Source organism: Oxyura jamaicensis, chromosome 4 (assembly GCF_011077185.1).
Source record: "Oxyura jamaicensis isolate SHBP4307 breed ruddy duck chromosome 4, BPBGC_Ojam_1.0, whole genome shotgun sequence".
NCBI classification, from domain to species: domain Eukaryota; kingdom Metazoa; phylum Chordata; class Aves; order Anseriformes; family Anatidae; genus Oxyura; species Oxyura jamaicensis.
Window position 1 is genome coordinate 58,376,623 of NC_048896.1, and position 208,450 is coordinate 58,585,072.

At 36.1% G+C, this 208,450-nt stretch overlaps 3 long non-coding RNA genes across 4 annotated transcripts; all 3 read right to left on the bottom strand.

Moving 5' to 3' along the window:
* Positions 1-31,104: 31,104 nt before the first annotated feature.
* Positions 31,105-37,398, bottom strand: LOC118166992. The gene is made up of 3 exons (XR_004750859.1): positions 37,186-37,398; positions 35,069-35,179; positions 31,105-31,148 (listed from the first exon to the last, which is right to left on the bottom strand). It is a non-coding gene; the product is annotated as an uncharacterized LOC118166992 (long non-coding RNA).
* Positions 37,399-39,346: 1,948 nt separating this feature from the next.
* On the bottom strand, positions 39,347-183,750 carry LOC118166991. 2 transcript variants are annotated; one of them, XR_004750858.1, is made up of 9 exons: positions 183,637-183,750; positions 178,813-178,918; positions 163,251-163,351; positions 94,517-94,686; positions 84,733-84,882; positions 59,697-59,946; positions 55,171-55,374; positions 48,414-48,479; positions 39,347-39,441 (listed from the first exon to the last, which is right to left on the bottom strand). It is a non-coding gene; the product is annotated as an uncharacterized LOC118166991 (long non-coding RNA). The 2 variants fall into 2 exon arrangements; XR_004750857.1 differs by lacking the exons at positions 39,347-39,441; positions 48,414-48,479; positions 163,251-163,351; positions 178,813-178,918; positions 183,637-183,750 and adding an exon at positions 129,712-129,832 and having other exon boundaries at positions 54,611-55,374.
* A 12,689-nt stretch (positions 183,751-196,439) lies between these two features.
* LOC118167085 lies at positions 196,440-207,761 on the bottom strand. The gene is made up of 3 exons (XR_004750922.1): positions 207,593-207,761; positions 204,393-204,576; positions 196,440-197,950 (listed from the first exon to the last, which is right to left on the bottom strand). It is a non-coding gene; the product is annotated as an uncharacterized LOC118167085 (long non-coding RNA).
* Between the last annotated feature and the right edge of the window lie 689 nt (positions 207,762-208,450).

Here is a 208,450-nt window from a genome sequence, read left to right on the forward strand (position 1 = left end):
AAAATAAAATAAAATAAAATAAAATAAAATAAAATAAAATAAAATAAAATAAAAAACATCAAAACACAACAATAACAAAAAATACAAAATATATAATAATATACATTCTTTGAAACTGTATAGCTAAATAAATCATCAGGACTCAACAAAAGAATTATTCAAATTCCAAACCTAGTCATGAAGAGCAGACAGATTTTGAGGATGTTCTTATTAGAGAACATAATAAAGTGTAACAAAATCAGATTACTTGGATCACCAGTAATTTCTTCAGGGTTTCTACACCCTTCACAGCCTGAAGAGGCCTGGTCCATGACTGGGTCCTCTGAGCAATACTGCAATACAAACATAGGAAGAAGGTTATTAGCATATTAAAACCAGCCTGAACAATTCACATCCATAGTTGGCACAGAAGGAAAAATAAAGGTATGTTTAAAGTAAAAATAAATTTGTAAACATGAGGGATGCATATATCTGTTCTCTTTCTCCCACAGATTCACAGACATACTATGAGCATAGTTACATGTCTTGAGGGAGGGGAAGTCATTGCCTTCACTTTCCATTTCTCAATTAAAGACCACTGGCAAAGGAACTACATTTCAAAGGCTGTGAAAGCCCACATAATTTCAACTTCTAACTCCTTAAAAATAACATAGGTTGGCTATCTGAAATAAATAAATAAATAAAATAAAAAAAACAACTGGTAAACATCTGTTAACTGTCACTTTTTCCAGCTTTTATATATAAATTTGATTCTTACAGGCAGTGATAATTTTTTTCCATTTTATCAGGCCTATTCCACTTGTGTTAAATATAATATAGCTATGCAAACTTCTTAATTCTCCTATGACAAGAATCTCTGTGCATGAGTTTTTCAGTTTCATAGTCTGAAACTTGACCTGAGATGTTTATACTATATAAAAGTGAAACGGAGCAAAATAATTTTTATAATACCTAGTGTTTGCAAGGGTCATGGTTTTGAAAAACTGAGTTATTTTTTATTTCTTCTGATTAGAAGAAACAGTTTTTAAGATTATTTCCCAGATTTATGGGACTTATCGGTTACTATGGAGCATTACTGAATACAAAACTAACTGTACAAAGTCTGTGCAAGAATTAAAACATGTCCAGAAATACCACTGACGCTTCAGACGTGTAGCTGTACTTACTTATGCCTGACAGTTTCTTCTTCTTTCTTCCCTCTTACAAAGCTTTTCTCTTAGTTTTCTTCTGGATTTCATTATTTTCTTGAGATTACCACTGAGTTTCTTCATTCTTTTCATCTTTGTCAGATCTTTTCCTGAGTCAAAATTACACTGTCTGTGGTAATCTAGTCTATCAGTCTTGCAATAGTTTGAGTTCCTCTCATTTACTTTTAAAAATTTTATTATTTTTAACTCTATCTCCTCCTATTTCTTGTCATAACAGGTACAATAAATCGAAAGGGGGGACGGGGGGTGGGGGGTGTTCATAATTCTCCAGTTGAAGATGAAGGGAAACAGAGGGAGAACACTGCAGATGAGATGTCAATTGCTAAAATTACCTTGTCTCCACGATCAGACAGGCCTTGGATTTATTGAACTACAGGGCACTCTACAAGGTCTATTTAGTTTCTCACATTTGTTTCACAGCACTGTGTTGAAGGAACTGAATGATTTGAGCATGGTTATTAATAGTGTTTATTGCATATATAGTCCCAGGCACTTAGGGAAAAATATAGGTATGTTTAGAAGAAAATAAATACATAAATAAGATGGCAAGCTGGACTCCCTCTTTCTTTCTCCCTCTTTCTCTCCCACCATTTGTGTATGCATTAACATAGCTATGAAAAGCCACCTGAACAATTCATAACAACAGCAGGCACTTAGGAAAAAGTATTGGTATATTTAAAACTAAAATATATACATAAATAAGATAGTAAGGCAAGCTATATGTGTACGTCAGCAGAGATATGAAAGCTCCTTGAAGAAATCTATCAGAAGTGCACCATATGGCAACTGTGTGAACGCACAAAATAATTCCTTCCCTGAACATTACTGTGTGAGACTGTGGTTTGGCAATGTAGAGGACTGGACAACTGGCGACATGAAAGCTTTGACTAGAGCAGTGGCTACTATGTTTATCAAACTTTAAGAAAAACTGAAATTCAGAATTCCAAACTCACACTAAGTAGTATAGGACTCATATTTTCATATTTTTGTCAGCTTATTTTTTACATGAACCTGTTTTCTGAAACCAGGGTCATTAATATAGTAGTCTCTGGTCTGGCTCTTAATGCTTCTTATTAAAAACATGTTCATTTTATACCACTTGAGAAGCACATTTTAGCTAAATTTCAGAAAGGCTTTCAGCACAGACTAAGAATGCCCAAACAGAGTCAATATGCAACAGCTCCTAATTCTTGACTCACACACTTCCTAATTTCCCAATCGCATGCTCATGTAGATAAATCCTTCCTAGTGACTGAAACAGAAATTCTAAGTCAAAAATGTCTCTTATATGTTGTAATAAAGTAGTTTCATACTTCAAAGTGTCAAACCGTGTCACTACAAGACAAAGAGAAAACACTTTGATGTCAAAGTATGCCTACACAGTGCACTGAAAGTGTGATTATAGTACAGGCAGCCATTTGAGTTTGAATTTAGCTAGCATAGGTAGTGGTAAGAGCCTGCATGTGTCAGTATAAATTAGTATATACCCAATAGGAACTGTACCTTGGACAGCTAAATGATAAAAGAAGCCAGTCTTTGTCAAGGGATTACTAACAAAACTAACTCATTTTATAGACTACAATTCAAAGGGTCCATGTGTTATGTTAGCACAGGGCAACACATTATCATTTCATTTTATGCAAATCTTTATCAATAAGATATTGTTTTTTAATATTAATATGTTCCAGTTAGAAGACTTGTTTTATGAAATTATGTTATGCTGGCTAAATCATAAATTCAGACTAAAAAAATACATTTTCATAGTGTATTAAGATTTCCTCATTTCTCATTTTTATTCACCGTACATCTGGTGCTAGTGTACAGACAGCAAAGATTTGCAACAAATTGATTCACTATTTTCCTGTTTGTTTCTTCTTTGACCTTACAATGAATAGCCCAGTCTTTCCCCAGTTTTTATATCCTCTTCCAAATTTCATATCTGTTTATAATTACTTAGGGCATTTTGTTTCTAAGTCTACGCAGGCCTGATGCTAGCAAAGTTATTTTGTATTATACAAGCATGTTTTTTTTTCAAAAAACAAACTCAAAAACAAACAAACAAAACAAAACAAAAAAACAATGTTTGATTTAGACAAGAAAAAATATTCCAATCAACGAGTGGCAAACATTCAGTGATAGACGTTAAAAATAAAGTATGCATTAGAATACTTCAAACGTTATTGCATATCAGTTTTAGAATGTAAATACTGCACCAGTAGGCTGCCACTTCTGTGACACAATCAAATACACAAATAAAAAATAATAATAACAACCAAAAATAACCATTTTTCTTAAACAAACAAACAAACAAAAAAACATCTTCAGAAAATTTAAGTATAAATTTAGATGAAACTGTTTCCTGATTGTGAAGAATATGAGATTTATACCTGCTATGAATCAGAATACAAACATTTTGAAATGCCATCTTTTCTTGTAAGATAGAAAATAATTTTTTTTAGCAGGGCTATTAATCCTTACTCTGAGAGTGGCTTGCATGACATGAAAAGAAGTTGGATCTAGGTACCACAGAAGCTGGAAGCTCCACTTGTTTGATGATGAAGAATCAAGTAGACATTCTCTTTTGTTAAAGTTCTAATTCACAGACTCTGCTAAATATAACAGAATACTAATTATGTTAAGTGGATTTCACAGTTGACAAAGACCTTCTTTGCAGGGAAGATGAGTTTGACAATGGCAATTGAAACTTAGCTAATGAAGAATACTAGATCCACCTTTAAGGAATGTTAAGTAAGTGCTTTGCTTTTTATGAAAGGTACCTCTTTTATATGTAAAGTAACTGTAGAAACGTCAACATTTCATTCTTAGACACCTTGCTAAATTCTGCAGAGGGTTATCAAATTACTGTTAGGTTTTTCTTTTCCTTAAATATATTTATTCTTACAGCATTTCCTTGCAGAGAAGCTCTGTGGACCAACCCTGAAAAAAGCACACTCAACGTTTACTTAACACAGCTTAATCAAACTAGTCTTCATATTGGCAATCACTATGGCACAAATTTCTTCTTCAAGGGCATAAATGAGGGCTACACAGGTGTGTCTAATTATTATAGAATTGCTTGGAGTATACAAACGTGCAGGTGAGAGTTGGGACTGTAAAAATGTTCTTTTGTGATTGTGTTACCTTAGGTAGTTCAAAATACACAAATAATTGCTGTCTTTTGTAGTATTCGAAAGCTAATACTAGCACATTATTAGTACAAAGTGGGATGCTTTAAAAGCTACTGAAAAATAGCAAAACAGTGAAGACTTGATTGGTTGGTTGCTTGGATGGTTGGTTAGCTGTGTGTTCTGTTTATTTCTTACATCATTGTTCTGTGATCATAAGCGAACTTCATATTCACTGTAAAATCTAATAGCACTAAAGTTATGTTGCTCCAGAACGCGGGAATAGGATCTAACAGGAGTGCAAGAGGTTTCTCGGAGAATATATTCACATACATTGAAGTTCTAGTTTGAAACCTTACAGGCACACAATCGACTAGATTTAAAATTAACTCTTTTCATACTAAAAGTTGCTTCCTCATTTTAGAAGATCTTACAATAACTGCAGCATTCTTACATTCTTACAAAGTATAATTCTGCAATTACTGTACTACTGAGAAGTATTTTATAACTTACCTGAATTTTTCAGGGAGTTAAATTTTTGGTTGATTTGGTTTTCAGTACCAGTAAGACATGTTTCTATATGCACTTGAATTAAATTTGTTCAGGTAATACAGAGCTTCAAAGATTTTTCAAAGCCAGAAAACTGTTTATTTTCTAATTATTCAAGGCTTTATGAAAGAAGCCAATCAGAGAAAGATTTATTCAAAAATGATCTAGTTTAAAGTTTTTGCTATCTCTTTTCTGAATCATGTCCTACATGATAGTTTCAATTATTTATTATAAGGCAATGGTAAAAAAGCGTTAATTAGCAAAGATGAAAAAGACTGACTCCATGGGAGCTCCTGTAAAGAAGCTCTTATTTCTAATGCCTGAGGTGACCGCTAATTTACAGCTTTTGATAGCTTGCATGCATGGTTCACAGAATGAATTGGTCTTGGGGAAAAAATACTGTACACCTTATTCACTGTGGTTAATGAAGAAGGTCTAGGATTTACCTTTGTTTTGCCTTTTTTTTTTTTTTTTTAGTCCAGTCTATTTAGTTTTAATAAAATGGTTTAACTTGACAGCATTAGAAACTAACATATGAAACAAAAGAAAGTATGACTCTGGAACTGCAAGATTTTTCTTAGTTCAGCTGAAATGTCCATACCCGACCCAAGGGACCAGCTCTAAAAATAACCACGTTCATTTTTTCTTTCTGTGCCGGTCTTAACTAGATAGCTTATTCTGTCTTACAAAAACCTTCAAGATTATAATTAAAAAAATAAAATAAAATATTGTAATCACAAGACCTTTAAACTATTTTGTTTGTTTCAGTGAAAATAAGAGGAAAAAGTGCATGCAATAATGGACAGTTATGTTAAAAATAGGAATCATACAGAAAAAAAAAAAAAATTCTCTTACACACAATGCATCAAAATTACCTTTATATTTTATGTTTTTGTATTGTTTCATCATAGCTAGACCTATACAGCAGTGTAAAATAAATTCCTTAATTAATGATTTAAATTAATTGGAAAATTCAACAAGGGCTTATAATGCCCTTGTTAATTAGCCCTTATAATTCAACAAGGGCTTATAATGCTGGAGGCCTAGTCCAACTTTTTGTCTGTAACGTCCATTGGACATACTAACTTGTTTCTTGAAAGTTTTATCACAGGATTTATTTTTATGATTGCCCTAACTGGATTTAAAAGAGATGTGTGATTTATATGTGAAATTTATACTCTCTGTTTTCCTTTTCCTTTCTTCCCAACTCACCTACTCATTTTCCAAAAATGTTTTCAGATCTTTGATTTTGTTCATTCAATTTTGGCATTTAACACAACTGGGTCAAGAGAACAATGTAAAATGTTTAGAGTGGGTTTCAAGCACCTAGGACATGTTTTACACCCCTCACACCATGCCCTTGAAGGAAAGCAGGGGTCTTAAATGTTGTTTATCTTTTTTCTTTGCTTCATGTCACTGGTTTGGTGTTCAGCTAGTAGAAATGACAGGAATATTTATTTCAATTATATCTGAAAATGATTTTTTTCAGCCAAGTATCTTCCATCTATACTAATTCAGAATCCTGACTGTCCATCTTTTCTCTTTCCCCGTTCTGCTGATTTCACTAATACATGCATATTTCATGTTGTTTCACAACATCACAACTGTGCAGGACCAATTCCTCAAACCTATAAGCAGATGAATTCATATGAAAAACTAACTGCTTTATTAATTCCTTATGTCTGGATCTTTCAAGTCTTTCAGATCTTCCTCAATTAACACCTTTCCACTTTCCTATTTTCCTTGTTTATTTGTTCATTTTGCTGTTGTTTTCCTTATTAATGAGATATTAATTGATAGTCTCTGTGATGTTTCTTATGCTTCAAGCATTTTTCATCTCTGGACAAGCATTGTCAAACATAAAACAATGAACAAAGTTGTGAGAGTTAAACTAAAAATAACTAAAAAAAAATAATAAAGTCCAAAATCAACAGCAACAAATAGAAGATTAACATCACTCTTCTGTTACGAGTACTTCATTATCACCATGTTCCTAGTCAGAACAAAGGTGTGAAGGGATAGAAAGAAAGGTTTAACAAGTTTAGAACATCATAAGAAAATAAATGAGATACTTATGGTCCATCCTATGTTGCTATAGGTGTCAGGACATTTTAAATCCAAGACAGTTAAAATCCAGATTGTTCAAATACCTCAAAACTAACTGAAATAATTCCACAGTATGGATAGAAAGGTAAATTTACTGGTGTTAGTGTCTTAGACACACCTCTTCCTCCTCACCTGGAAGCAATGTTTTTAAAAACATGCGCTATTACTTGATTTTACCTTTTTTTCTTTTCTTTTCTTTTTTTTAATGATAGAAAGGAATGATCTTATTTTAGTTATCAATCCATTCCTCAGAAATATATAGATCTTTACCATTCTGGAAAATATTTTGAATTATTTAAGGTAGACAGACTTTTTACAAAGGCTGATTCTCTCCATTATTTTACAGAGGCTTCCAGGATAAATTTATTAGTTTTTATTACCCTATATACATTAGAGGGCCTAGGAGACCTGAGACCCATCAAGAGTTAATGTCTAGTTCTTATATAACTGAGTTTGGATGTTGTGAATTTCATACAATTTGGATGTTGTGAATTTCATACAATTTCATCCATGCACCAATAACTGTGAAAATTTTTACCTCCTTAGGTTTGTGTCCTCTGCTTAAAACACAAAAGCATATGCTACAATCATATGAGAAGTCTTCATTTTTACCAAACAGTAAGAACTTTTCAAAGAATTTGCTCTGATACTTCTTTCAGCCAGGGCCAGTGCCAACTTTAAATAGTAAAAATTAACTTGAAAATACAGTCACAGAGGAAGTCATCTGCTGCTGTTGAAGAGGGAGCAGTTTCTTATATTGATTGTTTTTCTCTTTTGAATTTCTGGTAATGTATAAAATATGGACATTTACTTTTAGAGAACGAGTCAGAGTGGATTCACTCTGGAAGTAGGCATAACCAATCAAGAAATGGGAGTCCATATCATGCAACTTCTCTAGAGAATCATAGAAGGAGGTGAAACACAGCAAAAATTGACTTATTAAAGATAAAATTTAATAAAAAGTACAGAATAAGAATTACAAGAAATATTAAAATCAAGAAATGCCTTCTGAGGCAAGTAGTGACATGAACATGGGATTAATTTTAATAAGGTGAATAACCCTTCACTAATATGAGTGCAAGGGTCAGGGTCTAGCCTCAGCATTTGAATATCTTCCTTGGTTCGGATTATTCTTTTCATAGATAAGAAACAGTCATCTTTTTCTGGTTTAGCTGCATGATTATGACTCAATAATTTTGAAAATTGTTTGGTGAATGAAAAGAAATAGAAAAGGGGTGTTACAAGTTTGGATTTCATAAAATGGGGAAAAGAGACTTTTCAGTTTTAATATCAGTTTCGCTTGGTACATTGGTGTACCAGATGACACCAAAAGAAAAAAAAAAAAAAATGGATCTTGTACAAAAGTGAATGATAAGTAAAACTAAAATGCAAGGCATATTATGTAGATTTTATTTTATTTTATTTTATTTTATTTGGGGGAGTGGGGGGGGCGGGCTGGCAGTTAAAGATTTACATAAAATTAAAATAACCTTTAAAATTAGGACAGCTGGGTCAGTCTAATGTGATGTGAATTACTGAGCTAGCAACAATCTTATCCCTGAATGTCCTCCAGGTACTGCCATTGAAAACCTAAGCCTGTGCAGGAAAACTGGCCAGAAGACCTACCTTGAGAAAACCACTGCATACTACTCTATTGATGAAACATCTGAAGACAAGTTCTGAAGTAGATATTTAAAGCTAGAAATGCCTGGAGTCAAAAATAAACAAAACAGTAATTATTTCATATTACTCTTCCATCTCCATTTATGACCAGTGCTTGTTTATGCAGACAGAGATTCAGTTTTGGTGCATGTTCTTAATATACTATAAAGACCAAGACTGCACAGTCATCAGTTAGACAGCAGTAATGAATTAGCAAATAATATTTAGTTGTTTTTTTTCTAAAAAGTAAGTCAAGATCCAACTGCATAAAAGGTACTTTTATGCTGTACTACTGGTAAAAACAAACCTAAACTGGATTAAGTGGCCAGCTGTGGATACTGACCACATAATTGAAGACCTGAGTGTTAAACAAATATTTTAATTATCTCAAAGAAAAGGGAGTCCTGCGGGGGGAGGAGTTGCATGAGTACATGGTATTCTGGCAATTTTCTAAGGATCTAAGCAACACTTAAGACTATAAATTAGAGCAATCCTAAGGGATATAAAATCAGTCATGCTTTTTCAATTTCAGACTGATATCTGGATGCCAGAATCCAGGCTACTAGTTTTAAATAACCAGTCTTTACTGTCAGGACTGGAAATTTAACTTTATATGGTTACCTGATATAATTTGTCTAAATTTACCACTAGACAAATTATAAATACTAGCCTAGGAGCATCTCTTACTACTAGAGAATGCTTCCAACAACATATACATATATATGGTTCCAACCTACATACATATATAGGCGTATACTTCTGAAGTAATTTGAGTCAAGCACTTTAAACATACAGAATTGTAGAATGATACGGGACTATGCTACAAGGCCACTCTAGGATAAACGGTTCTCAATATTTTGAGCAATGATTTGGAAGTAAGCACAAAATCACTGCTGCTAAAATTTATGGCCGATGCAATGATTGGTTGAGTGGTAAATAATTATAATCAGGCCTCACATTCATCTGGAAAGATCTGGATTACAATAGCTACATTTATTTGACTTCTGTTGTTTTTGGCTGTGCTCTGAGGCAGCCAGACGCAAGCTAGCTCTGATTCAAAAGGCATGCAGATGTAGTCAGCCTCACAGCATGTTTGAAATCCCAGCAGTGTTTATTAGCTTATCGAGCACACTGTCCTGCTACTTGTGACTGCACAGCTTCCATTTTGCTGCTGTCTAGGTTTGGATTAGGGGTAGAAAGCATTTGTGCCATCCGTAAAAATACCTTTACCCTTGTTACTCTGAGCTCGTTCCAGTAGAATGAGTTTTAAATGAAGACAGCAAAATGTTTTTCTTCTAATGAAAATGAATTTGAGTTCTACCTGTAGCACAGGGGACTGATCTAAGGTTTCTAAGGACAGGAGTCTATTGTAGAGTTTATATGGGATAAACAAACTTTAGTACAGAAAACATGAAATTAAAATAAAGGTATCATATTCCTCTAAACTTGTAAATAATGGACGGGAGCAGTTACGTGGTGTTAATCCTTATAGGTGGCACTGAAGATGCTGATGCTCAAGTGCTTTATCCTGATCTCATATCCACATTAAAAAATTAGAAAAAATAAATAAATAAAAATAAAAAAAAGAAAATGAGATGGGAAGAGTTGTCACAAATACTAGGTCATATTTTTGTAGTGAGAAAAAAAGATCTCAATCTCTTTGCCATTATAGGAAAAACAATAGGGACAGCCTGATTATGGAGTTATACGTGAAGGACAAGAAAATACTGAATCCTGAAAGGTTAGTTTTTATCTCTTGTAGAAAGGTAAATAAAAAACCCAAGCACCATGCAAGCAGAAGTATTTTGTATATAAAAAAAAAAAAAATCTTACAGGTGACATGATTTTACTGTAATGGAGATGAGAATAGTGACAGTGAAGGAAAGTTTGAGAGATTTAAGATTGGGTCATTGGAGACTATAAGGATATACTCATGTATATGTACCTTTGTATGCAGTAAGGACGATTAACTATGAGATAAATGAAAATAAAGCTTCTCTTCGTCTTTGGGCAGAATACCTGTGAGTAGGTAAAATGTAACACCTTTGGTACAGAAAAGTTCAATCTAAATTATCTAATGCTTCCTTCTAGCTTTATTCTTAGACTGGAAGAACATATCAATGTGTTTACAAGTAGCAGATTTTTTTTTTTTTTTTTAACAATACATTTTTTCCTACTATATTATGTATATGTCCATGTGCTTTAGTATAGTAAGTTAAAAGTACTAAGCAATATCATATCTTTTGAATGTAATATTGAAACGTAAGCTTGCATATACACTTTAGCTACGGAACATCATGTATTTCCATTTCTTATATAGATTTTCAGAATTTATTTATACATGAGTATATAGAGAATATACGAGCACTTCAGAGTCAACAAATTTTATGCTTAATGACAATTTCTGACAACTGTGGTCTTCACCTTACATTTTAGATTTAAGTGTCCAACGCATTTCTTTCAAACCTATGTCCTGAGAATATTATCTAAAGAAATTCCACATCCAGTTATCAGATAGGCAGGATTTCACTTCTTATTTCTTCATTTCATCATGAATGTATCTAGCTTATCATCAGTCTGTTATTATTGTGGTTTGCTAATTATTATTTATTAATTAACTTTTTACTGGACTACCAGTAGACTTTCCAATATTCCTGGATAAAAGAGGGTCTAGATAGAGTATTTTTCAGTTGCCTTAAAAAACAAATCTGAAAATAACAGACTTTCCCAAAGGTCTATGTCAAAAGAGAATTATGTTGATAAATATATGTACATGACTAAATACAAAGTTGGATTTTTAGTAAATAATAATATAAAAAAGTTGGCTTTCAGTAGTGTAAGACATGTTAAAAGGTCCGATATACAGAAAAAAAAAATGGCACTGACCTAGTGAAGATTTGCTCTTTTGAAGTTGTTTCAGTTGCTTCACCCTTAAACTCAAGTATCTAAAATAAAGCAAGTAGCTATATTTTAAAATATTTTCTATTATATATAAGTTCTTATTAATGGAGTGTATACTGATACTGACTCACATATGATAAATATTAATAAACCTCTAAGAAAATAATGTCTAAGAAAGTATTTAATACATACATAGTTTATGAGTAACTCGATGTTTTCCTGGGACACTATTATACATGTTCTGTGTTCTTTTTTATTTTACCTTGCTATTGCAATAATTTTGCAAAATTTGCAATAATTTTGCAAAATTTTCTGCAGTGGTATTTGAATTGAGTTTTTGCCTAAAAGCTGTAAATTCAGACACTATATACTCATTTTACTGCATTCTGTGATCAGAAAATACATATATATATATATATTTCCCATTACATTTTAACTGTATAGAACCATTACCAAAGTTCTATCACCTTGGATATTTCATGCTACACTTCTATGGTACAGTTTCTTTATGTCCTGAATGCTTCTTATGATACCTGCCTTCAAAAAAAATATTCTGTGAAGACTTTAATTGAATGGTGGAATATTTATTTAAACTATTTAAATCAGGAGGAAGGTTAAAAAGCTGGAGGCTAAAGCTGCCATTGAAATGGAACTTGAGAAGCTGGAATAACTTCATGAAGTTCAATAAAGGAAAATGTAGAGCCTTGCCCATGGGATGTAACTTTCTTACCCACTTGCACAGTCAGGTTGCTTATGGGGTAGAAAGCCACTGAAGAGTCTAGAAGAGACTGGAATATGCATGCTTGGTGATACTGAAATTTCAATTAAACACCTCTTCAGCTCTGAAGTGGTGGTGTCTGACTTCAGGGTTGATTCTTCTTTGGGTAGGGTGGTGGATCAGCTACCTCCAGAAGTCAATTTGGAAACTAACAAACAAATAAATAAATAAATAATTTCTATGGTTCTATCTCAGCACAGTTTCTTTCAGTGTGGCACGTGAAACAGCAATGCTCAAAACTTGAAAGCACACAAAGGACACATTCATTTTCTGTGTTATACCCCCTCAAAAATAAAAGGTAATTTACAGTGTAAAAGGAAGTTATTGTCTGCTCATTTTACTAGTTTCTGATCTCTTAAAAATACAACTGCAAAGAATGTCTTTCTTCTATGATAAGCTCTAAAATGCCAAGAGACTACACAGCACGTTGCTTTCTCAACTATAAATTTTATCGCTACTACTTCCTGAGTCACTACTTAAAATGGACAGCTTGTGAAATACTTCAACCTGTCTGGCTTCTGACAGCTCTTCCTACAAAAACCTGAGTTATCCAAGAACAGTCTATAGCTGTCATGGCTAACTATCACTCCACAAACTTCACTTCTAAAGAAAAATCCTTTGGGAATCATAGAATAACAATAGCATTAGCCAAAAAGTCCACCTCTCTGTGGAAGAGCATACGAAGAATTTATTTCTGTCGGAACTTTGATTTTGCAATAAATGTTGTTTTCAGTTTTATATGAATGACCAGATTACTGCAAACATTAGGGTATGTCCATACTTTTTTTTTTTTTTTTTTTTTTTTCAGGAGAACACAGATAAAGGTCAGACACTATTAAAAATAATTAAAAACAAACGAACAACAACAACAACAAAAAAAAAAAAAAAAAAAACAGTGGAATCTTAATGCTAGGTAACTCATTTGTTGGCTATTAATAATGACATAAATTGAATGAGTGGGTGCTTTAATCTACGGATAAGTAGTTAAATAATGTTTATAAAAGTGATGGATAATGTGAATAGTGTTATATTCTACTGTTGCACTAAATACACTCTTTGGTTTGGACACCTTCACTGTGGAAAATCCAGGGTACAAAAGGAAATATTGAATTTGTGTCAAGAAAATTGCTTACATGGTAATACACCTATTAGTTTAATCAGAAAACGCACAATGACAGTGTTTTATAACACTTAGATGACTTAGTATTTCTCTTTTGACATATTAAGCTTTCTATCACCATGGCAATATGTCAGAGTTGTACTTTTTGTTTGTTTGTTTTTAAGAAATATCATTTTAAACAACTTAGATTTGGTTTTCAACAAGCAGTTATACTGGGATGGTTGGATATGATTTTAAGACTACAAAGATTTTAATTTATGCTTCAATATTTCAAAATTACTGGAACCTTAGGAATTAAATGAGCTTTTCTTCATGGATTTCCTTCAGTTTTCTCCATCTGGTTTTTAAGTGCTCCAACTTCCATTAGGCTAAAGATTTTAAAGTACAGATTGCTTTTCTGGAGTTTCTAATGAGAAGTTTCTCCAGCATCACGTTAACAAATTATATATATAGTTATATATATAATATGCTTTCAAAATACCTGTCTGGCATTCCTTGAGAGAGTTTTCTTGCTAGTACATTAATTAGAAAAGTGTTCCTTATGACTATATATTTAAATTACAAGTGTTAATTAGATATTATTGCTAAATTAAGGACTGATTTCTCACTTCAGAACATATTGTGCCAGACTTCCAACCTGATGTAGCCAAGTTCATTCCGATGAAAAGTGCAGTGAGAAGGTGTCCTTGGACTCTGGCAATGCTTGATGCCAGCTAATCCAATGGTTAAAGGCCAGAGAAACCCAAAGTTTGCTCTTTCTCATTTCAGTTGCCAACAACAAATAGTGATTGTACAGACAGATCTATTAGCTTTATGGAGAAAGGTTTTTCTTTTTTTAAGAGATATTATGGAAGTTCTATGCCATCGTGCTTTCTCCAAAAGCACTTTTGCTGCAGAGCTGTTGTGCTGAAAATGCCTTTGGTCCAAGGAGAACTAAGCAATGTTGCTGTAGAACACTATTAGATGCACTTCTGCACTAAAAGTTTGTTCCCTATATTTAAGAGTTGTCTCCAAGTCTACTGACATAAATATCCTCCTGCAAATATTTGGATGCATACTTTTTGTTTATGGGGAATTAAAAGTGAATAAATCTATACGCAAGATAATCTATATCTCTAAGGTTCTGAATTAACAGAATTGCACCACAAATGTTATCAAAAACAATACAAAAAAAAAGTCTGGAAAGTTCAGCAATTTATGGGAAAAATTGGCTGAGATAAAATAAGAACCATTCTACTGACCAAAGACAAATGGTTTCATTTTGTAAATCATGCTAAAGAGTATATACTGAGATCGTATTATTCTATTGAGCTACCAAATTCCTAGGCCAAGATTTTACTATTCGTGACATAAATGATTATGGAAAGGATTCATGACTTCAATCCACTCCTACAGTGCAGCAGACCACTGACCTAAACTCTTGATTGATAGCTATCCATTTAATGTTTCTGGTTTTGTCAAATTTGTGTTTTGAGTATGGTGAAGAAATAAAGTTATAAAACCAATGGAAATTAGGCTGGTATTGTAACATTTTTTGCCAAGATGAAACCAAACACTGCAAAATATCTCATAAAAAGAATCAGAGGTTTGAGTCTATGCTTTGGGCTTTTACTTATTAAGTACTAAATGTGTTAATTAAAAAGAAAAAAAAATGAATCTGTGCATACCTACCCAAGGTGACTGATGTGCAGATCACAGATTATCATGGAATGCCTTTTTTTTTTTTTTTTTTTTTTTTTTCTCCTTTTTCTTCTCCCTAGCACCTTCAGGGAAAAGCCTTATACTTGCTGGTAGCAACATAAAATGAGTTCTACCCAAAAGTGACCTTTCACTAGCTGAACTTCCTGTGAAGTTTATACGTAAGCATTTAAAGAAGGTGATAAATAAGAACAGTATCCGATACAATGAGGTCTCTACACAAAATCATCTTCATACCAACAAAACAATAATCATTATACAGAACATACTTGCAGTGCTCTGATTCCCATGATGGGAATATAATTTCATAAACTGAACAGAGGCTTTGTTGTAAGTTGCAGCTTCTTCAAAAAGTGAAAAGGATGAGCATCATTAAAGTATGTGGAGAATGAGAAGAGCTGTATGATCTATGGCTCCCCTCTTAAGTTGCAAATGGTTAATGGAAAATAATAAAACAATAGATGTATTTGATGTTAGAATTTAGAATACATCACATCATAGACTCACAGTCATTATCTGATCTACATAATTATACCGAACATTTCAATTAAAAGAAAAAAAAAAAAAGAATAAATAAAATGATCTGAACCTCATTTCAAAAGAATTCGCTACAGTTGGAAAATGTTTTTGCACAGCTACCTTAAAGTTTGACAAGGAAATGTCATCTAAAAATTGCATAATCTGACCTTAAGATAGAAATTTAATATATGCTTCCATTATTATATTTTATTTTTAGATAATATTGCAGAGAAAAAAAAATATTTTTAACAGCTGTGTTTTTAGATGGTAAGTGATGCCACAGAAAAAAAAAATAGTTTTTGTTTGTTTGTTTGTTTGTTTTTTAATGAATCAATTCCCAAGTCCCCAGTTTACTACCAAGCTATGGAGTTGTACCAGTACACCAGCAAGGGGAGCAGAAAGCAATGGTTAAAGGACATTTAAGCCAGTATTACCTTCAAAGAAATGTGTGTGGAACTCTTCTTCAGGGGGAGTATTCAAGTCCTTGGGAAGAGTTCATGCTCCTGATCTAAATTAGGCAGCTGCTAAAACCCTCCTCTGTGTAGGCTGCACTGTGACCCCAATGCCTATAAAAGTACTTTGGCTGTGACCACTTTCACCCCTAATCTGATCCCTAAAAACCAAGCCTTAGAAGATGTGTAAAGTACTTATTCACTTCTGAACGTGTTTTAAAGCTATCCCTTGGAGCAGATGGAGTTTATTTTGTAATCTCTTTACAGCAGCTGAGCAACAGAAAATAAACTGCAGTGCAGTCCTGAGTCAGTGTCTCCCTTTAAATTATTTCAAATATTATAAAAATTACTTTGTATGAAACAGAGGCACCCTTTCCTTACAAAAGTGAAAGGTTAAGTTGTTGTCAATGACATTTGATTAAATGTTTGCTAATCAAATTTCTTTTTCATTAATGGATGGATTTGTTATTCCCTGCTTCTCAGTGATAGCTTCAAAAACTCAACACTAGAAAATCTCTGATTACCCTTTAACCGATTTATAAATATTTTAGTGATTTAATCAAAGTAAAAGAACAATGGAATATGATTTAGGTAAGCATTATAAAAAGAGCTAGAGAAGAGCTAGTCTATCTTTGTACAATCTATTTTTGAGTAATTTTGAATAAGAATGAATTCCTTAATTTCAGTCTGGGAATAATTTATGAACAGAATAAGGGCAAACATTCTTGAATATGTTATTTTGTTTCCTTGGTTCTAATAAATGATAAAAATCTTTGGAAAACATACCCTCACTTGATCCTGAATTTCTCTTTGAGAAGAATTTCACAGACTCTGGGAAAAAAAAAAAAAAAAAAAAAAAAAAAAACGCTGGGGCAACTAAAAGCAAAGAACGAGGGAGAGATAGGCATATACTGAGAAATTTTTTAAATACAATTTAACGTGTATTTTGTAAAGATTAGCACAAGGCATGATTGCATATTTTAGTTACCACTTACTTATTTTAACATAATATACATTTTAATAGATTTTATTTGCACTTCAGTTTGTTTTAATGGTAATTGCCTACTTATCCTGTTCTCATCAGCTAAGCAGGAGTAGTTATTACATCTCTAATTGACCAACAATAACTACTGTATCTTGTTTTGTTAATTAAATGATTTTTAGAAAAATATTTAATTTGCTGTGATAAGTTTTTCTTTCCTGGCTATCACACCAACATAACTTTGTTATTATTCTGCCTATATAAAGCACTGAATGCAAAGCTCCTAAGAAGATTATGTATAATACCTTATATCTCACACAAAAAGGCTCAGCTGAAGCTTATGTTATTGTTAAACATCTTGTAAAAGGAATCTGTAACAAAGTTTCAGTTATGATATGGAAAGGATTCCAGCACGGGATAAACTGGAAGAAATAAGGTGATTTTCACATAGATAATACGCTGGGGACCTTATTTTGGGCTAGCTTCCAGCTTACAGTCTTTAATGAGATCCCACAGAAAATATCATATCAATGTCACAAACTCTTTATTCATAATGCAAAGGTGATAATGACTGTGAATCAGCAGTGCCCTCAGGTCCCTTGGAATATTTAGGGATTTCAGTCATATGGGAAACTGGACTGAAGAAGGGTGGACCAGGAGACCCCCGTGGCCATTCTTCTCTGTACACAAACTCTGTGACAGTGCTGACGCTGCTTCAGTGCAGAGTAGAAGTGTCACTTTTTTTTTTTTTTAAAGACCACAGTTATGTCAGCTAATTAGTTTCAACCACATCTTCTTGTGATTTAGTTTTGTGAGCTACGCATGTAACTCATAAGTAAGTTAAAGCCTTCTTACAGAAGCAAGAAACTCGAATTCACGTTGTGCTGATTCAGTTAGTTGAAGATTGGCTAGTTTCTTTAAGTGCTTGCTGTATGGTTAAAGGTCCACAATTGCTCTAGTTATTTCAGAGTTTCTAAAAAAGTGCACTCTCATATCATTCCACGGTGCAGTGCAACTTATGCAAGCTCATGAGCCCATACAATCTATGCAAACTCATCCTGTTGATGAAAAAGAAGGGTTCAATACACATATGGGACTCCACACGGCTATACTTGAGAGCCACAGAACAATAAAACTATTCATTTTCCCCCTAATCAATTATTATTATTAATGATATAAAAGAGTAGGAGTGAAATGTTTACTTTAGTCTTATCATTTTTGAGCAAAAGAAAATCTTTAATGCATCCAAAGGTTGTTTCTCAGTGAAGATGATCTTTCTATGAAAAAGAAAGAGACAAGGACATTTCTGTCTTACAGAATTTTCTACAAATAAGTGAATTACAATAGAAAATACAGCCTAAGAAACATGCTCAGCACAAGGTTGAAAAGATTTAAATCCTGTGATATGTAGCATAATAAATACATTTTTTTTCCAGAAAAAAATGAGCTGTTCTGCATGACCTTTGTCAAATCAGAATGTTTTTCACTCAAAATAAAATACTGGTATTGTCTCTGAGAGGCCACACCTTACATAAGCAGTGACCTTCAGTTCTCTTTCATCAGCCTGGGAAGCATAGGCATTCCTTTGAATACACGAATACCTTTTCTGCCATTCTGAAATGACTCTCCTTGTCTCAAGCAAGATTTGAAGGTAATGTTTTGTAGTTCTTAGTAATTGCACATCTGCTGAAATTATTTGGCCGTTATGCGTTGAAGGTCACATTTACTTCATTTTGTAAGTTATTTTAAAAAAAAAAAGAAGATACATTTTGGAATCAAAAATAAAGCAGTACTTTTTCACCTCCTGTATGATGCTTGCATAGTTCAAGTTCTGGCACTACACAGAGGTTGGTTTTGTCTATTTATATACCAGTTTCTGTGAAAGGGCAGCTGTTTATTTCAAGTTACATGTGATCCTGGGAATCTATCCAAACTGTAATATTTGTAGCTGATCATGTGCTTACAGGACTGTTGTATTGTATTTTACTTATGTCCTTGGTTTAGAACATTTGCTATCACATTTGGACAATTTGGCATATTTTTATTTATAAAGGCAGAAGACCATCCAGTCTGTTTCTGAAGGAAGACATAGAAAGGAAAATAAATCCAGGATATTTCTAGTAACTAGTATGGAATGGAATTAAATTGGAATATTTAATAAAGCTTGTATTGTTAAATATCACGTTGAGCTGGCAACAGCTGTTTTGAATATGTAGAAGCTTTAAAAAAAAGGTATAAGAAATTATACGTGTTTGGTAGAGTGTTTAAAAGTGCTTTTTGGCATAACACTTCGCACACCAATTACTTCATACTAAGTAGGATTTAAACTGCAAATGATTAAATAGGAAGCTGGAGAAGCAAGTGTGAGCTTTAATGGGTAGCATATAATGATAAATAAAAGTGAAGTTTCTTAGTGCAGTGGTATAACATTTATCTGAATGAAGCAGACTAAATTAGCCCTATCTGGACATTTTACACTGATGCAAGGAAACACAAAACAATTGAGGATCCACAGCTCAAAACAGGGTTACTAGAACATCTAATGTAGTTGGTTTGGAAGTTTTTCATTAAAAGTGCAGAATATTTCTATCATTCCTAAGCTGATTTTAAGACATTACGGAGTGAATCCACTAGTGAATTTGGCACCAAACGGAATTCGAGCATGCTGAATCTAAGTACCAGGCTTTATTAAAATTACTTTTTTTTCTTTAATGAAATATGCACATAGGTTTAATTGGGTTTATTAACACATAGTGAATAAAGCATCCTTACCTTTTATATACTCTTACATCTTAGATTTTGTGAATGTAAGCAGCTAAAATGTGCACAACTGTCCCTCATCCTACCATTCAGCCAGTTTATATCTTATTCACTGTAGGTTTTCATGCTAATAAATGTATGTTTAAGCAGGCACTTTAGATAAATACGAGCAATAGTAATAGATCTGATATGAATAAACACCAATTTCTCCGTTTGTTCAGTTAAGGAGTAGCTGACTAACACAAAGGTGGAAAAGTAGTTGGTGTATACATAGGTAACTTTAAAACAGGATTCATAAAAATTGGATTCAAAATACCCAGAAGAGCTTATTTTGAAGCTACACAACATGTATAGGCAGAATTGGGAATCTAAGAGAAAGATTGCTGTAATGGGTGTAAAGCAGCTATTTCTAATTTCATATTGAAATTCAAACCATTTTGGGCCTAAGTATTTTGGCAATTTTCTACATAGGAATTCATTTAATGCTGTTATTATTTTCCCCTCAAATTGATTAAATAAGACTATGGATGGCATTTTACTTTTAAATACTCCTTTCATATGTAGAAAGGATCAAACACTGAACTCCCCCAGATCTGATCCTCAGATGGAGCAGAACAGAATTTCTGGCCCCATTACTGCTCTACTAACCATGAACATCTATTCACATTCACAGTACTACAAGTAATGATCAGTCTTGCAACTGACAGATACAATGGTTTAGTAAAACCATCACATTACCTAAGGGTCACAAGTAAGTACAAAGAACTCTTTAGAAATTATCCCATTCAACCAAAACATGTTGTCAAAGAAAAATTAATAATGTACTGCTAACCGTATGAGATATAAGCTTAATATATTCAACAAAATCTTCATTATGGCAAAATAAAATACTGACATGGACCTAAAATAAAGATGGATGGAGATTTTCAAGAGCAATCACTGCCACAACCATCTAAACATATCCACAGAATTTTCATTTGATGGCAAATGCAGCTGCTCTGAACACATCCTTCTAGGCTAGTTTTCATCCATACCTATTTTAAAGATTCTCCTATGTAAAATCAAAATCAAAGCAATACTGTGCATTTCTGCACCCTCACCATTTCAACCAGTCCTGAAGATAAATCTACATTCTTCATAGTTAAGTGTTTCTTAAGTCCCAGTTTCTTCAGCTAGAGGTAAAAAGTATTCCGAGTCTAAGTCTAAGAGAAGTAACAAGCCCATATATTTCAGGGTCTTGCACATATTTCATGTTGCTTTAAAACACATTTTCCACAAATGAATTTAAAACACATTTCCCACAAGTGAAAGAACTGAAGTAACCAGTGGTATGAGTCATCTGTTTATTTATTTATTTTAAAAAAGAAGGGAGTGCAGTAGGGTAGAGGGGGGTGGAAGATAGAAGATACATAAAAAAATGAGATAAGGTAAAAAGCATGTTTGTAATTTAGTCAATTGATTCTTCTTCAATTTGTCCTAAATTAAACGGTAATATATACATATATATTGGATTTGCATGATTTCCTGAGTTACTCAGTCCTGTGCTCACTTGTTTGTCATTTCAGTAGAATATGGGGGACATCAACTAACTTCAGTGGATAGATAGAATAGAATAGAATAGAATAGAATAGAATATCCTGAGTTGGAAGGGACCCTTAAGGATCATCAAGTCCAACTCTCGACACCGCACAGGTCTACCCAAAAGTTCAGACCATGTGCCTAAGTTCACAGTCCAATCTCTTCTTAAATTCAGACAGGCTCGGTGCAGTGACACTTCCCTGGGGAGCCTGTTCCAGTGTGCAACCACCCTCTCTGTGAAGAACCCCCTCCTGACGTCCAGCCTAAATTTCCCCTGCCTCAGCTTAACCCCGTTCCCGTGGGTCCTGTCACTAGTGTTAATGGAGAAAAGGTCTCCTGCCTCTTGACAACCCCTTACGAGGAAGTTGTAGACTGCGATGAGGTCTCCCCTCAGCCTCCTCTTCTCCAGGCTGAACAGGCCCAGTGACCTCAGCCGTTCCTCGTACGTCTTCCCCTCCAGGCCTTTCACCATCTTCGTAGCCCTCCTCTGGACACTCTCCAACAGTTTCATGTCCTTTTTATACTGTGGTGCCCAGAACTGCACACAGTACTCGAGGTGAGGCCGCACCAGCGCAGAGTAGAGCGGGACAATCACCTCCCTTGACCTACTAGCGATGCCGTTCTTGATGCACCCCAGGATACGATTGGCCCTCCTGGCTGCCAGGGCACACTGCTGGCTCATATTCAACTTGCTGTCTACCACGACCCCCAGATCCCTCTCTTCTAGGCTGCTCTCCAGCGTCTCATCGCCCAGTCTGTACGTGCAGCCAGGGTTTCCCCGTCCCAGGTGCAGGACCCGGCACTTGCTCTTATTGAACTTCATGCGGTTGGTGATCGCCCAGCTCTCCAACCTGTCCAGATCCCTCTGCAAGGCCTTTACGCCCTCATTTGAGTCCACAACTCCTCCAAGTTTGGTGTCATCAGCAAACTTGCTCAAAATACCCTCTATTCCTACATCCAGATCATTTATAAAAATATTGAAAAGTACCGGCCCTAAAATGGAGCCTTGAGGGACCCCACTGGTGACCGCCCGCCAGCCTGACGCAGCTCCATTTACCATAACCCTTTGGGCCCTGCCCGTTAGCCAATTGCTCACCCATCGTATGATGTTTTTATTTAGCTGTATGGTGGACATTTTGTCCAGTAGGATCCTATGGGAAACCGTGTCAAAAGCCTTGCTGAAGTCCAAAAAAAATCACATCAGCTGGTTTCCCTTGGTCCACCATACGGGTGATCTTATCATAAAAGGAAATCAGGTTAGTTAGGCAGGACCTACCCTTCACAAACCCATGCTGGCTGGGACCAATGACTGCTTTGTCCCCCAGGTGCGCCTCAATAAGTCCGAGAACCAACTTCTCCATGATTTTACCAGGCACTGACGTGAGACTGACAGGCCTGTAATTGCTAGGGTCTTCTTTCTGACCCTTCTTGAAAATTGGCACAACATTTGCCAGCTTCCAGTCTACTGGGACCTCTCCAAATTCCCAGGATCGTTGAAAAATAATTGAGAGAGGTTCCGCGATGACATCCGCCAGCTCTTTCAGCACCCGGGGATGAATCCCATCCGGACCCATGGACTTGTAGGGATCCAGGTGGAGTAGCAAATCCCGCACACGTTCAGGGTCAGTTGGGAGTTTGTCATCCCCACCGTCCCGGTCCTCCAGCTCGGGGCACCCTGGGTCCCGAAGCCCATCATCGGCATTGAAGACAGAGGCAAAGAAGGCGTTAAGCGTCTCTGCTTTGCCTACGTCATCGTCCGTGAGGAGACCTTCCCTATCAAGGAGCGGCCCTATGTTTTCTTTAGTTCTCCTTTTTCCATTTACATATCTAAAAAAACCCTTTTTATTTTCTCTCACAGACACAGCCAGCTTCAACTCTAGCTGTGCTTTGGCCACTCGAACTTTCTCCCTACAAACACGAACAGCATCCCTGTATTCTTTCCATGACGCCTGGCCCTCCTTCCAGTAGCGAAACACTCTCTGTTTCCGCCTAATCTCCATTAGAATGTTCCTGGTCAGCCACGCCGGCCTCCTGCCCCGCCTGCCTGACTTGCGATATTTTGGAATTGCCTTATCTTGTGCTTCTAGGAGGCATCGCTTAAAGAGTGACCAGCACTGGTGGACATCGAGGCCTTCAAGAGCAGTTTCCCAGGGGACCTTACTGACTAGTTCCCTGAGCAGCCTGAAGTCCGCTTTCCCCATATCTAGGGATGAGGTTTTGGTGGCACTTTTCCTTCTGTCACCATAAATGTTGAACTCAACCACTTCATGGTCGCTATGACCGAGGCGGCCACCAATCACCACATCTCCCACCAGACCCTCTCTGTTTTCTAGCAACAGGTCTAGGAGGGCACCTTTCCTAGTTGGCTCCGTTAGCACCTGTACCAAGAAGTTATCATCTAGGTGCTTCATGAACCTCCTGGACTTGCTCGTGTCAGCCGTGTGGCACTCCCAGTTAACGTCCGGCAAGTTGAAGTCCCCCATAAGGACAAGGGGAGTTAATCTCGAGGCCTCTCTTAGTTCTGTAAAGAATAATTTATCGGCGCTATCGTCCTGGCCAGGCGGTCTGTAATAGACTCCCACAACTACATCCCCTTTATTCGTTCGTCCCTTGATCCTTACCCAGAGGCTCTCAACTTTGCCATCGCCAACCTGAAGTTCCACACAGTCCAGCCCCTGCTTCACATACATCGCCACCCCACCACCTCGCCTACCCTGCCTGTCCCTCCTGAAGAGCCTGTAACCATCTATCGCAACACCCCAGTCACAGGACTCATCCCACCAGGTTTCGCTTATGCCGATGATGTCGTAGTTGCGGGACTGGGCCAGGACTTCTAGCTCATCTATTTTATTCCTCATGCTGCGTGCGTTTGTGTAAAAGCACTTCAGGTGCGTCTCCTTACACTCAGCACCTTGTGGATCTGACCAAAGGACCCCACTGGCACACAGCCCCTCTGATTCTAGCGTACCATCCCTTAGGTCTTCACCGGCGTGCCTGGTTTTAGCCCCTTCCCCCTTCGACTCTAGTTTAAAGCCCTATCTATCAGCCCTGCCAACTCCTGACCTAAGATCCTTACCCCTCTCCGAGAGAGGCGCATCCCATCCGGTGCCATCAGGCCCGGTGTAGCATAGACCTTCCCATGATCAAAGAAACCAAAATTCTGCCGGTCACACCAGTCTCGAAGCCACGAGTTTATGTGAACAGTATGTCTTTCAGCTTCGATCCCCCCTATTGGAAGGACAGAGGCAAACACCACCTGCGCCCCTGATCCTCTAAGTAGTCGCCCCAAATCCCTAAAGTCTCTTTTGATCGCCTTCGGACTTCTCGTTGCTACTTCATCGCTACCAGCCTGAAAGACCAGTAGCGGGTAGTAGTCAGTGGGCCGTACCAGGCGCTTGACTTTCTTGGCAAAGTCTCTCACCCGAGCCCCAGGGAGGCAACAGACTTCTCTGCGGGTTGGGTCCGGTCGGCATATCGGTCCCTCTGTCCCTTTCAGGAGGGAGCCCCCCATAACAATAGCCCTTCTTTCTTTTTTGAAGGATGATGTGGCAATGCGACGTGTAGGTCGCATTGTCTTAGGCGCCCCCTCCAACTGGGACGGGTGTTTGTCTACTTTGTCATTTAGATTGTCTTGCTCTAGTCCTTCATATCGATTATTTAAGGGTAGATGAGAAGGTGAGGTGGGCAGAGAGAGGGCTCGCCTACCACCCCGAATAGGCACCTGCCTCCATTCCCCCCCTTGATCTAGGTCTCCTCCCGCTGCCTGGCTGGAGGAGCGAACCTCCGATACAAGATACAAGAGTATCTAAGGATGATGCTTATTCAAATTAAAAGTTATTTTCTTTCATGAAAAGGAAGATTTTTTCAACAGTATACTATGCAAGTACATACATTTTATAAGTGTAGTGATATTGCCATAAAGTAATAATCAAGCTAGTTTAATATGGTCTAGAAACCAGTGTGATTTTGACTGGTCAATAATAAATAACCCTGTATAAGCATAGCAGTGCAGGTACCTTATTGTTTACATACTTTATTCCCACCTCCTTTTCCCCATTTTTCATAACTGAATTTTCCCAAATACACTCATAAAACCTGTCCGAACCTCTCCTTACCCTTCCCTTGTCACCTTTCTTTGTATCTTCTATTATGCTATCTCTATACTATTACATTTTACTGTACAGCTGAGAAGGTGGAGCAGACCTTCACACAGGGTTCAAACTGAGGTCATGTGGCAGATGTGTATATAGTGGCTAACAATGTCCTCCACTTCATTCTCTCTCTCTCTCTCTTTTTTTTTTTTTTTTTTTTTTTTTTTACATAAAATTTGTGTTTTGACTACCGAGGAAATTTAAGCTGAATATCATATAACATTTTCTTGTACTACTCAGGAACAAGATTCTCAGTGTGAGTTAATTCAGTACCTACCATTATGTATGTTAAGTTACAATTACTTTTCTTCCTATGTTTATCACACTGTGCATATCAACATGGAATTTGATCTCCTACTTTACCATCAGTCCCTGAGAGAACCTTCTGCATCTTTTTTTTTGTTGTTACCCTTGTCTTCATTATGCTGAATAACTTAGCAAACTGTGTCACTTCACTGTTCACTCTTTCTCGGATCATTGATGAATGCATCCCAGTGAGACCCCAGGGTGATCCTTTTCCAGCAAGAAAACTGACCATTAACTCCTACCCTCTATATTACAAGCTGTTTCAGTGTGTGGTAAACGTGCAGAGTATGAGGCTTCTTTATATATTTCCAAGTTTAAAAGTTATTTCATCTAACTTATAATTATTTCTAATACATGAATGATATTTTAATGATATAAATATAATCCTAAGAAGAGACCCAGCAATTATTCTTCTGAAAACTAACATTCTTTTTTTCTTATTAGAAGTAATTTGAGTTTGCCCTCTGTCACACCTTGACATTTTTGCTCAGCTTTTTTTTTTTTTTTTACATATGTGAATCACTATCTTTTTCAATACCAAACTGTCATAGACTTGTATATTTTGAAAAGAAGCCAAGTTTCAGTATCATTATGCTTACACATTCACCCTGAGGCATAATTGTTCTAATACACAATTTTCATCCTGCAATTTAGAAAGAGTTAGCATGTCTTTTCTCCTTCCAGTAACTGTCATAGGATTTTCAGTATGCATTGGATAACACACGCCCTTTCCTGTTCCCATGGAAATCAATAATAACACTCCATACCCATTAAACAATCAGAGAAAAAAAAAGGGGGGGGATCTAAGTAATTAGAATCTGGCTTTTGTTTGGTCAGCAGTTCATTTGAAATCCAGAGAACTGTTAGCCAGGAAAACACAGGGTGGTTTGCAATGAGCTAAAATGTTCAGATAATAGAAATAAAGGTCAAATGCTCTGCAGGACCCATGATACTCTTGTCCAATAACCACTGTGACTACATGGGTGTAAAGAAGGAAAACTGACTCACCTGTGCCAAGACATGTCCTGTGCACCTCAGGATCTGTGATACTCAAAGCACATCCAGGGGGTAGCAGAAGACAGGGTAAGCAAACCCCATGTTTATTGTTGTGCTGCATGAAAACTTCATGTAGTCCAGGAATGGGGGACCTGAGCAAATTTAAGCCACCGTGTTGTTTTTTTCAGTTTCCTATGTGACCCAAACATTGCTCAGCTGCTAATTCAGTGTGTGGTGCTGCAATATGTACCAAAGGACCAATCTAGGATAAATAATAATAATAATAATAATAATAATAATAATAAAAAGAACATGGATACTGCATTTCTATTAGTTTTAAGGTTTCTGCTTAAGGTTTGTGCACCCATCTCTATGAGCTACTTCTGTGAGGTGAGATTTAAAGCAGTTTTAACCTGGTTTACTGTTAAAATGTAGGTAAGGATCTGACAGTTTAAACTGGCTGTCATCATATCTTGGTTGGCAAAATAAAATATATTTAGTTGAAATAAAAATAGGGGAAAAGATTCTTTATTTTTCCTAAAAAATCCCCAGATTTGAAAGACTTACAAGAACTGAACATCACATATGGCATTAATCACAGAGAGCTGTAACTACAAGTTTTAATTTAATAAAAGGAAGAAGAATTTTCCAGATTTATCACATTTTCTGTAACTGAACAATACAGAAAATTCAGAATTAACCCAATAGCAATACTGTATGCTAGTGGGTGGATAGTAACATAAAAATATAATGAGTCTCAGTAAAATGAAAAGATGATCTTCTCAAAAGTTAATCTTCTCAAAGAAACATCATTCAAATACCAATGCCATACAGGGTATTCAGGAACTTAAGAGACAACCATTGCACTGAGTTACATTAGGATCACTGAAAGTTTTCTGAATCACCTGTGTCACCTTTTTGACTCCAAAAAAAAAATGTTGTTAACAGGAGCTAGAAGGCAGTCTCAAACATTGGAGAAGCACACAGCCTTCTTGTTCAGAGTGAAAGATACGCTTCCATTGGTAAGCTGTAACTGCACCACAGGTAACTGCATCTATTTAGAAACTGGTCAGTTCTTGTAGTCTTCAAAATGTCTTTCAATTGCATTTAAATGAACTCATTATCTAAAATATATGAATATACATTTAATAGAATCTTCTTTAATATAAGTTTCCTTTATTGGAATCTTTTCTAGACCCCAGAAAAATGTAATCTAAGATGCATTTCATAAAAGTGAAGTAAAACATTATGCATCTGCTTTGATGAAGTTTAAAATTTGTCTATTGTATACCTAGCTTATTTGATCTTTGACTTAACAAGTACCTAAAAAGAACAGAAGCAAGCAGACAGGCACTAACTTAACACTCTCTGTTACCCCAAACAGAAATTTTAATTACCACTGTCTCAATATCGCAGACCTAGTTTGTTCTCAACTCTGACCACATATTCACACTTAATATTACTTATGCTTACAGTTTTCTTAACAAAAAGTAGCACAACATACAAGGTTTCTTTCCAAGTCTCTCAAGCAGAATAAACTAACTTGTGCTTTAGATTTCTAGTGACAGATACTGAAGATCAACTTAATTCTTGTTAAAGCGTACTGTGATTTAAAGAATTTCAGATTTTTGGTTTTTCTTACCAAATAAATCGTGCTTGGGATCCATGGAACTCTAAAATCTAGAGACTAGCAATTACACAGAAGATGTTCTGGGGAACTCTGCCATGAATATTAAAAAAGTCTGGAGGTATAAAATTATCGTTCAAATTTCCCTGAAGAAGCATCAGATAGATGAAGATCGCTACAAATTATGTAAAACTTCCAAAACTAAATAAAAATTCTATTTGATAGAAAAGATGGCAAAACAGAAATAAATAACTATGAATAACCGTTTTCCTTTTAAACCCTCTTGATGCTCTATGTATTAGCAAAAGGTCAGTATTTCTAAGAGCATTTCTACTTGACTACCTCACTTCTGCTTTCACCAGTTTTGCCATGTATTTTTCCATTCCTCTTAGTTTTCTTTATGGCAATCAATTGATCCTACAAGCCATTATTTGTATTTCATTAAATAATATATATATATATATATGTATGTTTTAAAAATTAGATTTTATATTGAACAGGCCTAAAATAGAAGTACATAACACCAAAATAAGCATGATTATGCAAAATCTTGACCATTCTTTAGAGTGCATTACACCTACCGGATTGAGATAAGTAAAAAAGAAAAAAATTAATGCAACTTTTACATTGTTTAGTTATCATAACGCTTTTACAGTTATAAAAGACGATCTATTGACAATCAGTTATAAAAGACAATCTAGACAAGCTATTTTGCTGAAGTTAGCAATGTAGAAAAGCATGAAAAAATCTGCTGTGATCTGACCATTGTAAACCTGTTTCCTATGTTATTAACACTATTTTAAACCAGAAACAGCAGTGAACAAAAAGTATAAACAAATAAAACAATGCAAAATTGTACACGTTGTTTAAGTCAATGAAATTTTGTCAATAATTTCAGTAAGACTGAGTCCAAGAAAGTGTTGCAATAGTAAGTTTGAAGGCAATACTAATATTTTCATATTTGAACTCAACTCTTGTTGAGTTCCAGAAGTAAAGCTCAGATTTTTCTGAATGTTATGGAAAGCAGTGTTCAGACCAAGCCTATTAAACCTACTATTACATGAGTTGATTCCTGTTGTCAAGAACTTTATATTCAGAAGATGAGACAGATATCATCTACTTGACATTTCATCAGCATCTCAGAATAAGTGCAAAGAAAGAAACTCAGTTCCAGAGTGTTTCATGGAAAAGCTTTGTATTTTCTTTATCCTATTTTTTATTATTTTTGTTTTAAACTAAGGTAAAGCTTGTAGGCATCTAACTTTGAAAATACATGCAAAGTTTTATTACAACAAACATAAAAGAAGTGTCTTTCAGTTTTGTTTTCTTTCTAGGTAGAGGTAGGTAAATGTCAAGAAATCTCTTTAATTTTATATTCTAAAAAAGAATGATTTATGGGGAAGAGAAATCAAATTACTTACCCATAATAGGAGGTTTTTGAAGGTAGTTCCCAGTTTTCCTAAAGGTAATGCTGAAAGATCTATAATGATTCACTGGTTTGTACTACAAAGTTAGGAGGCAGGAACTGCATTAATTATTCTACTCTATTAAGGAAAAAAAAAAAATAAACATAGGAAACATAGAAATGAAAATAAAAATATTTAACTTTTCTTCACCTGTCAGAAATCACCAGAACTTTCAAATGAGAGAAACAGATCAGCTGAGACTTTGGGAAGAAAAACTGCTTTAATCATGGAAGAGTAAAAAAGGTATGATGCTGTTGCTGTGGATTCTTGGTCTTTAGTAAATGAAGGAACTGATGCCTGACAGAATCAGCCAAGTGTTTGTATGGCTTGGCATGTAAAAACCACTATATATCTGACCATTTGCATACCTGAGTTTCAAAGGCTATCAAAGCTGTCTTTGGGTTTAGAGCACTAAACAGCCCAGCAGCACAGACTAACATTTCATGCTTTCGGTGGAAACAGCTTCAACTCATACATTTGGCAGGCATCTCTTCACCTGAGTGGAACAAAATTTATTTACTAATTACAGTCTCTTAGATTTAAATGAGCATCTACATATATAGCAGAAAGATATTGTGGGCACACAGTAAGTAATAAAGGATGTAACTGTGCTCACATGAACCTAGAGGTAAAGATCAAAATCTACAATATACGAGTCTGAATGCTTATTCAGGAGTGCACAGGTGAGAAAGTTTAAAAGCAGAGGGAAGACAGAAAACACAGGTATACATCAACACAAAATTCTTATTATTTTTACTTTATTGAGCACAGAATTAGGAGTTGAATATAAAATAAAGGATATTTAAATATTAACTAAGGCAGTTTCAATCAAATTTTTAAAACCACAACATTTAATAGAAAGTTTTTGTTTCTGAAAAACTTAAAATCAGAACAAAAAGTATGTTAAAAATAATAATAATAATATAAAAAACCTTTTCAGTCAAAACCTTTCAGTTATGCTAGGAAATAAAAATCTAAAATCTTTAACGTATCTACCAAAGGATGAAGAAAATTATGGCAAACAAAATAAGTTTTATTGTATTTTCAAGGATACAATATAAAACACTTTAAAAATATTATTTTCTCCATAATTAGTCTTAGACCTCAGAAATTTTCTTAGCAGAATTGGTTCTGGCAGTCTTCTCTTTTAGGCTTCCTCTTGGCCTGTGGCCCAGCACAAATAAGAGGATCGTTCACCATTTCCTTTCATTGTTGAAAGAGCATTCGTGACACTGAATTTTCATCTGGATGATACTGATGTAACTATTAGGTATATCTAACAATTCTGTCCAGATTGTTTGTTCTGGATCTTTTCAACTTTCCTCTTTCTGCACTCAGGACAGACAATGCTCATTACATAACCCTTGGAAAATTTGTTGGAGGTAGTCAGTGAGACAGAGATTTGCACAAGGAAAAATAATAATAGCATGATTGAGTACTTGAGTACCACTCCAGGTGACTAGATTGTATCCTTACACTGTGAGAATGATCATAAGATAGGTATCCACAGCTGCAGTAGGCAATCCAATGCAACATTTTTTTCAGGATACTCAATACTCTGAGCGCTTAGCATTTTGCTTCATTCTCTACAAATGTTGTAAGCAGGTACAGAGTACTTCTATGCAGTATGTAGAAGGTAGTCTTCTACATGATAGTTGTAACTATTAACCTGAAAAAAAAAAAAAAAAGAAAAAAAGACTTTATTTCCCTAATATCTCAGAAACACCATAAATTTTATCATGGTGTTAATTAAGGCTTTGAAAATTATTCCTTATTAATTAAATCAAAAACAAAATCTATGCAAATTAAAATCATAACAGCAGATTATGTTATTAGGAATCTGAAAGCTGTTTAGTTCTATTCTATTCTGAATGAATTTAGTTCTATCTATTCTGAATGTTTCAATGATTTTTGTACTGTCAGAAAGTGCTTTTTAAAGTTATTCACACAATTGATATTTGAAGGCAATCCCTAAAAGCTCCTTATTTAGTCAATAAAAAGAACCAAGATATGCCAGAGGACAATCCAGAAGTAGTGCTTAATTTACAGTCCCTGAGGTGTCCTTCTGGGAGATTTTATGTCCTCTTACAAGCTATACCAGTTGCAGAGGGCAACCTGCACAGATGCTACTGAACTATGGGTAGAAAAACACAGCCTGCTTCAATGTGAACACTAAAAGTGAGGGTTTTAGCAGGGGCCTGAGTGCCATGAACAGAGTGAACACAATAATATGACTGTGATATATATGTGGCATCATGCATTTTAGGTTCATCCAGTGTTCCTAAGCAATGTCCTTAGTTCTTGAACATGTACTGAAACTGAAATAGGGAACAAAATCTGTATGAGTCAGAAACTCTACGGAAAGTAAAGTTACAGCTTTAACAGATCACTTCTCAGGATAAAATGACTCTGTATAAACCTCATATGCACACACTTTCTTAACTTACATCTTTCTATCTTTAATGCATCCAACATAAGGCATCTGAACATCTACTTGAATGCTCAGTAATTTCAATTGATTATTATAGATGGTTACAAGGAAGGTATAATGATTGCACATCTCAAGAGAACATGATCTATATTTGTTTAGATGTGTAGAATTAGCTTATCCAAAAGTAACTGTAAAAAACAGTCTAATAAAACCATAAGATCAGTTCCTAGAAGTGATAGTTAAATCAATAACATGTGCAACCTATTATTCTGGTTGACATAAGCCTTGAGTAGTCTGTCAACGGAAGGTTATGCTATGAAACATAATTAAAGAAAGATAAAATTGATTACATATCTAAGTCTTGAAACTGGAAAGGTATTTCTGATGATTATTGAAATATTGAAGTGTTTAATTTGTCTTCTGTTTGGAGCAAATCAGTAGAAAAATCTCTTTTGCAATTGTAATGCATTACTCCTAAATCTGCCCTTATTATACTTTTCCACTCTAAGAAGTGGTTATGAATAGATAACTGATATTCTTTGAAAATGCCAGTTTGAAATGTATAGTAAATGAAACCAGATGAATACTTCCTAATATGTCTCTGTACTTATTTTAATCTATCTCTACATGAGTTCTTGATGCAAATTAAAATTGTAGAAGAATGGTAATTGCTATTCCTATTTTATTTAAGGTACTTTTCTTCTAAAGTTTATAGGAAAACAAGAATAAGGAATGTATCTTGCTTTTGTGTAAGTCTCTAGGGTGATTTGGATTATAATGGGTCCTGAATAAGAAAGAATCACTTCAGTGTTACATCTGACAGATCTTTTATATATACCTATGTAAGATGTCATTGTGCGAAGCCTATTTATTTTTCTTTTTGTAGGAAGGAAAGTAATTCTGTTGGTCTTCATGCAGACATTAGGATTCGATGAACTGAGATCTAGTTTTAGATGTACCACTGACGATACCATACAACTTTAAATAGGTCAGTTAACAATTCAGTTTGCCTTTTTGTGAAAGGAGAACAATAAGGTAGATAAAATAATAATAATAAAACAGTGTAATAATATTTATATGCCAGTGGCATTGCAAGGCTTATATAATATGCTTCAGTTACCCTGATGTTATGTGGCAACTGTTACAGAACTACAACTAATCTGTCTATAACAGAAAAAAATACTGTATTTCATCCTCTTTTTTATTATACATTTTTCATAATGGTGTAACTTCAAAGATTTCAGTGCAAAGACATAGTACTTATGCACCCTGACAGGAGAATACATGTGATTGTGTATCATTCCCACCTGGTGCTTCTTCTCTGTATAATTCTGTTTGCTGGGAGAAGTGTTAAAATGATAAGAATGTAATCATTATTCAGCATCATAATCAAGAATCAACTTTGCAAAGGAAACTTGTCTAATTTAATTCTTTTGAAATATATTTTAAACTTTTTTTTTTTTTTTTTCCTAAATGAAAAGGATTGTATTTCAGTGATCTGCATTAGCTGCATTATGTCAACTGTATATAGTGGTTAATAGTATACATTACTCAAGAGTGGGAGAGGGAAGTAGAGCTAACAAACGTTTCATAGTTTCTTATTTTCCTTCACCCGCTTACTCCATACTGATAGCTATACCTAGTGGCTAAGAATTTAAAGCATCATGCACAAATTCTGGCAGGCAGGCAGCCTGTGAATTTCAGAGCTGTCAAGGCTGCATGTTTCAATCAGTTTTGACATCTCTTGGCATTTCTCTTCAGATTCTGCTTTCTATAAATAATTCCCCTACTTGAGTGTTATTTCTGGTTCATTTCTTAACACATAGCAAGAATGCTTCTCACCTCTTACTATGTGTTTTCTTTGTCTTCAATTTGGAAAGCCATAAAAAAAAAAAAAAAAAAAAAGAATTGAAACTTACCTGATACGAAAAAAAAAAAAAAAAATCTAGTAGGTTTTGATGATGATATGCATGTTGCATTTTAAATTATATTTGTAATTTGCCCACTGAGACCTTGGAGGAATTACCAGAATTTCCTTTTCTTTTGAGATAGAGTTCCCTTTCAGCATTTTGTGTGAGTTGGCAAATTAACAGTCTCAGTCACAGAAAAAGAGCTTAGGGAAGGAGTCACATCCCCTTCCATACCTCATCGGTTCAGAGCAGAGTAAGATATGCTGTGATTTCCTAGCATGCTCATTTACTTCTAATGGCACTTCTGTCAGGGGTACCGAGAGAATAGTCCATGTTTTTCTTATACAACTCCACATAACAGACCACATATTTCCCTAAAAGAGGGGAGGTAGCTTAGTAAAGGCCACTTTGTGCCCTCACTCCTGCTATTTCATTCAGCCAGAGCTCTTCAAGGCTCTGGGGACCTCTGGAGAAAAAGTCGTATGACCAGGGACCTAATGGCTCTTTAAATCTCCCCCGCTGATATTTGTACCTTCTTGTTTTCTTCTGCTTTATAAACTACACAGAAAGAATATGAATAATTGATTCTCTGATAAGCATTCTTTAACATAACTACTCAGAGGATTGTCAGCCTACCACAAGACTTTTCAGCTTCCTTTCAGGGAATTGTCCTAATGAGGAAAGCATATCAGCTTCTCAATTAAGATGGAAATATTCTATGGCTTTCTGAGATGTTAACTTACCAGCATGATTCTGCAGTGTGTGGGAACAATATCTATCCCTTTCAATACCCAAAAACTATGGGATAAGACAGTTGTCCCCGGTAGAACCAGTAAGTGATTGTCTTGATGGATCTGGAATCGAATAAGGAAAATATCTATTTAGAACTCTAGGAGGAACAAACTTCTTAAAAATAATTAAAGGTATTTAACACATTTCTCTATGCTTATTTTTTTTTTATAGGAAACTTGTATTTTCATTTCTTCTTATTATTTTCAATTGCAGGCCTGATTGATAAAGCCATCTCCACTAATTTCCACTCATTTTACTTAACTAAAGAAAAGTTATAAATGGAATGAGTAGATTATGCAATAAAATGGGTTTCAAGTTGAACCAAATTGAAATGTTGAAAATGAAAAACAACCATCAACAGATCCTAATGAGGATCCATTTCTGACAAGCGGTCTTCTGAGTTTTCCTTAGTAACTCAGATTAAAATAAAATGATCAGCAACTCTGCCATGCTTACATAAGTTTTTGAGGATAATAAAAAAGTAAAATAACCATTAAAGAATGATCTGATCACCTTTTTTTTTTTTTTTTTTTTTTTTTTTTTTTTTAATTACAGAAACGTTCAGTGAAATATGTATGTGAACAAAACAGTCAAGCTATGACAAAAGACCCATTCTGAGAAAATAGCGTTTAGGATTCATCAGCTACAGGCACTGCTGTATAATCTCATCACTGCTAAAGGACTAATGCAATCTTTGGTTATACAGAAAGGGAATTTAAAGCTGAAGAATATACACACAGTGCTAACAAGATGTGTTAGATACACAGTATCTGCGTCTTGTTTTCAACCATACAAAAGTTCAAAGCGAGTGTCGAAAAACAAACAATACAACAACAACAAACAAACCCAAAAGGAATTAAACAAGACCTCATTATAATTCTCATGCAAGAGTTAAAGAACCTCAGCTTTTTAATCTCCTGGAAGAAAAAGTGATCATCCTGTCACAGGAAAGTAGCCACAGAAAAATACTCGAGAGTAGAAAAGGGACAATATATGGTAAAAGCTTCTCAACTTCACTCAGTAAAGCACAGAAAGCTCTGAATGTTAGGAAATGGCATCATGTAATTCTTGCAAGAAATCTAGCATTTCCATTTTAGCTAAGACACGTCCCTAAAAGTTCATTTGACAGACCTCAATTGTAATATCCTTAATAATGCTGCTTCACTAATTCATTACATCCTGTTACAAAGAAGTCTTTTGATTTGAAACTGGATTCAAATTTCTCTTAGGATTTCTTGCAATTTAGCATGCTAACTGAAAAATCATCATAAACCTTCTTGAGTGAGTACTAGAAGAGTACAGTGGCCTTTCTTTAATTCCGTGCTGAAAGCAGGTGTTCTTAACTTTAAATCACGCCTGCAGTTCTTTCTTGAACCCATTCTAGAAATACAATGAAACTTGACCCAACGATTGATAATGCTCTCATGAATGTTACATAGCAAATATATGCTTTTACTCCATAATCCCTCGAGTTTTCATCCAGGAATCATATCTTATAATTTTAAATAAGGAGCCTGGTTTAAACCTGTCATGCTACAAGTCTCCTGAATAAGTGTGGGTTATGTCCTCATTTCAAGAGTGTGGAGCCGTAGAGATATTTATTTATATGCATATAACTACATATTGGAAATATGGAAAATTTGATGTCCTAGAGAATTCTGTAAAAACTAAGTGTCTCACCAGCTTACCTCTGCACCAGCTTACCTCTACAGTTCTCTGTAAAATGTTGAACTTTGTTGTAATGCTGTGTCTCACTGTAAGTGTGCCAGCTCAGTGCAGCCAACTGCTGTCTTCATCTAGAACAATACCAACTTGGCCTATGACTTCAGTTAATAGATGTAGATATTAGCTAGCAATAAGCCAAGTAAGAACAAAACCAAACAAAACCAAACAAAAATACCCCTCCCTCCCCTCCAAGAAACAAAACAAAACAAAACCTGCAAAAATTGTTAGAAATTCTCCCATCAGAAAATGTGAAATGTACATCTACTTTTTAAGATCTATCATTGTATTTTACAGGTATCTGCTATTTAAAATGATTGGGGTTAGGAGTAAGAAATGCACTCACCTGCAGCTTTAGAATATGCGTCCTTCTTGATCCCCACCAAGGGGGACTCCATGCCATTCTACTCAAGCTATAGAGTGATTCAGAGGTGGAAAAAATAGAAAACATATACTATTTAACATGAATCTAGAAATTTTATTTGCCGTGTTTATTTTGGTTGTCTATCTTATGCCTATTTAAAGAGCCCCAGAGGGGAGAGCTGGAACTATAAGGATCTGCAGGAATATTTCCTGAGATGCTAAATTATCATCAGTAGAATTAGTGGACCTTTTCCTTATTGTAATAAATAAATTAAAAAATAAAAAATAAAATAACAACAGAAACCTTTTTTACTCCTATCCCACAATGGCTGGAATTCTTTTAGCCACTTTGGTTTCAAAACCTTTTCCTCCTCATCAATTTGCCTCTGTAGATTTTCACTGCTAGCAATTAGCAAGCAAAAGAAATCCTGCTGAGGAAAGCAAGTTAAAAGGGGACTTAAGAATGACTGTGTCTGGGAAACAAGCAGCCAATCTGGAGCAGCAGTCTTCCAAATTTCAAATATACACATCACAGAGATGAAGAGGCAGAGCAACCTCTCTTAATTTCTTTTACCTGGGTCTCCAATCTGCTCACAACAGTGTGTAGTCCAAAACTTAGTCCACTTCAGTGGGTTCAGAAAGGAAATTGCTAAGATTCCAGCATTCATTGTATCCCCCCAAAAAGAACAATTTAGATAATGGCTCACTATTGTCTGGATAATAACCAAATAATGCTTTTCACATCCAAACCATTTCAGTCTGGCATCTCCCAGGAAGCCCAAATGTCTCCAGATGAAAACTAGAACATTTACACAGGAGGGAAGTTCTTCCTGCTGTCCAGCTTTGATATGTAACATGAAGAAACTGAAGACAATTTCAGTGATTTCAGTAAATCAGGGTAGTCAGTCTTACGTGCCATATTTATGAGGAGGAAAATAATCTTTCAACTATGGATCAGCTTGAGATCATTCCTTAAGGTCATAAAAACTGCATAAACACAAGGCATAAGAGCAAAACTGTTCCCCAAGAGCAACTGTATTATAGCTGTTCTTGCAAAAAGTGTATTTTTGAACTTTCAAGATCATCTTAGTGTCCCCATTCATGAAGTCTGCATGGTATTTTAATGGTGTGAATAAATGACAATGACTTTAGGTAAATTATCTTTAAAACATTGTCAGAATGCTGTTAAATAAAAGATGGCTTTTCAAACAGAATGTAAAATGTCACATAACATATTATCACTAAATAACTCTGTTCTTTGAGGGAAAGTAAAGCCAAGGATGCAAAATTCTTTCTAGAAATATTCACTTTTCACAAACAAAATCTGAAAATAATGAAAACATTTCAAAAATCAATTAATTTCAGTTTCCAGCATCAAAAAAAAATGAACATACTTTTTGAAGTTGTCTGGTTCTTTTTGGTTTGACTTTGGTAAGAGAATGTAACAAGAGCTATGAAGAAGAATTAAGCGTACAGAAAAACAAGATAAGGGTTTGTTTTAGTTTTGTTTGTTTGTTTTTGTTTTTTAGTACACTAAACAAAAGGAAAATTAACCAAGTGACATAGAAATTCACTTTGCAGGAAGGCTTCTATCACTATAATTGTGTTTTTGGCACTCACACTCCTGCCTGCTTTACCGTTTTGAACAGTTTCTTGCCTCCCCAAACACAGAAATCTTCTATCCCAATCAAAAGAGATAATCAGAGAGAGACCATTTGGTCCGACTACATTGGTTAAAGCTAGGCAAGTAAACTCAGCAGCGCAGAACTGCTTTGCTCCTGCAGTTGTCCTCTACCTTGGGAAGAGAGCAATGGCATACCTGCAGGACAACCTGATTTTATTTTTGTTATCCCAAAATGCTCAGGAGAAAATTGCTGGTTGTAGGCAGGCAGTTCTTCTGCCTGCTTCTTCAAAGCTCACCATTACTAGGAACTACAAACCTTTGAAAGTCATTTTCAGATTGACAAATACAGTTATAATTCAATGGGATACTGTAGAGGAAAGTATGAATGTAGCATAGGGGATACAGACTATATTCTAAATGTTCAAATTTAGAGTTTCTACCTCTTAAATAGCCAGAAGAGGATGTCCATGTATAGTGTAATCTGTACACCATCCACCCACCATTAAATACTCATATCACTAGAATTTGCAGGCTTTGCCACTTCAATAAGTACAAAATTCCGACCTGAGGTGATGTAATCTTAGGCCAGTTAGTCTTCATATTAATCCTTTGCTCCTGTTAAGAACAATGAAACTGAAAATGAGAACACACGTAAAAGTTTTTGTTGTTGTTGTTTGTTTGTTTTAATGGCTTTATATAGCATTTTATCTGCATTTGCATTATTCCTTTGGGAAAGCAGCAGTGTAACTTGGCCATTTATCAATGACATGTATTGAGATACCTGCTCTCAGACCACTGTATTTTAAGGTTCCAAATAACAAATATGGTATATTTGATTTTATGATTTAAGCATGCTAAATGTTTCAATCATAAAATAAACCACACTAAGCTGAAAGCTTGCAATAAGGTGACAATGCTACCTACATTCATTCGCTTTCAAAGGAATATTTAACACTGACTTTATAGTATCTAATCACTTTGAAAAGTTTGAGTGGTCAGAAGTACGTTAATCAAATATTAACTATTTCAATTAAAATCAAACCTGCTGAGCTCACACAACATTCTTCACAATCATTTTTATCACTTGTCTTTCTTTACCTGTATTCAGAAGGAATCTAATTTTGCACAATAGCAGTTCCAAAGGAGCATTTTCTGCACATGGGGTAAATGATGTACGTTTTTGAATTTGTCTGCCTATTCATTCATCTGAAATTGCCAGCAAACTCCACTGGAAGGGAAACAGAATGCTGAACGGGAAGATACTCCTGTTAAATGTCACATAGTTCATCCTAGTTTGTATTGTTTCTCCTGTAAGCAATGGAAATAATAAGAAATTGGCTTTTATTTGCTTTTGCTTTATGCACATAAAATACAGATAAACTGAAGCAGTCAGGGGATATGATATTAAAAGTCAAATTACACTACAAAATCACAACCAACACTTCTTTACAACAGCTAAAAATTAAAAGCAAATAACAAAAGTACTCCTTTGGGGTCTTTGATTCAGTAAGGTGCTGGAATACACTTACAGATTTATGCAAAATAATAGATCTACTGATTTAGAAGATAAAGTACGAAGATAAAGTAAAATTAGGTTCATGCTTAATAACATTATACTGAATTCTAGCTTTAAATATATATATATTTCCTCAAAAAGATACACGTTGAACTTTAACTGTATAGATTTTATCATGCCTGTACAGTTAAATTGTCTGATACATACAGGTCCTTGTTTTGTGCCTACCTTACTGAAGATAATCCAGATCACTCTACAGATTACAGTAGGACAAAGTAGTAAAATATTCCTTGTTTCTGTCTTATAAGCACTTTTCAGGGATTTTTCATTCTATCATCCTTTCCTCCCTTCCAGTGGAAAAGTTCCTTTGCGTTAAAAGCAAGCCATTCTTAGAAATCTGAAATATAATTCTGTAGAGCCCCACAGAAAGCATACTTCTTTTAATTAAAGCTGAACCCCTTTCCTGATTTTCTGTTAACTGACAGAAATATAGAATTATGTATTTAGTAGGACGATGAGAGAAAAAAAAATCCTTTTTTCTTCTTCTGGGAAGTGTTTTATTGTTTGCTTCCTTTCTCTTGCCTGCTTGCTGTGTAATTTAAGAGTGATGCCTCCCTGTAGGAAACAAAACTTGATCAGAGAACAGCCTGCACTGCCACCTAAACAAATTATGTTTTAGTCACTGCTGATGTTGGCTCTGTCATAATAGAAATGCATAATTAATGCCTTTGCTTTTATTGCTTTGGAAGGAGAAGTCCCTGAAACTGGTTCAAGAGGGGGAATTTTAAGACTGCACCTTTTTCCTTTCTAACCATTATCACAATGCATCACTACAGCTGTCACTTACTAAAAACGAATGATTGGATCACTCATCTCTACAGTTATTTATTAAATCCACAGCCAAGGCATTAAATAATACAAAATTGCTGTGCAGTAAGAATTTGGCAAGGAATAAGAGAGAAGTAAAAACTCAACAACAGGTGAAATCCCATATTTCTCTTTTTAGAGAAGCTTGAAAAGATTAAGCTATTTCCATTAGTTTCCTGCAGAGTTGCAAGCAGTGATAATAGACATGTGCTAATTTCACTATTGCATTGCACTATGAAACAGCATTTTAGATCATCTTTCACCTGTGACATGACTCCAAATATCACCAATTAACAGCTTGCTTTTTATTTTCATTTTTTGTTGTTGAATTTATAGCAATGGCTAAACATCTGGTATTATGACTGCAAATGGTCTCCATCTTCTCACCTCTGGGATGTGGTATAGCTCCGAACTATTTATACTTTGATCTAAAATTCTAAATGACCAAATTATCCTGCTGTAATAGGTCCTAAGTGACATTAAAGGGATGGTCTCAGCTTTTTCTTTCCAAAATGGACAGCTCTCTTACCTCTCATAGCTACCGCACTGCATGAAAAGCTCAGCACAATGAAATAACAGGAACACCATTTTCAGAACTGAAATCACCTTTCATTTCTACAAAGACACTCATAGGCCATGAAATGGCAAATGCAGTGCAATAACTGTGCTCTATGCACATTCCCATGTTTTAGAAACTTAGCATTTTTAGCTAAGTTTATTATCAGTGTGTCCAGCAACCACAGTAAGGAGGGGAAGGTATCTATCCCTAAAGAGTAGTGATCTAGATTGGATGAAAATAGGCAAAACAGGCCTGGCCTCTAAAAATCTAACTGCTTCTTGTACACCATTCCCTTGCAAGATATTTCTAGATATCACTCCTATATAGAGTTTCTTATTTCCACAGATGTTTTCTGCAAATCTCAAATTCCATTGTTCAATATCACTATTCAAGTGCTAACTATCTTATTTCACAAAGGATAAAACTGGAGTGCAGGGCTTAAGTCACTTCAAAGGCTTCTTAGGCAAGGTTTCCTTTTTTTTTTTTTTTTTTTTTTTTTTTTTTTGTTAGAACTGGAAACAGATTGGAAGAGGTTGTAAAGCCCATGTCTTGATCTAATATGGATTAGGTAAGCTACTCTGAAGTCATCAACAGCTAAGATGAATTCAGACAAGTCTAAAATCTGTTCCCAAATCTTTTGATTTCTGGTCTTGTAACTGAATAACTCATTCAATTATTTCAAACCCAAAAAGGTAAACATGGTAAATGTGCTGCTAAATATGATACCATTCATTGATAAGCTTGAAATTATTTCATTAAAGTTACAAAAAAGTTTTATATGAGTTCAAACTAACAGTAGCTCACCATAAAGAAGACTCATCATCAAATTTAAAGTACTAGCTCCTTTTTAAATGTGAAAATTTCATTTCCATACATTAGTTGAAGGAAAGTTAGTAACTTTAAAATAATCAAACTCAGCCAGAACTTTTCTCATCTTTTGAATCTAAATTCAGATTTAGATAGATTTACTTTTTTTTTTCCCCCCATGGAAACTTCACCACCCCATGTTTTTTTTTTTTTTTTTTTTTTTTTTTTTTTTAATGGACTAATATGTCCTGAAAAAGCAGAAAAGCAGCTGGGACAGAAGAAGAATGGGGTAGAAATAAAGACATCTTCTTACCAACCTTATTCAAAGATGCCTATAAAATCAAAGGATTATAAGCCAAAAACAAATTAACTTTCAGATGTTGATTTAGGCTGGATTTGAGTCATTGTGTGGGATACCATCTTCTCTTCAGGCACTCAGATAATGAGACTGGGAACAGCTTCAGCTGCTTGCTCTGGCACAGCTGCTGACATCCTTTGGAGGGGGGACTTCCTTTGCAGACCACCACAAACCCCAGTTTGTCCTGGTCCCTCCAGTCTTCTCCATTTCAGTCAGTGTACTGCCACATAAATCTGTTTGTATGTTAGCTGTCAAAACTGGTTTTTAGGTTATACACATAGCTGCAAAAGGATCAAACCTTTTGGAGGGTGACATAGGCCATGTAGGGCAGGTGTTAGCCTACAAATGCCCCAATCTGGTGCTCCACAGGCAGGACAGCTGTGATCTGGATGTGGCCTGAAGAGCTGTCTCAGCAGCTCACATGCTGAGGTGGCTGATGTGGGTTGCGCTTTCCCAGCAAGGCCTGCCTAGGGCCTCTTTTCTCTTCTGCAAGAGTAGCAGATTGGTGAAAACTAAGCTATTTATAGTCTGATGTGTTTGGAGACAAGAAGACCACAAGGCATATTGAAGTACAGAGAAGGCCACTTGGCCCAGGCAGCATTCCTTATTAAAATGCTTTTGTTGTTTCTACTCATACATCACCTCAGTTGGCTCCTGCCTCTGAAACTATGAGTGCCAATAAACAGATATTGGAACACGCAAAACAGAGTAAAGAGAATGCCCTGCCCCAAGCTGAGAGTTTTGGGTTGTTAATAATGATTTCCTTGCAGTAGAAACTTCATGGTCATTAGCTATTCAACACAGCAGAGCCGCCTGCATTTCAAAGCCTTCAGCATTTCTAATATTCAGGACCTAAACTTTCCAGAACACGGGAACTTTCCACTGAGCATTGAGAAAAACAGTAGAGGAAGACAACTGAAAGAAGCTTAGAGATGAAATGACATGAGAGTCACTCATCACCATCAGAAAAACTAGCATACATCCTCCCAGGCACCTATAGAAAGTGACTGGCAGCTGTGTTAAAGGTCACAAAAATCTCTCTCAGTACATTGAGAGCAATACCAAATAAGCAGAAAAACACAAAACAAAACAAAACCCAACAGTTATGTGCATAAACACACACACAAGTGGAAAAGAAAAAGGCCAAAGTCTCCCTGAATGCTCTAGTAATTGGGAAGTATACAACACCCCTGGGTAACCACATTTCTGAAAATCTATTACTGGAAATCCTGTCTGCTAAACTTAACAATCTGACGTGGAATTCCTCACACATATCACTGCAGGCAGACAAATGTATGAATCCCTTTGAGGTCTTCATAACGCTGTCAACAGATATCCCTGTGTTAACCTCCCTCTCGCACAGCTATTTTTGTCTTCTTAGTTTGTAGACTCTAAGGCTATAATTTATTTTAATTATTTGTTTTCATGTCAAATGAGTACAGACTCTGAACAAGAAAGACTATTAGGCTTCAGCATATCAAATAGCATTGTAAAGATGTTATTCATTTTGTAGGTATGCTATGAGAATTTTAGCGTTTTAATTTAAGATATCAATAAAAAGATAGCACAGCAACTTACATAATAAAATATGTTATATAGTATTGTGATAGAGAATTTAAAATAAGAGCCACTATATACAGCATTATCAAAGGAGAAAGAAAACTGAGAGAGAAAGTAAATATTATATCACATTTATCATTTATATAACTTGTGAGGTGAGGACCCTTATCTTTTTCGTGGATGTTCCACTTGAGTAGTATAAGGATAAATCTATTACATTGTATCTTTGTCTTCAGTTATGCGTTGTTCCATATTTCACTCACCACAGGCAAAGGTAGAAACAGAATTATGTTACAACAAACTGTCATTTTTCCACATTAGGTTTCATCTTCCTTATTATATGTACTGCAGCACTTGCAATAAATTGCTTAATATACATTTAGCTGAGTTTGTATCTATACTTTATCCATAAAGATAATTCAGAAAGTTTTGTTTCGGTGTAACTGGGAAGTAATATCACTGGAGAGAAGGAAATTAAGCTGAAATGAAAACATTGTGAATGAAGAATTGGGACTAAAACGTCAAGATGATTGCACAGAACCATTGTGAAGTTCCTTTATTATTGTATAATTAGAAGGAAAGCACAGACTAAAAAGATGGAAGGAAAAAAAGCTGCTACAGCTGTCTCAGAAGACCAATACCAATGAGAATATCTTCTGCTGTGCCCTCTGCCTCCTGCTGCTACAGGCAACTGCTGTGCCTTCTTTCCTTCTGTATTATCAGCTGTGTTTTCCACACTGCACACAGGAGAGTTTGGGAAACGCAGTGTGACTAACAGTCACAGAGGCAGTGAGGTAGGCAAGGGAGTTAGAGGAATTTATAACCCTCTTGCTCTCTTAAGCTTACGCATGGGAGTCCCTAATATAGGCTAATAGGTTGTTTTAGTATAATACGTAAGCTGTTATTTTCCTCCCTATTTATATACGCTACAGGATTTTGTGTGTCATGCAATGGAAATTATATCTTCAGTGCCTGTTACTGCTTGAAAGGCCAATGTATTTTTTTTTTCCTTTGTAACACTGCCATTAATGTATCATCTTCCACTGCACCCCAATGATACTTTCACAATTAAGTGAAAAAAAAATTGTAGAATATTTTTGTAAAATATTCATAATCCTACTTTTACAAACACATTCTATGATTTGGTCAAGTTAACCTTGAATGCTAAACCCTTTTTCCCTTTTCTGAGCACTGACCAAAAATTGAGATGGCTATCCCTTGGGAAATACCTCTTACAGCAGAATTTATTTTCATCCTTAGTTTGTGTCTAGTATCACTATAGATCCTGAGTCTTGTTTTCATTCACAGAAGCCAAAGAGCATCTTTTCACACTGACATAAATAAATAAATAAAAATCCTTCTCCAGTGTTTTTTGCCTGTCTTGTCCTGCATTCTCTCAATGAGCAGTGCAACTGCTCATAGCAGTGTAATGAATATGTCATTACTGCAGCAAGCCACTCCAATTGATTAGGGGAGACCTCTTATACCATAGCCAAAAACAGATGAAGAATTGGATCCTCCATTACCCAATTCAGCTGAAACCAGACAAAACAAGTGAGAATGAGAGTGTTTTTGCATTTTTATTTTTAATAATTCTTTAATCCATCTGAAATGGGGGAGCGAGAGCAAACAAAACAGAATCCCTACATAACTTCTCTCCTTTCTGCTTTATTCATATTTTCATTTCCCCCTAAACTCTGTATTCCTCTAATTTTAAAAGCTATTGGTTGAATATATTAAAACTGCTATGCCTTGAAGTACTAGGAACTCATAGGGTTTTTTTTTTTCTGTTCTTCTGCTCATTTTACTAATGAAATCTTTTGCGAAGGTACCCTATTGCACTGAAGTTGCAGGCACATATGAACAGACAAACTTGAATTAGGGTTTCCTTGTATTCTTTACAACCCCTCTTCATTTCTATTTCACATCCTTCTTGTAATCTAACTTTTCTATGCCGTTTCTCCCTGCTTTCTCTTCAGCAGATTTCTTTATCGCATCTTGTCTTAGTTTCTGTATTTTCCTTGTGGAGATGTGCGTATATACCTGAAGCTCCCTCAGAACTTTGAAGTATTTTCTAGGTTTTAAAAGCAGTCTTATCTTAATTCATAAAAAAAAAGATTAACTTCAGTTCAAAGCTGCTTCATTGAAAAAAAAAAAAAAAAAAAAAAAGCCCCACTTCTGAATCCATTAACCAGAAAGAATGCACAGAAATCTATGCAGGTGTTTTTTTGTTTGTTTTGGTTTGGTTTTTATCAGCAATTTATAAACAAAAGCAGCAATGAAATACAAATACAAAGAGGGAAGCTGAACAGCAAGTTTAAGGCTAATGTGATCAATTTCAATCTTCAGCACTTGAGAACCTGAAAAATCTGTGCAGACTGAGACTGCATCTTACACACAATTACACGTAATCTTAAGAGCTGAAACTGAGAGGATTACTTTACTGCTAGCTTCAGTGAATAGTAGCAGCCTGATTGTATTTTCAGGACACTGGTGGGCAGCAGCAGATGGTGGTCATTTCCCTGGCAGGCCATATCTAGGATAACCACCAGAGAGAGTTCCAAGGTTTATGATATTATAAATCTTTCTTTCATTTCTCATTCACTGCATGTGGAAAATACGGCCCTTTCAACTCCCTTTTTATTGATTTTACACTAATATAACACCTTTTTTTTCAATGATTTTGAAATGATTCAGTAGTGGAGTAAAACATAAAAATAGACCTTAGAAAGTCAATATATATATATATATATATATATATTAAAAAAAGAATATTAACACTTCTTATTTTATGCATTTGAAAATGAAGTATAGTTTTATGTTGATCAATGAAATAAAATGCAATAATTACTAGCAGAATCTGCTGCACTGTTTCCTGGCTGAATTTAATACAGTAGCTTTTTTAAAAATTGCTGGTGGTTAAGATGATTCTGAAATAAATTTGCCTGTGAGCTAACTATACCTGCAAGATCAGGAATACTTGAAATGGGCCAGCCAGAATCTAGAACACCTGTCCTAGATTTGTACTAGGTGAAACCTTTTGGTTTAGCCTGATCTGGATTGATTGCAGTACAACAAATGAGGAAGATAAAACTCAAGGCTTTGGGAGTTTACAGGATAGATGATAAGGCAAGTTAGAGCACATGGGGTAAAATCAGGCAAAGATATCCTGCTTCAGCAGAACACTCTTGTTCACAATGTTTTACATCAAGGGGAAATAAATTAACTGCTGATGAGTCTTTATAGCAATGAAGACACTCACTGCAATAATAAACTTACTTCGCTGTGGTCAAATTGGCTAAGTCTGAACTTTTGACACATTTCAGAGATCCAGTCTCTAAGCACTGAGATTTACCCAGTCAGTCCAGAAAGACCTTGAAAAACTTAAGCATTTGACCAACTGAAGTTCAACAGGAAAAAGCAGAAAGTTCTGCACCTAGGGCAGAATAACCTTGTGTGTCAGAACAGGCTGGAAGCCAACCCGAAGAGTATCAACTATGCTGGAAAAGGTTGGGTAGTATCTGTGGATGCCTAGCTGAAAATGAGCTAACAGTGCACTCTCAGAGCAATGCAAACTCAATCCTCGGAGGTTCTTCAGACTTCAGCAGACAGCTCTCTCTGACCTGATCTAGGGCTGGTGATAGTCCTACTTTGAGAGGAACATTTTGGTAGGCAACTTTCTTTTCAACCAATATTTTGGTCCTTTTTTTTTTTTTTTTTTTTAATATATATATATATTGTTGTTGTTGTTCATTAATCTGATGATGAAGCAGTCTCTTAACAAATGGCTCTTAGTCCCTTATAATAGAAACATATTAGGTGACACACTTTATTATAGATTTTTTCCTGGAAACAAACACTTGCACAAGTACTACTTAAAGTACATCAAAAAACACATAATTGCATTGGTAAATATTTACCCATCATGAGTTAATTTCTCCTCTTGGTTTTCAAATCAGGTATTAGCAGGTCAGGGCCAATTAGAACTGAAACAAAGAACAAAGGGAAAGAAAGGTGGTTAGAATTTCCACCATCTATACCTCTAAGGTGTTTGTTACTTAAAATAGAAAAGCATAAGAATGCTTATTTTCTCTCTCATAGAGGTTGGAAAACTCCAATTTCATATACAGCTGATTGCATAAAAGTCATACATGATGGGATGAAAATTAGTTATGTCAGTTTTACAAAGTAGGGGATGTATAGAGATATCATAGATGAGGGACAAGGGGAATAATTTAAAATAAAATAAAATGATAATTTAAGAAGCTGCTTAGAGTTTTAATCAACTTAGTAAACAAATAGAAAGGGTTAGTCTACTTCACCTAGACCAAACTGCTTCCAAAGTATGTGATACATTACAGTGGGGATGGTGCATGCTGTGAACTGTATCATTAGCAATTTTGTTTCAGATATGGAAAAACATCACACAAGTACACAGGTTATTACTGGGAGTTTGTTATTTTGTAGAAACTATTAGAGAAAATAAAATATATTCCTCTAACTCCTACTGAAGGCTCTCTGAGACATTCTTATGTCATAGTGACCTTCCATGGTGATTTCCTTCAGAACTTGCCAGAATTGCTCCTAGGCAAGCTCAGAAAGAAGAAGAAAATGGGAATTGACAGAAGATACTCTTCCAAGAAGTAAATATATTGTTTCAGTAAAGCTCCCATCCTTTACTGTCCCTGAGTAATAAGAGACTTGTCCTGAAGCATTCATTTGGCTTCTGTATTGCTGTAAGAAAATGAAAATAAGGTCTGTAAGATACTAATATTTCTTGAAATAGGAAGGGGAATCATTTTTACCCTTTGATTAATCCCTCATGCACTGATCTAGTCCATTAGAGACATAAAGGTGCCTTTAACAGGCCTCTGAGCAAAGTGCTTTATGCAACATATTCCCTATCCTTGAAACAGACATAGAGAGTATCTTAAACAGTGTCTGCGACTAACGCAAAGTATTCAGAAACAGAGAAATGCCTCCAGGGAGCTCTTTCTGCCAAGAGAAATTAGAGCAGCTCATTGTTATTCTGACGTATGGTGGAAGCCAAGCCATGCCCAGGGCTGTGGGGTCAGAGAGGTGCAGCCTGTAACCTCTGCTCTCCCCTCTGCACAGATGGGTGGTATAGAGGAGCAAAAGCATGAGCATTTCCAGTTCTGTCCACATGTACCAGTGAAGATGTCCCTTAAGCTTCAGCAGTCATTCCAGGTCCAGCTGAAATGGTGAAGGTTCTATTAATGAGGTAACAATCTTTAGAAAATGGTTGTACTAACTTTTTGTGAAAGGGAATCTGTGGAATGTATGGTTCCATTACATCACACGTGGTTCTGGTGCGAAAGTCACCGAGAATTTAGCTGTTTCTCATAAAAAAATAATAAAATTAAAAAAATAAAACAGAGAGCTGCAATGCAAAACAGAGAATATTACATGCATAGCTCTACTTAGACTGCACCAAGCAATAGAAAAAGGGGGAAAGGAGACTGACATTTTAAACATTCTTTCTTTTCTGAGTCCAACTGATACAGGTGGAAGCATGCACTTACTAGTGGCATTACTAGACTACTAGTGGGTGCTAAGATACAATGTGTTAACTAACTTTTTACAAGAGGCTTTCAAACATGACTGGTACAACCACCTTAGTGCGCTGTGCCTCATAACATTACAATGCATACACATTATGATCTTATGACCATCATGGCTTTATTACTGTTTTCTCATAAGTGTTGGAAACTATAACTTTAGTATGAAACATCAACCCATTTACTCAAAAACAACAAAAAATGTGCAATGAATCAATAGGGTGTGGCTGTAGAAAAAAAAAAATAAGGAGAGCCGGAACAGAAAAGATGACTGGCCATGGAAATACAGAGTCAAGAACTTTAACTGATAATCAGGAATCTTGGGAAAGGGGGGAAAGACAGAACAAAATAAAGGGAAAAGGAAAAGAACATTTTACCATAGTACTTTTAGTAGAGTACTATCAAAGTAGTAGACCTTGCTAACATCATCAGTTCCTCATGATTACCAGCACAAGCACTAATAAAAGCTCTTGTTATGAGTTGCAGACCAGGCATGTTTTGTTTCAGAATAGACTATCTGTTGGCATTATTCCAGTCTGTCACTTGTATCTTAACAATAAGCATCACATTAAACTGGAATATTTTCCTAAAAATATTATTTTCCCTCAATTACCCACCAAAAAATTGCACCAATATCATATTTCTCATGGGGGTATTTGCCTCAGAGAAGTATTTTACACCAAAATGCTCAAAATAGAATTATAAACAGTAAATTTTTAAACTAGTAGTTACCTGCTCATCTCTGACATCCACAATTTTTTTTTGGAATTTAGGATATATTTATTTCTGCTGTACAGTATGGTTACACAGGAGCTCTTTCAGAAATAATTCTACTATTGAAACTGGAAGCCAGTGTCAGGTACTGTGTAAGTGTTACTGTTTATGCAACTGAAATTCCTGTTGAATAAATGGCCCTCTGCAGTGCTGTTATATTTGTCTATTTCTGTATGCCAACTATGATATTTTCTAAAGTATATACCATCGTGGTATCTAATCACTGACAGTCAGACACTCCACTTAGGTATGGTTCCAGCAGTGCATAGGAGCCATAAAGAAAACTTAATGAGCTTCCTGGGGATTGCCTATAATAGAGAAGCATGCATGTGGCATATAGCTGCTTGGTGCTAATTCTGAAAGAAAAAAAAAAAAAAATGGAGGTGTAAAATCTAATACAGAGAATTCTTGCACCAATGAGAGGAAACTGTCTACTGCTGAATTTATGGCAAGCATTTTTAAAGTGCTAACCTGGAGATTAATGAAAAGATCTGAGACTTCAGAAAATTTCTGCATTTAAATTACATCTTTCACAAGGACTATGGCTTACTAAATCCTTCCCAAAAATTTATGACGCGCATCCTATTATTCTCCATCTCTCTCTACGGTACCTTCAGTTCTTTCCTATGCATTCCAGTATCCTTCTTTGTCACTTTTGCAATATTAAGTCCTTCCTCCACAACCTCCAAACTCCTCCTGCTGCCCTCCCATCTCCCTCCAAATCCTACTAAGGAAGGAGAAACAACTAATTTTGTTTTCTGTAAGTCACCTAGCATATCAACAAAACAGGTAAACCCAAGCTCCAACATGATCACCCTTTTTTCCCCTTAATTCTTATCACTGAAACAATATGCTTCCTCAAGAGAGTCACTGATCTGAAAACTGCAGGTAGTTCAAAGCTTTGAGACCTCTAGTCTTCTGTCAAAATCAAACTCCTTAATAAGTCAGAAAATTACTAGGAGTGAACAGAAAATCGTTTGCAGAACAAAAGAAAAACAACCAAGATAAATAAGCCTAATTAACAGTAGGGAGACAGGAATTCTGCTTATTAGAATAACTTTAAAGCATAGAATAATTTTGAAGCATACAAAATATACTGTATCATTCCTTTATTTGTTTCTCAGGTTCTTATCATTTAACCTTTTTTTTGCAAGTATCTTCCTTCCAAAATGTCCAGCAGTTTTCAGAGACAGTCCTGTGTTATGCCACTGTCTGTAAGCACAACAGCTTCTGTAAAGGGGTAAAGAGACAGCATATCAAGGGAGAACCACTGGTGAGGCTGAAAGCCTTGCTAGCTCAGCTGAGATGGTCATAGCCAGATCACATCAGTACAGCAACTATCAGTAGTAAGCCACACCATGCCAGGTACTGCAATGGCAGAATAGATGGCTATAAACATACAACACCTTGATGGCCAGTGAGTGGCCAGAGGCAGAGCTAGTAAGAGAAGCCAAGTACCCTGCCCCAAAGCAGTTGCTACATGCAGATAAACTGAACATCTTTCTCTTGTTCCTACTGTTTGTTGCACATGCAGGCTGATGCAGATTATTGGTTTTTCATCTTTTAGCGCTACTAGAACTGGATACCACCTCTTTTCAGACATGCCTCCTATTTCTTCCCTCCTGTTTTCATTGCCTTCCCTTCAACAGACTGCACCAAACTTGCAATGCCAGCCTTACCAAGGGTGACATTTAGATTTCTGTATTTTTAACACAGAGACATTTTACTTATTTTACTTAAGGCTGTTTCCATTCTCTATCTGGTGTAGATATCTCTTTCAAAGAAGCATCATAGCCAGTTTAGGACACCTGCACATTGGACTGTAATATTAACCATGCTGCTTAATCAACAGAGAGCAGTGCTGTTACAGCAGCAATCCTGTACACTGACTTGTCTTGCACAGAAGGACAATACATTAACATAGAATCACAGAATTATTTGTGTTGGAAGGGGCCTTAACCTAGTTGTGTTGGAAGGGATCACCTAGTTCCAACCTCCTGCCCTGGGCAGGGTCACATCCTACTAGATCAGGTTGCCCAGGACCTCATCCAACCTGGCCTTGAACACCTCCAGGGATGGAGCATCCATAGCTCTTCTGGGCAACCCGTGTCAGTGCCCCAACACCCTCTGAGTGAAGAATTTCCTCCTAACATTAATCTAAATCTCCTCTCCTTTAGTTTAAAACCATTCCTCCTGTCCTATCATTATCTGCCTAAGCAAAAAGTTGTTCTCCATCTGTTTTATAAGCCCCCTTTAAGTACTGAAAATCTGCAATGAGGTCTCCCTCATTGCAGATTCTCTTCTTCATTGCAGCCTTCTCTTCTTCAGGCTGGATACATGCACTGAATACATCTGAAATGTGGGCATGCTAGGTCTGGGTGCATGCTAGGCTACCTCCAGCCTGTACACTGTGGGTCAAGATGTGGCTGCACACTATCTTCACATTCCTTGATTTCCACACAAAGGAAATCCAGGTGTGTATACAAGGAAATGGCAGTATGTTCAATAACTCTTCTCAACTAAACTCCTATTAGAAGCTTTAAAATAGTTAGTTGGAATGATTCCTACAGAATCATTTAAAGCTTCCCTATTTATTTATTTAATAAATTTAGCATTCATTTTCATTTTATAAACAAGAATTTGTTTTCTCTCTTTACCAGGTTCTCTTATTTTAGTATCTTTCCTCTCTACCACTGAATGCAATAAACAGAACAAAAATAAATGAACAAGATTGACTTCATAGTAATTTCTTTAAAGCATAAGCATTTTAAGATCAGACAGGGAAAGGTATGTATATTTTATGAAGTTTGCAAATGTCATATTAGATATTCTCTGATCAAAATACATTGTGCTTTGTGCTGAGAATATTTGGAGTGGAAAACTTGCTGTTATTTCAGATGTACACTTGATCTTTCCTACTTAATCTGAGGTCTAAAGTTATCTGGTTCTCCAATCCCCCAGGCTTTCTTATTTCAGTGATGAATGGCATTAGCTACCTTAAATCAGTTTACTAAAACCCAAGAATTATAACCCCAAACTGCAGTTCTCCACCTGAGTTCTATTTTGATCAACTGGTGGAAAAAGCTTTGAGATTTGGGACCACTTGGTCACAAAAATAAATTATCAGATTCTTGGTCAGAAAAAATAAATAATCCTAAAAAAGTAACTTGACATAGAGGCAGTAATTTGAAGAAAAGCAAGTACAAATCTTTTCCGCAAATTCAAACTGACACAAATAAATACTTAATATTTTTACAAGCTCAGAAATATTTGTAAATCTGCTGTAGGTTAGAATAATCAATAACAATTAGGATAAGTTTCTGCAGTTCCAGTAAAATATAAGCATATCATTTTCAGCTCCATGGTAAAAAATATTTATTTATTTATTCATTCCAATAAAGTAGCTATAAAATTAGAAACCTGTAGTACCACCACAAAGTGATGGTAAGATTTATTTACTGTGGTTCACATTAGCTGCAGCTACTACTTGAAAAGTCTTAAGGAAGTTTAGAAAGCTGCTTGCTTAGGTTTTGTGTAGGGAAATTGCAAATCATCATTTGACAATGTTAAGATACAATCTGGGGTTTGGGGAATGGGCTGTCCCCCTGTTGTAGTAGATAATTTATTTGGCTTCTGTTCTTGATTATTTTTTTCATCATCAAATCAAATTTAATTGCTGAATATTTGTACTCAAAAACCATATTTAACCGAAGTCTCTTCTACATTTTAAAACCATCCATTCTCTCTCATAACAAATATCTGGCTATTGACACCATTCTTGTCTTTATGATAAGAAAAAGAAAATGTGAAAGAGCAGGACTGTACATGGTGTTTTCCAAATCTGAATCTAAAAGCAACTAACAAAGGTCAAGAAACTGGAAAGGCTGCAGAAATGCTGATTTTTAAAGGCAGACAGCAGTAGAATTTAGAGTAGACAGATTAAGCAAAAAGTTGACAGATAACCAAATACTTTCATTCATCTTTTTACATGAGCGTTCTCATTGGAGACAATGGCATAAGTAATATGAAAAAACTATGTATGTGAAAACGTTGCAATCTTATTAAAGATTGACATAGTAAGCGTTACCATTTTCACACAGATACATGCAAGAGGAATGCAAGCAAAAATATAAAGCTAATCATTGCTAATAGAAATTCTGGAGTCGCATCTCCCCAGTTCATTTCTTGACTTTCATTTGCCCCTCAAAGCATTCCAGGTATGCATAATAATGTACCTGATTATGGTAGACTTCAGTGATACACTTCAGCTCCTTTCACTGCCAAATGTTAAAGATTTACAAGACTAAAGTATAGGCATAATTACCTTATTTCTTCCTTCCGTAGATTATTTCCGGATTCTCAGCACCTCTATACTTATGACTCACTCCACAAGTCAATCACCTGAAGGAACAAACTAAGACATGTGAGGAAGAAATTGTTCACAGGCAAAGGAGCATGCACATGGTATCTGATTCCCCTTACGGGTATTAAGCCTGGGAAAAACAGAGAACCTCATGATGCTTCTTTTCTGAATAATAATAATAATAGTAATAATAATAAGTGGTATAAGTGGTATTACCAGTTTGGCCAAGAGCAAACCTTTACACTGTGTCTACTGGGACTGCATTCCATTACATAACCTTTCAGTGAGATACTGTAAGGGTTCTGTTCTTAATACTGTTTTGGGATCATATGATAACCCAATCTTAAAGATACACATGCAGAGGCAATTATAGTTTTGGCTAGTGCTGATATCTAATACATGCAAGATTATTCAAATCAGATGCATCTATCAAAGTTGCTCTGGTCTGATTTATTTTCATGTAATAGGCTGCTCAGACAAGAACTTTCTAACATGAATCAATATTTAAAATTGTATTAAATTACCCATATTCATAACTTCTTTCAGCTTTCAGGAAGTTCTTTCAAAACACTAACTAGGTACACAGTTTATTGGGATTGTCCTCCCTTTGCATGCACTAGAAGTAGTAAGGTCAGATTAATTAGCTGGACATTGTATCCTTGTGACACTGAGGTAGCCTGTGGTCCTTTAGGTCCATGCACAGCGGAGAGGAAACTGACAGTGGGGTTCATTTCCCTGTCTCATTTGCTACTATATTCTCACTTGCTGCTCCTGCATTAATGACCTTGTTCAATTCAACAAGATTTGTATGCATATGTTTCCTATTTGTTAAGTATTACACTATCACAAGGTAGCAAAATATATATATTTTTTTTTCTTCAGGAATCCATTGAATGGATATCCTTCTGGGGATAAAAGCAGGTCAGCTATTTCAGTAGACAGCATCTCCAGATGTAATTCCTCTATGAATTATATACACAGATATAAACTCAAAGACATTTCTAACTACCCTGGCATTTACAAAAGACAAGGCAGGAAACTGAAGAAGCTATTTTTTTATAGCAACAATACTACAGTGCGAGTTGTAGCTGTATTGTACAGACTTTACTCCTGAAAAAAGATTTCCTTTGGTTTCAGTTGGTTATTTGGTTATTCTGTTTTGTAAATCTTGTCATATAGACTGTATTTAAAGATTTTTTTTCCAGAGAATGGCAGAAAGAGTAATTGGCATAATTATGAACAGATAAATTGTTATATATAAATTAATGAAAGTATCCTGTAATACAGGAAATAGTGAAAATAGGATCTCAAATAAATTAAACATATGCATTAGTAATCCTTTAATGGATTAAATACATTTATTTCCTTAGCCAGAATGCAAATAGAGTGCAGAATACCTTTACAGACAGGAGAAAACAAAACAAAACAAAAAGTATAAAAATTGCTAATAATTTAAATAGTCATTTTACCAAACAGGAGTAGAGACAAGGAACTATAACTATAACTGCATATATTTTTCAGTATCAAACTTCTATGCCTACTGATGACAATATTTTGTCAACTTAGCTGTTTATCTTGGCTAAAGAGATAACACTCTAGTCCTCTAAATATAATCAGAAAGTTTTCATCAGACACTGATGTATAAGGAGTAATTCCAGAGGATATTATGTCCTGTGGGTACACTTTCTCCTTACAGTTTCTCGAACAGTTCATTTTCAGACTGAGATCATTTGCTACTACTTTATACCAGCAATATTGCAATTCCTAGTTAAAATGTCTGTTGAAGCAAAAGAAGGGTAGAATTGCAGACTTTTCTACTTCTCCAGCTACCTCCTACCCACATATTCAGCTATCAAGAGCAATGAAAAAAACAAAACAAAACAAAACAAAACAAAAAAAAAAAAAGCACAATTCACAATTTTTGACCCCTTCCAAAGCTAGCAATTCTATTACTTATGTGTGAAAAGGTCTGCCACAAAATGAAGACCAAATCTGGAGAGGAGACACTGGAACTCAAGTGAGCTGCAAATTCTCAATTTGCTATTATCCACAGTTAGACTGAATGGTGAACAGAAGCTTAAACAAAATGTGTCTTTCTTGATTTAAAGTAATATTCTTAAACATAAATGTTATTATTATATGTCATCTGTCAGTGTTATCTCCAACTCTAAGAGAAGGGTGGACAAGATTAGAAAAGAGTTGAAGGTGGGAGGTGTATTGTAGGAGGAAGGGAATTAAGCAAGTAACCTTGTATCTAATATTTTCTTTGAAGGTAAACACACAAGAGCACCACACTGTCTATTAACTGGAGGTCAGAGATACAGTAGGCCAGATTTAGGACTATATTCGTGAGATGGTATCTAGAACATCCCTATGACATTCTTTTTTTTACTTTGACTGTGATTAGTAAAGCTTCTTTTATTTGTTTCTGTCAGTTTGTGTTAAGTCATTGCAGAAGAAAAAGCAAACAATCTGCTTTATTTGCTTCATAAATATAATTATAAACTTGCCAGAACCAGGTTAGCCACAAATTAACATGACAGCTACATTCACTTTCACATGGATTATTTATGAACAAACTTCCACAGTATATAGCTACTGATAGGACCAGGTGTTGCTGCAGAAGCCAATAGAGTTGCTATAGTGACAGGCCACAAGAGTGGTCTAAAATAATATGATAAATGATGAACATCTTGTAATTTGCAAGCTAGCAAAGTTTAGCATTTAAGAAATATTGGTCACATCTGCAAATACATCTTCTCATATGGGAAAAGATGGGTACAGTGTTTCAGAGTCCACATTAAGCTAATATGCTCCTTCTGCTCTCTTATTCCCATAAACACTGCATAGCTCTCGATATCCATGTGGTAACTGAATTACTCTCTTCCTCCTCGAAGATACAGATAGTATCTCTTCCCTTCCTCTAAACATTAGACTTAACAAATATCCGTAAAAGGATTCTTCTCCTTATCTCCGGAGTTGGCAATACACACTATTTGTGGTAGATTTTAAATATTTAAAATTCATTCACCTTTTTAGATCTCTGAGCAGCCATGGAAACTGGCAGCAGATTTTCCAAATAAATAATAGAACATAAACCTATTTTATCCATCAGTTAGCACTTCCAGACTAAACTAAACAAAACAAAAAAATCCCAACCCCACCATAACTATAGAAAAGAAGAGGGCTTGATTTTTTTTATTAAAGCTATTAGTAAAATAACATATAGATTTGTTATTACAATTCCATCATTTTCTGCATGGAGGTTTCATCCATTGATATTTACATACAATATAAAGTACAGGAATCATAAGGCTAAGAAATGAGAAGAAAAATGAAAAAAATCCCCGCACTTCTGCAATAGCATAATATTGAAAGAACTGGGTATCATTTAGATGGTGGCAATGACAAATTGGTACCAGCTTTTGGATCAACACACACAAAGCTATAGCCCCAACATGGAAAGCATGATGTCCTGGCAAACCAGTCAAACAAAGTAATGCTAGGAGAGCCACATTTTCTACACAATGTTAGCTGGAATAGGGTCACTCGAAGCGTCCATTACAGTTCTGAAATGTGTAATGTATTTAAGGTTCAATTTAATCTTTTAAATTGCCTTCTGTATTCCTGCATTCAGTCAGTTGCATTGTTTCCCCACTCTTTTTTCTATCTTGCGGTAGAAATACTAAACATAAGTAGAAATTTTCTTCCTTCTACATATGTGCACTCTTTCCAAGGCTAGAAACTTCTCTGACATTCATTATACTGAACTAGGAAAGGAAAAGGAACAAGCAACTAACACTGCAAATTTTAGAAATTACCTTTCTTCATAAAAATGTAGTCTGTAACTTCAGCACATGGTGTGGCCTCACTATGAGAAAGGAAGCCTGATGGCCAAAATGATTGCATTTTAATGACTGGAAAAGCAGCAGACATGAGTTTGCTGCAGGCTGCTAAAACTAAACCTTTCAAAATGGTGAGTTGCATCTTCTGTAGTATGCACAGTTATACAAGTATCAAATGCAGCTCCTAACTCATGCATTATATGTGCTATCTCACCGAGAGAAGAAAAGCATAAGCGTATTCAACCTCAACTCCACAAGAACAGTTTCATTCCACCAAAGTCATCTTTGTAGCACTGAAAGCTGTTGAATTAAAATAATTGCCTCACAAGCAGAGGGAGGAGGGAAAACTTCCACTGGCTGAACAGGGAGCTAGAAAAAGATTGGGGTTGCGCTCCCCATAATTGCATTGCGCTCCCCGTAATTGCATATTGCATGTTATACAATTACTCTTTTAACCATTGCTTTTCTGCAGCCTAATTGTGTGCCAGGCAGCATAAAATGGAGTGATGAACCTAACTCTTTTTGTGATAGCTGTCTTTACCAGGTGGCCTTATTCTGTCTCTACCATCATAACAAAGAGATACTACCTGCCATCACCTGCTTGTTCCTCACCTCCTCAGTGCTCAGAGCAAGAATGCTTACCTCAGTCTCTGGTGTTTGCTGGTCTCTTCAAGCAAAATTCTTTGCAAAGCCCTATAGCTTCAAACACGGCATGGTGATCCACATCTGTAAAGAGTAATCCAATAAATTCAATTTATTTCTTGCTGCATGGCTGCTCTTGTATCTTTTATCTCCTTGCTGGTTTGTCCTTGTGATGGTATCCATCACCTTGCTATACAATTCACTGTCATCTGTGGAAAACTGCCATCTCCCATGCTAGTATCACATCCTCCTATTAATAAAAAATAAAATAATTTTAAAAATCACCAGAAATCTCAATAGTGCATCTTTGCTGACGTATCTCTTGTGAAAGAGAAGCATACTAATTAGCGTGGACTACTGTCTGATATCATCTTGTAGTATGTCAGTCTTACCCAGATTTTATTTTTTTACTTACAAATTAGTCATCAACACTCAACAGAGAAGAAATACAGGGGTATCCTGACAGTGACCATTGACTATACTTTGGGATGTGCTATATCTACTATACTAATATATACTATACTAATATATACATATACACACACTAATATATTCTATAATGTATTAAACAGTGCAAGGACACAATATTTTGAAGGCTCATTAAAAAATTCAAAATTAAAAATGGTGTGCCTTCTATCTCTTTCAGCCACTGGAATGTTCATGTTCTCTTCTTTCTTCTTTTAATTCTCTTAACTTTATATGAAGCCTCACATAAAGCACTTAATAATCACATGAAGACAAAAATGCAAATTCTCCTTTCGTTTCTATGAATAGGAAAAAAAAAAAAAAAAAGGCAAAAGTCTGTTAACTGAAACAACCGATAGTACTACACTTTATGAAAGCTCAAAAAGTCTTATAAACCCCAGAAACTTTAGTTTGGTAGTGTACTTTGTAAAGGCAAATAATGTCAAAGGTTTGAATTCAAATGAGCCAACCAAAAAAATCATTAAGACCTAAGAAATCTTCTAGACTTCAGTGGAAGCTGTCTTGAAAGATCCAGCACGTAGACGCTTTATGCGGCTTGAGTATTCAGGGAATATTTAGAACATTAAAAATATTTATAATCATAAAAGAGAGGAAATGGATTGTAAATGGTATATCAAAATGGTATTTACAGAGGCAAAAAAACTACACTTACAGGCAAAAAGACATTTTTTTCTACTTTCTTTGCATTCTATCCATTTTCAATTTTGCAAAAGCTAATATTCTCCCATCAAGTGTATTTTAAGTAGCCTTACTCTGATTTTTTTTTTTTTAAAAGTCCTTTCTTCAGTAAAATGATATTTTTTTAATTCCTCATATCATCTTCAATCAAAACACTTTATCATAAAGATCTTCTGGCTGGTAAAAATGCAGGGGAAGTGCAACAGCAAAAGGTTGATTAATAACAAAGAAACAAAAGAATTACAGCCTAATTTGAATATTATTCTTACTGAAATCATAAAGTAGTTTCATGAAAATATTTTGTAAACACTTTCACAATTATACTTCAACATTTCTACTCTTTTTTCATCTCGAAACTAAAATCAATTTATCTGATTGTACTATCTGCCCCTTCTTGTGGTAGCTGAGCAGGATACAGTGAGTAACATTTTGTGTCTATATACTTGCTGTGAAGTATATGAATGCTATACTAGGTCATCTCTGATACAGTGGCATCTGTAGATATGAAACATCTGGCATCATCTAGATATGAAAAGGTGTTTCCACTAAAATTTCTGCTCTGCCAATAGCAGAAAGGCATAGTTGCCTGAATGTTTAATCACATGCTTCATGTTTTGAACTGGAAAGTGCACCATTCATAGTCTAAGAAATTCTCAGAGCAATGAAATGTTGAACCTAATTTTTACATGCTTAAGATGTGTTGTTTTTCTGAAGTTATTTTGGTTGTGTGTTATTTAAATATCAAGTTCTTCACATCTTTCCCTTGTTTTACACAAATAGCTCAACACAAGAAAGGCCTTAGTCATAATTCCTTTTCAATTTAAAAAGAGAACACCATTTAAAAAAACTAGCCTTCAAGTAGATTTTAGACTCACACTTTTCTTTGTAAAGATAAGAAGATATTCCACTACTTCAGAAATACTCAGAGATTTTATTTCAATATTTATCAACAATAACAGTGGAATGGAATGTTTTGTTCTTCCTGGCAGTGAATAATTTAGCTTTTTATTGATCTCAGGCTTATTTTCAATATTTGATTTTAAAATACCACTCCAAAAATTACTTCTGCAACTTCATAAGACAAGAAGAAATAGTCTTAGACTAATTTTGAAAGAATACAAATGTAAAATAGAGTGTTAGGATAATTTTTGCTTTTTCTTCACCAGACTCCTTCAATAAACTAACTCAATTTCTTCAAACCTGTGATAAAATTTTAATATGGTGGTTTGAAAAGAAAAAAGGAAAACAGACTACATATAATTTCTATTCTTTTCAGATTCAGATTAATTGTAAAATCATAGTTCTTTTACAGTATCACCACATCATAATTCAGCTTTTTTATCATTCCTTTGTGTGCCCTATATGGCAAAATTATAACACTGTATATTGAATAGAACAGTTTGAAGATTTGCTAAGGTACTTGCTATTATGTCAAATCATTTCTCTCACTCAGAAATATCCTACAAGCAGCTTATTTTACAATGCCCATACAAATCGCATACATTAGAATTTAAAAAGGAATGAAGAAAAAAGCCCACAAACAAATGATTATTTCTAGACTTCCTTAAGTCTGAGAGTAATTCTATCATTTAGCACTTCAATTGTAAATATCGTGTTGCAGTATACAATAAATTGTCATTGTAATGGTGTTCTGCTTCCAGAACACGAAAGTAGATGTACTTGAAAAATCTTTATTTTCAGGTGGAGTAGCATTACCCATCTCACATACTATGTTCTTTACACAGTAGGAGCTAAAAAAAAAAAATAGCAAAACTTGGTACATGTTTCACAAGGACCATGTGGAATGCACCTATGAGTTTAAAAAAAAAAGGGGGGGGGGGGGGAGGGGGAAAAGAGGCTCTTTCTCTGACTACAGAAAACCAGACATGGCAAATTATTAAGGAGGTTTATCCTACTTCTATGCAGATTATTTGTACATTAACTGGTCAAACGAAGAAACCCATTTCAGACTCCTTTATGACTGTCACTGCTAAACATGTGCAGTTCCCAGAAAGGGGGAAGTTTGCAGACACGGACTAAATTTGAAGGAGAGTTAGTGTGGGATTCATATGATTGGACTGATTCCTTACAGGGCTATCTTTTAAGTGCTTTTCTTCTCGGATCTTATATAAAGTTTAAAAACATATATTGAGACAATTCCAAGACCTCTACATCTTCGGAAACGCAGCAACTGATTCATGATGATGTTTCTTCAGAAACAAACAATCACTGCACCTTTTTTTTTTTTAAAAAAAAAAAAAAAAGCACAGCAACACTTCAGTGAAGAAATATGATAATTATTCAAATTAATTTTATAGAGCAAGTTAAAAAAAAAAGTTACTTAAAAAAAAAAAAGTTATCAATCAGAACATAAAGGGGAAATACACCAATCAGAACATATAGGGAAAATACACCCCTATAAAATCAAAAACATTTTGACAAACAGCAGGAAAATACCAAATCATTTCCACACTCTAACTGAAATTCTTTCAGTGTTGTCAAAGATCAGCTTACGACACAAAGGTTCAAAAGTGACTCTCACAAAATATCTGGCTTGTAAATACTGAAGCAAACTTGGACTACTTAGAAGAAAAGCCAAAACAGAAGTTTTGAAAGTGAATAGAAGCCTGCTGTCAAGTACAACTAAAATCTAGTAAAATGAGATAAAATCAGATCATTACAATGTACTTGTGCAGGTAAATCTTATTAATTACTATCATACCAATCCTTTGGATCCTAAAGTATTACAAGTATTTGACCCTCTAGCTTAAAAGAGAAAACCCTCTAGCTTCAGTTACGGAAATAATAAAATTGTTTATATGTTTTTCTACATATAGTATTTGTTATGTTGTTGGAAGTCTGATGATGTCTATTTATATGGTTCATAACTGGTTACTACTGAGGTTCAATAAGCATAGAAATTATACAAGAGCGGTCAGAATAAATCTCTAGATGCCTTTTTATGAACAGTATTTTAGTACAATAGACATGAAGGACTTCAATCTATAAGTAGGCCGCCTCTGTATCACAAGTAGGAGCTTGAGACAAGTAGAAGCAAGAGCAGTACGCAGGGAATCACGTTGCTCCACACACTAGTCAAACTTTAGCAGAGTAAGTAAGTACATGCAAAGCAAATATCACGCTGATTCTTTTTTAAAATACAACTCTGAGTGAGGAAGAGACATCCAGAAATACAACCGGATCCAGAAGTTGGAACGTGGCAGAGGCAGCTATAAGTGATGCATCTGTGCTTAAGTGCATCTAAATTTGTTAACAATTGAAGGAAAGAAAAGAAAAATCTAAACAATGAAAAAGTTGTTTTATACTTATTAAATACAACTTCCCAGCCATGACTGCAAAAAGTTCTTAACTTCTTCCACAGCGTTATTTACCCAGACTTAATAAACAAAACACACAGGCACACGTTTTCAGACTGCAATCAACCATGAGAAAAAGACCTGAATTTCAAAAACTAAACAAGTCTTTCCAAATTTGCATGGATAGTTTTGAGATTTATTATACCAGTGTAGATGCAATATGCTATTCCAGTTTATAAATGCCTGTGACCTTTTAGGATCTTGTTTTTTGAGATTCTTACCTGTGCTTGCTTACTTACTAAATTGTGAGCAGTTTTGTTGCATTAGGTATAAATTGAGCTCAGCTTCCTGACTTCTGTGGAACCTGACAGTTGGTATCAATCAAAAGCCATGGACTGGAATGAAAATTTGCATAGTACACAAAGGTGAACAATAAGCTCTTAGAATGTAGTGTTTAGTTTTCCCTAAACCCAGGACACAGCTTCCAAAAGTAGCTGTTCAAACTATACAACCTAAAATTATCATTTTAGCCAATGACCCTTGTATATGACTTCAGAAATTTAACATTGTTTGATGAGGTCCTACTTAGACAAATCAAGTTGCCAAAATTCAGAAAGGGGATAATCATTAACTGAAGATCTCATGCTGTCTTGAGACAAAATCATTGATTACTTAAGGTGGCAAACACCTGTCTGAGTAACTGCATACAGTGTAGTAATAAATATAACCCTATTCTATAGAATAGGTTCATGTGTGGAGTCTTCTTAGGTATTACTTAAGTATTATATCTCATAGGATATACTTTGGTTAGTAAATCTACATGTTTATCTGAAGCCTGACAAACTGTTGCTGTATTTTAATTGACAGCAATCACAGCTAAAGGTGATCTGAATAATTAGTTGAGAATTGGAGCAGTAATTAATGGAAACAAAGAACCGTGGAATGATCATAGATAAATAAAATAGTCATTTTCTGGTAGAGAGTGCCAAAGATTCTTAAGGAGAGTTTAAATTAATTGAAATTGCTTTATGAAAAATGCAGTATGGATATATCATTACACTCCATTAATGCTTATCATTTATAATCATAATAAAGTTTACTACTTGAAGTTATGTAAAATAATATTGTATTTGATACATCATCATGAAGATTTAGGGCCAAACTATTTCAGATAACTATTCTTACCAGCAGGAGCATTAAGCTTCTTTGATAGTAAAGTAACTGCCTTCAAGGACTTATAGTTCTGCCTTGTCCCTATTGGAGGAAAACAATATATACTCCTGCCTTTACTACAAACACTTATGTGAGTATAATCCATGAATAATGCACAAAGCATGCTATCATTAGTGTGTAAACCCCATTCTTATGGTCTTTTCCTTTTGAAAATAGCATCTGAAGAGGATGTATCTTCACTTCTCTACTTCTAAAGCTTCACCAACACAGAAGCCCCTGCAGTTCTCTATGCAAAGGTAACATGTTGTTCATATGGATTACACAGGTCTTGGTGCCCACATTCTCTGCTTTTGCAAAGTGATTGCTTATAGTGCCAGATTAGAGAATGAAAAAATATACTGGACATTAAATTTCTTTAATGAAGATACAAAGGAGAACTGAATGAGAAATGAATACACTGAATCATCTGCATTCTCCAAGAAATATTGCTAAGACTATTAGGGGCCTTGGCAACAGTTAGTGAAGAAGTGCATGAATGGACAACCAACAAGATATTTTTTTTCCCTCCTCTATATGTACTTAATCGTGATGCTTGCTTAATGCCCATCCCTGAATGCTCCTGAATATTCCTGGATCAGCCACATATGGTAGACCAGGATTATAGAGAGATTGCAATATTAAACCATTTTGTTAGATGAAGAAGCAAATGGATATATCCAGCAACACATAACACAAGATATTGATTTGATTGCAGCTCTCAAAAGGGAGAAAAATCTTAGCATTAGCAGTTTTGTTGGGCTGATGTTGACTCCAACCACAACTTTCAAAAAAAAAAACAAGTGTTCCCACCCATCAAGGATGGTAGCAATACCTTAGGGAAAAACAAAAGATTTGGCAACAGTACAGTTTGCCAAATTTCACTCATTTTTTATATAGAATTGGAAAATACAAATTAAGGAATATTTTGTGTACCTTCTGTTGTGATTTAACCTGGCTGGCAGCTAAACACCACAAAGCCGTTTGCTCACCCTCCACCATCCACGCTCCCCCCTCCCTCTCTGGGATGGGGGAGAGAAACGAGAAAGTGAAGCCTGTGAGTTGAGATAAAGACAGTTTATTAAGGTAAGAAATAATAATAATAATAACGTGTACAAAACCAGTGATGCACTATGCAATTGCTCACCACCTGCTGACTGATGCCCAGCCTATCCCTGTGCAGCTGGCCCCCCACCCCGGCTAGCCACCCCTATGCATTGTTTAGCATGCCGTCAGATGGTATGGAATACCCCTTTGGCCAGTTTGGGTCAGCTGTCCTGGGTCTGTCCCCTCCCAGCTCTTGCTGCACCCCCAGCCTGTCCACTGGCAGGACAGAGCGAGAAACTGAAAAGTCCTTGGCTTAGTGTAAGCACTGCTCTGCAACAATTAAAACATCAGCATGTTATCAGCACTCTTCTCATCCTAATCCAAAACATAGCACTCTACCAGCTACTAGGAGGAAAAATAACTGTCCTAACTGAAAACAGGACACCTTCAAAAAAGGGGATGTGGGATTTGAAAACACATGACAAGTGGTATAATTTTCTGTGGGACAAGTGGCAATCCCATCTGAGATACAGCTGTCATGATCTGACCGTGGGGCAGGATCAGATCACATTTCCATTGTCCTTGGTAATACAGTTCACACAGTGTTCAAGTGCATATTTTAGAGTAGTAATTACTACTTTGATTATCTAATAAGAACGCTTCCTGTAGCCTTCAAAGAAAGTAAAGCTATTGAAAATATTTAATTCAATGAACTGGATTTAACCTGATCTCATTCTAGTGACATTGTTTGCAGATGATTAAGTACTCTGGGAAAAGAAATTAAACAAGATTTGCATATGAAAAGGAAATCTAAGATGCTTCCAAAGTTCAGAAACGATTTGATTCATAGAACTTTTGAGGCAAGAAGGGACTATCTAATATGACCTGTTGTATGACTTATACAAGACATGATCTGTATACGGATCCTTTTTGTGATTCAACAAGCTTATATTCAGACATGCCTTTAGACATGTAAACTTTAACTATGTTGAGTTCATAAGTCTGAAAAAATGTATCTTGAATTTCCAAAGGGAATGTTATTTCTAGGAGATTCTGGCATTACTATTAGTCATTTTGAATAGAAATCCTGCAATATAAACTTCTGGTAATTTTATCTGCTTTTCTGTCACAGGCTACAGATGTATCAGTTGTGTATCAGTTGTAAAGATGAAAAAAAAAAAAAGAAAAAAAAAGATTGCAAATTCTTTCAAATGTTTCCAGACATCATAATTCCTGCAAATTCTTTCATACTGCATCTGACAGTAAAACTACTTTCTAAAATGAAACTACACTACTTGAGTATAACTATAATAATTTAGTTCCTAATGTATTTACAGACCTCATTCAGGCCCTTCATTCTGACAATGCCACATCTTGATGTCCAATGTTAAATATAATAACTTCACATTATTTAGATTTCTACTGCTGCACAATGTAAGAGGTTGCAGGCTGTTTCCTTGAACAAATGGTTTTTTTTCAAATCTGATATAATTTCACTGTCATCATTTTTAGACATTAGCCTTACATTCTCCAGGAGTGGGATGTCTAACCACCAGAAAAAGACAGACACGAATCATTACTAATAGGACAAAGATTTTTTTTTTTTTTTTCAACTGTATCTGGTTTTGTCTTGTCATTGCAACAAGACACGCCACTTTTCTCTTACCCCCTTCATTCACTTGAAATTTTTCCTCTAAACTAGTAGTTTCTGCTTGCTAGTGCACTTTTCTTTTTTCCCCCTCAGGAGAACAGCAACCAAAAGGCAATAACAAAATTTTGTAAAGTATCACTACTCTTGCTCCTATTGTGATACGTTAGTGCCCAATTGAAACAAAGCAACAACTACCTCTCTTTCAATATCTCATCTTTCAGATACTTAAAAAGGAATATATTTCAGACCTTAGACATTTTCTGGATACAGCTAGTAGCACTGCCATGCAACAATCCACTACCAGAGACATAGCACTATTTCAGCTCCTTTGAATCCAATCAATGGATATGCCCAACAGCACAGTTTCCCTAGGGACAGGATTTTCACTAATGAGCAGGAACACTGGTGATTCTGTGTCACTTTTTTTTCTGGGCCTCTGTTGCAGAGAACACAAGAAAAAAAAAAAAAAAAAAGACAGATCTGTGATGTCCTTAAGTCCCAGCAATTCCTATTTGCCAATAAGCAGCATTAGGGCAATAAGCTTTAATTTTATCTGAATTGTGAAGCAAATCAGACTGGTCAATGGCCAATTTTAGAACAAGAGGAGCGTGAGAGTAGCTAAAAGCTAGCTGGCTCCATCATAGTATTTTGCACTGTGCTAAACCAGAAGACTTGGTGTGCAGCTATAAAAGGGAACCAAATGTTTTAAAATTTCCACTAAGACATAATACATAAGAAAAAAAAAAAAAAAATCAGTATTAACTAAACAGAAAGATCCCCAGGCTCTATTAGAAGGTTAAATGCAACTGATAACATTTTAAATTATTAGATGTATCTATGGTGCTTCTAACTTTTAGATATTATTTGTCTATGGTTTTAGGAGGTTAGGATTAAAAAGACACCAAAATTAACTCTATTTCACTGTGGAAAGTCTTGCTGGAAGATGATTGGGTGAGAAACAATTGACTTATTACAGAGCTTGAAAGAGGGAAAGCTTGTCATTATTACTAGCTTGCCAAAGTTTGTGGACTTGCCAGTGTCTACAGGCAATCAATTCTGATCCAATTTAAACCCAATTCATATCAATATAAAGTTATTTCTTCCTCATAAACTAAATAAATGGAATCTTGAACTAAATTAGCAAAAGTATCCATATAGGAATTCACAGTTTTAACCAAATGAACTCTGAAATTATTATCAACAAAAGCAATGCAGCCCATGTGAAATCAAGAAATAACAGTATATTGATGAATAGTAATATTCAATGCTGTATAGGTAGAGACTTATTTGATCAGCTTGCATTTGATCTGATGTATTTTCAAATATGTGATAGAAGACCTAAATGCTACCCCTCTCTTCTTTGAAGCAGGTTTGCAAAACTCATTGACACTGATGAGAACAGCAGTAAGCCTTTGCTATTGATAACTTCTGCCTATACATGTCCACAGGTAGGCTCCCAGTAACCTAATGTAAACCTGGATTCTGAGACTAACTGGCTAAATAATGGATGAACTGTGACACACAAACTGTGTTTATCCACAGTGATACCTCTGAAATTTATCTGTAACAGAATTAGGCTGTAAAAGTCTAATTGCATTAGGGGTGACTATTGCTTATTGCGCTGAATTCTTACAAAAGTTATCAATCCAGTCCTCACACTCCTGCTCTGGATTTCATCATATATCAAGGCTTGCAATCTCCAGGGAATCAACACAGATGATGGAATGGTGCAGTATTGTCCTCTCATTACAAAATTTCCATCCCAGAGGGCTTGGCAGTAACACTTCTCCAGGTCCTGCTGTCAGATAGGAGCTTCATTTGAATTACTTCCATGCCAGGGTCCTGGACACCTTCCTGACCTTCTTGCCTACACATAATGTCCTCTCCAGACTTTTGTTCTCACTATACTTCACCCCACTGAAGCATAATGGGGACAGCTGTCTTCACCGTTAATGAGACAGGATGAACAGATGCAGGTGAAAGAGCCACTTGCTGTATGACTAGTAGTCTAAGTTCAAAACAGAGACACAGAAATTACAGTATGCTCCAGTATGTGGTAGATGCTCACAGCAGTTACTTCTCATGCCCTTAGGTCTTTGTGAGTAAATCTACATTAGAGTGCATCAAGCCAATTGTTCTCATTGCTGAGCATGAATTTCTTGGTGCTTTAATTAATTCACCCACAGCATGAGCACCACTGTGTTTGAGGCACACTCATTCTTGAAGAGCTTGGGCAGATAATTACTATCATGAAATAAAGACTAATGGACTGATAGAAAGAGTGGATTAGAAAAATGCAGGAAAACAGAGGTACAATTTTAGTGAGACCAGCACATTTAACTTAAACTCCTTCTGGCAGAAACAATCACTACAAAAACGTGTGTGTGTGTGTGTGTGTCTGTGTGTGTTGCATTTGTGGTGGGTGTCTGGGATGGAGTCACCTTTCCCTGCAGCAGCCCACACAGTGCTGTGCTCTGCACTCGTAGCTGGAACAGCACTGGTATCACTCCAGTGTTGTGTCTATTGCTGCATAGTGCTGGCACAACATCAGAACTCCTTCCAGGCCCCCAAGAGCCAGCAGGCTGGGGGTGGGCAATTGATGGGGAGGGGACATCACCAGGGCAGCTGACCTAAACCAACCAAAGGGATATTCCATAACACCTGATGTCACACTCAGCAATAAAAGGGGGCCTCTCCTGGGGGAGGGGCTCTCCTGAACAACCGGTACGCGTTTTGAGGCCCTGCTTCCCGGGACATGGCCGAACATCGCTCGTTGATGGGAAGTAGGGAATAACTTTTTTTTCCTTTCTCTCTGTGCTTCTGCGTGGCCTTGTTTCTTTTGTTTCTTTTTCTCCCCATTCCCCTTCCCTTTAATTAAATCATTCTCATCTCAAACCTCGAGCTCTTTGTGTTGTCTTTTCTCCCCCTTCCTCTTTGAGGAGGGGAGGAGTGAGAGCGCAATTGTGGTGGAGCTCGGCTGCCCACTCAAGTAAAACCATCACATATATACACATATATAAAATTATCTTCATTTCCCTCAGTCTCCCAGAGGCTTTCTGGGTTGAAAATATCTCTTTTTAGTTTTAAGTTTCACCTGAGGTTGTATTTTAAAAAGGCCTAGTAATATTTTTATTTGTTGGCTTAAAACACTTGGGGTAGAAGGAAAAAGAAAAAAACAGTTTTCATTTGCCTTTGTTCTTGAAAAGTTTATGTACTCCATGCAGCAAGATTAAAATGAAAAAAAAAAAAAATAAATCACAAAATATGTAGGCACTTCTCTGACTTGCACAATAAATGTGCTATTCCAGATAAATGGGAAATGTGTACAGTCTGTTAGAATACTTCTTAAATATGAATGTTCTTTGTTTGTTTTTCCCCCTTCTCTCTGAAATCTTCTATAGCAGGACACAGCCTTCATGCTAGTTTTTTGTGACATACCTGAAAGCTTTTGCTTCTCTGAATTTCATTATTTTTTTCTGAAGTCAGGCCAAAGGAATACAAGTTTTCTTGTGATGCTTTTTTCATATGTTAGGAATGTGACCGCACTTGTAATTCATACAACTAGTATGTTTTGGGGTGCATTTTTCAAATAGAAAGATAAGGTTAATACAGCACTGCATTTAAAACAACAAAAACAAAGAGAAGTCCATTCATACACTTAGCGCAAAAGTTGCTGGTTAAAGCCAAGCAGAAATTTATGCACATTTGGTTAAAGATTTTGGTCAAATCTTTCATGTAGAACAAAGCTACTCATAAAAACCGAAAAAGTCAAAATAAACCTGAATTAGATAAATATTACAGAGACCATTATCAAGAAACACAACCGTAAGGTATATCAACATTTTAACTCACAGCATTATTTCAGTCAAATCTATTTAGACTCAACAGTAGAAAGCTGTGAAAAAAAGAAATGACATCTTTGATCTCAGATTCAGATCAAGCACTTGAATGCTGTAAATCTTAGACATCTAATAACTATCAAACATCTAACAAAAATGTAACTAATATGAATATCTATAATCTAATATAAACATCTAAACATATAACTATCAGACATCTAATAACGATATAACTATAGATAATAACTATCAGAATATTAAAAGGTATCATCTACTTATTCTATGTTTTCCACTTTGTACAGAAAAATATTTACTGAATGCATGATTGCAGGCCAGCTACTGGGACCTCATCTGGAATGTGCTAATTGGAAGGGAATGCGTATACAAGCATCCCAAAACCCAGATGATTGCCTTGATCAGCAGGCTATGTAATTAGGGACCTATTTCTGGGTTTTCATGAAAATTTGGAACTTAGTGGTGCAGTGTTCTCTCCAATCAAGAACAAAAATAAATGTGGAAAATATTGTATTACATGTGGAATTCTTGTTTTCCAGCCAAATCTACATTTGCTTTACTGTTGTTAGCAAAACCTTTACTTCCCTTGAAAAATACTTTTCCTTCACTTTGAAGGAGTTAGGGTAACGTTTTCACACTCACCAATATCCTATAGAAATCCAGAAGTTCATTGGAGAATGGGGGGGAGAGAGGGAGAGAGGGAGAGAGAGAGAGAGAGAGAGAGAGAGAGAGAGAGAGAGAGAGAGAGAGAATAGGCACAAACTAACCAAACCTATCATGAGATTTTAAAGGCACATCTATACAAAAGGGAATAAACAAACCTTTCAGTGTGGTGGATCCTTAAAAGGTTTGCCACCTCTGTTTCACATTGGCAAACTCATATGGGTCTCTTTCCTCTGTTCAGTGCTACAGCAAAATCCCAAATAAATTTCTAATTTAAGGAAGAGTTAGTGTCAGATGCCAATCAACACAAGTTCTGCTTTACCATCTACCAAATTTATTCTCTAATAGAGCCACAGCTGTAGTTTTCCTGCTTGCTTTATTTTGTATTTTTTCTGACGCTGTTGCAACTTGGTTTTACGCACTTCTTTACAATCCTCTGTAAAGCTGTTGCAGTCTGTTCACATACTGCAGAGCACACATGCAATACCATGGGTTCTGTTGGTGTTCCAGAGCTATTTGTTACTGTCATCATTTCAACACTCTGTGGTATTACTCCAGGCTGTCAAGTATTGTTTTTCATGTGCATAAATTTTATGCCTAAAGACACATTTTATTTAATAAAATGACTGTAAAAATAATACCTTACATTTATTTACATATCCCTTTTCATCCAAGTGTCTAAAAATACTTTATGAACATTTTAATATTTGATATAATGCTACAGATTGTTCTCCGTGCCACTGAAAAAAAACCACTACTTTTAGCATGCAACATATCTGCTTAACAAGGCAGAGCAGCACTGCACCATTTTGAATGTCTGTATGACTACGTCTGTTAGACAAAACAGCACCACAGTCATGCAAGTGCAGAAGCACAGAAGGGTGACATTAGGAGGGAACAATATGGATCAATTTGCTGCTCATATGGGTAAATTTAAAGGGAAATCAGAGGCACTGACTTGACAAACAAGAAAAAACATCCAAGGTCTGTGGAAGAAGCAGATGAGTTGCTTAGCAAAAGAAAAAAAAAAAAAAAAAGTTAAAACCATTTTTCTATTCAATTCTATTCACTTCCATGGCCAAACAAACAGTTTACCCTAACAGTTTAGGGTGAGCGTACTGCTTCCTACTTCGACATAACCAGACTCACTCATTAGACATACTTTGATTTAGACATTGAATCAATTCAACAATGACACAACCTGGGTATCAGTATTTCTCAAGAAGTGCTGTAGTCAAGACCAGAAAGGGAAGGGATAAGAGAAGACGTCATGTTATTTCCACAAGATATTAAAACACCATGCAGCAAAGTCAAGATTGTCTATGCTCCTCATCACCTACAGTTATAATATGAGCTACTTCATGGGAGTGTCTGTGGTTCAAAGAAAGGGCTCTGATTGCTACCTGCACAGTGCCACACTGTGCCCTTGAAGGCAAAACGGGAAAGCAGCAATACTTTGTAAGCTTAATTGTAAAATTAATTTATGATGCTTTCTACCTAAACTCCTCTCTACCTAACAAATAGAGAAGAAAAATGTACTTTTCTAGATGTGTCCAACAAGAACCCTCAGAGTTCTATATATACATCAAGGGCATCACATGACACTAAGTTTGTCTGAATCTGTTTTTGTTGGAAAAGGCTGTTATTGTATTGGCCCTGTTCTTATCTCTTGAAGACAGTAGCCCAAATTCTTCCCTGTTACACAAGTCCAATCTCACATTGATTTCAATGGGTTTCAGTGGAATAACTGAAAACAGAATTTGGCCCCTAATCTCTGACTTTATCATATAACTAGTAAGTGCTTGGCTGAGATTAGATTTAAAGATAGCCCAGGGGGATAATTCAAGGACTCGAGAACCTTTGCTGATGCCAAAGTATTCTGCCTTTGGGGAAAACGTAAAACAAACCAAAGTATATTAATAACACTATATTCCTTGAATGAAAGGAAACTTCACTAAAATGTTAAATAGTGGTTTTCACTCTCCTTCAGTAAGAAAAATAAGAGGGGATATTTATGTTCTAGAAGATAACTCAGCATTTCCTTTTCTAATGTTTTATTTTAAATATTGATATGCAGTTATGCTATGTGTTAATGAAGTGAATCCTATTTATTTTTTTTACCTCTATGAATAATATAATTGGAAAGAGAAAGTACTTTCATATGCATTTGTCTATGACAGTTTTCTTTTGACTTCGAGTTAGTCACCTAAATACCTGGATATAGTTTGTGTTACAAGCCTGTGCTTCTGTTACAAGCTCTGTGCTTCAAGTTAATCAATGAGATAAGTAATGAGACTTTTTGGAAGTTTGAGTTGTTGAGTACTTAAACACAAGGCAGACTCTTACAGCCCAGGGATCTTCAACATTTGCAGTGACTATAAATTTAAATGCTTTCTGATGATTGAGGAGGTGGCTTTTATAGTCGCTTCCCCCCCCCCCCCCCCCCCACTTACCTGTCTTCTTTGTTGAACTGGACTCAGATTTTCAAGTTAACAAGACTCAATCCACAAAAACAGAAGTCACCAAGTAGAAATGACTTGATTGGACTTCACAGCAATGCTGCTGCTTGCTGCTGACTTTGTGGAGACACACATACCACTATTAATACTTCGGAAAAAAAAAAAAAAAAAGGTAAAACACTGACTCTGAATTATTTAGTCATACGCTACACTAGTTTATATCACTAAATACTATGAGGTCAGAAATCAACATGTGATTTCTATTTAGCTGCAATGAACAGAAAAGAAAGAACATGGCTACATTTCCAGATTTTAGCACTATCTGCTGCAACTGCTAAGCTGAAAAACACGTTCATGTAGTAAACCAACAAGGCCTTGCCCAAGTAACTTAGAACCCTTAATATAACGGTAACTGGGAAATTAAATGCAGGTTCTTATTTCACAGTCATTTTTCTAATAAAATTTTATTTGAAGGCCAAAAGAAATAGAGAAGACAATGAAAGCACAGGGTCAGCGAGTTAAGATAGGTCCCTAGTAACAGATCACTCATGGCCACCCTTGAAAGCTTTTGTGTAGCAGTTATTAGTCTAAATTATATTCCTGGGAAGAAAAAATAAAAATAAAAATCTATCCCAGACTTAGGTGGCAGTGGAAATGTACTTTATGATCAATATAATTGGAAGCTTTGATCCTGTAGAAGCCACTGCCCTAGTCATCTAACTGCTCTCCAGAGACAGAAAGGACCAGGGCTCAAGAAAGAACCCACCAGCAGAAGGCCTCATGCTCCCCCCACCTAATTCACCTCAGGCTATATACATCAGGCCTGATACACATTTAATTAGCAAGCAGCTGTGGCTGTTAAAAATGCTACGGACTAACTTGTTTGTTACTGCCCCTCTGCCAGAGGTTATCATCTTCTCAGGAGGATGTTTCAAAGCTGCTTTATAATTGAACAATTTAGTTTAAGCCCATCATCACTGGCAGCACAAGGTGGGCCCGCAGACTTTGCATTCAAGGTAATGCCCTGACTGCAGTGAAAACAGCAGCCCCCAGAGCAGTGACAAGATGATACTGGTAGAGTTTTCATGCACCATAAATACCAATGAAGCAAAAGTCAGCAACCTACAGCTCCAGTAGTCTCTGTTGCCATCTTAAGTTGTGCTATTGTAAGCTGAAAATGAAGGCATACCATGTCTACCACTCTCCCTGCCACTCCCCCCCTCTTCCCTTGACCCTTCCTTCTTTCTCCTCCAAGCTGAGATCTACACAGTTAGAACCAGAAATGGCTATTCAATATCACATAGAGGGGGGAACATTTCTGCATCACTCTGAATTTCCTTAGAGATCTCCTAGAAATGCAACAAAGGTACCATCTACCTTATGCTATGTCTTGATTTTTTTTTTCTCTGCTATGATTTCTATTGGTTTTCTTAGCTAGCTGGTTGAAAAGCATAATAAATCTACTTATTTTAAAATGGTGTGGTGCGAACTCTGAAAGCTATTCCTAAAAAAACAATTTCCACAATAAAATGAAGCCATTCCAGCTTATCCCTGTATGCAACATCAGACTTGTTGCACAATTACAGGGAACTATACTCTGCCAACACTGTTAAATTGAGGACCTCTCGTTTTCTGGCTCTGCTACTCTTGGACAGCTTAGGCTCCCATTGCTTTGCCTCCATCTGTGCTAACAACAGAATCCTTTTTGATTAAAATGTTACTGAGTTATATTGTGAAAGCTCACTTGAACTGTGCACTTTCCTCAGTTTGCAATGTTTCCCCCCATTTGGATGCAAGATATAAGTGTTTGATAGCTACACCTCTAGCCTGATGTCTTTCAATGAGAGGGAATGAACTAGGTCTTCTAGTTAACATGCAGTTTTTCAAGGAAGAGGAAACTTGAACTGTGGCATAGGTTTTCACTATTGTGCGCACATGTATGTGCATATATGTTTTTGTTGCTCTTTATTTTAGTAAGGTAGATTAGTTAGCAAACAGGTCTGAATGTCTAGAAGAAATGCAAATGGGAAATATCGACACATGGGGAAAGAAAGCAGAACTTTCTGAAATAAAGTCACAGTGAAGATCTGCTTAAATGAGACGCAAAAGGAACAATAATCAAGTAAAAATTGAGGTCTTAAACACTGAAATGGCTATATTTCATGAAGAAATCTCAGGATACTTTGGTCTTCACATAAATCTTACTTTAAAAGAAAAAAAAAAAAAAGAAATCTATAACATAAGTCAGGAGTTCTTGTTTTCCTGGGTTCTCAGTGAGACTGGCCACTGCATGGACATTTGACTTTTGAAGGGAAATATGCATTCTGCAAAGCCACATTTAGCTATGTTTCACAGCAGGTAAAGAACAACACACACACACACACACAAAAAAAAAAAAAAACAGCACCTTTATATCACAGCACAGACTACAAGGTTTGTTTCCCAATTAAAGGAAGAAGGATAAAAATGTAACATATTGAAGTAGGAATTAATAAGGAAATTACCAAAGGAAATTAAGATGAATTAGTAATTAATTAGACTGTAATTAGGAGATAATTAAGTAAATTAAGGAATTCAGGATGTACATTTTATGCTCTACCTAAAACAATAGTTCTAGTTCAACATCTAATGTCATTAACCAGTTTTCTAATTCTCAGTGACACATCTCAGTTTTTGAAGTGTCAAAGTTTGTATTTTCATGGTTGCCTTAAGTCTAAAAAAAATATCTGTTTTAGGAAACAGTGCGATCAAAGGAAAAGTTTAATTGATTTGTTTTTTTCAAAACTGTTCAAAGTTTTGGGACTAATACACTTCCTGCGCTGAAAAAAGATCGAGCTTGAGCCCTGTCACAAAGTCCCTTTTGTAAGTTGAACAATAATTTGATGTTTTTATCAATCTCACTGAAAGAAGAAAATGCATGAGATGGAGATAAAAATAAATAAATAAATAAACAAACACATTGGGATTCCTGACATCTTCAAAGATTAGAACATGCTCATGCTTGAATTATATTTGGTAGATAGACTCAGATTAGTTCTTACTTTAACTAACCTGCCTCTACCTATACTTTCAGGAAGGGTTACTTAACAGGTTGACACAAAGCACGTTAGGCAGGTTTCAAAGGTATTGCAAAAACAAAAGTACTTTTCTCTCTCACACTAATGCCCAAACATTTACTAATAAAAGAAGCAGAATGCTGTTTGTTTTCACTAGTCTCCAGAGTTTCAGTGCCACTCAGATCTTACATTTACTTCATACATGCATTATTTAGTACCATACTGTTCAACCCAGGCACAGTTAGAACAGGCATTACATACAGTTCAGAGCTTGTGTGTCTTACTTAATCTCTCTTTTATATCAAGTTCTTATGCTTTTGTAAAATATAATCCTCTGTCCATAGAGGGGAGAAGTCTGTTTGTTACAACTGCATGACATTGTACATCAACTATTACAAAGCAATCAATTTTCCAACATGCTTAACAGGAGTAGACTTAGGATTCAAATTATTGGGCTTAAATTAGCCTCTCTGCCTATTATTCCCATCTGATACGAGTTCTTCTTCGAATGAAGCTACAGAGCTAAAGCCTGATTAAAAATGAAAAACGAGCCTACACTACTTTCTCTATGATAAAATACCTTTCTCTTCAAAGAGTTTAAACTTGCAATTATGTTTGAAGACTGATGTCAGATAACTGCTGAGCCTCTGTTCAGGCAGTGAGAAATATCTTTATATTCAATACATATTGCATTGATCCGTAGACCAGCACCACAAAAATTTCTCTGTTGCTGATAAAGTAGTTTATGGGATGTTTCTTTGTGCAATCCTTAGAAAGAACTACCCAGCAATTTTCATGGAGAAATGGATGCAAACGTTTTCCATTTGTGCTATAGTTTTTTTCCTCTCTTTCATCAGAAGTCTGAAGTTGATCAGAATATATATGATGCATAAATATAAATAATCTTTTGTTTACATGGTATTAATTACCTTGCTGGAAAATGCACTTGTCAAATAAATCTATATAGGAACCATGGGAGTCAGCTACTAGAACATGATCATCTTCTAAATAAATATAACTACATAGCAATAAATAGCAGCTGTATGCAGTAGAGTAGAATAGGAGGAGTAGAATAATATGTTCAATTGTAAATCACTGTGCATGGAAATTTAGGCAGGCATAATACAATTACCCAAATGGAGGTCAAATGCAATTTCACAGGGTGAATAGCAGACTATGACCATGTATATGTTTAATTTTTTAAAAATTTCAGAATGATTATTTAACATTTGGAAATCTTTCATTTTTCATATGCTATTCCAATGAACACAATTAATTTAGTAGACAATTGCAATTTGCATAATTTTCATTAGGAACACTTTACTTAATATTTGGAGTTTTCCATTCAGATCCCCCCACTTCAACTAAAATGGAAAGGACCCAAATTGAACAGAGAATATTAATCATAACACTTAGCTGAGATCACCTGAAAACGCTACTTATCATTATACCCTGAAATAGAAAAGTTTGCTGGTGAGAGACAGTTCTATAAGATACAAATAACAACAATATGGTATTATATTTATTTTTCTAATTAAACATATATCTATGAGGAAAAATTCAGAGAGATGATTTACCTATAAATCTTTCGATTATACATAAGAAAGAAACCCACAAATTAAAAGGTCCAGGTTTTAGCTTTCAAATCTGTACCAACAATTGCAGCAGTAGTTCAGATTGGAAATCAGTCTCAAGTTGTGGTCTCACAAAAACAAAGATCTTGCTCTTTAAGACCTCCTTCATGCTTCATAACTATTACTTGCTACTTTTATACTTCATTTTAATTTACTGATATTCAAAGTTTTACTTTCCTTACTTCCCTTAAAAATTTTGATTCTGTAGTACATACAAGAACAACAACAACAAGCTAACAAAAAGGCCAGGCTCTTTGAAAATGTGAAATTTCATCACTATGTTGATTCAGAGCCAGAAGAACTCTAGTCAGACATTCTAGGCTCAGTTTTACCCCTCAGACACTGCTGCAAACAAATCAGCATTCAAGATAATATTTATATTGCCTCACTGGTCAGATTCTCTGCTAACTTTCAAAACAAACAAACAAAAAAATCATCATTTTGTGATCAGACTTATTAACTTTTCTTTTAGAGGACTTATATTCAAACCTGAATTATGGCATCCAAAGGGCACGCTGAACATAAGTAGCTATAACTTGCAAAACATTATTCTTATCACAGAAAATGACACAAATGGTTCACCACTTTAAAAACCTTTAGTACTATCCACATAAATACAGTACTTCATTAACAAGACACTGGGCTGGATCAGTGCTCTACCTGACAGTTCTGCTACATACCTGTCTCATTTTGTTAACTTAATGAACTTGTTCCTAGCTCAGTCCCACAAGTTCAGTGTGTTGTCTGCCTTAAGAAAATAAAATAATAATTATAAAAAAAAAAATCCATCTGACAGTTTTTTAAGTCACTCATCTACGCAATACTGAATTACTTTTTTTGGCCAGGAATCAGAAATGAACAGCAGCATGAAACAACTTTTTTTTCTGCTGAAATGCTCTTCCCTTGAGAGAGCTGGAAATATTTTTAAAATATCTCTCAGTTTCATTAGTTTAAAAAGTTCTTTGAAAAAGATTCACTATACTTAGCTTTCCCATGGGTCGAGACACGTATGCTATACCTCTGAAAAACAATTAAGACAGGCAGATGACAAAGATGGTTCTGGCTGCGTTGTTTTATGAGCCATAGAGGCAACAGCATCCTAAAGTTAAAGATTTGTATTACTTTCTGCTTGCAGACTGACAACATCAGAGTCACAAGTCAACAAACAGGAGGTGAAACTTGGCAGCACCAACACAGGATAAAATTTTATGTTTACTGTACACAGCCCCACTGCTCAAAAATCATGTTGGCCCTAGTCCAGTAAACCACTTAGAGGACCACTGGGACTCCCAGTGTACCAACAGCTAAACCCATGTCTCAGGGCTTTGCTGAATTGGTGTCTGAGAACCAAGCATCTCACAACCTAGATCCCATGCCAGACTACTGTACAAGAGGCTTCACCGTCATGCTTGCTGGTAAAGGATCAGTATTTGCTGATAGCAATAATAGTGGTGATCTACTCAAAGGAACCTTTTGTATTCCAGGAAAAACATCAAGGAAATCCTTCACTGAAGTTAATGAAAATTTTACTGTTAGTTTCAATACAGATGCTTTCATTTGGTTTGCCAATTTTTCTATTTTTTTTTTTTTCCTTTTTCTCTTTAAAGGATTTTAAAATTACACTCGTTAATGAATGCATAGAATGGCTTTGGTCACTGAAGGAGGAAACATTTGGCTTTGAAGCACATATGCAATAACCGAAACCTCACTAACAGCTGCCTGTTGTCTGATACCAAAGTGGCAAGAGTGAAGGATGTATTGCTTGCTTGTTTATGGTATAGATTAACAAGTTATCTCCAGATTTGAATATCCTGAAAGATCTCACAGATTTTTAATCTCTTGAATACTATTTGGAGCTTTGCTTTTAAAAACATACACACTTTTGAGCCCTGACTAATATCTTGAAAAATGCTTACTAATAGTGAAATTGAAAATAATTTTATCTATGAGTGTATCAAGATGTGCTTGGGCTTATGTGATACAGTACAATGATTTGATAACCTCAGGAGCGCAGGCCCCATAGTATTTATCCTGAAGTTTCTGAAGCCCTGAGGGCAACTTATTGATACACAGATGAAACAAATCTACACAGGACTTCTTTTCCCTACTTACATTTTATGGTTCCGTTTTGCATTTTTTTTTTTAATCAAGAGCATTCATCAAATCTTTGACATTCAGTACTAGGCTTTCTACAAGACAAACAGGAAGAACTCCCAAGCTAAAAATGCTGTGAAATAGCAGCACACTTTCATATCTTAATCCTGATAACTTGGTGTTACTCAGCCATGAGAGAGATGCAAAGGGGTGGCAATCTGAATATAAAGAATGATGGGAAAGAGCAGATTTCTTAACTGCATTAAAACAGCAAACTTGATCAGTTTCTTAACTTCAGATAATGTTTCCCTAGGAACTCATATAAAACACCAATTCCTCTAGTATGTTTAAGGATATAACTCTACCAAACATCACTCTCTGTATGGTCTATGTTTTCAGCCTCCTACTTTATGGTCTCCTTGTATTACTTTGTTCTGTTGTAGCCAAATATATAAATCAAGGTTTTATTCTGAAAGCTTGCCATTTTTTTTTCCAGTGATTTGCTTCCCTCCTACGAGTCTGCTTCTTTATTATGAAATCATTGCTAACTTTCCTTCCACTTCTGGTTTTGAAAGGGTCTCCTCTAATTCCACTATTTTGAATTAGATGAGATCACCCCACAGATTTTTATACTAATGATTTTAAAACTAATTTTTCAAACCTAACATAGCACTATTCATTTATTTCTCAGCCTGCCCCCATTACGATCTTTCTGTAGATATTAGCCATCTAATACCTAATAACATATTAGCCATCTAATATCTAATAACATACTAGCCATCTAATATCTAATAACATATATATGGGTAACAAGAAATAATAAATAATTTGGGGGTATCAAATCCACAGCTGGTTTATACTGACTCTGGCTATGCAAGCTTGTTATAATGCCATTAAAGGGTCTGCATCCTGTTCCCTACTTCAATAATTTCTCTTGACCCATATCTCTAAAGGCATAAGTAACTATGAAGTTTAAAGGGTTCTGTCTTTTTTTTGTTAGCTTAAGTGTAACTTTCAAATGGGAGTCAATATGTATTTTTGATAGAACACAAAATGACTTTCCATTTTTTCCTCTCAGACTAACATCCTCCTCCAGTCATTCTCCTAGCTTCCCCGTAAACACCTCTCTGCATATACGAATGAGAGTTAGGAGACAGACACCCCTGAAAATGATTTCTAGAAGAAATTCCTGACTATCACATTTAATATTTAATAAAAACAAACACACAGGGAAAAAAAAATAATAAAATAATAATAAAAAAACACTTTCATTCTTTAAATGTAATGGAAACTATATGGAAATTCTTCCTTTTACCATTTTTGGTAAGGCTATTTCCATATAGTTTGCAAAATTCTCTGCACTTTCCTAACACACTGAGTATAAAATCATATCTTTTGCTTCCATTAGACAGTTTATTGCCAGATGCTCCATGAAGTCCACAGCCATCTCTCTACATGGCTTGTACATAAAAATGAATTCAGTTTCAATTCCTTCATCGGGTGACACTTCCTACTGCAAGTCATAGGATTTTTTATTCCACCTTTTTAAAACTTGTGCAAATAATAAACTACAAATAGCATTAATTGTGAAAGAACAGTTGGGCAGCAGTTGTGTAAAATATTTGTCATAAAGGTGGGAATGGGAAGAATACAGAAAGACACAGCTTATTCAGTGCAGCTGAGAAAAGCAACAGAGAACTTAGATCTGGCTGGTTTCCATTACTTTGTCAGGACCTGTTGTTACGACTGACATGAGAGTGAGCCACTGACTTACCTGCAGACAGAAGGGGGCATGCTAATTCAAGCACCGTGCAACTTTGTTTTTAAATCCATAAGAAGAAACAAAATGAGGGAGGCATCACCGTTCCCTTCTCTGCTTCTTATAGACTTACTTCCTCCATTCAGTCGGTCACGGGCTAGTACAGTGAAGAGACACAGCTTTCTCTCTTAACCCAGTCCGAGCTGTATGTTGTCTTAATTTAAGAATTTCAATTAAAAGAAAGAAGGAAAGGAAGAAAGCACTGTGTATGGTACACTGTAACTTTAATTTCCTCCTATAAGAAATGCAAAAGTTTATTTAAAAAATCTCATTCTGCTCCAGAGCCCTGAAACTAAATCATTGATTTCATAATGTTTAAATTTTAATTAAAACTAAACTATTGCAAAACAAATTAGAAATACATAAATACTGTGTGTTAAGAATACCAAAGGATTGTTCTGACAAGGTACAATTTCAGTCCCCCTGTCTCTGTGGATGCAGTGCAATAAAAAAATGTGTTTTGAGGTTTCCTCAGTCCTAGCTTCAGCTCATGACTTCAGCTCATGAGTTTGTCAAACAAATGTCACAAAATTGTCACCACATTAAAAATGAACACACACAGACACATATATATATAATTGGATAAGGCTATTACCATTAGAAACTGCCCCAGTGTATGCCCCAGAATACACTGAAGAAAAAAGTCCTGCTATGCATGGCACACAGGGTAGCAGTTCCCTGTGGCTAGCTTTTGCGGCACAATAACACCCTGTTGAGTGTTGCAGCATCCTCTATGATAAATAGCAGGAGAGTATGCATGGGAATCATAAAAAACACTTTTTCCTTCATAGTCTATTAAAGTTTCTAGTTTTACCTAGGTGACACAAAATAAATAAATAATAATGAAAAAAAAAAAAAAAAAAACACTTGGAGATTATTTTAAGTGTAAAAATGTTTTCACTAGCATGTGTATCTCACATCCCTTTGCACCCAAAGAGATTTCAGGTTTTGATCTACTTGCACAATTACAAGGAAAACATTAGAAAAGTAAGATTAACTTACAAAAGAATAGCAAGCTTGCACAGCACTCAAGGTTTGGTAAAAACTAGCATTGTAAATAGTTACGTACCTGCAGTATCTTTATGCAGCTGAGAAGCCCAAATGATCTGAATGGACTTTTTCCAATAGGAAAAATGAAGCACAAGTTTATATAATTTCTTCAGAGTCAGCAATAATTAGCAGAAGTTGGGCATGCTAAGAAAACCTTGCAGGTTTGAACCTAAGGAAAAAATGTGTTTATTGTCTTAGCTTGCTTTGTTGCTAAAATATGAATATGTGTAAAACATACTTTGGTTGAAGATCTAGCTGTAAATTCACAGTATAAAATAAACATGGACAAAATATATGGCAAATGATACCAAAGCAAAGTCAGTCGAAGAAATCTTTAATGGCTCTCCTGTGTTTTTAGTTGCTTAAACTTTCTTTTCTCATTTCTATAGGGAGCGCTCATACCACTCAGTCCACAGTATTTACTTGAGAGAATTTACCTTGTGCTGATATTTTACAAGGCTTTAGCAAAATAAAAAATAATAATAATAAAAAATCTTAAAACTATTTCCAAGACTAAGTTAGTGTGTGAAACTTTTAAAAACACAATTTCATACCCAGTTCCTTCAAAAGCTTTAGCAGTTTTGCAGCAGAGACTTGAAACTCTCTTGGCATTGTCTAATGCTACAAGGGCTCCTCTTCTGCTGGATGCAGGAAAAAGAAAATGTTAAAGCCATCCTAAGACTTTGATCATACTTTGCATATGCTCAGCATTTTGGCAGATGAATTCTCTAAAGAGCCCATCTGCACTGACCTGCTCCAAACCACAACTGCACGGACCGTGTGGTATTTTATCTGTAACTGCTGCAGCTAGATGCCACTGTGGCACAAAGCACTGTGGCTGAAAACAGAGCTCCTCTCCTTCCCTGCTCACTGCCTGCCCGGCACACAGGAGGAAGATGGAAGCAGCCATAGTTACAGACAGACAGGGCCAGGAGTGAGACAGGTTCAGAAGGTTTCTTGCACAGGAAGGGCAGGGTCCAGATTTAAGAGAATGCTAACCATGCAGAGAAGGAATAAGAGAAGGAATTGGTCTCAAGAGAATACTGAAGAAATAAGCTAGGACTGTGGGCAAAGGCTTGGCAAATAAAATGAGCAGCAGCTGAGGATTGGCACAAGACACTGATTTCATTCTGCAAGACAGGAGAAGCCAGGTCTGAGTATACCATTGTTTCTCTACAGCTTGGAATAAAAACTATGAAATTTGGTGTAGTCTCCTGACAATTCACTTCCTTAATGACAGAGATAAATACCCCATAGATCTTGATGATGATTATACATACCTATTCTCCTGAACATTTAAATTTTCAAAACTGAGTAAAGACTGGGATTTCAGATAGAAAAGATAGGCTAAATCCAGGGATATTGGTAGTTTCCCATAGTAAAGCTGGTAAAAGCTTCACTGACTTTGCTCTTCTGCTGCAAAAACAAACAAATAATATTGATCTGTGTAATGTTTTACACGATCAACTTAAATGAACAATAAAAGTCTTAAATCCAATGTAATAACATTTGAAGAAATTGTTCCCTTTAGAAATCTAAACCAACAAGGCATACACCACCACCACTAAGCAGGAATCAGACAGGACAAACCTCTGTGAAATTGAGAGTTGTAACGTGAGGACAGCTGAAAAGAATCTGAAAAGCTTTCTTTACACTATGTAAAAGAATGTTAGCCTGTGACTAACATGCCCCTGAAGAGAAATTAAACATCTTGTTTTAGAGCTGCTGTCATAGTCTGAACTTCTTGGAATTACTATTTGATTGAAGGAGAAAGCTCTCACTGCTTTGTAAGCCACTCAACAATAGTGCTATTCCATTTCTCCTTGACAGCTGTATTTTTTAATGACATTTATTTACTTAATAAGAGTTAAAATTTTGTCCTTATTACCTCAGATCTATAAAAACTAAAAAAAAAAAAAAACAAACACAATATACACTTCCAGAAACTGAAGTGATAGATTTGTATGACTTTTGTTGAATTTAAAAACATTGCTCTGAAAATCTAGGAGATCCATTTTGTGAATACTGCCAGCACAAATAATTTTACAGAAGGCACCACAGAAGCGATCAACAACTTCCCTAGCACTAGTGGGGACTTTATCCCGAGGAAAATAAAACATTGCCCTTTATTTACATATAATAGATAAAAAATATACACAGAAAAGTCACACCCTCCCCTTCCTCTGCCTCTCTCCCCTTCCATATCAATGTAGTCTCTCCTCTCCCTGCTGTCTCATCACAGCAACCAGACTGGCTTGGTTCATGCATTCCAAGAAAAGCTGCTTCCTCAAAGCTGGGCCAGACACACACGCTGGCACACAGTTTGTTGTCCATCAGCAGGAGCTGCAGAGGCTGCTGCTTGACCTTGAGGATGATGCCTCTGCCCCTCGCCAGTGGCTCCAGCCTAACTTGCTCTTTCTTGTTCGCAGACAGAATATTGCTCATTTGGCACCTCACCATCATGGAAGTGTATGTGTGGGGGCTAACCCCTTGAGATTTATGCTCAAAAAAAAAAAAAAAAAAAAAGAGGAAAAAAAATCCTTGCATAGATATTACTGATAGGGCACCACACCCTTGAGAGAACCAGATCAGATGCTGGATCTGGATCTCTTGCTTCCCTACTGCAGCTCAGGCAACACATAGATGATGCTTTTCCCATATCCTGGACAAACCCAGGAAAACTTATTGACCAACACTCTGCTCTCTGACCTGGTACAATCCCTTAAAAATAAGGTTGACTAGCAGGAGTTTTCCAATGAAAAACACTGTTAAGAAAAAAAAAAAAAAAAAAAAAAAGCACCAGTGAAAAGAACTGTATTTGATTTTTCAGGTTTGCTCCCAGTGTTTTTTGCTATAGAACATGTTACGCTACCCACATTAGCCAGCTTCACAATTATTAATGCATTGCAGAGACCTTGAAATCTCAATCTGATATACGGCTGCTTCAGTCCGTGCCTCTTCCTACCCCATTATAAACTTGACCTTAATTAACCCTCTTAGTGAAATGGAGTTTGTTGACTCTCAAGGACAGTCTCATTGAAAAACAATGTTGCAATATCACTCAAAAGCTAAAGTAAGGCTGTTTTATAAAGGGATTTGTACTAATAACTCTTGAATATTAATAGCTTCTTATGCTATGTGGCTTATATAAACTTATATAGATAAGCTAGGATTGAGCTCTGTCTTTCCCAGACTTAAAAAGGGGGAAAAAAAAAATCCCTCTACATTTACTTTAGCAAAATCTATTTCTCTTTGGCAATTGCTGCCTCAATTTCATGAAAAAGTATATTTAAATGCAGATTTAAATTCAAATATGGCAGATTAATTTCAACAGCTGTAAATTAAAACACTGTCAATTAAACTAGGATATCCAGTTAACACACTAATTTCTAATGTGGTTTCCTAATAAAAATGTTTGTTTCACCTACCATACCACACATGCTGTTTAGTTTTATAGGCAACAAATATATGGGATAGATGTGGGATAGATCATCAGGCAGGATAATTTAATTAAAAACTCATCTATGGAAGAGTTGGGATTAGCAAAGATTACATCTTCCCTGCATCATTTGAAGACCTGGGAACATGCTCAGGTCTGATGTTGAGAGTGCTCTGTACTACCATCACCTATCTACGTGCTGCAAATATGACATAAGATAAAAACAATTGATATTTTAAAATTCACTTTATAGGCAATATATGCTTTCTTATAAAAAATAATTGAGACCACTCAATTCAGTAGATTGCTTTCTTTGTCCAGAGTTAAAGGTATAAGCTTCAGAGTTGATAGTCACATTTTTTCCCCTTACACAACTCTGTATCAATCTTCACTTTCAAGAGCTGTATCGAGCTGTAATTATTTCTCAGACTATTTAGGGCCTGCACAAAGATTATGAGTTGGTTTAACAATGAAAATATTCATACAGAGCATATAAGTAGCTGAAGTTATAAAAAAACAGAACACTGGCATTTTCTGATTGGTATTTGAACATTAATGGATTTTTGCCTATAAATTAAACTATTTTATGGACGTACAGTACATTTATTACCTTGTCACAAAATACATTTTATCCTCTAGATTTTGCATAACAGTATGCTTATATAGCACTAACACAAAACAAGAGAATTTAAGACATTTACATACCAGGGAACCAAAAGTAAAAGCTATTATTTACCAGTAGGTTAGTGTGCAAGCATTCCTCATTATTTGGCATTGTATCTGAAATTTCCAGAACCTTAAATTTTCACACCAGTCTAGAGTTTTTCTCATTCAGTTTATTTTTGTACTGCTGCGCTGCCATATTTAAGAAAAAAAGACCAAAATAATTAAATACTCTGTCCTCTGAAAAGTACGTGCAATTATGCAAAGGCTGCAACTTCAGCGAGCAACAGTGAAGCACTCCTTACAAGCAGATGATTTGGCATGGTTTTGTATCCAAAGTGCCTAATGTTTCACCAAGGATCAATGCAGCAGGAGGCTGGCCAAAATTTCATGTTAGGTGGGAGCTCAAAGCACATGACCTGAGCATCTCCAGTCCTCCTCCCATCGTCCTCGTGCTACCAACCGTATGGACTGGTAGACGTGATTCACAAACATCCAAACACCTCTCTCACCTGGCCTCTTGTAGAAGCTCCTTTCCCTTACAGAGACAGGGAAAGAAAATTCCTGTCATGGTTTTATGCAAAATTCAGTGCAGCAGCAAGAGCTTTTTGCTTCACAATGTACACAGTTGACAACCAACTGTCAGGGCCCTTTTCCTTTGCCTGTATTAATCTGTCATTAGAGTGTTCGGCTGTTGAAAATTACAACTGAGGGTTTCTCTGATATGCCCTCTAATACAAACTAGTTTCCTTGAAAAATATTATAAAGACATTATCTAATATAGTAACATCAGCGTTATTATCATCTAATATAGTAACATCAGAGTTATTAACAAAGAAAGAATTATGTATTACTGAAAGAATTTTAAAGCAAGGCAAATGCTGAAATCAGTTTATAATCAAATGCTATACAGATTTACAAGCATCACTTTGTCTACCTCTCACTTTAAAATTATTCTTATTGGATTATTAAATCCAAGGGACACAACAATAAAAAACCCCTCCATGTTAGCAAAAACTTGAATTATTTCTTTCATACCAATGCCACATGCTATGACCACAACATACAGTACACAATACACAATTAGAGAAAGTTTGTTTTTATAAAACCTAGAGCTTCAATGGATTATAAGAATTCACAGTAATCTCACAATAATATTTAGGATAAAGTAATAGAATTGCCTACAGTGTATGAAATTACCAGCTGTCAGAAGAAGCCTTTAGAAAGTTTCTTTTGAATTAAATTGCTTTAATCATATCAACAAGTGGCTTTGACTGTTCTTCAGACATTTTTAGTGCAAAAGATTTTGCAGACCTGTCATGTGTATTTCATCATTTAAATACTGTGGGAGAGGATGGTTTCAAGGCTTGCTTTATCTTACTTAGTGTGCCTTTGAAAACAATCAGAAAAAAATACAAATCAAAAAATCCCCTGATATGAAAGCAACAAATAATCATAAGGATTCAGCATGGCCTACATTCAAAATATATTATGTACTATTTGTTCTCTTCTCTGTTTCCTTCATCAGGCTTCATCTTGAGACATGATCTACTGACCATGACTTCACCATTGTATGTAGTTATATGTCAGTAAAGGCCAAATTAAACTACAGCTGTGTGTGATGAAGTTGGGAACTATGAATCTGAGTAGCTTAGGTATCCAACTGAAGATTTATCATCTTTACAGTCTTTATTTGCCATTCTCACATGCAGAGAGCATTTCTTCTGTGACAAATAACCTTTAGGATCTAGGACTCAATTTTTCAAATATGTCAAAGTGTTTAGCAATGCTTAAAAAGGTAACATTTCTCAATGTGGAATGGGAAACTTTTTGATTGATTACATTGTTCTGGAATATTTAACAAAAATAGGAAAGTCTAACACACTGCTAGGAGTGATATACTGGTTAGTTTTTGTTTTTCCTTCCCTATAACATCATACAATTGAGCAAGCTAATTCTATTTACTTTTTCAGATAACCTAATGTAAATAAATTCAATAAAATATTTACTTTTTCTATTTACTTGGTATAAATCTTAAACGAAATAGCTGTTTTCAAACCAAATGTGGAAATATATCATAAATGTAGACAAGCAGCAGTGCTGCTCTTCCATATTTGTTTTTCTAAAGTGGAAGAACTCAACACGTTTTCTTAGGTAATAGAATAATGACATAATTTCCTTTAAGCCAGCTCCATTTACTTTCAGGTGATTGTGTCTTAGAAAACCAAATTCAGCTAATATTCAGTTCTGGTATCTGCAAAATTGCACCTGAGGTAAAAAACGTACATCCTAAAAAACGTACATCCTAAAAGTGTCACGCACTCTTTTTCAGAAAACATATATATAGGTTGCCAGGCTAGGGAAAAATAAAAAACTTTTAAAAAATGAGAAGTCCATGATAGGCTTCAATGTTTTTAGTGAGGGGAAAAAAAAAAAAAAAAAAAAGACACCTTGAAAATTAACCAGATATAAGCACACAACTTGCTGAAGTTATAAGAATTTCAGCTATTATATCCTGATTGACATCTGAACATTAATGTTTTGTTTGTTTGGTCAAAAGATGATAAACTAAATATTTTTTACACATGGATAGCACATCTATTTTCCCACATGTGGTGATAATCTCTCTCGATTAGGTACAACCAGGGTAACTAATGGGGTAAATATTAACTCATTTGATGTCATTAAAAGGCAGAACTTCTGTGGAAAATAGTCTGTCCTTCTGAAGCCATGTGTTAAGGAAACAGTAACTAGAAGTGACTGTTGTCAAAAGATTTAAACACCACTTCCACTTTCTATCTCAAGCCCCGTGTTGAAAAAAGTACATCAAAAAAAAGTACATCAAAAAAAGGACAGTTAGGACCTATACTATGTATACTATACACACACTCAGAGGAATGCTTATTTATACACACATGCCATTCTAAAGAAACAACTTCGTCTTTAGGGAAACCTTTCTTATGATTTTAATGTCTACTTTTATCTTTAAGTGTTGCAGATAAAGATACTAAGAAGGGAAAGAATAAATTTCATGCTTTCAGACCCACTGCATAATCAAGTCAAACAACGCATGCGTTTAAGGCAAAGTCTAACAATGGATTAATATGCAAAGGACCACATTATTAATAAGAATTTTCTTCTTGTTAAATATCACACTTCAATCTGTGATACGTGGCCAACTAGTGACTAATTTAAATTGATCGAAACATTTATGTGATATCTACTGTTAATTACATTTCACCTTCACCACTTCAAAATATTCTCAAACAACTGTCAAGGATGCAGCACTAACCTCTAATTGGTGGCTATGAAATGTGTAGCTTTAATAAGGACTGGGTGAAAAATGTGCTTATGATTATATTTAGACATTATTTTTAAATCAGTTACAGGCAGCTCCAAGATTTAAAAACCAATATGCACACATTCTTATTTAGAGAAAAAAATCTTATGAAACATTTAACATACTGACAGGAAACAGGGAAATGTTTGTTTGGTGTGTCTATTTTGTTTACTCACCTAAGTATAAAAAGTAACCTCATTTTTTTAATGCTGCAACTAAAACCAGATATCACTAAAATATTAACCACTTTGATCTCCTTCACTTGAAGCCAATAAGTTATTAGTGTTTAAAAAGTCAGCTCCATTTGGGTTTTGCTTTTGTGAAGTTAGTTAAAATATATGACTATTTTTATATTTCTGAAATTTCCAGGCTTCACCCAGCACTACATGTACACAGATTTTTCTCAAAGAACTTAAAATCCAGCCAGCAGTATGCTTACATCGCACCCCATCACCGTAATTATGATGCGTATTACTAGTAAAATTTGTTTGCAGTACCAATTCTTTTTACCGTATCATGAAGAGCACACAATACCCATTACAAGTATAATAAGCAATAGAACTGGGAAACATTTATTAACTTGCCCATATTTTATTGCTGTAAATCCTCTGTTCTCATTAGTTTCAAGATGTTCACATTTGTACTTGCTAGGTAACTGAACAGTGATAATGACATTTGGAAAGTTGATCCCTTGGACTCCCAGTTCCTGTAAAATAACCGTACAGAAACAAAAGTTGAAGAAAGAATAATATTCAAGACCTCCAGGTAGAGACTACAGAGAAAGGATATATGCGCGCACACACACTATATACATAGAAAGAGAGAGAGAGAGAGAGAGAGAGAGAGAGAGAAAGAGACACACGTCAGGACCTTTATTAGTTCCCAAAAGTTCACGTCCATTTGAAGGACAGCGTCATGACAAATGATATGACTATATCACTTCCTCTCTCTCTAGCTTTCTATACATTTGTCCAGCTCTATTCTCGCTTGTAAAGACTGAAATCATGATTGTTTTAGCATAGCTTTTCAGGGCTTTAAATTAAGAATTAGGTTTGCTTTGTCTCCTTGTGAAGTCAGTTTAAACTTTCAGGCCAGTAATGAATAAAAACTTTGACAGTGTAAAAAACACATTAGATTTGCTTTCCATTTAGTATTAATTTTTTCATTGGGGATTCAGTCTGTAACGTTACCTACTCTGTATTCATAATTACAAAAAAATATAAAAGCTCTAGTGAGGATGAAAACAAACAGCCCCCATCCCCAGCTAATTAACTTTGACCTTTGCTTGCTGTGCAGTTTGCAGCATAAAAGTGATGGAAGTAGGAGTCATCTCAGATAATGGGCATCGCTTGACAGAGAAAATACTTCAGAAGTTGCAAGCGATAGCAAAAGAAAGTGGTGTTTTCTATTGCATTGCCTGTATCAAGTATTATTTGGTTACCTCTGCATCAGTATGAAGCTTGGACCAATTACTGGCATATTTCTGTATTAGCACCTTCTTACCATCTCCATGAAACAGATTGGGCCTTCAGCTTCCTTCAAGTGCTTAATTTGGAAAACTAATGCTGTTTCAAATCATAAATGAGGAGCTTTCTTAAGAAAGTGGAAGACAAGTGCACACCTTCATTTTGGGACTGGTATATGACATACGAGGCTAAAAAAAAAAAAAAAAAAAAAAAAAAACACGTCAAATTCCTCCAGTTCAGCTCCTCAGTAGGGTAAATCCTTTGCGTTACTAATATGATATGGGATTCCGTGACACGTGTAATGGGACCAGACACATGTATAATGATCTTTATTTTTATTTTCCCTCCTTATCCTCCGAAAAATCAGCACTCCATTATAGGTTCTCTATGTCCTGAAACCTTCTCTTCTTATCCATATACTTTGCAGACCTGCATTATTATAATTTATAATTTCACAGAATTGGACTTTGCAAGGGTAAAAACAGTTCTCCAAAGAGAATTAATAACAGAAACAGGAAATTTGACTTCCTTCTCAAAATATGTCACTAAGTTAGTATACAAGAAAAGAATATTGAACATTACGTACACGAATTTCATTTTCAGGCTGGATGTTTGATAACATGGACTCTCAGACTAATTATCAATCTACCCAGTTCATGACAGCCCGGGAATGATAGGAGAAAGTGTGTCCTCATGCTCTGCCAGCCACATTTCAACAGGTGACAGTCCTGTCTTTTCTGAGGGAGAGAGTACACTGACAGCCTGCTTGACATAAGGCTCCACAAGCACCATAAATCCAAGTAGCAGATGAAATAGTAAATAACATACATATAAAGAACTTATAGCACACCTTTCTCAGTTCTGATTTGCATTAATAAAGTAATTTTATGCACACCTGAATAATATTGATAGTACTTACTGGGAGCTTGGAGAATACCGGACGAGACTAGTTATCATCTCTCTTGTTTTGGTGAAAGGGTTCCATAGTTCAACAGAACAGGTTACCAGGAACTTGACAGAGTCATTTTCTGGTAAGAATTCTCCCTGAGAACCATTCAGACAAATCTGTAAAGGGAAACATTTTATAGTAACCCCCCGATATTCTTTTATAATCGTTTTAGGGCAGTGGGCAATCTAAATCTAAATTCTAAATTTTATAAAAATATTATGTCACACTCCCTAATTCCTTGCAATTATCAAATATTATGCATCTTAAAAGTGATCTAATCTCTCTCCATAAATCCATTTCTGATGAAACATTTTGCTTTTGCACATCTTCTTTACTAATGTAATTAAGTATAACATGTTCCCTGTTTAAAAGGATGTATATGTTTCTTGAACATTACAAATGAAAAGTGTTGCCTTTTCATCTTTGAGTTCCTGAGTATAGTATGGGGACAGTATTCATAATCATGGAGGGTGAAGAGTCAAGAACATTATGAAATGTTTAGTCTTCCACAAAAGCCAAAGAAAAGTCATTGATATAATTGGGAACACAATCAATATGAAGCACAAAAAGGCAACCATGACAGCATAGACATTATCAAATTCCATTCTGTAATAAAATTTGTGTCACCTGTACATCTCATACCAAAAGATATTGACTTGCTTACATAAGAGTATAAGAATATTGTTTCTAATTACGATTTCCTAATTCATTAGCACAAGAGAACATAGCTCTATGTACACTGGTTACACAAAGCCCTTTCCTGGAATGCATATTTATTTAGTGTTTGCCACATAAATTATTCTAATCAGAGAATGTTGTTTCAACACAGTGAGTTGAACATTCCATCTTTCTGAAAGTGAAATGCCATTGCTGTTCCTAATTAAGCTATTTTCCTTTTAAGTTTTCCAGAGGATGATGTGAAGGGTGGCAATATTGATGAAGATTAATTGGATTGAAACTAACTGTGATACAGCTGTAGATAAGGTTATTCTGCTAGTTAGCAAAATAAAATTACAGCCATTTAAAAGCTAAGTACTCAGAGGCTGGGTTTTCCTAGCGTTCACATGGTATACAATAGAAAATATCCAGGAGCTACAGGAAATAGAGAAATTTTAGATACGCTGGCACCCTTCCATTTGATTTAAGAACATAGTGAAAATGCAACATCGAATCATAAATAAATAAATAAAATACATGTATTCTGTTAGTGGATTCTTCTTTTTCCTGGGAACTTAATAGATCTGTTTAGCTAGCATAATTAACAAAATTGTCACGGGAGTAGTGTTTTGGCACTCTATGCTGCTATAAAGGTATACTAAACAACTACAACAGTTTAGGAAAGACAGCTTTTCAGAAAGATAAATAGACACTTTCTCTCTTTCTCTCCTACTTAAGGTCAATGATATCAGGCAGACTTTTTAACCTACCCCAAAGTCTAGACTTGTCAAAATCCAGTTGATAGCACAACTTACAAACTGTTAGGAAAAGCAAAAGTCACATCCCAGAAGATGCTACCTTTCAGTGCACATAGAGATTCCAGATGTTGATTAGTCTTTTCATAAAATACAAGTAAAAGTCTACTCAAAGTTTACTTTCTAGTCATTTGGTTACATAATTATTGGTCAACAGCACTTAACACACACGGTACAACTTCCCAGAAGCTGGCTAACAGATTCTTCAAAGATTATTTCTTTTACACTGGGCAAAGTAACTATGGTTAACGTTTTATAAGAAACAACCATGATAGAATACTTCTTCAGTTATAAAAAAATATAGTTTTCAAAGTGTATTACATCTTCCTCTGAAATCATATATACATAAACATGTTTATATAGACAAATACACACACGTAAAGTTAAGAAACACCTGACAACTTGAATTATTTGTGTTTTGTGGTTACTTTACTAAGTAACTAATTTTCCTGATCTTAGCTTCAACTTGTATCTATGATACAGGACAGTTACCTGGAGGGAAAACATCTTCCTCATATAAAATTTTCCACAAAAGTTAGTGTTTTGTAAAATCATTTTACACTTACAATGCAGAAACAAAACTACAAGACAAGTCTGCTAGTGGCACCTTTACCACCTGGATATGACACATTTCTTCCATTACCTATCAGATGGTGTTGAACACAAGTTAGTATTACAATTTCTTTAGCTTCCTCTTTCTCCAGCAGTCACACAGCATGACTAGTTAAATAAATTTAGTTTCTCATTTGTAACAATTCTACAGAGCTAAGAAGTGTTTATTTCCTTTGTATGCACAAGTATAGAACATAGTCAATCAAGACATTTGAATTTTTATATATTTACATACACATATATTTATATTCATTTTATACTTAGTTCAGATATTATTGAAACCAGTAAAATCATGTCCTATATATTTCCTTATAAGTAGAAATATTACCATCACTATAAATCCTAATGTACTGCATATATTTGCAGTTCATAATGCAGAGGTAATATATTATTTACTGCTCAGAAATAAAAATATCTTTTGCAGTCACATTTGAATGAAAACATATAGTATAACCTATAATCTATAACACCTGCTGATATTTATTTAATGTATTACTTTCTTAATAAGTAAGATGAGAAGATGTATACCTCCCACTTTTCAAATTTTTCATCTGCACAATGTTTTTTTTATTTTTATTTTTATTTTTTTTCAATTTTCCAATTAAGATTACAGTTGTCATCAATTAAGCCATCCTTACGAAACAAACTATATCCAGTAACCCACAGATCTGGATCCCTTCATAATGCAGTATCCATGGCAGCATCAAGCCGTACCACACAACCATCTCAAATCTATCAGAACTTGTTAAGAAACTTTGTGATAAAAAAGCATTTAAACAACATACAGCAGAGCTGAAACTAAAAAGTTCAGCAAAACACAGCACTCAGAACCAGGCTCCAGCAAACAAAGTATCTAGATATCAAAACACGGAATGGCTTGACCCAAAGTCAGCTCTGGTTAGATCCTGCAATTCTTAAAGCTCTCAGCCCAACATGCTTCTATGGAAAACAACCTTACTATTGCTATAGTTTGCTCCTCAGCACTCATGGAGGAGTTAAGAGCCAGGACAAATTGACACATAACTCTCTGGATCTGCATTAGGATTCACTGAGAACTTGGCTAGTCGTAACTCCTGGGAAATGAGATAGGTGAAAAGGTATATGTAGAGAGAGATGTTTCCAACAAATGCTATCTGAGCTGAGCTAGCACTTAACTCTGCAACTTTTCCTGAACTATTTATACTGACTAGATATATTTTGATTTGGCATATCGCAGCCACATGTTACCATGTACAGTTGATGAGTATACAAAATTGCTTATAATTTCCTACTATATTGATTAGTAAATTACAGAGGTTATTTTTTTATTTTTATTTTAACTTACATAAATAAGATAGAACCTTACTTAATAAGTAATCTAAACCCTGTGGGATTCAATGACTTTCCTAGTAATTAAGAATATTTCATGAATATCATTAAGTGGAATACAGAAATACACAAGAAGTTGTTTAGCACAACAGCTCTGTTAAACTGTTGAGCACTAGCACATTTTTCAAACAAAAAACCTTCCCCACTCTCATAAAACCCCAAAATGGAAAACAAACAGCAGACACCCATCCATCCAGATCTCTCTCAGATACTGTTTACACACTACTAAAAGCCATGCAATAAAACAAAATGTTGCAAATATTTGCAAATCAAAGGAATAGTTTGTCTTGTTTTCCTCTATGCATAATCATCTTTTTTCAAGTGTTTTCAAGTGTTCAAGCAATCATATTGGAAACCCCCTGTATACCTTAAGTCTATGTAAGGACTTGGCTTTTCATGAACTGTTATGGCTTGGAGAGATACACCACCCTCGTTTTTGGGGAGCTGGAATCTTTCCTATTCCATGCCACATTCAAAACCAGTTATAATTGTTACAATTTGTTAGAAAGAATCAGAAAAAAAATATATACTGCAGATGAAATAATCTACATATGTTATAATTGTCCTAGCCCATGTTTGTGGCTGAATAACAAAGCTGACATAATTTCTCGTGTTGTCCATGTCACTATGCTCTTTGACTTTTAAATACAAATTAATTGCATTATCTTTGACATCAAAGATAGAAATGTCTTGGTACAGTGTTCACATTGGCAATTTGTTTCATAGACAATAGGTATGTAGTACTCTGACAAAGAGGAAATTATGAGTTGTAGTCTGGCTGCCAGTTTGAAATACATTTTCCCTGGGGCACTACATCCTTCTCCCTCTTGTGTAGACAGAAAACAGCACACCATGGGATGCACTAGCCACAGTGCATCTTGAAAGCTGTATTTAGATTGCTACTTTATCCTTGTTCTCTGCATGTTGCAAATTCTTTGGCTCAAGTACAAATCTCATGAGATGCTGCAATGTCATTACAAATGTTTGCTTAATATATGAAAGACTGATTTTAAATCAAGATAGTTTTTATTAAAAAAAATGGATATGTCAAAGCCCCAAGTTTCCACTACTGATCAATTTCAACAATACACTTTCCATCAACTCCACAGGACATTTGCTGGAAAACAGAAATGCTTGTGTCTTTATTTTCATAGAAAATTCAGTTATCCCTTCACAAAGAAGCAATATTAAAGTGCTTCAATTGTGATTGCTAGAAAAAGGCATCTACAAAAGCCTTGCTATCTGCTTCTCTTTCTCTTGCTACTTTCTGTTGCACAGCTCTGTTTGATAGGAAAGGTTCAGGCCAGCCTGAGCAAGGCAAGAACACAGCCTACCAAGGAGCTGCTCAGCATGCAGCTAGGCAGCTCTCATTAGTATTGGAGGAATCGTGCATTAAAAATGCCTCCAACTCAACTTTGGTAAATTTACCTCTACTGATTCTATTTAGATGACTATCGGTTCTGACTCAACTTTTTTTTTCCCCATGTACACAGCGTAACTCTACAAAACAGAAAACATGTAAATCCTAAGATTTAACTTTATGCAGCAGTCCTGTACTAAGCTATACTACGTCCCAGAAGGTTTTGCCACTAGATCATTATTTACTAATGGGCTGTAGGGTAGCAACAGAACATAACCTCCAAAGGCACCAGGATGAATATTTAAACTAGAATTTCTGCCCGTTAATATTTTATTAAATCCAGGCTATTTTCCACCATCCTGAAAATACTAAATTTCATTAATGATAATTGTGAATCTCAGTGGATTCAGAATTTAGCAACTTCTGGATATTACAATGAAATAACTCCAGTGCTGTTCATTAACACCAAAGATGGTTCTCTTTGCAGTTTCAACCCCCAGTATTTATTTGTTAATAATCTTTTAGACCAATCAGTAGAGTGTAGGAAATGGGTTCAGAACTCACATTAATAATAATATTGTAAAAACATTTCCTTTTCTCAAATACAAAAAGCTACTTTTAGGCTCCATTTCCCTTGTAGCACAAGAAATATGATGCAGAGCCAGTCTCTTTTCTGCACTGAGCCAACCCTTACAACTGATAGCTTTTCGGTCATCCAGGTAACATTAACTGGATATCACAGCCTGCTTTTTTTCTGTTGCTATGCAAAACAATATACACAATGATGGTGCCAGCAACAAAGCAATGGTCACTAAATTAGATTTTCTAGATCAAGCCCAGAAAACAAACAAACAAACAAACAAAAAAAAACTTTTCCTGTGCTTTTCTATTTCTATGACTAGAAGACTAATCTCCAATGACTTTATTGAATGTCTTTCACAGATATTCAATTATCTAAGACAATAAAACAAAGCAAGGCAGTTTATTGCCTGGGGAACAGCAAATTTCCTTCTCCCTTCATTACAGAGGTACTGGAAACAGAAATCTGCTTCTTGCAAGTCCTGTAGGACTGAAAGGGAAAGAAAACAAGTTAAGTAAATGTTCAGCATCACTACACATAGAAAAATATGTATTACACACACACTTTCTCCTTCCTGGAGCCATTGAGTTGCAGAAGGAATTCCACTAAAAAGAGTTTCTCTGTACTTTTTTAAAAAGCACTTTTTAATGCTGTTTAGACAGCTTTTTAGCAATTGTAATGGACTAAACAAGATATGCTTAGCAAGAGATGCAAACCTAGTTACACAGGCTGCTGAAGAACTTGAAGCCTTTCTAACGGGAGAGTTCGACCATCTAGAAAACAAAGGAATTAGCATCATGTTCTTTTACTTCATTTTAATTCACTCCAAGAACAGCTCCACTGACACTTTCATTCAGATAGAGATGTCAACTGCAGAGACATTGAAGCTGCATTTGATGAGCAAATATTTATCACCTCTGTTAGCTTTTGAACTAAAAATATATCTACGTAAAGAAAAAAAATGTTCAGTATCCATTAGCATTCATGCTTACCTGTCAGTAGAAATATTAGTAATGCACTTAAAATCAAACACATTTTGTTTTGAAGTCTTAATCTTCCAAACTGTAAGAAGTGCAGAAGTTACATAATTGACACACAGTCATTAGCAGTCTTTCAGCAACAGATGTTACCATATTATGTTTTCTACCTAAGTAAAGGAAACAGGCTATAATTTTCACTTAATTTCCTATGAGTCATTAAATATATACGCTATATTAAATATTAGTATTACATACTAACATATTTTAGTATTACATACTAACATATTTTGGATATTTTGTGTCTACATATAGGTTTGGGTTTCTAAGGAAAAATATCCAAATTTATTTTCATCTTTGTTCTGCATGGACAAGAGTGATCCTATTCTGAAGACATAACTAATCAGTCATCATTTCATATGTCTGCAGCATTTTGGATAACTTCTCATTGCCAAATATTTTTATTGTAATTTAAGTGCCGCATGACAGTGCAGCAGGTGTTTAGGGCACGATCTCATACCGCCAACTTAAGTAAATAAAAGCGTCAATTTTACCCATTTAGCTAACTGAAGCAGGAACGCCCAGATAGATTTTTCTTCCCTCACTGTAACTTCAGTTTCTTACTGTATTTCAGTATGTGATGACTGGATGCTTTACTTGAGAAACCTTTCACTTGAACATTACTTTTCATGAAAATACTTTCACTTTGTACTCAAAAGTACGTTTCCTTGAGCTCATACATTTTCTTGAAAAATTATATAATTGCAAATGAGAAAATCCATTTTCTTAATTTTTTACTTTGTGTTTTTGTTCTTTAATTAGGCAAAAGTTCATTATTTCTGTACTTAATTCCTTCATTCTTTGTCCAATATTTTAAAAAGGAAGATTTTGTAAAGGAGTAAGTAAAAGTTTACTTTCCCCTTCCTGGTCTCTCTCTCTCACACAGAAAAATAAGCATATTATTTTCAGAAAGAAACAAGTAATGGAGTTATTTGCTTTCTTTTCCATGTACCACATTGAGAAAATGGAAGAGGAGACAGAGGGAAAACGGCAAATATTCTCTATGAATTCAGAATTCAAAATGTTTTGAAAGTTGTGAATACATTTAGGACAGTGTCGGCAAGTCACATTGAAAGGGATAGGTAGAAAACTGATACAAGACAGTATACAGGCATTTTTATGTACTTTCATCACAAATCTTGCAATATTCAGCACAAAATGACCTTAAAACAGCAGTTCTGATGTAATAGTTGATCAGTTTAATAGATGCTAAGCATTTTGCCCTATTGCTATGCACAACACACACACCTAGCTGGGGCCTTTTATTCCATTTAAGAACAGTATTTCGAAGCACGGAAACGACTCATACAAAATCCTTAGCTTCTTAAATGTAACAGTCTACTAATTATTCCAAGTAGGAAATTTCTAAGGGTTATACTACACTACATAGCACACGCGTGAGCGAAAACATGCACAGAGCATTTGACTGATGATATACGGCAAAGATCTCACTTATACCCATGAAGTAGACAGTTGATAACGGCAAAAACGATCATTAATTAAAACACAACTGAAAGATCCTTATCTAGAATGCCATTAGCTACCAAGTGTGTGTGGGGTGAAGCTGAAGAATATGCATATGAAGAACTAATGGCCTGTGGCTTGCCTTTCCAGATGCTGTTATTGATAAGGATTTTTGCTTCTGAATGATCAGGAAGTGGCAGAAGAGATAACTCATTTGATAGGACACTTTTCAATTCTCTTTCTCACTAGAACTACAGCAGAATTTAAACAAGGAATGGACAAAACGTATTACAGATATATTTAAATGTTTCCATAAGAGATTTTTTTTTTTCTCAGAGTAAAAAGTGGCATTACTTCCACAAATGAACATGCCTTACACAGCATAGGTAATTCATGCTGGTGAATACCAACATTTAGGTATTCACGTTGCTTTGTGTATTCTGAGTTGGAAGTTTATAAATTTTGTGGGAAAAATAGTTCTCCACTGAACACAATGGAAGATTATCACTGATTTTAAGATAGGGATTCTGAGTTCTACGTAAATCTTTTTCTGTGTATGTATATGCATGCATATAAAAAATACAGCTAAGCTATGTATGTGTAAGTATAGCCTAACTTTAATATATGTATTGTTATACACTCAATGGCCTTATACATTAAAGCACACACACTTGAAAGTTTTAAAATACTCAAAATAATTCTGACATCTTCATATCACCTTTACTTCTAGTTTTTTGTTTGTTTTTTAAAGAATTGTTATAGAAAACTTTACTAGGTAGTTATCCAAAGCTTATAACTAGCAGAATATTCCATAGCTGAGAGAGAAATGGAAACACTTATCTAAAGAGACAATTATAAGAAAAAAAAGACAAAAAAAAACACAGACCACAATCTCTGTGTGTTTGCATCCATTCAAAGACTCTGAAGAACTTGTGAAAAAAGCAAATACATTAGTTTGACTTCTAGCCAGAAAGCAGGATGCTTGATGAATTCAAGTATGACATGATTATTCAATTACATGTGTACAGCTTTTGGACACACATCAAAACTCGTTGGTCCATAAAATCCATTATCAAATTTGGACTGTGTTTTCCTCAGAAACAGTTATAATCCATTTTTATAATTAATTTATTTACATATAAGAGTAAGAAAAAGTTGCAAGATAGTGGAGATACAAGCACTCTTTTGTGATGACATCATCTACACGCAACATCTGTGTTAACTTTCAACTCACATAGCTACATAGGTAGCAAAACATGTAAATAAAGTATTAGTTCTACCATGCTGTAACATCCCTCTTAGTTCTTTGCATGGTTACAGTTATATTAACAAACTCCTCATGACTGCTAGGATGCGTGAGAAGAACAAGGCAGGTCCATGCATTAAATGATTCACTCCTAATTTCTATAAGGAATTGTCTTTATATAAATGATGTGAGTTTTTGGAGGGGAAAAAAAAAGTGCCCATTGTATTAGGAAAAATAGTTACCCGTGTATCAGGAGTAATTTAAAAAGCAGAAGACTAGATCTATAACTGTAGCTAATCAATGCTATGCAAAAGCAAAGAATAAAACAATAGCACTGGAGATGTTTTTAATGTAACTAATAAACAAGTACAATACAACATGCTAAACTGACACTTAAAAAAAATTCCTCCCTCTCCAGAAAGCACATTTCTTTAATCTACAAATAAGAACACTATACACCTATAGCATACGCACACATGTTGGTCTCTACTACATGTAGTTACTATACATATAAGAAATATTGACTTCCTTACCTTCTATAAACAATCACCATCTGAACAACCATCTGACCCAAAACCTAATTAGTTTTTTAAGGAAATTATCAATAGAAATACCATAAACAACATTCCTTTGCAAGTCCAGGAAAAATGGTTTAACATTTGCAGAAAGACAGGCATAGGCACACACTCCCCAGTCAAAGTCAGTCACTAAGACATCCCTCCCGGCTGACAGCTGCTGATACCTTACCAGAAGTATGGGAGACAGTCACTGAAGTAGCTAACGCCTGAGAAATACAAAGCAATGAGCAACTAGACCAAGTCACAGAGAAGTAGCATCAAAAACACCTGAAATGTTTTTCATTACCTTTGTAAATCAAAACTTCATTTTGTTAATAAATAATTCCCAGGCAGGCAGAGGCTTCATTGGACCACCCAAGTAACTGGGAATCTTCTATGTTTGTTTCCATTTTAAATATCTAATATTAGAAATTTAAACAAGCCAGTTCAGTCCATCTGCCTAATAGAGGCACACTTCTAGTACAGAGAAGTCTTTCTGCCAAGGAAAACTGCGTATCTTGACCTGGAACTGTGACACTGCAAGAAAAAATAATTCAACAAAAAACTTGAAAAAATATTATCACTCTCTTAGACTCAATTCTGTGTGAACAGCCTGTGATGTCAATTGTAACAGCAAAACACAAAATAAGATAGCAGATATTTTTTTTTCCAGATATATACATGGCATAGTGCAATTTAATCCATTGCATGCACTGCAATGCCCTCAATACGAGGTCTTTTCTGTTTATATAAATTTTAACAGAGCTCAGCCTGTGGCTCTGATCTGGAGATCAAAGATCTGCAAGCACAAACTGTGCAGTCACACCTGCTTTTACATTTAGTTTCCTGTGAAGGACAAGGGGCAAAACTCGAATTCAAGATGACAGAGGAAAAGCAGGATCCAAGCAGCAAAACACGACTGATTAAGGGATTTTTTTTTTTTATATATATATATATATTGCCCATTATAACTAGAGTCAAAGGTTTAAGCACCCATCCTACCCGACCCAAACTTTCTATCGCTGCTAGCAGGGCACAGTTGCTGCTTCACAGCCCTGAGTACAAACACATCACCCAAACCATAACACAGCTAAAGGGATGCTTAAAAATTTGCCAGTTCTGCTAGGGAGTGCACTGTTTGCATCCCCCCTCTTGTGCTTTCTGAGACTGAAATATATTCTCATTATGGACACACTGATGAATACAAAAAGGTGCTTCAGCAAACAAACACTGAAGATGTTTGAAGATGTTGTGTTTTAAACTAATAGAGGAAAAAAAAAAAAAACGCAATCAATTCCTTTCCTATTTATTCAACCATTATGGAACTATAATACATTCCTAGGCTGTTCTGAGCATAAGAAAATTTCTTGGATTCATGCTGGCAGTAAGTGGCCCTTTGAGGATTTGTGTGTTCCCCCCCCCAGACACTTTTCTTACTCTTCTGGTTGATCTAAATCTTATCAGTTTCTCCCTCTTGAAGTATAAAGCAGTTCAGCTCTCAGATGGCTTGTGGTTTTTGAGATTGAAGTGGAGGGAGAATGACTGTCTGTCTGTCTTAAAACCTATTTCTGAATTCATTCATGAACCCTCATTAAAGATGTAAGAGAATTATGAAGGCAGAGAAATAACGTAATAGCAGTCTTCTCCGAACTGGTCTCACTATCTTACCACACTCGGATATCTGATATCCATTGTGACACACTTTCTTCCGCATTGATGAATTTTAATTTTTGTTGCTCAAGGGTAACACTTCAGGAACAGTATGAGTGGTCATTGTATCACATACATATTAGAATCCGCCTCTCTTTAAACTAGATGCCTGAATTAATAAGGTCCTTTTCCCGTTCTGTGTTGCCATACTGGCAAATACTTTCTGACTGGGTAAAACTAAAGTGCAAAAAAGTACTTTCCCATCTGTCTTGTGAAGTCAAGATCAGAGAACAGCATGAGCGCTTTTGATATCACATCAGGATGCACATCCTCCAGAGCTTTCCATTTTGCTAACGGAGACCATGCTGCTTTTGACTTTTAGAGGGGGCGAGAAAGCTCCTGCACATCCCCACACACCTCACACACCCAAACATCACAGAATACTTCTGTCACAGAACAGAGTATTAAATAATATGCTATTTTTGTCAAATTAAGTATGGATGAAGCTGGTCAAGTCCAACTGTTCCTGTTTTACATATCTATAAAGACTTAGAATGATGCTTCTCAATTCATAACTACAATTAGTAATGTTTAAACCCCTACAACTTCATTCACCATCACCGTCTTGAAGGTAAGACTTACTCAGTGCTAGAGATGGGCAAGGCAAGTTTGACCCAATTCGCTAATGTTGGCCTCAAAAGATAATTAAACAATGCTTACTCTTCGCTGAAGACACTAAAAATGACATCTACCAAAACAACGCATCACCTACTGATGTAAAGTTACGCAGGTTTTTATTTCCTTTATTGCAGAGTAAAAATTTTGTCATCCCCTTAAAAGTATTAAAGCATAAAAGACAAATAAACAAACTTTAAGAGGTTTTTAAGAGGGAAAATATAACAGGACTTCTTCACAATAAACTAGCTTACTTTATGATTATATCTTAGTTCCTTATTTTAATCAAATAGATAGATTTTTATTCATTGTGTTATCCACTGAATTTCTGCTCAGATGTTAGGCACGTATTTCCCCACCAACATCACATCACTATTACTAATTCAGTAATAATGAGTCAAAATGAATCAGATTTTGAATCTTTGCACCAGAAATCTGAATATTCTGCCCTAGCACTATTCCAACAGGTGAACTAAAGCTTCAGTGCAAAATACTTAAAGATGTATGCCCACTTCATTATGCTGCAGCAATCTCTTCATGAGCCGTCAAGAGCAAAACTGTCAGTCCATGTCACAGAGGTACTCAAAGGACTAATTTGCTTGGGTAAAATGCTGCTGTACAGTTTTCTGAACTACCTGTTCTGAATATAGTTTGCATATTCCAGCAAAGCAATGTTTGTCACATAGAAATACGTTAACTGTGCAGAAGCTGCCAGTAATTTTGCTTTCTAAGTGATCGGTCAATACTGCCTGATAAGATCTCACCAGCAACAAAGGCAGCTTTTCAATATTAACCAACTTCATATCCTATCTTTTTCCAGGTGACTGGCTGTGATGCCAGGTGAAAGGGTGATAGAGTTCAGAAACAGAGATAAATGACATATGATTGCTAGTTCAATTAGCAAACAAAATTCCAGGGATAGCTATTATTTAGCACATAAAGACGTGAGTCCTGGCAAGATACTAGTGGGTCAGAACGAACATTATTGCACCCTGACTAAAAAATCTACTCAGACCTGCAATGAAAGCCCAATTAGCTGCCCCTACCTGTACTAAAGAAACATCTGACAGACTTCTATTAGCTAAAGTTACTGCAGAAGTGTGGTGAACAGGTTGTTTCTTGCTACACAGGAACAAAGATTCAGATGCCTGTGCTTGTAAATTGATCTCATCTTCACTACTTGAGCTGGAAAGCACAGAGCATCTGGATTTTCAGCATGCACAGTAAGAAATCTTTTTTATCTTGGATAGACTACATAAAATACTAATTCATCCAGTCAAAAAAAATAGTTTTCTGAAGCATTATGTCCAAAGTTTTAAGTAAGGGAATTTGCCCAGCTTTCTTCTTCAAGAAGAGCAGAGCCAGTGTGGAATCTCAGCCAACACTACAGGTGTCTGGGTCTTTCATAGAACACAACAGAAAATTTCCCAGTCACCAGCTGCCCTGGCCTACACCAGCACCTTTATTTTAACATACAGACTTGATTATCCCATAGCTGCTTCTTTTATTCCACTAGCATTTTGGTTCTCCTGAGAAAACATCTCTGTCAGGTTCTTGTGTTTGTCACCTTGAAAAAATAGTCAAAAAGCAGCAGTGTCTCAGACTTGTCTCCAGACAACCAAGGTAGGCGAGGCTATATAGGATTTAAACAGGTATTTTTTGTGGAGTACATCAACCATTACAGAATCAGACAATAAGAGCAGGTGGGTTTGCCAGTTTGTCCCACTCTGGGCCATTTACTCCATCTGGTGTTGCAGTCCGACAAGGTCGAACAGTCATCAACAAGATATTGTGCCCCAATTGCAACACATCTTCCAGGTAGGAAGTACCAAACCTAATGTGAGCAATAGATATATTGCCCTTCAGTTATAAGAAAGAAACACTTACATACTGACCAGTACAATACATCTCAGTGATCAACTACCTGAGAGTATCGGATTTTAAAGAAAGGTGATGCCTACGCAATTCAGTTATTATTGTACAGTCTTACATACCCAATATAGAAATAACTTCACTAATGCTACTGGTTATAGCCAGCTTCAGTGATTCCCCACATAGCTCAGTTACGTGATGAGGTTATTTGACTTTCACCACAGAAGACCAAATTCCTGTGTTAAATCAGGAAAACAACTATTCTGTGAACATCCGTTAAAGTATTATTTGTGGACCACTATCAAGGTGTATTTTTCTTGAGACACGGATAATATTCCTATAAGGCACGGTACTCTAAACATACTTGGAAAAGTATCAGTTAAAGACACATCACTAAAACATTCCTGGCAAAGTGCATGTTCTTATTTTAGAATTCATGTATTTCTTACAGTCTTAAGAAATCTGCATTACATACAAAACCTTTTTAAAAGTGTGTACACAACAGGTATTTAACTACTTGTTATTAATATTTGAACAATATCTAATTGATGCAGTGTTATTCTGTGTGTAAAATTTTATTTCTTTTCGGGTGACAGCAAGCAGCAACCTACAAACGTAAATTATGTTTGAATAATGTATTTACTATGCTGTTATTTAGTGTGTTCTTCAGTGCTCTCAGAATCTGAACTGTTGGCAGCTTTCTGGAAAGTCAGCCTTGTAATATGTAGCAAATACTAGAAAGATAGATATGTATTAAAATTTGAGATTGACAGACAGCTAGATGAATTTAAAGGGAAAGTAAGTAGACTAGTGGTAGCAACTATGCGAAGTTAATAGCAGAAAAGTGAGAGTCATGGGATATCTGGGATCAGATCAAGCTCTGTCAACCAGAAAATGATATTGCTCCTTTAAGGCCATCAGGGTTCCTGGTCTGCTAAGGAAACAAGATTTAAAAACTGCACTGTCTAGTGTTAAGGGAGCCCAAAGTAATTTGAGCTGGCAAAAATAATTGTAAAATTGCTTCAGTTTAAGATGACATTTAGCCTTTTCTTCCTGGCTGGTTGAGGAACAGGAGAAAACACTGAGAACATGAAAATACTTTTACTTTTCTTCTTTTATTTAGCATAAAAGAAAGAGATTACCATTGAAATCTAGCCTCCAAATAATTCATTCTATAACTTAAATACTTTTGTTTTTGTTTTTTTTACTGATTACTTTATACATCACTGTTTCAAATTTCACAAAGAGTTTGTGCACATTAACAAATTCTTCTCAGATATCTTACTATTAATGATCATTTGCTATAAGTAAGTTAAAGGCAATATTTTCTTTAAAAAAATATCTAGTTTAATACCAGTAAGCAGCAACCAGTAAATACAGTGATGACAGTAGGTCTATTTCAAATGGTCCTACAGTATTTCCCCACCCTTCCTTCATGTTTCAGCTTCTCTGCAGGTAGCATAATGTGACAGAAGTAAAAGAGCTACTGAAAGAGTGCATCTACTACTACTCTTTTTGAGCAGGGAAGGAATTTGCTAAAGAAGTGACAGAACTTCCTCTAGGAAGGCACTGGAGTTACTGGGAAGTCTAGAGAGTAAAATTAAAACCAACCCAAATAGAAAGGATAGCATTCACTGAGAATGACAGAGATTAAAGATAACATAAGGTATGGCCCCAAAACCAAGTAAGTTGCTTCACCACCTGTGAAACTATTGGATATAGGTATTGGATATCTGTACCAAGATGATTTTTTAAGTTTGTAACTTACACTAATATTAAGATCATAGACACAACATTTATATATATGTATGTATAAAACAAGAAGAAATTATCTTGTACCTTTTTTTAAAGGAGGAGGAGAAGAAAACAACATGGATCAAACAAACTTAAGATCATTAGTCTAATCCCAGTTGACCAAAATTCTATCCTTAAAAACTTGTTTCTAAAAGATGGGTATCTAAGTAATGGAAGTTTGGTAAATTTGTATTGAATTTTATTCAAAGTAGATTGTTTCAGATTAACACAATAACTGTTTTATAAAGAAGATAAATTTAAACTAAGTTCAAATAAATTACAGAATGTTCAGTATAGCACTACAACAAAAAATCACGAGTTCAGCCGGAAAAGCCAGGTTGTAATACAAGAACTGTATACTGTGTAAAGAATAAACTAAAGAAAAATAACAGTTATTTGCACTAGACTGGAAGAATGTTGTTCAAGTAGTCCTCCAATGATCAGTCTTGGAATTGTTAATAACTTTGTGGGAGAAAAATGGAGCTGACTCACGAAAAGAGTTGATCAAGAGAAATTATCAAGATAAAGTCAGATATATCTGCAAATAACTCATGGAAACTAGGTTAGCAGCAAAACTGTGCTGATACTCAAGGTGCAAGATAATTTACTCAACAATACTAAGCATTTTTAGTTTTAGACATGAATTTTTTGGAAGTGAAATAGGAAGACAGACTTGGGTTTCTTTATCAGGCTGATTGACTGAGCTATTAACTCAGTGGAGCTATGGAAAAAACAAACACAGTCTTCTGAGGTGGCAGTTGATGTATTTCCATTTTATAAACTGTCATTAATGTCATTGTACAAAAACTGTCATGAATCAAAACAGCTTAAAACAATAACATCTACCCTGTCCGTAGCACAGAGATAAAGAAAATACACCTCTTAGAAAGCAGGGAACTTAGTTGGCTACTATGCTGTCAGTTTGCAATGAGTAACAAACTCATTAAAACTAGAGATAAGGCAATATATTCCTACACCTGAAAGAAATTTCTCACATCAAACTGGAAACAGAAGCTATGCCATCGTTACAAATCACCATAAGATACAGCCAACAGAAAAAAACTTGCTAGCAGCCAAATTACGAGTTAACTTTGTATGTACCTCAAGTTTAGATCTTCTAATGAAGAACTTCTATCTGAATACTGATAGAGATAGAATAGAATTATTAGATAGACTCTAATAATTCATTATTAGCTAACACGTGACGCCCTAGAGCCAACTGCCAATTCAACTATTTTCTTTACATATCTCAACTGATTCCTTTCCATATTACTTCTCTATTGCTGTTATCATAAATGCAACATGAACTTTGCACAGTGAAGATTACATGGAGGAGTACAAACTATAAATGAGTTACCTAATTAGATTCCTTGGTCTGCAGGACTAAAACATTTGTTATCTCAAAATGTTAAAAGATTAAGACCAAAAGCCAGTTAGAATACTACACTATGACAAGTCAAAGCAGTTATAATAATCAGATTTAACATTTCACATCTGAGGTACCTTTTTTTTTTTTTAATACCTTATATTATAGAAAAATGAAAAGGACCAATGAGTACTATTTATATGACTGCTGAAGAAAAATTGAAACGTACCAGGGGTGGCGCCCCGCTAGACCTTCTCTTCACAAACAGAGAAGGACTGGTGGAGGATGTGATTGTCGGGAGCTGTCTTGGGCAGAGTGACCATGAAATGGTGGAGTTCTCTATTCTTGGCAAGGCCAGGAAGGGGACCAGTAAAACCACTGTATTGGACTTTTGGAGGGCTGACTTTGTGCTGCTGAGGACACTGATTGGTAGAGTCCCTTGGGAGGCGGTTCTGAAGGGCAGCGGAGTCCAGGAAGGCTGGGCGCTCTTCAAGAGGGAAATCTTAATGGCGCAGGAACGGTCTGTCCCCACGTGCCCAAAGACGAGCTGGCGGGGAAGAAGACCAGCCTGGCTGAACAGAGAATTGTGGCTTGAGCTTAGAAGAAAAAAGAGGGTTTACACTCTTTGGAAAAGTGGGCAGGCCACTAGGGAGGACCATAAGGATATCGCGAGGCTGTGCAGGGACAAAATTAGAAAAGCCAAAGCTCATCTGGAGCTCAACCTGGCTACTGCCGTTAAAGATAACAAAAAATGTTTTTATAAATACATCAACACGAAAAGGAGGACTAAGGAGAATCTCCATCCTTTACTGGATGTGGGGGGAAACTTAGTTACAAGAGATGAGGAAAAGGTGGAGGTGCTAAATGCCTTCTTCGCCTCAGTCTTTAGCGGCAAGACCAGTTGTTCTCTGGATACCCAGTACCCTGAACTGGTGGAAGGGGATGGGGAGAGAGATGTGGCCCTCACTATCCATGAAGAAATGGTTGGTGACCTGGTACGGCACTTGGATGTGCACAAGTCGATGGGGCCGGATGGGATCCACCCGAGGGTACTGAGAGAACTGGCAGAGGTGCTGGCCAAGCCGCTTACCATCATTTATCAACAGTCCTGGCTATCGGGGGAGGTCCCAGTTGACTGGCGGCTAGCAAATGTGACGCCCATCTACAAGAAGGGCCGGAGGACTGACCTGGGAAACTACAGGCCTGTCAGTTTGACCTCAGTGCCAGGGAAGCTCATGGAGCAGATTATCTCGAGAGTCATCATGCAGCACTTGCAGGGCAAGCAGGTGATCAGGCCCAGTCAGCATGGGTTTATAAAGGGCAGGTCCTGCTTGATGAACCTGATCTCCTTCTATGACAAAGTGACACGCTGGGTGGATGAGGGAAAGGCTGTGGATGTGGTCTACCTTGACTTCAGCAAGGCTTTTGACACCGTTTCCCACAGCATTCTCCTCAAGAAACTGGCTGCTCTTGGCTTGGACTGGCGCACGCTACGTTGGGTTAAAAACTGGCTGGATAGCCGGGCCCAAAGAGTTGTGGTAAATGGAGTCAAATACAGGTGGAGGCCGGTCACTAGTGGCGTTCCCCAGAGCTCGGTGCTGGGGCCGGTCCTCTTCAATATCTTCATTGATGATCTGGATGAGGGCATTGAGTGCGCCCTCAGCAAGTTTGCAGATGACACCAAGTTAGGTACATGTGTCGACCTGCTCGAGGGTAGGAAGGCTCTGCAGGAGGATCTGGAGAGGCTGGACTGATGGGCTGAGGTCAAGTGCATGAAGTTCAACAAGGCCAAGTGCCGGGTCCTGCACCTGCGCCGCAATAACCCCAAGCAGAGCTACAGGCTGGGAGATGAGTGGTTGGAGAGCTGCCAGGCAGAGAAGGACCTGGGAGTGATGGTTGATAGTCAGCTGAATATGAGCCAGCAGTATGCTCAGGCGGCCAAGAAGGCCAACAGCATCCTGGCCTGTATAAGAAACAGTGCGGCCAGCAGGGCCAGGGAGGTGATCGTCCCCCTGTACTCGGCTCTGGTGAGGCCGCACCTCGAGTACTGTGTTCAGTTTTGGGCCCCTCGCTACAAGAAGGACATGGAGGTGCTCAAGTGAGTCCAGAGAAGGGCTACAAAGCTGGTGAGGGGCCTGGATAACAAGTCTTACAAGGAGCGGCTGAGGGAGCTGGGCTTGTTCAGCCTGGAGAAAAGGAGGCTCAGGGGCGACCTTATCGCTCTCTACAGGTACCTCAAGGGAGGCTGTAGCGAGGTGGGGGTTGGTCTGTTCTCCCACGGGCCTGGTGACAGGATGAGGGGGAATGGGCAAAAGTTGCGCCAGGGGAGTTTTAGGTTGGATGTTAGGAAGAACTTCTTTACCAAAAGGGTTGTTAGACATTGGAACAGGCTGCCCAGGGAAGTGGTGGAGTCACCCGGAGGTCTTTAAAAGACGTTTAGATGTAGAGCTTAGGGATATGGTTTAGTGGGGACTGTTAGTGTTAGGTCAGAGGTTGGACTTGATGATCTTGAGGTCTCTTCCAACCTAGAAATTCTGTGATTCTGTACCTGCATGGGAAAGGACACAACCTTAATGGGTCCTAGATACAGACATTCTTACTACTAATGAATTTTGCATGAACATTCTGAAGCCTTTTTCTACTATACAATCATAGCTTCCCATTGTTCTGTCTACATCACTGAATTAAAAAAAAAATAAAAACATTTTTATCATTTGGATTTCCATCACTTCCTATTCTGCCGTATGTGTATTTTTCAGCAAGTTCTCAGCTTTCAGATTTTTTGTCAAATGCTACCAGACTGCAAAGCAGCTTTGCCTTAGTCACCATAACAAAACAGTGGATTCAAAGTAGGAAAACTAATCCAAACTGCAACCATGATCTTGACTTCTTCGACTCTTCACATTTGACTGGATCTTCTATTAGAATCTAGCTGGGACAACCTGGTATGATGACACACTGGGCACCATTTTACAGAAATCAAAAATCTGTAACAGGAACAAGAATCACAAGCAACTTGCAAAGTCCTAACACCTGCCTTGCATGACCTCTGTATCTGGTGTTCTAAAATTACAACCCACTCTTTCTACATCTCCTTCTTCTCTAATTACAGCATTGAATGGGAAATCTCACAGCGGCCCAGAATCAGACAGGAGAACGAACTGAGGGTTTAATCACGAACCTCAAGGCAAAAGACATGCATTCTATAGTATGGTTTTGGAAGCACTTCTACTGATTCCACATCATAAGTGAGATCCATCAGGTCAGATTTATTTCTGGCATAAATTGGTACACTTCAAAGGAACTTGGGAACAACTTTGGCCCATTTTAAATTTTGATTCAAAGCTGAAAATCATCCTGGGGAGATCCAGAGAATTTCATTTTTCATCACCTTTACAATATCTATTTTATGTCTTATTCACTTTGGTAAGTCATGCTGGTAATGACCAACCTTTAAAAACAAAAAATACCACCATTCTAAATGTAAATTAAGAACAAGGACAAGTACTTAGAGCTGTATATTTCTGTATTTATTTTTAAAATGATGCCTGTTTTAAAAGAAGTTTGGAAAATACTGTATTGTATACAAGTTAAACCACCATCCTGGTTGTAAAAGTAGTTCTTATACAATTGTATGTGTTTTTAAAATAATTGTATTGTTTAACACTTAAAATATCTAACACTTCAAATGCTTGATATGATGATAAATTTAATAAAATTATTAAATTAATTTTATTAAAAATTGAGAGAAGAAACTGACTGAAGAGGTGAGGAATATATTTTTATCCAGTACTTTGGCATCAGCTTTCATCTTAAAAAATGAACATATAGAAAAAGAAGTAGTCTCACGGGCCTTTTAAGAAAGTAATGATAATTAAGGCACAAAATGTTAATAATGCCAACTGGAGACCTTTTGTTTGCTTGCTTCCTGCTCATTAGAGATTCATAGTAAATACCCCAATACTAGAGCTACTGCAAGTGACAATGTGCCATGACTGCTTCCAAGAACCAGGATTTTAAGCTTCTGTAAAAAGTTAGGGCATGATCTTAATCAAAATTGTGTCCTAGTGAATCAATACTATGATCAGCAAGGGACTAAGATGCTGCGCAGGAAAAACAAAAGTTTTTGTGCAATTCTGCTATATGTCATAGAAAATAAGTTCCAGTATTTTGCTTGAAAGAAGATGGCATTGAGGAGGAGACCTCTTAAGTTACCACTGGGGCTGCAACCTCACCATCAAGAGAATGCTTTTATATTTTCCTCCTCTTTCTGGCACAGCAACAGCTACTTACTTAATCTGCATCTACAGCAGTTGGGCTGGTCTGATGTCCAGATATTTGTCTGAACCCTCCAGAAAATGATTTATTATTATTTTTGGTGGCCAGACTTTAACCTTTTTTATTTGATTCTCACCAAAAATAAGTAAATGCTGCAGCTGCATGTAAGTGAAACTAACTTTAAGTTTACTTTTTCATAACAAGTGGAAAAAAAAGACACACAGAATGGGGATCATTCTCCAATATACATTATTAAAATCAGTTACAGCATACCAAAGGGGAAAAAGTGAGAAAGGCAGACACACACCACAATTTTTTTTTTCCCCACAGTGCTCTAAGGGAGAGCGCTCCCTGGTCACAGGTCCCCTGTGACCTCCTGGAAATGCTGGTGACGAAGGCGCTAATGTTCACTGAATGCCTCAAAACCCTGGCTGTGACCTCTAGATTTAATTCAGCCATTTCTTTCTCTTCCACTTTCTGCCAGTCTTGTTCAAGAGTTATGTTATCTTAGCTTATAACTTTGACCTCTGAAGACTAGGGGCATGGAGTCAAACAATTCTTCATACCTCAGACCTACCTGAAGGAGTCTACTTCATCATGCCATTGCATTCACTTTCTGAAATATTCTCTTTGAATATTGTGAGCATGTTTTAGTCTCAAAACTGCTATGAAGAAACAGAGTAAATTCTCAAACCCCCCTCCTCCCTAGAAGTAGTTGTGTTTTTCTCTTATTTTGAGTGGATGAGGCAGGGGGAAGGACAACAAAAAACTCATGATAACAGTGTGCTGCTTTATACAAAAGCAGCAATTCTTTCTGTATTTTACTTCCAAACTGACAAACTAAGACTGTCTTCTATATTTGTTCTCACAGTTCACCTGAATCCACACATAACAAGAAAGGGGGGTAGTGGGGAAGGCTCATTATGGGCAGCACTTATTTCAACTCTCTGTATAGTTATAGGTATGAATTAGTTTAAATATCAAGGCAGGCCATTAAATAGCTAGCCAATTAGATAATCTCCATTACAGGAAACTACTGCTATTTAATTACCTTGTTTAAAAACACCCGTAATACAGATACCCTGAGGATAAAACCTCCTATTAAAAAAAAAAAAAAAAAAAAAAAAAAAAAAAAAAAAAGCTATTTAGCCACCACAGCTGCCAACATTCACAGATATACAAATGTACCTCTCAGATAAAATATGTAGAGGCTGTTTAAGATCTACTCTTCTTGGAGTCACAGGATTCAAAACTGCCTGAAACCTGCTTTCTTGGCTACTACATTTGAGTGGAATTGAGCAAATTTCGGCCAGATGTGTAGCAGAAGAGAGGAAATATCTCTCACCCCTCTCCAAAACAAGGCTGTAAAAATACCAGCCAGCTCTGAATAATCCATGGAGAATCCAACTTACTTTGCACAGATGCAGCTTTCTCGGTTATTTCCTAATCCCCCTTCCTCGCAATTCATGCATCTGCCCTTCCATCTCATATTCACTCTTTTTAAAGATAGATTTTTTTTTCTTCATAATTAGAAAAGCTGTGCAAAAGAATTCACTGACCCTTAGAAGAACCTGTTAACTGTCAAGCTGAGTCTGCCACCTTGAAACATAATTTATTTCTCGTTATGTTTGAACTGTTATTAAATCCAAAAAAAGAAAACACAAAATGACATCATTAATTACTCTGCAATACAAAATGAAGCTTGGTAAGTTAATGTAGAACCTGGATACTCTTGCAAGTACTCCTTTTGTTTATGTCTACTATGGTAAGACAACTTTTCCCAGTTCAAGTTATCTATAAAATAGAATTTTGTGAAGATAGAGATGTCATGCATAAAGAAGCCTTCACTAAGCTATAAACTTTCCAGGGGAAATAAAAATTTCTGCCCTGTGACTTAAACGCAGACTGCATGAACTAAATTTTGACCCATATTATGCTGAAGATATTTAGCATCTGAGCTGCATTTCATAAAGCAAATGACTGAACCACACCAGTAAGAATGTTTTCACAACATGGCTCAATATCTATTATTTTTCAAACATAAAAGTCCAAGGTCCATAATCATGATGTTATAAAAACACCAGCCTAAAACCTGTCTCTGCTACCAAAACAACTACCATTAATTCAAATCTGGAAATTTCTTGAACTTCCCAGAATAAATTCTCCAAAGTATTTTTCCAACAATGTAATTTAATGATTTAAAACAAGAGATTTAGGAAACAAGGCGGAAAAGGCAACATCGGTTTATCATATTGTTTCCGAGTTGTAGTTCGCTGGCAAAATGTCTCCTGTAGCTATTAGCAAGATAAAACAGACACCACTATCTTTGCTCCATATAGAATGAGTGATCTTAAAATGGGAGTTAAGACTCAGGCATAACATGTAGGATTCAAAAGAAAAATAAGCTATATAGGTTAAGCATAATTTTAAGTGTCAAAGAGCATCCTGACTGCATTCAGCTGCCTTTCTAGACTGTGTCTCGTGTCATGTAAGCTCTGCACCAATTTCTTGAATACCCTAGACCTCCAACCTGTTTAGGGAACTGAATCCTAAAGTAAAACCAATCTCATAACATATCAACTGTTAGGGGAACTTCTAAGAACTGTGCATTTGCTTCATAGCATACAGGCATTAATTGCACTCTAGCCTGCAATAAAAAGATAGTTTCATACATTTCACAGTGGATGATAACATCCCCTAAACCTGAACCTTAAAAGCTAAAAAATATCAAACTTAAAACACCTTTAAAGCTCCATTTTCAGTTTTGTTTTTCAGAAAATAAAATTTTGTCTCACAGCTTTCTTGAAGACCTGCAATAAGTCTGCTATGTAAATCCAGTAAATCACTAGAAAGAACTGTCGACTTCGAAACTATGGCATAGCTTCTAAGACCTGATGAGGGAAGAGCCCCCCTGCAGAAGACTGTTTGATACAACCACTCTTTTTAAGTAAATTTTTAAAATCAAATATGGCATATATAATTATTATTTTAAAATGTAAACACCAGTTCCCCCCATAAATGTTGTTGTATTTCAGCTAAGCTTGCCAGAAGTCAGAGAGGATTGAGAAGAACTATATTCCTAGAAATTTCATGACAATTGGCCCTTCAATGGAAGAACAACATCCTCTGTTCTAAGGGAGGAGCTCATGTGGAAAAACATGGACTCTAAAACAAAGGACATATTTTTGGCCGGGCACCGGCCACAGGCACATGCCACACAACTCACACCACATCTGCAGTTCAGAGGTGTGCTTCACTGCTGGAAGTGCTGCACATGCACTGGGGAGGGGAGTCAAGAGGGATGGCAAAGAAGAGGCATCTGATTCATGGGCATGGGCAAAACAAGATCATTTTCTCCAAGGAATTAGGTTTATTGAAGTGATAGTAGAACAAGGTTCAAACCCAAAGAGAAATGTGGTTTCATTAATTGCATCACTCCGTATCTTTAATCCAGCATAATCTGACTGCCATTTTGAGATGTTGCCCTTCTGCATCCAGTAGATCAGGGGATAAATGGTGGGCTGGGACCTGCAGAGTACAGATGCAAACAACTATTTGGCCAGGGCAAGACACAGTCTCTGTGGTAGAGTTAACAAGACTTCACTGGAGCATCTGTCAGACAGATCAAGAGTTCGGAAAAGCAATTCATCTCTGCTGAGCTGTCTGTGTGAGTGCTTTCACCTACGTTGCTCCAAACAGCAGGGCTCACCTTCCTGCTGATAACAGGACCTCTAGCACTTCTAGGAGCTGCTTCTCACAGCCAGAAACATCTAGCAGGTTACTCTCCAGACATATATTCTGCCTTTTGTTTGTTCCCAGCTATCTCCCCAACACAAAGTTTCATATACTCCAGAAAAATGCAAACTGCATTCTATTTTAAGAGATGTCTGCTTATGACCACTCCTCAACTATGTCTATACTACAGAGAGAAAAAGGGGAAAAAAAAAACATTCCCCCCAAAGGGGGGGTGGATGGAAGGGGATATTTCTGCCTATCTCCCCCCCCACATAACTTAAAGCAAGAGAAATACGCAGTGTTACACTACAAAGGTGAGAGCTCTTCTTTCTGTACCTAGTGACGGCTGTTTTCCCTTCACAGCATATGGTCTTGTTTAGTTTCTTTCTCTCCTAGCAGTGAACTAATAAACAAGTGGTAGGCCTCTGTCTTTCGACCCAGGGAAAAAGAGAAACGTACTTCTAACAAAAGGTAGACACTTGTCTGCGTGCCAAGAAAAAGTGTTCATGCCCCATTAAACAGAAGGTAGATTCCTGTCTCTCCGGTTCTTTTGTTTGTTGCCTCAGATTGTTAAACAGAGCAAGGGCACTCCTGCTTCCAAGCACCTGCATTTAATTGCAGCTTATTGCATTCCCCACAGGGAGGCAGGAACAGCTGCGAGGGAACACTGTACTGATGCAAGAGCAGAAAATACTTTTTTTTTTTTTTCCTGAGTAGGAAACATGCTCTTTCTTCTACAAAGAGCACACTAATCTAGAGAAAACTCATTAAAAAAAAAAAAAAAATCAGCAAGTACTGCTTGATTTTCCTCTGTTTTCTTTCATTCATCTTTGCTCAAACAAGTTAATAAAACACTATTATAAAAATATTATGATCTATGCTTTAGAAAGAGTCTATTTAAAACAACTTTAAAGAAAAATAATGTTGTAACATCATCAAGATTGAAATTTAAGTGAATATAATTCAATGAAATCAATGTATAAACTAAGGTTAGGAATATTTTCTAAAGAATAATTAAAAAAAAAAAAAAAAGGATTTGTCCCCATCCTGCACAGTGTAACAATTTAATTGTGGAAGGTTGTGTAATGAAACACTCTGGGAAAGCATGTACATTTTTTCCTCCATGACAGCTACATTCAGTCCCTGTTTCTCTCCAGTGTTTGTTCCTTCCATTTATTTGTCTTCTGAATAGAATATTTTAATAGCTCCCTCCACGCACAGGTTATTTTTTCTTGTATTTATGCTGTATTTTTCCTTGGTCCCTTTTAAAAACAACCTAGTACAATGAAGAATGCTAAAACACCTAAATAATCATGCCAATGCCAACAGTTCCCACTTCGCATGTATGAGATCTCCATCAGCTGACAGAACAATGCAAAAAATCTTACTATTTCAAGGACCAATTTGAGAGTTCCTCCAACTTGAGAGAAGAGGAAAGCTTGAAATTCTGTGCTCTTCTTTGTCGAAAAATCAATGCAATGCAAGGCACAGTGATGCAAGGAACTACACACTCATCTCATGATGAAAAGCCAGCAGGAGAGTTCTTCCTCTAACATTAAGTTCCCAGGGCTCCCTTGCCTAACTAGGTCACCTCTACCAAAATCAAATGGAAACAATAATCCTAGCTTTTGGGAGTCCTAGGGTCTCACAGCATGGTCACAACAGCTCTTTTAGATTGCAAATGTTTTCCAGGTCCAAAGATTTAAAAGAAAAAAATCGCTTTCTGGATATCTTCTTCCACATCCATAGAAAGCACAATAAAGAGACAATAGCAATGCTATGACCATGTCTAGATCTAATACAGTAGAAGGTAAATAAAAAATTGTTTGTGCACCACTCTTCTGCTTTATTGAATTAAGAAGTGGTAGTCTTTCCGCGGGGGGGGGGGGGGGGCCCCATACTAAAGAACTAGCCCATACCCCCAGCCCGTACTAAAGAAATGAAACGTTTAACCTCCCACCTATTCCCCCAGAATAAAAAGAATAAAAATCAAAATGTTTTCTTATGCTCTTTGAAGTACATTGGATTTAAGCAGCCCATAATGTGCTGAGGTTTGGTTAGTTGCATGCACTGCATGCTCCCTGTTATCTGTCAACTTATTTATTAAAGACAACACTAAAATAAGTCAGTAAGAAATAACCAATTTGACAATCTCAGGGGTTCACCTAATAGGCACAAGTAGAAACAGCATTCTTTCCCTACCTTATTTATTTACATTAGCCTTAACTTGAAGATACCTCTTCCTGATTCAATGACAACTTAGCTTTAGTAATCCTCTGAGAGTTTTCCCTCAGTCCAACATCAGGGAATTGTCAGATGGGGAGAGTGGAGCTTCTGCTTTGGTAGATCACACATCTTTTTCTACATCGGTAGATCACACACATTTAACCTGCATGTGCAGGTTAAACAGAGGACAATACAAACACTCTACATTTAGTGCTCCAGTCACAAACGCTGGGAATTTTGATGTCTCAGGAAATCAATTTCTAACTTCTTCCCCACCCTCTAGTCATTTCTAACTTCTTCCCCACCCTCTAGTCATTTCTAACTTCTTCCCCACCCTCTAGCATCAGCTCAAAGAAGAGCTAAGGTGGGTGTGATTACTGCTTTGTGTCCCCTTCCTTGGATCTATCCAAGATTAGACACAACATAAGAGAACAACAGTACATCTTTAACCTGCCTGTGAACATCAGCAGAACCACTTCAGTTCAGAAATAACTATTTCCTTGTCTCTGCAGAGGCATGGTGGTGCACCTGCTCAGCTCTCCTGTCTAACCTTGCTGTGTGCCTGTACATCCCAGGTCAGTTTGCTCTGCTCTCTGCCTCCTCATTCTCCTTCACTCCTCTGGGAGGACTTGAACACCCTTAAAGAGGTTTCTCCAGAGACTAGAAGTACAAGCATGATGGTCCACATCATTTTCTGAGGTAGAAAAAAAATCTTCTGCAGGACTGAATTGAGTAGAGACTTACAAGTTTATTCCTTTCCTCACAAGAGCTTCCTAAGGATTTAGTTGAGAGCCATTTAGTAGTATTTCAGATTCTCTAGTAAGAAGTGAACACAATCCCAGATAACAGGGACCAGCACTTGAGGAAACTTTGAAAGCCTTGGCAAGGCTTTCTACAAGAAAACAATGGTTTAAGAGTGTTGGTTAGTACTACCAGGTTGGAATGTAGATTGGGTATTTTCTTCATTGCTGCATCTGTCTTTGTACTGTCTCAGGTTACTTCATTTTATACCTGACAAAGCTTGTTTTTCAGTCACATACATTGATGACAGGTCTCACACTGTGACAGATAGAGTTGTTCTCTGTTGCTAAACAGAGGCTTACTTCACACCTGTTTGCTGTATAAGCATCCAATAGTACTTTCTTACTGAAAAGCTGTACTCTATGTATAAAAGGGGAAGATCATGCATAGGGTTTGTTAACCTCAGAAGCAGCTAACACTATATATTCACACCTGTTCTTATTCTTTATTAAATATTTTGAAGCTCAATTCATTAACTTGTTTATAGCAGCCTTGACCTAGGTAATAACCCTCTAAATTCATTGTAGAAAATTAGAAATTGCTGGAATTTTGGAGTGGGTCACACACACGCAAATAGTTTGTTTTGGAGAAGATTTACAAATAGTAAAATAAAATGCAGCATTCTAACAAGAACTTTGTTTGCTATTAGGTCAAATTCTACCTTTAGCACTGTACTACAATAATTCAAATATATTTGTCATTCCATTCATCTGACACCAAATACTGTCTTACTATACTCCATAAACTAAAGAGGATTCATACAAGTCATTCAAATACAAGTCCTCTAGCACGGACTAAATTAAGTCCCTACTAAAATAAAATTAATACCTTGAAAAAAATGATTCAATAATTGTTCTAAATGGATATGTAACAAACCATTTTTCTGACGGGGTTTATACAGTTATATAATGTGATTATCTGAACATTTAATTAGCAATATGGTGCCATCATTTACTCTGTTACTTTCTTTGAGGGTGATGATGAGATACAATATTAGAAGAAAGCATACAAAAGAACTAACAGGATTTCAGACAAGGATTTTATCTTAATTATCGTAAGCAAGAGCAAGAATCCTTTCTACCTCCAAACTAAAATATTATCAGAGTGCTGAAGGGCACATGAACTGATGTAAAACTATCATATAAATACCTTATTTTGTAATTGCCTCTATAATAAGAATTGAATGAGAGTTCTACCAATCCCATTCATCAATTTGTTCTCATAGAAGTAAGGTGACACTTTGCATCTCTTCTGCTTACTTTCTATTTGTCACATTATTTTTCATATTGACAAGCCATGTCTTGTCAGATTCTATGAATATTATCTACTGGTTACACACATTGACAATTTTAAACAATTACTCATAAATCATACTTTCTGCTGTTAGTCAGCTCATCTCTTTTGTTCCCAACTTTCTCCTAGTATCTATAGCTCAGGTGTATAAACCCTTGAGTCAATCTGAGACTAAGAGAACGGACATTTATTTGGCAGTTAGGCAAGAACAGGATTTCTGCTAATGCATGTTGGGGGCAGCAGCTCTATACCCATGATTTTTTAAATTATTATTTTTTTTTTTTTTAAGTCAGAATTCTATGAATTTGTGTATATGCACACATTATTAAAACATAACATTTAGAATTCAAGATCTAATTGCCTGTACACCAAATGGAAATTACATTACTCTCTGTAATAGGATATCTAGGTAACTGTGTTTTTATGCCCACCAGTACAGAAGCTGATGTAATTTCATCTTTCAGATTCAAAGTAACCATGATTAATTTACCTTGCATATTATTTTTATATAGTCAAACAAGATGTACTAATGGAAAAAAAAAAAACTGCTGAACAATCAGTAACAGGTATAGACTAGAAACAGTCCTTGTAATCATAAATTTATTTCTGAATTGCAGTAAAAATCTTTGTAAGATCCATGACACTGTAGCAAATGGTTTCCATAAGCAATTTCCAATACATTCTGAAACTACACAGGTTCTATACCTTGACAGAATCTCCTTCTCCAAAATACCATTGTGGGATTTCTTGCCCCACCCCCCCTTTTTTTTTTAGAATGCATTGAAACAGGAAGCAATTAGCATAAATCTATAATCCATATAAAAGTATGGAAATCTAAAGTATTTCCAGGACATGCAAAAAGTGAATGTCAGGAAAGTGCAAGTCAGAAAAACAGTGATAGATTTCTCAGTCACTGTAGAAGACAAACAAGAAGCAGGATGTGCATGAACACATCCTCCCCCCACACACACACATTTGCACACTTACTAGAACATGCTAGTAAAAATCATTTCAGATTACTAGTCCATATATGCATGACATGCATGATAAAGGGATTTTTTAAGAAATATTTTCCAATTTTCCTGTATTTTTAGGGTTTTCTAAAGTTAGTCACATTTGACTGCAAGTACCAATTCATGCATTTCTCGTGAATATGAACTACTAAAATATTTGTATTGCTCCATCTTCAAAGATTTTTTACCAAAAAAAAAAAAAAAAAGGAAAACAAACCCTCTGTGTATAGTAAATAACATACCTGAGTAAAACCCCAAGTACAAAGAGCAAGCATATGTATACCTACCAGGATTGTGCCAGAAAATGTTGCAAGCAACAAGAATTTTGGTTTATGCAGAGAAATAGTAGAAGTATCTGTGCTGCTGTGATAAAGAAGTTGAATAAATTTAGAGATAGGCCTCTGCACTACCTCTGAATCCTAAGCACTTTTAATTTGTTATTCCAGCTCCTCTCTACAAACCTCCTGACAACCACAGTGAGTCTTGACCAAGCATGAGTGATAATCCTACATTTTCAGACCATTCTAGAGTCTAACATAAAAAAAATAAATAAATGTAAAAATATAATTAGCAACTGAAATTAAAGATATCTGTAACATGGCGTTTGCCAGCTAAGGATTGCAAACTATTTTGTTTCTCATCCTTCCCTTCTCTTTCATCCTCCCACCACCCTTCACTTTGTGCATTTATTTTCTTGGATGACATTAGCCTAGCCCTGGATGATATACCACCATGTACCAAAGAGTGATTTAACTTCTCTTTTAGGGACTAGCTGGGACTCCAGATATTCAGATAACCTTCCTCATATGGAGCTGCCCACTCAGAAATACTGCTTCACTTCTTGATGCCTGCAATACCAGAACTCCAGCTGACACATGGAAGCATCATACAGAAGTATGCTACTCATTAGATACCTACCATCAATACTCAAAGCCTTTTCAGGATAAGAAATGTACCTAAATGGCACGTAAGTTAGCATACAACATCTAGTCTACCTAGCAGAGATACTTGGCAGCATTAACTCTTACTTCAATTAATAGAAATGACCAGACTTCCTGAATATGAAATAAAATTAACAAGTTTCAGTGGGAAGTATCAAATTTGCCTAGCACTCTTGAAAAAAATCATCAGAAAACCTAGCCATTAAAAATAGTATAGCCCATAAACAAAATAAACTCTTCAATCTGGCTCCACAGCCAAATGCTGGGGAGCACAAAGGAACACAGTGTTTAACACACACTGTTACCAGTCATACTAAAGCAGACTCTCCTGGAGAGTCAGGGAACTCAGGCCAAAAACAGGCTTAACCTTGCTTACCTTTTATATATCATCAGGAAGACACAGACAACTTTAAAGAAGTTTCAGTTTTCTTCCCTTTCCCACCCCATCATTATTTTATAGAAGGCATGCTTTATTACGCAGACAGTGATCTGTAAAATTTGCAAATATTATATATATTTATTACATATATATTGCTAATATTACATAATATCAGTAATATTATGCAAAGTTACACACTGATAGGCAGCAAGCAGCAAACCTGTGAGATTAAAGCCAACCTTTACTGTTCCCTCTTAATCTTAACCCAATTTGCACAACCCATTCAGCTTAGCCTTTGTTTGTACATCCGCACATTACTGAGTGCATGTTCATGAACTTTCTTATTTCACAAGCCCAAAAATCTTAATTAAAAAAAATCTTAAAAAAAATAAACAAAAAAATAGACAGTAAAGTATTATTTGAATACTGAAGTTTTGGGCCGATTTTTGAGTGGGTAAATAACTCTACTTGCAAACTCACACCTGTGAAAGACACCTGAAAGTCCTTGGAGCACTCCAAATCTGGAGTTACCTTCCTAAATAAGACAGTTAAAAAAAAAAAAAAAAAAAGGTAAAGATCCAGTGACCAGTAAATTCACAGAACTGTCTTGCCTTGGAGATTAGTGCTTTCACTGATATTTCACACACACTTTAACAATAATCCCTTTATACAGGCGTGCAGATTCATTTTTTACAGATAAAGTGTCTTCCAAGAATCTCAGCTTGAGGTTGTCTTTTCAGAAGCCAAAGGTCAGTATCTCAGACTTCTTCAGTAAAAGCTAGCCCAGGAGCTGACTGTGATTAGCAACAATCCAGCTTTTAACCAGCTGCTAAGAGAAGTACATTTTAGCTGAAATAATAATTACCACATCACAAGCCTTAAATATCTTCACTAGCATTTTCACTTTGTTTTGCTTTGGCTGCAGTCTTTCTGCTCTCTGTTTCATTTTATTTTCTACTCTTCCACTCGTTGGCCCTTTTATCTCCATCTAATTAATGGAGATTTCTTCCTTACATCATTTCAACAGCTTCGGCTATGACAGCTGTAGATGATTATGTCAATCACCCTTTATTTGCATCTGTTCTGGCTTAACTTTGTTGTTGGTTTAGGTCCCTTGTGCAAGGATACAGGACTAAACTAGTCAGGAATTTGTTGCATAAAACAGACCTCCTCTTTTTAAAATTACTTTTATTAGCTTAGAAGAATTAATGGATTAATAATGGGCTCAGATAAAATGAATTTTCAAATAGGACTTATATTGTTAAGCTGTATTTCTGCTAAATTAGTTTCCAAAGAAAGCCAGGCTATCCATACAATTTGGATTTACTATATCAGAACTACACTTAAAGCAACATTTGAGTTGCTCATATTTATTGCATACCTCTCTCCCTACATGTCAGCCCATACTGACTCATGTTTATCAGTTTAAAGGCATTGGCTGTATCAGCAGGGTCAGTTTTCATAAGTCTGCTTGAAAAATCTAGGTCTTAAATATGCAAATATGACCAAATTTAAGGAATACTTAGGAATTAAGTTGTGCTACCTGTGATACATAGGAACTACATCACTTTTAACGTACAGGAAGAAGGGATACAAAAAAAAAAAAAAAAAGATCTCATACACTGAGGAAGATTAACTACATTTTTTTTTTTGATATTACAGCAAAATAAAAATGTATATTTATGTTTAAAAACAGAACTAACCCATAAATACTCTCTACATACATGTAATTAAGACATGAAATTTATGCTGACTACTCACAAGAGTATTTGGTTTGTTACTCAACTGATTTATTCTTTTCTTTACCAACCGTATTTAATTATGTGGAAAAAAAAAAAAAAAGGCTGAAAATACACTTTATCATACAACTTATTCTCACATTCCACATATTTTGAGCATAACAACAGAATACTTATTTATTTCACAAAGTTCCTTTCTGCTTTATGGCTTTCCTCGCCTTTTATGTTTTAGTATATCAAATCCTAGTGATTGGTTATTTTGTTCTAAGTCCCACTGGACCTGTTATCTGTAATTAAATATAAGCCTCTGTGATATTAGTAGTGCTCTGATGGATTGTTGCTTACCTACTAGGCAGCACTTAGAGAAATGGAGGTCCTTGAAAGCAAACAGCATCAGAGCATAAATCAGCTTGAATGAAGACAGGAGTGAATATAGATTTTGTGGTAAGAATGCTCAGGAGATTGTTCTTCGAAGCCCACAGATTGGAGATTACATCCGTAATGATTAATCGTCAGACATTTATTGATCATTGGCTAAATGACTGTACAGATAAACATATGTATCTTTCCACTTCTGCCACTAGACCTAACCTTACTGACTATGCAAAACTAAAAGCATAACCCTCTAAAACCTCGATTAAACACCACAAAAAGGTTTGTGTAACACCAGTGATCTGAAAGAAAACACACAAACCCACTTGCTAGTCCCACAAGAATAAAGATTAGTAATATTCTCAATTAGTAATATTCCAATTTATTTTCAACCTTTTTAAGTAAACTTCTCTATGTCTACCCCTGCAATTCTGAAGTCCCTTTGCCATATTCCTTGTTATGTCAGACACACCTGGAAAAACAAACAAATAAACCACGGATCCACAGTTAATTATGATTTTCAAATTATAGGCATTGCTAAGAATGGATAACATAAGAGACAGACTGCTTGTCTAATGAGTAGGAGCGGTCAACAAATTCCTAAAACGATTTTCAGTTAGTCTTATCCATTCACACTCTGTGGTATGATTAAAAATAAATAAAAATCCATTTTAAGGAGTTAGGATATGTAAATCCACTGTTTCAAAGTTGCAAGTGTCCAAGCCAGTGAAACTTGCTTTCAGCGTAGCATGCCATTTACAACACATTGTTTTGATGAAATCTCTGTGAAGCTAAGTTCAGCTCTCGGACTCACTCAAGAACAAACAATATGCCAGCAAAATTAATAACAATAACGAAAACACAACCTTGCATAAACCAAAATGAAGCAAAGAAGAAGCATGCAAAAGAAAGAACCAGTTAAATACAAAGATGAAACCAGCAACGACTAGCAATCTAGTTTTAATGAGCATAGCAGTTTTGCTGTGGACATCTATAAAGGATTCACACACTAATAACCAGAGAGGTTCATCTGAACTCAACCTTCAGTAATCAACACTCTTTCACATCCAGAATAGAAAATAGTACATAAATACTCTGCACACCATCAATTACATAAGGCCCAGATTAAGTTTTCCTATTAGTCTCCTTCTTTCCAGCAGCAAAACATATGGTGAGGAAAGACCAGAAGCCTCTGCAAGTTTCAGGTACTTTCCCACCCCAAAACCTTCCAAAGCTAGTTGGTAGGAGTGATTGAACTTAATCACTCCCATTATAGAAAAGCAGAACAAACCCACTAAAAATGTTTTCTACCTTGTTCACAGAACCTTTCTTCCAAGGAGTTTTTCTTTCTGATATCCTGTGATAATTTTTCCCAGATAACTGGAGAAGTCCTTCAAAACCCGTTACTGAAAGAAAATCCCTGCACTTCTCCAAGCCATCTGGCCTCCTGATCTTTCTCTCTCCAGCTGCTACAGCTTGTAATTAGTCCCAGCTGAATGGCGAGTTAATCTCCTTCAGCAGAACCACATGAGGCAGATATATTTCATTACAAGGCATAGACCAATATTTACCCATTAAAAGCAAAATTTTACTATATTCCTTTCTTTGTCACACGTATGAAGAATATCGTCTCAGAAGTTGAAAGACAGAAAGAATATATATTACTTTTTATGATATAGTAGAAGTGAAGAAAACACCTGTTTACTATTAATTCAAAATTTGAATGAGCATACACTAAAGCTTTTCCACTGGAAAAAGAAATCATTAGCTGTGAATAAAGACTTACTTGCAAATAGCAAATATTGTTTTTGTAGAAAATGATGCCAGAAGGCAAAGGTTAAAATTTATTACTGTAAAGAAAGCTTTAAATTAGAAAGTGTTAAGTCAAGAGAAATTGTGCTGAGCTAGAACTATGAAAATATACCTAGTAATATTTAAGGTTAACTTAACGTATAATGTGTCACTAGAATGAAAATACCTAGATTAACTATATTATCAGGAACACTTGAGAGAGCTGCAGAAAATGAAATACTGAAAAATAATGATTACTTTGGAACAGAAAAGCCCATTGCTTATATTTTGTTTTATGGAAAAAAAAATAAATTAAAAAAAAAAAAAAACTAATGAGATTGTATAAAACTATATTTTCATTTCATGGTTATAGCTCCAGTGAAATGTCTAAACCAAAACAAATTTTGTTCATTATTGTTCATTATTTATATTGTTATGAGAACCCAACAACAAAGTTGGTTTATAAGCATTAATGAAAATTACTCTCCCTGCATCCATATACCCGTACTATTAGAAATGTAGACAATTCATAATGAATAATGTGATTTTTTCATATTTACTTCACCACCACCTTGAGGCTATAGCATACAGCAATTTAAGTGAAAAACGCAGAAAGAAAAAAAAAAAAAGAAGAGAGAGACAGTCCTGAAGGAAGGAACAGAAATGTAGGTGTCAGTCATTATCCAAAAATTACTGGGCTATGCTCATCCACATACCTATCCTTTCTCTTTGTAGCATTATTTGATTTCCATTGTTCATCAGAGCACAATTTCAACATAACAGAGGCAGAAAGCACCTCTACTAGATTCATTTTAGAAAACTTGCTAAGGAATGCCACCAGGTATTTCCAAGGAAAATTCTGGGTTACAGCAGGGAGAAAATACCTATGCATGGGGGGTCAGAAACAGTTGCCCCTCTTTCACCCTTGGCATGCTCCTTGGAGGGGTCACCTTCAGCCATTAACATGGAAATCTGGCCTGCCTCCTTTCCATTAACATGGAAATCTGGCCTGCCTCGGGCCAGGAATACTCACCCTCTGAAGAAAGAGTGAAACACATCAAGTGCCTTGAAAAGCAATGCCCTGCCTTCGCCTAGGATAGATGAGACCTGATTTTCTTGGTGGCTGGCACAGAGCCTTCCCTCTCTGAGAGCTTCAAACACCACCATTGCTGAGATGTATCTGAATTAATACCTCTAGATTGATGCTGTGCGTTCTCAGTACTCACTTGGAGTACAATAGAGCAGAGCATTATTTCAGGTGTGTCTGCATACTCCACAGTTTTACTGAGACTCACATAACCATATTAAAAACAACAAACAAACAAACAAGCTTCAAGTTTAAATTTTAATATTGAGTGCTGCAAAAAATACCATAACACTGTGTGTGGCATACAGGAGTGTTTGATAAAAATACTACTGACTGGCAGCCATGTGTCCTTGTTCTGCTCCTGATTTTGCAGCTGACCTGCAGTGTAAGACTAAATGAATCATTTTTATCATGTTGTAAGGTATAACTAAGAAATAACCAAAATTTGACTTTCCTTTTAAAATACTTAGAGGTGGCTGGAGGAACAGCAACATACATATGGTGAGAGCAAAAAGCTTAAAAGCGAAACTGGGCACAAAAGGCAGAAGTCTGATGAATGCCTTCCTGAATAAGATCTTCATATCATTTTTTTCAGCCCTCTAAATAACTATAATAAACAATGTAATTCTTCTACAGAACATTACATTTGATGATACCGTTTGGTACTGTAATTTCTGTGAAGATCTGAATAGAATTATGTCAATTTTGGCTTTGACAAAATGAGGCTAATAACTACCAATCAATCACTTCTGCTCAGACTTTTTTTTTTCTTTTTTTTAAATAATAATAATAACAAAGGTATGATAGACATACATTACAAATTGGTACAAATATTATCAAGTGGATCTATTTACTTTAAAAAAAAATATTGTGAAGACCAGCTATACCTACAAATGTATTTTGTACTGGGGAAAACGTTTATATCTATACACTAATCTTCTCTTTTACAGTCAAGTTTATATCCTGTGTGTTACCATGTGGCTAAGTAGTTTTCTCAGTGTTAATTTCTTAGTCTTCCTTCTTATTTGAATAATAACAGCTGGGAACGCTAGCATATTATAAACTGCCAATCTCTTTGGAAGCTGCAGTTACAACCATTAAGTAAACATCAGTTATTAAAATTAAGTCTTCAGCATGCTGAGAAGCCTCTGTTTTTCTTTCGATTACAAGTAAATGTGTTAAAAATGAGGATGGTGTGCTTCTTTGCTGCTTACTCCTCCTGCTAATTGTAAAATGCACTGTTTATGACAATCAGCACAGTTTGTTATTACAAAGAAATACATCCAGAGGAAAGATGGCTTTTGTAAAGTATCTTGTTTATGCTACTAACATTTTACATTATTTTATTTGCAATAATGTTTTATATAAATGTGTGGCTTTTAATGATGAAATGATTTGGAATTGACATGGAGAGACAGAAAGACATCTAGACCTTTGGTGAGGGAAACACCATGCTAATTTTTCAAACTATATCCAAGACTTTTATAAAGTTAAGTGTTAAAGAAATGCACAGAGCAGGAATAGGAGCTGGATGCAACTGAAATGTGGTAGATAAGACATAAGGAAGAAAGCTAAATTTAGGTGGACAAGCTGCAGAAGGACATAGCTAAATTATGTGGAGGAAAATATGAGGGGGATATGACTCTTCCTCATATCCTGGGATTAGATGAGAGTCTGGCCCAAATTAAAGAAGAAAATGTTAATAATCCTGCTATTCTCATCCAAGGGCTATTAACTGACAGAACTGTCAATCCCACTTGTTCAACAAAGCAATTAAGCTTTGAATAACTCGAATCTACATGCAAGTTATTGGAAAGAGCAAAGTTTTGGCTTCTACCTTCCCACATGACAGGAGATCAGTTCCTTATCTCATCCCTATACAAGGAGAAGGCTGGGCCAAAGATTATATTAAAAGCTTAGAAAACAATATTGAGGGTAGTTTTCCTCTTTCTTCCTTTTTATACTGTATAGTATAAAATATATCTACAAAGGGCAATATTTGTTGTTAAAGTTGACACATTCATAACCTAATTAAACCATAATCCTATCTTCTTTTGTGATGTGATGCAGAATCGACAAGCCTTCTTTGCCTAGCATTTGTGCTTCAAAGCATTGATTAAAGTAACTGAAAAATAGATAGTTGCATTGCAGGCTTGAGTTAACACAATTTGTTTTACCCATTTGCTTTTCCTTCTATATTTCTTTTTCCCCTTTTTTATTTGTTTTCTCATACACACACAAAGTGCTTCAGATGCCTCATATATGCTTTCTGCCAGCTGAAAGTCCTGTTGTGCCTCAAGAAAACCTTGTTGATCAATACTAATTCCATGTAACTTACTGTGTGTTCTTTGATCCTTCTCAACTAGTTATTAAAAAAACATGTCCTTGTGTTAGTCATCTACACACAGAATTTGGGGTTTGAATTCTGCAGTAGTGATATGGGCACAGATAGTGTGGAAGGGAAAACATGATTCCACCTGGACAAATAACACTGATTGACAGAGTTATTTTAAAAACACTTATCACTTACGTTTGTATGTGTAAAATGAGATAACAGGTCTTTTCATATTTCTTTTAACTGAGAAACACTCTCCAAGCCCAAAGAGACTGTTTGAATAAGTAATTCTAGACTGATGCATCTGCACTGCGATTATTCACAATAATTTATAGTTTTGTCAGCTATGCATTACAGGGTGTATATATAAACTAGAACCGGATGATGGACTATCAGCAAAGGTGTAAATATTGTATTTACCTTGAGAGTTTTCATGAGGTCTGTTTGCTACCACATTCAGACTGGAAGCAGAAGACATTAGTAATGAACTAGAAGCTTTGTTCAGATTTTACTGAGTGAATGAGAATCTGGCCTTGCAGGTGGTCCACAGCAAGTGTGTGAAGCACTGCTAATGCCAGACACAACTCTGCCCAGCACACCAAATGCTGCCAATCACAAAGTCCAAAAGAGAGAGAGTACATAATTTCCACTTCATTTTAACATTTTTCCTTACTTTCTTTAATCGGTCTTGTTTCAAGTATGAAATTATTCTCAGGTGGGCAGGTGAATTTTAATTTTCCACCTAACAGCACATCCACATCAAAAAAAGAGAATAGCAGGTCCTGTTGTCACAAACTCTAAGTAAAATGCTGGACAGTTATTTGACTAATAATGAAATTTCACCTTGTTACCAACCAAATCTCAGTCATGTAAAGCTTACATTTATAGAAACTTAGTATCTGTTAGTGGCATCACAGAGTAGCTTCAAGCAACCTTGGAGTTAGGAGCTGCTAGAAATTAATAAAATAATAATATAATAATCCTTTATTTTAAGGAGGTTTTACTCCAAACAGAATAAGAAAAGCAACCCAAATTAACTACAGTTAAAATATTGTGAATGAGTTTCTGGACCTGATAGGAAGTTAGCTAAATCTTGTGCTGCCTCCCTAGTTACTGATTTTTCCTACTTTGCTTTGAATATACTGAAAAATATATTTATGTCTATACCTTATAAATCTGTGGACTGGAAAGCCTTCTAAAAATGAACCTTTAAAGGACAGAGATTGAAGTTAACCAGAATAATTTTGTCACACTGAAGAACTAAGCGTAGAATATATCTGATATATGTTGATTCATCAGATATTCTATGAATTACGTATAAAAGAAGCTTTCACATTGCCGCTATGGCATTTTCTACCATACAAGCCTCTGTCTGACATCCTTTTTGGAAATGCTTCTAATTTATATGAAAGGAAGTATATAAAATCATTGTGCATATTGCTGTTTATTTTTAATTTTCTATGGGTTATAAAATGCACACTGAGAACCAAACGCAAATCGTTTCCTCTTCAGTGTTGCTGAACAAGATATCAGATTCTTAATGAGGAAAAAAATGGAGCATCAGTTTGTTATGCATCTTATTCATGAGTACATCCAGAAAGGATGAATAGATGGCTGACTGTAATAAGGAATAGCAAATGATACACAGCACAGTAGACATTTTCATTATACATCACTTCTCTTCAGTTACCAAAACTATAGATTAGCAATGATGCTGGGAAAAGGAGCACACCTGACATTTTGGTGCTTGATTCAGCTCATACAAATGAGCTAATTTTCAATAGATCGTTGCAAGCTTAACAGGACTTCCTGAACATCTTATATTTCCAAATTAGAGATGCAAAAAGCAAAAGTATAGGTTCCTTTCCTTTGCATTTACATTTAGTTGACAAAAAAAAAAAAAAAAAAGTCTCAGTGAAAGATATGTCCCATTCAAATGAGTGAAATATGATGAATGATAAAAAAAAAAGACAATAAAAATACAAAACACATTCAGTGTAAATGACTCTCACTCATGTTTTTCATGTTTTTACTTTTTTTCTTTTTTCTTCTATCTATCTTAACAAAGGCCCTAGCATAGCAGAGGACTCTCAGCACAATATAAAGCCCACTGAAGTTTGGTGGTTGGTTGCTTATTTCGTTTTTAACCTATGTAGAAGTAATACATGCTTAAATATCCTGATGTATATCATGTCTCATGTTTCCTAACATGGAGAGCTATTTTTATCTCACAATTTTTATCTCACAAACTTTATTATACCTTTACAAAATATCAAGACCATGACAAGATTAACTAATTGTTTAACCTTGAAAAGTCATATTTAACTTTGATTCTTAGCTACAGTGATTGGTTTGATATACAAAAGTGAGTATTCCTGAACATTAAAATATAAAAATATTAATTGCATAGCCTAAATATGAAAAAATGATTCTTTAACCACGCACCTCTACACCGCCCTACCTGCCAAATATATTTTTTCTTCCTGCCTTCACACCAGATATGACCATTGTCAAATGCACAATACGAAGCCCAGGGCTATGCAAAATTTTCTTTGCTGACTTTTGCAAAACTGGTTTATCTAGTACAAGAGAAAGAGGGAAAAAAAAAAAAAAAAAAAGGGATCAGAATATACCTTTCCTCCTGAATAAAGCATTTTGTACAAACTGTGTGAGAAGTACATCAAAAGGGGTGGGTTGTCTTTTTTCCACCTTTGATTGTTACAGCCAAAGCCTGAATGTTTCATTATTCCATATGTTTCCTAGAGGTGTTTTATTTGAACAGGTTCTCAGTGAAATACCCATACTTGGAAACCTTATGACAAACACAGAAAAATTACAAAATTTCTGGTAATTGTACTTCTGGGGAGAACCAAAGATTCTGCTCCTACACGTCACCAAAATATAATGAAAATAAACTGTATCAGACAAGAAATAGGGACTGTTTGGCACAAGCAGAATCTAAATAAATAAATATTTCTATGCAGACACCTAAAAAAAAAAAAAAAAAAAGATTACCATTTAATTCAATTTTAAGCTTTTGAAAAATATTTTGTGCATTGTTCTAAATGAAGAATAGTATAGATACATTATTCTACTAAATCTAATAAATCTAAGAAATGCACTTTCTCCTTTTTCAATATAAGGAATCTACTTTATAAATAAATTAAGAAAAGGTAATAAAGGATTATTATGGTTTCGTAAGTGGGCAACCAGTTGTATCCACAGAGTGCAAAGGGGCAATGAGTTGCTTGTTTTGTGGATAGTAACATCTACAATTCTATTACTGTTCTTATTACACCATATAACACCTCATGCATGCAACATGCTCATTAATTATTCATATGCAATTTATAAGCAGAAAAAATATAAATGAATGATTTCCTTATTAGTTTGCTGTGTCCCCTTTCACAAAAATGAGATAGATCTAGGAAGAAGGAAAGAAAACAATGGGAGACTTCTGGAGTAAGGCTAGTACACATAGCCAGAAACACTACTGATAATGAGGATGATTGACCTGCCTGCAATTTTGCAGTGACTAATTAGACAGCTGTGTAGAGTAGACTTCCATGGAAGCTACAGAGAAACATACTAAAAAACAGGTTTATCTCGCTCCAATCTGAAGATGATCTGAGATTTGCCAAAATTTCTTAGCAGTGGGGTTGATTTCTCATTAACTCTGTTTTACCGCATAACAAGGCTTTGGGACAAGAAAATATGATTTGTCATCCAACTTTAAAATTATACAAACCTGTATAGTTCATAGCTTTGTTTTCTATTCTAGCTTCTCTCTCTTTTCTCTACATGTAATACCTTTGAGAACAAAACCCTGTTAATGTTCTACTGTATTTTTAATAAGAATAATAAACTGTTAAATCATGTATCTATCACTTTGCTGCATCCTTAATTTAATAAATTAGTAAAGTCTTTGAAAGTTGTGCTCATACTATATGAATAGAAAGTCACCAAAGCATGGCTGGTAAGTGAAGAAGGAACAATACATACTAGTGTATATCTACTAACTGCCTGCTGTCTTACTAAAGCAGGACTGTCTTGTTTTACTATCTGCTTACTAAGCAAGACTAACAGTCCATGAATGTTTCATAAATATACAAGCTTAACCCTGAAAGGACAAAAAAAAACAAGGCAGTATCTTGAGATATTGTATCAGAGATACAGCCATCAGAGATGTATACTGAGATAATTATCATTTTTCTGACCTATATAGGGTCATCTTGTTGGCTTTTTTTTTTGTTTCTTTTTTAAATGCACACATTTCTCATCAATAAAACAAAGGAGAACACAAACCTGAAGGTAAGATCCAGCCTCTTTCTTTCTGAACTTTTGTAAGTCACAACCTTGACTCCATTCCTTTTTTTGGATGCTATGAACCAGATTTATTCCTACATGCGCAACTAGGACCTTGCAACTAAGCTCATAAGAAATTCGCAAAAGTTAGCTTTCATCTAAATCTTGACCAAAAGCCTGCACCTTACTTTTCAAAGCTCAGTTCTCTGATCTAAGCCACCTACAAATTGATTTAAGAAGTGCCAAACACTGCAATCAGAAAATCAAAGAGAGGTAAGCGTGCTATGGATATCTGAAAGGCATACCTCAGACAAGTCCGACCTCAGACAAGTCCAACCTCAGACAAGCCCAGAAAAAGAATAAGGGTTCCCTGCAGTGTGGAATCCATTATGGACTAGGACCCAAAGTTAGGAGAAATCATCACTGGGGATTCACTGCATACGATACTGTTAAATAAGACAAATACCAGAGCTATTATTGTGCATTGTTACCATTGTTTGGATAAAACCGAAGGGATGTGCTAGTACTGCTAACACATCTGATTCCACTTAATGACATCAACAGGCATGTGCTTATTCACTAGAGAAAGAAGTTCTTTTTGATATTCTTTAAGGTTCTCAAAGGTCACATAACTTTTTGAGTGCTACCCAGCAAAAGACTGCTGCTGCTAGTTAGAGTTGATGAGAGCCAACTATATTAAAACCAGATTTAATTTTGATGATAGTGAACTGCCTAAAAAATATTCCCCGACCGTATCAGTAAGCATGGTTATATAATTCAATATCTAACATTTAAAACCTCACGGTCTTCATCGCAGTAGCTAGTACAGGCTTAGGCAAAAGAGGGCACTGTAGAACTTCTCAGTGTCAGACAAAAGGACGCAATTTGCTGCTCCTCAGAGAAGCAGGCTTCCAGTTTTCACTTGCTTGAAATGAGAAGAGTTCTTTGGGAAATGGGCTCTACTTTTCCATCAAAGTAAGTTTGTACTTTGAAAGAGAACAGAACTCTTTTCTCTGCCTCCTCTTCCCCCTTACTAGACAAAGCCAGATGCTGCCCCGAAGACAGGGATAGCTCTGATCTACAATTCAGCTTCCCCTGAGGTCATTGTTCACCATTTGGTTTTCTGCCACAAAGAGGGGCCTGCACAGGTGCTCTGCAACAGAGATGTGGCTTGGACTTGATACTCTTCAGTCTCCTGTGTGAAAGAAGTAGGTTGTGTACAAAAAGGATCATAACAACCTTGTGAGGACTGTCAACTTCACTTTTCAAGATGAATCAATAACCAACACAGAACAATAAGATGCCCTATGTATCCTTAGACACCACTGTAGGCAAAAAGGTTGGTTCACAACTGAGTCCACTGAAAGCATACCAGGTCCATGAGTGGACGTGACAAGACCATGGGTCAAACACCCATTTCACTGTGTTGATATACTTGTTTCCATATTTAGGATTTATCTTCCTTTTTTTTTTTTTTTTTTTTTTTTTTTTTTTATAATTTTATGTATGTAGTTGCACGGTCTCCTGAGCACTAAATAAATCTTAATCTCGTGCCTGAGTGAAGAGACAGAGCAAAATGTGATTATACATTATAGTTCTAGTTTTCCAATCTGCTTACCAGATTCTTCTTTTTTAATACGTGCATGTAGCAAGAGTCTATTGGGTCAACTAGCTTATAATTAATTATTGATTAGATATTACAACCGTATGCAGAGATTCATTTGGAAACCAAAGTGCTTCCTTGGTACTTATGTTAGCATTTATTAAATATGCATTATTAATCTGAATTATGTTGTGTTCAAATGTAAGCCCTTAGAGCAAAGATAATGATCACAGCATTAGTATTTGTAAAACAGAATTGATTTTCCAACTTTACCAAATTAACTGAAATATAGGATAGGCTGCAGGTATTGAGGAACGCAGGCTTAGGTTTTTAGATATACCCCAGTACAGTAAGTACAAAACAAATTTAATTTATTCCAGTAGACAGTGTACACACAAATAAGATTGAAAGGTCTTCAAAAATACTTTAAGGAGCTTTCTTCTTATATTTTGGGTCACACAATTTGTATTCCAGAAGAAGTCCTTACAATGTATAAATATAAATAATTTTAGTTTTCCATAAACAACTCTTCTATAGAAAGCTAGTAAAACTTCAGTAAAGTAAATGCTTGGACATTTCACTATATAAATTGAAATAAATTATTTTTCTTTCCTCATGATTAAATGTAGTTATGTGGGAAGGAAACAAGATTGCTTTATTTGAGAAATATTAGAGATAATATTTCTGATATTTATTTGGGAGTTCTGAGATTTGGCATCTTAAAGAGCTCTTGAAATCTCACCATGAAATTAACAACATAGCAAGTATGCTGTGTCCATAAATTTTTATAGACAGAGCCCAAAGTATATAATATTATAGTTCTTGAATATACATGATTTCAAGGAACATGGTCAAGTGTCATTTCTCATTGGATAAATTTAATTTTTATAAGAACAGACAGCCATAAGCATCCTTGTATAAATGCTCTGTCACGGCCTATTTTATGCAGCACATCATACAAGGGTTAATTTTAACATTATAATTTGCAGTAAATACAGCAAATAAATAAAAACAAGAAATCTCCAACTGACCCAGAAGCACAAAGAACCAATGTTAGGTGTCTATATTATAGGGATAATTTCATGCATTTGATAACATATTTGTCTAAGATCCTTTTTAATGCTTTTGTTGTTGCCAAAATTATCAACTGTTTGCATTTTCATATTAATTTTCACATTTCTTTCATATAGAACATAAATTCAAAAAGAAATGTACTTATATCGTTATAAGCTTCACACACACACACACACACACAAAAAGTAGGGCACTGGGTGGAAAACAGAGTATTTCAAAATACCCTTCTTTCGGCCATTTTCTTAAGACTTCAAAATTATATTTAAAAGCAGGGAAGAAAGAGCATGCAGATTTGTTATTTTGTAATTACACAGTGTGCAGTTTTTCCAGAAATATTATTGAATATATGAAAGAGACTGAGAGTTTAAAACAAGGCCTTTGCCTCATCCTAACATAGCTAAAACCAGTTAAGGGGTATTTCAATCTTTGTTTTGTTGTCGTGGATTTCTTTGGCCACAGACCAGAGGTATGTATTTCATCTAAAACATAGCTACTCAACATGAAATGTAAAGGGATTACTGTGTCAGAGAAGGTGGATATTTGTAGTTAAGTATATTCATTGTACCTACTAACCTACTTAACACTTTGCATGAATAAAATATTGAAGAAAAAATCACTTTGGGGCAACTTGTCTTCAGAACTTAAATAAAGAGAAGAGCATAATGCTGTTTTGATGTTTGCTTGCACTAAGGGAAAAATGAATATTAAACTGAATGCAGCAGGTTTAAGGCATGTTTGCGTGTACACACACACACAAATTACAAATAAAGAACAAGCCAGGGACTAGGAAAACTTCTTTTTGCATTACACATAACACTGTTTTTTATCCGTACCTCTTGTTCTATGTTTGTATTGTGTTTTTGCTATTTAGCTCTCCCTTCCCTATAATTACTTTTAAGCTCAGGTATCTTCACTTGTTATTTCTGCTCAAAAAGTTCATAAGAATTAATTTACAATCACACCAGTTGGAATAAATGAAAAGAAACGTCAATAAAAATTAAACCTTAATGCAGTGCACTCTAAAAACTAAATGCATTTTCATCTTTAATGTGCATGACAGTTTATGAGATTTTTTTTCCTCTATTTGTACTCATAAGCATCTACAAGTATTAAATTACATATACAAAAACTTATTTATTGTGCTGAAAACACAACACTATTTTCAGTGAACAAGGTACAGAATAAAGTGGGATATGAAAAAAGGCATTATATCTAGTAGATTGCACACTGTTGGTTCACATCTTTGAAATTAAGCCAAATTATTTTCCAGGTGAAAATATCTTTCATATACCTACACTTATTTCATCACATATTACGGAAACTTCATTTCTGATCAAAGCTAATATAATGGAATATGACAAACGATTATTATATCTATTATTATTGCTCAAGTGACAACCACATTTTATTTAAATAAAAAAGTTTCTACTATTGAATATATTATTACATTTCTGATTTTTAGATAACTGCAGTTTAACATGTTTCAGCAAAGAAAGCTCACACATTCTTTTTCACAGATTCAGCGCATGTGGAGTGAACATATTTTTTATTATGCAAAGAGAGTTTGTAAGCTTTCTCACCACTGCTCCCACAACAAAAAAGCATACTAATATTTCAAACAGATTTCATACAGGTGTATGTATGGTCTGGAAATATTTGTAGACTATCAACAATTTATCCCAAAAGGTTCTCACATGCATGTATACTCTGTCATGCTGTCATACATCCAGTATAAACAGGCATGCACAAATGTCCTTTCTATCTTCTTTCTCTTAATTCAGCAGATTCAGGTTGCCACTTTAGCAAGAGTCTGATCACAGGATAACAGCAAAAGGAAAAACGGAGAGAGGAGAAAACAGTGAATGACAGAGGAAGCAAATTAGAAAAAAGAAGAGAAAGAAGAACCTGCTGTGAAAGTGCAGCTCAATCAAATGGTGAGTTATCCTCAGGTACCCAGTGAATGACTGTTAGAAGTGAGGATGCTGGAAGCTGTGCCTTAGCTGGTATAAAGATTCAGAACATTATTGAGGTTAATAGAGCAGGCGGGAATTTACTCCCTGGTCTTTGATAAAGGTTGGATGAAAGTCAGAATTTTCATTCACTAGGAAATCTAAAAATCTATTTTTCATTCGTATTTCAAAAAGAAAATCAATAGTTTTTATTTCCTATGAAATAAAAATCCTTCCAAAATCAAGCTGCTGGGGGAAGGAAAGAAAGGAAAGAAATAAAAAAAAAAAAAAGAGGGAAAGGTTGTTGCACCGCATGCTTGAAGGTGGCTGAATTCAACTACTCTGGGGAAAGACAACCTTCCTTGCATTCATACAGACCAAAAAACGTGTGTACTCTTTTTTAGTAGAAACAATAATAAGAGCTGGGGATTGTCCTGTTCAAGGCTTCCTCTGTGGGATTTTGTTCACATTAGCATGCAGTGACCACAGTTCCTGTTTGTGTACATACAAATAAACCACCACCTCTGCTCTCTCCCCACTCCCTCGTTTTCCCTTTCCTTCACACACATTCCTCCTTAGAGCGATTGTGCTTAGAGATACAGTCTAGCCCACAGACATTAATTTAATTTAGTGTTGCTAAATGACTAAAATGTTATGGTCTTTTTCAATGCTTTGCTTTAAAAAAAGTTGGGAAAGGAAATATTGATTTCTAATTTGATTAGGCTGTAAGATTTACAGTTTCCTTTGTTCAATTGTTAACTAAGGTCCTATCTATCTATTAAGTATTTTAGTTGGAGATAATGGGTGAGTGCATTGTTATATTTTTTCATTGCTGTCACCCATCAAGACTATTTAAGTCCAATTTCAAAGTGTATGAATGAGAGCAGCGTTTGTGTCCTTATTCAGGCATTAGATCACTGCTAGCCCATGTGAAGGATTCACAGCCTTCATATGGTGAAAGTAGAGAAAAGCTGGGGCTTAAGGTCCAATCGTTATGTCCTTGAACAAAGTCTTCCACTTCCTTTTGGAATCTGAATCTCATTTCCAGACCAGTCAGACTGTTTATAACCTCAGTATGACCCATCTATTCCAGGCTGCACTTGTGCAAGACCTAGGTGCCATAAAGCACAAATTTATAACAGCAGTTTACTAATAGGTATATGCTTAGGACAGGGAGAGATTCTAACAAAAACAAAGATTATAGGAACTGTGACTTCAAACACACAAAGAAAATAACTGAAAATTGATTTTAAGATTGCCCAGAACCAGTTTCAAGTATAGGATTCATTCCTCTAAGTTAAGAGTGTTTTACTTAGTGTATGAAAAAATAGAAGATGTTAGCTCAAGAGCTAGCACTCTTAGAAAAATACATGTACTTAAAAGAGAAAATAAGAGGTGTTACATTAGTAACACCTCATTCTCACTGTGCTTAAGTTTGGTTTTCTAGTGTTACAAAACGAAAACATACTCAGAGGTTTTGGCCTACAGCTGTACAATATGTTCTCCGAATGATCTGGAGAATATTAAGGATGGGCATTCAGGATACACATTTATGTATTGTGGAACATCATTAAAAAGTACAATGAATGTACATGTAACTCTATATATAACTTAATTATTTAAAGTACATATCTGAATACAAAGTAACTGGTACTTAGATAAGTGAACTAAACCACTGAGTGATCGATGGAAATGATTTTAAATTTCAGCAAAGAAGATTCAAATATTAATTCAAAAAATGTAAGAATATTGAGACAATGTGGTAATTTCTCTGTCATTAGAGCTCCTTAAGACAAACATCTTCTGGGGAACAGAGTATATACTCTAACACTCAATCCCATTTACTTATGTTAATACTTGTGTGTGTGTATAACACATACATTGTAATGCTTTTCAACCAAAAAGTGCATGATAAATGCATGATAAATGCAGTCCAGTGGAGGGCCACAAAGATGATACGGGGCCTGGGGCATCTTCCCTATGAAGAAAGGCTGAGAGACCTGGGTCTGTTCAGCCTGGAGAAAAGACAACCGAGAGGGGATCACATCAATGTGTATAAATTCCTAAGATGTGGGAGACAGAGTGATTTGGCCAACCTCTTTTCAGTGGTTTGTGGGGACAGGACAAGGGGTAATGGCCACAAGATAGAGCACAGGAAGTTCTGCACCAACATGCAAAAGAACTTCTTCCCAGTGAGGGTGACGGAGCACTGGAACAAACTGCCCAGGGAGGTTGTGGAGTCTCCTCCTCTGGAGATATTCAAGGCCCGTCTGGACGCCTACCTGGGAAACCTGCTCTAAGGAACCTGCTTTGGCAGGGGGGTTGGACCCAATGATCTTTCGAGGTCCCTTCCAACCCCTTCAATTCTGTGATTCTGTGATAAATGATGAAAATTAGGGTTTACTTCATAAGAACATTTAATTTAAAGCCTTCTAGCAGTCTTTAACGTAGTTCTTCTAATATACCTTTAAATCAAACCACAAGGTCCTCAAGAAATATTTTTAATAGATAAATGGGATTGAAAATGTGTCTTGTTCAGCTGTCTTGTTAAGCTGGTACATGAGGCACTTCAGTCTTGCCTCTCCTGGAAGCTAATTTTCACATCTAATTCTAGGAAAAGAAATGTGATATACAGTAACATTTATCTGAATGTAAACATCAAAGCAGAAAGCTTAACAAACACAGAAAAACAAATTCATCCAGAAAAGATGCAGCGTCAGCACTTTCTAGAAAACATGGTCTCCCAGGAGATCCAAAGGCATGTGAGCTAGCACCATAGGCAGAAAAGGTATGAGGGATCAAAGAGCAGCTTTATGAATCAGATGACAAAGTCTGCTACTAACTGGGGAAAAAATATGAATGAGAATACACGAAAATGTTGTGAATGAGAATACACAAAAATGTTGTAGTTCCAACCCAACCAGTTTGGAGCAATATTTCAAGCTCTACCAATAATAACAAAGAGAGCATGTTCATTTCGTGCATCATGCTTTATCAGAGCCCATTTGGTAGCAGCTAAATAAAGCATTCAAATTTGGAAGTGTCCAGAAAGTCTCAGTCAAAATTCATTTTACCTCAAGCTTTAAGGAGAAATATCAATAAATAAAAAATAAAAAAATAAAAATCACATCCAGTGAGTGGATTGCCCACCATCCATGTACAATACTTGGTTCACTGAGTGACTTATCACTGAAAGAAATAAATCTATTTGTAGGCTGTAAATTACTAATCTGAAACTTCCATGCTAGTAACTTTTAATGCATTTTATTTCAGGAATGCTGACAAAAATAATAATAATAATAATAACAGGGTGATGCATCTTCTCTTAGTGCAAAATGTGTGTTAAAATTTAGAAATATTGATGAAAAGTGAAAATCAATTTCTTCTGTCATACCTTTATGCAGAGATCATTTGATAGGTGATATGCTCAAGGTTCAATCATTCTTATATTTTTTAGCACCTATGGAAAAAAATCCAAGTGGATAAAATAAAATGTTCTGAGAACAAAAAAAAAAAAAAAAAAAAAAAAAAAAAAAAAGGAGGGGGGTGGGATTTAAAGACACATTCTTCCAGTATCATTACATACAACTCAAGAAAAAAACGCCATATTCTTTCCCATTCAGTGCCAGATCCATCAACCACTGAACTGAAGATGCAGGCAGTTACTATCTTCCATTGGATTTAGAACAAGCCTCCACATCATAGTTATCAGGGTCTTCCTTGGTATTAGATACCAGCAGGTATTAAACAGATACCATATTCTGAGGGCATTTCACTTCATGCAGGTAATATTAGACTACAGAGTACTGACTGAATAGTGTAAAAGTTGTTTAGACACCTTTGCATGTTGCAGCAAATATATTTTAAGGGAGAATATTTACAGAACATTAAGAGCATGGGGAAATTAATCCAAAGAATACACAAAAGCACACACAGAACTGTATTGTGGCTATATATATATATATATAGCCACATATATATATATATATATATATAGCCACAATACAGTGGCTATATAATAATACAGTATATATATATATATATATATATATATAAGGGGCCTGATATCAATGGATAATGCTGAATTATCTAATATTATAGAAGACAACTTATTTTACGAAAATAGATTTTTTTTTTCATTTTCTATTTGTTAAGTGGGTCAAATTCAACAAACAATTGGTTTTCCTTAGATGTATTTCAGTTTGATTATTTTCAGAAAATGAAAAATATTCTACTCAAGATTGAACATTTCAACTTTCAACATTAAAGTTGAAAAAAAACACCACCAACAACAAAACAACAAAAAACACCCAAATAATAAAGATGGGGTAAAAAAGGTTTAAACACGTACATGCATCATCTGCCTTTGATCATTTTCCAGCTTTACACAGGAAGCCGTCAAAAATAAAATAAACTCAACCAATTTCCCTTCCTTGTTTTTATCTATTTAGTTTTCATCCCACAATCTTAAGCTATCATTCTTGTCTTCTTTAAAGTTCTATTCATCTAAGTTTAAAAAATATACTGCTTAATTCAGATGTTTTTAAATATAAATATCACAGTACATCATGCTTGCAGCTGCACTTGGCATCCCTCTCCTTGAGGATACAGATCAATCATGTGCAAAAGCATGTGACCTGGCCTTTTACAGCTTAGGGCTGAGATGCTCCACTGTTTTCCTTATAAATAGTTGGGAAAAATGCCAAAAAGGCCCTTCCCAGATTAAACTCATGCCTGGTCTCTCTTCTTTAGCCATCACCAGTAAGACCCTGCTGACAGATCTAGCTGCCTTCACTCCACCACATCCACCTCTTCTGAGGTACATTTTTTAAAATATATTTTACTTTCCCAAGATTATAATTTTTCATTTGATATTTATCTATCTTTGAGCAGCAGCAACCAAAGTTGGATTCCCACACTGATCCACAGATTCCAGATACATTTAAACAGGACACTGTTTACAGAAGAAAGAGGAAAGACCTGAAGATTTGTTCAGTATTTACTCTTATCCACCCAGACGTGAACTGTGTAAGCTGCTATACAAGATCTCGCACTTACTAAGGTCAAAGATCAGTAGCTATCGTTTCGCATTTTATGAGCTTTGATTCAGTTTACAGACATTTCTTGAAGCTCTCTTGGTTGCTCTCCCACCATAAGGTTTTGTGCTTTCTAATATCCAGAAGTTTTTGTTTGTTTGGTTGGTTTTGTTTTGTTTTGTTTTGTTTTGTTTTTTGGTGTGTGCAGCTTTTAAGAGTTATATAGTTACTGCTTCTCTAACTAGCACCTCCCCTCCTCACGTATAATGTTCCTTTTTGAAGGAATGCATTTCTGTTCAGGAACCATTCACCATAAACCCCACAGGCAGGCAGACAGCTTGCTTACAGCACTGTCCAAACAACCATTTAATAAAGAATTTAGAAACCACACCCAAAGTGGTTAATCTTAAACTACTTTCAAGGTCTGTTTTTCTTTCTCTCTCCCTCTCATATTCGCTACACTTTGCTCTGGTTTGTCTGATTTATCCTCCATTTGAACAATAATATAGTCATCGTTTTAAAAGATTTTCATTACTTTATTTTTCTGTCTTCCTGCACACCACTAATTAACTCCTGCATTGTCATAAAGCTGGCTGTATGTACAAAGTAGGTTACCAACATTTTAGTAAGCACTCACTGACTGCACGTGGTATTTATTTAAAATGCTAACATATAAAGATGTGCATATTTTGACAGAGCATAACAACAGGCTTTGAACAAAACAAAGGATTACTCCCAGAAACTACTAAAATGATCCATTTATATTCTTGCCTATAACTATTTAGCTCACATATAACAAAATTGGCCTCCTTTTCCCCAGTCATGGATACAAATCTGTTTTTCTTCAACTAGATAATCTGTGCCACAAAATATCATGAGGTCCAGCCTCAAAAATCAGATTTCTGGTTATGATTTTTCAAAAGAGAAGCACCTGGGCATAAAAGCTGGTAAAGAAAGAAAGAAAGAAAGAAAAAAAGTTAAGAATCAAAAACAAAGAGTGGAAATTGTTTACTGGGAAGAGAGAGAATTGTATTATTAATTTGGAAGATCAAAAAGCCAAAACTAAATTGAGGCCTTAAGTTTTTGAAGAGTATAAAGTAGTAAGGAAGATATCAACGGCACATGTGATGAGAGGTACCTGTCATTGAGGAACAAGAAAACTCTACAAATAAATTATAAAATTAATGAAGCCATGCTTACAACATTAGGTTCTCATAAAAAGTTTTTAAAATTCACAATAGCTCTGACCTTGATTCTGTAGTTTTCAATTTGATTTTGTATATCAAATTGACTGTAACAAGGAAAAAAAAAAAAAAAAAAAAAGAGAGAGAAAAAAGCAATGCTCCCAAGTACAGAAATGTCATCCCTAGGTGGAAGTGTTTTTAATTTTATGATTATGTGTATATTCTTTTGATACAGCTGTAAGGGAAAAATACAAATGCATTTTCTGGTATTAAAAGACTGTATTGAGTGAAAAATAGCTATAGTTTATTGAGTTAATTGACAGCTCTCCTCTGTTTATGTAAATAAGTTGTGTTAAAATAAAGGCATTCAGCCTGTGAACAAGGCATGCACAGCAATGCTCAGTATATGCTCTATGTGATGCTAGTAACTAATAGATTTTTCAATATCACGGGTCATGGATGAACTAAACTCCATGTACGTTTTCTCTATTTTTATTATTTTGAATCATATTATGCCATTGATTTTTAAAACATAATTCCCCATGGAACCCAACAGGGCTCTGCTTGGAAATCGATGGTACGCTACAGCTCTAAGCACTCCATCTGATTCAGCAGCAGAGACGGACTGAAGAGATTAAGAAAGGTGAAAACCACATCAGCAGGTAGGCTGCAAAGAGACCAGAAAGAGAATTATCTCCTTTCACCCAATGATTTCGTCAACTAGAAAAAGTAGAAGTAGGCTCTCTCACGGCTCTTCTCCAGCTCTGTTGGCTGGCTTGAGTGGGGAGGAACAGAAACCTTGTCCCCATGCCCCACAGGCACTGCTGTACCCCATTTACCTGGGTGCAGCCCTCCAAAAGAAGGAGCAGCCTCTGCCTCTTTGCCCAGCCAACAAGAGATGCCATAGCCCAGCTTCTGTATGTTTCCACATACTTGGGAAACACAGGCAACAACTTAACATAGTTCATTCCTCTTCTGCTCAGCACTTCCATACAACTGAGTTATGCCCAAAACCCAGAAATTTCACACACCTTCAGATCTAAAACATTGACTGGTACAGAATCAACACGACTAAAATCAGCTTTTAGCCAACCATCAAATAGATTGTTGGGACAGGAACTGGGGATGGAGCTGTAGTTTATCTGCTCTTCCAATGCAGGTTTGCAAACTTCAATTTAAAAAAAAAAAAAAAAAAAAAAAAAACTCAAGGAGAACGCTTACAATTCATTTATAAGGAAGAGACAACCCAAATAATACAGTTTTGCTGTAAGGGTCATAAATTGCAGATCGGTGACTAGACATGCATCAAGCAGAAACCATTTTTTTTAATGGCTCAAGAGGGGTAATTTATATTCTAAGTGGGTAAAAGATATATAGCATGCTACCTTATTCTCTCAGACTAATTTTAAATATGGGTTAGCTCATATCCCTTCTTAGTAAATTGTCAAAGACTAATGGTGCACTGTTTATTCTAGGTCCACTCCACTCACATTTCTTCAACTAAATAAGCCCTCGTGCCATATGGGGAACACAACTCCAGAATCCAAAACCTGATCGCAAGAGTCTTGCCCTCCCCTCTTCTGCGTAACTGCAGGCCAAGCAGAAAAAGAAATTAATTTGTGCAGGATAAATCACATTTAGCATTTCAAATGCAAGGAAAATAAAACTAATGTTCAATTCCTTACAAATAGCAAGAACATTTGGATTTATTTGGGGGTTGATTTTTTTTCTTTTTGAGAGAAGTGGAAGACAGCCTGCATCAAGAGCAGAAAAAGAAAAGCATCAATGTAAACTGAAAGTAGTCTTTTCCCATGTCCTTGTATAATTCCCCTCTGATTAGGGCAAGTTTCTTTTCAATATTAGGTGCTTAGTAACAGAAAAGCATTTGTAATGGAGTTTCTAGTAGATGAAGCATCCACTTTTTGCTTTCAGGAAGCAACATTTTCTTTTGCCCAGCACATGTTTTAATTGCCTAAGATGCTATTTCCCTCATGAATAATTTGAATACAGATGACTTTTTGACTAAGAAAATTTTCTTCAGAAATCAAATGTGTGCACCGTAAACTATGGAAAGCCACATGGCAGGGTAGCAGAAGCAAAGTGATGGAAGTATAGCATTAATTTTAATATCATTTAAGAAATTGCCGAGGTTCTTATTGCATCAGTGGCATGTGCCTCTGACCAGATGTGTAGCCTACATTTTAGTTCACAGTTGCAAAGCTATTTTCCTCAAAGCTTCAGTCACATCAACCTCCTTAATGTCGGCTTTCCCATTACAGATCCTCTGTCAGTTGCTCATGAACCCAGCAGAAAATCCACTGCAAAGAAGAGTTTGGTTACAAAGATCTCTCTCCATCAGTCATCCTGTTACCATCTTTCTGTCGTATACTACACTCCTGGAGCGTTACTCTTTTGACTTAAAATATGAAAAACTTATCAAATCCTTTATATCCTGCAGTGGGAAAGCAAACCTTAGCAGCTATAATTAAAATTATTCTGTTTTCTTGTGATTGAAACATAATAAAGCAGGAAACAGAAAAGATGAAAAATATAACTAAGCACATTCTTCTCTAGTGCAAGTGGCAGGTGTGAGTTTTCACTAAATCATGCAAGAGACTGTTAGACATCATCTCAGAGTCATAGATAACTTGTAACAGCTAAAAACTAGATCACTATCTTCCACTAACAGAATAGGGCCATACACAAACGGAAGCTTTAAATGATATCACAGGGCCAAGAGAGGACTAATACAGCAACTTTTTTTGATATCACCAGTCTATATAATTTGAAAACACATTATCTAGCCCTGAAAATGCACACAGACATTTGGTAGAAGCCCTATTAGCTGCCTAGTCTAGTAAATAAATTCAAATGCTAATTATTACTCCTTTGGAAGGTGCCTCTTAGGGAGGGAAAAAGAAAAAAGAAAGCAAAAAAAAAAAAAGAACTATTTGACTAAGAAGAACTTTGTTTTACAGAGATTGTGTTGGGAAAATTTGTCTCCCAGAGCAAATAAACCAGTTACTTTTGCACCCTTGTAAACTACTTTAGTCAATGAGCAACCACTAAGTGTAACTTAACATAATCTCATATTATTTGCATTTTCACATTTGCAGTAAACTATGTTAGATTTTTATTTTTCAGATACTTTTTTTTTTTAATTGATAGAGGTATATACTCTCTTAATCTACTCCTGTTTAACAGTAACTGTGTTCAGCTAAACTGCAACAACCAGACAGAAGAAGAAACCAACTTCAGCATTTTCTGATGTCTCTTCCAAACATCTCATATGAGTTTTCAGTTCACTGGACCAGATGCATACACATACATATATTCTATGATGTTAATCCTTATGTTATATATTATTAAATTTTGCTTTTAACTATTCCATGTAAATCAGCTGAAATACTAGAATCCTATATTAGATTCTATTTTATAACACTAATTTATTGTTGTTGTACTGAATAACTGTTGCACTCTTCAGTACAAGAGAACTTGATTAATTGAATAAATGTGGAAAAAAATGGAAATGTATTTACATGTGAAACATTGTTGGTTAGATACTTAATTCCTTTGGTAAATAATATTTTTTTTTGTAAGAAAAAAGACATTGCTTTATACTCTTATTATTTTAAGTCATTAAATCCCATGTATCACTGACCATGCTATTTTCCTACATCTGATGAGACAACAGGCTCTTTGATATGTACAATTTAAGACTAAAAGTGGGGAAAAGAAAGTCCTCGCCACTCTCCCTGCCCTTCCTATTACTCTAGTGACATTGTGCTGTTTATTGAGTTGTGGGATTTCAAAGAAATCCACTTTAAAACTTGGAAAATGTTTCCCCTCTGGAGAGCACTACTAATTAATTCATTAGTGATGAAATGTATTAGTGATGAAAAATGTCTATGTATTTAGGTCTATCTGCTACTTAGGGAAATCTTCTCTGGGTGTTGGAAAGCAAACTATTCCCAGAAATTAATACATGAAAGCATCTGTCTGTCAGGAGGAAGTTTAGTAAAACTCTGAGGGAGAAAATTTAAATTAATTCATAAATTGTTTCTTGGTGTAGACAGTTCTCAATATTTAATGGGCACACGCAAGTTGAAAAGAGGACATAAGGTGGCTGGTTTGTTTTTTTGTTTGTTTGCTTGTTTTTTAAATTGAAAACTTAGAACAAAAATGTCAACCATCTCTTACCTGGAAGTATACAGAACAAAAATATAAACAGCTCTACCATTAGAATTGATAGCAGCCAAATATAAGCAGCAACAGTTGTATTTACATTCCCCGGTCAATTCCATTCCCTAGGTCTGGGAATAGCCATGTAAAAAATGTAGAAGAGTTACACAAGTTCAGTGTTTTTTTTGCTGTTGTTGTTTTGTTTGTTAACCTTTTACAGCTTGAGAACCATAACAACTTTCTCTTAAATGAATGGACCTGAATGGACCCCAATAAACATTACAGATCTCTCTATATACCCCATATTAATTTGACTTTAAGGAGTGGGAAAGTGGTACAGAAGACATTAGAAATCATGAATGAACATTAAAATCCCTTGAAAAAGCCTTGAAATTCATCATGTTAAAATAAATATCTGGGAAATAAATCACATATTGTGAAATGCTAACCCCTGAGTTGTTCATTTATCATAGATGCTGCAAGTGTCCTAACCCAGAATACAGAATCCAACCCTCAATACCATGCCTGAGAGGCATGAAAGTAGACAAACCAAATGCTAACCAGCTGTATGGGACATTCACAAAACCCTAGTGTTCTGAAGATCTTATGGTAATGCAAGATCACACACACAATAGCTTATGGCAGGCTAGGCAGCTTGTTTTTCTTCTTTAATGAAGCAAGTTTAATTTAACTTTATCACTTCATAAATCCAAAGAAAATTTCACTGAATTCTCCAAGGGGAAAGCTCTTCACTAGTATAAAATACATCACACTTGTGCTTATTTAGTGCTATTTTTTCTTTTTTCTCCCTTACAGGGCAAATTGATTCCTCTAATGTATACCAGAGCTGAGAAACTCTGCCTGGTGTGTGTGTTTCCCTATAAAAAATTAGATCATTAAGGTGTTATGTAAGCACTGTTACTGCTGCTTAGTTGATGTTATTATTTTTATCACTTAAGAATATTTTTTGGTCTGCCTCTCTGGGTGACTTGCAATGGTACAGTGGCAACTTTCATAGTGCATGGCTTACTTCAGTTTTGAAACAAGCACAGTACAGGTTGATGACATAAATCACTTTTTTGGAATTAAATCTGAAAGTACAGCTATATAAGAATTGTGGTTTTAGAATCTCAAAGCACCGCTAAAGAGGAATGAACTACTTTTACCTGAACCATAGGCTAAATAAGCAACTGGAATTAAAGGAAAATTAAATCTGGGGTAGCGACATGCATGTAGTGGGTGTGGAGAATCTAATCAAAAGCAGCATATACTTAGTGGCCTTCAGACTGGCCTTTTTCTCTTAAGCCTTTCATTTTTGTTTAGAAGGAAAAAAGCCTCTTTCACTCACCCTAAAAATAAATAAATAAATAAAAGCTTCCATTTGCATTTTCCAGATTATTTCTCAGAACTAATGGAAAAGCTTTATATTCTGAGGTTCCCCCCCCCATTTTTCACCATTTCGTTACATGTTTACATCTACCTAGTCTAAGCAAGCTGTTTAGGCAATTTCCAATTAAGAAAGCTATTACCTCTCCACCAAGCACAACTTGTTTTTTTTGAGCAGGCAGCTCTCTTGCATTAAAATGGGTTATTTGTTTTCAAATCTAAAACTCTGAAAACCATTAAATCTTTGTCTCAAGCCTGAAAGCTCTTCTTCCACACATCTTGGCTTCTAGCAGAACTTCTTTGTATACAGGTAAATCAGACAGAGTCCATGAAGAATTACTTTCTAAAATATCTTAAGCCAGACCTCTAAACTCCATATACTGATGTCAGCAACTGGCCTTTCTCATGATTTCCTTTCCTTGACTGTAACCATTTTTCATCTTTCAGTCCCTCCCATATATACATAATTGTGAGAGAAATACAACTTTTGGCCAGTTTAAAAACAACAAAAACAAAAAAACGTCTACATTATCTCGTGAGATTAGCAGAACTTAAAGAAGGGATATCTGAATGGGATTCACACTATAAAGAGATAAGATAAAAAAGATTTTTGCTTAACTGAAGAATAAAAAGGCAAAAAGGGGGGGGGAAGGAATCTTATTAGAATAGTACCTTGATAACTCTTACAGAGAAATTTGAGAACCAAGTAGTGTATTCAGTGATTAAAGGGCTGATTAAAGCAGTTGAAGTTAAAGATGTTAGTTTTGTACTCTTTTCCTTTCCAATTTAGAAGGCCATGAACATTCAAATCAAGTTTCACGATAAGACTCATTCATCTAGTTCTAGAATAATGGAGTAATCTAAGCTGGAAGGGACTCCTAGAAGTCATCTGATCCAATCCCCTCTCCAGACATGGGTCATGCACAGGGCCTCATCCAGAAGGTTTTTCAGTGACTTGGAGGATCAAGACACCACATTTCCACACACTCTATTAGAATTTCCTTTATTATAAAATCTGCAAGCTGTTCATGGCTGTCTTTCACTTGTTTACCAAAACTCTTGTGTTCCTGAACTCTTGTCCGTCATTAAACAGTATCTAGCCACTGATACAGGTATTGCAATAATAAAGTGAAAGAACTTCAACTTCCAGTGATGGTAAATCCAAACTCAGGTCTTGTTTGAGCATGGATGCTAATAGTACAGGTACACAACGAGACACAATCACATTATGAAGCAAGAGGTGACACATGGTCTGCTGGGTGAATCACAGCTACACACCCTCCAGGTGCTCCCAACAAGACCTACTAGAGGACAAAAAAGTGCTCTCTAAAACACGAGTAAAAGATGTTGAACTTCACAGTCCGAACAAGCTAAAAGCATATGTAAAGGCCTTTCTGGAAGCTGACAGCATAAGGCACTGCTATTCAGCAGTCTTTTCCTATAGTAAAAAAGCTCACAAACTTTCCACACAAACTCACAAACAGCCCACACAAACTTTCAAGCTTAGCTATATTTTCTCTTCTCACTGACTTGTTTAGAGATATGGGCTAAGGATGAGTTATCACAGACTTGGGCTTTCTGAAACTGGTGAGCAGTGAGATTAGCTTTATCAAAATGGTAAAACATGCCAAGAGCTCAAGCAGACCTTGGAGAGAAAAAGAAAATTAAAAAAAATCCTACCACCATCCTGTGAGAGAGGAGGGCAGAAGTGCTCCTGTATCATGACAAGAAATGACACAAGTGCTCAGGCAATATACCATAACTCTCCACTCTAGACCTGAGCCTGAAGAGGTAGTCTCTTCTTTTTATAAGGGTGAATAAATTTATGCCTGTCTCCTACCACTATATTATGACAGTTCATACTCTTCCATACCTTCTGTAACTCTAGTAAATGCCAATTACCAGGAAAAGTAACAAAAAACAGAGCAGACTTTAAAGTGACTGTGATGTCAGAGCATCAGGTACAAAATAAATAAATAAATAAAGTATAAGCTATATACTTTTAATGGACTAAGGAGAACAATGATTGGAATGGGCACAAATTCAAAAAATACCTGTCCTAACTGGAAAGAGAGTAAAGTTGAACAATAAGGTAACATGGCACTGACATTTTACTGGTAATTTGTATTAGTTTTAAAGGAAAATATATGTGCTAGGAAAAAAGATCTATGGAATGACAGAATAAGTGAAAAATAAGAGCCAGAAAATACCCATTAATATAAAAATGCACTAAAATTCAATATAAAGCAAATACATTCAATAATATTCTGCAGAATCAGAGCAATTAGTTACAGAAATCTGAAAAAAAGTCCAGAGTTTATTCAGTATGGTTGCAATGAGATAATAGGCAAAATGATGATTACAGAAATCAAAGGACAAACTGATCAGGAAGCATGTATTATTTACAGAAAGCTGACAAAGGCGCATCACAGGTGAAACAGATCTGCATGTAGTCCAAATACTGTGACTTACCATGATTTACAAAATTACTACTCATTCAGCCAAGGCAATATACATGAGACCTGGTGAGCCTAGCCTTGACAGTGTTATCCTGCAATCATTACCATTTCTATCAGAGAAGGAATTTCTAAATTTCTATTATAGCAACAAATGCCTCCTGGAACTAATTGGCACTCACTGGCAATCTCAGCACAAAGGCTAATGAAGTACCTTTTGAGCCTGAGAGTTTTTGAAGAGGTGATCTCTCCAACTCAAAACTCAGACTCAGTAATAAGGCAGGATAAGGAAGCTTCCTCCACTAATGCTTGTCCTCACTGTTAAGAATGGGATTCACTCACGCATCCAGGGAACCCAGGAAGCCTCTATTCAGAAAAAAAATAAATAATAAAAATATAAAAAAATAAAAAAACAACGCTGCACTTTACTGCTCACAGGGAGAGGATCACAAAGAATGTTTCAGATTTGTTTGGGGTCCAACTCACCCCTCGTTTTGATTTTGTTGCTTAGAAAAAGCTGGAAACATGGCAGAATGCTAGCAACAGCCAAGTAAGAATTCCCTGGAAGTCACCACTGATCCTAAATCATCATCAATAGTTTATCCTAAAAGCATGGTGTCTTCCCAAATCTTAAGCACAGTTCAAAGGACTTTCATCTACATCTGCTAAATCTTGAGCTACTCAGTTGATATAAACTGAACAATTCTTAATGCAGAGCTTTTCCTACTAAACTAAGTTGCTGTTTGGAAAGAAAAAATAAATAAATAAATAAATAAATAAATAAGCATAAACTCTGTATATTCCTATCAGATGACCTATTTTTATTACTCAGAGTGAAAATAATATGTACTAAAAAAAAAAATGTACTAGCTGAACTTGACAGTCAAAGTGGAACACTGAAGAGAATACCTTATGCACCAGACCACAGTTTTCATTTAGACAGTACTTTGACGTGTTCAAAATGCTGGAGAAAGTCTTTGACCAGAGTCACAAGTATAAGTCACCTGAGCAGTTTGGAAACAGCACAATAAGCTTAAGACAGAGCTCTCCAGGAAAAAAATAATAATAATAATAATAATGTATAAGGTATGTATTCTTGAACATGAGGTTGTAACTGCAGTTCATTTGCATTTTAACCTTTTCAAATATAAAGATACGTTCTGGCTCAAGAAAATAAAATTGGACACAGTATTTTGGATAACCCCAAACCTGTCAACTTGTCACCTACTGCTTCACTTTGCATTTAGTATAGGTCTGAGATTAGGCATTTACAGGCAACCTGATAATTAAGAAGTACCTGTTGATAAGCAATCACTATCACAAGGAGTAATATAATTATATTAATAACTGTGCTACAACACAATCTTTTGTTTGAAATCTGTTTTAAAAAAACAAAACAGAACAAACAAACAAAAAAACTTAGAGCCCTAAGAAGAGCAAGTTAGAGGTATATATTACTCTCAGTGAAAAGATGAGAAAGGATTTGTCACCCAGGTGGTAAAAGACATCTCCAAACTACACTATGGAGACTCATCGAGACTATTCACCAGAAACCAGACTTTCATTTTGGCACAAGAGAATCCATGGCTGAAGGGTAGTAAATCTGTGCCAGTGTATGCTGCAGCTTCTGACAGACAGGGGCACTTTATCTCCTCTTCTCTTGAAAGGTGCCATACAACTCTGCAGGTTGTGGAGTCTCACGGAAAAGGTTTTCATGGCATTTACAACTATGTTTTCAGGTATATCCACTGCCTGTGAAAAACTCAAAGTCAAAATTTTTCTGCGGTTTTCTTCTTTGAGAACTAGTCTGAATCTCTGGATTTTGTTGTGTCATGTTGTGCCCACTCTGACAGTAAAGATAATTACAAACACCTCAGTGGGTAGATAATAATGTAATTAGTTATTACCTTTAAAAAGTAATTTCAATTTTATTGCTAACCAGAAGCCTTCAAGATGAGATACCACTTAAATAGTGTCAGCTCCAAAATTGTCTCCTGACAAAGTTTTAATGTTTGTGTGGTTTAGGTTTGTTTGTTAAATAAATGTGTGATTTCCACTAATTATATGAAATCATAACCCTCTGGAAAAAAAAAATGTCTAGAAGTCTATAATTTGTATATACCAACATGGCCCTTCAGCTTTGGTTCCCCAGTTCTTTAATTCAGCCAATGCACTTGTCTCAAAATCTTTTTATTCTATTTAATAAGGAAATTACAGTCTTAGACAATAGAGATCATTTCTTTTCTCTCTTGTACTTTTGATTTTAGCATCTTCTACACTACTGAGGTACATTTGAGTTTGCAGTGCACCCATACTGGTTTGTACTGAACATTTCTAGAATCAGATGAGAGTAATCACAAGATTACATCTATGTCTTGGCTAGAAAAGCTGAAGACTCCCTGGAGTTAGTGTTTCAGCAACTCAGCTGTGTCATATCAGTTGGTTTAATTACATGCCTTCATATTAATAATCATGTTATAAACTAGATTTCTTTACACAGAGACAAGGTTTTTAGGTAAGAACATTCTCCTGCATGAAAATGAATTTCATTACAGGGAATTTAATTTCAGTCCGCATAAGTCTGTATAGCAAATAAAGTTTTCCCTGTTCAAACTTTAGCATACATAAAACTAGCAAAAGGCTAGCACTTCCTTACTCCTGTTTTCATAGGCTTTGGATAAGTAATGTTTACTGATTTGTGTAAAGGTGAAGGTACATGCAAAACAAAAGAGACATCAATACTGAAAAGAAAGGGAGACAGGAGAAAAAATAATAAGGAAGACAAAAGTCTTGAAAACATTTCCTAGAATGGAACTAGAGAAAATTAACATGTTCTGAGTGCTTTTCCTAACCTGGTGAAGGGTGACAAAAGGGATTTCGCTCATGCTCCATGGAATACTTTTAACAGCAATATAGTTGGATGCATCTTTGAAGACGAGTTAATATGTATCTTCTTAAAAATAAAAATAAAAGTAAAAAAAAAAAAAAAAAAAAAAAAACCACTACACAAGGTACAAAAAAGATATTCTTTGTTGCATGAAGATTCCAGAATAGCTAAAGCCACTTCATTTTTATATTATTTTCCACATCTTCAGGGCGTCATTCAAGCAACTAAGCAACTCCTCAAAGTAAAATATGCCAGAAGACTTCTCACTTGCATTTTATTCCTAATTTAATATTAGATGTAGGTCTGGTAAGAGTCTGGCTTCTTATGTCTTAGTGTTGTTTCAAGTCTATCTAGATCTAAGATAAATAAACATTTTAAGGTAATGAAAGTCTCTGTCCCAACATGCTATATCTACCACATTTTTAATGATAGATTAGAATTCCTGTTAGAATCCCTTTCAGCTCTGCTTGCTTATTAGTTTCCTATGTCTAGAGGAACGTGTTTATTTGTGGTAAAAGGAAAGATTGATCCCACTGTGGATATGTCATTTCATTCCCTCTTGATCATCTCCTATCCAACCCGTGTCCTGCTGAAGGAACACAGAAACACATTTCTGAAGGACCCTTCTTCCTGAATATGGCATTCAGCTGCTATTCTGTCTCCTGTTTCCTATTTGTTATGGTAACTTCATCATTCAAATATAGCTTCAGAGCTTTGATGCTAATACATACTCATGTATACCGCAAGTTCAGAATGATATGTAACAATGCAGTTTGTTTAGCAAAACATATCACATACACATATATGCTTATAATGCACATATAAATTGAGTGCCTCTGCTAGCATATTTTATACATTAGATATACTAAACACCTATCTGACACAAGAAAATATTTCAACAGGAGTATCATCTGAGGGTCTTGCAACAATATCTGCTTGATTTCTCTCTAACTTTCTTAATAACACAGTTCTTCTATGTATGTCCTTATTAATTGTGATGGAACTCAAGGGAAAACTTAAAATACACATACAGACTTGAAGGTATACTAAACATACTAATCTCACTTAAGAATAATGTAGTAATTGCATTCATAGTTTCCCAAAAAGAAACTGTCATCAAGATCAAGAGACAGCATTATCAAGTGTCCACAAAAGTGCTAACTCCATCTGTCTTGCAGATAATCAGACTGAAACAGAATATTTTCTTTAATGGAAAACAAAACAGGTTATAAAACAAATGAGAAGAGTGAATCAGTTATGGACAGGATATTACCCTGAAGGGAATTATTTTTTAGTACTAACTAATAGAGGAAGAACTAAGCTGGTCAAACGTACAGATGTGGTACAGTTTAAACAGAAATTAAATTGTTCGGAGGTTATGGAAAGTTATCTATTATATAATCATATTGTTAGCTTTCATGAAATAGATTCGCAATACATTTCTAACATTCAAATATTATTTCAATACTTTTATAACAAGAACTATTCTGCACATTACTGCTCCTAAGATGAATGTCCTACCTCTTTTGCTGTGAACCTCTTTGTACGTGGAACATAAAGTGATTGACAGAATGCTAACTAATATTGTCTTAATCACAAAATATTACTTTCTGAATAATATCTACTGCTTCAATACACACATAAGAATTTATGAAATTCATCGATTATTCAGGCTCTGGTCATAAAGAATCGTGCTCGAGACAGACTGCAGCAGCTTATCCAATTCAACATCAGTTGAAAGAATACAGAAAGCACATATGCTTAGGAGAATCCAAACAATGAAAATAATCCAGCAAACTAGGCAAGCAAAAAACATGACCTACACTTGCCAAGTAAGAAGAGCTAATAGAAAAGCATGTATGTACTTTTGTTTTGTTTTGAACCCTGTATAAAAATTAATTATTATTCACATACTTCTCCCCACCCTCTCCTTTATGTTCATGGAAACTTCTGGAGAAGCATTTGTGGTTTGTTTGTTTTAAAGCATTTTTTTTAGGCATAGATGTCTTATATTGCAAGATAATATAATATTAAATAGATACATACAAATACAATTTAAAGAATGTACTCTAAATCTTGGATTTATTTTCTAAGTTTATACCTCTACATAGATCTTAGATTTCTTTCCAAAGAACATTGCCATATAAGAGCAAATGCTTTTTTTTCCAACATCTGTTCACTACTGCCAGACATTTTTGTAAAGATTTTCCCATCTGACACCAGCAAACATGTAAAACATTCAATCACCCATAAATGAGCAATTTACATATTGTTTCTGCAGTTCCAATAGTGGAAAACTAAGACCTAGGCCAGCAAATTTCATCTCTGGCTTGGTATAGCTTAGTTAGTAACAGCAAGGCATAGAATCACAATGTAAAGATCGCTGTGACACAAAGCCTTTCAATACAGGGTGTTTTACATTATAATCAGGATCGAGATTCTTACTGAGAAGCTTCTTTGCTAGAGGGAAAATCCTTAATCTTAGTCCCAGGAAGGAAAAATATATTCAGAACAAAAGGCAGACTTCCAATATCTAGCAAACAAGATCTGTACTTTAGCCCAGTACAACCTTCAGTGTTTAAACACATTAATAAGGAACCTGCAAATTTATTTTCAGGATTTTTTACTGCAGCATGTGGGTATAGAAAATAATACATCTGATAGGAAGATATTTCACAGAGGTCTGATAGCCACTTCACAAGTAGCAACACTATACTTTTATCACCCTCATCACCCTAAACCTTCTTGCTGGTTGTCTAAGAGCTGCTGACCACCTATCTTTCCCCTAAAAAAGCTAGGCATACAAATATCTTACAAAGTTTTGGTAATCTTTCACTTTTGAAAGTCTCTGTTTCCTTGATGTCAATTCTATCTCCCCTGCCTGACTAGCTAGAGCATCCTAATAGCAGCAAACTAGCAGAAACCCTGCGTGGAGCTCAGCCTCCTCCTTTTAACTGACAATACAACAGCCCTCTACCCACCAATGCTTTTTTCTTCAAGACAGACAAAAAAGGAGGAAACTTCATTGGGAAGCAGCAGTTTAGAAATTTGACCTTTCAGTGCATGGTGCTTACTTTCATCAGCAATAAGCTCTCAACTTTAATACTGAAAAATAATGAAGAAGAGTGAAGAATGAAGAAACCGACACTGTGTCTGCTTAGACTCATGTTGCCTATATGCTCCCACAGAGCAGAATAATTTTATCACTTTTTTTTGAAAGCATTTTGCTAGTGAATGAAAAATACCTTTAACTACATATACTCCTTGACTATAGTAGTCGATTTGGTCTTAAAAAAGGAAAATTCAAACATGTTTCTGTCACATTAGTCCATAGATTCCCAAGTAATGTTACATTAGTACATTACAATGGTAAAAAAAAAAAAAAAGGAAAAAGAAATATATTGTAACACACTACACACCAGATACATCATTCACATGTAAAGAACCAACAGTGCCTTTTGCAAACATATTTTCTGGTTTATGTTTTTTTTTTTTTTTTTTTTAAAAAAAAAAAAAAAGAAAAAAAAAAGTACTAAGCCTACCAAATAATTTGTTTGAAGCACTTCTAGACTTACCAAAGGATGAACTATTCTTGGTTTCAGGTTTTTGTTATTTTTATTGCTCCTTCCCCATTCTTCTCTCTTTTATATTTAATCCTCAAATAAAGAGCTGAAACCTGTGTGGAAATGAAAGAAGGTATTCTCCAGTTACTACAGAGCGTGTGTGGATTGCTGCTTTTACTGCAGAAATACAGATAAGCATGTTTTCCATCCCACATCAGTTACTGCTGTTTTCCTCTATTTATTGCTCTCAATGCATCAGAGGAAAAATATGAAGATGAAAATAAAGAAAAAGGGAGAAAAGTAACAACACTATTCCAGAACAGCAAATGGCTGATATTTGTCTGGAAGGTGGGAGACCTGAGGCAGGTAGTTAGACACAGATAATTGGACTTGGGTCTCCACCAGTCTAACTTCATGCCAAGTCCACTCTACTTGCTTTTCTAAGAAAAGGGAATAAGTGTCTTTCATTTAAACATGAAATTGTATCTTAAAACTCTCACTCCAAAGCTGACACATTGTCACATAAAGCTTGTCCCAAAGAATATTCATTTCCAAACCAAAATATTTAACTAAGAATTTCAACCATGACTACTTTTTTTAGAAATAAGTGAAATACAGGTTGCCTAGGGAGGTGAGAGAGCCACCAGCCCAGGGGGTGTTCAAAAAAAGGTTCATGTAGTACTTTGGGACATGGTTTAGTGGGTAATATTGATAGTAGTGGGACAGTTGGACTGGATGAAAATAAACACTTCAAGAGAATTTTGAACAACTTGATTTGAAAGTGAGAGCATGCTGATTCAAGCAGAATGCCAAAATCAAAACAAAACAAAACAAAAAGAAAACACCCCTGCAAAAGAAAAACACCAAAAAAAAGCACAATGTTCCTGAAGCTTACTGCTACAAAAATTGCTGTCTAAAGCAAGCTGTGGGGTAGGCAAAGATTAAAACGTTGACCACATTCACTGTGTGAAGAGTACTTACGGCTGCTCTTTGTTTTTCAGTTTTTTTTTTCAGTTTATTCTACTAAGATTTTAATTTCAGCAAAGCTGGAGTGGTTTTGTTATGTCGATCTTCCTGTTTGTTTGTTTGTTTGTTCGAGAGCCTGCTTGTATCATTCAACATATTTTCCACCTCTTTCTGCGTGTTTCTGTGGCCTTTCCTGTTTTTAGTATCTTTTCTGTCATTAATTCTTCTGCTTTGTGTGCATCTCTTATACAAAGGCACATTTTTTTTTTTCATTCAAGGAGCTTAAAGTTCTGGTTATTTGCCACCAGCTGAAGGAATACATATTGCTGTGACTGCAGTGCACACCATTTAGTCTACATAATGGTTTAGTCTCTAGTTGAAAGTAAACCAGAAAATCTGTGGAAGTACCTTGATGGATTCCCATAAAAGTAATTGCTACCCTTATATGCTGAACAATTATTTTTCCTCATTACACAGGATCCTGGTTGAGAATTTACTGCATCCGCTGTTCAACATGGCTTATCAAACACTTCTGAACATACTACAAGAAACACAGGACCTACATTAAAAGGCCAAAAATGAAAAACTTGTAAATAATATACAGTGAACTAACTGTCAGTGGGAAATATTAAGAATACCTCCAGTTGAAGGTCCTGCAATACAAGGAAGAAAAAACAAAAGCATCGCAGTATAAAAACAAACTAATAAAAACATTTAACATGTCTCTATGGACTTGAGAAAACAAAATATCGTGCAATCTAGAAAGCAAAATAGAAAAGAAAATGCAAACAAAACCACAGTTATCATACAACTGCCTGGAGTGGGGGGGGGGGGGTTTGGGGGGAACACATTGGTGGGAAGAGGCAGCAGAAACAATTTCTGAAGTGAAATTTATGTGAATCTGCAAAGTCTTTGCACCTTCATGTGTTGGTGGAGACATGGCTGGTGGGTGGAGACAAGACATCTACACACCAGTTCTAGGAACGAGCAGTGACTTTAAAAGGCAGCAAATAAAGAAACATAAGTGCTTGATCTGTATGACCAAATTACAAATCTACAAGTGGTAAAAAGTTTCTTTCCTCTCATTTCCATCACAAATAGTTAACAAACCTTTAAACACTGCATGTATACAACATAAGACAATAAAACAAACACTGGTTCACGCTGGATATACCAGGTTCAGTGATCCCCCTTCTGATTTTTTTATCTCCCGAAATTCCCCCAAGCATTTCCATAATTCTCCCCCAAAACTTATCAATTCCCATCATGGAACATCTTATCTTTTTGACCTCCCTACCATAACTGAAATGTCACTTTATGTTTGATCACCCTTTGAATTTCCAGTTTAAATATACTCCTGACCTATTTATAACTGCTAGATATTTCACATTATTGCTTAGTTTAAGTAGTTGCTCTTCCTCCTCAGTTTTTACCATTAAGATGTAATTTTAAAGTTCATATTTTAAAACTTCTGTAGATGCTCCATTCTCTTACTCAGCCTAGTGAAAATAGCACCACATCAGAACAGACAGAGTATATAAAATTATTAACTTTGTGTGCAGTGAAGTTCATTTCTCCTGCTTTCTACTTCCCTAAGCGAAGCGATAAAAATATTTTAAGTGTGATAGAGATAAGAAGCACTAAAAGACCTTGCAGATGCTATGCAGACAGCTATCAACCATTACCGCATCACCAATCTAATTCCAGTCACAAGTCTCTCAGTTGAAGAAAGGGAACCACACCACCATCCCCCCAAAAACACAAACACACATCTCATAGTCAGGCCTAACGTCAGTGACAATTGTTTTAAATGATGCCTCAGGCAGTGAACATTCAGAAATAAAATTACTAGACCACAAGGGAAGTCCTTCTTTCTCTGCCACCACTCCCTAAAATGTTTAAGATCCATAAAGCCTTTCTGTCTCTCATTTGTTCAAGTCTATTTTGGTCTCCCAGCTTTTCAAATGTGTGCCAAATGTATTCCAATTGTATTCCAAATGTGCCAATAATCTTCTTCAATTAAAATCAAGTCAGCCAAGGCATGAAACCACTGGGAGCTCTAGGATCTACAGAGACTGCAGACTACACACTTTTACTTTGGTCAAGAGAGATTCTAAATTTTTACTTCACCCCCTCCCCCCCCCCCAGCCTTCATTGGCTTTCATAATTTTGAATATAAAGTTCCAAAATGAAGCAGTATGTTATAGATAGATAGATAGATATCTGTACATGCACATGTTTAAGATAAATCAACCAGGAATTAATACTTGAAATGTCATCTGCCTGGATGTAAATAGCTTTATTAAGTATTGTACACATTTCTCTATTCAAAAAGTCACTAAAATACTTCAAAAGAAATAAAAATAATTAATTAGAATGAGCTTTAAGTTTGTGCACAGAACCTAAATTTTTTAATTATTCAATGTCACTACTAATGACTTCTATTCATAAAATTGTAAAGCTGAATTACATCTAGACTTTCATGTAAATTAATTACTTAGAGGAAAGGACTCATGGTCTAAGCTCCAATATAGTAGAGGGATTCACATCTGATTGATAAATGGCACTGCAGTGGTCATATTTTCCTCTCCCTTTGGAACAAAGCCAACTCCAAAGTGACATCTCTGAATTACAGGGTTTGCTGAAGGTTAAGCCACTTAAGGGAAAAAGAAATATATCATTTATAATCTGTAAATCTCTCTCATGATTCTTACTTTCATCCTAGGTTGAGCACTTCCAATGACATCATAAGAGCCCCACAAAGAGTGTAGTGCTCCACTGCATAGAAAAGGAGGATGCTGCCATCATTGCAAGCACAAGAACTTGGATTACACTACTTAAAGCCATTAGCTAATGTGTAAAATAAAGTGCAGGAGCCTGTATTAAATGCTTCACTGATTTTTAATCAAAGGGAGAAATTATATTTCTATTTATTATTTATCTATCTTCAAAACATGACAAATATTTCTAGTGATAATTGTTGAATTTCTGTAATGGTTAGCATTAAGGATGTCTAGATATTAATACACTATTTCTAATGAAATGCCAGTTCACAGTACAGAAATTCACTCACAGACACACATACAAAGCCTGTAATTCCATGTTATAAGCTTTAAAAGCTGCACTCACTCTTGTTGAAACATGCTTTAGCAAGTAGAATATTAGTAAAAAGTTAGTTGTATTTAAGTTCTATTTTAGCTATCAGAGTAATACAATTATATTTCTTACTGGACTGGCTAAGCCTTTCAACACATTGCTATAGTACACATACAATACTGAATTGTAAAGGTATTATTTAGTTACTTAGATTTTAAAAAAATGTAGAGGGCAACCTACAGTACAATTTTTTTTTTTTCAATGCAACACAAACATGAAAAAAATACACAAATGTTTATAGGTTATTCAAAAAACATTGTATACTATCAGGCAAAACATGAAAAACATCCTATCCAAACATGGAGGCTAGAACAATGTTTTACTTTCAAGATGTTTGAACTTTTGAAAGCAAAAAGAAAATGAGCAGGAAAAAAGCAAATTTTGAATAATTGATTAACATTTAATCAAAGGCCTTAAATAAGATATTCCTGTATCTAGAGTAATCATTTAAGTTTTACTAAAATAACTTGATCACTGAAATTTTAAAACTTCACATGAAATTAAAGTTTGAACGCTTTGTATACATCATTTTTTTTTCTTCTTCCATTTTCATTTAATAATATAATTGAACCAAGTTCTTTAGGAGATTACTCACTGAATGCATGTCTTTAAACTCAAAGATGCTAAACCACTCTCATATGAGAGTCCACTATCATCAGTAGAACTACTCTCATGCCATTAGTTAAAGTTCAGTACTGCACGTATCTGGAACATAACATTGAAGTAGACTCTGATTCATGTAGAAATAGAGAAGGTCGGTTGCATTTTACATCTTAATAATAAACACTACTTTTGTAATTATGGTATTTAGTATTCATAGACCTAACACATTTGCAAACAAAAACAAATATAAAATCACTCTCTTACACTAGCTGTGGTGATTACGGTGTCTCTGGTTTTGGTAGGGTAAAATATATACAAAGTCTCTTATCAGGGAGAAAAACAATTGCAATTAGTACAAGTTGTTTGAAAATTCTCAAGTACAAAACTCACAAATATATGCATGGAAAACTCACTCCAAAAAGACTGTGGAGACCCAGGGGCGGGGCCTGACCAGAGATGTGGCTGTTCAGGCCTCTGGCTGCAGGGAGGGCCTGAGCTTGCTGCTGCCAGGGCAGGGCAGCTTGGAGAATGCCTGTTCTCAGGTGAAAGGTCCGCTCACCATGGTGGCTGAGCTCAAGGAAGAGGTGGTTGGACTGAGGGGCATGAGGTTGTGTCAGCAGGAGATAGACTGGTGGAGTAACTCTCAGGTGTGCCAGAGGGAAGGGCACCAGGGAGATGCTCCCCAGAGGGCAGTGGAGCCCCTGCCCGGTTACTATCAGGCAGAAGGAGGGGACCAAAACAATGAGGAGGGTTGGAAGCAAGTCCCTCTTCAGCATCACAGGCAACCCCCCTCCCTACCTACCTTGCTTGCTTCCCCAGGTGCCCCTCCATAATAGTTTTAAGGCCCTGCATCTTGAAGAAGAGGTAGGTGAGGATGTGGTGGAAGGCCCACCTACAAGGTCACATCAGAACAGGCAGCTGACACCACACCTCAAGACTGCCTCCGAAAAGAAAGAAAGAAGGGTAATTGTAGTAGGAGATTCCCTTCCGAGGGGAACAGAGGGCCCAATATGCAGTGCTGACCCTCATCAAAGGGAAGTCTGTAGCCTACCTAGAGCCCGAATCAGGGATATCACCAGGACACTCCCCAGCCTGGTGCGCTCCACAGACTACTACCCCAACTGATCTTCCAGATAGGTGGAGAGGAGGCTGCGTCCCGTAGGTGAATGAAGAAAAACTTCAAGGCCTTGGGACAGTTGGTGAAAGAGTCTGGAGCACAAGTCATTTTCTCTTCCCTCCTTCCATTCTGGGGTGATTATGTGGGACAGAATAGAAGGATCCATAAATGCTTGGCTACAAGATTGGTGCTAGAGGCAGGGCTTTGGGTTCTTTGATAATGGCTGGTTTTATAAGACATCAGGCCTGACAGTAATACACGGGAAAGGTTTATCTCACAGGGCAAGAGGGTTCTGGGACAGGAATTAGCAGGGCTCATCTGGAAAGCCTTAAACTAGATTCAAAGGGGGAGGGGGTTGTAGCCAGGCTTGCACCGGTAGGGCAGCTCCCAAGCGATGATGAAGACTGAGAGACCTCCCACCCTCCTAGAGTGAAATTAGCATGCTTAGCTTACTTCCTGAAGTGCCTGTACACCAATGCACGTAGCATGGGGAATAAGCAGGAGGAGTTAGAAATCCGTGTTTGGTCAGGAGACTATGATCTAGTGGCAATTACAGAGACATGGTAGGACAGCTCACATGACTGGAATGTGGTCATGGATGGGTTATGTCCTGCTCAGGAAAGACAGGCCAGAAAGACAAGGAGGTGGAGTTGCTCTTTACATTAAAGAGCAACTACGTTGGACTGAGTACTGTCTGGGGTGGATAAGGAACGAGTTGAGAGAGTCTGTAGGTGAGAATTAAGGCGCAGGCTGGCATGGCAGATACTGCTGTAGGCATCTATTACACGCCACCAGATCATGATGAGGAAGTTGACGAGGCCTTCTATAGGCAGCTGATTGCAGCCTCATGAACACCAGCCCTGGTTATTGTGGGGGATTTTAACTACCCTGACATTAGCTGGAAGGCCTACTCAGCCAGCCATCTGCAGTCCAGGAAGTTCCTTCAGTGTATTGATGCTAACTTCCTGATGCAAATGGTGGACGTGCCAACTAGGAGAGGAGTGCTGCTGGATCTTGTCCTCACTAACAAGGAGTGACTGGTTGAAGTGGTGAAGGTTGAGGGCAGCCTTGGTTGCAGCAACCATGAGATAGTGGAGTTTAGGATCTCATGTGGCAGGAACAGAGTACCGAGTAGAATTGCAACCCTGGACTTCAGTAGGGCCACCTTTGACCTTTTCAATCATTTTCTAGGGGAAATCCCATGGGACAAGGTACTTGAAGGAAAAGGGGCCTGAGATAGCTGGTTAGGATTCAAGGACTGCTTCTTCTGACCTCAAGAACAGAGCATCCCAACAGGTAGAAAGTCAGGAAAGAGAGCCAGGAGACCTTCATGGTTAAACAGGGAATTGCTGGGCAAACTCAAGTGGAAGTGAAGAGTCTACACATCATGGAAGGAGAGGCTAGCCACTTGGGAGGAATATAAGGCAGTTTTCAGAGGATGTAGGGAGGCAACTAGGAATGCTAAGGCCTCCCTACAGTTCAATCTTGCAACAGGGGTCAGGGACAATAGAAAGAGCTTCTTCAAATACATTGTGGATAAAACTAACACTAGAGGCAATGTAGGCCCACTAATGAACAAGGTGGGTGAGCTGGTGACAGAAGATGAAGAGAAGGCAAATTTACTGAATGTCTTCATCTCTGTCTATAATGCCAGAGGCTCTCCTGAGGAGCCCCATACCCCTGAGGCTCTAGACGAAGCTGAAATAAAAGAGGAGTTTGCCTTAGTTGATGAGGGCTGTGGTAAGGACTGATTAAGCAAGCTGGACATCCACAAGTCCATGAGTCCTGACAGGATGCATAAATGGGTGCCGAGGGAGCTGGCAGAAGTCATTGTTAGACCACTCTCCATCATCTTTGCTAAGCCATAGGCATCGGGGGATGTGCCTGAGGACTGGAGGAAGGCAAATGTCACTCTGGCCTTCAAAAAGGGCAAGAAAGAGGACCCAGGTAACTATAGACCAGTCAGCCTCACCTCCATCCCCGCTAAGGTGATGGAACAACTTATCCTTGACATTGTCCCTAGACATACCAAGGATAAAAGGGTCATTAGGGGCGGTCAGCATGGCTTCACCAAGGGGAAGTTGTGCTTGACCAACCTGATAACCTTTTGTGAGGATATAACTGGGTGGATAAATGATGGAAAGGCAGTGGACATGGTGTATCTTGATTTCAGTAAAGCTTCTGACGCCATCTCCCACAGCATCCTCACAGCTAAACTGAGGAAGTGTGGTCTGGATGATCAGGTAGTGAGGTGGACTCTAAACTGGCTGACGGGAAAAAGCCAGAGGGTTGTGGTTAATGGGACAGAGGTGAGTTGGAGGCCTGTATCTAGCGGAGTGCCTCAAGGGTCAGTACTGGGACCAGTACTGTTTGATGTATTCATCGATTACTTGGATGAGGGAATGGAGTGCGCTGTCAGCAAGTTTGCTGATGACACTACTGGGAGGAGTGGCTGACATGCCAGAAGGCTGTGCTGCCATTCAGCAGGACCTTGACAGGTTGGATAATTGGGCGGGGAGAAACTTAATGAAATATAATAAAAGCAAGTGTAGAGTCCTGCATCTGGGCAAGAACAACCCCAGACATCAGTATAAGTTGGGGAATGCCCTGCTGGAAAGGGGTGAAGGAGAGAGGGACTTGAGTGGACAGCTGGATGACCATGAGCCAGCACTTTGCCCTTGTGACAAAGAAGGCCAATGGCATCCTGGGGTGTTTCAGAAGGGGTACGGTTAGTAGGTCAAGACAGGTTCTCCTCTTCCTCTACTATGCCCTAGTGAGACCACATCTGGAATACTGCGTCCAGTTCTGGGCCCCTCAGTTCAAGAAGGACAGGGAACTGCATGAGAGAGTCCAGCGCACAGCCACAAGATTGATTAAGGGAGTGGAGCATCTCCCTTACGAAGAAAGGCTGAGGGAGCTGGGTCTCTTTAGCTTGGAGAAGAGGAGACTGAGGGGTGACCATATTAACGTTTATAAATATGTAAAGCGTGAGTGTCAGGAGGATGGAGCCAGATTCTACTCAGTGATACTCAATGATAGAACAAGGGGCAATGGGTGTAAGCTGGAACATAGGAGGTTCCTCTTAAATATGAGACAAAACTTTTTTACAGTGAGGGTAACAGAACACTGGAACAGGCTGCCCAAGGGGGTTGTGGAGTATCTTTCTCTGAAGACTTTCAAAACCTGCTTGGACGTGTTCCTGCGTGACATGATTTAGGTGTTCCTGCTCCAGCAGGGGGATTGGACTAGATGATCTTTCAACATCACTTCCAATCCCTAATACTCTGTGAAAACCATGCTACTTCTTATCCCATTAGGCAGAGAGGAAAATGAGAGACAAATTAATCCTTTGTGTTATTTCTGATGCATAAAGCAATGACAACAAAAAACTAAACAGACCTTAGTAAAAAACAGAAAAATGACTCGAGGATATGAACTCCCAATCCTATTGTGAGAAACTCTCTCTAGTGTAAACCAGCATCGACCTTTATGGAGCTACATTAGTCCATGCCAGATGAAAGTCTGGATTTCATCACAAATTTTCAGCTGTAGGAAGGAACAATAAAGAAACTAAGCTTCTCCATCACTAATTAGATATTAAAAATAATAATAGCCATAATCAAGGGGAACAATAGGCTTCAGCATAAGTTTTGGCCAAAGCTGTGCTGAGCTACAATAAGATTATAGAATGTAATGCCAAAGATGATTCAGAAAACAGGAGAAAAAAATCTGAATTGCTAGTGACAGTGCTATCCAAATCATACCTGGCAGGAACACTGCAAAAACCACATCTGTTGTTGGGAATTGGATCTCCTCTTTGAAGAGGAGAGCTACCTTAGGTTTTTTGTTGTGGCTGTCATGAAATGAAACATCAAAGTGAAACTGAAACTCACCATCATATTCCAAATCCCAGGAGACTGGCCTCAAGTGCCTTCTGGTTATAGGAGTAAAAGATAGCTTTACTTATTATGAACGTGTGAGAAACAGGCATGCTATATCAAAGGCTATGAAATCTGGATTTTAAACTTTCAAGATACCAAAACTTCTCACTTTCAAGGAATGGAGAGAAACTGGAATTGAGTAACTGATGGAATTCTAACATGAGTTTTCATAACTTTACATGAACTAAACTCAAACTCAGCAGCTGCATCTATGTGTAAATCAAATTTGCCTGGCTTTGCAAACGAAACTGAAAACTATTTGTGATGAAATCTGGCTGATGACATTACACTAAGGAAGAGGTTACTCCTTTCTGTTTAGAAAATATCATATAACACAAAGGTCCTGCTGCGTCTACCCCAGAAGTATCTGCATCCATTGGCAAATTTCAATATTTTTTTTTTATTCAGGAATTCTACTGAATTATCCAGGGTTATTTTTTTCCAGACATCAGCAAACTCAAAATTTACCAAGTCTCTCAAGACTGTGGGATTCCTGCACTAGAAACTAGAGTTCATCAATGATTTTTTAACTTTTGAAGCTCTTCACGTGGCTTCATTCATGGTGGCAAAACATCATGGAAGAAAGGCGTAGTGCTTAGCTATTCTGTGCTAAACAGAAAATGGAAAACCAACACAGTAATGTAAATGTATATTTTAAATAGTATACCATTTACAAACAGTTTTGCTAACAGAGTAATTTTTCCAATAATAGTGAAAGAGTCAAAGACTAAAATCACTAAGTTAAAAAGTGTCTAATTTTCCCAAATATAATAGCATTCTAAGATACAATTCCAATTCATATTTATTATTTTAAGAAACCTAAAATCCCATACAGTTAGACCATATTAATTATGGAAGACTAAGCATAGGAATTCACCATCCAGAAATACTTTGCCAGAATCTCAGAATAGCAAAAGCTGCATCTAATTGTTAGGCTTACTAAAAACGATACAAGACTTTCTGACTCCATGACCATTTCAGGACTGGTATGTTTTAGATGTGAGGTAATAAGATCACCAGCGTCATTAGGGAATTGCTAGCAATCCCTGCCCCACTGACAAGTTACATTTAACAGAAGAACTGGTTTTAATAATTTTCAAAGAGCAGCCTGCATCTGAAATTCATTGTATAAACAAACTTAATAGGAAAAAAAAAATCTTCAAAGGGACTCCTGATGTTTTATTTTGCAAATTATGTAGTTTATGGACTTGAGAAACTGCATGAAAGGGAAAGCTGAATTACTATCCATCTCTTAAACAGTCTCAGAGACAGAATAACCCTCTCTCTTTTAAAGATATTCCTCCCAGCTCAAGGACTAAGACATTTTGGCAAGGTATGTTTCAAGTCTTGCACTCTCCACTGACAGCAACTGCCTTGTACCTGAGCTGGTCAGAGAATCAATGCAGCAGGTATGCTGGGAACACATTTAACTAATCAAATTCCCATCAAAGACAGTATCCCAAAATCCAGTAACAATGACTTTCTCACAGTTCTTCTGTCATTAGTCTCCCCTTTTCTATGAAGTCAAGGGATCAGTCATATCACCCCTGCTCAGCTATGTTTCAGTTGTTCTCTTTTGTTTTGGCATGGTTTATAAATGTCTCAGATTAAGACAAGGCTCCATCCAGCTCTGTGGCTTAATGTCACACAAAGGCAGAAACTTAGAAGCCCCTCCCTTCCTACCACTAAAAAAGACGTGTGTTAGGCCTGTAATGGTGAATTTTGATGCACTTGCTGAATTTAAGAATAACATACAAGTTACGCTCCTTACCAACAGGCAAACGAAAAAAAAAAAAAAAAGGAAGAAAAATAAGAGACCAAAAAATACCACAAGCTACAGGAAAGCAACCCAACCACTACTGTTTTCTTGTGTGCTGTGAAAAACAAGCTCAGTATCTAGAGTCACAGAAAGAAGTAGAGAAAGACTTAACACAATTAGTTTTCAGTGTTTAGAAAAAAGCATCAGCTTTTCAAGGTGGCAGCACTAAGTCAGCCATCTGTAAAGCCTGAAGTAGCATAAGCCTCTCTTCCTGCAGACCGAACTGGTGTTTCAGTACTGCTCCACAGCAACCTAGAGTTGGAGAAGAAAACCCTGACCTGAGCTCATGATGCACACATCAACGAGAAGCAGCCTTTTTATTGGTATGAACGCTTACCTGCACTCTTGTGCTGCATATACAGGATGTTATTTTTGCTAGATAAGGAAAAGTTCAGACCATTCCTTGTTCCAGTCATGGATGTGCAGCTACCAATCATAAGAGTCCAGCTTATGCTTCGTTGTTGCTGTGCCTACCAGCAATGTACTTAGTTTCACTGCTGGCACTTTCATTTCTTTATGCATGCAACATCACAAACACAACAGCATTACACATGTGCAAAACATACACATATGTCTATCAGAAAGAGTATGACCCCACCTTTAATGTTTTTCATTATCCAGTTAGGCAGAGAGAACATCACCAAAAAAAAAAAAAAAAAAAAAAAAAAAAGATTTAAAATAACTCCCACTTCTGGAACTTAAACTAAGTCATCAAACAGTTCTCATGTTTCAGCTTTCAAAATACCATTGAGTCACCTATATTGATAAAGTCTGCACCACCCACCTCTGTATCTGGTTATTATGCTGTTGAAGGGAGGCATATGTTTAACCATGAAACATTCACATACTCTCTTCAACCCTATAACTCATAAGACTCAGAGCTAGGTAGGGCTGTTAACAACACCAGCTTCACTCCCAACAAAACTTACTTTCAGTGAAAGCATCATTCCTCAAGTGTTGCAACAGTCCCACAGAGACTACGTCAATATCAGCTAGTCTATTCCAGTGAAGTAAAAAGCTGCAAAAAAGCCCAAGAGAGAAAGAACACCCCCCTGCTTTAAACCTTACGTGACCAACTCTTTTCCAGTGGGCTCTAATGAACTTAGGTGGTTTCCATTTAACAATTTAAGTGGATACAAATTATTTTTTTATTCCAGGTGGTAGTGATAAGGCTGTTGTATTCAGGTGATAAAAACAGTGAAAGCTACTGTCAAGCAAGCCTCTAAAATTCTCCTAACTCCCTCTCCTTTGGAATCCATGATTTTGATTTTGTTTCATTTTGCTTTTTAACTGGAGGGCTCACTGAGGAACAAGCTGTAGTTTCCTTGGCACATAAAAATGTGCTTATGTAAAATGGTGTAGTAATGATCTTTCTCAGCCTGACACTTAACTCATTCAGATCTATAAATCACTCTGAGATACTTAGTCTAATGCAAGATAATAACTCAAAATAGAATTCTCATTTAATTTCACTGCAATTAAACCAAATAAAACACAATATATCTTTTTTTTTTTTTTTTTTTTTTGTAACTCTCAAGTTTATCCACCTTCACCAGTATTTGTATTGTTCTCTGCCTTTATGCAGGCCTGATCCTGTGGCAATAGAGATTTAAACAAGATTCCAAGATTCTGCTTTCAGAGAAACAGCAGGAACAGGTTCTTTTTTGAAGTCTCCTTCTTTCATCATTATGGTTATCCAATGACACGTTTTCCCAGAATTTCCTCTTCATAACCACTACGACTTACAGAGCTACAAACTTTAACCCACCTCTCCACCTCCCCTCACCTTTGCAATATATTTTAATTTCCATTTGCAGCTCAGGGCAAATGTCTTTCCCATTGAAGGCATAGACAATGTAGTGATTTTATAGACCACCGCCTTTACAGAAATAGTCAGAAATCAATCAACAGTAATGAAAAGAATATATCAGGACAAAATGGAGTTTGCAAAACATATGCTTTCTGAGTTATCTGCACTCATAAAAGCTCACTGCGTTATGCAGACAATATGATTCATATTATAAGTTACGGAAACATACCGATACTTAGGTCCGAAGTTGACTGAATGCAAATTTACTGAAGAATATAGATGACTTGGTTATAAAAGCAATAATAATAAATGCAGTACAATACTATTCTTCCTAGAATACAGACTGCATTTTCCTACTGAATACATTTGTACTGTTTGGAACTGTTGTGACATGGTCAAGCACCTAATTACAAGATTTTTCCACAAGGGATGATGCTTACTTCTTGTGCACATGCAGCCAGTATTGTATTCTGCTAATCATCCTAATCTCTGAAGCATAAGGGTTACATATGTAGGTATACAATATGGCAGATAGCACTTAAAGAACCACAGGCCTATTTTAGCAAAGTCTGGAACATATTATTGCAAAATATATGTATTTATCTTAGAGATAAGAGAGCAATTCACAGAAGATAATTCACCAGCTGCTCTTTTTCTTCTGACAATGGAATGCAATTTCCAGGAAGGTATTTTATTTGATCTCTCTCATATTTTTAATGAACAGGACAACAACTGCTAGAATATTTAGGGGTCAGATTTCAAAATGAGAACTGTCTTGGTCAGCTACAAGATTTCATATGCAGTTTCTGGTGTACCTCTTGTTCCCTGAATATAAAATCATGACTTTGTAATCAGGAGGAAATATTAACAGAAATAATGTGGTTTGGGATGTCACAGATTGAAGTTCCCTTGAAGTTTAAGGGGAAATTGATAGATGAGCAGAATAACAAAAATTTGGAAATTGTTTACCTTTCTGTTTTTTGAAACATGCAGGCCTTTGCCTCAAGTATTATTATAATTGAGAAAGAAAAAAAAATGGTTTAGCCTTCTAAATTTTTTCAGTTAACATTCAGAGAGATAACTGCATAGGTATTGTTTGGACTGTGATTCTTGAAAAATTTTACCAGACAATTCCATAGGAACATCCAGGACACCAAAAGTGAAGAAGCACATGTGTAAATTTTTAGTCTGAGATACCACAGTATTGCTGTGAGATTAAGATGTAAGAACAACCCTCCCAGGCCCCTCTGAAGGAACCTCTAGCTCAGTGGGCTCTGACCAAACAGTGGGGAGGTGAGAATAGCCAGGGAAGAGCCTCCCTCAGGCAGAACCGGACGGGAGTTCCAGCATTCACTGTCCTGAAAGTCTCTCAGCTAGATGTGGTGTTTTCATATACAAAGGCATTATCTTCTGAAAAAAGGCTTAATGTCCACTGAAGTTAACCACAATACCCAAAAGCAATTTACATAGGCTGAGCTTGAGATTCACAGAGAATAAAACTATGGCATTGGTCTGATTCAACCTTCTGATCACATTGACACCATAACCAGACAGTTCTGGGGCATGTATCATTCCCCAATCTTAACTATCTGGCTCCATCTGAAAGGGAAATTTGGGATGTGTTTCAGGTGGGAATGGCAAGCTCCAACATAGAGTTTTGGTAATTTCACTATAAACAGGTGGGCATAATATGCTATCTGGTCTGATCTACTTCCAAATTCAGACAGTCCTATGCTATAAGCACATGTCCATTCAAGTCAAATTATTTGAAATTACTATTAATTGCAGTGCAATTCTAACATCTCTGAATTTGTCACAAGCCAGCTACTTTAAACTGTCCATTTCCTCTATTCTAAAGAATCATTAAATATCTTTCCAGTTCATTAAGTGCACAGCAGAGAGCAGTGACAAGAAGTCCTGATATTTTAAGATAAAATAATTTTAAGAGGCACAAACAAAAACATGTTTACTTTAGTCACATTTGTCATGATACATTCCTTTTATTTGATGCATGATACATGCATTAAAAATTGTTCAAATACTAGCATGTTTTATAATACCAAAATTATAATAAATTTATCCACTTGTTTGTGATTAGAAGTATAGTTTCATACAGTTTTGCCTTTCATGAGGTGTTTGTAAACTGTCATGCAGCAGCTTACCATAATATTGTTGCTGTACCACTTCACTGACCATGTCCAGGAATGCTTCCACAGACTCTCTGAAGATGATGGGAGGCATGTGCTTCTAGAGCACATCTACACTAGGCTGTGGAGAACAAGGCAAAGAGACATGATATGATTCTCACTGCACTAACATTGGACAAAAGCTGTCTGGCCATAAGACCACAGCATCTTACCCAATTTTTCTGAGATAGTTAACTAACACATCTACACTGCCTCTAGGACTAGACATAGAACTATGTCTTGTCAATATGCCTACTTGGGAAACAACTGATATGAAATTCAAATGCATTGCATAAATGTGCCAGAGTCACGTGTCTTTCCAGACTCCAGTGAGGTGACTTTGTGGCCCCACTTCCCATCCTGAGACAATTTTTAGTCCTGACCTTTATAAAATAGTCTTTCAGTCTCCTGAAAAAAAATATATAAATATTTTTATATTGAATATAGTGTCTTGAGGCCAATAATATTTACATATAAAAGTGTGTGGGATACAGGCAGGGTCACATGAACTACAAATGAGTCTCTCTCTAGATGGCAAACATTAGTCAAAGACAGGAATATACACCAGCTATATTGGATATCATGCTCTTAAACATAGGTTGAATCCCTGCTTTGTTTCTTCCGTAACATCTTAGTGAACTGAGTTCTTTATATCTGAAGCTGTTTATCTGTATCTAAACTTGCAAGCATAACTTAATGTTTCAATGTGAGGTACGTAGCATTGTTTCAATTTAAGCAAGCAGATGCTCAGCATCTCTGAAAATATTTTTTTTCTTTTTTTTCTTTTTTTTCTTTTCTTTTTTTTTGTGATGCCATCTAGACTTGAGCAGTTATTGAGCACCAAATCTTGTTTTATATCACCATTCCATCTCACACCTCTCCCACATGGGGATTTCCTTCAGAGAACATTTTGGAAGCATTATGGCATTACCGTCCAAGCTCTGCTGAGTCAACTCATGATTTCAAATATAACTATTTTTATGTATGTTGGCAGTTCATCCATGTAAGGTACATAGTTGGTGTCTACGGACTTCATGTTCCTGGGTAAAAGGCTGTGATGTGGTGCTTTATCCTCTTTTACTTCTACTTTTTGCATTTTCTTGAAGCTGATGCTTTTCTCATTTGGGACATTGCTATCATTTAACATCTGCAGAGGGGTGTATTCTTTAGAGTAAAGTATTTGCATCCTCGTGTTTTAGTCAATCATGTACAAAGCAGTAGACACAGAACAACATAACACAAGAGAGACAGTTACCTAAAATCACTAGGAATTCAGAAAAGGTCACAGAGACTAAATATAAAGGTTGTGTCAGACTTATGAACTAAAGTAGATAGTGTATACTCTAGCTTCATTTGGCAAGCATAGCTCGTAGTACTACAACTTGACTTTTTGCAGCATCATATTTTTTTTTTAATTACAGCAGTGAACTGGATGAGTTAAGTAGCTCCTGATTTCCTTTTTCAATAAGCCCTTCAGACTGAGGGGAAAAGCCTTCTTAAGCCTGCACCAGAACTGTGCTTGAAGCAAGGCTGTGCCTGAATTAGCTAACCTTCCCTAGCTCCCATTGATGGGACTTGTGGGCAGGGGAAGAATGTAAGATGGTTCCTAGTATGCTTTGGAGATAACAACAAAAGGAAGGACATGGCCAATAACACACTTAAATTTATCAACACAGCTCAATATTTTTTTTTCTTATTTCTGTTCCCTCTAAGTATCATCTAATTGTATTTATACTATAAAATGTTACGTGTGTACATGCATACATAAAGGCACATGTATTTCTGTAAGTATGTGTACATATATAGTTAAAACTTTACATTGAAATGATTCTTTAAAAAGTTCCAAATTATGCTTTAAAATATTTCATGAATGCACTATGATATTTTCCCCTTTAAATAAACTTTATCTATGATTATATACATATATTTTTATCATGCTAAACTTAAGAAAACTAGTTGGAAAAATTTGGTTAGGTACTACTGTCTTTGAATGATGTTGCACTGCATGCTTAGATTTTATTATTATTATTATTAGGTTTTCTGTGTTTTTTGTTTTGTTTTGTTTTGTTTTTTACCATGTGCTTTATTAGAAGCAAATGTCTGTAATAATTATCAATAGTAATGCCTAAAACATCTATAAGGAGATACACAGGATTCAAGCAGACACCTATATGATATTGATTAATAATTTTGTTGTACAACCTAAGGATAAAAATCTGCCCTGCCTATTTCTAAGGCCCCAGTTTGATCAAATACAAAATGGCTCTAGTTATTCAGGGCTGTGGTATTTCAGCCACAGGATTTTTTCAGTATTTACAGGTCTCAACAGTAAATGGCTGCTTCTGGTACAATGAAGTAAAGGAAAAGAAAGGGGGAGAGTTTCATTATTTAGGTTACAGACCATCAAAAGGACAACTGTCAACTCCTAGGAGCACTTGTACTTTTGGAAACTGATTTGTGTTTCTAAAATGAATTTTGCAGTATTTACCACAGAACTATTTGTGCTATAGGGCTTTTTTTCCTAATTCATTATTTAAATACTTAAATAAGTAAACAAATTCTAAGCCACATTTCTGCCAACCGTACTGTTTATTTCTTCTCTAAAATAGTATTTTCATTTTTAACTCTTTTCATATAAGATAATATTTTCAAATGAGTCAAAAAAATTTCAATATTTAGAGGTGGACAAACATAACAATTCAGATAAACCTTCACCACTTATTTACAAACATATATTACAATATTTTCCTTATGATTTCCTTCCATTCTGCCTTTATGAATTTAAATATCTTGTTTGTTTTCTTCTGCCTGAAGCTGTGTTTAGCAAAGGTTTTTTGTTTGTTTGTTTTTTGTTTTTGTTTCCTGAGGTTTCTACAATGGCAGTGACTTAGCCATGCTAAAATAGTCAGTTTGGAAGTCTGGAAGTCATTCTTTAACATTCCAATTTTATGTGCATTACTTTACATGCAGATTATGTCTTCCATTTTGTAACCCACTCTAGTTGCTAAATCAGTGTTTCTATACTACATGTCCATCTTCCCTGTGCTTGGCTCAGCTGGATTCCTTCAATGGTCTACCCTTTATGCTTTTCCATCCATGGTAAACCCTCATTCATCTCAGCGATCCTTTTTTTTTTTTTTTTCTCCTCTGCCATTCACATCTGAGGTTAATTAGTACCATGCAAAGGTAGTTTCTTGCCTCTTTTTCTTATAGGCAACATCTTCTCTTTGGTGTCTTGTGTTCATTGTTGGGTCCCTCATTACAAGAAGGATATTGAGTTACTCATGCATGTGCAGAGAGGTACGAGGAAGCCAAAGAAGGGACTAGAAAGCTATGATGAAGAGCTGAGGGAACTGGGGTTGGTTAGTTTGGAGAAGAGGAGGCTCAGAGAGATCTCATAGCTCTCTACAACTACCTGAAAGGAGGTTGCAGAGAAGACAGTATCAGTCTCTTTTCTCAGGTGGCAAGTGATAAAATGTAAAGAAACAGACTAAAGTTATGCCAGAGGATGTTTAGTTTGGACATTAGGAGAATTTCTTCACAGAGAGAGTAGTTAAGCATTGGAACAACATGTCCCAATGCTTAACTGGCTGGAAGAGTAAAACATTGGAACACAGCTTTTACAAATAATTTACCTGTGCCTACTTAACTTCCTCAGTTACTTAAAGTCCAATTCATTCAGTTATTCTATATCCACTGCTATTTCAAAAATAATAATAATAATAATAAAACACAAAAACAAACAAACAAACAAAAAACAATTACTGAAACACAATTTCCATACCTAAAACAGTGTCCAGATTAGATCTTTTTCCACCAGGATTTTACAGACATTCTGTGATTGTATTTTAGCGAGGATTAGACCTCTTAATAGACCCTCTTAAATAGACCTCTTAAAACCCTCTTAAATACAGACATAACCAAATCTCTTCAGTCTTCAGGATTATTTTGTTGGATGTTAAGACATTTCATAGCTGAATTCACTTGGAAAAGCTTATGCCAAATATCTGTCCCCAACAAACTACCAGTTTTGTTTCCTTACCTTTTTTTGTCCCAACAGAATAACTTATAATACTTCACATAAGCAAAATTGGGTTTTATCCATCAGGTCTAGCATTTCTATTTTAATACACGTATTTAAAGAGAGGGTTTATTTCTCATTATGTATTTTATTACTTACTCTGGAAATTTGCTTTGACCTTTCTTGTGTTCTTCATACACGTTTATCGTTGTTATTTATTTTCCTGTTTCTACAGTTGATCTGATTTTGAAGGATTTCTTCTTGGTTCAATCACTTAAAATTGCTATTTAGCTGTGTAAGTTTCTTCCTTGTCTTCCTATTTCTCATTTTGTTCAGCAGTACAATACCTCCTGAGACACCATTACTGTTTCCTTAAGTAGAATAAATGCTATATCTAAGGAGTTTACTTTTCCTCAGGGCATTTTTGATGAGCTCCCTCATTTTATTAAATCTGTCTTTCTGAAGTTTATTGTCATTCTAACACTTTCATATACATAACTTTCTCATGATACAGATTCTAATTATATTGTGATTATCATTGTTTTGTAGCTCTGCTAGCACTACAATTTAAATGAATGTCTATGTTCTACTTTTATGACTGAAAAAGGTACTCAAATCACTTAACCCAGCTAAATTCAGACAATTTCCCTAGGTTCCCTGCATTGTCAATGAAGACAAAAATTCACCTTCAGGAGGTGATTCAGGAAAAATACCACTTGTCAATATGCAAAGCATACACCTCATCAGAGGAAAAGCATTTTAGTCTCTGTCCAACTCACCTGGATTACTACTTTCAGCTTTGTGGAGTGTACATGGCTTTTGAGACACGCAATCTGCTTCCTCTGTGTGTGCACATTCCATGTAGTCAGAAGGGAAACAGAGAGGTATTCCTCATGCTGTTAGAAGAAAAGAAGAATGTACTTTGTTCTAAATAGGTAACTATCAAATAATAATGTTTTCATTTTTAATTGGACTGTCTCTTAAAAATAAAAATAAAATCTGAATAATGTCTTTATATCTTCATAACAACAAGATAAAACCTCATGCTGTCTGGGAGTCAAGTTACCCAAGTGCTTTCAAAAAGGAACAGCATTTTATTAAATGGGGCACTTTCTCTCTACAATTATCCAAGATACTACAGGAAATATTGAGTGATTTGAAATTGACATATGTCAAGTATGTCACTTACATCTTCTTGTTTGTTTGTTTTGAGATGACTCCCTGAGGCTGAAGTCTTAAGGAGAATTAGTAGAAGGGAGAATTAGAATCAGCTGCCAGTTGTCTGAGCTGGATTCCCTTTGATTAAAGAGCACTGCTGCTTATGTTCACATAGTTGAGGAACCACTGCTAGCCACTACTATCCAAAGACAGATGTGAAAGTTTTGACTCATAAAAAGTGTATGAAGAAAACTAACAGGACACCAATCTCCTGGTACCTCTTATGACAAAGAGAAAGATTTGAATAAGATATTTAAAGACTACAAAATTTGTTTCCTCTGCAAATGCCTTGCAAAATGTTATTAATAAATCATCAATTTCATCATTGTTTGACTTTTGGGACCATTGTCATAACCAAACAAAAAGAGCCAAGTCTTGGTACTCTGGGACAGTGAAAGCACATATTCATCTGAGACACCAAGCTCCTGACTGCAGATACAAGCTTCTGGGAACAGGTACTTCATCAACTACTCATTGATGACAATTATGAGATATTTACAATTTGAAAACAATGCAGATAGAGCTCTCTCTCTATAAAACTTTAATGAGCAGCATGTTTTGTTGGAAGTGTCATAAAACTTTCATCAAAGTTCAAAATATTCCCAAGAAAACAGCTCTGTCTTTGACAAGAAGATCAGAAATATGCAGTTTAGATCAAACAGTGTGAAGAGGAAGAGAAATGTCGTCTGTTATAATTATTAGGATACGATAATTATACTTTTACAAGCTCAGAATTTTTTTAAAAAGCAGCTCAATAAACATTGTAAAATCTAGCATTAATGTTAGCTTTTATAGTTTTCCTTTTAAGGAAGATAAACAAAGTCATAGTAGCTAAAAGCCTAACGATAATAGACAGAGAATGCCGATTTTTTGGTAATGCAATTTAGAGGGGGACCACAGTCACTAGCAAAAATCACTTGTTCTTTTATTTCATTTTGGAATAGTACTTTTTTCCAATTAGGTAAAATTCCTTAACTCCTTGCCCTTAACTGACACTGTAGTATAGGGGCAGGCAGTCCTGAGTTCACTGGACCTTACAGAAGATCTTCCTAACTGTAAACTTGCAAGCAGTTGGGATGAAATTGAAATGTGCTGCTCCTCTACCCAATGGTTGCATGAATAGTTGAATAAATGTCCCTTGCGACTTTTGGGGCATTAAGGGTCCAAAAATCAAGGTCAAAACAAGATGTAAACATTTTAGTATGAGAATAGTTAGGATTTAATTAAAGGGGAAAAAAATCTACAAGAACAGATGCACAATATGAAAACAGCCATAACATGAGAAGACAGAATACAAAAGGAAATCTCATGTAGTCAATATAAATGTGATTATCTGTGATCCTTTCAGTCATTGCACTTGGGTTAATGATGAAAAAAAACTAAGTTTCATCTTTATGACAAAAATAGTATTTATAGAAGATTTATGAAGTGTTCTTTTAGCTCTCCCTTCCTACAACCATTACTCATTTTTTCATCCTCCCTGTTCCGTTATTTAAATACATACATGCATACATACATACATAATATAACATAGCCCCTGCTCCCCAAAACTGGGGACATTATCCTGGACATTAGTTTCAGATGATACAAATATACAGGTATTTTGTTGTTGTTGTTTTTTTGTTTTGTTCATTTCTTTATGGTCTTATTTCAAACACAGTCTGCACTTTCTCACCGGTCTCTGAATAGGTTCATGATACACCACCAGTTTATTATTACATTTCTTCACCCTCCCATTCCTTACCCTTGTCACTGGGGTCAGAATGCAGCTGGCTCCAGACCCACATGGAATCAGATTTATGACTGATTTAGTGACTCAATGCAAGGCCGGTCAGCTGTCTCCTGCAGCCTCTGTGTTTTGAAGGTCATATTATAGATATCCTGCTCTTCCTTAGGACTTTGCTACCCTCAGCCACTGTAACAGGTCAGGTCTTTTGGTTCTACTTTGTTTTTCTCTGGGTAGCTGCAGCATAGGCCATAAGAAGATTTGTTGTTGTGCTTTATTATGCATACTTGGTCTTTTCTACCTTTTGTGTCACCCCCCATATCACTTAACCAGGTTCCCCGCAAACTGTTGAAGTTTTTGCCTGTTCTGCAGTAGTTCTTGATTCCTGAATTTTTACACAATTTGTATTAGCCTGTAATTCAATTAAAATAGAAACAACCCTGACAAATTCCCACTTTTCTCCCAAATATACCTCCTGCTTATTCCTTCCCTAGATAGAATAGATAGCCCAAATGCCATGCTTAGGCCAGCCTCCTTAACTGAAGGTATCAAGGTTTAAACATGCTAATATAAGTCTAGATCTCCAGCCCTTTCTTTGAGTATATCCTTTAAATTAAGCCAAGCAGTTATGACAGCACCTCCCTTCCACATTAGAAAAAAATACAGAGCTGATATAAGACTTAACTGCACAGCAGCAGCCCCAGGTTTGGCTTCAGTTGTGGACTTATTTTTTAAAAAACAGGTACAAGGCAGATGTCTTGACTTGGTCCTTTAACCTGCAACAAAACACATGAAGGTAGTATTGCCTTTCTAGGTGATATGCAATATTGTTTAGAGTTGCAAATAAGATCCTGAAAGTTCTCAAATGCCTTTTAAGTTCTCTTTTAGGTACCCTCCTGTTCAAATAAGGATGCTTCTGAGCACTCCTGAATATCAAGGATCTTCACTGTCAGAAGCAAAAGTACCAATTAGGTCACGTAATTCCAAGAATTATCTTTGGCAGTTAGCCAAAATTCTGGTCTTTGGCAGGTAGCAAGATAAACTTTCTTTTCTCCTTAATGTGGGGATGATGCGGAATTAAGACAGGCTTAAATTCACCCAGTGCTTCCTTATGCATATATTGACCAGGAGACACCATTTCAAACTCACTAGAGCTTTCTACTAGAAATTCAGCTATATTTTCATCTCATTCATGTAGGATATCATGATTTGCAGAAGGTAAACTGTGCTGAATCTGGACACTGGACCAGATTATTTTCCCAGGAATTGCTACATTGGTCCTAAAACAGCACCTAAATTTTGGTTTCAGATACTGTCCCTGCCCTTCAGTTTGCCTTTACCAGCTTTACCATTCCTAAGAACCATGCATTACATATGCGAAACAACTTTTCAGCCCCAAAGGCTAGAGGCAGTGAAATAACTTCATAAAATACTGCTTGAGTTACAGGGCTACTAAAGTACTGCTCAGCTTCCCACTCACATTCAGGAGGGCAGAGGGGTAGGCGGCCCCATGCTGCGGTCAGAGCCCCCTGACTTCATTTCATGCTCCCACCACCAGGACTGTAGCTGCAGAACAGATAATGTAGGAGGGAACATGGTTGTTCATCTTCAAATCACTTCACTTTATCATTGCTCCAGCACAGATGCTTGGAGGATTTTCTGCTACCTGGATGTAAAACAAACTGGTAAATAGATAGGGATATTTCACAACACACCTTTTGACAGGCAACCTATTTAGTCTTTCTCTTCCTGTTGGGATTGCATTCTTAAAAGCTTGTTCCTTTCACTTGTGCTTGTATATCACAGACCTGTGTTTATTCAGTATGTATTTATGTAGATATTATGTTCAAAATGCCTGGGTTAACAGCACCAGACAAGCAGTGTAAATCTTTTCCTCATCACGTGTCTTCAGCACACAAATTAAAGTAATTGAACTTTTCTGAATGTTGTTGAAGACTTGAGAAACAAGCAGAGGCAGGATAGTGACAGTGCGAGTTTTTCAATAAAAATAGTAGGGGTCATTGAGTTAAAGACTGTTGTAGAAAACTACTTGTTAAATGAAGAGAGAGATGAAAATAGATTCATTTAATTATGCACTTGGGTATATATATATATATATAAAAAAAAAAAGGTACTGAACGCTTATTACAAAGAAGTGAAGTTATGCTAATTAATGGTTTCTCTCTCCTTCCAGAGATCCCTATGCTTCCACACAACAAAGACATTGCCACAGATGCTGGAAATATAACTGGCTGAATAATAAAAATAATGTATTTGTGAGTAAATTATTCAAAGATTGACAGAAAAATGTTGAATAAATTATTCACAGAACATTATTTAACAATCTGGAGCAATGGTCAAATAATGGAAATATATATATTTCACATAATTTATTCAGAAAGTAATGTCAAAATCCTTTGGCTAGTCCATTAGGAATGAATAATTTGACAAGTTATTGATTATAGCTCATTTCTGTATTAAAAGAAAATTCAGCACGAATGCAGCTAAGCAGAAAGATACATAACTGACAATAAAGTGTCATCATCCTGATGATGAAAATCTTTTTTATGCATAGATATACATAGCCCGTGTTCAAGGATTATTTTGAGTGATGTTTACTTACTACATAGCTTTTAAACTTAAGACACATAAAATAGAGGCGATCACCAGCAGAAGCTAAATAATTAACACATTTGACCCCAGGATTAGTAATTTATTTAGGAAATTTTATTTTCTAACAGAGAAGGTCCACCAAAGTAGAGTTCAGCTTCAACCTCAGCTGTCAGCTTTTAGAAGATTTTGATTAATTTTCCTCCATAAATTCATTAAATTGGCTAACTTTGATACAGGACAGTAAAAGCAACTACAGCCTTTCCATACACATTTTGGACTAGGTTTCCAGGTATCTATCTGTATTCAAACAGCTGAGGAAGGAACAAGAAATGGTCCTCTTTATACTGCTTCACAAAGACATGTCGTAATAGCAATTTTCCCCAGAAGTAAATTAGCTGAAAAAGGGATGGGGCCACAGTTCACATAGGGAGTGTGCATAATGGAGCTGCTACCTCAAGGTACACTGAAAAGGCACTTAGAAATCAGGTTTTTATGAGTGCTTTTCTTGTGGTAATGTGAATCAGCACTATTTCCTGTACAATTCTGTCACATGAAGCCACAGTTCAGCCACCTTAACTTTGAATAACAGAGAATTACAGATTCAATGTTTTCTTCATCAAAAGCTCTACTTCACCAGCCATAATCTTCTCCTAAGTATCTGTAATGCCAACCTAGCATCTGCAGGAAAGAGCACTCTGCCTCCTAGAGACTAAATCACACATTTTTTTCTTTTCCACTATTGACCTGGCCACAAAAGCTAAGTAAGACAGTAAGTAGACTTTTCCTTGGTAAAACGTCCAGTGTATTACCTTCCTGACAAATTTTTGTCTTACTGGCACATTTTGGAAGTAAATGGGACCTACTTCTTCATGTAATACTCTTCCTGAGAAACATCTAAACATTGATTTAAAATAATATAAAAATAAAAGACCTTACATACATGTATGTGGGTATAAAGATTTTAAGTTGTTTTAAAGCTAGGGGACTGGAATGAGAAACTCTGTGTATGAGAATGCAAAATGATCTGAATTCTTATCAGTATGAAAAGGCACCTGGCAGAAGTACCCTCTTTACTCTTTATTCTTTCTTTTCATAACAATCTCTAGCTATCATAATTAAAGGTGAAACAAATCAGAGATTTTGTGAATAATTTGCACAGAATATTAAATTTCATTATATGCAGTTGCTGCATTGCTGCTGGCAACATGTTTCGATGCTCCTAGGTACTGTTTCCTTCAACCTCCACCTGCCCTCTCAGGGACAGCCCATAGTCCTGCTATTACTATACTTACTTTCTTAGACATCCCACCACTCTTCACTACAACCTCCTCCACAGTTTCTTCTTCTAGTCATGACCTTTTTTTTTGTTGTTCCTCTCTGAGTGAGGCAGTACATTCCTCAGCATACCTTTATGCTTGATTTAACAACATGTTAAAATCCTGTAGCCTTAGTGATTTCACCATGCATTTACCTAGCCTCATACTGAAAATATCTCTTCCTGCTCCCTTGATATTGTTAATTATGTCTTCTCTTTTTTTGTCAGTACTTACAATGACACTTTTTTGACAAGACTTACATGTATTACCTGCACCCATTTTGTATGTGGAAACTGTGAAAGTATCTATAATACTTAGGCAATTATTGATACTCATTATATGTAACTCGTTCTTATCCTTTTCCAACCAGATTCACAATATAGGGCATGAAAACTTGAAGGATTCTTACTCTGTAAAATCTGCTTTAAAGACTGAGAAAAATCAAGCTGATCCTTTTAGGGTCTAACACGGGACCACATTCGCCATTCAAGTAGTGAATGTAAGTGTTTGAGAAAGAACCAAACTACTCACTCGTTCCACTGGTTTGAGATGGTAAGCAATTTTTTCCATATTCTCAATGATCTCAAACTGACAAAGAAAGTGGCTTGTTTTCCTGAAGTAGTATGCACTGATTATGATCATCCGACACTTTATCTGTATCTGTTATCAACTGTCCAATGCACTATGTATAAATGTTGAAACATAAAGCATCGTGCCATCTCAAGTGTACTAATCTCAATCAGGTTTAAAAGACCTCTCCGAGTTATAAATCCACACAGAACAGTAAATTCTTAGTATTGACACATGCAATTAACTCCTTATAAATTTCAAAATGTATAAAGAAATATTTTTAATGTAAATTATAGCACTAAGTCTTATAAAAGTGATCCAAGAGGCTCTAGAAAGGATTTATAGCTCCACAGTTAAGCCATCTTCAGTTTTTTCCTTCTCTCAAACTTCCTGAAGTTTAAGCAAAAAAGACTAAAATAAACTGACCAAATAAACAACAGATTAAATCCTTGCCAATCCCTTGAGTAGCTTAAGTAAACATTTCACAGTATATGATACATGTGACTGGAGAAGGGCAATGACTTTTGTGCTGGAAATTATTGATTTTTTTATTTATTATTATTAAGACAAGCCCTAAGGCTGTTTGTGGATTATCATTAATGATATTAATAATATCTCACTCCAGTAATTTCCCTTTCAACACAAGTTACTGCTGTCTCTAACTCTTTAGCCGTAATAAAGTCCTTGTCATTCTTTTTTTCCTAAGTTAACTATTAATTTATCATACAGTTACCAGATCAGAGACTGCTAAGGTCAGAATAGATGGGATTAACAACACTTTATTTAGTAAACCAGGCACTATTAATGAAAGATTTAATGTGTAGGGGGCAAACATTTTGTACGCTGATGTAGAATTTTAACTCATTTTCCTGTTACCATAGAAAGCTGTAAAGCTTTGCATTCTTTTGAGGGCTTATAAACCTGCAGCTGCCTGGACCGTGATTTCCCTTTCTTGTAAATAGAAGAACTCATTCTTTTTTATTTAAAATTCTTGTTACATCTATCATTCCATGTTATTGTTGTCTAGGCCTTCAAGCCTGTTCTGCTTTTTCTGGTCTATGTTGGATACAGTTGTCATATTCTTGTTCCATTTACCAACCTACTCTAGCTAATAGTCCATATTATTGTTCTATTGAAATGTTTTATTTAGGGATCTTTAATCTCTCTCATTGTTACAAAGTCTTTATTGCTTCTTTCATGGTTCTTTTAACAGATAAGCTAACTTTGATACTTGTCACACATTGCTTTTCTAGCTTGACTTTTGGCAGTTCCCTGTGAACCACACAAGATTCTTCGTTAGTCCCTTTCTTTACCCACTTTCATATGTTTTCTATTTGGTTCTACCATTCTCTTAGCTTGCTTACTTGTGATTTGTAGTGCTTGCCCTGGATTTGGGAGTTTTACACTTTTGACTGAAATTTCATTAAAACTTTCTCCATTTTTAAACCTTTGACCAACTCGGTTCAGCTGGCTTCCTCAAGTAGGTCTTCTGATTTCTGATAGGTTGCCTCTTTGAAACTGAAAACTTTAAGACCTTGTGGGGTTAACCCAGTAAGCAGCTCTCCCTCTGCCGTCCCAGTGGGATGGAGGAGAAAATGGGAAAGACAAAAGTGAGAAAATCTGTAGGTTGAGATTAAGGCAGTTTAATAGGTAATGCAAAGGTACACTCACAAGCAAAGTAAAATAAGGAATTCATTCACTGCTTCTCATCAGCAGGAAAGCATTCAGGCATTTCCAGGAAAGCAGGGATTTATTAAGCATAACCATCGCTTGGGAAGATACACACTGTAGCTCCAAACATTACCCTCCCTCCCTCTTTCCCCTAGCCTTTACTGCTGAGGATGACATGGGATATCCCTTTGGTCAGTGCAGTCAGCTGTCCTGGCTGTGTCCCCTCACAGATTCTGTGCACTCCCAGCCTCCTCACCGTCAGGGCAGCATGAGAAACAGAGAATGCCTTGCTGCTGTGCAAGTGCTGTTCACCAATAGTTAAAACATCAGTGTGGTATTGAGCTTCTATAACACACTGAGAATAACACACTGAGACTGCACAGGAGGGGGCTACCTAAACACGTTCTATTTTAAAGTTCACCTTGGGTCAGAGGCCTGGAGCAGAGACCCCCACTCGTGGTTCAGTTCAAGGAACATATAGCCTTAGAGGCAGACAGAGGAAAAACAGATACAGAAAGTATCATGTAAACCCAGATTTTAACAGGCTTCAAAGTCAAAATATGGCAATTTCATTCTTGATTCCTCTTTCCTTCCAGAACTGTGATGTTACAAAAAAGACAATACAAGGACTCCGTAATAAGTATGAAGTCTAACTAACAGCTTTAAAAGGATATAAAAAAAGCTATGTGGGCATCAGCATGAAAAATAAAGATTCTTTGATGTGTGTCATCTTTTCATTTTAGCAATTAAAATGGCTTTTGAAGCTCTTTGGCATTTAATTTAAGCCTATAGAGTATAAAATTATGCCTTCCCTTGCAGATAGTCCCATATTTAGCACAAACAAGGTCATAAGGATCAACAGGCTTAGAAAAAATAGTAATTTAAGTTTTCAAATATATAAACTTAATTCCTTTTATTTAAGAACTTACCAAAACTATGACATACAATTGTCCTTTCTTCTTTTTTTCTAGCTGCATAATCAGGGCTTCCTGATGCTTGTTAACATCTTTTTACATAAACAGAAACTGAGAGATTGAGTAACTCTTCTTTTGTATATGAAACACACACAAACAGGAACTCCACATTCTGTCTAATAGAAGCTCTGTCTAATATGTTGTCTGCAGGACTCCCCACCAGAAACATGTTTTCCTATTAAAAATGTTGTGTTCCAGCCTTATTAACAAGTATTCTGACACCTCTGTATCCGAATGACATCTGTGTGTCTTAAATATGAGACAACTCAGAATGTATGGTTAAATTTTTCATTTGATCATGCCAATTTAGAGGAACTTTACAAAGCAGACTTTAAAGTATCTGCCATTTCAAAATCATTAGATTATTTTATAAAGTTACATAAAGAATTACCTGCATATATAATATGAAATAGGAAATGTAATTATTTCAGTTGCGCGTAATCATCTTCAGTAGCATTCTCTAGTAAAACTTTCAGTCTAGCGTATTATCTCACTAGATATAATAACAGTCAGAATGCATTTTGACAGCAATAGTATCAGTATGCATCTATTAGGTACCGCGGCTAACTAATGTTTTCCATCATTTCCTTTTCATAGAAAGTTGTGTTGTAAACTGCATGCAAAGAAAAAAAAATACCTTTGTGTTCTAGTTACACAGAGAATAATATTTTCAACAGGAGAAAAAATATATCATGAAAGTATAGTATTTTTAAATCTCAATGCACACACACACATACACACAAAAATCAAGTTCTTACTTTGCTTCCTAACTACTTTACTATACAGCACTGTATTTTAACAGTGGTACCAGCAATGTACTAAATCAGATTTAGCTAACAGGTGCTCTCCAGGCTGTGGACAATTACATCATAAAAATGTATTACAGTGCTCACTCCTGGGAGTAAAGATTTTTGCTATAATAGTGAAATGTATTATATGAAGTGGAATTTCTAATGGACTTCAACAGAGCTGGTGGCTTGAATGCATAGTGATATATCAGGGGTAGTGCCACAGAAGAAAACCTCATAGGAAGAAGATAATTTACTTAGTAGAAACACTTATGCTTCCCACTGCATACATTTACTACAATAAATCAATTGGACAACATGTTTCCAGTTTGCATTTGCACTAAGCATTTTTAACTGTTAACACTGTGGATTTTTTTTTTTTTTTTTCATTATGTAGTTTCATTTCCATTCATACTTCTGAAAAATGAGAAAATAGAGGAATACACAAAGCTGGCAGATTTAAATGAGTCTTTAAATGAGAAGTACTTCAGCATCAAAAATGATTAAGACCAAATTGTTTGCACAACCTTTGCTCTCACCACCGTCAGCAACAAACAGTACTAATAAATGAGTCATGTAAAACCACTTAAACTTAATTCTGGAAAGAAGGGAAATTTTTCCTTGCAAATTCATGTCTGAACTTCTTTTTAGCCAAGTTACCATGTTAAGGAACACAGTTTGAATTTAGTTTTTGTTTTTAATCCAAATGTTTGTAAATGAGTAAGATGATACTTTCAAGAGATCAGTAGCTTTAGTTCCCTTCTTGAGATTTCCTCTCTTCAACAAACATTTTAAATACCTAAACATTTTTTTATATTCTATGCTTTCAAAAATACATGTTTCTTTACTTTTAACTGAAGGAAATCATTTTATCAGGCATAATCGCCTATTTCCCTGCCTTTCAATTATGCCACATTTTGTGCATACTTGCCATAAATCTTAATATTGCACTGATCTTAAAATTAGGTCTCACGTCAAAATACAATTCAAAACTTCTCAACAGGTCTCAGTGAACTATTTCCTCTGTACAACTGTCACTGTAGTCTAGTATCCCACATCCCTCTTTAATCCTCTGCTTATTGCATACATTTTATATCAATTTTTACCATACTTATATTCTACCGCGTCCTTAGTGCTTTATTCATTAACAATTCTTTATTCCATATGTTTTTCTGTCACACTGGACTGTGAGAATTGTGTGGGCTTCCAATATTTTTATTTGTTGTTGTCTGGTACTGAGTCCAGTAAGTCCAATTTCAGGAGGCCTAATGTATGTGGTTGCAAACAATGAACAAGTTACCACCCATTCTTCTAATTATGCTGTAAAAATACAAATGGGAAGATAGAAACTGTTCATCGATATGAAGGACCTAGCAATATTCTCTTAGATTTTACAGCAGGTGTTTCATAAATATCCACTTATACCCTATGCTAAGTGTGTTAAAACAAACTAAACCATTTCATTTTCCACGTGTTTACCAAGGTTTCCACAACTTTGTGTGATAGAGAAGACAATACCCAACTTTTAGAAATACAATCTAAAGGTCAGTTATAATCTCACACACAATGCAAACAAGAAACCATACTTCTAAGCATGACCTGCCTCTCAGAGAAACTGTCAATAGAAACATTAAGACTCCTCCTCAGTCACAGAACATCTATTTGGCATTTGGCACATACTATCAGCTTGAGTAATTTATCAAAACAAAGTAAAAGTAGTTTAATGCAAAATGACAGCTAGAAACCAAAGCAGAACATCAACCTAGTACGACAGTCTCCTCAGCCCAGCACACCTATCAGTGCACTCTCACACCTGACAGATTCAAGTTTAACCAGACTGATTCATTATAAGGACATGAAACTGTTGGAGAGTGTCCAGAGGAGGGCTACGAAGATGGTGATAGGCCTGGAGGGGAAGACGTACGAAGAACAGCTGAGGTCACTGGGCCTGTTCAGCCTGGAGAAGAGGAGGCTGAGAGGAGACCTCATCACAGTCTACAACTTCCTCATAAGGGGGTGTCGAGAGACAGGAGACCTTTTCTCCATTAACACCAGTGACAGGACCCGCGGGAACGGGGTTAAGCTGAGGCAGGAGAAATTTAGGCTTGACATCAGGAGGGGGTTCTTCACAGAGAGGGTGGTTGCACACTGGAACAGGCTCCCCAGGGAAGTTGTCACTGCACCGAGCCTGTCTGAATTTAAGAAGAGATTGGACTGTGCACTTAGTCACATGGTCTGAACTTTTGGGTAGACCTGTGCGGTGTCAAGAGTTGGACTTGATGATCCTTAAGGGTCCCTTCCAACTCAGAATATTCTATGATTCTATGATTCTATGATTATAAGCCATGAAGGGTTACTTTCAATCATGTGCAGAGAATTCTTGTCTGTCTTTATCAAAGTCTGGTTGTTTTTCTGTTTTCTTCCTATCTGTATATTTATAGTAAGCTCCACCAGGCTCGAGGCTCTCCTATCATCAGTCCTCTCCAGCTATGTAGCTCGTACACAGCAGGAGGAATCCACTACTTCAATGAAATGATCACTTACAGCTTGCTTTCTTGCTTTTGTTCAGGAGTTGCTCAAACATCTAACAGCTACAATGAGCTAGAGCCTCCTGCTTCAACTGATGTTTTCACAAGTGCTTTTTCTGAAATGGCACAATCATAGTTTTTTTTTTTTTTTTTTTTTGTTTTGTTTTGTTTTTTTTTTTTTCAGGCAAGACTTGAATACCCAAAGTGTTATCTTGATTTATAAGTCATTTACCTCCATGTAATAGTTTGCACTGTTCCAACTATCTCTTGATTAGTCAATGAGAGGTACATTCAAAAAAAAAATTGCCTTAGAGTGCTTCAGGAGTCTTGTTTTGCAGAATTTATTTGCTTGGTTTTATTGCCTGGATAAGAATCGCAGCATACCAATTTGTAGAGAAATCTCAAATTTAAAAACCTGTGTCTGCTGGGTAGGTGGCAACACAGATGTTGCTACTTCAGTACAGAGTTAGCAGTTTGGTTTTCTGATCTGTGTGTAATATTTATTTTCTAAAAATAGCTCTTGGAGCAGTAAAAAAATGCATTAACATCACCAAATTATGTTGATTAGCAGCAATTGAAAACCTGTCCAGTCATTTGGAAAGGAGTGAACTAGTGGTCACAAGAACATTTCAAGCAAAACACAAAGGTGTTATAAACAGGAGAAAAACACCACAGCATTCTGCAAAACAATGTTATGATATTTTATGTGCTTTTGTATATTCCTATTACTTCGCTATTTTTACCATTGCTCTGTTCATTCCCTTTATTGGCAAATTTCAATTCCTTATTATTTAATGCTTACTGCAATAAAAAGTAATTTGAAGAAGAGAATAAAGACAGAAAATCAGAGTCACAGAAAACTGAAAACATTGTCAGAAAAGAAACTATTTCAGAGCTTTAATTACTTTTTTTTTTTTTTTTTTTTTTTTTTTTTCCTGCTGCTTTTTCTATTATGGCTTGAGTCTTCTTGTGAGAGCTGAATATTTTTTTTCTGATGAAGTATTGGGTGTCCTAATATTATTAAGTATTGAGTATGCTTTTCACTTCTACTTACTATGTTTCATGCAGTCACATGCTAGAAATCTTGTAAGGTGGCCAAAATCAAGAAAGGTCACTGCAATTGATAGGGATACGCCTTTGCTGTCCCTGTGAGTTTCTGGAAAGGGGAAGGCATCATTCAGCTGGAATTCTAAAATGCGTGTAAATGACTCTTCTGGACATTTTCTCTTTTTTGAAGTGAAAAGGCACATTTCAGAAATGATATGTTTTAACATGCTTTTCAAGTGCTCAGAGGTTCTAAATCCTATATTCAGTTCAAATTGGGATACTTTGTATTTTGAAGGAAGCACAGAATCGCTTTCTTGACAACGTACGGCTACATCTCTTTCACAACACTCTATATAACATGTATTAATTTCAATGTTTTAGCAATTCTCTAAGTTGGGTATCCCTAATTTCTGTATTTGCCAACATTTGCTTAGTATCTACTTCCTCTAGTGGAAATAGTTTTCACTTGTTTTGTCTTGAAAAGCTCATTAATGATATATTTATTAATCTCTAAATCATAAATCTTTACTGTTTTTTCCTATGCTCAGTTCAGACTCATCTCCTAAGGAGTTTGGTCTCTCAAGATCTGAAACTTTGGGCCAGCCTCTGCCTCAGGGTCAAGCCTCCCCAGTCTTTCCAGACCTATTCTACAGAGAGAAAACAAAATACAGCAAGACAAAATTACTTTTTGTTCATTTTCTTTGCCAAGACTGGAAACAGAGTATCTTGCCCAGAGGAATCACTTTATGGGTAAGTTGGAAGAAGCCCATACAAAACTCACTAAAATACTTTGAACTTATGGTCCCACATGTGGCTACTTAAATGGTGTTTACTAGAACGATAGGATACATGAAATCAGATTCCAGTTTAAAGGAAAAAAAATAAATAATGGATAACTAAAAGTTAGAATTTATACTAACAAGAAGTTTAAGCAATTCAGTGTCCATCACTTTTCTAGGAAAAAAGTAATTAGCATGCCTTCAACAATCTACATATATCAGAGTGAGCAATTCCATCCACCATGTCAGCAATTTCAGTGCAAGGGGAATAAAGATAGGGTTGTTTTGATCTCTGCTGTTGAATTTCTGCTGTCCGCCTTCATCATAAGAACTACAGAAGAACTAATGAAAAGGAACAGAAACCATATCCTTAGTTGGCTATGATTCTCCATTTACATCTTGATTTTAGGGATTCAAAAGTCATGGAATGAAATTTTTGACACATTCAAGTACCAGGCTTTGAATGGTTGTTGAACAGAATCTCCTACACTTTTTTTCTTCCCCCCCCTCCCCCCCCCCTTTTTTTTTTTTCTCTTCTCCCTTAATACATATAATGGAAATATAAGAATAGAGCATCATAATCTAAGGACTGTTTTTTATTTATTTTGGCATGTAATCTTAATATGTCATTTAACTGCCAAGGAAAAAAACATTCTTACTGGGGCCTATGTTCAGTTCTCCAGCTGCTACAGGCACACGCAAAGTGTTATCTCAGTGTGTGCGCACAAGGAATTTCAGTCATTTAAAAACACCCAGTCAGCATGATTGAGTTGTTGCATTAAAAGCTACAAAAGCCCTCCTGTTTCAAACTGTTAATAACATAGTAGAGAGTTGGGGCTCTATGAAAAGCAATACACACCAAGTCAAACAGCCCGGATAATGGCGAAGAGGAAGCTAACACATAAATAAATTACTTGGGCAGGCAAAGAACAAATCCACAGAGAGAGGTGGTAACATATTGTCAGAAGACAGCTTCGGGCAAAATAGGTGAAAATCACAAAGAAAAGACATGAGGCACAGAAAGGGAAACAAAATTGCAGAGGAGTAGCAAAAGCAAAGGCCTAATAGTTATTCTGACTAGGACAAGTTGACAGCATGCCAAAAGAATTAGGATCTAATCAGTCTGCAGGGCTGAGGACTGTTTGGAAGAAGGAGAAACAGATAAATGGAATATATGAAGTTAAAAAAAAAAAAAAAAAAAAAAAGGCAAAGGAACAAACTGATTTTGAAGGGAATATTATGTACCTGCCAAAAGTCTCTTGACAGAGAAATGGCAAGACAGACAATTTCTGTGGGTACATGACAGCTGGGTCATCATCTCCTCCTCACACGCAGATAAGGCTGCCGCCATTTTTTTTAAAACAACCTTTCAAAGATACAGGGCAGTGCTTGTCCGTCGCAAGTAAGCAGACTAAATAATTTGGAACATTAGCAAACACAGGTAACTCTGGACAGCAGTAAAACACAAATGATTTTATAAAACATATTTCACCTTACTAAAGGAGAGGTGACTGAAGAAGTGTAAATAATAGCTGCCTTGCACTTGTGAGATATATTGGGATGCAAAACACCATCAATCTACACAGATCTCCACAGTTTCTGATACTGAGTCCTTGTAAAAGCTTCAAATGAAAATTCATTAACTAGTTTCAGTAGCTGTCTACCTTCAGCCTCGAATCTGTTGCTTCCTTCATCATAACTTGATATATCTTCTCAGAAAAGCGGGATCAATATTTTAGACTAGCCCAAAAACTTGGTAATAATTTTGGAAAAGTGTAAAAGCAATTATTTGTGGATTTGCATGACTGCTGAGTGGGAATACTATCAGTATGTGCTTAAGTCACAACCTACAACTGGGAATACTGTTGTTGGCCATGACAGATAGGAAGTCCAGAGTCACCTAAGACACTGAAAGAGGATGCCATAGGCCTGTACTCAGACTCTGAAGGTTATGTTACTTTCATTTTGGTGCTTAATTATAAATACAAATCTGTGTCTGACTGAGCTTTCCTGTGTGACTTTTCATTTGTGACACATTCTTTGTGACTGTAAGACCAACTAAGACGCACATGCCCAGGTTTTTTACTAAACTGTAAAACCACCTCCCATCTGAAGAAGTCACTTTGATCATGACCGTTTTAACTAAATTAAATGACATGCATTTATTTTCTATGGCATATATACTTCATAGTATCTCAGATACTACTCTGTGGTAAACTTAATTAAACATCAACATTTTAACAATAAACATTTTAACAACAGTAAGTAAAGTACACACAGATTACACACAGAATTTCTAGGTTGGAAGAGACCTCAAGATCATCGAGTCCAACCTCTAACCTAACACTAACAGTCCCCACTAAACCATATCCCTAAGCTCTACATCTAAACGTCTTTTGAAGACTTCCGGGGATGGTGACTCCACCACCTCCCTGGGCAGCCTGTTCCAAAGCCTCACAACCCTTTCAGTAAAGAAGCTCTTCCTAACATCTAACCTAAAACTCCCCTGGCGCAACTTTAGCCCATTCCCCCTCGTCCTGTCACCAGGCACGTGGGAGAACAGGCCAACCCCCACCTCTCTACAGCCTCCTTTAAGGTATCTGTAGAGAGCGATAAGGTCGCCCCTGAGCCTCCTCTTCTCCAGGCTGAATAAGCCCAGCTCCCTCAGCCGCTCCTCGCAAGACTTGTTCTCCAGACCCCTCACCAGCTTCGTCGCCCTTCTTTGGACCCGCTCAAGCACCTCGATGTCCTTCTTGTAGCGAGGGGCCCAAAACTGAACACAGTACTCGAGGTGCGGCCTCACCAGAGCCGAGTACAGGGGGACGATCACCTCCCTAGCCCTGCTGGTCACACTATTTCTGATACAAGCCAGGATGCCGTTGGCCTTCTTGGCCACCTGAGCACACTGCTGGCTCATATTCAGCCGACTGTCCACTATCACTCCCAGGTCCTTCTCCGCCTGGCAGCTCTCCAACCACTCATCTCCCAGCCTGTAGCTCTGCTTGGGGTTATTACGCCCCAGGTGCAGGACCCGGCACTTGGCCTTGTTAAACTTCATGCAGTTGACCTCAGCCCATCGGTGCAGCCTATCCAGATCCTCCTGCAGAGCCTTCCTACCCTCGAGCAGATCGACACACGCACCTAACTTGGTGTCATCTGCAAACTTACTGAGGGTGCACTCAATGCCCTCGTCCAGATCATTGATGAAGATGTTAAAGAGGACCGGCCCCAGCACCGAGCCCTGGGGGACGCCACTAGTGACTGGCCTCCAACTGGATTTGACTCCATTTACCACAACTCTTTGGGCCCGGCTATCCAGCCAGTTTCTAACCCAACGAAGCGTGCGCCAGTCCAAGCCAAGAGCAGCCAGTTTCTTGAGGAGAATGCTGTGGGAGACGGTGTCAAAAGCCTTGCTGAAGTCAAGGTAGACCACATCCACAGCCTTTCCCTCGTCCACCCAGCACGACACATTGTCATAGAAGGAGATCAGGTTCGTCAAGCAGGACCTGCCTTCCATAAACCCATGCTGACTGGGCCTGATCGCCTGCTTGCCCTTCAAGTGCCACATGATGACTCCCAAGAGGATCTGCTCCATGAGCTTCCCTGGTACTGAGGTCTACATGCTACTAAAGTAGCATGTTGCTGCAGCCATGAAGCCCTACAGTACAGTATTGCCATAGGTAGGAACAGGCATTAGCTTCCTACCAAATTTGCACAGCCTCAGGACTGAAACTTGTCAGATCTGCTCTTTCTGAGCTCTTTGCAACCTGCTGCAGGTTTGGTTTACTTGTTTCAGTTGTGACTGCATTTCTAATTGACTGGGTGTTTATGGCTAATTTATTTTACTTCTGTTTATCTTCAGGTGGTACAACCAAGTATTTATACAGATAGCAGTTAAAAGCAGTTATTCTGTATAGCATGGGGTACTTTTGTCTCTAACACTGACACAGTGCAGAGAAACACTGGTCAGGTACAACCACTGGCTTCAGGACCTGGGGACAGAGGACATGCCACAGGGGAGTCCAGGCATGGAATGACAGATGGGAAACAGGCACAGAGACCTCACAGACATAGACAACTTGTCCATGTCTAATAATAATAATAAATAAATAAATAAATAAATAAATAAATACCGCAAACCTGGAGCAGGATAAATCTGGCTTTAGGGATAACAAAGAAAAAAAATAAATGTTATCTAACATACATAGAAGTCATCATGAAAAAAAAAGAAATTTAGATGTTAACGGAACTGCAGACCAATGAAGAAAGAGGAAGGTGCAAAAGTGAATTAGCAAATATATCTAGATAATCCTGAGTGGATCCTGGAGGGAAGAAGATGAAGACATTGACATGAACAACCTGGTATTCCTCCCTGCGAAGGACTCCAGATGCTGCTGACTCACCTTAACTCTCCAGCACCAGAACCAGCTGCAGAAAGGAGGAGCACAACACCAGGAAAGGGGATAGAAACTAAGAAACACATAAAAATCTTATCAGTATTATTACTCTGAGTTCTCTATAACAATTAGATCTGGACTAACAAAGATTAGATTCTGATGACTTCAATTATAACAATAAATACTTGGCTTTACCTACCATAAACAACATTTCAAATGCAACATCACATAAGAGATGCAAATTTACAGTTACCTTTCCTATAATTAAAAGTCCTAATGGATTTCATGGTAGGCCCTTCATATAATTACATGAACTGCTAAACATTAGGTAATGAGCCTGTGTGTTTCAGCTGGTGCCTTAAGTACTGGAAAGAGACTGTGGACATTTAGCTGGTCTTCCCGAGAAACAGGATGTCCACCAGACTCATGATGCAGCTAAGCTCATTTAGCAGGAGGAGGACTGACCTGCTTAGTTGAAAAACTTTCCTAGATTTAACTACCCCTTCTGCTACATTTGAGGGAGGAAAGTATCTCCCTGAAATGACTCTTAAAGGAACACTTGAAAGCATAAACAAACATAAACATGCTTGTTTGTTTGCTTTTATTATTTTTTTTTTATTCTAAAAGTGTTGCTGAAGATTTACTCTGAGTGATGTATATAATTTATGGCTGACAATAGAGGGTGATTTCAACTAGAAAATGTGCCAAAGAGCCTATAGTCAGGAAAAAAATAAAATAAAATATAATAAAATAAAATTAAATTAAAATAAATAAAATAAAACCATCATTTTTCTTAGAAAGAAATTTTAGAGAAAGAAAAGAAGATTCTTACAGATCTTACACTTGTGTTTTAATTTTGAGCTCCAAGGGTGGTTCAGTACACATTATGTTTTGAAATCCCTCTACAGCACAAATTAGTGTGTGCTGTTTTCTGTATTTCTGTTTTGCTTTACCTGGCCTCTTAGAAATAACAACATTTGCTCTACAGCTCAGTTTAGGATCCAGCACTGTAAAAAAAAATCATTTCTATAAAGATTTGCTGCCCATTATCACTTCTTGCTTCCTGAAATTGCCTCCTCTCTGTTTATTGGTTTTGTTTTTTGTTCTGTAACAACACTGTTTGAAATACTGAAAAGGATGTTTCAAAATCTGGAGTATTTTAGTTTGAAGACCACTGATCTTTAAAATTGCTTTCTGACTCTGATAATCCCAAAGGTTACTGTGTTTCTTCTTTCAATGATAATTTCTCAAAATAGGTTAGCCTGAAACAGTCAGTAAACAAAACCATAGTAGTAGAGGCTAATCCTAATCCCACTTCATTTCACCAACACCTTGCAGTTTAGTAGATCAACACCTGAAATAAAAGTTTCAGATATTTAGGAAAGAAAAAAAAATATGTATTTAACTGGCATTACTTTATGTGGAACCAATAATTGGTAAGAAAATACAACCCCTTTTCATGTTTATGTCAAAGATTTTATTTAAAAACGTCTATATTCATTTTAATATTTACTTTTTAATTGACTACACTATTCCTCCCAAACCATAGATATCTATCAGCGGGAGCAAGAGAGAAGAAAGGAGAAAAGTGGGTTTAATGTATTACCAATGTTCTTGGTAATTATCTTACATATCAAATCTGGTTACTGTGTGAATGTTAAATGGATCACCAAGTGCAAGCACTTGGATTTTATCATTCCCTCATATATATCTTGCTGTGATCAAAAGCAATTCAATGTAGTGCTGGTGTTATACAAAAGAATATTTGAGGGCACTGATATCCTAGACATATCTTCCTGTGATTATATCTTCCCAGCTGTTTATCTTTTAGATACAGCAAGTAGCCATAAAAAAAAAAAAAAAAAAAGGACAAATATACAAATATAGACACAAAGTAAAATTTCTTACTGAATTTAGATGACAGAAGAGTAGATGTCTACGCCTTTGCTAAGCTTTCCACCTGTGCAGGGAATGGAGGCTGTAGTCTTTTTGCCAAGGCGATTCATCTGATCATCTACTTCAGGACCTTCCTTAGGATGAGATGAATCATGTATTGGAACTGCTTAGTATTCCCTGTCTGCTCTAAGGGGACCTTAGGAGATGAAACACATCTCAGATACTTTAAAATAAATTGAAACAAGAGCATCATTAATATTTTGTATTAATTAATAGGAAAGACTAAGCATATAAGTTTGTTGCTACTAGAGTGAATGATTGATTATTGTAATAGGTTTCTACTATTAGAAAATAATACTTTTTAAACAATATCCAATTATCATTATTTATTAGAATACTTAGTTTTTATTTTGAGATGTTGATCAGTCCTTGTAAAATTTATTTAGTGCAGAGTATACATTTCAAATTCCATTTTCTTCATTTCTTCACTGTCCTGTACGTAATTGTGTGACTACTATCGGTATTATTTTCAGAGATTTTAAAAATAGAATGGTATTTTTAAAAATGCAATGCTAGTATTTCTTAACTGCTCCACATTATGACAACAATTTAGATCAGGATTTTCATGCACTGAACATCAGTTCTGCTCAACAGAAAGCAGCAAGACAGCATTATAACACTGGTTCTTTACCTCCTACTACTTCAGAACTACCATAATGCCTTGTAAAATGAATCTCATGTGACACTGAGAAAAGGTATAGAAACAAAGCCTGTAGATCTGCATTCAGAGTGGGTCCCTCCTCGCACCTGGGAAATGCTTTCAGGCAGTCAGACTTTCAGCCACTATTTTCCTCCACCATTTGGGTGGCCAGGGCACATGGTAGGAGCTGAGATTAACAGATTTCTTGAACTCCAGTGTTGATGGCAATGCCTGTGTGACCTAACGTGTTTAACAAATGAGTGCATGGCCACAAGAGAAACTACATCTCTCTGTAAGTAGACCTTTTCATTTCCCCTTGAATTCCCATTTTATTATCTTCTCATAACGATCACTAACCGGGTGTTTATCCAATCCTGGATACTAACCATCAGGTATGATTAACAGTTCTGTGCATTCTAAAATTTATCAAAATGTAATAAAATAATACTGAGAAGAAATTGAAGGCTTTTCAACTCACTACCCTAAAATGAGCAATTTTACCATGAAAGCTGCTAGCCTAAGTTCCTCACCCTACTTGGTTTAACAGTGGACTTGGCAGTGCTAGGATAACAGTTGGACTAGATGATCTCAGAGGTCTTTTCCAACCTAAAGGATTCTATGATCCTATCAATTATGAGGACAAAAATGAGTGATATCTTTGGAGCAGTCTGCTGCTCCAAGCTATTTGAGAAGGAACAAAAGGAAAACTCATGTTGATGAGTGCCAGCTGTGGGCCCGTATGCAGAAGTCCTCCCAAGTAAAAACCCAAGCCAAAGCTCCATTTTGAACAACTGCCCAGGATCTGAAAGATAAAGGAAAGCTGACATAAGTACATGCTGAATGAGCATTAGGTAGCAGGGTCCTGCTAGGGCTGCTCAGACACAAATGCAGTAGAGCAGGATTGGGATGAACCAACAAAGAAACACAAATTATTTAACAGCTGGGTATTCTGTTTTCTACAGTCCACTCAGCTTTCTGGACGAATCAAGGGTGAAGAGGAAAAATAGCATGTTGCATTCATACCCCCATAATTAATATTCATCAGGGGCTGATTTGGAATGTTCTTTGAAGAGCAGATTTTAAGTTCTCATATTTTCTACTGTGTCAGTGTTTGCCTTTGGGTTGCAATGATCTTTTAGCAATATTTCTGTATGCAAAATATATCTACCTATCTACACACCTAAAATAATCTGCCCAGTCTTTTATACATCAAAAATAAAAAATGTATAATGTGTGTACTTTTCTCTGTGTAAGAATAACATATTTCAGGAATTTAATGCAGTGTTTTTATTATCTAGCAATTATGTAAGTTACGATAAAATACTGTAGTTCAATTTCTCATATTTTACAAAGAGATTATGAATGAAATTTAAAAATGTTATTTTATGTCTGAAATTCTATTTATCTTTTAATTACAGATTAGTCTGATTTATTAAAGTCATCTACAAACAACATACTGTCAAGTACTGTCGATCCATTGAGAGCATCACCACATATGTATTTGTTGTGGGGAAAAACCAATTCCTCAAGGTACGTTACAAAAAAAAGAAAAAATAAATAAAAAGCTGTAAGAGGAATTGAAGGCTTCTTTTAAACATGGTAGCTTGCAAAACTGTCAGGCTGAGTAAAGTGAACACAGGAAGATGTTACAGTTGGCTTATTGTGACAGAGCACTGATATTTTCACCCTCTATGGCAGATCATCCTGGGATCACATTCCTGAGGATGTACTAGGTTAGGATGCAGTATGCAGACCTGCTGCAGCAAAGAATCTGCTTTGACTAATGAGCAGAATGGCAAAAAGAAAACAAGATCTGACAGTTCCTTGATACTAAATGGTGTGACCTAAGCCCATAGCTGTCAAGGTTTTTGCACTGCCAGGAGGGAGATCTGGGGGTTTAGAGCAAGAGAAACAACTATAATGATTTAGGCTTAACCTCAGCAGTGCCCTGTACCATTATATAATGCTGACTTACCTTGGAGTATGCTAGTTAAATATTTTGATAAATGGAGGAAATAAAAGTTACTGGTCCCAACAGTTCCATTGTACATAAATAAAAGAAATAGTTGATAAAACAGCATGAAAAGGCAGGTAGGTAGCATATAATTATTCCCCAGATGACAGGAAATAAAATGGCAGCGTAAATCTACTAAAAGGTGTAATTATCTTCAGGTACCAGGCCCACATGAGACATTATCTAGCATCTGCAAAAGCCATAACATTGTCTATTTTCACCTGCTGCATTCATAGCAAATATTGCAACAAATGGCTAAAAGCAATAGGCAGCTATTGCACAAGAATCAAGTACAAAGGAAAAGAAAAATAACATTTGAGGTTTGTGTAAGGCACTGAATAAGAGCTGATATGACATGTTAGACTCACTGGGCAAGGAGACCAATTAAACATGCATGGTATTCTTCAGAAAACGCACTGCATCTTGCTTGTGCTCAGAGGTACAGTGAAAATATTCTGCCGGGTTGCTGACAACCAACAAGTTACCCAGGGCCCTTACACAGTTTCCTTTCTGTCCTCTGAAACACTGTAGTGACGGTAATCATGACATCCTGCACCAATCATGTCCATCGGTCCTGGCACCTCTCCCATCTGCTCAGCACAGGTTGGCATCCTACAGACACCTTGCATGTTCAGTCAGGCATGCCTCAATATTAAAAAGATGAGATACATCACTGCAAAGATGCCAGTCAAAAGGAAGCAAAAAATAATAATAATAATTTTTGTGCTCTTTTTGTGTGAATGTGAAAATGGAGATGTGATACTAAGTGACATCTATCAATGTTCACCGATGAGATAGGACATGCATCTCCTATCAAGGGAATATCTCTGCTCAGCTGGTTGTGCCTATGAGATCAGAAGCATTTACATGATCTGTAGAAAAAGGAGCTTTCAGGAACAAATTTTAATAAATAGCCTGAAGAGTACTTGAAGTGCCTACAAAAGAATGAAAACAAAGAATCTTTCTTCCATTAAAATAGAAAAAAAATATATATTAAAAAAAAATGAATAGCAAATTTCACCTCAAGTTATATAAATTTCAAAACTGACTTCAGAGATGTGAATTTAATTTTCTAAACTCCTGCAACGGATGTCAACTTAAATATGTTAACATAGCCTTCTTTCAGTGGTCCTAAACACACAGACATCTTTCCATACTTACCTGGCATAATTTAGAACAAAGTCCTGTAAAATAAGGTTGCAAAGCTTTTGATATTGGAAGAAGTGCTCGCTTAGCATAATTTGGGGGAGTGTGTGTATATATATTTATATATATACACACACACTCCCCCAAATTATTAGAAGGTTATTCTTTGTAGAGTCCAAAGTACATACAGCAGAACACAATCTTCTGTTT